This window comes from Ornithorhynchus anatinus, chromosome 6, assembly GCF_004115215.2.
Source record: "Ornithorhynchus anatinus isolate Pmale09 chromosome 6, mOrnAna1.pri.v4, whole genome shotgun sequence".
NCBI classification, from domain to species: Eukaryota; Metazoa; Chordata; class Mammalia; order Monotremata; family Ornithorhynchidae; genus Ornithorhynchus; species Ornithorhynchus anatinus.
In genome coordinates, this window is record NC_041733.1 from 22,650,109 (window position 1) to 22,870,116 (window position 220,008).

At 44.6% G+C, this 220,008-nt stretch overlaps 3 protein-coding genes across 6 annotated transcripts; 2 read left to right on the plus strand and 1 right to left on the minus strand.

Moving 5' to 3' along the window:
- Positions 1-6,313: 6,313 nt before the first annotated feature.
- LOC100086180 (olfactory receptor 3A3-like) lies at positions 6,314-7,567 on the minus strand. Its single transcript, XM_007659279.3, is given in 2 exon segments — positions 6,314-7,013; positions 7,016-7,567. Coding segments are annotated over 2 exon segments (945 nt in total). The 5' UTR covers positions 7,482-7,567; the 3' UTR covers positions 6,314-6,534.
- Positions 7,568-40,274: 32,707 nt separating this feature from the next.
- LOC114812796 (elongation factor 1-alpha, oocyte form-like) lies at positions 40,275-43,840 on the plus strand. The gene is made up of 8 exons (XM_029067026.2): positions 40,275-40,421; positions 40,522-40,671; positions 40,758-40,937; positions 41,627-41,923; positions 42,012-42,162; positions 42,753-43,009; positions 43,131-43,365; positions 43,533-43,840. The coding sequence occupies exons 1-8, from the start codon at positions 40,290-40,292 to the stop codon at positions 43,652-43,654; spliced, it is 1,524 nt and encodes a 507-aa protein (XP_028922859.1). The 5' UTR covers positions 40,275-40,289; the 3' UTR covers positions 43,655-43,840.
- Positions 43,841-63,909: 20,069 nt separating this feature from the next.
- On the plus strand, positions 63,910-219,142 carry DOCK11 (dedicator of cytokinesis 11). 4 transcript variants are annotated; one of them, XM_039912358.1, is made up of 55 exons: positions 65,303-65,478; positions 104,224-104,340; positions 104,435-104,524; positions 105,177-105,259; positions 106,751-106,820; positions 108,519-108,614; positions 118,124-118,258; positions 121,048-121,225; positions 121,589-121,668; positions 125,135-125,218; positions 127,909-128,049; positions 129,262-129,477; positions 131,426-131,548; positions 132,701-132,783; positions 134,322-134,444; positions 134,614-134,690; positions 135,566-135,750; positions 135,843-135,908; positions 138,422-138,514; positions 139,487-139,610; positions 144,331-144,452; positions 144,685-144,771; positions 146,599-146,688; positions 150,882-151,000; positions 152,591-152,660; positions 152,752-152,877; positions 155,173-155,244; positions 156,579-156,725; positions 159,890-159,973; positions 160,693-160,804; positions 163,030-163,068; positions 165,059-165,237; positions 172,807-172,923; positions 173,728-173,803; positions 177,409-177,521; positions 178,683-178,794; positions 180,670-180,736; positions 182,689-182,736; positions 183,142-183,284; positions 185,717-185,832; positions 189,298-189,435; positions 191,932-192,114; positions 193,701-193,814; positions 196,771-196,986; positions 197,076-197,133; positions 200,742-200,848; positions 201,287-201,409; positions 203,702-203,815; positions 205,550-205,696; positions 208,784-208,994; positions 209,673-209,863; positions 210,411-210,511; positions 213,930-214,068; positions 218,446-218,461; positions 218,607-218,829. In XM_039912358.1, exons 1-54 carry the CDS (start codon positions 65,377-65,379, stop codon positions 218,449-218,451), a joined length of 6,153 nt encoding a protein of 2,050 aa, XP_039768292.1. In that variant the 5' UTR covers positions 65,303-65,376; the 3' UTR covers positions 218,452-218,461; positions 218,607-218,829. The 4 variants fall into 4 exon arrangements, with proteins under 4 accessions (XP_039768293.1, XP_039768292.1, XP_028923394.1 ...); XM_039912359.1 differs by lacking the exons at positions 65,303-65,478; positions 218,446-218,461 and adding an exon at positions 63,910-63,957 and having other exon boundaries at positions 218,607-219,142; XM_029067561.2 differs by lacking the exon at positions 218,446-218,461 and having other exon boundaries at positions 65,304-65,478; positions 218,607-219,142.
- The last annotated feature ends 866 nt before the right edge of the window (positions 219,143-220,008 follow it).

The following is a 220,008-nucleotide window of genomic DNA, read 5'->3' on the forward strand; positions in this document are numbered from 1 at the left end:
GTCAGAGGTCGTGGGTTCGAATCCCACCTCTGCCCCTTGTCAGCTGTGGGACTTTGGGCAAGTCACTTCACTGGGCCTCAGTGCCCTCATCTGGAAAACGGGGAGGGAGACTGGAGCCCCAAGTGGGATAACCTCATTACCTTGTATCAACCCAGCACTTAGAAGAGTCCTTGGCACATAGTAAGCGCTTAACAAATACCAAAATTATTGTTGTTGTTATTCTGAAGCTCCTCCCCGCAGCGGTGGCGAAGACTCAGCAGGTTGGGGCCGGGGAAGCCGAGCCGTGAGGGCAGGACTTGGCCGGGCACGGGGAGTACGTGGGGCTGACGAAGGCCCAGCCTGGCCAGGGCGGGACACCGATACCTTACGGAACTGGCACCTTCATTTTTTTTGAAAAAACGGTATTTACTAAGTAGTTACCCTGTGCCAGTCGTGGCACTGAGCGTCAGGGAAGAGACAAGTTAATCAGGTTAGATACAGCCCATGTCCCACATGGACTTCATAGTCTTAATCCCCATTTTATGGCTGAGACAACTGAGGCACAGAGAAGTTAAGTGACTTACCCATGGTCAACAGCAGACAAGTGGCAGAGTCAGAATTGGAACCCAGGTCCTTCTGACTCCCAGACCCGTGCTCTATCCATTAGGCCATACTGCTTCCCTTTAACCCCTTTCTTGTGGTTGCCTAGCAAGGGTTTTTTTTTTTTAATTGTTTTAGTCCCGTGCCTTCCTCCACTGCATCTCCTGCTGCCAAATTCCCCAAATTCACCCAGTCCTGAGAAGAAAATGCAAAGACTCTGATGCAAATTGGGGCCGGGGGACAGGACTGAATCAGTTTCCCCAGTGGCTAGGGTTCGGAGCCGGACTAGATCATCTCTCTTGGCCCCCCTGTCCTCACTCACCGGAGAGACCTCCTCCTCCTCCCGCCCCCACCCCCCCGCATCTCCCTCCGCTCACCAGAGGTCCACGAGGGAGGCAGAAGCCTTGCTGGAGGGGAAAGGGAAAGGCCTGGGCTTCTTGCCAAGAGCTGAGGTCTGGACTCCAACCTTCCTGCTTGTGCGTGCTGCAGCAAGAAAGCGCCCTCAATCCCTGGCTACGGGGGTGGGACGGAAGAGTGCTTGCTCACCCGTTCAGGCAAGAAGGCAAGAATCCAAAGCCAGCTCTGGGGAAAAGCCAGGAGCATTATTTGCACGACATAGAAGCCCTGATCCCACTCAGGTCGTGCGTACGAGACACGAGTGAGCACGTGCTGGTGAGAGGGAGAGTAGATGATCCCCGCTGGCAATCACCGAGCCTGCTGCACCTGTCCCTGTGCCCCTCCCATCCACGGCCCCCACCCATCCTGGGCCTGGGATGGGGAAGGTGAGGCAGCGGGGGATCCTTCAGTCACACCTCGCCTGCTGGCTCTGGGACATGCAGGCTCTTCTCTCCAGCCCCGAGCTGGGGCTGAGCCACTTAAAGAGCGACTATGTCCTTTAATGGCCAGTCGTGCCGCCAGCCCGGGCTCAGGCAGGCAGCCCTGCTGGCAGAGGCTGCCTCATCTCTGGTAGGGTCAGGAAGGGTGCAGTTGCCGCCTGAAGCAGCAAAGACTTGACTCACTTGTCCCTGGCTGGGGCTCAAAGGTTGCAGCCCCCCAGCTCCCTCCCCGACCTGCCCTTAATTTGACCCCAACTGGGGATACCCCTGCAGAGATGCTCTAAGAGTGCCTGAGCCCAGCATACTTTGGCAAAATGGTGCTGTGACCTCATCGTGCTGGGGTTGCTCGTGGGACATCACATGCGTTTCCTTGTATTTGTGAGAGACATCAATGGCTGCCCTAGAAACAGGCCAGGCTAAATCAGTAGAAAAAAGTCAAGAGGGCAGCTGTTTTCCCTAGGAAAAAGGGAGGGTCTTCCAGTCCCACTGCTAGCAATCAATCAATTAGGGAAGCAGCGTGGCTCAGTGGAAAGAGCACGGGCTTTGGAGTCAGGGCTCATGAGTTCGAATCCCAGCTCTGCCACTTGTCGGCTGGGTGACTGTGGGCAAGTCACTTAACTTCTCTGTGCCTCAGTTCCCTCATCTGTAAAATGGGGATTCGGACTGTGAGCCCCACGTGGGACAACCTGATTCCCCTATGTCTACCCCAGCGCTTAGAACAGTGCTCGGCACATAGTAAGCGCTTAACAAATACCAACATTATTATTATTATTATTAATTAAGCAATTATTTATTGAGCACTAGGTATGTACAGAACATTGCACTAAACGCTTGGGAAAGTAAAATACAATAGAGCTGCTGGACACAATCCCTGCCCACAAGAAGTTTACAGTCTACAGGAGAAGACAGACAATATGATTTAGAGATAGGGGAAATATAGAGCATAAGAATATGTACATAAGTGCTGTGGGACTGGGTTGTGTACCAAAGTGCTTAAGGGTACGCACACAGCCCAGTGCATAGGCAAAGCAGAGGCTGGGGCGGGGAAATGAGGGCTTAGTCAGGGAAGGCCTCTTGGAAGAGAGTGGGGCGAGTAAGTTGGGTATGAAGGGGGAGTTTCAGGCCATCGGGAGGATGTGGGCCCGGGTTTGATGGTGAAATAAACTCCCTCTAGACTGTAAGCTTGAGGTGGGCAGGGAATGTGTCACCAACTCTGTTGTATTGTACTCTCCCTAGCGTTTAGAACAGAGTTCACGGCAAGCACTCAGTAAATACAGTTGATGATGAGATAAGATCGAAGTACAGAAAGTAGTTGGTATTAGAGGATTGAGATATGCAGACTGGATCCTAGTAGGCATCAGCAAGGTAAGGTGGCAGGGTTGAGCTTATTGAGTCCCTAAAGACTAATGGTAAGGATTTCTGTGCGTCGCTGAGGTGTATGGACAACTACTGGAGGTTCTTGGGGACATGTGGACCGAGTTGTTTTTCAGAAAAATGACATAGGTAGCAGAAGTACGGACTGGAGAGGGGAGAGACAGGAGGCAGGGAGGTCAGCAAGGAGGCTGATGCAGTAGTCAAGGCAGTATATGATAAATGCTTGGAACAGCATGGTAGCGATTTGGATGGAGAGGAAAGGGCGGGTTCTAGAGATGTGAATGTAGCTGGTTGGATTTGAGCTGAGTCTGGACAGCCTCCAAAACAAATACTGTAATTCAAAGTCACTCAGTTTGGATTGACAAATCTTCAAGATGGTGTTCCTGCAGGGGCTCCTGGAACATGAAGTTCTTGGTCCTCTCCCATCAGCCAATAAGGAAGGGTTGGTAGTTCTGAAGGCCCATTCTGTGGATGCCGCTCAGTGTCATTGAAGGGGCAGACTGGGACTAGTAGTTCTATGCCCAGGGAGCTGGGGCTAGGCGGACCTAAGTGCCACAGAGCCCAGCAACAGAGCAGAAACAGGCATAATGTCTACCGAACCAGAAGGGTCAGTCAAGTAGGTGGGAAAACACAACTTCATATTTGTTGTGGGCCCACCTGGACCATAACCTGGACTTAGAAAGAAGATCCATCAATCAGTCAGTCAATCAAGGGTATTTATTAAGCCCTTGCTGCGTGCAGAGCACTGTACTAAATGCATGGAAGTGAGCAGAGACATTCCCTGCCCATAATGAGCTTACAGTCTAGAGGGAGAGACAGACATTATTACAAATAAATAATTTATAATATATAATTTAAAGATATGTACACAAGTGCTGTGGAGTTAGGATTGGGGTGAATATCAACCATCCAAAGGTCATAGATCCAAATGTGTAGATGACCCAAAAGGGAGAGGGAGCTGAGGAAAAGAGGGCTTAAACAGGGCAGGCCTCTTGGAGGAGACGTGACCCTAATAATTCTCTGAAGGTGGGGTGAGTGATAATCTGGCATATATGGAGGTGGAGGGAGTTCCAGGCTAGGGGAAAGAGGGAAAGAGGTCAGAGATGAGATAGATCCGATCAGGGCACAGTGAGTAAGTTGGTGCTAGAGAAGTGGAGTGTGCGGGCTGGGCTTTAGTAGGAGATCAGTGAGGTGAAGTAATAATAATAATTGTATTTGTTAAGCGCTTACTATGTGTCAGTCACTGTTCTAAGCGCTGGGTGGTTACAAGCAAATGGGGTTGGACACAGCCCCTTGTCCCTCGTGGGGCTCACAGTCTCAATCCCCATTTTATGGATTAGGTAACTGAGGTACAGAGAAGTGAAGTGACTTGTCCAAGGTCACACAGCAGACAAGTAGGATGGGGTGAACTGATTGAGTGCTTGATGCAGAGGTTGATGGACAGCCATTGGAGGTTCTTGAGGAGTGGGGAGACATGAACTGAATGTTTTTGTTGAAAAAGGATGAATTGGGGTGAGACTGTGAGCTGCAGACGGCTACGATCCTAAAAGGGAAGAGCTTCCCTTTTCATAGGTTGGGCTGAGGAGGAGGTTGCCTTGAAGCTGAACTGCAGATGGAACAAGGCCCGTGAACTTCCAGAGGGGCTGGTGACTTTCCAGTCAGAATGGGCAAAACCTAGAGGTCCTGGCCATTGCCCAGCTTGTCCCAATATGCCTCTGCCTGGCCTTTGTAGTTGAAGAATTTAGCATAGTGAGAATTACTTAGACTGAGCCAGCTCCATGTAGGACAGGATCTGTGTTCAGTCTGATTAACTTGTATCAGTCAGTCAATGGTATTAATCGAGTGCTTATCAAGAGCAGATAAGCCCTAAGCTCTTGGGAGAGTAGAATACAACAGAGTTGATGGACCCGTTCCCTGACCACAACGAGCTTACTTTATTTACCCCTCAAGGCTGTAAGATCATTGTGGGGTGGGAACGGGTCTGTTATATTATATTCTCCCAAGCACTTATTCATTCATTCAGTCGTATTTATTGAGCATTTACTGTGTGCAGAGCACTGTACCAAGTGCTTGGAAAGTACAGTTTGGCAACAGATAGAGACAATCCCTACCCAACAACAGGCTCACAGTCTAGAAGGGGGAGACAGACAACAAAACGAAACAAGTAGACAGGCATCAATATCATCAAAATAGATCAATAGAATTATAGATTTACACACATCATCAATAAAATAGAGTAATAAATATGTACAAATATACACAAGTGCTGTGGGGAGGGGAAGGGATAGAGCAGAGGGAGGGGATGGGGCGGTGGGGAGCGGAGGAGGAGCAGAGGGAAAGGGAGGGCTCAATCTGGGAAGGCCTCCTGGAGGAGACGAGCCCTCAGTAAGGCTCTGAAGAGGGAAAGAGAGTTAGTTTGGCAGATGTGAGGAGAGAGGACATTCCGGGTCAGAGGTAGGACGTGGGCCAGGGGTTGATGGCAGGACAGGCGAGAACGAGGCAAAGCGAGGAGGTTAGCAGCAGACCAGAGTGTGTGGGCTAGGCTGTAGACGGAGATAAGGGAGATAAGGTTGGGGGGGGCAAGGTGATGGAGAGCTTTGAAGCCAAGAGTGAAGAGTTTTTGCTTCATGTGAGGGTTGATAGGCAACCACTGGAGATTTTTGAGGAGGGGAGTGACATGCCCAGAGCGTTTCTGTAGAAAGATAATCCAGGCAGCAGAGTGAAGTATAGACTGAAGTGGGGAGGAAGAGGAGGATGGGAGTTGAGGCAGGAGGCTCATGCAATAATCCAGTCAGGCTATTATGAGAGATTGTACCAGAAAGGTAGCAGTTTGGATGGAGAGGAGAGGGTGGATCTTGGCGATGTTGTGAAGGTGAGACCGACAGGTTTTGGTGATGGATCGGATGGGTGGGGTGAATGAGAGAGCAGAGTCGAGGATGACACCAAGGGTGTGGGCCTGTGAGACGAGAAGGATGGTAGTGCCGTCCACAATGATGGGGAAAGTCAGGGAGAGGACAGGGCTTGGGAGGGAAGATAAGGAGCTCAGTCTTGGACATGTTGAGTTTTAGGTGGCGGGCGGACGTCCAGGTGGAGATGTCCTGAAGGCAGGGGGAGATACGAGCCTGGAGGGAGGGAGGGAGATCAGGGAAGGAGATGTAGATTTGGGTGTCCTCTGCTTAGAGATGACAGTTGAAGCCGTGGAGCGAGTGAGTTCACCAAGGGAATGAGTATAGATAGAGAACAGAAGGGGACCAAGAACTGACCCTTGAGGAACCCCTACAGTTAAGGGGCAGAAGGGGGAGGAGGAGCCCGCGAAGGAGTCCAAGAATGAATTTATACAGTGCTCTGCGCACAGTAAGTGCCCAGTAAATATGATCCACTGCCTAGGGACTAAGACTGTGTGCTCCAAATGGCACAGGGATGTGTCCAACTTGATTACCTTGAATCTGCCTCAGTGGTTAGACCAGTGCTTGGCATATAGTAAGCGCTTAACAAATGCCATTATTATTATTACCCCAGTGCTGAACCCATAGTGAGTGCTTAATAAATACATGAATTAATCACCTCAGGGAGGTGCCTGGTGAAGGGATCTGTCCTGGATCAATCCCTAATGTTTATTGAGAGCTCACCATGTGCAGGGTAGATACTGAGCTCTTCAGAGAGGACTGTGGAGGAAGACTCAGGAGGAACAGGTGCCTGTGTCTCGAGGAAGGGAAATGGGTGTTTTCTGTTGTTTTTTTCCCAGTTACACAGGCTGCCTGCGTGTGAACACCTTCCGCAGGGCCCCTTTCACCTCCGCATTGCGGAGGCTGTAAATCAGAGGGTTGAGTGTGGGGCTGACTATGCTGTTAAGTATCCCGATCACTTTGTCCTTTTCTGATGCATCCCCTGAGCCCAACCGCATATAGCTAAAGATGCCGGTGCCGTAGAAGATGCAGACCATGATCAGGTGGGAGGCACAGGTGGAGAAGGTCTGCCGTAGGCCCTCGGCCGAGCGGAGCCTCAGGATGGCGACTACGATGTGGGTGTAGGAGAGCACGAGGAAGCCGATGGGGATGAGGGCCATGAAGATGACCGTCACAAAGAGCAGCAGCTGGTTGTGGTGGTTACTGGAGCAGGAGAGCTGGCAGAGAGGGGGAATGTCACAGAAGAAGTGGTTGATGACGTTAGGCCCACAGAAGTAGAGGGTAGACATGGCCACCGTGTGAGTCAGCGCGTTGGTGAGGCACAAGCCCAGGAGGCCCCCACCAGCGCCACCTGCACGGACCACTTCATCCTGGCCCTGTAGTCGAGAGGGTGACAGATGGCCAGTTAGCGGTCGTAGGCCATCGCCGTGAGCAGGAAGCAGTTCGCCCCTGTCAGGAGGTGGAAGAAAAAGAGCTGGGCGAGGCAGCCAGCCAAGGAGATGGTCTTCTTCTGGGAAAGTAGGTTCCCCAGCCTGTGGGGGACAGTGACGGTGATGCAGCTGATGTCCGTGAGCGACAGGTTCCCTAGGAAAAAATACATGGGGTTGTGGAGCTGGGGTTCCAGCAGGATGGCTAGGATGATGCTGAGATTCCCCCCCCCCCCCAAGTAGTGACCAGGAGGGTCAGTAGGAACAGCCACAAAGAGGATGGATTGGGGCATCTTCCCATCCGTCAGGCCCAGTAGGATGAACTCGCTAACTGCTGCGGTCCTATTTCTGGGATCCATGGGCCACCTTGGGCCCCAAATGGAACGGTCCTGCCGGGAGAGGAGGACACGGTGCCAGGGGTGGGACCCGAAGATATTACTCACCTGTAATCTGGAAGTTTGTCCCCCCGGTTGAGAAGAGAGTCCCAGGTGCCCTTTTTATCAGTCAGTCAATCGTATTAATTGAATACTTACTGTTTACTTTGTTTTATGGTATTTGTTAAGCATTTACTATATGCCAGGCATTTCTCTGAGCCCTGAGGTAGATACAAGGTGATCGGGTTGGACACAGTCCCTGTTCCACATGGGGCTCACAGTTTTAATCCTCATTCTATAGATGAGGGAACTGAGGCCCAGAGAAGTGAAGTGACTGGCCCAAGGTCCCACAACTGACAAGTGGCAGACTGGGGATTAGAACCTAGGTCCTTCTGCCCATGCTCTTTCCATTAGACCTATGCTAATGAAGAAATACCGTGTGCAGAGCTCCCAACTGTTTGGGAGAGTACAGTACAACAGAAAACAGACACATTCCCTGCCCACAACAAGCTCGAGAGGGGAAGACAGACTTGAATATAAATAAATAAATTATACATTTAATAATTGTGGTATTTGTTAATCGTTTACTAAGTGCCAGGCCCTGTAGTAAGTGCTGGGGTAGATACAAGCCAGTCAAGTTGGAACCACATGGAGTTCACAGTCTTAATCATTCATTCAATCGTATTTATTGAGCGCTTACCATGTGCAGAGCACTGTACTAAGTGTAATCCCCACTTTACTGAGAGCCAGAGAAGTTAAAGTGATTTGCCCAAGACCTATAGCCATGGCCTAAAGCTCTTATTGGCACTGGAGAAGGGAGATAGGAAAGAGAGGCATGTTAAGAGTCATGTGCTGATATCTGCTCTTGGGCCACATTGACCGGAACATAAGTGAGAGTCAGAGTTTGATTAGAGGACTGAGTCTGGTTTCCAATATTCACAGTGCCGGAAGTTTGCAAGACAGGAAGACTGGAGTTCGGACAGGAGGCAGGAGAGAAAGGAGACCAGGAGTCAGAATGCTGGTCTGGATGGAAGATGGGCAAGTATTTTTTTAAAGTACATGGAAAAAGGTAATTTTGAAAGTAAGATTAAATTTAGATGAGCAGAAATCAGTAATGATTTGGTTGATTCAACAAAAGAAGAACTCTTCTGGTTCTCTGCATACCTCTTTGACTATTCCTTCTCTGTTTCCTTTACCGTCGTCTCTTTCTCTTGTCCTCAATCTGTGGACTTTGCCTTGGACCCTCGCATATTCTTTCTGCTCACTTTCATGAACTCATGACTTCATCCACTCATGCAGTTTTAGCTACCACTTCTTTGTAAGTGATTTCTAAATTTCTGTTTCCCAACCTAACCATCTCCCTTTTTTTCCAGTTTTGTATTTCCTCCACTAAGATCACCCACCACCCCTCGAAGCTCACCACATCTTCTCTCAAACGGCCGACTCCTCTTAATATTCCCATCACAGTCAACAGTACCCGATTCTTTCTCACAACCTCGGAGTCATCGTTGACTCATTTTCACCCTCGCTCTCCCCACATCTAAATGCTTACCACATCCTGATAACTCTTTCTCGGTCCCTCTAGACTGTAACCTCATTATGGGCAGGAAATGTCTGTTATATTGTTCTGTTGTACTCTCTCAAGCAGTTAGTATAGTGCTCTGCACACAGTAAGTGCTCAATAAATATGATTGACTGACTGACTGACAGTCCTTTCTTACACATCCACTGTTGCCGCTCTTCTTGCTGCCACGGGCCTTGATTATGTCCTAGTCCTCTTTGGTCTGGGCCTCTCACTTCCTAAGTCAGAAGTCCACAATGACTACTTTGGCTTCGCGGTTCGCATTGAGCCACCTAAGCCTGGCTTCAAAGTTCTCTGCCAAGTGGCCCCATCCTTGACTCAACTTCTGTTGTCTCCTCCTACATGCTAGCGTCCGGCTTCTACTCTAACCTATGCAGTCCGCTCCCTGTGCTACCACCGATTCCTCACTCTCCTGGATCCTGACTCTTCTATTTTCTCATTGTCAAGCCATCTTCTCTTCTGCAGACTGCCAAAGCTCGCTTTAACTCCATGAGGCCTCCTTCAGGGCCATGCCACCAGATTCTGCTATTTCACTAACTCTGGCTCCTGCCTGCTACTTACCTTTGAAAACTGGGAGTACGAGTTGCTTCCTCACACCATCTACCTTTTTGGTCCTCTTCTCTGATGGCATAGTTTTGGTCCATTTATGCATCTAAATCTACATTAATTCTGTATTGGGCTTTAGAAGGAATGCTCCTTGAGGGCAGGAAACTTGTCTTCTCATTTATAATCACCTACCCTGTCCAGTTTAGCTCTTTTATATGTAGGGCGGCTTGGGGAGGAGATGCACAAGGGGACCGAGAAGGGAGGCTGGGCCCAGGTTCCATATGCTGACTGCTGCTCCATGTGGTGGCAGGTGTCTAAAATCTTGCTCACCAGCAAAAAGACTCCTCAAAGCATGGAGGAAGAGCCACTCTCCCCCACCATTAAAGTGCTTTGCACACAGTAGCACGGCTTAGTGGATACACTACGATCCTGGAAGTCAGGAGGACCTGGGTTTTAATCCCAGCTCCGCCACATGTCTGCTGTGTCAACTTGGGCAAGTCACTTCACTTCTCTGGTCCTCAGTTACCTCATCTATAAAATGAAGATTAAGAGTTTGAGCCCCATGAGGGAGAGGGACTGTGTCCAACCCGATTAACTCGTATCTACCCCAGTGCTTAGAACGGTGCTTGGCCCCTAGTAAACGCTTAACAAGTACCATAGGTATTATTATTATCGATAAATGTCTATAAACACTATTTATTAAGCACTTATTGTGCATTGACCACTGGACACTTGGGAAACATTCATTATTGTATCCCTGCCCCCTTGTAGCGTACAATCTAATGGGGGTACACATAAATTGACAAACCTGCTCTAGTTAGGGTAGAGAAAAAACACAATATTACTAGAGACAAGTGAATAAATAATGAATGACAACTACATTAACAGATGCCTGCATAGTGCCGCAAAGTTTGATGAGATGATGTGGCTGGGCTGGTTAGAGGATATTCATCCCAGTAACTAAGGGGCCAAATGGAAAATAAAGTCAGGATCACAAAGAGTAAAGTCCTGGAATAAAGTCAATCCCTGAGTATTCAAGTTATGTTCATCTCACATGGTGTAACCAGGAGGAACGTGAATGAAAATGGAAGACAGCAGGCTACTCGAACAGCTACCAAATGGTGGGTTGAAATGGGATGATCAAAAGCAAGGAAACAGAGGAAGAACTTAGACAGTGAACCCCATTTGGGACAGGGATTGTGATGGGCCTGATTATCTTGTATCTACACCCCAGTTCTTGGTACAGTGCTTGGCTCATAGTAAGAGCTTAACAAATGGTATTATTGGGATCATATCATAAAATGCAATCTAAAGCATTGTGGCATTGTATCTGAAAGCCTGAGAAGGATGACAGTGGGCAGATCAAAATTAGCGTGATACGATCAAGAGAGGAGTGGCTGTTTTTGAGCAAAAGCTTTGAGAGGGCCATGAGATTGAGGCTAAAGTGAAAATAACACCAGACGTTGCAAACAGCAAATGCCTCAGCATAACTCTGGGCATACATTCAATTCTCCTATGACATAGCATTCACCAATAAATACAAATGATTGATTGATAGGCTTCCTCCACCACTGAGCATTTTACAAGAACCTGGCAGCCGCATTTTATTCTGTTTGTAAACAGGGAGCCCTCGATTTAACATATTTTCGATTTACAACATGCGGCACTTAGAGTTTCTAAATTTGCACCCTTTTTAACTTTGCCACACATTGGCTTTCACTTTACAACACCAGGCTCCTTGTTGACACTAGCTCATTCTCAAGACAGAAACGCTGCATTGAGGAAAACACATTATGGTATGTTTTGGAAAGTAGGTAAGGATGAATCTTCTCGGCGAGCAAAGCAGAGTTCTAAGGATTAGGATTAAGAGCTGTGGAGAGAACATTAAGGAAATTTATCCCTATGGATTTTATTCCCACTTCCTGCCCTCCTTGTCGATTCAAGCTCCGAAAGCTATGAAACGCAGAAAATGGAGAAAGGGAGACGACATACAATTAAGCTGTCCCTGCATTTTGTCCTGGGGCTACTCCTGAGAAAAGGCAATATGAAGATAACCTGCCTAAAGGGAAAGGGGAACATATGTACCTGAGGAATTATGTCCCAGATGAAAAACTCTTCCTCATCTAACTCTACAAGAATTGAAAAGAATGCCCAAAAAGTAAGGAATGCCTGCAGTGTATATTTAAAATCAACTTAGGGAATTGAAATGCTTTTCTAAGTAAGACCCATGGATATGGTTTGATGGAATAATTCTTACCTGTGCTTTTCCTCCTGTAGGAGAATGATAATGATAGTAATAACTGTGGTATTCATTAAGCACTTACTATGTGACAAGTGGTAGGGTAGATTCAGGATAATCAGCTAAGACGCACTTTCTGTCCCATATGAAACTCACAGACTAAAAAGCAGATACAGGTAAAATGATACCCTTTTGACAGATGAGGAAACTGAGGCCAAGAGAGGTTGTGAGTTGCCCAAGGTCAGACACTAGGCCAGTAGCAGAGCTGGGACTAAAGACCAAAGCTCCTAACTCCCAGGCCTGAGCTTTTTCCACTTAGGCCATGCTTCCTCTCTTATAAATTATGAGTAGTGTATTTCAGAGAAGTTATAAGCCTGTGAAGTTACAGAGAGGCAATGTGGCCTAATGGAAAGAGCTCAGACCTGGGTTCTAATCCTAGCTCTGCCTCTAGCCTGCTCTACGATCTTGCGTAAGTCACTTAACTTCTCTGGGTCTCAGTTTCCTCATTTGTAAAAAGGGGATTAAATACGTGTTTTCCCTCTGTCTTTGTGAGTGCCATGTGGGACAGAGATTGTCTGAACTGATTGTCATGTATCTACATTAGTGCTCAATATAGTGCTTGGGACACAGTAAGAGCTTAGCAAATACTATTCTTCTTCTTATTAGTAGTAGAAGTAGCTGACAACCAATATAATTTGGGGAAAAGCAGGTTTGGCACATGAAGAGCAGAAAAGGTTAGTGGACTACAAGCTCTATAAGAGTCAGCAGTGCAGTTCTGCTACTAAAAAAATCACAGTGATACTGGGATGTATAAATAGAAGGATGACATGGAAGAGACATAAATAATACACTCTGGCCCACACTGCGCAGGCCTTTGTGTCCAGTTTTGGCCTCAGCCTATCAAAAAGGATGTGGAGAAAAAGGGGAGGATCCAAAGATGATTAACGAGATAGTAGATAGAGCCTGGGCAGAAAGGTTAAAGGAACTGAGTTGTTTACAGAAGGCTAAGGAGAACTTAGCTGTTAGCCTTCAAGCACATAAGGGATTTTTCTAGTGGACCCCGGTTATTTAGTTGTTCTCCTGCTTGTCAGAGGAAAGGAAGCAGACGAGTTGCAGCAAGAGAGATAAGGCTGTTTCATCCATTGAGCAAATGGGACATTTTCTTGTTCATCATTCTCAAAAGTTTCCCCAACTCCTCTAGCCAACATAACAGCACTCCCACGCTCCAGGTCATAGCTCCTATGACCTGCTGCTAATCCCCAGGAGAAGGGGGTGAGAAAGTGCCAAGATTTCCACCTGGGGGCCTCTTGGTTTTCACTGCCCAAGGGCACACCAGAGTTTACACTGGCCTTGAAGGGACAGTTCAACTATTCTGGCCTGTTCAGGGGTGTAATCGGTAAAACAAAGGAGGGGAATCTCCATCTTTGGGAATTTATAAAAAAAGACTAGGCATGCCTCCATCCTGGATGATTCATTCGTCTGGAGGCAGGGGGCTGGAGCAGATGGCTTTGTGCGGCTCTAAGTTCTTCAGTCTTAAAGAGGTAACAATTTTTGAGGCCCTTGGAGTGGAGAGCTGCGGGGGAGAGAGGAAGCAGTATTGTGAAGAAATACAACAAAAGGAATTATTAGATGGAAGACAGAAGTTAAAGGAAGGGATTTTGAGGTTTGCTTTCTCCTGAACCAGCATCGAGAATCAGCAAGGCCCCTTCATTCTTCAGCACTGCCCCAAAAGGGAAAGGTGTCCAGTCATTAGTTCTTTTCCAGGATGCCAATTTCTGCTGTTCCCTCGCCAGATAGTTAAAATCAACCCACTATGGTTGATCTTTTTTTCTCCACACAATGTGTCCAAATAAGTCAGTTGGTTTGGGTGCTCCAAAATAGGAAGAAGTGAAATGAAGGATCTGCTACCATCCCCTTGGCTGAACAGGACTCTGGTGGACTTTCCCAAGGCTTTTGGGACCCCAGGCAGGAAGACTTGGCAGAGAGCTCGACAAAGAAGCCCCACCCAAACATCTTCTGAAGCTACCTGGTGGTGGTATCCCATATGGAGGATAGCTACAAATGATTGATTGATTGATTGATAAGCAGGAGGGAAGGTGATGTTGTGAGGGGCTTGAAAGGAGGGGACCCTTGTAGACATATCTAGAGAGAGAGAGGAACTGGGGTGATAGCAGTGGCATTCAGGGGTGAAACAAATATAAAGTCCCCCAAAACTCAATCAGGATATCAGGAGGCACTGTATAACTTGGGATATTGGATTCTTTAGAGGAGGAGAAAAATACTCAGGGCAGATATATATTTATATTGGTTTAAGGATCTGGCTGGGTGATAAGGTTAATGTTTGAGAATTGATCCTGAAAGAAGACCGGCTGCAAAATGAGAGATTGGGTTCAGAGAGCTAATCTCTAAAGGCCCAGATGCAGAGTAAGATTGAACCCTCCCAGGTAATCAGTTGATCACTGTGTGCAGGGCACTGTAGTAATAATAATTCTTGGTATTTGTTAAGCATTTATTATGTGCCAGGCACCGTACTAAGCGCTGGGGCGGATACAAACAAATCATGTTGGATACAGTCCCTGTCACAGTCTCAATCCCCATAAACAGATGAGGTAAATGAGGCCCAGAGAAGTGAAGTGATTTGCCCAAGGTCACACAACAGACAAGTGGTGGAGCTGGAATTAGAACCCATGACCTTCTGACTCTCAGGCCCATGCTCTATCGACTATGCCACGCTGCTTCTCGGTACTAAGGGCTTGGAAGAATATAGTACGATGGAATTGGCAGATATGATCCCTGCCTTCAAAGGAACTTACGGTCTAATCAGGGAGACTGACATTAAAGTAAATTACAGCTAGGGGAAGCCACAGAATAATGTATTTAAGTGCTGCGGGGCTGGGGGTGGGGTGAAAATCAGAGTGTTTATGGGGCACAGACTGAAGTGCCCAGTTTGCACGCTGGAGGAGGCAGCAGAGGCACCCTGAAGCGCAGGGAGACAGGAAGTTGGGAAGGTGCTCAGGGCAGGGTTGGCAGGAGCTGGAAAAAACAGCATTTCCACTGCTTCTCCTGGAGCCCCCTTTCCTGCTGCTCATTAGGACTACTACTCTAGGAGACTTGGCGGAAATGAACTCAACACCTTGTGGGTTGGGTGCCGACCTAGGCAGGGTGTAGAGCAAATCAGTGCCTTCTATCCCAGGAAACCAAATTCCCAGTGAGGAATAAGGGGATTATAAAGATGGGAGAGCAGGGTAAGAGGGAAAAGGCAGAGCATCATGGAGACTGCCTTCTCCCTCGGGGGCGCTCTCTGCCATAGTTCAGGGCCCAAGGGTGAGAGCCACCAAAGAAGGTCCCTTGAGGCCCGGGAATACAGGACGGGGAGGAATTGGCCCTGGGGGACGGAGGAGAGCCTGTAAACAACGCAGCGGCACCAGGGTGATGGCGATTGTAGACCTCTTGGGATTGCTGTGGAGACAGCCTGGAGTTCAAATCCCTTGCTGATTTCCGAGTTAGACATGTAATAGTAATTGTGGTATTCATTAGAACTTACTACATTCCAAGTGCTGTACTAAACTCTGGGTCAGATACATGGGAATCAAAGTCTAAATAGGAGGGAGAACAAGTATTGAAACCCCACTGTACAGATAAAGTAACTGAGACCCAGACAAGTTAAGTGATTTGCTCCAGGTCACGCAGCAGGCCAGTGGCAGAGCCGGGATTAGGACCGAGTTCTTCTGGGAGTCAGAAGACTTTCAGGCCTGGTCCTTCCTGAACTCTGACTCCCACTTTGCTGCCTAGGCGTCTACTGTTCACACTCCAGTGGGTTCTGGTGTCCTGGGTTGGGGGCCCAAACTTTTCTGGGCCATGACTTGGATCCTGTTCCAGTGGTCCTCATGGATTTTTGTGCTGCTGCTGTGCAACAGGAGGGTAGCGGGAGGATGAGGTCTAAAAGGAAGAGCAATCCTGGTCCTTGACCTACTCAACTCACACACATGCCCTTGTCCTCTGTCCTTCCCCATACTCCTTCCACCTCTGGGTGAGTGATGGTAAGGACTGGGGCGGCAGTGGAAGTTGAGCTGATCATCACAGCATCTGTAGCTTCTGCTTCTTCCCTGTAGGTCCCTTCACCTTTTCCTTCTCAACCAGTAATAATAATAACTATAGTACTTGTTAAGCACTTACTATATGCCAAGCGGTGTTCTAATCACTGTGGTAGATACATGTTAATCAGGTTGGACACAGTCCCTGTCCCACATGGGGCTCACACTCTTAACCCCCATTTTACGGATGAGGTAACTGAGGCCCAGAGGAGTTAAGTGACTTGTCCAAGGTGACAGCAGACGTGTGGCAAAACCGGGATTAGAACCAATGACCTTCTGACTTCCAGGCCTCTGCTCTATCCACAACACCATGCTGTGGCTCTCTACCACTTCTTAGTATTTCTGAAGCTACTGTAAGTAGAAGTAGAAGATGGGATCTCTGCCCTTGAGGATCTTATAGTCCAAGTCTTCTGTCCCACCTTCAGTACTGTTCTTCCCTTCCCAGCCTCAGAAGGCAGACTGTCTTGGCATATGCCTTTGGCATCTGGTGTATGCTTCTGGCCAGCACTCTCCTGGGCAAGCCACATTTGGGTGAAGAAATGTTTTAGTTGAAAAGTCCATCTGGGGGCCTGAATCTGCAAAGCCCATGTAGGGGGATGGAAATGGCACTGAAGTATTGGGACCTACATTTATTAATTATTCAGTGGTACATATTGAGCCCTCACAAGATGTAGCATGGTATAGTGAAAAGAGCATGGGATTGGGAGTCAGGAGACCTGGATTCTAATCCCTATTCCGCCACTTGCCTGCTGTTTGACTTGGGCAAGTCACTTAACTTCTCTGTGCTTCAATTTCCTCATCTGTAAAATGGGGATCAAGTACCTATTCTCCCTTTCTCTTAGACTGTGGGCCCCTTGTGTGACTGATCTGATTGTATTATATCTACTCCAGAGTATAGTACAGTGCTTGGCACATAGTAAGTGCTTAACAAATACCCTACTGTGTTCAGAGCACTTTACTGAACACTAGACAAAAATACAAGGCTGAGAATAAAGACATGGTCCCTGGTTCCAAAATGGCTCACGATATAAGGATAAGGGGGGGGACGGGCTTGGCAGCAGACATGTATGGAAAAATTGGAGCAATAAAAATAGCAAAACAACATAAGAAGAGAAGGACAATAATAGAAACAATAAGAGTAGGGGAACGTTGCAAATGAAGAATCAGAGTTTCAGGCAGGCCATTTGCAAAGTCTGGTGGATAAAGCCATGACCTCTCAGCATACTAAAAGTAGAGAAGGTGCAAGGCCAGATGGGAGCTCCAGGTGGGATTCAGGGTGGGCGGTTTCCATTTCAGGCGGTGAGTCTTGGCTCTCCAAAGTCAGAGGAGCAGCCGGAGCCTCAGGCTGCCGCTTTAGACTTCTCTCCAGACCAAAGCCAGCCCAGATGGGAGCCCTGGTGGTGTGAGAAGCGGGCAGCCTCTTTCCGGGCGGCGGGCCTCGGAAGGATCTACATCCTGCCGCCATCCGGTGTGCCCCAGGGATCCTGGCTTCAGCCCATCTTCCGGATTGATAGGGAGCATTTTGGGCTTTCCTGCCTCGCAACCCTCTCTTCTAGTCTCACTGTTAATAATAACAATAATAATAGTAATCCAAATCATCACCATCATGATATAATAATAATTCTGGTTATTTGGCAAATTCATTCATTCATTCATTCAGTAGTATTTATTGAGCGCTTACTATGTGCAGAGCACTGTACTAAGCATTTGGAATATACAATTCGGCAACAGATAGAGACAATCCCTGCCCAGTGATGGGCTCACAGTCTAATCGGGGGAGACAGACGGACAAAAACAAGACAACATAATCACGATAAATATGATCAAGGGGATGTACACCGCATTAACAAAATAAATAGGGTAATAAAAATATATACAAATGAGCACATTGCTGAGGGGAGGAGAAGGGAGAGGGGGAGTAGCAGAGGGAAAGGGGGCTTAGCTGAGGGGAGGTGAAGGGGGAAGGGGGAGGAGCAGAGGGCAGATGGGGGAGCAGAGAAGGAGCAGAAGGAGCAGAGGGAAAAGAGGTAGCTCAGTCTGGGAAGGCCTCCTGGAGGAGGTGAGCTCTCAGTAGGGCTTTGAAGAGGGGAAGAGAGTTCAGCGGAGGTGAGGAGGGAGGACATTCCAGGACAGTGGTAGGACATGGGCCAGAGGTCGACGGCAGGATCGGTGTGAACAGAGAACCGTGAGGAGGTGAGTGGCAGAGGACCGGAGCATGCAGGGTGGGAAGTAGAAAGAGAGAAGGGAGGTAAAGTAGGAGGGGGCAAGGGGATGGAGACCCTTGAAGCCAAGAGTGAGGGGTTTTTGTTTCGTGCAGAGGTTGATAGGCAACCACTGCAGGTTTTTAAAGAGGGGAGTGACATGCCCAGAGCGTTTCTGCAGGAAGATGATCCAGGCAGCGGAATGAAGCATAGACTGGAGCGGGGAGAGACAGGAGGAAGGGAGTTCAGAGAGAAGGCTGACACAATTATCCAGCCGGGATATTATGAGAGCTTGTACCAGCACGATAGCCGTTTGGACGGAGAGGAGAGGGCGGATCTTGGCGATATTGTAAAGGTGAGACCGGCAGGCGTTGGTGACGGATTGGATGTGTGGGGTGAATGAGAGAACTGAGTCAGGGATGACACCAAGGTTGCGGGCTTGAGAGATGGGAAGGAGGGTCGTGCCGTCCACGGTGACAGAGAAGTCAGGCAGAGGACAGGGTTTGGGAGGGAAGATAAGGAGCTCAGTTTTGGACATGTTTGTTGAGTTTTAGGTGGCAGGCAGACATCCAGGTGGAGTCGTCCTGGAGGCAGGAGGAGATATGAACCTGAAGGGAGGGGGAGAGAACAGGGGAGGAGATATAGATTTGGGTGTCATCTGCATAGAGATAATAGTTGAAGCTGTGGAAGCGAAAGAGTTCACCAAGAGAATGAGTATAGATGGAGAACAGAAGGGGACCAAGAACTGACCCAACCACTACTATGTGCCAACCGCTGTACTAAACACTGGGGTAGATAGAAGCCAATCGGACATAGTCCCCATACCACATTGGGCTCACAGCCTTTGAGGAGCCTTGGGGAACCCAGGGGCAACCCCACAATCCGTGCAGACTGGGAGTGGGTGCAGATCCATCTGTTCCCACCATGGGCAGCAGTAGCCAATTGGTTAGATTCCCAGGATGATGAGGAAACCCGTAAAAGGATACAGTGTCATGGAAAAGAACACACCCTGTCTGAATGACCCCAAGAATGCTGAATTGAGACAGAAAGTATGGAGATCAAATTGCCCCAACGTTAGCTAGTCTATGAGTCAGATGTCATCAGTACAGTTGAAATCTGTGAAATTTTTGCAGCATGATTTTTGATTTGTCCTGGGCACACGTGGTCAGGAGCATATTTTGCCTGACAATCTCTAAGGATTTTTGATCCTATTTCTGGCTGTTTTTGGTGTCCTTGGTTTGAGGGGCACTGCCCTCTCCCATATGAGCCCAAGCTGAGTCTGCTGTTTGGACTCTGTTGCCAACAAAAGGTACAGCAGAGAATGAGATCAGAGACAACTTCCTCTCCTACCCCTCTACTTATTCCTGGAATCCTCGGGGAAGAAATGTTGAGTCAGTCAGTCAATTTTTTGAGCGTATTTTTTACAGTGTGCAAAGGACTGTACCAAGCACTTGGGAGGTTACGGTGTAACAATATAATAGGCACATTCCCTACCCATCATTTAATAAAGAAAAAAAAGAGTGCCAGCTTGGCTGTGGGGAAAACCGAGGGGCTGGAAGTTGAGGTGGGGGGAAACTAGAGGATCTCCAGGCACTCAAGTGACTGGAAGGGGAGAAGGGGAGTGGGGACACCAGGGGACTCAGGAGTTGGGAGTCAGTGGGGGGAGAATGTAGAAGTGTGCCTTAGCTGGGCCTTTTCAGCCTGAACTGGGCAAATCTCATGAACCTCTTTGAGGAACCAGCCAAATACCACAGAGTAACAATTCTCCTGGAGAAGAATGGAGATAGGTACCAGCTTTCCCTACAGAGTCCTTATACACAACCAGAGGTTTTCAGTGGGGAGTCAGAGGTGAAAACTACATGAATTCTGCTATATAGGCAACAAACTATCCCGATAAAGTCAGATAGTCTAAGAAGTAGAAAACTGAATGAAGAAGGCCAGCTTGCCCACTGGGAGACAGACTGGGGGTCAATAAGTTTCATACCAAATGGCAGTGGGCTATTTCTTATACAGCTGTGAGGCCTGATCCTAGCATAGATGTTTAATTTGTCTTCTTGAACAGATTCATCAGTCAACCTCTTGTCATACTTAGCATCCTGTGACAAGTTAGGATCAAAAGCAACAGAGTCCTGATATCCAGCCAAACTATTATGATTGAGCAAGGAATATGTCTATTAATCCTGTTATAATGTTATATGTACTCTCCCAAGAACTTAGTACAGTGTTCTGAACACTGTAAGTACTCAGTAAATGTCATTGATTGAGGAAATGCTCAGTGCATCTCAGTTTCCCTGAGTGGAACATGTGAGGAGAGTGAATAACCAGAGGAAGGAACCAGAGAGGCAAGAGAGGACTGGAGGGGTTCTTTTAATTAGCTCTTGGTTTCTTGGCAGACTCTATTCCAACTTGTCTTGCCTCCTGGATCTTCTTTCTTTACCCCCTTTCTTCTACCACTGCTATTTCATCTCTCTTTTTCCTTCATCCAATGACAGTTCTCCCTCTTCTCTCTTCCTTTCCTGCTCTTTCCTTCTCTAGCCTCTTTTCTCCATCCCTTTTACCTTCTTCCTTCTCTTTTCCCTCTTTCCTCCCTTTCTCTTTCCAGATGACTCCCCATCCTTTCTCTCCCTCCCCTGTCTTTACTCTTTCCCCTTCTTTCTTGCCTCCATCCTTCTAACTTCCTCTCTCTTTCTGCCACACTTCCTTCATGTTTCTCCCTCTCTTCCTTCCAACTTCCCTCCCTTCTCTCTCTTCAGTTTTTCTCCTTCCACCTTCTCCCTTTGGCTTTGGTGCTCTGGGAACCCTTGCGGAATAAATGTCCCTGGGACTAACATGCTAGCTATCACACTCTTGCGAGACCTCTCAGATGCACCATGAGAATGGAGTCCAGTGACCTGGTCCTTGGAGATGGTCACAGTTTGGGTCTTCTTGATTGGGGACAGGGCACCTGCTCCCATCAGTCCTCCTGCGGGTAGAAGCTGCTTGGTATGGAAATGGGGAGAGTGGGTTTGCCTTGAAGGCATTACTTCCACCTAGAATTGGTGAAGGGGGAGAGTGGATGGGGAGAAGACACCCAAGGCGCCATTCAGAGACAACCTTTGGGGCCAAGGTTCCTCAGGTTGGGAGATGTGCAGCTGGCCAATTTGGGGATGATGCTTTTCACTGAGCCCACACTCCTGGAGCCTTTGATCACAGACCTTTTGAGACCCTGTGGTCCTCCCCTGCCAACCTCACTCAGGCCTGGAGCTCTGGGGCCCTCTTGCAGGAGGTGAAGCCCCCTAGAACCGAGAGAGAGAGAAATGAACTTTAGAGACACTCCTGATGGGCTGAGAGGAGCCCAGTCAGTGGTGAGACCTGAAGGTGCTAATCTTAGACGCACTGTCGCCTATTCTGACTCCTGAGACTCGGACCCCCTTATCCTCCTATCATGGAGCTCCCATCTCCCAAGCGTCCTCCAGCCCTGAGCTCCCCACTTTCCCCAGGGGCATTGAGGCTGTGGGCGGTGCCCTCTCCTTCCTTTGTTGGAGGCTCTAACTTTTTAATGAGCCCTCATTAAAAAAGCTTCTCCCTGCGCCCCATTATTTGAGCCAGGAAAGACACAGTTTAGGGATCTAGTTGTGGCTGCCCAGGGGGTGCTGCCTGAAATGACTCAGGAGGTTAGACAGGGAGTAAAACCCTGTCCAGAGGGGATGCTGATTCATAGTGGTTCAGAGTGACATCAGCTATCACCCCCGCACTCCTCTCCCCCTCCCCACTGGGGTAACCCAAAATCTCCATCTTCTCTAACCGCAGATCAGTCCATTTTGCCCTCGCAGTCTTCCTGGTCATGTCATTCCATCAGCTACCTCAGCACTCTTGTGTATATATCTGTTTATTTATTTATTCACTGGTCTGGATTTTTTTATAGCCACTTTCTCTCTCTTTTAACTGTTTGTGTATTTGTCGATCTAAGTCTACTGTCTCCTCCACTAGATTGTGAGTTCCTTGAGGAGCCGCCCAAAGATCCTTTCCTTCTTTGGTGTGTGTGCTCAAGCTTCCCGTTCAGCTCTGTGCCCAGGAAGTCCTCAGTAAAGCTGGTAACCCAGACCCCGATACTGTTTTTGAAGGTGGATTGCCACAAGAGCTTGTCCATGAGGGTAAACTCCATCAGAAACTGCAGCCTGGTAACCTGGGGCATCCAGCCCATTTTAGGGGATCCTCGTTCCCCTCCATGACCTCCCCTTGTTTGCTGAAGCTGTTCTGGGCTTCACCGACCCAAGGGACCTTGGGGAAGAAGCACATGCCCATCCTGTCTCCATGGGAAGACTCATTCCCAAGAGCACAATCCCAGTCCCTTTGATCCTGGTGCTCTGTAGTGCCTGAAGATGACATCGATGTATTCCCAGAGTCCCTTCCCCCTTTTAGACCGTGAGTACATGGTGGGCAGAGATTGTTTCTATTTGTTGCTGAATTATACTTCCCAAGCGTTTAGTACAGTGCTCTGCACACAGAAAGCACTCAATAAATACAATTGAATGAATGAATGGAGTCATTGACTCGGGCCTCCTCTGAGTCTGGGTACGATTAGATTTGAACCACCTCAGCCCAATAGCTGACTCCCTTTACCTTGAAACTCTCTAGAGCAGGAGATTCTGTAACTTTCACTGGCCAATACTGCAGGCCATCAGGGAAGTCTCCTCAGCATCTGACCTCAGTTCCTCTTACTGCAGTGTAAGTCCATTCCCTCTTGCCTAGTTCTAGTGACTGTTCAGAACATTTGCTCACAGTCACTCATGCAGTATCCCCCTCACACTCCAAGACTTTCCATCAGCCATCTCTTCACCAGAGTCCAGTTGCCTCTAGCCTTCCCTTCTAGGTCTAGTGGCATGAGTTGTGTTGGGGAGGGGGAGAGGAGGGAGAACTACCCTTCCACCTTAAGAGGGAGGCTGAAGGTGATCCGCTGAGGGAGGGAGGATAAAGCCCAAGAAAAGGAACCAGAGTGGGCACTGTGAGAAGGTGTGTGTTGAGGGAGGCAGGTCTGGTGATTAAGCCAGGAAAGATGAGACTCCTTGTGTCAGGGGAAAGGCCAAGGGGAGGCCGAACACAGAGGCCAACGTGAGGAAAGTCCGGTGGGCCCTGGGGCTCCTTTGTGGACCGCCACCTCTGTGCCCTCTTGGGCCTCCTCATTCCCATTTCCTGCCCCAAGCAACTAGAGCCTTGTACAAGTTGCCTTTGTTTCTCCTCCCACGCGGCGAAGACTAGCTGCACCTGTCTCTTCTGCCTCACTCACCCCTCTCCAGGTTCAAGGGCATTCTCAGCAGCCTGAGCCCTTTAGAGCCTGCTCTTGCTGTTGCCATGGGGATTCTCCAGCACCATGACAGACCCTGCGTGGGCGGTGACAGTGGGAAGTAAGTCTCCTTGATCGGGAGGCAGAAGCCCCTAAACCCTTCCCTCTCCCCTTCCTGGTGATTCAGCTTTGCCCCTCCCTCTCCATCTTCGTCTTCCCTTGGCCGAGTGCACGGAGACAGGCGGGTTTTGATGAGTAGTCTTTTGGCTGTCGCAGTCAGTCCCGGAGCTGTCAGTGACACAGTGTACCCTTTGGAGGGAGGGCCAGTACCCAAGGATAGATAGTTACAGACAAAGGAAGCGAGGTGGGTGGTGGAAAGAAGGAGATGGGCTGTGTTTCTTGCCGTCACCAATACAAGGAAGGAAAACCAAACTCCCAGGAATTTAGCGGGGGGGGGGGGCGGGGGGGAGGCAGAAAGAAACCGGATTGATCCATAGGGGAAGCTTTGAACATGCACCTAATGCAGGCATGCTAACCCCTTTGGGCTTTCAATGACTGTTTCAGTGATAGTGACAGGCTTCTCCTCTGACCTTTTGTTTTGGTAGAAAAGACCCCTGGAGTTTGGAGTGACCTTCTGAGGGCCCATCTTGAGCTCCTGGCCAAGAGATTGTACAGAGGAGGTAGGAAGTGAATGCTGAACTCAGGAGTCTAGCTGGGACCTGGAAGCAGATTTCCAAAGCAGACCTTGCCCTTCTTGCTCTCCTGCCTTCAGCTCCCAACTCCCCTTCCGTCTCCAACCCAAGTTAAATAGGGAGAGGCAGGATTGGACCTGTCACCCTTGCACTTGGATTTCCACCCTTTATTCACCCTTCCCTGAGTCCCACAGCACTTATGGACCTATCCGTAATGAATTTACTTAAATTAATGTTAGTGTCCCCTTCTAGACTCTAAGCTCTAGATCTATCCATATCTACCAACTCTGCTCTACTGTATTCTCCCAAACACTTAGTACAGAATTCTGCACAAGTAAGTGCTCGTTAAAAAAAAATTGATTAGTGATCCCAGAACTTCCTAAAGGGAACCCAACAGGGACAAAGAAGAGGATCTCTCGTCCCAAAAGTTGGATTAGCTTCATTGTTCCCTTCCTAAAGTCAGATTAATAATAATTATGGTATTTGTTAAGCACTTACTATGTGCCAGGCACTGAACTAAAATTAGCTTCATGGCACCCTTCCTAAAGCCAGAAGCAACTCAAGGCCCAACATCCCAGTTACTTCAGTCTCAGAACAGAGATGTCAGACTCATAATAATAATAATTATTATGTTACTTGTTAAGCACTACGTGCCATGAACTGTTCTAAGCGCTGGGGATGATACATGTTAATGAAGGTGGACACAGTCGCTATCCCACATGGGGCTTACACTTTTATTCACATTTTCCAGATGACGTAACCGAGGCCCAGAGAAGTTAAATGATTTGCCCAAGGTCACCCAGCAGACATGTGGCAGAGCTGGGATTAGAAGCCAGGTCCTTCTGGCTTCCAGGCCCATGCTCTATCCACTAAGCCACGCTGCTTCCATAGGCCGGTTCCATTTACCGAAGGCTTCCAATGTATCCCACTTACAATTTCTCAAAATGCACAAATCCTGAGAATCTGCTCAGTCTCCTTGAAAGAGAACAGAAGGCACACACAGGTGTAACAACTTCCTCACTCCCCCACCCCACCGCCTCTCAGACCAGCCCTCCCACCCTTCCCCCGCCCAGTGCTTTCATGGGAAGTTTGATTCACCAGTAAACTGAATTTGACACTCCTGCTTAGAAGAACCGAGGGTCAGAGGAGATCCTGAAAGTTAATCTCAGTCTTCATTTTAAGGACAATGGAAGTAATGAACGTGAGAGGTGAGAGTTGACTTTGTGACTTTGAGGGCTGCTTTGGGGATAGCCCTGGTGGAAATATGAGCCGGATGCAGGCCGGAAGATCCCTTGTCACTTCTCACCTCTTCTGATTCCGAGACCGGGGATCCATCTGAGATGTGAGAAAAAGGTTCTGTAGCCCCAGCTGGAAAGGGGAGGAGACCAGCTGTCCACCCAGAACTGGCCCCCTCTCCCAGTCGGTCATTCTGAGGTCCAGGCAGCCCCTGGTCTCCACGGCTTGGCTGCTGGTCTTTTTAACTCTTCTCCTGCCCAGTGGGAGCTTTTGAGATGCAGCTTTTGGGCCCCTTGGTGCCTTTAAACAGAGAATGAGCTCCTAGGTGCTCAACACCCTGGGGCCTAATCACCGGGATCAATGCCAGAAAGCCCTTGAGGGAGAGAGAAATATCTAGAGTACTCTATATCCCTTTATTATGGTCCCCTCTCATGGATGGTGCCAGAGAGAATGATAGTCCCAGACCAACACTCTGATTTCTACCTTTGTCTCATCTGCAGCAGTGGGGCCTTTCCAGAGCTGGAGTCTTTGCTGGGGAGTGGGTAAAAGGTTCTGGCCCCAGAGAAGCGGGATGAAGGAAGGAGCAAAGATATGAATCCTCTCTTCCGGTCCTTTTGTGCTGAAGATGTGAGCAACTGCACCTCTACTTGCATCTTCCCTGGTCCAGAGAACTTGTGGGAATGCCAAGCAGCTCCTTTTGGGGAAGGTGGAAGTGGTGTAGGAATGTGGAGGAGTGGAGTGGTTGGGGGAGGTAGGAGAATGCTTGGTGATTATTTGGAGGGGGACTGGGCCCCATTGGAGTGATCTGAAGAGTGGGGTGACGAGGTTGGGCACTTGATGAAAATGGGAATCAAGAAAGGAGAAGAAGAAGGTGAAAGGGACTGGATGGGGAGAAATGAGGGAAGGGTTGGGGAGTTATACTTATCCCCCTCCTAACCGGGACTCCCTCCATGGCTTTCTGACTGGCCAACAGTGGTAATGGTCTTGCGGCACTAGAGTTTAGAGCAGAGTGAGGGGAAAGGATAGTGTTGCTGCAGAGGCATTGTGCCACAGATACAGGAAGGGTATTGGCACAGTCCTTCCCCTACACACACACACACACACACACACACACATACACAGATGTACATGTGGGTTAGCTAGAAGCAAGGCCAGAGGGGTCCAGGCTGGAGCGTGGAACGTGGTAGCGGTGGGGAGTAGGACTTGGTTAGGAAAGAGAAGGAGGTGGAAGAGGGGGCACAAAGGGGGCTGAAATAGGAGGTCATGGTTGTGAGAGGGTCCCAAGTTGGGCGAGCTGGATCCCTCCACCTTCCCCACTCCTCCCCAACCCTCCAGTCAAACAGCTAGATCCAATCATCTGCAGCTGGTTAGGTCCAGTCCAGCCCATTATTCTAGCTTCCTGGGACTGAGAGATTGACATTTCTGTTGGACTTCTTGTCAGGTTTTTGCAGCATCATGTGGAAGGAGAACATAAAGCAAAGGGAAACCAATAGAGAAAGGGGTAATCAGTGGTGTTTATTCTGTGCCTCTGGGGCACATGGTACAGGATTGCAATTAGTAGGGTACCAGGGGTATCCATCTTTGTGGAGTGTACTCAAGTCGGGATTCAGGTCAGGGACGTGGAGGGCAGAGAGCGGAGACAGCGAGCCGAAAGCCACAAGCACAGATCCTGGCCTACCTGTGGCTATTAGATATGCAGTGTAAAACTATAGCTTTCATTCATTCATTCATTCATTCATTCATTCATTCATAACAAGAGCTTTGTCATAACATTTCCTCAGATTAGTGCAAGTAGAGTTTAGGGAAAGAGGGGGATAATCTGGTCAGACATGGACCCTGTCTCTCATGGGGGTCACAGTCCAATTAGGAGGGAGAATAAATATTTAATCCCCATTTTAAACTGAGGCACGGAGAAGTTAAGCGGTTTCCCCAAGGACACAGAGCAGGTAAGTGGCAGAACTGGGATTAGAACCAAAGTTCTCTGACTCCCAAGCCCATGCACTTTCCACCAGGCCATGTTTCTTAGTTGGTAGACATGATCCCTGCTGCCCTCAAAGACTTTACAATCTGGCAGGAGTTGGATGAATGATTATCTTTTATTCTCCTCATAAACTGTACAGTCCCTGTGCATTTCTTTTTCTTCTTATTACTAACACTTTACTAAGCCCTTAGAATGTGCAAGGCATGGTTCTGAGAAAGTAGGGTGTTGGAAAATACCAGAAGATCAAATTAAGACCTGGGTCGTGGCCCACAAGGAGCTCACAATATAAATGGAGGAAGAATGGCAAATATAACAGAAAAAAAGATGCATATCAACGATAATAAATTAACATAAATCAATAAATGTAGTGATAAAAATAAATGCTAGTTGAAAAGAGCTCGGACCTGGGCGTCGGAGGATCTGTGGTTTAATCCCATTCCGCCACCTGCCTTTTGTGTGATTTTAGGCAAGTCACTTAACTTCCCTGTGCCTCAGTTTCATTATCTGTTAAATGGGGATTCAATATTTCTTCTCTCTCCTACTTAGACTGAGTCCTATGTGGGACAGGGTCTCTGTCTGACCTGATTGTTTTGTGTCTTCTCCAGCACTTAGTGCCGTGCTTGGCGTAGAATAAGTGCTTAACGAATATCACAGCAGTTATTATTATTATATATGAACTAAAACCTGGAGGGGACAGTCCATGGTCACCTCACCATCCTAGGCAACCATTCCTTGGTTACAAACTGTCCCAGCCAACCTTTCCCACATTCTAGAAGTTTTTATAGTCTCCTCTATTGTGGTGGTTGGGAAGAGGTGTTAGGGATCATTATTTTCAGCTCCTCTCTCCTCTTTCTGCCCCCAACTATAAACAAAATTCCAAACTCCCAAACTGCCAATTCTAAACAAAGCCTAAAGACTCACCAAACTGGGTTATTGCTATCCTCCTCACCCAGATTCCCATCATTCCACCATCACCTGCATCTTCTCTGAGTTTATCATCATTAGTGGTATCTATTGAGTGCTTAGTATGTGCAGAGCACTGTTCACATCTCTCCACCCAAGCCCTTTTTGTTCTTTTATGCAGAGGGTGACCAACCCTCTCCTCCTCTGGGCTGGGGACTCTCCCTTGAGGACCTCCTAGGAGTCTTTCAAGGCTCAGAAAGTTATAGCTGCCTGACGACTCAAACCCCAACCTCGAAGTAGCTCAGTCAGACCTCAGCAGTGCTACTCACACCTTGACTGTAAGCTCTTTGTGGGCAGGAAACAAGCTTCGGTTGTTCTTTATCAGCGTTTAGTACAGTTTGTTGTACCCTCTGGGTGTTCAGTAAACCTCACTCCTACTTGGCTGGTAGTCTCAGAATCTTGTTATGGCTATAAACAGATTCCGTTTCTTCTGTTCTTTTTCAACCAGTTACATCATGGTCTCATTTGTGCAAAGATTGAATAGGTATCCAAGTTCAAATTCCAAAGTTAGGGGATCTTTGAACAATTGAGTCCAAAATTTTTCCTAATGGCCTGATGTAACCTCTGAGGTAGAGTAAGTACTCTGCTCTCCCCCTTGGGAACATGGTAGCTACTCAGAATCTTCCTTCTCCCTCCCGCATGTCACCTTTTTCATTCATTCATTCAAAACGTATTTATTGAGCGCTTATTGTGTGCAGAACACTGTACTATATGCTTGGGAGAGTACAATACAACAATAAACAGATACATTCCTCCCCATTAGAGATGCTGAGCCAATTACCTGTCCTTCTGCCACTCCCTTCGCCTCCTGATATTGATATCTGCAAGTTTGGGTCCCCAGGCCTCATAGATAATGAGCTACTCCTTAGTGCCAGTCACTGTGGGGTCTCCTCATCAGGACCAAAGCCAAAAAAGAGGGGTCCCCAGGAGGGTGAAAGAAACCCTGATGGGCTCCCCACCCTCTTTCAGGGTCTCATTGGCAGTCACAGATCAATTCCTTGAGGCTCGGTCTCTCTGGCTTGCTGTGGGATCAGAGGCCATCCCATGGAGGTGGAGTCTCTGCCTAGGAAAATGTTTTCAACCCAGAGAAACAGGCCTTGGGAAAAAGCATCTTCTAGGTGCCTTATGGGTGGGTGGCTGCTCGTGCAGAGGGTGAGGTGGGCCCCCAGGCATCTAGGACCTACCCATTTGCTGCAGCATTCATTCATTCAATCATATTTATTGAGTGCTTACTGTGTGCAGGGGCTGGGGGTGGAGGGTGGGGAGGGAGTCTCTTTCTCCAAAACTCAGCCCTCATTTATTTTTAGCTGCTGTCCCCAGTGAACAGACTAGACCATCTATGACCTGGACCCTACTGTATCACTAATTCTGGGAATGTGGATAACCGGGACTGCTCATTTCCTTTCCCTGTTTTTGTAATTAATCAAGGAATCAAGGCCACTGGGGGCCAATGAGTACAGCAGACAGCCCACTTTAGAAAAGTTTTGCAAATGCAAATGACTGTGGATTCTGCTGCACAGAAGAAAAGGCTTGAGCAATGGACCACAAGATGAGAAGCGAGGGCAGAGTGAGTCCTGGGGAGCGGGAGATGGGAGAAGTCAGAGATGGTTGAGGTGGGAGAAATGAAGGAGGAAGGTGGTCTGGGAGGAGAGAAGAGCAGGGATATAATTCTAGCAGAAGCTGGAACCATAGAGAAAAGGCCTGGTTTATTGCTGCCTGGCTGTGTCTTCTCTGTAAAGTGTAGTGGGTTCTGGATTTGCTGAAAGTCAGACCTGAACATAGGTACCTGTTCACAAGGGTCTAAGAGGGGGTCCTTCTAAACTAGGATATACCTCACTGGGAGCCCAGGAAGGAACTGGGTGGCAGACTAGTTGATGGAGAGATGGGCATTGACAGAGTTACGTGCAGCTCAGAATTTGGGTTTATGTTTTGTTATAGTCTGAGCTGGCAGAAGTGGCTGAGGTGAGGTCCCTGGCATTGCTCCTCTGCCAGAGTCACAGTGGGTAAGCAATGGGAATCGGAGACCAGCTATGGGTGAACTCTTTCAACTCCCTCCCATGTCTTCACCCCCATCTCTGGGCTTGGAAACTAAAGAAGAGTTTAGAGGAACTAGTTTAGCTTCTACTGGTTCTGTGGTGATTGCATCCTTTTATGTTGGTACTTGGGTTCTGGGTGTCCTCTTTCACAAGCACCCCATCCCTCCTGGTCACCAGCAAAATTTGGAATTGGGGAGGAGAGGAGGCCAGGAGAAGGGAAGAGTTGATGGTAGTAGAGACTTGGTACCTGTTGCCCCAGGCTTATTGTTTACCTTTAGCAAATGGGACTGCTTAGCTTCTCCACTCCTGAGGATGTGGCTTAGGACAGTGCTCTGCACACAGTAAGTGCTCAATAAATATCAATTGATTGATGTAGCAAGTGGCTGGCATTTGCCCTATGTGCTCCATAGGCTTCCCCTGGCTGGGTCAATGGTACCCGTCCTCAGCGAACCTAGTTCTCTCCAGGTTCATTGGCAGGATACTAGAATGAAGCAGCTTGACCTATTGGATAGAGCACGGGCCTGAGAGTCAGAAGGACCTGACTCCAGGTTTTAATCCCAGTTTCACCACTTGTTTTCTGTTGTTTTCACCTTGGGCAAGCCACTTCACTTCTCTGTGCCTCAGTTACCTCATCTGTAAAATAGAGAAATGGAGACTAAGATGATGAGCCCTATGTGGGACATGGACTTGTCCAACCTGATTAACTTCTATGTACCCCAGCACTTATACAGTGCCCGGTACACAGTAAGCACTCAATAAATATGACTGAATGAGTGAATTAAATAAAGTCTCCATCCAGTGCCCTGACTTCCCTTCCCTCCCTGGACACCTCTTACCTGCTTTTAGCTGGTGGAGGTCGGGGGACATGGTCTCTCATTTGCCTCATTTCTTCCCTTCTCCCTTGTATTCAGCCAGGGATTGAAAAGAGTTTGTCAGTGAACAAGGAATCAATGTCTCAAGCAGGATCCCATGTAATGTTTCTAGAGAATGAGACAGTAAGTGAAACGTTTCTATGGCAACCTTCTAGAACCTTAAATTGGAAGCCAAGGAAAATAATTCATGGTTATTGTATCTGTTGTTAAAATAGGGGAAACAGCCAGGAAAAACGCAGCTGTGCCTTCCAGCTTCATTGGGGTGTTAAATACATTCATGGCAGAGGGGAAAGTCTCTCTTCTTTTTTAGCATCTTTGGAACTAGCTAATTTGGGCCTCAGTGTCTGGTGACTGGCTTTGAGCCCCTTCCCAGATATCATTTCTTGGTAGAGACCTGAATCCCAGCAGTTTGCCTGATCCAACACCCGGGTACCAATGGTAAGACTGTGGAAAATGTCCGAGTAATTCTTATATCTTTGGGAGTATGGGTCAGATGCGGGTAAAGAGTGGGCAGCGAGCACTCATCAAATAGCAGTCAAGATCAAACATCCATCCTTTGCCACTGAACCAAACCAGATGAAGTGAGGTGGAGTGCTGATTTATATCTCCCCAGGTGAAACTTTACAAATCAAGAGGCTCAACCTCAGAACCCCTACCTGGAATCTAATTGCCAATGGAAATGTAGGTCGGGTCGGGGAGGTTGATTTTTTTGTCAGACATGGATTGGGTAAGGATGGCTGGTCTTCAGGGTCTGCAGACCAGGTATGGGGCAAAATATGGTACCTGTGCAGGGGTCTAGTTGGGGGCGGTGCAGGACTCCCTCCCCTCCCCGCCCCCCAGTGCTAAGCCTTTGGGATGACTAAGCCACAGTGTTTAAATAGCAGCCACGGTCAGTTGTCCCCAGAAGTGCCCCAGTGTCACATTTCCAGGACCGGTCTAGGCAGCTGGAGTCCAAACTTAGTGCTAAGAAGGAGATGAGTGTTTCACTGAGCGTCCAAAGTGCCCCAGAACTGACCCCTTCTCGCGACCCTGGGACCCAATGAGCTGAGTCCACAGAACCAGTGTAGTTCAATACCCGTTCCTAAGACATTTGTTCTGGGTCCTGGAGGTTTTCATTAAGGAAGGGCAAGGAACCCCCAAAGCCCCCGATGTAGCTTGGTTGGGGTTCGGTCTGTCAGAAAGTCAGTCAGTCAGCAGGGTTATTGGGTCGATGTACCTACTGGGAATGGAGCCCAGGAGGTACCATGACAAACTATAAAGGGAGAAAAAGACAGACTCTCCTTGTCAGGAGTTTACAGTCTGGAGGGTGATCAGCTAAGCAATGATTCTGTTAGAATTGCCCTAATTTAAAAATATATATATATTTAATACAATGGTTTCCAACCCTCTTCAAAGTCCAATAACTGGAACAGAAATCAATTTATGGCAGCTACCTAACATGGCATAAATTGGTTTCTGTCACAGAGAGAACACTGAAATATGACTCCAACTGTGAGATTATTGGCCAGGGACATGTGACCTCAATAACCCAGAGATATTGACTTCATGCTTCCTCAGAAGGTCAAATCACTTATTCCTGGGACTCTGGCCTGAGCTCCTCTAGCTCGCTGTGGGAAGGGAATGTGTCTGTTTATTGTTGTTGTACCCTCTCAAGCATTTAGTACAGTGCTCTGCAGACAATAAGTGCTCAATAAACACGATTGACTGACTCTCAAAGATCCAGTCCCGTCAGCTACACTGGGGGAGGGAGAGTTGGGGGCTGCTGGTTGAAAGCATCTCACTCTACTCCCTTGCTGGTCTGGGAGAGTGGCTGAGAGACCAGGGCAGGGTGGGGCACGGAAGAGGGTGGAAGGGTAGATCTGGAGAGCATCTTTTTTTGGAATTCTCTGGATTCCTGCAGGGCTGTCTCAGTAATTATAATAATAATAATTGTGGTATTTGTTAAGAGCTTACAATGCGCCAGGCACTGTATGAAGCGCTAGGGTGGATATAAGCAAATGGGGTTGGACATAGACCCTGTTCCATCTGGGGCTCACAGTCTCAATCCACATTTTACAGATGAGGTAACAGGCACTGAGAAGTGAAGTGTCTTGCCCAAGGTCACACATCAGATAAGTGGAAGAACCGGGATTAGAACCCATATTTGGGGGGCTCTGGTGCCAGCTGCCACCCCACAGCTGGCAGGACATCTCCTGGGCAGGCAAGGCCAATGGGTGGAGGAGGAAGGAAAGAGGATTTTTCCCCTCTTTGGCCAGGAACCTGAAGCCTGTTGTAAATCAGGCATATTTGACAGGTCAGGTAAAACTCACCCATCTGATTCTATCAACCAGTTGGGTAATGCCTATCCAGAGGTCGTTTTTGGGAAAGTGGCTTGGACTCAAGTGGGATCATCCTCACCCTCTACCCAAGGTAATGCTCTCTTTTTTGTGTGACACTGTGGGCAGGGAAAGTGTCCCTTTATTGTTATACTGTACTCTCCCAAGCGATTAGTGTAATGCTTTGCCCTGAACTAATGAAATCAATCAGAAGGAGTAAAGAATGAACAAGAGTCACTTTGACAGAACCCAGGGGAGGTTTGGGGGAGGAGAGGGGCAGGGCGGGGGAGCCTTTGGAGCTTGTTGGAGGGTTGTTAAGGTCCGATTGCCACGCTTGTTCTCGGGCATTTATCACAACGATAGGGGCCGTGCACTACTGGCTGTTTGGACGCCCACCCGGGCATCACCCAGCGTGGCTCAGTGGAAGGAGCCCGGGCTTGGGAGTCAGAGGTCATGGGTTCGAATCCCGACTCGTCCACTTGTCAGCTGGGGTGACTGTGGGCAAGTCACTTCACTTCTCTGGGCCTCAGTTCCCTCAGCTGTAAAATGGGGATTAACTGTGAGCCTCCCGGGGGACAACCTGATGACCCTGTACCTACCCCAGCGCTTAGAAGAGTGCTCTGCACATAGTAAGCGCTTAACAAATACCAGCATTATTATTATTATTGTTATCATCACCCTTCAGCTCACTTAGGGGAGCGAGCGGGCTCTGGTGCCCTCTACTGGAGTCTAGGAACAGAGAAAGAATAAAATCCATATGGATAACCGAATTCCTTCTCCATGTCTTAGTAAAATGGAGGTATAAACCACCCAGACCAGGAACAAAGCCAAACCCCAAGCTTTCTCTGAGGACTGAGCTAAGATCCCAAAGTAAAGAGGAAGACTGCGAAACTGGTTAATTCAAGCCCCTAAATGCACTCAAGGCCAGACTTCCCTAATGATTACTGTCCTCCGCTTGACGCTGGTTTAGGACAGTGCTTGGCACATAGTAAGCGCTTAGCAAATACCATTAAGAAAGTGGGAGGGGCGACCGAACTCAGCCGATTCCTTCCATCTCATTTATGGTCGGGTCGATATTCCCTCTAGTTCCGTTCTGTATGATGAATCCTTCTCACTACCTCTCCTCAGAACTCTTTGGCCGGCTCTACTTCTGACTCCCTCCCGCTTAACTGTGGTTGTCCCTCAGCCTCTGATCTGGATCCCTACCCATCTCTCTCCCTTTCTCTCCCCTTACTCTTTAAACACTTTCTCGGGGAACTCATCTGTGCTCACATGGCTTCTCTTGATGTGAGTGACTCCCAAATTGATCTCACGAGCTCTCTAACCTCTACTACCGTTTACTACCTTTTATCTGCAAGACGCCTATACAAAGATGTTCCGCTCAGTTGAAAACTCTCTCATTTAACCCACATATTCAATTTATCACTAAATCCTGTTGGTTTGACTTTCACAACATCGCTGAAGTCCTTCCTTCCCTCTACATCCAAACTACTACCATATTAATCTAAGCATTTCTCCTATCTCGCCTTCATCACTGTATCAGCCTCCTTGCTGATCTCCCTGTTTTCTGTCTCTCCCCTCTCCAGTCCCTACTTCACTCTGCTGCCTGGATCATTTTTCTAAAAAAATGTTCAGTTCATGGTTCCCAAGTCCTCAGGAATCTTCAGCGGCTGCCCATCCACCTCCACATCAAACAGAAACTCCTTACTATCAGCTTTAAAGCACTGAATCGCTTTGCCCCCTCCTATTTCACCTCTTTACTTTCTTACTACACACCCAGCCCGCACACTTCACTCCTCTAATACCAACCTACTCATTCTACTTCAGTCTCATCTATCTCACCACTGACCTCTTGCCTATGTCCTGCCTCTGGCTTGGGATACCCTCCCTTCTTATATACGACAGAAAATAACTCTTCTCACCTCCAAGGCTTTATCAAAGGCACATCTCTTCCAAGAGGTCTTCCCTGACTAAACCTCGTTTCCTCTTTTCCATTCTGCATCACTCTGACTTGCTCCCTTTATTCACCACCTCTGCCCTCAGCCCCACAGAATTTATGTACATATCTGTAATTTTTTGATTATACTAATGTTTGTATCCCCCTCTGGACTGTAAACTCACTGTGGGCAGGGAACGTTTCTGTTATATTGTTGTTGGTACTCTCCCAGGTGCTTAGTATAGTGGCCTGTACACAGTAAGTGCTCAATAAATAAGATTAATTGATCAATTGAACTCCTCATCCTCCCTTCTATATTGTCTTCTCCACCCAACTTTTCCATTACAGTTAACTACACCACCATCTTTCCTGTTTCCAAAGCCCACAGCCTCGATTCGGTACTCTCTTTCAACCTTCACAGCTAGTCTGTTGTTAAATTTTATTGGCTTTCCTCCATAACATATCTCAGATCTATTCTTTCTTCTCTATCCAAATGGCCACCACCCTGGTCTGCTTCCTCATCATAATCCCTGACCAAAGTAAATGCTCAGTAAGTATCATTGATTGATATCCCAACCTAACTACTGTATCAACTGCCTTACTGGTATTCCTGCCTCAGGTCTCTCCCCTCTCCAGTCAATATTTCAATCTGCTGCTTGGACCATTTTTCTAACATGCTGCTCTCACCTGCCTCTCCACTCCTCAAACTTAGCAATGGTAATCTATTCCCCTCTGCCTCAACAGCACTCCATCAGCTCTCTATCCCCTACTTTACTACATTCCCAACTCATACTATTTATTCCTCCCAAGCCCACCTCCTCAAGGAGCCTTTTTCTCAGCTCTGACCCCTGACTCATGCATCTTCCATCTATCTGGAACTCCCTTCCTTTTTGGATCCACCAGACCATAGCATGGGAAGCAGTGTGGCCTAGTGCGAAGCACATGGGCCTGGGAGCCAGAGGACCTGGATTCTAATACTGTCTCTGCTACACATCTGCTGCGTGACCTTGGGCAAGTCACTTCTCAGTTACCTCATCTGTAAAATGGGGATTAAAACTGTGAGCCCCTCATGAGTTATGGACTTTGCCCAACCTGATTAGCTTTTGTCTAACCCAGTGCTTAGTACTGGCACATAGTAAGCATTTTAAAAATATCATTAAATGCCCCCTACCCCCCTCCCACAGCTCTTCTCCTCTTCAAAACCTTTCTGAAATCCCATCGACTCCAGGAAGCTTTCCCTAATTAAACATTCCTTTTCCCAAGGCTACAATCTCGCTACTATCACCTCAGATCTTTTTCCCCGTCCTTAGCACTTTACCTCCTCCTTAGCACTTTGGCTTTCATTACTTCCTGTTGTCGTTTTCTGCACATCAATTTACAAGCTCTCTATGATTGGACCACTTCTTCCTCCTATTGGGGATGATTTTGTGTCAGTCTCCCTGGCTAGATTATGAATTCCTTGTGGACAGAGAGCACATCAGTAATTGCCCAAGCACTTACTGTACAATGTCCTGCACATGCAGTAAGAATTCCATAACTACTGTTTGGCTGCTTTTTCTCAGTCTCTTTCACTGACTGATTCATGGAGTAAACACTTAAGGGCAAGTGCTCACTTTTCTGTAGGGTGGGGAAAGGGCAGTGGTGGCCAGGTTTCAATCTGTCTGCCAACTCTGTTGGATTATACTCTTCCCAGCGCTTAGTACAATGTTCTGCACATAGGAAGCACTCAATAAATACCATTGTCTGTTAATGATGATGAAGTTGCATCTTTCCCCTCATGCTGTTACCATGGTTATCTAAGCTCATGCCCCAATACCCATGGCTCAGTGGAAAGAGTACAGGCTTGGGATTCAGAGATCATGGGTTCAAATCCCTGCTCAGCCGCTTATCAGCGGACTTTGGGTAAGTCACTTCACTTCTCTGTGCCTCAGTTACCTCATCTGTAAAACGGGTATTAAGACTGTGAGCCCACGTGGGACACCCTGATCATCTTGTATCCTCCCCAGCGCTTAGAACAGTGCTTTGCACATAGTAAGCGCTTAACAAATGTCACCATTATTATTATTATTATTAGTCCAGAAGCTTCTCCCAGTGATGTGACTGACATCACAAGATGCTGGCCTCTTGACTCTCCCGTGTAGGTTAGTGGAGTCACCTGAGCAGCTAAAATCTCATTTAGTTTTCCGTCCCTGCTGACTGACATCTCCTGTAACCTGTGATTTAGAAACTCCCTGATTCATCCCCAGTGGAAAAAAGGGCACAAACCCTAGTCTCCCTCAGCTCCTTTGGGGACATTTTCCACATCACCCTCCTCTCTCCTCCCCACTGCTTGAGATCTTCAGCCTCACAGAGAATCCATCTAGAGAATCCATCTAGAGGATGCTCAATATCCCCACTTTGGGGGTCCCCCTGCCTGAGGCTGCGGTCACTGAGCTACAGCACTCTTGGGTGTTTTGCGGTTCTGTGACTGAGAGCTTTACCAAGAGAATCCTGGGTAAGAGTGGAGAGACAAGGCCTCCCTGTGTCTCTTTCCTCTCTAAAACTTTCCTCATCCCTGAACTTTGGGAAGGCTGTTTCTGCTCTGAATGCCTCCTTTGTAGTTCTGAAGTGAAAAGCTGAGAGGGTAGCTTGAGGAAAATGAACCCAGGCTCTGCGAAGCCACTAGAGCAGGCATCTTTCCTTCTCTCATGATGATCACTCACGTCGACACTGGAGTTAAACACCCACCTGCTCTTACTTTCTGCTGAGAAGAGATGAAGGGAGAGGCTTCGACTCTTCACTCTCTGGAAAGTCTGAGACAGAGCCCCAAATGAACAGCAAGTTCCGGGTTAGGGGAAGGAACCAGAGTGCCCCACATCTGTGGAAGAACACAGTCTCCATGGGATGATGTTTTCCTTTTATTTTTTTAAGACTGCTCCCCCAAGCCAGGGTCAGCCAATGTCTTTGGGAAGTGACTCAGCTATTGAGTCTCTGGAAGTCTCCCACCAAGCAATGAGAAGTGTGTTCCACTAATGGTCTTCAAAACTGCAGCTATAATGAGACTCCCATGGTTTGGGTCCAAACCCCCAAAGGAGAAGGGGAAATTAAATAGGCCAAGCCTTCCAGACTCTGCTCAAAGAACCAACAGAGATATCACCGACAGAACTGATTAGATTGAAACCATCGATCCAGTCCCCGTAGTCCTCAGCGTCAGAATTCCTGACAAGGGTGTTTTCCGAAGGGGGAGGTGTATTTCTCCTGCTTCCCAGCATTGCAGCACACAGCTTTGGACTCTGTTATCACCGGCAGCTGCAACTGCTGTATTGCTACCACCTCTTCAGGGTAACTGAAGCAGAGCTGGAAGGTCCACTAAAGGGGTGACAGCAGCAGTCCAGTATGGATATCTCCTCTCTTAATGGGAGCCCAGTGACCCTGGAGCCTTGAGGAAGCTACTCTGATGGCCCCCTTGAATTAGCCCTCTTGGGACCAGACAGACATTCACCTCCTGTCTCCTGCCAAGAGGTGGGGGGGCATCCCAGGCAGGAAATCGGGCAGCCTGATCGCATAATAATAATAATAATAATAATTATATTTGTTAAGCACTTACTATGTGCCATCCACTGTACTAAGTGCTGGGGGATTACAAGGTAATCAGGTTATCTCACATGGGGCTCACAGTCTTAATCCCCATTTTACAGATGAGGGAACTGAGACCCAGAGAAGTGAAGTGACTTGCCCAAAGTCATACAGCTGACAAGGGGCGGAGCTGGGATTAGAAGCTGTGACCTCTGACTCCCAAGCCCATGCTGTTTCCACTGAGCCATGCTGCTTTTCTAGCAGCTGCTTTCATCTTCCCAGCAACTCCACTGCCAAGGGTGCTCAGCTGGTTTTGAAGGGTTGGGAAGCAGAGCTCTCAGTTCAGCCTCCACATAATTAAGATAATGGTATTAAGTGCTTACTGTGGCCCAAGCACTGATGTAGATGCAAAATAATCAGACTGAACACAGCCCCTGTCCCCGCATGAGCTCACATTCTAAATTGAGGAAGCAGAGGCACAGAGAAGTAAAGTGATTAGGTTCCAGTCACATAGCAGATCAGTGAAGGAGCTGGGAATAGAACCCAGGTCTCCTGCCTCCTAGAACCATCTTCTTTTCACTAGGGCACACTGCTTCATCATCAGGTGAGTATGTACGGTAGAGGAAACCCAGTATAGACTTCGAAAGAATTGCCAGATGAGGAAATGACAAGGTCCCTGCAGTGAAGGAGCTGACGTGCTGACAGCTGAGATGAGCAAACATCAGGAGTAAACGCTCAGTAAATATGATTAAATGAATCGGGAGGAGAGGGCCTGAGCAGGAATAAGACAACAAAATCACACCCATAAGATATGTGTGAATGCCAAGGGAGTGGAAAGGCTGGCATCATCCAAGCAGTGGGAGTGAGGATGGTAAATCAGGGATGGCTTCCTGGCAGAGGTGGGTGTTTCTGAAGGGGGAGATTTAAGGAGAGGGGATTCTAGTTCGGGGTGTATTAGGAAGGCAGCTGGGCAGGAAGGCCCCATGTCAGGGTGGGAGAGGGGAGAGAGAAACTGTAAGCTCCTTGTGGGCAGGGAACTTATCTGCCACTTGTCTGAGAAAATGTGCTCTCCCTAGACCTTAGTACAGTGGTCTGCACATGGTAAGCACTCAAAAAATACTATCGATCGATCAAATGGAAGGAGCTGCTAGGGAGGAGTGAGGAAAGACAAATTTAACAGCCCTTTACCCCGTCTTCCCAGACACCCGCTGGGTCCTGAAAGCAGGATTGACAAGGTGTTTACAGGCCCCCTTAGCACCGTGTTTGATCCACGGCCCCCTCAATGGGCGGGGCCGGGCCGGGCGGGGCTATAAAGGCCCGGGACCTGTGTCAGGGCAACCCTCCCCAGTCAGCGAGCAGCAGGACCCTCTTGAAGCCGAGCATCTGGATCGATTCTCCCCGCTTCACTTCCGAGGTGAGGATTGGCTGGACCGGGCCTTCGGGGAAGGGTCTGGGGGCCCTGGGAGTCCCGTGTGGGGGTCTCTGAGCGCTTCGGTCCTTCCCCCCCTCCGCAGGACACCATGGGCAAGGAGAAGACCCATATCAACATCGTGGTCATCGGCCACGTGGACTCGGGCAAGTCGACCACCACCGGCCACCTCATCTACAAGTGCGGGGGCATCGACAAGCGGACGATCGAGAAGTTCGAGAAAGAGGCGGCCGAGGTGGGGTCGGGGCTGAGGCTGGGGGCGGCCCGTTGCCCGGGTCCCGGGTGCTGAGGGCTTCCTCCGGCCTCTCTCTCCGGGCGCAGATGGGCAAGGGCTCCTTTAAGTACGCCTGGGTGCTGGACAAGCTGAAGGCGGAGCGGGAGCGGGGCATCACCATCGACATCTCCCTGTGGAAGTTCGAGACGAGCCGTTACTACATCACCATCATCGACGCGCCCGGACACCGCGACTTCATCAAGAACATGATCACAGGAACCTCCCAGGTCAGGCGCGGGCCGCCCCCACGGCGCCGGCGGGGAGGGGAGATGAGGGAGAGGGACGAGGCAGGTGAGGGACGAGGGAGATGAGGGAGGAGGAGGAGGGCAGGAGGGAGATGGGAGGAGGAAGATGAAGAAGTGGAGGAGAGAGAGGAGGATAGGAGAGAGATGAGGAAGATGGGAGAGAGAGGAGGATAGGAGAGAGATGAGGAAGATGGGAGAGGGAGGAAGGCAGGAGGGAGATGAGGAAGAGGGGAGAGGGAGGAAGGCAGGAGGGAGATGAGGAAGAGGGGAGAGGGAGGAAGGCAGGAGGGAGATGAGGAAGAGGGGAGAGGGAGGAAGGCAGGAGGGAGATGAGGAAGATGGAGGAGGACAGGAGGGAGAAGGTCAAGAGGGATATGAAGATGGGAGAGGGAGGAGGACAGGAGGGAGAAGGGCAAGAGGGAGATGAAGATGGGAGAGGGAGGAGGGAGATGAGGAAGATGGAGGAGGACAGGAGAGAGATGAGGGAGGAAGGCAAGACAGGGAGATGAGGGAGAGGGAGGAGGACAGGAGGGAGATAAGGATGGGAGAGAGAGGAGGGAGATGAGGAAGATGGGAGAAGGAGGAGGGAGATGAGGACAGGAGGGAGAGGAGGGAGGGAAGCGGCGGCGGGCTGTGTGCGGCCGGTCACCCCGGTCTCCCCCGCCCGGCAGGCGGACTGCGCGGTGCTGATCGTGGCTGGCGGCGTGGGCGAGTTTGAAGCCGGCATCTCCAGCAACGGGCAGACCCGGGAGCACGCCCTGCTGGCCTACACCCTGGGCGTGAAGCAGCTCATCGTGGGGGTCAACAAGATGGACTCCACCGAGCCCCCCTACAGCGCCCGGCGCTTCCAGGAGATCTCCAAGGAAGTCGGCGCCTACATCAAGAAGATCGGCTACAACCCCGCCGCCGTGGCCTTCGTGCCCATCTCGGGCTGGCACGGGGACAACATGCTGGAGGCCAGCGCCCACGTGAGTGCCCATCTCGGGCTGGCACCCCGGGAGGGGGGGAAGAGGGGCCTCGCCGCCCACGGCTGACCGAGACGCTCGGCTCCCGCAGATGCCTTGGTTCAAGGGCTGGAAGGTGGAGAGGAAGGAGGGCAATGCCAGCGGTGTCACCCTGCTCGAGGCGCTCGACGCCATCATCCCCCCGTCCCGTCCCGTCAACAAGCCCCTCCGCCTGCCGCTTCAGGACGTCTACAAGATCGGCGGTGAGCGAGCTTATCTATCGTTTTTATTGAGCGCTTACTGAGTGCAGAGCACTATACTAAGCACTTAGGGGAGTACAATGTAATAAAGTTGGTAATCATTCCTTGCTGTGGAGATGGAGGGGTGAATGGAGGGGGCAGATTCAAGTGAAGGGAATGGGAGAAGAGGAAGTGGAGGAGGGGTCGGCGGTGAGATGAAGGTATAGTGAATAAGAGGAGTGAGAGGTTGGGCTATAGGAGGAAATCAGGGAGGTGTAAAATAAGAGGGGGGCAAGGTGACTGAATGCGTTGCGTGCAAGGAGGCTGAATGAGTAGTCATGGGAAGAAAGGATAAGGATCAGGGCAGTTAAGGTGGAGACGAGAGGAAGGATTTTGGCGATGGTGGAACGGACGGGATTTGGTGACAGATGGAGTATGTGGGTTGAATGAGACAGATGAGTCGAGGAGGATGCCAGGTTTGTCGCCTTGTGAGACAGGGGGATGGTGGTGGTGGTGGTGCTGCTGCCTACAACGCTGGGAAAACTGGAGGACAGGGCAGGGGGCACCACGACCGGGGGCTCGGGCTGACCGGGGTCCGTGCCCATGTCTGCCAGGCATCGGCACCGTGCCCGTGGGCCGGGTGGAGACGGGCTGCCTGAAGGCGGGCATGGTGGTCACCTTCGCGCCCAGCAACGTCACCACGGAGGTGAAGTCGGTGGAGATGCACCACGAGGCCCTGGCCGAGGCGCTGCCCGGGGACAACGTGGGCTTCAACGTGAAGAACGTGTCGGTGAAGGACATTCGCCGCGGGAACGTGGCCGGCGACAGCAAGAACGACCCCCCCATGGAGGCGGGCAGCTTCCTGGCCCAGGTGGGGGCGGCGGGCGGACATGCGCATGCGCACGCGGAGACGGGCGGGGGAGAGGCCGCCAGGCGCATGCGCCAACCCCGACGGGGCGGCCCGGGCTCACTCCCTTTCTTCGCGTGCCCAGGTGATCATCCTCAACCACCCGGGCCAGATCCAGGCCGGCTACGCCCCGGTGCTGGACTGCCACACCGCCCACATCGCCTGCAAGTTCGCCGAGCTCAAGGAGAAGATCGACCGCCGCTCGGGCAAGAAGCTGGAGGACAACCCCAAGGCGCTCAAGTCCGGGGACGCCGCCCTGGTGCACATGGTCCCCGGCAAGGCCATGTGCGTGGAGACCTTCTCCGAGTTCCCTCCTCTAGGTGAGGCGCGGGAAGGGGCACGACGGTCGGGAGCGCGGCCCCGACGGTCGGGAGCGCGGCCCCGACGGTCGGGAGCGCGGCCCCGACGGGGCGGGGTGGTGTGGTGTGTCCTTCGCCCCCTGGCGGCCATCCCGGCCACTTCACCTCGGCCTCGCCTCCCCTTGCAGGCCGCTTCGCCGTGCGGGACATGCGGCAGACCGTGGCCGTGGGGGTCATTAAGTCGGTGGAGAAGAAGGCGGCCACCGCGGGCAAAGTGACCAAGTCTGCGGTGAAGGCCAGCAAGAAATGAAGGGCCGCGAACCTCTCCCGCAAGGCTGGTGGCGGTCGGTGTGGGGCCGTCTGGGAATAAAATGGAACCAACCCTTCTTGCTGTCGTTTGGTCTAGTCAGATTATTCAGTGCTTCCTAGGGGCAGAGCATTGTACTGAGCCCCACGGTCGGTCCGTTCCACATAAGAGTAAGGTTTCTTTTTTTAAATAGAATTGTGGCCCAAAAAGGGTAAGTGACTTGGCCGTGTGTCTTTCAATTAGCAGCAGACACACTGAGGAATGTACTTGCGCGTTTTGAGTTAGGCGTTGAAAGAGCAGCACCTAGGAGCTGGAAGCCAAATGGTCTGAAGAAAAGCAGTTTCTAGGGAGGGGCAGGAGAGAGAAGGAAAGGCCTGCGGATAGTGATGGAATTGTATAGTGAAATGCAGAAGCCTGAGCTAAGGGACTGAAAGTGAATGCATGGACACTATTCATTTGTATTTAATGAGCACTTATAGCACTATGCACATATAGGGGAATAAGCAGACACATTCTCTGCCCTCAACAAGTTTACAACCTTGTGTTCCCATTTTACATTCAACATGGGTTAGTGGGAGACTGAGAATACTAATTCTGGACTTAATTTCACAGCTATGACTTAGATACAACAGGTCAGGGATGATTTTTCAGCCTTTTCCTCCACCATACACATGATTGGTGTTAGAAGTTGCTTCACTTTCCTAGGCGAAGTTCCCCAACCAAGTAAATCCCAGTGTTCTCTGGCCTGTCTGACGGTTTGTGTAGCTCTTAATCAGAAAACCAGCTGGGATGGTTCTAACCACACCAAGAAAGAAGGCCTGGAATGCTGCTTTTTGCCCCCTCTTCCTGTCTCCCAGTATTCTGCATTTTAGCAATCAAGCCAATGGTATTGGTATGGAATGGGGCATAGTTTTCACTGATGTAGTCAGGGTGGCAGGAATTTCCATTTCAATAATAAAATATATTCAATAGGGTTCTTTCCAGCCGCTCATACACAATCATGTGTATGGTGGAGGAAAAGGCTGAAAAATCATCCCTGACTACATCAAACACCAAAGTGGGAGTCGTGATACAGTAAGAGACTAAACTCCCAAGTTTCTTGACACAGATTAGATCTTGTAGGTGGAACTTGGGATCGACAGGGAGGAACAAATAAATAATGGAGGGATTCTGGTTTCTGGGAGCCAGAGACAAGCAAGATTAAGATCTAGAGGAAACCAAAGTAATCGCTTTGACAGTCACCCCAGCACTAAATCAGGATATCAGTATGTTGGGATTTGGGGGAAAGTTTGAAACCCTGTCTGGTCACAATCTGGTTGTGAAAATATTTAGTCATCTAGTGGGGGTAGAACTGGCATAAGAACTGAAGTGGAAATAGCACCTGGAGCCTAGGAAGTATATTTCCCAGAATCTTTTGTGGATGAGCTCCAATCAGCAAGCTCAGAGTAGCCTTTAAATTATTTCAAATTAAATTTAAATTCTTTCAATCCTGCTTGCTGGATCACTCTGGCATCCATGCAGCTATTTTATCCATATGCTGACTAGCGGTACAAGTGCACCCTGGTTTACAGCCACCCCACAATATGGACAACCCAGAGATAGCTCCTCAATTGTTGGTTAACTTTCCCCAGCAGCTGGCAGCTCTGCTCCTTGTTCTATGATTGCAGGTCAGTCAACTTCCACCATTTTTCCTTCTCCCTCCAGTCCAGATTTAATTCACTGCTTAGATCTAAATGTTCTGTACATACTCCTCAAAACCCTCTAATGGCTACCCATTCCTCTCAAGACAAAATCCCTGACCATTGCCTTCAATGGCACCTCAGTCTACTTCCTTTCTGCTCTCTTCCCTGCAGTTTTCCTGCTCTGTTCTGCACTCCTAACTCAACCCCAAACCCTTGTCTCCCCACCCCACATTCCATTATTTTTTTTTTTATAATTGCTGCAAGGCTGTGGGTGGCACCTCCCTCACTTCCCCTTCCTGGCTCGTTATCAGCAGTTGAGGGTGAGGGTGGGGTTTCCAAATTCTGAAGGGAGCCAAGCTAACTATGTGGAAAAATGTCTCCCATGATACAATCATTCACAATGGAACCACATTTTCAAGGAATATAACCTAGCTGTACACACATTCAGAATTCTGTACTTAAGGGGATGTTTGCTTGTGTATTTGTGATAGTTTGGGTGTTTAACAAGACTTGTAATCTAATGGTGGGTAAACATTCTGATCCAGTTAAATTAAACTTCTTTATCTGAGATCTAAGTTTAAGATACCATGAACACAGACAGCTGTAGCTTTGTGAGGAGTACGACCTAGCAGAAGGAGTTTAGGATTAAGAATCGGGAGACTTGTAGTCTAATCCCAGCTATGCCATTTGCCGGCTACTTGATCTTGGACAAGTTATTGTTATTTCTTTTTGCCTCAATTTCCTCATTTGTAAAATGGGTATTAAATATCTGTTCTCCCTCCCCCTTAACCTGGGAGTCCCATGTGGGACAGGGGTAGATCTGATTGTATTGCATCGACCTCAGCATTCATGACAATGTTGGGCACAAAAGTAAGCCAGTAACAAATATCATCAGTATTATTGCTGTGAGTGCATTGGTGCTGCTGGGACTGTGAGACCAGGGAAAGGTTAATAGGAAAGTCAGGAATAGGTCTGGTACAGGCTGTGGCCTAGCGGAACGACCAGGACCCTGGGAATCCGAGGACCTGGGTTTCAGTCCTGGCTCTGCCACTTACCTGCTGTGTGACCTTGGGCAAGTCACTCGACTTCTCTGTGCCTCAGTTGTCTCATCTGAAAAAATGGGGTTTCAAAACCTGTGCTCCCTCCTACTTAGAATGTAAGCCCCATGTGGGACCTGATTATCTTATATCTACTCCAGGACTTCGTACAGTGTTTGGCACATAGTATAAGTGCTTAATAATAATGATGGCATTTGTTAAGCACTTACTATGTGCAAAGCAAAGCACTCCCCATTCATGGGGGAGGACAGTTACATTTAATAATAGTAATAATTGCGGTATTTGTTTTAGACTTGTTAAGTGCCAGGCACTATTCTGAGAATTGGGGTGGGTACAAGCAAATTGGATTGGACACAGTCTCTGTCTTGCATGGGGCTCACAGTCTCAATCGCCATTTTATAGATGAGGTACAGGCACAGAGAAGTGAAGCGACTGGCCCAAAGCCACATAGCAGACAAGTGGCGGAGCCAGGATTAGAACCCATGACCTCCTGACTCCCAGTCCCATGCTCTATACTACGCCATGCTGCTTCTCCTGATTTGTAGATAGAAGGAATACTGAGCTGGGGTATAGTGAGAGGAGAGAGTTGATCGGGTGCCATTGAAGGCAATGGTCAGGGGTTTTGTCTTGAGGAGAGGAATGGGTAGCCTCAAATAGCCATATTTGAGGAGTAAGATATGTAAGAACATTTAGATCCAGGCAGTGAATTAAATCTGGACTGGAGGCAGGAAGATCTTTGAGGAGACTGACTTCCCTGACTATCCTTTTTTTAGCAACCTTATTCGCCCTCCCTTCCATGCTGCCTGTGCACTTGGTTTCAGCACTTTGATACTCACCCCACCCCCAGCCACACAGCACATATATTCTTATATTCTGTGCTTTCCCTATCTGTAATTTAGATCGTAAAATCCTGGAAGGCAGCGATAGTATATATCCACTCTATCGTACTGTTCTCTCTCAACTAATTAGTGCAGTGTTCTGCACCCAGTAAATGCTCAAAAAATACAACTGATGGATTGAGGCTGATGCAATAGTCAAACTGGGATATGAGAGTGCCTGGATTACCAAGGGGGCAGTTTGGAGGAAAGCGAGGAGTCAAGGTTATGGAGGTAAAACCGATAGGCTGACAGAGGGTGACAAAACTGAATTAATGTTGGTATTTGTTAAGCGCTTACTATGTGCAGAGCACTGTTCTAAGCGCTGGGGTGGACACAGGGGAGTCAGGTTGTCCCATGTGGGGCTCACAGTCTTAATCCCCATTTTACAGATGAGGGAACTGAGGCACAGAGAAGTTAAGTGACTTGCCCACAGTCACACAGCTGGCAAGTGGCAGAGCTGGGATTTGAACTCATGAGCCCTGACTCCAAAGCCTGTGCTCTTTCCACTGAGCCACGCTGCTTCCCAATTAGGTGTGTTGAAGTAGAGGATTGTACCGTTTATGACCTTGAGCAATGAGGTGGGTGGTGCTACGGCCAACTGTGATGAGAAGCATCTGTGTCAGGAAAACCAAGGCTAGGTAATGTTGCCAGGAGGAGAAGCAGTCCCCAACATTTGACAACAGCAGAGGGAGATGAAGATTAGAATCAGATTTGCCAAGAAGATCACTGGTGACCTTGAAAAGAGAAGTCTTAGTGAAACCAAGTGGGTAGAAACAAATAATAGAGGTTTCCCAAGAAGGAGGAAACAGAGTGTAGATGACCTGCCAGCAAAGAGTTTGAGCAAGAATAGGAGGAGGGAATTGGTTACCTCTAGACTGTAAAGTCATTTTCCACAGGGATTGTGTCTGTTTATTGTATTCTCCTAAGCACTTAGTTCAATGCTCTGCATATAGTATATAGTATATATAGTAAGTGCTCAATAAATAGTTGACTAACGGAAGGGGCAGAGAGGGAGATCAAAAGAACGAGTGGGTGCAAGGGTGTTTAGAAGGTGAAAGAATAGACCTCTTGAGAGGGCCAAGAAGGATGAGAGTGGATATGGAGGTGGTTGGGTCAAGATTGCTTGGCTCTAAACTGGCCTGCTGCTTGTCGCAGTGTGGGTGCCCAGGTCTTGAGCCTGTAGGGCCCTGTCAGCTAGGAGTCTTGGAGCCGCAACCCCAGGGTCTGCGGGGTCGGAACTGGTGCTAAAAGGGGGGGTTCTGTAAACACCTTGTCATTTCTGCTTTTTCATCTCCAGGTGGGATGGGATTCCTGGAGGACTGAGGAAGAGGCTGCTAAATTGCCTCCCTCATGCCTCCTTGACAGCTCCTTTCCTTCCACTTAGCTCCCTTACCCCAGGCTGCAATCTCCTCTCCATGGTGCCTGGCAGCTCCCCAGATTTATCCCTCAAAGATGTCTACCTCTGCCGGGAAGCCTTCTGTGACTCACCCTCATCACACCCAAGTTGATGTCAACATTTCAGGCCCTTGGCATTTTTGTATACCATATGGGAAAGATTGTGTTGTTGAAGAAGCGTGGCCTGGTTGAAAGAGCTTGGGCCTGGGAGTCACAGGGCCTGGATTTTAATCCTGGCTGCCACTTGCCTGCTGTGTGAGCAAGTCACTTAATTTTTCCATGCCTCAGTTTTCTCAACTGTAAAATGGAAATCCAGTACTTCTTCTCCTTCCTACTTAAACGGTGAACCTCATGCGGGACAGAGACATATGTAACTCATAGCTACCCCAAGTGCTTAGAACAGTGATTGGCTCATAGTAAGGGGTTAACAAATGCCCCTTTTGTTACAATGTTGTTTACAATGTTGTTAAAATGAACAAATTATTCACCTTATTATTTATTCATTATCTTGCACTTAATATCTCTTTGTCTCAGTAATAGTAGTAATACTATTAAGTGCTTACCGTGTGCAGACCACTATGCTAAGCACTTGGAGAATTTAAGTGGGAATTAGACAAGGTAAAGTGTGGATAAAGTATGTGTCATCCCTTCCTTCCTCTCTCTCTCCCTCCCTTCTTTCCTCCCGTAAACCCTGGGCCGGTTAGGGACTCTGTCTGATACGATTACCTTATATCTGTCCCAGTGCTTTGCAATCAGTAGTGATCATTAGTATTTTCTGAGAGTTTACTATGTGCAGAGCACGGTACTAAGAGGTAGCAGCCGGCCTAGTGTATAGAGCATGGGCCTGAGAGTCAGAAGAACGAGGGTGTAATCCCGACTCTGCCACTTGTCTGCTGTGTGACCTTGGGCAAATCACTTCACTTTTCTGAGCCTCAGTTACCCCATCTGTAAATGGAGATTGAGACTGTGAGCCTCAGGTGGGACATGGATTGTGTCTAACTTGATTAACTTATATCTACCCCAGCACTTAGGATAATGCCTGGCAAATAGTGAGTGCTTAATGAATAGCATTTTTTGTAAAAAAGTAGACATGGTCTCTGCCCTCAAGGAGTTTTCCAATCTCATATGGGGAGAGTGTGCTTTCTTTTCAGATTGTGCTTTGAAGGGGAAATCAGGCAGCCACCAGGGAGCCTGCACTTTAGCAGCATTGACCCTAGATCAGAGCTCCTCAATGTTTAAAAACAACACAAACAACAACGACATTAGAAAGGCCAAAAGCTTTCCCAATTTATTAGACCTTTTTTTTCTCCAACGAGACTTGGGCAAACTGCAGACATCTGATTTGATTTGAGTCCCTGAGATTAAGGGACCATTCTCCTGTAAGTGTAACCGAATTTTATTAATGACTTTGCCAAAGAAACAAATCTAGTTTCCTCTAGAGGGTGCTCAATACTCAGAATTTATAAGTAATGTATTCTATTCATCATATTGGTTAGCAAGTCTAATGATTGATTCAGGATTGCAGGCAAAGAAGGAATAAATGCCTTCGATTCCTTGCTATAACCAAAATATTTTGTTGCGTAGCTGGCCCAGAATTTCTCTTATGTCATAGGCGTGAGAAAATTGAATTGAATGCTCAGAAAACTAGTTTTCTCCCCCCTTTTTGTATTTAACCTTTAATCCTCAAGTATCAGTGTTCTCTCTATTATTACCCCGGCAAGTATACTGCAGTATGATTTGTACTCTGAAAGGTAAATGGTAGCATGTATAGATAATGTTTGCGGGCAGTTAGTTCCTGTAGTCAGAAACTGCTTTTTTTTCAGTACTGGATTGCTGTAATTAGTTGGTACAGTTACTTTTGATATAATGTAGCAATTGTGTTCTCGAAAAACCTTCTTCAATTTTCATGGGAAAATTGCGATACGGTAACCATTTATTCATTGGGAATTAATAGGTCGGGGGTAGATGGTTGGAAGATAACCACCGTACAGGTTATGTTGTTCAGCTCTAGTGAGTGATTGTCACTCTCGCCTCTCTGTATTAAATACTGTAAGAGTGACAGGGTCTCCTATCGAGAACTAGGGAAGAAGCCGTGATCCTAAGACTTCAGAAAGAAAGTCAGTGTGAAGCACTTGATTACTGCCAAATCCTTGACACTTGGGTCCTTACCCTTTAAGCCTTCTGATTCTCAACCCCCTCCCTTTTAGCTCCCAGGCCTGGGAGCCAGAGGACTTAGTTCTAATCCTGGCTCTGCCCCTAGCCTGCTGTGTGACCTTGTACAAGTCGTTTTCCTCCTCTGGGCCTCAATTTCCTCATCTGTAAAATGGAGATTAAATTCCTATTCTCCCTCTCCCTTAGACTCTGAGCCCCATGTGGGACAGGGTAATCCGACCTGATTTTCTTGTATCGGTTCCAGTGCTTGGTGCATAGTAAGTGCTTAACAAATACTACGATTATTACGTACAGTAAGGCTGAGAGAGGCTGGGAAGGGTAGCAGCATCGGTAGCAGTTACCTGATACCAACTAATGATGATAACAATAATAACAGTGATAATTGTGGTATTTATTAAGTGCTTACTATGTGCCAAGGTTACAGTATAGCAGAACCAACTACAGCATGTGAGGGCTCACAAAGTGCTATGCAGAAGGCCTGATTTCTAGGATTTTTTTAAAAACAGAAATAAGCTATCACCCATGATTTTTTTTGGTCATTGTTTAAAGTTTTACTGAGTTCCAGAAAAAAGGTAGGAACTGCTGTAACCTAGGGCCTGGCCTCTCAGTGTTCAGTGCTCTCGGTGCTTACATAGTGGGCAGACTTTGGTTTAGGGAAATTCAAAACCCTGATCAGATCTCCTAGATCTGCTTAGAATGAACAGCTCATCTTAAGGAGCAGTGAGGCCTGGTGGAAAGAACATGGACCTGGGAGTCTGAGAATCTGGGGCCTAATCCTGGCTCTGTCATGTGCCTGCTGTGTAACCTTGGGCAAGTGGCTTAGGTTTTCTGTGCCTCATTACCTCATTTGTTGAATGGTGATTCAATACCTGTTTTCCTTCTTATTTAGTTTGTGAGCCCCAGGTTGGAAAGGGACTGTGTCTGACCTTTCGTTCATTCAGCTATATTTACTGAGCGCTTACTGTGTACAGAGCATTGTATTAAGCGCTTGGAAGAGTACAGTGTAACAATATAATGATATAATAAGAGACACACAGTCTCTTTGAAGGGCTTACAGGCCTGCCCACAGTGAGCTTACAGTCTAGAGGGGTGCTCTTAGCATGGTGCTCTGTACACAGTAAGCACTTAATAAATACTCTTCCTACTAGTACTGTGTTTCAGGCCATCTAGGAAAATGGTATATGGATGACAACCGCAGAATTCGTGATTGTTGGAAGACTCTGGTCCCATCTGGCTTTCTCTTTCCTGCCCTTTCTTTACCTCCCTGAAGTTCAGATCTTATCAGACAGTGCATCTGGCTTGGGTCAGGGATAAAACTAGTTTTTTTTCAATTTCCCTGATTGAAATCTGGCAACCCAATTTGGCTTTTAGTACAACTGCATCAAAGGGGAAATGGATCACTGAAGTAATGGACCATCACTCTCCATTCTCTGCTTTTGCTTCTTTAGGCGCCTCTGTGAGTGGAGCTCGTGAGAAGCCAGGTTTTAGAGGAATCTGAGTGGTGTCATTAGCAGCTGGGAGTCTTCTGGGAGAAGAGATCCAGAGCTGTGGGCCTGGGGCAATTCCATGTTCACTTCCAGGGAGGCAGCATGACCTAATGGATAGAGCATGGGCCTGGGAGTCAGAAGGACCTGGGTTCTAATCCCGGCTCCGCCACCTGTCTGCTGTGTGACCTTGGGCAAGTCATTTCACTTCTTTGTGGCTCAGTTCCCTAATCTGTAAAATGGGGATTAAGACTGTAAGCCCCCTGTGGGAACGAGACCATGTCCAACCTGATTAGCTTGTATCTACCCCAGCTCTTAGAATAGTGCTCAACACATAGTAAGCACTTAACAAATACCATCATCATCATCAGTATTATTATCTCCAGTCCAGGCCCTGATCCTGCCTGACTGTTTCAGGGGTGGGTCCCCTCTGAGACAACCTCTCAGCACCCCTGGGTCCTTTCTAGAGGCTCAGAGAGTTTCCACGCAAAGACCCCTTTCCCCCTCCTGCCCAGCCCCCACTCTTCTGGTCCTGTTTCTGTCAGAACTCTTTCCCTTCCTGCCTGTCTCCACCTGTGCCCTTGAGTACTACCCCATGTTCTGGCCTTGCGCCTGCTTTGCAGCTGAGCAGCTAAAATGAACCAAAAATAAGCCTCGCAATGACAGGTATTTCCAAGCCTAACACAATGAGCAATTGGAAGAGGGCGTAGCAAGGAGATTTCCATATTATGAACAATAGGGATGACAACAGGGTCCTTTTGTGGGTAATTTTTCCTGGTAAAAGAAGCACCCAAATACTAAGATAACATTTTTGGTTCCTTTTCTCTTTGCCCAGCCTCAAAAAGTACCAGGTCTAAATGGGGAAGAAGACGTCATAGCCAGGATCTCATCCTAGTTAGTTTCTCAGAAAGGATAAACTGGAGATTCCCTGGTTCACAAGTGTCAGTTATCATTAGAGGTGAAGTACGCAGTGATTGTTTAAAAAACGATTAACCAACAGCTAGGGGAGGGGTGCTGGAGGGCAAACGCTTAGGCAAGGAAGGGAGACTTTAAAAAATCTCCCAAGCACTTAATATAGTGCTTTGCACACAGTAAATGCTAAATAAATACGACTGAATGAATCTGGCACCCAGTCACACATGACTTTACACAAGTTCTGCCGGGTATGCAACCTTATGTAATGACAGCATATGGAGTATTTTGAGGATGTTCAGCCAAACTTGAATTCAGTTGATTAGTTAGAGAAGCAGCGTGGCTTAGTGGAAAGAGCCCGGGCTTGGGTCAGAGGTCGTGGGTTCTAATCCTGCCTCCGCCACTTACCAGCTGTGTGACTTTGGACAAGTCACTTAACTTCTGTGTCTCAGTTACCCCATCTGTAAAATGGGGATTAAGGCTATGATTCCCACGTGGGACAACCTGATTACCTTGTATCTCCAGCGCTTAGAACAGTGCTTGGCTCATAGTAAGCACTTAACAAATACCATCATCATTATTATTATTATGCTATTACGGCATGGGCCTGGGAGTCAGAAGGACCTGGGTTCTAATCTCGGCTTCTCCACGCATCTGCTCCGTGACCTTGGGCAAGTCACTTAACTTCTCTGGGCCTCAAATACCTCATCTGTAAAATGGGGATTAAGAGAGTGAGCCCCATGTGGGGTGGGGACTGTGTCCAACCTGACTCCAGCGCTTAGAACAGTGCTTGGCACATAGTAAACACTTAAGAAAAATCACCTCCTCCAAGAGGCGTTCCCAGACTGAGCTCCTCTTCCCCCTCTACTCCCTCTGCCATCCCCCCTTTACCTCTCCGCAGCTAAAGCCTCATTTTCCCCTTTTCCCTCTGCTCCTCCACCTCTCCCTTCCCATCCCCACAGCACTGTACTCGTCCGCTCAACTGTATATATTTTCGTTACCCTATTTATTTTGTTAATGAATTGTACATCGCCTCGATTCTATTTAGTTGCCATTGTTTTTACGAGATGTTCTTCCCCTTGACGCTGTTTATTGCCATCGTTCTCGTCTGTCCGTCTCCCCCGATTAGACCGTAAGCCCGTCAAACGGCAGGGACTGTCTCTATCTGTTGCCGACTTGTTCATCCCAAGCGCTTAGTACAGTGCTCTGCACATAGTAAGCGCTCAATAAATACTATTGAATGAAAGTAACATTATTATATTATTATTATGCCCTTCACATACCCAATGAATGGGCATTTCTCTGATGTAAACTCTCTGCAGACAGGGAATGTGTCTACCAACTCTATGGGATTGTACTCTCCCCCCTGCTCTGCACCCAGGAAGCCCTCAGAAATACCACTGATTGATTGATACTGTATTCCAGGCAGTGGGAATAAGCAAGTCACCAAGATTGGTTTGATGCAAATGATCAGGCAAGAAAAGTCCTACTTGCTGCAACACATCTTCTGCACCAGCACTATCCAGGAACTTAGACTGGAGTGAGGGTTCCAGAGACCCGCAGATTTTGCACACGGTAAGCGCTCAATAAATACGATTGAATGAATGAGTGAACAAAGTGCAAATCCATTTAAGGAATGCGAATGACAGTGGTGGGGTGCCAAAGCCCACGAGCTCCAGGACGAAGCAGACTGCCACGAAACCAAAAACGTCTACACGTTGTTAAAGACACCGCCTACCATTGAAGATGAGGCCCAGCAAAACACGGGAGGCCTTCCAACATATAAAAAACGTGGCACTTATCCCAATTACTGCAGAAGTCATTACAGCAGTCGGAGCCGTGGAAAATGGAAAAGCACCTGGATTTTCTGGCATACCTGCTGAGATCTACACGCACAGAGGGGACACCTGCTCAAGTACTTACACAAGCTCTTCCTCAAAATTTGGACTACTGCCACAGGCTCTCAAAGAGGCCATCATCGTCACCGTCTTTGAGAAGAAGGTGAAAGATTAGATTGTTGCAATTTTTGAAAGATCTCATTGCTCTCTATCACCACTGGAATCCTAGCAAGAGTGGTTCTGGTTCAGCTACAGAAGAATATTGTCGACCAAACAGTTTCGGAATTGTAATGTAGCTTCAAGTCACTGCAGATGTTTTTTGTTTTTGTGTTTTTGTTAATGGTATTTGTTAAACGCTTACTATGTGCTAGGCACTGTACTAAGTGCTGGGATAGATACAAGTTAATCAAGTTGGACACAGTCCCTGTCCCACATAGGGTTTGCAGTCTTAATCCCCATTTTACAGATGAGGGAACTGAGGCACGGATAAGTGAAATGACTTGCCCAAGGTCACACAGCAGACAAGTGGTGGAGCCAGGATTAGAACTCAGATCTTTCGACTCTGAGGCCCATGCTCTATCCATTAGGCCACGCTGCTTCGCATTAGGCCACGCCGCTTCTCAACCGCTTGGTTCGCTGAACAAGATCTCTGCTGCTTGTCAGATACAGGAAAGGGATAAGAACTGGAACCAAGATCTCGACATGGTTTTCAGAACCCTGTCTGATCCATTAGCCATCATCAACGGAGTAAAGCAGGACTCTGTAGGGGGCTCGGGCTTGTGCAACTAATTTTACACAGCTATCCTGGAAGATACAAGAAGAGAGCGGGATACAGGTGAAAGGATATGGTTCCACATCACTGGAACAGACGTTGAGGATCATCCAAAGTCCTGGAGATGGTCATTCATGAATAGCAGTAGCAGGTAACTGTGTCCTAGAGGCCCACGCCCCAGGAGACTGTAGCCTGCAGGGGTAGATAAAAACAGAACAGATCAGGCCCAGTTCTTGTCCCAGGTAGAACTCCCAGTCTAGGTAGGGATAGACAGCAGATAAGGACAAGGGTAACAGCGCAACCCTCTGCCAGGTTCTGGGCAACACGGGCACTGCTTCTGACCGTGGGCCTTGCCACATCGCCCCAGTATGCCATACTTTAAGAGTGGCCCCGAACACAACAATAAGCCCGTCCCTACACTCCTTTGTCGGCACTGGTTTTTCCCCTGAAGACTCTCCTGACAACTCCTCAATCTTCAATGGCTCCTTCCCCTCTGCCTTCAAACATGCCCACGTCTCCCCCATCCTAAAAAAACCCGCTCTCGACCCCACTTTCACTTCCAGTTATCGCCCTGTCTCCCTACTCCCTTCCTTTCCAAAATCCTAGAACGAGTCGTCTACACTCGCTGCTTAGAATTTCTTAACTCCCATTCTCTCCTGGACCCCCTCCAATCTGGCTTCCGTCCCCTCCGCTCTACCGAGACTGCTCTCTCTAAGGTCACCCGTGACCTCCTTCTTGCCAAATCCAATGGCTCCTACTCCATTCTAATCCTCCTTGACCTCTCTGCTGCCTTTGACACTGTCGACCATCCCCTCCTCCTCCACACCTTATCTCACCTTGGCTTCACGGACTCCGTCCTCTCCCGGTTCTCCTCTTATCTCTCTGGCTGGTCATTCTCGGTCTCCTTCGCAGGAGCCTCCTCCCCCTCCCATCCTTTAACTGTTGGAGTTCCTCAAGGGTCAATTCTTGGCCCTCTTCTGTTCTCCATTTACACTCACTCCCTCGGTGAACTCATTCGCTCTCACGGCTTTGACTACCATCTCTACACAGATGACATGCAGATCTACATCTCTGCCCCGGTCCTCTCCCCATCCCTTCAGGCTCGCATCTCCTCCTGCCTCCAGGATGTCTCTAATCTAATTCTAATCTAATTCTCTTCCCCTCTTCAAATCCCTACTTAAAGCTCACCTCCTCCAAGAGGCCTTACCAGACTGAGCTCCCCCGTTTTTCCCTCTGCTCCCTCTACCCCCTCCCCCTTCACCTCTCCGCAGCTAAACCCTCTTCTCCCCCCTTTCCCTCTCCTGTCCCACCCCCTCGTCAGCACTGTACTTGTCCGCTTATTTTGTTTATTTTGTTTAATGAGATGTACATCACCCTGATTCTATTTAGTTGCCATTGTTTTTATGAGATGTTCTTCCCCTTGACTCTATTTATTGCCATTGTTCTTGTCTGCCTGTCTCCCCCGATTAGACTGTAAGCCCGTCAAAGGGCAGGGACTGTCTCTATCTCTTGCCGACTTGTACAGTCCAAGTGCTTAGTACAGTGCTCTGCACATAGTAAGTGCTCAATAAATACTATTGAATGAATGAACTCCTGATAGAGAAGCGGCGTGGCCAAGTGGATAGAGTACGGATCTGGGAGTCAGAGGACCTGGGTTCTAATCCCAGCTCCACTGCATGTCTGCTGTGTGACCTTGGGCAAATCCCTTCACTTCTCTGTGCCTCAATTCCCTCATCTGTAAAATGGGGATTAAGACTGTGAGCCCCACCTGGGACCGGGACTTTCTCCAACCTGATTAGCTTGTATCCACCCCCAGTGCTTAGTACAGTGCTTGGCACATAATAGGCACTTCACAAATACCAGAAAAAACTAAAAACAAACAAGCAGACATAAAAACTTATAGTCAGAGGAACATCTTCTAATCCTCCACGAAGACCTAGGAAAATATACATGTACAATGACAGGAACCTTTCAACAGAAAAGTTGTAAAAAAGAAAAGCAAATGAAAAGGTAATTTAGAGCGACTACCCTGGAGGGTGAATGGTCAACACCATTTTGCATTGTACAGTGGTTACAGTTCCTTTTTTACAGTAAGATTTCGAAGAACTCACAAAACATTACGATCAGCTCTTGATGAATTAGGGTCGAGTAACCGTAACCAGTTTTTGGATTATCCTGTCTTCTGGTTTGCCTCATTTTTCTTCCAGCAGCCTGCCGTTTCTGACATTGAACCTTTGTTCGTAGGGAGAGGAGATGGAAGTCAGCCATTTTTTCTGTTTCATTTCTTGATTGGTGAGAAGTTTGGTAGGGGAGGAAGATGAAATTAATGACTAAAATGAAGTTTTTGTTCATATTTCCCCCTCCCCTTCCCCATCGGCTGGGTGCATTCTGATGTAATAAAACACAAGGAAGGCAATGTTTTCTATGGCCTGAACTAAGCCAAATAACATACATAACCTGTACTTTCTAGGAAATTGTAGAAATATTTGAAAAACTGAAAGAAAGAGGCACTATAAATTTTAAGACATTTCAAAGAACAATGCAAATGCAACATGATCTAGTGGATAGAGCACGGGGATTAAGACTATGAGTTCTATGAGGTACAGGGACTATGTCCAACCTGATTAGATTGTACCTACCCCAGTGTTTAGTAGAGTGTCTGGCACACAATAAGGGCTTAATGAATATCATAAAAAAAAAAATTCAGGTGGTTGATGTTACTGCAGCTGAAATAAGAAGTCTCGTTGGTAGGGGAAACTGCCTGGACATGTAAGATTGCCAGAAATTTTAAGTACTCTTCAAAAAAATAAGGTGAAATATCATACTGTGAGGAAGAAAGGCCACTCCTCGTCTGAAGGAAAGTACTGTGAAAGGTCAGAATGTGTTTCGAAAAGCTTTGGAAGAGGAACCCGACAAGGCATATTTTTTTGGCTCGGCAATCGCAGTGTAGCTTTGGGAACGTGTCAGAAAGAGCATGTCTTCTAATGACACTTCATTCCTGGCATTGGTCAAATTCAGGTGGCACATGTTATGGTTCTTTTTCTGGCACAGAAAAAACAATATTTTGAAATAGCCAACTCTAAGTGTGTAATGCTAATTTCAATCTTTTTGCAAGGATTGTTAATGGGAACATAAAATTCAAATGCAAAAAGAAACTGATCAGGAAAGAAAATGATCCAAAGAAAATGATCAAGAAAAGATAAACTAATCAGATCTGTCCTCTCTACTTTTCTTTAAGTTGATGAGCAACTTAAAAACTGTAGAGCTCTCGTGCCTACACAGACCTTGCCAAACACACCTAGTGATATTAAGTGTACAAACAGGTTGCTACAAAGATGTCATTTAAAATGTGAAACAGTTTTCAGAAAAACAAAAAATTTCACTGGACCAATGGCCACTTCCAGGATTTTTGGAACGGTATCTGAATCCAATGCCATTGACGACTAAAGGTTAAAAGAGGGAGCGAAGGACAAGCATTTGAGAGTTATGAGAATGTAAACTTTGCTATTTAAGAAGCTCTTGTTCCTAATCCTGATGATGCTGAATGCCCTAAAGCATCCTAAAATCAGAGCTATGAAGATGCAATGATCTGGATAATTTAAGTAAACAATATTGCTTTTGCAAGAATTATCTAAGTAATTGTAGGAGTGGAGGGTTTTTGTTTGTGTGCATGATTTTGTTTCCATTGCAAGAATTCACTGGATATTGGAAACTTTTATCCAATTTTATGCTGTCTAGACCTGAACTGGCATGTAGCTTTCATATGAAATTGAAATCTTTTAAAAATAAGTCAAAAGTCGAGATGCTGTACACACTGAACATTTGTCAATGATTACAGTAATTAATTTATTAATAATTATTTATAATAAAAGCTGTCTGGCTTTGGGACTTTTCTTAAAAACAGTTTGGATCTAAATGGAAAGCCTCCGCATTTTTCCCCTATGGGACCATTTAAAAATCTCAGTGCTTGAATTATTTCCAGAAATGCATTACTTCAAACATTACCCCTCTACCCTAAAGTCTGACCTCACTGCAGTCGGGATGCGACAAAGCGGCCGGAAGTAGAAAAACGCTTGCTTGGGCTGGGCCCCCAGCAGGGAAGTCTTCTTAACGAAGAACCACTTGGGTCACCTGGCAGGGTGGACAGGTTCTGCAAGAATCCTGAAAATAGCTGGCTGACGTGGGTGGGGAAGACTGCCAGAGCTAATGAGGTGCCTACTCGACCCTATCAATTGTATTTATTGAGTACTTACACTAAATTAAGCGCTTGGGAGAGTCCAACACAACAGAGTTGGTAGACCCATTCCCTACTCACGATGAGCTTACAGCCTAGAGTTATAGCCTAGACCTGTCTGTTGGTCTACGGGGCTACAGAACAGATTATGCTGTGGTCATTTTGGTTCTAAATGGGTCTCATTCACAATTCTGGCATGATGTGCGGCACCCTTGCCCACTTACTTGCTTAGTGCACCCGCTGTCCCGGGGGAACAGCAATGGCAGAGCTGAGAGAGAGCAGGGGTCCTACAGAAACCATTAGCACAGTAATCAATAAAGTCCTTCTTGCAGGTTTTGGACTGTACGTTTTTGTGACTGACCTAAGGTTTGATCGTTGCTTACCTGGGACTTCATCATCTCTGCAGTTTTTGAGGCTCAACTAAACTGGAATGTTAAAATTTCTATATCATTCGCAACCATCAGAGCTGTAGAGGATTTCGAGAAGAGCAACAGAAACTATTACCAAAAACTCTTCACTATTGGCTTCAAAGCTCTTCATCACCTTGACCCTTCCTACCTCACCTCCCTTCTCTTCTTCTCCATCCCAGCCCGCACACTCTGCTCCTATTGTGCTAACGTTCTCACTGGGCCTCATTCTCACCCATCCCGCCATCGACCCCTGGCCCACATCCTGCCTCTGTCCTGGAACGCCCTCCCTCCTCAAATCTGCAAGTCACACTTCCCCCCCCTTCAAAGCGCTACTGAAGGCTCACTTCCTCCAGGAGGCCTTCCCAGACTAAGTCCCCCTATTTTTTCAGCTCCTCCTCCATTGCCCCGACTCGCTGTCTTTGCTCTATCCCCCCTCCCTGCCCCATAGCACTGGTGTGTATATGTACATATCTATAATTCTCTGTATAATTAATGCCTGTTTGTTTTGATGTTTATATATTTATAATTCTATTTATATTGATGCTATTGATGCCTGTTTACTTGTTTTGACATCTGTCTCTCCCCTGTGAGCCCTTTATGGGCAGGGATTGTCTCTCTTTGTTGCTGAATTGTACTTTCCAAGTGCTTAGTACAGTGCTCTACACACAGTAAGCATTCAATAAATAAGATTGAATAATTATAGGTATTAGAGATGTTGAGGAGAATGAGGGTCAGCATAGTAACAGAGCTGGGCGCAACTCCAGAGAGCAGATTGTTGGTGCCCAGTGTGGTTTTGCTAAGCTTCTGTGCAGTGCAGGTCCGAATTTTTTTTTTTTTTTTGGAAAGGACTTCTTTGGGGAAAACTCTCATCTACAAGGAGGAAACCTAACTTTGAGTTTAGTGCTTTAAGCACTAATCTAACATTAGCAAGGATTACCCCAGGCAGAGAAGGCTAAAGTTTATGAAGCCACTAAACCACCCTGAAAGGCTAGGTTCTGATATCAAAATGCTTTTCAGGCTTTACCTGTCAATCAATCAATCATTTATTGAGCATATTTTCCAAGCACAGAATTCACAGCGCTTGGAAAGAGTACAACACAGCAATATATGAAAGACACTTTCCTTGCCCACAACAAGGTTACAGTCTAGAGGGGGAAGCAGACATTAATATAAGTAAATTATGGATATGTATATAAGTGCTGGGGTGGGGGGAAAGGTGTTGGTGAATAAAAGGAGTAAGTCAAGGAAAAGAGGAAATGAGGGCTTAGTCAGGGTAGGCCTTTTGGAGGAGATGTGCCTTCACTAAGGCTTTGAATGTGGGGAGAGTAATTGTCGGATTTGAGACGGGAGGGCGTTCCAGACCAGAGGCAGGATGTGGGCGAGAATTTGGCGGCGAGATAGATGAGATCGAGGTACAGTGAGTACATTAGCATTAGAGGAGCAAAGTGTTTGCGCTGTGTTATAGTAGAGTAGTGGGGTCAGGTAGGAGGGGGCGAGGTGATTGAGTGCTTTTAAGTATCTATCCCAAACTCGGTCTCCTCCTTCCCTTTGCAACCCTTTCTCTGGTCAGTCCCCAGCACTCAGGTCAACTGATGGTGGAAAAAGTGAGCTAGCTGTGTCCAGCCCTCGGCAGTCCTGGGCAGGAGCTGTTAACAGGGGCCTCCAAGCTTAATCAAGATGCAGGCACAGGCTCAAGTCCAGAAATACTTGTCTGCACAAGCTCAAAAAGAGGGGCTTACAGCTGATCCCAAAATATTATACTAGCATGAACTGTTTGCCAACCCTCTTGTGGTTTGTTTGAAAGTGAAACTGGAAAAATTGGTGCTTTTCAGAAACGTGTGGGTCCAAGAATTTCATTTGAAATTCAGAATGATGGAATGGCTCAGTTATCTGACCTTCCTCCTGAGCATGGAAAAAGAAGACATTGGAACTGATAGGGTATGATTTGAGCTTGGTAAACAAGATTATTTGTAAATATTTTGGTGAGAACTTGATTTACCCCTGAACTAGTTAAGGTAGTTACTGCACCCTACCTTTGGGCTCTTGATTTCCTAGTTTACTGATCTCCAGGAGTGAATGGAACACTTAATTTTGATTCTTACTAAATTTATATATCTGAAAGTCAGGTGAATAAAAAGGATGCTTTTAAGGTCCTGTGCTACTTTTAAGGGTCAGTGACGAATAGGCTGCTTGGGTTAGCAGATTTTCCTTTGATTATTGGAAACTCAGGGGAGGATTTCTTCTACCTCCACCTGGGGGAGTGGGGATTTGGTCAATCAATCAGTGGTATTTATTGAGCACTTACTGTGTGCAGAGCACTGTACTAAGCATTTGGGAGAGTACAATAGTTGGTAGACATATTCCCTGCCCACGGTGAGCTTACAGTCCAGAGGGGGAGACAGTTTTAAAATAAATTACAACTTTTTTATTTACAGCTAATAACAGCATTAAAATAAATTACATAAGTGCTGGAGGCTGAGGTTGGGGTGAATAAAGGGTACCAATCCAAGTGCAAGGGCGAAACAGAAGGGAGAGTGAGTAGGTGAAATGAGGGTCTAATTGGGGATGGCCCTTGGAGGAGGTGCAGTTTTAATAAGGCTTCGAAGATAGGGTGAATGGTGGGCCGTCATATATAAAGTGGGAGGGAATTCTAGGCCAGAGGCAGGATGTGGGTGAAGGGTCGGCAGTGAGATAGATGAGATCGAGGTATAGCGAGTAGGTTGGCATTGGAGGAGCCCAAAGAAGGTGTTGGGTTATAGTAGGAAATCAGTGAGGTAAGGAAGGAGGGGCAAAGGTGATTGATTGCTTTAAAGCTGCTGGTAAAGAGTTTTTGTTTGATGTGGAGGTGGATGGGCAACCACCGAAGGTTCTTGAGGAGAGGGAAACACAGACTGAAGCAATTTTTTAGGAAAATGATCCAGGCAGCAGAGTGAAGTATGGACCAGAGTGGGGAGAGACAGGAGGCAGGGAGGGCAGCAAGGAGGCTGATGTAATAATCAAGGGGGGATAGGATGAGAGCTTTGAACAGCATAGGAGCAGTTTGGATATAGAAGAAAGGATGGATTTTAGTGATATTCGGAAAGTAGGAGCCAGAGGATTTGGTGACTGAGTACGTGAGTTGAACAAGAGGTGAGTCGGGGGTAACGCCAAGGGTACAGGTCTGTGAGAGAGGGAGGATGGTGGTGCTGTTTCCGGTGATGGGAAAGTCAGGGGGAGAGCAGGGTAGGCTTTGTGTGGAAAGATGCATTCTGTTTTGGACATGTTAGTTCTGAGGTGTTGGCAGGACATCTGAGTAGAGATGTCCCTAAGGTCAAGGAATCCTTCTCAGAAGGAAGGTGGTGGACTGACCTGTAGGTCTGTACGCCTATGTGAAGCGCCTGATCTAAATTGACGGTAGCTATTTTTTTCCTCTAACAGTACTGTCATGGCATCTTGCTGAAACTCAGAAACCTGCCAGGATTCCGGGACCCGGTAAGTTGCCAAGCACGGCCAGTGTCAGCCATCATCCTAGGCCTGACTCCTTCCCAGTGTGGCAGCAGAGGTAGAAGAGATGGCAGATCGGTGGTGATGGTGAGGTATGGGGGCGGATGGCGAGTATCAGCCAAAAAGAGCAGCTCCAGTTCCTCTGGCCAGTCGCCATTTGGTCACTGGACAAGACTAGCCAAGTGACGGATCACCCTGGGCCTCCCCATGGAGCTAGTTTCCTTGCAACCTTTGACCTCTGTGGAGAATTTACACAGTAATAATGATGACATTTATTAAGCGCTTACTATGTGCCAAGCACTGTTCTAAGCGCCGGGGTGGATACAAGGTCATCAGGTTGTCCCACGTGGGGGTCCCAGTCTTAATCCCCATTTTACAGATGAGGGAACCGAGGCACCGAGAAGTGAGGTGACTTGCCAAAGTCACCCAGCTGATAAGTGGAGGAGGCGGCTCCCAAGGTCGGGTTCTTGCATATCGTTGTTCCTTGGAGGTGGCTAATGTCTCCCGCCCCAGCCAGCGGGCAGGACCAGCCCCGGACGGCCCCGGCTGAGTTGGGGAGGCAGAGAGAAGCCCGGCCCCCCGCCCAGGGCGGTCCCTGAGAGGGCCGGGAAACAAAGGAAGCGGGGAGAGGAAGGGCAGGGGGATCCGAGGCCCTCGACCCCGGGGACCCCAGTGTCCCCGCCCTCCCTCCCTCCCGGGCAGCCCCTCCGCGGTAGCCCCGTCTGGGTCCGGGGCGGGGTCGCTCGGGGCATCCTCCAAGGGCCCTGAGATGCAGGGGGTCGAGCCGGCCGGCAGACCCTTCCCCACCCTTCTGGATGGGGGGAGGGTCCTCCCTGCCCGGGGGTGCCCGGCTCCTCCTCGCCCGGGCCACGCTAGCCGCCGTGGGCAGCCCAATGGGGAGACCAGCAAGCCGAGTGCAGGAGATCAGCAAGCCGAGGGCAGGGCTGCGGAGGGGAGACCAGCAAGCCGAGGGCAGGGCTTAGCAGGGGAGACCAGCAAGCCGAGCGCAGGGCTTAGCAGGGGAGACCAGCAAACCGAGTGCAGGCTGCGCAGGGGAGACCAGCAAGCCGAAGGCAGGGCTCCGCAGGGGAGACCAGCCAGCCGAGCCCACGGTTCCCCCTCCTCGGCCCCGAAACAAGGGTCTGAGACCACAGGCTCGTCCCTCTCCGCCCTCTTGACCCTCCCTGCCCCTCGGCTTGGAGTTCAGGCCCGGGAGGAGGAGGGGGAGGAGGAAGGCGGCGGCGGGAGCGGCACCGCCCCGGGGCGGAGCCCTCGGTGCAGGGCGGCAGCCGCTGAACGGCGACGGGGGGCAGCCCGCGTGCAAGGCGCCGGGGCCGTGCCCGCCTTCCCCGCCGGGCCCGGAGGAACGGGAGCAGGGGGGCAGCGGGGGCAGCGGCGTCCGCAGTCATGTCCGAAGTGCGGAAATTCACCAAGCGGCTCAGCAAGCCGGGCACGGCGGCCGAGCTCCGCCAGAGCGTGTCCGAGGCCGTGCGGGGCTCCGTCATCCTGGTGAGTCCGGGGGGTCGGGGGGTCGGGGGGGTGCCCAGCCGGTGCCCAGCCGCTGACCAGCTGGGAAAAAGCCCGACCCTTGGAGCAGCCGCCGCCGCCGCCTCCTCCTCGCCGGCACCTGAGGCTTTAGAAAGATGCAGGCAACCTTTTGTTTTTCTCGAGAAAGAGGAGAACCGCACCCAGGCCGCCCCGGGGACCCAACCCACTTCCTCCTGCCCCGGGCGAGGGGCCGGGGCCGACCACCCCCCGAGCCCCGGACAAGGACACGGCAGTCCTATTTACTGAACACTTACTATGTGCAGAGCGCCACTTGGGATGTACAATTCGGCAACAGGGACAGTCCCTGCCCAACAGCGGGCCGACAGTCTAAACGAGTAATGATGGCATTTGTTAAGCGCTTACTATGGGCAAAGCACTATTCCAAGCGCCGGAGAGGATGCTCGTGGGGCTCACAGTCTTCATCCCCATTTTACAGAGGAGGTAACTGAGGCTCAGAGAAGTGAAGGGACTTGCCCAAAGCGGCGGAGTCGGGATTTGAACCCATGATCTCTGACTTCCCAGCCCGTGCTCTTTCCACTGAGCCACGCTGGGGCTGGGCAGGGAACGATCGCGGTCGCAGGCCCCCTGTTAGACAGCCCTTCCTCCACCCTTTCACCTTGAAACCCGGATTTACACCCCGTTCCGACGGCTGCCTGCCAAGCTCTTTCCTCCTAATCAGTCAACCGATCGTATTTATTGAGCGCTTCCTCCTCCTAATTATGGTATTTGTCGAACGCTTATGATATGCCAAGGCCCATTCCAAGCACTGGGGTAGATAAAAAGGTAATCAGATTTTCCCATGTGGGGCTCACAGTCTTAATCCCCACTTTACAGATGAGCTAACTGAGGCCCAGAGAATTTAAACGGTCAGCCCAAGGTCACACAGCTGACAAGTGGCGGAGAGGGATTAGAACCCATGTCCTCTGACTTCCAAGCCCTTGCTCTTGCCATTAGGCCACACTGCTTACCGTGAGCAGAGCACTGGGAGAGGACAGTGGAACAGTTGCTAGACGAGTTCCCTGCCCACAACAAGCTCTCCCCATAATTTTCCTCGCATGCTTTTTGACGTTCTTCTTCAGGCCAGATATCCGAATTAAGCAGGAGTAACAGTCATGGTATGTATTAAGAGCGTACTCTGAACAGAGTAAGCATCTGTTTGAATACTGTTATTTTTTTCCCCAAGCTGTATAGCTTTTGGGGGTGTGGGTGTGTGTGGTTGCTGGCTATTCAGGGGTAGATTGTACCCAGCTGGTGCTACTTGTTAAAAGCAGCATGTGTCAAATGGAAAGACAACTTCACTGCATAGTGATAGTGTCATAAGGATGGTTTATATATTGATCTTTTAGATTCAACAAAAATCCAACATTAAAGTTAAATGCCTGGTATAAGCTCACACAGAGAAAGTTGACATGTGGGAGTCCTTGGTGAAGATCAAAGCCAGAATCTTTAGCTTTGAGATAGAAATCTGATCTGTAACAGCTAGAGCTGTGCAAAGCAGGGGTACTTTAAAGAGAATTGTCTTATCTAGTTTGGACATTCGGGGTGTCAAGACAGGCCTTTTATGTTCTTGTAATGGAGTTGCCTCAGAGAGAATCTCCTCCCTCGTTTTTGAAATTGGTTCTAACTTGTTTACTTTCAGTGAATAGTTTGGGCACACACAAGATACCTTAGCATACTGTATTGGAAACTTTGACAAGGCCCTCCTTGACCTCAAGGTTTCCCAGTCTGCTCAGACAAGACACTTCTCTCATTTGAGCAGAGGTAATGTGTGTCAGTTTTATGAGAAGGGCCTTCTCCGTATACAAATGGCAAAAGATTAAAAAGTGAGGACCAGTTTTTTCTCTGTTGTGATTTATCAGGATTTGAATTCATATCCCATGTATCCTCCTCCGGACTGTAAACTTGCTGTGGGCAGAAACTGGTCTACCAGCTCTGTATGGTACTTTCCTCAGTGTTTAGGGGCAGGGATTGTCTCTCTCTATTGCTGAATTGTACTCTCCAAACACCTAGTACAGTGCTGTGCACTCAGTAAGCGCTCAATAAGTATGATTCATTGAATGAATGCTTAGGACAGTGCTCTGCAAACAGTAAGTACTCAATGTATACCATTGATTAAAATTAGTGTACTGATGTTCTTGGTCAGAGTTGGGATTGTGAAAATAACTTAAAATGTTTTTCTGCTGTTTCTCCAGACCAGAAATGTTTTTATTTAGAGGTAGTATATATTACGAGGGAGACAGCAAGGCCCTAAAGGAAAGAGCATGGGGACAGGAATCAGGAGATCTGGGGTCTAGTCCCAGCTCGGCCTTGGCCTGCTGGGTGGTCTTGGGCAAGTCTTTAACTTCTCTGTGCTTCAGTTTTGCATTTTAGATTGTGAACCCCATGTGGGACAGGGAGAGTGACTAATCTGATTAGCTGTTTAGCATAATGCTTGACACACAAGTGCTTAAGAAACACCACAATTGTATTATTATTATGACTGTGCCTAGGAATGAATTGTAATCATAAGCACATTTGTGAATCTTGGAGTTTTTAGTGTTTGCAAGGTCTGTGGAGATGTTCTAATAGTTGTTGTCGTTTTAAAATTTGCTGTTAGGAAATGTTCTTCTGACGGTGGATCTCTGGATGTAATGGAATTGTAAGGTTGGAAGAAATGATCCTGTACGTGGTGTGGGGTTGATCAAAGGTGCACGTGATATTGTGCGTTTTTCCTTAGCGTGGGATTAACCAGAAATGTAAAACCCACCTATATAACAGGAGAACTAAACCTATTAGTGTGCAAGATAAACCCAGTAATAGTTATATGGAAGGACTACTGTCAGGTCATTCAGTGGAAAGAACAAGGGCCTGGGAATCAGGGGACCTGGGTTCTAATTCCGGCTCTGCCATTTGTCTGCTGTGTGATCTTGGGCACATCACTTAACTTCTCTGTGCCGCAGTTTCTTCATCTGTAAAATGGGGGTAAAATACCCGTCTTCCCTCCCTCTTAGACTTTGAGTCCAATGTAGGATAGGGATTGTGTTTGATCTGATTATCTTCTATCTACCCCAGTGCCTAGTACAGTGCTTGGCACATAGTATTATTAACATTATTACTTAAAGCACAAAAAACAAAAAATGTGAGGGCATTTCATGGTTTTCCAGGTTAATTTAATATGCTAACATATACACTTACATTTTATAAAACACACTTGGCCCTAGATGTCAGTTGTGTTTGCTTTAAGCTAACACATAACATGCCCTGTAATCCTCAGAGTTCTCAGAGGACTAAATTTTTTGTTGTACCTACTGATTTAGAGGCTAAAACCTCCAGTGTTTGTTGCCAGACCCATTAGAGATGAGAATTGAGAAAGGCCTAAGGGTAAGGCAGGAAAGGGTGTTTGCCCAACACAAAGTAAGTGTTCTTGAATCATTTTTCAATGTGTAATTTCCACAGTGTAGTTTATTAGGTTTAGTATTCTATCGGTCAGGATGTTCATAAAATTTCAAAAGTAATCTGGGTCCTAATCCCGGCTCTGCCACTTGTCTGCTGTGTGACCTTGGGCAAGTCACTTAACTTCTCTGTGCCTCAGTTCCCTCATCTGTAAAATGGGGATTAAGATGGTGAGCCCTGAGCCCCAGGGTGGAACAGGAATTGTGTCCAACCTGATATGCTTGACTCGGCCCCAGTGCTTAGTATAGTGCAGGCACATAATAAGCACTTCGCAGATACCACAATTCTTTCTTCTTCTTTCTTCTTCTTCCTACTACTATTAATAATCTAATAGGTTCATCAACTAGCTCAATGTGGGTAGGGAATGTGTCTGTTATATTGTTGTATTGTACTCTCCCAAGCGCTTAGTACAGTGCTCTGCACACAGTAAGCACTCAATAATTACGTTTGGCTGAGAGAGAAGAAATCATTTAGATTATACATGCTAAATGAATTTTTCTTTTTATCCTAATGTAAATAAAGAACAGTGTTAAAGTCTCCTTTGAGGACTTCTGGAAGTATGTCAGAAGGGAGGCTTCTCAGGGCTCTGGAGAATTTTGGAAAGGTAATAGGCCAAAAACACTTTTGAAATAGAGGAAATTATTTTAAGACGTAGGTGTTGAGAAATGCAAAGTCTTTGTTTAATTAGACCTGAACATCTTAGAGTGGCACAGAAAACTCCTGGGTGTAACTTGAAGGTGTCCTGGTTCAAGACATAGGTATTTGCCTCCCGACACATGCCGCCTGATTTAAATTGGTGAAAAAGGAGAGGCGGAGGTACTCAATCATTGGTATATACTGAGCGCTTACTGTATACAGAATTCTGTACTAAGCATTTGGGAGAGTACAGTGGGTATGTTCCCTACCCACAAAGCAGCAGGTAGGGTGGCCACTGACAAGCCTCACAGGTACCGGTCACCCAGATGGACACGACACACGTGCTGGACACACAGGGTAACGGAAGAGCTCCTTTTGGGCTGGGAATGTGTCTTTTGGGTCTGTTATATTGTACTTTCCCAAGCGCATAATACAGTGCTCTGCACACAGTAAATACCATCGATTGATGTCACATGGTCTGTTTGGCAGAAGTCTGCTCAAACCTTAAGCATTTCTCCTCTGGGAAGCCTGATGCCACCACCTGCTCTGGGTCCCCGTGAATATGGGGGCCACTACTGAGCTCTGGGTCTTGGCGGCAGGACGCCGAGCACTGCAAATAAAGATACAGGATATGAAGACACCTTGTTCCTGATCTGTAGCGATCAAAGACCAGCTGAAAACCAGACCATTAGGTGTAAAACTGGAAGACTGGCAACCCTACTGAGGAGTGCATGTTCTTCAATGGGGTGAATCTGGCCCCGAGCTCTGGCTTTTGGGACTCCTGGATGGCTGCCATGGACTGGGGTCAGGTGCCAGGAAACCAGCCTGGTCTGTGGGGGCAGCAGTGGCGTGGAAGCTTTGGCTTCGGAGCAGCTCTTCCTGGGGTCCGGGCCCTGGTTTGGGGTTCGGGTACCTGCCGGGGTTGGGAGAGGACCCTTTCGGTTATGGTTTCCTGGCCAAAGAGTCTTTTTTCTCTTCATCCAAGCTATCCCCTACTGCAATGTAACTGTGCCTCTTTAGTATTAAGGTTTTTTTCCCTCTCAGATGAGGCACTCAGTGTGGTTGCCTTGCCTCACCCTGCCTATAGGGCAGGACAGGGCCTTTGACAGAAGGCCAGGTCTTCATCCTGCCACAGTGGCTCAGAAGGGGAAAGCCGTCTGCTAAAAGGAGATTATGAACCACAAGGACACACAGGGATTATTGCTCCAGTCTCCTTGTCAGAAAAATAAATGAAATCTGAAAACTCTGGAGCGATATCTGTCTCTGGGGGTGTGTTTCTTGCTTTTCATTTTCATAAACTTTAGTTGATTTGTGGAGATAAAATCTTTTGGTGAATGAGTGTCTCCCCAGAGGCCTAGGGGATTTCAGGTAGGGCTCTTGGCACTTCTTCCCTTGAGGCAGAGCCTGAGGGAGAATATAGGAGTCTGAGGCATGGAGACAGGGAGGAGAGATGGCTGGCTTCTCTGGAGAGTGTCTATCACATGGTAGAGGAGAGGGGGGAAGCTGCCCGACAGTGAAACACACTGGCTTTTATCTTCCCATCCCCCCCGTTCTTCTCCCCTGCTTGATGAGGAACAGTATTTGCTGAGCAATTCAGAGGGGTTTTACCATTGTCCTTGGCATTTGTGTGAGCTGGGCTGGAAGAATCAGTCCTAATTACCATTCCATTGTTCTGCCCTTCAGAACGCTTCCTAGCATTCATTTATTAATCCTTCAAACACCTTTAGAAGTTCGAAAATGGCTCTATCTTGGGCTAAGAGGTTATGCTTTTTCTTGCATTTGCTTTTCAGAAATCCCTCAAAGTAGAAAACAGTGAAGTTGAAATGTGGGTTAAAGATATGTTTGTGCTATTCAGTGGTGGATCACTGATGGCAGAATAAATTTAGTTGGGAATGGTACCTTTACAAATTTCCAGCACCTCCCATTTGTACAATTCTTTAAGTTCAGCTTAATTCTTTTTCAGAATGACACAGTCTTCAAAATATGGTCAAAATGCTAACTACTTTTCCATATTTATGTGCTCTCTGTTGTATAGGCACAACCTAGCAAAGATGATATGTGTGCCGAAACTAATGTCTGAATTTATCTTTAATGATTTCCTCCAGCCCCTAATCTCTTTATCTTTATTGTGTTTCAGGGTTATCCTCTCGGGAAGTAATGTATCTTTTACCTTTAAGGCAGTTAGAATTGGACCATGTCTTAGATTGTTCTGGAAGTACAGTTTTCATAACACCTGTTTTTCTCATTGTTCTATTGTTAACCTCAGTCATCCGTAGGGAGTGAGAAATAATGTGAACAACAGTCTTCACGTTCTCTCAAAGAGACTGCCTTTATGTATTGGCCAAGTATTTTGTAAGACAGGGAATTTAATCAACAATACTTTAAAAATGATATATTGCATTCATATCAGGTCTTTTGTCTCAAGCGTATAAAGTGCTTTCATATCCAAACTCTCATTTGATCTCTCAATACCTATATAATCTACAGACTAGTAGTATCCCTTTTGTACAGGTGGGGAAACTGAGGCACAGAGATTTTTTAAAATGGTATTTAAGTGCTTACTATGCTCCAGGTACTATACTAAGCACTGGGGAAGAGATGAATAATCAGGTTGGTCTTCACAATCATAATCCCCATTTTACAGATGAGGTAACTGAGGCCCAGAGAAGTTAAGTGACTTATCCGAGGTCACAGAGGAGAAAAGTGCCAGAGCCAAGATTAGAATCCAGGTCTTCTGACTCCCAGGCCCGTGCTTTTTTCACTAAGCCATGCTGCTTCTCGTGATTAAGTGGTTTGCCCAAAGTCCCTTAGACAGTGACAGAGCCAAGCATGGAACTTATAATTCCTGGCTCCCAAAACATTGCTTTTTTCCTATTAGACCAGTCATGAAAATGAGGACTGGCCACTGAAGCTAATCTTAAGGAAATCAGACAGGAAATCTGGGTGAAATCCAGTATTAACTACTTCTCTGTTTGGTTTTCATGGGATTCTTTGTGTGAAGCGACTCTTAGAGGATTTGCTACAGGTATGATGTTTTGGGGAGGAGGACGCTGGGAGGGAGAAGAGGAAAGGGATGGTGATGAGAACCATGGATGAGTTTTGGATCTGAAGAGGGGGGAAATGGTGCAGATAGTTCAGGCTAATGTGAATTTAACTGGCCAAAATAAAATCATGACAGCGTGACAAAATAATTATATGTAAAAATCTGGGAATGTGGTCTAGTGAGTCAGCTGGATTTGTTTTTCTATCTCTGTATTTCCATTTTCTAAAGCATACTAAGATGTCCAGAAGGAATGACCTGTACATCTTTTCACTTTATACTTCAAGAATTCAGTTGTCACACTTTGAGTTTCTTGCTCCTTTTAAAAAGCAGTGGCAGAAAGAAATAGAGGTGTCAGTCAAAGGAGCAGATGGAAATGAGTATTTCCAATCCTGTACAACCCCACATAGGACTGGGAGAAGCAGAGTGTCCCCAGGGCCACCTATCTGATGGACCTGTCCCTCCCTGAGAACAGCGCAGAAAACTTTCAGGCTGGAGAGTAGGGTGGCCATTCCTTTGTGTTTTATACAATCTGGTTTTCGGCTGGTCAGTCCCTTGTCTGGTATTTTTATCTCTCAAGGTCAGTCAATCAAATTTAAGTGCTTACTGTGTGCACAGCACTGTACTAAGCACTTGGGAGCACCTTACCATTGACTTTGAAGGACTCAATCACCTTGTCCCCCTGCTACCTTATCTTGCAGAATTCCTACTATTCAGCCCACACACTTCACTTCTCTAATGGCAACCTACTCAGTGTACCTCGATCCTCTTGTCCCACACCCTTTTGTGTCATGCTTGCACTTGGATTTTCTTCCTTTATTCACTCCTCCCTCAGTCCCACAGTGCTTACGTATGAATCCGTAATTCATTTATATTAATATCTGTCTCCCCTTCTAGTCTGTAAGCTCGCTGTGGGTAGGGAACATGCCTACCAACTCTGCCATATTGAAACACCCCCCCCCCCCAGCGCTTAGTACAGTGCTCTGCACACAGTAAGTATTCAATAAATATAATTGATCAATTGATGGATAGAGTATAGCACGGTTGGTGGACAGAGAACCCCAAGGAGCTTACAGTTTAGAGACTGTAAGTCCAGTCTTCCTCCCCCCAGAGCTCCCTATGGCTCAGAAGTGACATCCTTGCTTACGGGGACCTGGGAGAGGAACGTAGCAACTCGAGAGGGAGGGGGACCAGGGCTCTGTCCACTGACGTGCTATGGATTTCTACAAAGACCCTTTTCATGTGTGTCCTTCAGGCTCCATGACAATATTCATTCATTCATTCAGTCATATTTATTGAGCGCTTACTGTGTGCAGAGCACTACACCAAGTGTTTGGAAAGGTCAGTTCAGCAACAAATAGAGATAATCCCTCCCACAATGGGCTAGAAGGGGGAAGACAGACATCAAAATAAGTAAACAGGAATCAATAGCACCAATATAAATAAATAGAATTGTAGGTATATACACATCATTAATATAAATAAATAGAATTATAAATAGAATTATAAACATGTACATATATACACAAGTGTTATGTCATCTATGTGGTATAAGGAGTTGGCAAAGGTGGATCTGGGATCCCTTAGTGCGGCCAGTGGCCACCCTAGTGGAGGGCTTGGGGACTCAATCAATCTATGGTATATTTTGAGTGCATACTTTGTGCAGGGTGCTCTACTAAGCGCTTGGGAGAATACAGTACAACTGGGATCTCCCTTCTGTCCTCCCTCTCCCCCTCTCAACAGTTGCCCTCCTGAGCAAGCTGTCATTTTGTGGCCTTGAATTTGTGGGGTGCGGGGAGCAGGTGCCTGTAGTAGATTCCATTCCTTAAAACATCCCGTTCTCCTGGGCCATGGTATTCTGGTCAGCCTGGAACTGCCAAAGTGACAACACTGACCTTGGATACAGTCACTCCAACACCCCTTTGCTTTCCTTTTGACGGTTATTCTTTCCCTTTGTTCCCATCTTTCCTGCCCTCCTTTCCTTGAACCCCAGTTTCCTGCTCACTCACCCTCTGTAGCCCAGAATAAAACCCGGAACTAATTTAGACTCCAGGAGAATCAGAGTCTAACTGATGCGTAAAACACAGCATGAAAACTACTTAAAATTTCATGGGGAAATAGTTTTGCATTTCTTTTGCTGAAAGCCTTCTTTTCAAATACAAAATAAACTGAAGATGAACTTACTATCTGGCTGGCCTGAGGGAAGAATTATTTTGCCCACCAAATGATCATCTTTCAGACACTGTCCATTCATTCAGTCGTATTTATTGAGTGCCTACTGTGTGCACAGCACTGTACTGAGTGTTTGGGAGAGACAGTGTACCAAATGAACAGGCACATTCCCTGCCCACAGTGGAACTTACAATCTCGAGGGAAATAACATGACGTCAGATCAGTGGGGGAAAACCGGACAGTGGCCCAGCGACCAAACCCTTGGAGGGTGAGTTGCAAGTGAAGTGTGGATTTTCCCTTGAAAAGCTGGACTAACCTCTCTGCCCTCTGCTATTTCTCCTGTTCCCTGCTCCCTCCCCAACCCATCCAGATGTTGTGTGGAGTGTGGTCTGTGCCTTGTTTTTCATGTGCTGCCTGTGAAGTATATTGGGAGGCTTATCATTCTGTCTTGTCTTGTGCTGTCGAGTCATCTCCCTCCTTAGACACATCTCTCCCAGAATGTCCCACCTCCACCTGCAGTCGTTCCGGTTATGAATCCGTAGAGTTTTCTTGGTCAAAATGTGGAAGTAGTTTACTATTGCCTTCTTCTGTGCAGTCAACTTGAGTGTCCACCCTCAATTCTCTCCCATGCCTCTGCTGCCCAGCACAGGTGAGTTTTGACTTGTAGCAGACTGCCTTCTATTCGCTAGCCACTGGCCAAGCTAGTTATGCAATGTGTAGTCTTCTGCTTGACTCTCCCTCCCATAGCCGAGATCGGTAGAGTAGTGGAAAGTCTCCAAGTGGCATCCTGAGCGGGGTTTATCATTCTGTAGTCACCATCTATTTGTCCCCTCGTTCTAAGCATGTTACTGTAGAGATTTATGAAATATATAGGCCACTGGTGTATATATACCTTAAAAAAAGCCTCCCTCCTGCCATTTTTGGATATTTCAGTTAGGCTTGTTTCGTGCGTTGAAATATGGCTTGGCATCCATGATATATGGTAATTCCTATGCATGTGGCTGCTTTCAAAGACTCCTTAGGTTTTTCAGGCACTTAAAATGGTTTCTGCTGATTAGATGTTCCAAAGATCAATCTTATATCATGACAGGACCTATTAAAAACCAGCCTGAAAGCCAGAGGTGCCAATTTTCACTGGCATTGTAATTGTTCCAAAGACAGAAAAAAGGATAAAGGCAATAGTGCTTTAAGGATTTCTTAGGCTTTGTTCAAACTCTTTCCTGTGTCTGTACTTACTTCTGGGTATATTGTTTGTAATTAGGCTTGTACTTAAATTCAAAGGACATAAGCTTGTGTCCAAATATTTATGTTCTCAGAATGGTTGATTTATTTTTAGTAAGCAAAGCTGCTCTTGAACCAGATAAATCTAAAACATGGCAGCAAAAATGTAATGTCACCACAAAGGATATTAAAGAAAAGTAAATAAAAACATTGCTTTAACCACTAGGGGAAAAAAAAGCCTGTCATCTAAGGGATTGTTTTCCTAGTGCTGAATTTTCTTGGACATCCCTGCCATTAATGCGTGTGTCTTTAGGCAAATGGTCTAATCTTTCTGTGCCCCAGGATCCCCAATTCTAGATGAATGACTCAAAATCTGAAAATACAAGAAGTACAATTTAATTTGCTCTCCAAATACAAGCCATTCTGTATGTAACTATGGGCGCTTTCAAGCAAGTGAATTCACATTACTGTATCCTTGATCCTGGCTGTTGGTTTTTTTTGTTGTTGTTGCTGTTATAGGGAGTCAGATTAAATATGCATATTTCAGTGGAGTCTGCCTTGGTGTTTTTTCAGGTGACCACTGTTGCTAACAAGATTGAGTCCCATCTGGTGTCGCATCATAAAACAAGTCATTGAGGAGAGAGACAAGGGTCGGAGGGGTAGAGAGTAGGAGAGAGAAAAAGGAGGAATTCACCTCTGTTTAAAAAGGAATGGAATCCAGCAAGTAATTTCACCTCTGGCAGCACTAAGGAATCCCAGATCTGCCTCTACTGACTCTATTGGTAGCTTAAGTGATGGAATGGAATCGCATGAATAGGGTCTTTGTAGAATTCTGTAGCACATAATAATAATAATAATAATGGTGTTTGTTAAAAGCTAACTGTGTATCAGGCACTGTACTAAACCCTGGGGTAGGTACAAGGTAATCGGGTTGCACACAATCCCTGTCCCATATAGGACTCACAGTCTTAATCCCTGTTTTACAGATGAGGTAACTGAGGCACAAAGAAGTGCAGTGACTTGGCCAAGGTCACATAACAGACAAGTGGCACAGCTGGTTAGAACCCAAGTCTCCCGGCTCCCTGGCCTGTGCTCTATCCACTAGACCATGCTGTTTTTCACAGTAGATGGAACCCTGGTCGGTCAATCAATCATCAGTTGTATTTGAGTGCTTACTTGGTTCAGGGCACTGTACTAAGCAGTTGGGAGAGTACAAGCAACAGTGTAACTAACACTTTCCCTGCCCACAATGAGTTTACAGTTTACAGCTTACAGTCCACAGTCTGGTGCCTCTCCCGTCCCCCAGAGCTGCTGCATTCTTCTCTCTCGGGTCCCCGTAAATGTGTATGTCACTTCTGAGCCATGGGGCTTGACAGCAGGAGCCAAGTTGGAGGAAGACTGGTCATTGAAAATCAAAATTACCACAGAGAGGATAGACCAGCTGAAAATTGGACTGTCTCTGTGAAAAACCAGGTGAGTGGCCACCCTACTCTCCACTCTGAGAAATTTTCTGCTGTTCTCAGATAGGTGGCTCTGGGTGACCCTCTACTTCTTCCAGTCCTAAAACCAGCCCTGGGTGTTGGTGCGCTGTTCTGGAGGGAGGGCTGGGATTCTGGCAGGAATCAGGCCCACAGGGTAGCCACCACTAATATTCCCATCTCAGTCACTGATGGATCATTCATTCATTCATACAATAGTGTTTATTTAGTGCTTAGTGCTTGAGCGCTTGGGAGAGTACAATATAACAATAGACAGACATGTTCCCTGCCCACAACAAGCTTACAATCCAGAGGGGGAGACAGATAAATAGATAAATTTATTAACAGATAAATTATAAACAGATAAATTGCAGATATGTATAATAATAATTATGGTATTTGCTAAGCTCTTACTTTGTGCCAAGCACTGCTCTAAGCGCTGGGGTAGATATAGGGTAATCAGGTTGTCCCATGAGGGGCTTACAGTTTTAATCCCCATTTTACAGATAAGGTAACTGAAGCACAGAGAAGCTAAATGGCTTGTCCAAAGTCACACAGTGGACAGATGACAGAGCCGGGATTAGAACCCACATCCTCTGACTCCCAAGCCCGTGCTCTTTCCACTAAGCCATGCTGCTTCTCTCAAGCATAAGTATGATACGTGTAATATAATAAGTGCTGTGGGGCCAGGAGTGGGGATGAATCAAGGGAGCAAGTCAGGGTGATGCAGAAGGGAGTGGGAGAAGAGGAAAGGATGACAGGAAAGGGATAGTGCTCTGCACACAATGAGAGTTCAATAAATACGACTGAATGAATGAAATACTATTGAATGAATCCCCCAGTCAGTGCTCTGGTTCCAAGCCCTTCACGTGGTACCCTGACTGCTCAGTCGGGAGGAGGGGGCAATGGGGAGTCTGCTGGAGCAAGGGCCTTGGACTTGAAAGTGGCGGGTAAGCCGGGACCAGAGGCTGGACTGCCAGCCAGAATGGCGTGGTGGGTCACCCAGTGGCATTTGTGGTGTGTGTGCTGCTCTTCTCTGGACATAGCTTGGGGTTTGGCACACGCCTGATGTATTTTCCACTGTTCTTGGCTTGTGGTTGACCTTGAGTAAGAAACTCAACCTTTTGTTTTCCTGGCACGTTGAGGGGATTAATGAGTCAATGTGGATAAAGCACTTTGAACTGCCTGGATGAAAAGCGCTACCTAAGTACAGAGTATTTTTATTATTGGAGTGGGAGATTGTGACTCAGAAATCTCGAGGTCCATTAAGAAGTTTACCAATGGTTCCTTGTGAGAACTTGGGATTTACGCACCTGTAAAATGGGTGCATGAATCTGTGTCGTAGAGATGAAGTAACTAAAGGTCTTAACTCTCCTTAGCCTTGAGCAAGACTCTCTCTCTCAAATCCTCCCCGAGAGTAAGAGGAGCAATTTTGAAAGCCATATTAACTCTTTCAGGCCTCCGGGGCCAATTATTGCTTCAAGGTAGAGGCCCTGACTCAGTTCCGCCCCCGACTGAGACCCAACCCAGTAGAAATGGAACCCAGCTTCAGTATGAGCTGGTTTTGTCCAGGCTCACTGCCAAAAAGTGCTGTCCTGCATGCTCACTGCTCCTTGGAACTGTAGGCTTGGTAGCTTGGGGAATGATAACCGGACCCTGGCAGCCTGAGGGTTGGCTCTGCGCCTCAGCAGAACTACCATATATGTGTGGCAGGGTTCTCGGGAAATGAAACTGTACCATTTTTGGTACAGCCGGTGTCCGTTCTAGTCCAGCAACTCTCCAGTCACCATGGAATTTCCTTCCAGGCCCACAATGCCAGAAATACCGCACTCCGGCACGTGTGTGTATAATAATAATAATTATGGTATTTGTTAAGCCCTTTCTATGTGCCAGCAGATGAGGTAACTGAGGCTCAGAGAAGTGAAGTGACTTCCCCAAGGTCACACAGCAGACAAGTGGGGTGTGAGTGTGTGTGAGAGGAGGGAGGAGAATGATGCAGTGTGGCTGACCTTAGCCCCATTGACTGGCTTAGTTTTGTGCTGACCTGCTACGGCCCAATTGTCTTGGGGACCTATAGGACACGCAGGCAGGGTCAAGCTCATGAAGAGTGTATGTCAGCCCATTAAGTTGTAGCTTAGAGGCCTGAAAAAATTAATGCTGCTTCCAAACGTGCTCTTCACACTCTGAGAGGAAAGCCAATCCCCACTTATCACATGAGGAAGTCACTTTGCGGTGAGAGGCCATTGCCGGTATTTATTCAGCACCCACTGTGTACACAAGCCTTGCTGTCCTTCCAGAGGAAGGAGCAGGGCTCTGGGATTAGGAGTCAGGACACCGGGGTCCTAACCCTGTTCTGCTAGTAGGAGAATTCCTGATAAAGCTATTACAACAGTGGCCAAAGATTCTAACCAAAGAACCATTCATTCAGTCGTATTTATCGTATTTATAATTTCGTATTGTAACCACATACGGAGGTCCATGTCTCAAGCACTTAGTTCTGGGCTCTGTGCACAGTAAATGCTCAAATAAGTATGCCCACTGATTGCTCACTTATTATTATTATTATTGCATTTATTTAAGCGCTTACTGTATATCCAGCACTAGTCTAAACACTGGGGTAAATACAAGTTAGCCAGGTCGGACACAGCCTCTGTCCCACATGGGGCTCATGGGTTCAGCAGGAATTCTGAAAACTATCTGGCTTCTGTGGGCAGACAAGACTGCAGCAGATCCTGAAGCAGTTGCCTGCTGGCCCATGACCCGACGGCCCAGGATTGGCACTCTGCTCTGGCCTTTTTTTGGAAATCCCTCCTTGTCTGGTGAGACTGGAGCCATCTTTCCTCTTCATAGGTTCTCTGAAGGCATGCACAAGGCCATATGTCTTTAGCAAAGCAAAAATGAGGAAAAGAAGGCAGGAAAAGGAGAGAGAGAGAGACATACACACACACTCTCTCACTGTTCTCTGGCCCGCTCCATAATAATAATTATAATGATGGTATTTGTTAAGCGCTTACTGTGTGCCAGGCACTGTCCTAAACACTGGGGTGGATACAAATATGTCAAGTTGGACAGGGTCCCTGTCCCGTGTGGGGCTCACAGTCTCAATCCCTACTTTACAGATGAGATAACTGAGGCCCAGAGAAGTAAAGTGACTTGCCCAGGGTCAGACAGCAGACAAGTGGCAGAATTGGGATTAGGACTTCTGATTCCCGGGCCTGTGCTCTGTCCACTAGACCATGTTCCATACTTGTCACAGACTCCCACAGCTCTTGGACGCTGGCAGCGGCAGCAAGAGGGAGATCCAGGCCAGTGGTGTCCGCCCCTCCCTCACTGCCACCTAACGGTTCTTCTCCTTGCCCTGGACACCAGCTACGGCCACTGTTGTAGTGTATAGAGCATGAGCCTGGGAGTCAGAAGGTCATGGGTTCTGATCCTGGCTCTGCCACTTGTCTGCTCTGTGACCTTGGGCAAGTCACTTCACTTCTCTGGCCTCACCTCGTCTGTAAAATGGGGATTGAGACTGAGCTCCACATGGGATAGGGACTCTGTCCAACCTGATTTGCTTGTATCCACCCCAGTGGCACAAAGTAAGTGCTTAACAAATACCATGATTATTGTTATTACTGCAGCACTTTGGAGTTTCCGGTGCAGGGAGACTGCTTGTTGGTGTCCCATTGCATCCTGGAAACCCTGGCAGCATTGGTTAGAGCAGAGGCAGCACCCCCTTCCCTCCTCCAGCTCATCATCATCAATGGTAGTTATTCAGTGTTTACTGTGTGCAGAGCACTGTACTAAGAGCTTGGGAGAGTGCAGTACAACAGAGTTGGCAGGCATGTTCCTTGCCCACAAAGAGCAGAACAGGATACAGGAAACAAACTGCTAGAAGTAGGGATGGTTACCTAAGCTAAGTTCCTACTCCATTCTAATCCTCCTTGACCTCTCTGCTGCCTTTGACACTGTCGACCATCCCCTCCTCCTCCATACCTTATCTCACCTTGGCTTCACGGACTCCGTCCTCTCCTGGTTCTCCTCTTACCTCTCTGGCCGGTCATTCTCGGTCTCCTTCGCTGGCGCCTCCTCCCCCTCCCATCCTTTAACTGTTGGAGTTCCTCAAGGGTCAGTTCTTGGCCCTCTTCTGTTCTCTATTTACACTCACTACCTCGGTGAACTCATTCCCTCTCACGGCTTTGACTACCATCTCTACGCAGATGACACGCAGATCTACATCTCCGCCCCTGTCCTCTCCCCCTCCCTTCGGGCTCGCATCTCCTCCTGCCTCCGGGACGTCTCCACCTGGATGTCGGCCCGCCACCTAAAACTCAACATGAGCGAGACTGAGCTCCTCATCTTCCCTCCCAAGCCCGGTCCTCTCCCAGACTTCTCTATCACTGTGGATGGCACGACCATCCTTCCCGTCTCTCAGGCCCGCGATCTCGGTGTCATCCTTGACTCGTCTCTCTCGTTCACCCCACACATCCTATCCGTTACCGAGACCTGCCGGTTTCACCTCTACAATATCGCCAAGATCCGCCCTTTCCTCTCCACCCAAACGGCTACCTTACTGCTACAGGCTCTCGTTATATCCCGGCTAGACTACTGTGTCGGCCTTCTCTCTGACCTCCCTTCCTCCTCTCTCGCCCCGCTCCGGTCTATTCTTCACTCCGCTGCCCGGCTCATCTTCCCACAGAAACGATCTGGGCATGTCACTCCCCTTCTTAAACAACTCCAGTGGTTGCCTATCAACCTCCGCTCCAAACAAAAACCCCTCACTCTAGGCTTCAAGGCTCTACATCACCTTGCCCCTTCCTACCTCTCCTCCCTTCACTCTTTCTACTGCCCACCCCGCACGCTCCGCTCCTCTGCCGCCCACCTCCTCACCGTCCCTCGGTCTCGCCTATCCCGCCGTCGACCCCTGGGCCACGTCCTCCCGCGGTCCTGGAACACCCTCCCTCCTCACCTCCTCCAAACTGATTCTCTTCCCCTCTTCAAAACCCTACTTAAAACTCACCTCCTCCAAGAGGCCTTCCCAGACTGAGCTCCTCTTCTCCCTCTACTCCCTCTGCCACCCCCCCTTTACCTCTCCGCAGCTAAACCCTCTTTTTCCCCTTTTTCCTCTGCTCCTCCACCTCTCCCTTCCCATCCCCACAGCACTGTACTCGTCCACTCAACTGTATATATTTCCATTACCCTATTTATTTTGTTAATGAATTATACATCGCCTTGATTCTATTTAGTTGCCATTGTTTTTACGAGATGTTCTTCCTCTTGACTCTATTTATTGCCATTGTTCTTGTCTGTCCGTCTCCCCCGATTAGATTGTAAGCCCGTCAAACGGCAGGGACTGTCTCTATCTGTTGCCGACTTGTTCATCCCAAGCGCTTAGTACAGTGCTCTGCACATAGTAAGCTCTCAATAAATACTATTGAATGAATGAATGAAAAGCTTTCTTTGTGTGTTTTTTTTCTTTAATGGTAGTTAAGTGCTTATTATGTTCTAGGCACTGTAATAAGCGCTGGGGGAGTTAGATACAAGATAATCAAGTTGGACACAGTCCATGTCTCACAAGGGGCTCACAGTTTTAATCCCCACTTTACAGATAAGGTAACTGAGGCACAGAGATTTGAAGTGACTTGCCCAAGGTTACACTACAGACAAGTGGTGGAGCTGGGATTAGAATCCAGGTCCTTCTGACTCCCAGGCCTAAACTTTTTCCACTAGGCCACGTGGCTTCCCTCATTGCTTCTTTGTCAGCTGTCATGCCACTGCCCAAAACTCAGCATGGACCCCGTTCACCAGTGGAATCTGAGTTTGAAATATCTATTGTAAAGTTTTTGGTACTTTGATATTTTGCAGAATGCCCAGTTGATGCAAGCTCAGTGAAAGCTAGGCCGCCCATCCTGTGGAATCCTTGATAGGTTTAAGTATTATAATAATGATGGTATTTAAGTGCTTACTGTGTGCCAAGCACTGTTCTAGGTGCTGAATATTATTAAAGTGTGCCCAAGATGGGAAGGCCATTATTCGGTTCAGAGACACCCTTGTGTGGCATGGAGCTGAGGATTCCTTGAAAATCCCTTGGAGCATTTAAAGCCATTAATAATTCTTTTATAGTCATTCAGACACTTAAATGCTTTGGAGTTACAGCATCAGTTTATCTTTTGCAGGAAGAGTGAGCAAAGGAGTAGTACTTAGAGAGAAAGGGAACTTGATTTTGGCTGTGCCGTGGGTCGCTGAGAAGGCGGAGACCCAAGGGACTCCCTCAGACTAGCCCTGCCCTCCAACCCTCCTGCCCTAGCAGTAATGTTTGTCTGCCACTAATGCTGTGGAGAAAGGCTAGCAGTCCTGGAGGAGCAACTTTTTGAACCATTTCTAAGCTCCAACAAGCAAAGGAAACTTCTTTCCTGGAATAAAATAATAATAATAATAATATTGGTATTTGTTAAGCGCTTACTATGTGCAGAGCACTGTTCTAAGTGCTGGGATAGATACAGGGGAATGAGGTTGTCCCACATGAGGCTCACAGTCTTCACCCCCATTTTACAGATGAGGGAACTGAGGTACAGAGAAATGAAGTGACTTACCCACAGTCACAGAGCTGACAAGAGGCAAAGTCTGGATTCAAACCCATGACCATAACCATTTGGTTATAAAAGCGATAACCAAATGGTGATTGTCTTTGGTAGTGTAAATGCAGCCATTTTTTGAGGCAAGGGGTAGACATGGGGACTTTTTGAATTCCCTTCTGGCTCTGTGACTGCAAAAAGTGATAGAAATTTGAACATCAGGTGGTGTGTGCAGCAGTGGCGGGTGGATTTGAGGGTATTTCTTCCTGGTGGCTAAGGATGTTTGACAATCCAGGTTTTTCCTCGGAATTGCAATTTTTTTCCGGGGGGGAAGTGGCACGGAAGCATTATCTGGACTCTGCAAATACCATTCTTCCTTAGTGGTGTATAATCCAATAGATTGAAAGGTAATTCTGTTTGGGAGAAATAATGCGTGCTAACTCTCGATTTACTTATTGAGCTTTTGACTCGTATTGGCAGTTTCTTCATCTGTGCCTGCTGGTTTTGAGGATGAGCAACTTCCTCTGTAACAGGAAATGTGGGTTGGCAGGAACTGCAGTGAGTGTCTTATGCTCACCATAGGACTACTGAACTGTTAGGCCTCAGTGCAGCTACCAATTTTCAACTTTTATCTAATTTTCTGATTACGACAGGGGGCTGAATCAATCAGTGGTTTTTGAGTGCTTACTATGTGCAGAGCACTTTACTAAGCGCTTGGGAGAATACAGTCCAGCATAGTTGATAGGCATTTTCCCTGCCTTCAGCAAGCTTATAGTCTGAAGGAGGAGGCAGACTTTGACATAAATAAATACTTTGTAGATAAGCACATAAGTGCTGTGAAGCTGAACCATCTCAGTAACTTTTTAAACATTAGAAATCCTGTGACAAGATGGGAATATTTTGGAACTAAATTAAGCCGGAAGAGCATCTTGATAATGAAGCCCACACCAGTAACCCCCGTTTCCCAGGGGGTGGGGTTGAAGGGGATTTTGAGAAAGAGATTTGTAGCTAAACTTTCTGTTTCGAGGGGTGAGGGGAAGAGTGATGGATTCAGAGGAGTGTGAGCCCAGGGATGGGAATAAGGGGACAGTTCCTTCAAACGCACCCCTTGGATCCGTTTGCCGCCATTTCACAATGTCTTCTAGTGTGGGGAAAGGATTCCCTGCCTTGTAGACTGTAAACTCCCTGTGGGCAGGGATCATGACTACCAACTCTGTAGTATTCTCCTGTCCCAAATGCTTAGTACAGGGTTCTGCACACAGTAAGCGCTCAATGAATGCCACTGATTAAGATAGGCTCTGGGCCTGTGGGAGGAGGCTCTCGCCCTCTTGCCTCTGGGCTAAGTTCCTACGGCTGCCTTCTCCTTCTCCCTTCAGAGGGCTGGTCAACCACTGAATGAATCACTTCCTGTCAAAATTCACTTTTCATGTTAAACGAGGTTCTAGAATGGTTAACTTTCAGGTCCATGCAGCAGGAATAATTGACATGGTTCTTCATTTTCAACATGACGAGTTTGGTGTTTTGCACGGAGTTTAAAAACAACTCAGGAAAGGAGCCTTTTTCTGGATGTTTGGGAGGAGGGGTTGCAGAGGTCAGATGGCAAGACTGTGGAATTTGATAAGTGCTTACTATGTGCCAAACACTGTGGGGTAGAGAGAAGATAATCAGTTTGGACACAGTCTCTGTCCCACATGAGGCTCAAAGGTAAGAGGGAGAACAGGTATTACATCTCCATTGTACAGATGCGGAAACTGAGGCCCAGAGAAGTTAAATGATCTGCTCAAGATGACACAGTAGACAAGTAATAATAATAATAATTTTGGTATTTGTTAAGCGCTTACTATGTGCCGAGCACTGTTCTAAGCGCTGGGGTAGACAGAGGGGAATCAGGATGTCCCACGTGGGGCTCACAGTCAATCCCCATTTTCCAGATGAGGTAACTGAGGCACAGAGAAGTGAAGTGACTTGCCCACAGTCACACAGCTGACAAGTGGCAGAGCTGGGATTCGAACTCATGACCTCTGACTCCAAAGCCTGTGCTTTTTCCACTGAGCCACGCTGCTTCTCTAAGTGAACAGTGATGGGCAGGGACCTCTTGGGGGTGATAGGAGCATGGCCCAGTGGATGGGACCCAGGCCTGGGAGTCAGAAGAAGTTGGGTTCTAATTCCTGCTCTGCCATTTGTCTGCCACTTGTCTGCCAGGCACAGAGTAAACACTTAACCAATACCATAGGAAAAGAAAGTGGCAAGCCAGGATGAGAACCCCCGTCTCCTGACATTTAGCCCTCTGCTCATTCCACTAGGCCAAGCTGCTTTTCTTGGATCTTGTCGGCATGCAGGGCCTGCTTAAGGAGGGATTGATTTGCTCTGGGGTCTTGTTTCCTTGCCAGGCAGCCACTCCATTCCTCTGTAGTGTTGCCCTGCCTGATGCCCAAGCCCTTCTGCCTGGGAAAGGAGCAGGAGAGCTAGGAAGGTGGGACATTTCCTGTTGCTCCCCTCCTTTCCTTTTGAGCAGGAAGGGGTGCCCTAGGGCCAAGGACTGTAACACTGCTAGCCTGAGGGAGCGGAAGCTGAGGGAGGGCACCACTGCTAGGAGGAGCTAAGAGGCCTCACTCAGTGCCCCCATCTTTGCGTGAAGGTGAGACAAAACGTTTGCCAGAATTCCCTGTATCTTTTATTTTTCAGACTAGCAGCTGTCTCTTTCTCCGCCTTCCCCGCCAAATTACACATTTCCTTTTAATTTGCCTTAAAAAGGATTGCGAGCGTGCTGCTCATCCTGTTATTTCCTGAAAGGGTAATAATCACAATTCAACCTCCAGTCTCATTGGGGTGTTGGCAGGGTTTCTGATGAATGACTGTGAAATCTTGGAATTAAAGGACTTATTATTATTATTATTATTACTAAGGTATAAAGGAGCCTTAGGCAGCATTCATGTTTAGCCAGAGCTTCCCCTCAGCTTCACGGATCTTTTTTGGAGACCGATACTGCCCTCAGAGCCCTTACCTTGGTCCCATAAGGCCATTCTGTGCCTTTGTTGGTGGGAGGGAGCTCTTTGGAAGAGAGTTTTAGCACCTGTTATTAGGGAAGCTTAGTGACACCCCCTTAGCTGCGGAAGTGGGGGAGAGAGAAGACTCCTGTAACTTCCTGAGCTCAGTGAATGGTTGCTGCTGTTTTTTGCTCTCTCTCTCTCTCCTTCTCTCTCTGCTGAGCTCCTCCTGTTCGGTCTAGAGGCAGCCCTCGCCTGCTTCTGGTGGCCTCTTGATAGAGGTTGCAACTTCCTCAGCAGCTGTTATTGCTTCCCCTTGCAGGTGACAGTTGGTGCTGCTATTTCTTGGCTCACTCTCAAAGGGAAGCCTGTGAATTCTCATGTAACAAAGGAGCAGAGTGCTCACTTTCTTTGAGGAGGGATGGAATTACTGATCTAAAGAGAAAGCTATTAAGCGAGAAGATTCGTTCTGGCTGGAACCCTGGAAGGAGCCATTGCCTCTGCAGTTTGATTGTGCTTTGCATTCCTAGAATGAATATTACAGTGAATATTGCAAAGTATCAAGAAGCAGCCTGGAAAGAGCACAAATCTGGGCGTCAGAAGGATGTGGTTTCTAATCCCTGCTCTGCCACTTGTCTGCTGTGTGGCCTTGGGCAAGGCACTTTGCTTCTCTGTGCTTCAGTTACCTCATCTGTAAAATGGGGATTAAGACAGTGAGGCCTATGTGGGGCGGGGACCATGTCCAACCTGATTATATTATATCTACCCCTGAGCTTCGTACAGTGCCTGGCACATAATAAGTGCTTAAATACCATAAGGCCAAAAAAAATACAGAAACTTGGTCTTGCAGCCACAGGTAGTCCAGTGAATTTAGAAGTACCCTGTGGAGATCCAAGGCTGTGCCTTTCCTGACCCTGATGGTGTAGTGCCTGAGGGAACTTTCTGGATCCCAATGCCATGAGAAACGGGCTCAAGAATCCCTTCTTTGGTTGCCTAAGCCTGCAGGTCCTGTTAATAGCCTACCCCATCCTAGACTTTGGGGGTAGCAGGAGGAGGGGATGCCTGGCTCCCGTTGTCTAGCTTTAGTGGTAAGGGCCCGTGGAGTTTTTCCCAGAGCTCAGAAACAGTATCCAGACCCTCCTTTCATTTTTTCATGGTGCTTGTTAAGCGCATATTATGTGTCAAGCACTGTTTTAAGTACTGGGGTGGAGTGTGACTTAGTGGATAGAGCATGGGCCTGAGAGTCAGAAAGACCTGGGTTCTAATCCTGCCTCCACCACATGTCTGCCACATGTCTGCTGTGTGACCTCGAGCAATTGGCTTACCTTCCCTGGGCCTCATTTACCTCATCTGTAAAATGGGGATTAAGGGTGTGAGCCCCACGTGGGAGAGAGGCTGTGACCAACCTGCTCAACTTGTACCCATCCCAGTGCTTAGGACAGTGCTTGGCATGTCGCAAGTGCTTAATAAGTACCATAGTTATTATTATTATTATTATTATTGTTACAAGTTAATCAGGCCAGATACAGTCCCTGTCCCAGATGGGGCTCACAGTCAAGTAGGTGGGAGAACAGGTATTGAATCGCCATTTTTTGCAGTTGGGGAAACTGAGGCATAGAGAAGTTAACTTGATCAAGGTCACACAGTAAGCTGGGATAGAACCCAAATCCTCTGGTTTCCAGGCCAGGGCTTTATCCGCTAGGCCGCATTGCTTCCTTTCATCCCGGGCAGCTCCAGAGTCCAGTTGGGTGGTAGGGCAAAAATAGCCCAGGATCTCCTGCACCCTACCCAGGGGCAGAAAACGGAAAGCAGGCATTTCCTGTTATCCTGTGACTAGGTTCTTTCATGCTTGTGCATAGGGTGAGGAGGTGGGTGACTTTGCCTCCCTAAACCCCACCTGGCAACTCAAGTGTAGTACTGAGCATTTAATCTGGGTAGATTTTAGTGGGTGTTCCGTCGCAGGCCCCTGTGGTCAGGAATGTGTCTTCAACCTCAAGTGTACTCTCCCAGTTGCCTAGTACAGTGCTCTGCCTACAATAAGTGCTTTCTAAATACTTTCGATTGATGTATTATTATAATTTTAAACAGCATAGCCCTATTTAAGAACTCTCCTGATCCTGGGGGAAAAAAGGGCCCGTCCTGCAGAGGTGAGATTTTCTTTTGTCCTTCATTATTGGTTACGTCATGAAGGAAAGTCGTTTCAACACACTGAAGCACCTTTCTCCTCTTCTACAGGTACATCAGTGGTGCCATCTGCTGATGTCTCCGTTTTTACTCCTCTCTGTCGCAAAAATTCCAATCTTGGAACTAACAGCTTCTCTAATGTTGTGGCTTAACTGGACATATTGAGGGATCTAAGACTTTGAAATCTTGTTTGAGGTTAATGGCTTTATCTCTTCCACTGCTGGGTTAGAAGGTGGGGCAAACCTGAGAGCAGAAAGAGGCTTCCGAAACCTTTTTCGCCACCTTTATCCTGTCGTCTAATGGCTTGTGTCATGAAGAGCTGAAAGTGAACCAGTAAAAGAACAAACCTGCACTGAGATGTGCTGTTTGCTGTTTTATAGACGCATGAAAATGAAGTAATGTTTGCCTCCGGCGCATGTTAGTGAGTGTTAATTTTGGTAATGCAGGTAAAATCATGCCACGGTAGGCATCCAGAGTGAGACATGTTTATTGTTGGAGCCCTTGAAGCCTCTATTCCGTATTCCTCAGGAACTACTTTGTGACTGGGCTGGGTTCATTTAGCGTCGAGTAGCCAGCAGAGAGAAGAAGAAGGAATTTGGCCAAGTTGGGTGAAAATACTAATGTAGAAACTTTGGCAATCTACTTTGAATTCCAGTACTATCAGAAATACCTGGAAAACAGTCAAAGTCCAAAGTAATTGAATGTTTTCAGAGACTTTAAAACCCAATACTGCTTTGGTTAATAAGCTTACCTAAAGCTGTCCTGGGGGAGTTGGTATATATTGGGAAGCGGCGTGGTCTAGTGGAAAGAACTTTGAGCTGGGAGTCAGGAGTCTGGGATTCTAGTTCCACATGGGTTATTGGCCTACTTGTAACCTTGGGCAAGTCACTCAAAGTCTCATCATCTGTACAGTGGGGAGAAAGATCTCTGCTCTCCCTACTAAGGTACCAAGGGAGGAAATAGAATTGGTGATAGAGCTCAAATACACCATACTGGTCAAGCAGGATGGACCAATGCAGTGAACCGCTATGGACTTCTTTGGAACCAAACACTTTTCTGTTTTTTTGTTTTGTTTTTTGGCAGTTATTCAATCAGTCAACAGTGGTATTTATTGAGCTCCTACTGTGGACAGAGCACTGTTCTAAGTGCTTGGGAGAATACAATTCAATAGAACCAGCAGATGGGTTCCCTGCCCATAATCAGTCATCTTTATCGAGGGCTTACTGTGAGCGCTCAATAGATATGGTTGACTGCAGAGCACTGTACTAAGCGGTTGGGAGAATACATCATAGCAGAGGTGGTAGACGTGTTCCCTGCCCACAAGGAGCTTCCTGCAGGTTGCTTGCCGCCAGTGGGGGAGCAGATATTGCTGGAGCGGTTGGCCTGACTCTGGAAGCGACTAATCCCGGCTCTGTCATTTGTCTGCTGCGTGACCTTGGGCAAGTCACTTCATTTCTCTTTGCTTCATTTACCACATATGTAAAATGGGGATTAAGACAGTGAGCCCCACGTGGGACAAGGGATTACGTCCAACCTGATGAGCTTGTATCTACCCCAGCACTTAGAACTGTGCCTGGCACATAGTAAGCACTTAACAAATACCGTCGTCATTATTCTTCTTATTATTAATAATACTAATGCAGCCTCAGGTGTGCAAGAGGCATCGCTCTATCCACATCGAATGTTGACACTGGCCCAGCCCCTCGTCCTGATTGACTGTGGTGGCCGCAGCAGCCGTGAGGCTGGCACTGCATCTTGCTCTCTGCATCTCCACCACTTGGTCACCAGCTGGTCCAAACTGGCCTGGCCCCTCCGCCACTGCCTCACCCTCTTCCTGGCCACTTGGGTCTCCTTGAGCCCATTGCTGCTCGCTGGTACTCGCCCCCACCCTGAGCCCAGCAACCTTTATCTTCTGCCACTCCCTTCTGTGTCGCCCTGACTTGTTCTCTTAATTCATCCTCCCTCCCATCCCCACAGCACATATGTAGATGCCTGTAATTTATTTATTTATTCATTTTTGTATATTATTGTCTTTCTCCCCCTCTAGACTGTGAACTCACTGTGGGCAGGGAATCTCCCAAATGCTTAGTATGGTGCTTTGCATATAGCAAGTGTTCAATAAATACGATTGAATGAATGAATGAACCTTACTCTTCTGGGCCAAGGAGATGACAGACAGTGGTCCCTTCTCTAGTCAGTCAGTCAACTGTATTTCTTGAGCGCTTACTGTGCGCAGAGCACTGTACTAAGCTCTTGGGAGAGCACAATATAACAATAAACAGACCAGTGTCAGCCGGACTGCTAGGTTGAGCCGTTGGAGTTGTCTTGAAGCATGTGTAATTGTTAATTTCGTCCTATAACAAGCTTGACTACTGAATTAGATTTTCAGCCTGTGGCTTTAATTCTATGGGTGAATGAATACCCATTGAGTCTGGAGATTGTGGCCATCTGTTAATTCTTTGTGTATAGAAATGAGTGGAATGGGCCAGGGTGCACAGTTGGAATTTTGGGTACTTTTATTTTGCATCATTTTAGCTATTTATTTTTGATAAGAAAATAGGTTCACACTCCTGTGTTCAAATTAAATGGAACTATAGCAGACCCTTAGGGTTCGTTTGTTTTCGTAAATGACTTAGCTAGTTAAATCGACCTTACTGCTATTTAACACATCAGAGCACCTCAATTTACATTTTGCAGTGCTTATTAAAATGCAAGGCTTGCCTTAGTCTGTTTCAGAACTTACACTGTCAGCGGGATATTGTGTTAAAAGAAAGGTTTATACAGGCTACCTTGATCCCAAGATTTCAAGCAGACTAAACTAAGGTCAAAGGTTGATGTAATTATGCAAAAGACAATGAATCACTCTCAAATTAATATGTACATGTGATTCCTAAATATGAATAATATTCTGGGCAGTAAGTCTATTTTTTTAAGGGCTGTCAAATTTTGATTATTCGGGGGCTGACAGTTTGTGGACTCTCCCACATTGCTTTGTCTTTTCTTCTTTGCTGCCTGCCTAGGGCAATTTCACTGTACCAGAAAGCATGCAGAGGAGAGGTGAAAATCAATCAGTCAGTTTTGCTGTTCCCTAGCATTTTTGGCAATGAGTTTTGCTAGGGAAGAAAATGGAAAGTATTGGCTAAAATGGATTGTATTGATTATTTGTGACGATATTCCTTTGCCTCTTTAGCTCAAGTAACTTAAATATTACTGTTTTAGGCAAACAATTCAGCCAGAATTTGAAATTATTTTAATAATAACCTAGATATTTATAGCAGGAGATTTGTTTATTTCTTGTAACTGAACAATGACTATGCTACCAGGAATTCATTTCTTAGCTTCTGATTCACACGATTGGGCAGAATTGAGCCTGAAAACCCTTTTCATTAGGAAGTGAATAGAATCACCCATTATTTGTCCACTTAGTTGCCAGTGAACTGAATTTCATTCTCCTTGTCCTAATGCTCCTACTCTTTCCCTGTCTTTCTCCTTGTGTTTTTCGAGCTGCAGTCCTGTCCCTCTAAGGCCTCTACTTTTCTGTCCCAATCAATCTCTACCTTGGTCTTTGCCTCCCAGCCCTTTCTCTGTCCTTTTTTTTGTGTCCCTCTGCTGTCTTGTCTTATGCCGTTGAGTTGTTTCCGACCCATAGTGACTCCATGAACAAATCTCTCCCAGAACGACCCATGTCCATCTGCAGTTGTTCTGGTGGTGTATCCATCAAGTTTTCTTGGTCAAGTGGTTTACCATTGTGGCCTTCGGCTCAGTCAACTTGAGTCTTCACCCTCGACTCTCTCTCGTGCTGCTACTGCCCAGCACAGGTGAGTTTTGCCTTGTAGCAGACTGCCTTCCACTTGCTAACCACTGCCCAAGCTAGGAATGCAATGGGTACGTCTCTGCTTGACTCTCTGTTCCGTAGCTGAGACTGGTAGAGTACTGGAAACTCTCCAGGTACCATCCTGAGAGGGAATCCCTCTCTTGTACCTCTTCTCATTTCACTTTCTCACTTTTATTTTGACTCTTCCACTTCATAGTCCTCTCCCTTTCCCTGTTCGACTGGTTTTCTCACCTTTTTCTTCTCTCTAAACTGTAAGCTTGTGAGGGCAGGGAATGTGTTGACCAACTTTGTTATATTGTTGTATCAAACTCTTCCAAGCACTTTCTAAAGTACTCTGCATACAATATGTGCTCAATAAATATGATTGGTTGATTTTTCTCGTCTCTTATGCAATATTCTTCAGGCTCTCCCTTTCCCTCTTTGGCTCCTGATTTCTCCTTTGAGTTTTCCTTTTCCCTCTGCTCAGTTTCCTTCTCTCCCTTTGCCAAGCTCTCTACTTCTGTCCTTGTCTCTGCTTGTCTGTTCTCTGCCTTGTCCCCCACTGAGGCTTCAGGGATGGGCCAGGGCCCCGAGGAGACCCAGGTAGAGTCCCGAGGGGGGTCCCTGACTCTGTTCATTTCCTCAGTGCGACCTGCTGCTTCATGGAAGCAGACAGCGGGTGTTTTCCATTTTCTTGGGACACTGGGGAAAATACATGGTGTTGGGTTGGGGGAGGAGATGGGGAGAGGCATAGGGGAGATGGGAAATGATGCTTGTCCGAATAACATAGCACTGCCAATCAGTGATGTTTTTTCTTTCTAGTTATTTCTTTCTATGGTATTTAAGCGCTTACTCTGGATCAGGCACTGCACTTAAACACCTGGGAAGATACAAGCTAGTCAGTTGGGACATACACCATGTCCCACCTGGGACTCACAGCCTTAATCCTCATTTTTCAGATGAGGTAATTGAGGCAGAGAGAAGTGAAGTGACTCACCCAAGGACAAGAGCAGACAAGTGGCAGTGTTGGGATTAGGGTCCAGGTCTTCTGACTCCCAGGCCCGGGCTCTATCCACTAGACCATACCACTGTTCCCACTCCATCTCACCTACTGGACTCTCTCTGAGCCAGGAGAGATGAACTCTTGTGTTTTCCTATTGTGTGCACCTAATTCCCCCCAACAACCCTCTTCCCTGCCAACTCCTCTCTACTCCCCCACCTCTCCCTTACTGCATGCAACCCCACCTGAAGGACAAAATTCAAAATCGCAGAGATGGTACAGGGGCATCATTTTTAAAGGTTGCTCTGTTATTTGCTGGGCAGCTGTTCAAAGTTTGAGCAGGTTCCGGCCCTCCTCTGCTCTTCTTGCTCCAAAAACAAAATATGGGATAGGTGTTATCAGCGGTAACTGGCCTTGCACTATTAAGAGAAATTGGGTTGCCTTTATTTGCCATTCATTCACTACTTCCACCCCACCCTTCCTTCCCCCCCACCCGCCCTCCCCATTCTCTACCCTACCAGGGAAGATGGGTGAGGGGTGGAGGGGCAAGGGGCAGCACTCACCTGCTTCCTCTGCCCTCTCTGCCTAGAGATTTTGGCAGAGAGACACACCCCAGGATGGGCCAATTCAGGTGGGGCCGGCGCCGTTTCCTTTGTTGGGGTTGCAGTAGTGGCTGGTGCTGGCGAGGGGCTCTGCTGGTGGCCAGAGCCCCATACCCTCGTGCCTGGAGCTGGCAGTGCTCAGGGCTTTCAGGGTACAACAACAACCACCCTCCTCTTTCTCCCCTGCTTCCACTTGAAGAGGCGGGGAGGGGCCTGGTGATAAACACTTTGACCTCCCAAATCACTCATTCCATTGGCTGAGATGAGTGCCTCTCACAACTACCACTTTCTTTTCTTAAGGATTTTTAGAACCTGAGCACTTTCGATAGAACCTGAAGCAGGAAACCAGACGTACGTCAGAATTTAAGAGACAGGATTAGAACCCAGATCCTCTGAATCCTGTGCCCGTGCCTTTTCCATTAGGCCACCCTCCAATGGTTGCCCATCCATCTCAGCATCAAGAAGAAAGTCCTCACCATCGGCTTTAATGCACCTCTTAAGTGCTGTGGATGGGCGAATATCAAGTTTTTAAAGGGTACAGATCTAAGTGCATAGGTGACACAAAAGGGAGAGGGAGTAGGGCTTAGGTTCCTTTGGGTCCCTGTGATATAGAAACCCTGGCGAAATCAGCATCCATGTATTTTCCCCAGCTCATAATTCAATGCTTCACCCACTGTAAGAGCTTAATAAATGTTAGTGTTGATTTTGGGTTGATTTGCCTAGTTGGACAGAAACTGATCTCAAAGTGTTTTTCATAGAACTCTGTCCTTAATCTTTTTTTCCGCTTTTCTCGGGTAAAGTTAAGATTCTTGAGGCACCTCGGGAGGAAGAGAAATGTTTCACGCTGATTTCCCTACAGGGAGCCTTATCCTGTGTGCACAGTCTTGACCTGGGGCGAGCACCGCCCGTCTTCATCAATTCCCTCTCTGCAGGAGGAGCACTTCTGACAGTTGGCAGTCTGTTCAATCTCTGTCGATTGAAAGCTGAATTTGCCAATCATTCCCCATGTATAAAGGCCATGAGTGCTAATCCACCATGAGCCAGAGCCGGGAACCAGCTTGGAGCAGTGGGGCGATGATGGAGTATATAATTACTCATTGCCTGAGCCACAGGAGACGTGGTAGCGGAGGGGATAATTGGCATTCTCTTGTTTTCACAAGTCTGAACAATCAGATGGCACACAAAAATAAACAGCTTTTTGGGGTTAATGGAAACAGAGCAACAGCTGGCCAGGAAGAACCTCTGGAAGCTCAATTTATAATGGAAGGCCTTTCACAAAGTTTTCTCTGAGTCTTTTGGAAAGTAATATATCGTGCTTGATGCGTTGCTGCTCTTGGTTCTTATTTTTGTGACGGGAGCTTGTGGGGGGAACCCATTCGTCACTGACGGAGACCTCACTGAGGCTTCCTAAATAAAATATGTTTTTGGAAAGTACTGATCTTATGTAGAACATAAATTTAAGATTTCTTCCCTCAGATATTTTCTTTAAATTACCCCTGAAAATGTTGCTTGAGTATTGATGGTCCAGTTTGTCCTGAAAATATCTTTTTGAGATTTGGATACTGGCAGTGGTTTTTCCTACCTGGGGTCCTTTTTTGTGAGCAGCAAAATTTCTTTCCTTTTTCTGGGGAAAAACAATTCAGGAAGTCATTAAGTCAGGTCCCTGGGTGGGGCTATGAAATGGAAAATTAATAAAATTATTTTAAATTTAAAACCCCCCCTCCAGCCCTTGGAACAAGTCTCTCATGAATCCCTGCATACTCTAATATCTTTCCTTCAAACCACACTTTTTCTAATACTTTGCTATGCTTTATCCCAGATTTTCTCCTGGCTCTTCATTTCTTGGTTAGAACTCTCTCTCTCTTTCTCTCTCACTCGCGCTCTCTCTTTCTATGTTGTCCCCTTTCTTCCCCACTTTTGTTCTCTTGGGGCATTTGCCTGCTTCTGGAATGTCCCTCTGTTTTTGTTTTTTTTTATTAAGTGCTTACTATGTATCAGGCACTATACTAAGCACTAGGGTAGATACAAGCTAGTCAAGTTGGACACAGTCCATGTCCCACCTGGGTCTCATAGTCTTAATTCCCATTTTACAGATGAGGTAACTGAGGCACCGAGAAGTGAAATGACTTGCCCAAGTTTACACAGCAGACAAGTGGTGGAACTGGAATTAGAACCCAGGTCCTTCTGACTCCCAGACTCTGTTTTCTTCCAGATCTTCTTTGACAACTCCCACTTTATTTTCTATATTATCTCTTTCCCTCTTCCCTTCTCTTTTTCTTTCTTTAATTTTTCTTTTTTTCTCTGTCCACTCATCACGCTCTTCTCTGTCTACTTACGGTGGTACAATAATAGGCTTCCCTGAAAGATCCTTTGGGAGTTTTTTTTCTTCTGATAATGAAGCCTTAATTTCTGGTGAAACATAGGGAAGCAGCAGGTTTACTGCCAAAAAGATGTAGCAAACATCCTAGCTGGTTGCCAGCCAGCCAAAAGTAGGGAGCAGCCTCGAGAAGAGGGGAGGAGAGGGAGGAAATGGGAGTGGTTCCTTCAGGAAGTCTTCATTATCCCTTGGGTGCATAGCATCATCTAGGCACAGTCACATCCAAAGTAAGGGGAAGATGTGGTCCTTGCCCTCAGAGAACTTCTGTTCTAAATAGAGTAGGCAAGACAGATCAGCAGTGAGTAATATAAATTTATATACACAACTGGAAAGAGAAATGTTTGATTGATGGTCCTTGTCAAGTGCTTAATAGATGTCGAACACTGTTCTAAGCACTGGGGTAGGTACAAGTCATTTAGGTCAGACACAGTCCCTGACCCACATAGGGCTCACAATCTCAAGTGGGAGGGAGAACAGGTGTTGAATCCCCATTTTACTGTTGAAGAAACTGAGGAACAGAGATGTTAAATTCATTCAATCATATTTATTGAGCACTTACTATGTGCAGAGCACTGTATAACTTACCCAGGGTCACAGAGCTAGCATTTGGCAGAGCCAGGATTAGATCCCAGGTCCTCTGACTCCCAGGCCGATGTAATTTCCACTAGGCCACACTGCTAGGGGCTAGTAGTCATGGTGGCCTGGATTTCAAGATCAGGACTGAGAGAAAAGAACCTTGGAGACGGGCACCTGTCATGGGCCTCTGCAGTTTCCCAGTCCTACTAGGGGCTTTCTTTTTCTCCTGCACCTTTATTTCCCCTCCTGCCAAAATGGGGTACTTGAAATTGAATGTTCAAGTTCAAATGGAATCTTTGAGGTAGAGCCAGGTTCTTCCAACATTCCTTGAGTGTTCCTCCTTCCTCTCATCTAATAGTGTTTAGTGCATACCTATTAAATGCAGAGCACTGGGGAAGAGCACAGTGGGGCCCTGGGTTAAATGGCATTTCGAAGCTGCCATTCATGAGCCAATCAATCGAATGTATTCTGTGCAGAACAGTGTACTAAGCGCTTGGGAGGGTATAGTATAACAGAGTTGCCAGATCTGTTCCTTGCCCACAAGGAGCTTGCAGGCTATTATATCCGTTATAAAAAATTATGGATATGTAGACATAATAATAATGATGGTATTTGTTAAGCACTTACTATGTGCAAAGCACTGTTCTAAGCGCTGGGGGGATGCAAGGTAATCAGGTTTTCCCACGTGGGGCTCACAGTCTTAATCCCCATTTTTCAGATGAGGTAACTAAGGCACAAAGAAGTAAGTGACTTGCCCAAAGTCACACAGCTGACAAGTGGCGGAGCCAGGATTAGAACTCATGACCTATGACTCCCAAGCCCGTGCTCTTTCTACTGAGCCATGTTGCTTCTCACATAAGTGTTGTGGGACTCAGAGTGGAGTGAATAAAGGGTACAAATTCAAGTTCAAGGGCAATGCAGCAGGGAGATGGAGTAGGGGAAATGAGGGCTGGCCTGGGAAAGGCCTCATGGAGGAGATTCATTCATTCAGTAGTATTTATTGAGCGCTTACTATGTGCAGAGCACTGTACTAAGCGCTTGGAATGTACAATTTGGCAACAGTCTCTGCCCAGTGACGAGCTCACAGTCTAAAAGGGGGAGACAGCAAAGCAAAACAGAACAAATCAAAAACAAGACAACACCATCAAGATAAATAGAATCAAGTAGATATACACCTTATTAACAAAATAAATAGGGTAATAAATAATATATACAAATGAGAGTGCTGGGCGGGGGGGGGAGAAGGGGGAAGAACAGAGGGTGGGGGGAGGGGGCAAGGGGAGGAGAGGGGAAGCTGAGGGAAAGGGAGGACTCATTCTGGGAAGGCCTCCTGAAAGAGGTAAGCTCTCAATAGGGCTTTGAAGAGGGGAAGAGAATTAGTTTGGCAGCTGTGAGGAGGGAGGGCATTCCAGGACAGCGGTAGGAAGTGGGCCAGGGGTCGACGGCAGGATGGGCGTGAACGGGGGACAGTGAAGAGGTGAGCGGCAGAGGATCGGAGTGAACGGGGTGGACAGTAGAAAGAGAGAAGGGAGTTAAGGTAGGAGGGGGCAAGGTGATGGAGAGCACTGAAGCCAAGAGTGAGGAGCTTTTGTTTCATACAAAGGTTGATGGGCAACCACTGGAGGTTTTTGAGGAGGGGAGTGACATGCCCAGAGCGTTTCTGTAGGAAAATGATCTGAGCAGCGGAATGGAAAATAGACTGGAGTGGGGCGAGACAGGAGGAAGGGAGATCATAGAGGAGGCTGACACCATAATCCAGTAGGGATATTATGAGAGCTTGTACCAGCACGATAGCAGTTTGGATGGAGAGGAGGGGCCGGATCTTGGTGATATTGTGAAGTTGAGACCGCCAGGTGTTGGTGACGGATCGGATGTGTGGGGTGAATGAGAGAGCAGAGTCAAGGATGACACCGAGGTTGCGGTCCTGTGAGACGAGAAGGATGGTATTGCCGTCCACAGTGACAGGGAAGTCGGAGAGGACAGGGTTTGGGAGGGAAGATAAGGAGCTCAGTTTTAGACATGTTGAGTTTTAGGTGGCGGGCAGGCAGCCAGGTGGAGATGTCTTGGAGGCAGGAGGAGATACGAGCCTGGAGGGAGAAGGAGAGAACAGAGGAGGAGGAGATATGATTCTACTAAGGCTTTGGAGTTGGGGAGATTGGTGGTCTGTCAGCTATGAAGGGAGAGGGAATTCCGGGTCAGAGGCAGGATGTGGGCGAAATATTGGCTGTGAGATAGACGAGATTGAGTATTTTGGTGTTAGAGGAGCGAAGTAAGCATACTGAGTTGTAGTAGGAAATCAGCAATAAAAGATAGAAGAACTAGAAGAAGCAGTTTGGCTGGGTGGATAGAGCACAGTCCTGGGAGTCAGAAGGACCTGGATTCTAGTTCTGGCTCTGTCACTTGTCTGCTCTGTGATCTCGGACAAGTCACTTCACTTCTCTGTGCCTTAGGTCATCTGTAAAGTGGGTATTAAAACTGGGAGCCCAATGTGGGATATGGCCTGTATCCAACCTGCTTTGTATCCACCCCAGCACTTAGTATAGTGCCTGGCACATAGTAAGCGCTTAACAAATCCATGGGGAAAAAAAGATAGTTGGATACAAGGTGATTGAGTACATTAAAGCCAGCGGTAAGGGGTTTCTGTTTGACGCAGGGTGGATGGGCAACCACTGGAGGTTCTTGAGGAGTGGGGAAATGTGGATTGACCTTTTTTTTTTTCAGAAAAATGATCCCAGCAGCAGAGTGAAGTATGGACTGGAGTGGGGAGAGACTGGAGGCAAGGAGGTCAGCAAGGAGGCTGATGCAGTAATCAAAACAGGGACTTAGACCAATGAGATAGCAGTTCGGATGGAGAAGGAAGGGCAGATTTTAGTGAAGTTGTGACCTTTTCCTGAAACTCATTGTTCTGTTGGTTATGTCTACTTATTGGGACTTCGCTCCTGGAGTGCAGTGGCTGTGTAGCTGATCTTCCTGCTCCCTCCTGGCCCCACTCTGATAGCCAAAGAATAATGATAATGATAGTAATAGTAGTAATAATGGTATTTGATAATAATTGTGGTGTTTTTTAAGCACTCACAATGTTCTAAGCATTCTACTAAGCGCTGGAGTAGATACACAATAATCAGATTGGACACAGTCGTGATTCCACATGGGGCTCACAGTATAAGAGAGGATGAAGAATAGATATTCAATTCCCATTTTACATGAGAGGAAATTGAGGTACAGAGAAGTTAAGTGACTTGCCCCAGATCAAGTGGTGAGGAGGGATTAAAACCCAGGTCCCCTGATTCCCAGGTCTGTGCTCTCTCCACTAGACCATACTGCTCCGGAATGTCCACTCCCGTCCCCCTCCCCGTGCCCGGCTGTGATACTCTGCTTTGAATAGTGCCCATGTAAAGGGCTACAATTTCCCCCCACCCCAAGTTGCAAAAATCAAGCTCAGTAAACCCCATTCTCCCAGCAGGAAAGATAAGGAGAAATTCAGCTAGGAAGAGGAAACAGTTGTAGATACAATTGAATTCCATAGCTGTAGAACTTACTGAGAACTTGCTTAAGCAAAATTTTTTTCATGTATTATAGCTTTCATTACATTGATGTTTTACTTATAAGTGGGCACTTCAGAAATGCATCAATTCTTTCAGGTCATTGGTAGTGATGGATTAAATAGGTGTGCACTACACCAAAGAGTTAATCCATCTTCCAGAGTGCCCAACTCAAGGAATAATTGGGCTCAACAAATCAGGACCTCCAAAGGCAGGTGTTGATTTGGAATCTGTGACATTTAATCAATCAGTGGTATTTATTGAGTGCTTACTTTGTGTGGAGCACTGTACTAAGTGCTTGGGAAATACAATACAGTTGAGTTGCCCTCAAGGAGCTTACAGTCTAAAAGAGAATAACTTTGTGCAAGACATATTCTCCAGTTGCAGTAGTAGAAAAAAATGCAGAAATAAAATGGCATTGAATTTCTGCATTCAGGATTTCCTGATTCACCTCTCAAAGTAAGATCCTAGGGTGCCTGGGAACATGCTGCCAAAAATGGCATTTTGACTTTTACCCTACTCTCCTAGTCATATTAATTTCTTTTTTTCAGTGACTGGGCTAAGCATACCCCATGTGTTGAGCAGGCAATCGTACTATAGTTTCAGTTTTGACTTTAATTAGTCATGGTCAAAATTATGTGATAGCAGGATTTTTAAAATGCAGGATTCATATGCTGGAGAAGTTGTTTCTGGTCTTTTTCCTCCTTTCATAAAATGGAATTTTTCTAGGGATATTTTCAATCTTGTGACTGACTAGGCTTTTAAATACGGATTAAGGAAGCCTTTGAAAGATTACTGTAGAGCAAAATCACATACCAGTGCTCTATTTTGTAGACTGACATAGATTACCTCATGGTGATAAACGCTTAAATGGATAGCTGTTCCTAAAGTCCCAAAGTCTTTAAGTTTGTTTTCAGAAATAGAAATCTTTGCCTTTTCATGTGTTAGGGTTTATGGTGTAACACTGCACATTACTAATCGGTACAGAATCTCTGAAACTCAACCAGAGTAAATGTGCCTGGGGTGACTGAAACCTAGTTTTATTTATGATCATTAAGGGGGCAGGTTTTCATTATAAATGCATTAAGGAAAAAGTGAGGAATGTGGCCAGGAAAAGTGGCAGAGAAGAGTTTCTGTTTAGGGATAGTTGCCCAGGAATGAGAGAATTATTAATTATAAATGATGAGAGGGTTTAAGAAGGAAGCCACAAGGATGATCTCAGGTCACTTTTGCTAGAAGTTAAGCCTTAGAAATGAGCTGGCCCACAAACCTAACTGATGTCAGTACTGCAAAAGGAAGAGACGCGAGGCTTGAGGTTGAGTTGGGCAGGGCCTGTTTTTTCAGTTATGGGTCCCTGGGTCAAGGATGGACATGGAGAAGCAGCATGGTATAGTGGATAGAGCACGGGACTGGGAGTCAGAAGATCATGGGTTCTAATCTACTATGTGACCTTGGGCAAGTCACTTCACTTCTCTGGGCCTCAGTTACCTCATCTGTAAAATGGGGATTGAGACTGTGAGCCCCATGTGGGACAGGGACTGTGTCCAACTCGATTGGCTTGTATCCACCCCAGTGCTTAGTACAGTGCCTGGCACACAATAAGCACTTAACAAATACCATAATTACTATATGATCTCTCTTACTTCATCAGCCCACACTCTGGGACTCCCTTGGCTTCATCCTTACAGAGTCAGAGGAACAGAGAACACTTGCATAAAACTTTACATCGCGCCACATAAACTATGCCCCAACCTGTACTCTTCTTTTACTTGTTGTGTTAACACAATCTTTTTCCATTTGTTAGTGGTGGTGGATGGGGGGGAATGCATAGGGGGTGTCTTTTGCAAAACTTCCTTTTGTGTTCCTTTAGCCTTCTCACCAATCCAGGGGAAAAGCATTGAGAAGCTCAGAGAATGAGATGGAGGCTAGAAAAACGCAAGAGTTGGGCAGGAGAATCCAGAGGCACAGGGAAAGAAGACCGAGGGGGCCAGAAACCAAGATTGAAGAGTGGAGACTGAGATTGGTGCAGTCATAGGTGGAATAGGATCTGGTCCTCACTGAACTCGGTGGGTTCTCTCCCATCAGCCAGGAGGAGCAGGAGTGGGCTGTGTACAGGCCGAGCAAGATAGCTGGGTGGTAGGACAAAGGTTATGGGGAGAGAGTCTTAGCTGAGTAAGCAGAGAAATGTATTTCAGAGGGGGTTGGTGAGTGATGAGGAAGATGGGGAAGGAAGAGAGGGATGGAGGGAATTGGAAGGGGGGGCGGGACGAGCAGGTGAAAAGAACCATTCCTGCTGCTGACTCAGGATTAGCAAAAATACAAGAAGCAGCATGGCTTAGTGGATGAACCACAGACCTGGGAATCAAAAGGTCATAGGTTCTAATGCTGGCTCTGCCACTTGTCTGCTGTGTGACCTTGGGCAAGTCACTTCATTTCTCTGCGCCTCAGTTACCTCATCTGTAAAGCGGAGATTGAGTGTGTGAGCCCCATGTGGGACAGGAACTGTGTCCAACCCATTTTGTTTGTATCCACCCTGGTGCTTAGAATGGTGCCTGGCACATAATAAGTGCTTAACAAATACCATTATTATTATTATCTCAGGGAATGGCTCATCCTTAATTGCTATGGTGTGAAATATGTCCTGCCCTGCCTCCAGCATTCATTCAGTTATACTTATCAAGCACTATGTGCAAAACACTGTACCAAGAGCATGTGAAATATGCATTGGACCGCAGGAAGAGAGATGGAAAAGTGATTCCTGGACCCGTGTTTTTCTTCCTTCCTGGGCATTCCCAGAGCTGCAAAAACTACCCAAGAAGAATTAGGGGTGGGAGCAGGGGAAGGGAAGGTTTTTTCTCAAGTCCTATAGGATATTTATGGGTTCTCTTACAACCACAGCACCAAACTTGTGTCCCGCAGAAAATCTGGCATTCACTTAGCAGAGATTTTTTAGGATATTTTTGGTGGAATGAAGGAGCGAGGCCTACCTAGGAGGGGTGAAAAGGAAGGTTTACTGGTGGTTAGATTGTCCTTGTGATATCTTCATGTGTTTTGACAACGAGGTTTTTTTATTCTTTCAAAGGAAAAGACAAAAGTTGTTGAACCCCTGGACTACGAAAATGTCATCACACAAAGGAAAGCCCAGATTTACAGCGATCCTCTCAGAGACTTGCTTATGTTTCCAATGGAGGATGTATCTGTGAGTTCTGAGATACTTTCCACAAATACTTTTTTTTCCCACTAAGAACCTGACATTTTTGGAGACCTTTTCAACAGGGAATGTTTCTTTTCAGGTATCAGTGATTTGTCGCCAACGCCGAACAGTTCAGTCCACTGTTCCAGAAGATGCTGAAAAGAAGGCTCAGAGTCTGTTTGTCAAAGAGGTAGGAGCAAAATACTGGGCTGTTCACATAGTGTATGTAGAGTCTTTTATAGAGTAAATGCTTGAAAGTGGCTTTCTAACATTAAATTGCAACATAGTTGTCATAGCTGATATATAATACAGTGCTGTGGTTTTAGCCAAAATTTTTTCCAACTGCAGGAAGTAACCGTTTCCATTTTTTCAGTTACTCTCTGCATGTAGAACTGATTTAATATGAAGCAGAGATGTATGATTTCATGAAAACGTTCGGATGCATTCAAAAGTGTCTAAATTCCATTTATAAGCCCAAAGAGGGCATTCCTAGACTGCTTTGACCGCTGTGTTTAAAAGATAGCTATTTGGGCTCTGTTTTCTCTGCTTTCAGTTAATGCCCTTGAACTCCTCCTCTAGATTTTGGGCTCCTTGTTGATAGGGAGCATGTCTGCCAACATACATTCATTCATTCATTCAGTCATATTTATTGAACGTCTACTGTGTTTAGAGCACTGTACTAAGCTCTTGAGAGAGTACAATACAGCAATAAACAGACACATTCCACATTCCCTTCCCACAACGAGGTTACAGTCTACCGACTCTATTGTATTGTAGAACGCTCTGCCTAGAGTACGTGCTCATTAAATATCAATTACTGCTTGATTTAAATTTGCTTTCAGTGTATTAAAACCTACAGCTCAGATTGGCAAGTGGTGAACTACAAGTATGAGGACTTCTCCAGTGATTTTCGAATGTTGCCGTGGTAAGTTGATTATTTTGAGCAATCTTTCAGGAGAGGTAATTTTCCTGCTAAACGAGGTAATTTCCCTGCTAAACCTCTCCAAGGCCAATTTAGGCTCCTTTCTTATCAGTATAAATCTCTGTATCGTTCTAGTCCGCTGTTGTCTTTTGTGCCGTCACCATGAAGCTGTTGAAGGTGTTTTAACTCTCCCTGTCTGTGTCTAAAAAGACCAATGTGTGGTCTTGAGTTATTTCTATTCTGCGAGCATTATAGTCTATTTTCTGGCAAATGAAAATAGCCATTGTTCACTGGGTTTGTAGCTGGTCGTGGCTCTGTCTTTCTATCCTAAGGGCAGCCTCCTCCATTTGCTCAAGAACAGCCAGTCCATTTCTGATCCATTTATAGAGATTGAGTGAGAGCCAGACATTCAGGCAGTTCCTGAATGGTAAATGGAAGGTGGGAAACCAGATACTTTGAGGCAAACTTGAAGCATGGCAGGAGAGATAAAGATTACTTGGAGCAGTAGCAGAAGACAGGCCAACAGGGCCTGCAGCAGTTGAAATAGCAGTGGGTGGCTCTGAGGGAGAGACAGACCTGCAAGCAGTGACACCCTCTGCACAGTGGTAGATGGCACACGTGTATTAAAAGAATCATAGATTTTACAACAAGTTATGCAAGCTGCACTCGTTGCTTTAAATGTTTTGGACCCACCATTGACTGTATATGTATGGTTTTTGTAGTTAAATGTTTTTCTTCAGAATATATAACTGCATATTACATTTTACATCAAATTAGAAAATTTTATTTTAGTATTTTAACTGTTTTTTACTGCTTTTTATTCAATGAAGCTTGCATTTCTGATCTTTCATTGGTCCATCACATTTTTGCTCCTTTTGTGTGTGTGTGTGTGTGTGTGCAGTAAGCTGCAGGTGTATTATTCTCTGTTTCTCTGATACAGTAGATAATTTTATAGATGTCTTTCTGAAACTGATCGTTCCATTGACTGTTGTTCTTGCTGAACACAGAGGATCAAAATCTCAAAGGGTGACTTTTTTATTTGAGTGAATAAATAAACGAGGGAGAATTGTTTGAGGTCTTGAGACCTGTTGAAAATTTGGAAACAGGTGAAAATACGAGGGGCTCCCTTTGAAAAGAGGAAACAAGAGATCTGAGAAGGTTTGGTGATTGTTAGTTGGCATATTGCTGGTTCCAATTAAGGTACCTCAAAGATTTTTACTCTTCTCTAGCATTATTGTTTGTAAAAGAAAAAAATAAAGGAAAACAGAATTGGGTGAGGATTTTTTTTTTAAAACATTAGAATTTCTCCAAAGGATTAATGCAACCTATCATTCCGGTAAAATATCGTCCTCTCTCCTAAGAAATTTTAATAGCCAAAAGCCTTTTTACTGGAATTATAACATGTAGATATGTAGTGACTAATCAAAGCTTCCATTTGGAATTTTTTCCAATGTGGCTTTCATTTTCTTAAAGCGAATGATTTTGCATTTTCAGCAAATCCTTGAGGCCGGAAAAGATCCCTAGTCATGTGTTTGAAGTTGATGAAGACTTTGAAAAGGATGAGGTAAGGAAGGGGAGGAGAGTGAATGTAATGAACTTTTTAACTGAGGTATCCAGAGGGAAAGATTTCAAATCATATTCTCAGAAATGACAGAACAGAAGAAAACGTTTTTAAAAATTAAAATAGAAGGCTCCACATGCAAGTAATTTTGTCTAGTTTTTGATGCAGGTTTTAATAATGTTATTTAATAATATGTAATTATTCTCCTCTTGGCATCCAAGAGGCCTTTGGAGGTGGCCAGACTTAGGCCTCTCCTCTGGAAATGAGTGGAAAACTTTCCTCTGGGCTGTTTTACTGGGAGAATTAGAAATGCCACCCCCTAGGGGATAGAGTGGAAACAGGGCAGGTACCACATCAGCAGAGCAGATTTTTGTTTAAGCCACCAGTGACAAAGATTATCTATTTCACCTGAGTTGCAAAACAGCTATGGAAACCCACAGGAGGCTCTTCGCCCTTGGAGGAATTTCCAGAGGAGTGCACTCTTTGGCTTGGCCCATTTCTTTTTGGGGTTTTACAGCTCCATCAATCAATCAATAATTTTTAAACTCCATGTAAGAGTTGTCAAGAGCAATTCTTGCTCTTGCCTTTAGCGCCTGGGAGGGAGGTTAAATCCATCTCGATAATACTTAGAGAGACCAATAAGCAGTTGCCTCTGTGATTTCTTTATCCCATCCACTTATGTGGTAATACCCAGATATTGTGAGTCCCATTCCTAACATTCAGACCATTCCGACATTTTTTTGTTCTCCCGTAATTGTGAGGATTGATGTTAAGAAGGCAACTTTCACATAGTTCCTCCAAGCATTGTTTGGTGCCGCTGTCAGAAAAAGACTTGTGGGTTGACTGGACCCTGGTATGCTCATGTTCTTATGGCCTGAAATAGTTTCCATTCTTTAAATAGGAAATACTCTTTGTTTTTTAAACTTATATTGAGAAGAGTACATATTATTAGAACAAAGGATCTGAAATGATTTTAGATGATAAAGTAAATTTAGTTGAATTTAAGAAGCAAAATTATCATCAAACAGCATCTACTAAAGCATTGAAGTGAATGGGGAAAAATCTACTACGAAATTCCTCTGCAATCATTGGGATTAAGTTTTTCATTGGTAATTTAGCTTGCTCCTTGCTTTGCTGGTGATCACTTGCTTGACTCTTGTACTGAATCGTCTTTACTGTTACTCTAAGGTAATAGAAACATTGGGTTTGCCATGCCATGCCCAGAATGCTATGGTTAATTCCAGGATGCTTTTAGATACTACAAGGTGAACTTTTTAGACCCATTGGGCCCCTGTTGGTTTGATTTGCAGCATTAACCAAAGGATTAAAAAGAAAACTTGAGGAAGCAATTTCATCTAAGATGTTCCATAAATGAGTATTTAAGGAAAAATGTAATAAAAGCATGTACTGACCAAGTCATATTTAATTATTTGTCGCTAAATGAGGTGGAATTGTGACTATTCAGTCTTTGAATAAAGGAAAAGCATAATAAAGAAATGATCTAAATCTGGATCCTCTTATGTTGGAAAGTAGTGAATTTCTTCTAAAAGGTGCAACTGTTTTTACTTTTAGTCATAGTTATTCAGTAAGACTTCACTCTTTTGTCCTGCTATTGATATGGAACCCCAGTGGCATCAGGCATTCTAGAAGAAAAGATCTTGCATATGAGTAAATTTTTCTCCATCTTTTGCATTCTTTCAGGATTCATCATCATTATGTTCTCAGAAGGGGGGGGTTATCAAACAAGGCTGGCTGCATAAAGCAAATGTCAATAGCACCATCACCGTGACCATGAAGGTAAGGAGGAGTTCAATATTCTTTTGTCCAAAAAGCTCAGAGCCACAAACACCCATTTTTGTAACAGAAGAGACTATTTGAGTTAGGGAGCTGGTTTAGGTCTGGTTTTATTAACACCATCATACGTAATCTGGAGGGGAGAATTGGCAGTGAGACCTCAATTTGCATATGACATTGAACTCCCGGAAAAGCCCTAAAGATGGGGAAACACTTCAGGAAAATCTCTCAAAAAGCTGAGTAAGGGGGCTGAAAAAGGGCAGAAAAGTCTGAGCAAATGCTAAGTACCACTTCTAGGGAGAAGTAACCAAATTACAATTTTGTGGTGATGGGCTCAGAGCTATCAGCCATGACTCAGGAAAGGCATTGTGATGTCATTACAGACTGTTCTTTTAAATTAACCATTCACTCTGCAGCCTTCTCCCAAAAGGCCAACTGAAAGCTGGGCATCATTAGGAAGGGGAGAGATGGCAGAACAAAAGGCAGAATACGCCTGTGTCCGCAAAGCTATTTGTAGTTCTTGTTCCTGTATTTTAGGAAGGATATAACGGCACCGGTGGAGGTTCAGAGGAGGGAAACAAAGTCGATCAGGGGAACACCAAGCTTCCTTAAGAGGATAGATTAAAAGAACTAGGAAAATACAGACTAAGGGATATGATTGAAGCCTACAAAATCATGAAGGGTGTGCTTAAGGAGTATATGGAATTGTTGTTCCCCAAATCCCATAATGTTAGGACGAGGGCTCACCCATTTAAGCGCAAGAGTGCAGAGTTCAAAGCAGACAAAAGGAAACACCTCTTTTCCCATGGATAGTAAACATAGAATTTGTTACCTCAGAGAGTGGTGACCGAAGGGAAATAACAATGGGTTCAGAAGGTTACAGTGAGTTTATAGTTCAAATGTTGCCTCAGTTCAAGTAGCTCTGGGTACCAAGCCAAATTCAGAAGTGGAACGAGATTAAGAAAATCAGTTACTGTTTTCTGATCAATGTCTCTGGGTTAAAAAGAGGAAGACGAATGGACAAAGAGCTCTTAAATAAAGATCTTTAAGGAATCCTGGAGGAGGACCAAACTGGATGTACAGAAAGAAGATCCATTTACAAAATTAAAATCTAAATGTCCAAGTCTTTTTCTTTAAACAGAATATTTCTTATGTAACTATCTGTTTAGTAGCTCGGTATTTGTGTAAACAACTTGCTACCCTTCTCCAGAAGCTTTTATTCCATACTTTCATTAAGCCAAATCAGAGGTCAGTCTGCCTTTCACCCATCATGTGAGTAGAATCCGGGAGTGTCGATGAGAGGAAAACTTAATTCAATTTTTGTTTAATTTTCCTTCTGCAGTCTTCCCCATGTGATCATTAACCTTTTCATTTTCATTGCTCAAGCTAGAAAGCGGGTGAATTCCAGCTGTAGAGGATGCAGATCGAGATTATAATTCATTTCTTACTCAGATGCAGAAAATTCTTAATCTAATGGAGATGCTTAAGGCCTTCAGGTAGTATAAAAAGGTGACTACTTGTCATAAAGGGATGCACTTTGACGTACGTAGGAAATATTGACCACAAAGATGTCCAAGTGCAGCGAGGGGTGGAGTTGCCCAGCAACAGAAGAAGGCGAGATTTAAGTAGCTGCTATGTTCCTGGCCAGTGCTGCTGGCTGAGCTGAAATCCTGGCATGAGTCCCATAGTGGGGATGCGGTAATGGCAGAGGAAAACCTACCACGAAGCACAACAGCAGCAGGAAAATATACCTGAAGCTACTGCTGGGTGCCCTGTACACTACACAGCTCAGTAAATGGCCTAGAGAAGCAGCATGGCCTAGTGGAATGAGCTCGGGCCTGGGAGTCAGAGGTCGTGGGTTCTAATCCCGGCTGCTACACGACTGCTGTGTGCCCTTGGGCAAGTTATTTAACTTCTCTGTGCCTCAGTTACCTCATCTGTGAAATGGAGATCAAGATTGTGAGCCCCATGAGGGACAAGGACCGTGTCCAACCTGATTACCTTGTATCTACCCCAGTGCTTAGAATAGTACTTGGCACAGAGTAAGCACTTAACAAATACCACAATCATTATTATTATTAATAATAATTACTGTCGATTGATTTTTTTTAATGGTATTTGTTAGGTACTATATGCCAGACACTGGACTAAGCACTGGGGTAGATACAAGGTCATCAGATTGAACATAGTCCCTATCCTACGTGGGGCTTACAGTCTAAATTGGAGGGAGAAGGATTTAATCCCCATTTTACAGGTGAAGTAACTGAGGTATAGAGAAGTTAAGTGACTTGCCGAGGTCACATAGCAAGCAAGAAACAGAGCCAGGCTTTGAACCCAGGTCCTCTGACTCCCAGGCCTGTTCTCCTTCCACTAGGCCAGGTTGCCCCTGCAGCAGGGATTGGTTGACTGATCATGGGAAGATCTTCTAGGAGTCGGCAACCATTCATATTTGCCCGCCACCTCCTGTGACTTGGGATGCTCTGCTGTCTCGGTGGATAAGAACTTTAGTTTGGCTCTGGCACTGTGTGTATGGTTGAGGGATTTGAGTGGATCAGAAGAGCCAGCAAGAGGGGGCATGGGGTGGGTTGATGAGGAGGCAGAGAGTAAAGGGTGAGTTTGGGAAGAGTGGAGAAAGAAAAGAGAAACAAGAATAAGAAATGGGGGAGAGGGAGGAGAGTTATGATGTAGAGGCTTAAGGAAGAGGGGAGTGGAAGGAAGGAAAGGAAGAATCATTTCAGGGGAGAGTAAGAAGAGAATTATACCCAGGTGTAGTCAGGGCATTTCTGCTAGAGAGGTTCCACGGGGGATTGGTGCATTTTGCATTGGTAAATGTTATTAAGTAGTCCTTCAAAGTGATAGGATAAATGAGTTTTAATGCCTACTTGTCAATCAGATCATCTCACAGTTTCAATTACTACGTGGTCTGATCTTCCAGTCAGGGGGCAGTGCCGGGAAAGAGGGAGGCAGAACTTTTCATGGAATTCCATAGGAGGAAGGGACTTGCATGTGGGGAGCAGACTGCTGGGGCCATGCATGTGTGTGCAGTTTCTACCAAAACCAAAGTGTGTGGTATTCAAAGAGGGGTGTGCCTGTTTTTCATGATTGGACCTGGGGACAGAGAGGAGACGGATGCTGTGTGTGTGAAGGGGGATGCACCGACTGTTTCCACCACTGAACCAAGGGACAGAGGGGAAGTGGAGGGTTGTGTGGGTGAAGAGAGATATGCATGTGGTTCCCACCGCTGGTTCAGGGGAGAGAGGAGACGGAGGTTGTGTGGGTGAAGAGAGGGTGTGCACACGGATTTCACCACTGGACCGGGGGGAGGGAGATGGCAGAGTCTGTGTGGGTGAAGCGGGGCTCAGTTTCCACAGCTGGATCAGTGGACAGAGGAGGCAGAAGAGCTATGGGGGCCAAGGGGAGCATGTGTGCAGGAGCGGCTGGAGTGGGGAAAGCAGGGAATCACCTGTGGTAACTCACCAGACCCAAGAAGCCTCATTTTATTTAAAAAGCTGACAAAAAAAATTATCAGGAGCTCTGCACCAGACCCTGAGAAGTTCTGGACACATCATGGCTGGACAGTGTCATATTGCATTATATGAATGGCTGGGTTGGGGTTGTGGGGACTCTAGTGCCATGTTGGGTTGCAATTCAACTGCTTCGCCTCGGGATTGGTTGAACCGCCAGGACGCCCAGACAAATTTATAAGCCAACTAAACACCACTTACGCAAATCACACCCCCGTTGTGGACCCAGGGAAATTAGCTCAATGTGAGATCCTGTCAGTCCCATGAGGAGTTGTTTCCTGAGTTCAAGTTCCACCAATCAATCAGTGGTATTTATTAAGTATTTACTATGTGCACAGCAATGTAGTATGTGCTTGGAAAATTCAGTAGAGTTGGTTAGATACTAGTCCTGACCTCAAGGAGCTTACAGTCTTGGAGGAGCAGGAAGGGGAAGCAAGTCTCTTGTAAATTCCGTCACTGGTTAGTTTCCGGTTCTGGGGAAGGGGAAGAGATATAAGGGTTGGCTCCCCACTAGATTGTGACTCAGAGTGTAAGATCATGTACTTTCCCAAGTGCTTACTTCAGTGTTCTGGACTCAGTAAGTGCTCAGTAAATAATAATTATGGTATTTGTTAAGCTCTTACTATGTGCAAAGCACTGTTCTAAGTGCTGATTGACTGTATTTTTTAATGGCCTGAGTTCCCCCGAACCAGAAAAAAAGGTTTGAATCAGTTTATGGATTAGTGGGAGAGAATTACCATACTTAGTAAGAGATGCTTAAACTAGCTTTGCAAGCAGTCCCAATCCAAGTCCAGGCATCAGCACAGCTGGTTTCACATGGATAATTATAACAACAGTAATCAGTGACATGAGACAGATCCTTGGCAGCTTGTCGCCTGAGAAGTTCAGAGCTTGGGAGTTTGTGCCCTGGAGCTCTGGGGTTTGTTGGTTGAGTCAAACTTGTTTCCTGGGGTTTCCCCCAGGGTAGCAGTTCTGCAGGGAAAATCCCCACAAAACAACTCTAGATTTACAAAGTTATCTCCTCCAAACCTCCCTTTGCTCCCCTCCTAAATTAATCCATCCCATTCCCCAAAATATTTGGAAGTAGAGGCTCGAATTTGTGATCGTTGAAGAGAGAAGGGGCACTCCAAGGCTCCCAGCTATTCAGGTTGCTATTAATGTATTAGGCTGACTGAGAAGCAAGCAAGGAGCGAGTAAAGGTCTACTTCATGTTTGTCTGTACTTTCAGATGAATTCCATTTTCACCTGCTCTATTATTAATGGAAACAAAACTGGAAATACATTTAGCTTATTTCATCTGTCTATAATGCAATATGGATAGTAGAGCCAAAATAATTGGTAAGTGGATAGCTTCTGAAATCTACAGATCTCCCATTCAGCTACTAAAAGGCTTGAATGGGGCATTGAATCTCGCATTGCCTTGTGCGAGATTCTTTTTGTGTCACTTTTTAGAATTAAAGGCTCTGATTCTCTTCCTGGGCAGATAGGTACTTCTGTTTTTTCACTTTCTTTCTACATCAGAGGAGAAAATAGTAAGGTCTTGATTGGCTGGTATACAGTATGCATTTTTCTAAGGAGGCGGTTGGTGTAGGTAAGCACGGTGGCCCATGCACTCCCTCCAGCGGCTTCTTACAATTCTGGTTCCCAGCATACAGAGTGATTTAGATAGGGTATGGGGGTGGGGTGGGGTGCGTGTGTATTTGTGTGTGTGTGTGTGTATGTGCGTGCGTGTGTGCGTGTGCTTGCGTGCATATCTCTATCTTGGACAAGACATAGAGGAAACAAGATGGGGGGCATACATGTTCTTGGCACCATAATTGAGTTGGTGTTTTCAGGGGGACTTGGGAGTGGGGAGTGTTGTAACCTTGAAGAGCAGAATTGCCCCCTTCACTGACGAACCCATTGCTCTGGAGGTAAAAATGGGGAAGGGGAGGGGGCTGTGTCATGTGGAAAATTTTGGCCTCTCAAGAATCTCTAATCCCGTCCCCAAGGAAGCAAAATGGGAAGCTGGGGAATTCCAAATGTAAAGGATGACATTCTCCAGAGAGCTCTCCCCTCCCTCTTTCCTTGACCAGAGGTGAACCGAGAGTAGGGGTAGGGTCCCAGCACTGCCACTGGGCAAACCTTATTCTCCTCAGTGCCACCTCTATTGCTGGTATTGGTGGTAAAGGAGACTCTCTTAGGACCATGGTGTGCCCATCCTGAGAAACCCAGGTATTTTTCTGGTGGTATTTATCACTTTTCCCACTTTGCTCTAAAGAAATCAAGAAGAAGGTGTCGGTGACTCTCATCACGAGTTAACTATTAAAGTGTTGAGATACATTAACCATGTGGAGTAGTAGATGAGGGATCTTTGGAATGGGGAACAAGTCTGTGCACATGCCATGTGATTTCCCTTCTGGTGCATTTTATTAGCTTCTGAGAAAAAGAAAGCTGTTTGTTTTCAGAGTCTGTGTTCTTCATTTGCTTCCTGTATGGAAGCTGAATATGCAGTGTGGCTCAGGGATTTTGAGGGTGGTTATGATTCCAGCTCGACCACCAACTTTCTTGTGAGGCCTGGAGAGCTCTTTTGTGCCTCAGATTTCTTCCAAGTGAAATTTGGGTAATGTTACCTGGTGCTGAGAGTCATAGTTAATGATCTTTAAGTGATTTGAGGTTCTCAGATGAGAGTCATGATAGAAATAATTGCTGCTACTATCCTATACAGTCATTCGAACAACTGCCTTTTTATTGAAATGACAGTAGGCAGATAACTAAGTGAACCATGATAAATGTCAGGGAAGTTATGTTCCTGACTTCCTCTCTTGCTCCTTAAGAATTTCTGAGAGGATTTTGATCCCTTAGCCTCTGAAGGGGACTTTGAAAGCCTCCCATTAGCTCTAGGTCCAAATTTAGAAGGTTCATTAGTTTGCTGAAGGCGCTGGCACATTCTGATGCCTTTACAGTGTTGCAGGAAGTGATTTACCATAATTTCAGATCCCTTTTTAGCCTTTTCATTATAGTGACGTGCCTTGCTACTATTGGAAATAACTTCTGCAAAGCAGGCTTTTCATGGTGAAACAGCTGCATAAAGAAAATATTTAGAAGACTATAATATGAATGCTAAAATCTGCATTTTCTCTTCCTTCACCCTATTTTCTCAACAGCAAAGCTGTCAATAGAGAAATAGCGTGGCCTAGTGGAAAGAGCAAGGGTCTGGGAATCCGTGGACCTGAGTTCCAGTCCTGGCTCTATCATTTACTTGCAGTGTGACCTTGGACAGTCACTTAACTTTTCTGTGCCTCATTTTCTTCATCTCATAAATGGGCCCCGCAGCATTTATGTACATATCCTGGCACTCTACCATTTCCCCTTTCTATAACATATTTTAATAACTGTCTCCCCTTCTAGACCGTAAGATCTTTGTGGGCAAGGACCATGTGTTCCAACTCTATTGTAGTGTACTCTCTCAAAAGCTAAGTACGGTGCTGTGTGCTCAATAAGTGCTCAATAAATGCCACCGATCTATTGGGGATTCACTACTTGTTCTCCCTCCTACTTAAACTGTGAGCCCCATGTGGGATAGGTACTCTATCTGACCTGATTATTTTGTGTCAACCCCAGGGCTTAGTACAGTACTTAACATACTATTATTATGATTATTGTCATTATATTGAAAACATTTGGTAGATTTTCCTATAGTCTCTTACAGGCTTTCTTATTTTTTGCTTAGATTTTATTATAATTAAGCTTTGAGTCACAACCACTAAACTTTTCTGACAGTTGTACCCTAACAAGCTTGGGGAGGACGGGGGGAGAATGTGCATCCCATTCTCTTATACTGTGGGAGTTCAATTCTTGCAAAATCCTGGTTTAAGGAAAACACATATTATAATTCTCAGCTTGGGCGTGTGCACACCTGGTTCTTTTGCTATTGTGTCACACTTCATCCAGGTAGACCTGCACTGCTGGAAAAACTATCCCTAATTCTGCCATGGTGTTCAATCTAAAAAGTGCAGGGTAAACACCTTTTGTGATAGAACTGAGAATGTTCCTGTCAACAGATACATGTGATATCGGTCACTTTCAGTCATGACTAAGAAACTTTGCAGTCTCACCTTCAAAGCTGTCCTGTATTGCTAAAACTAAGGCTGGAGAGAGTTTCTAGGAGAAGGGTATGTTCAGCATCGTTGGAAGGAGCTAAGAGGTTAAGGAGAATTAATTAGGACAGAGAAGTCTATTGTTTTTTTCCAGTTGGGGGAAGGATCAGTGGAAGCTTTGGTGAGGACAGCCTCAGAAGAACAAAGAGAGCAAAAAATATATTGTGGGCTCAATAATATAGTTGTTAGAAAGAAATGGAGGAATTAAGGAGTTAGGCAGAGAAGGGAGATGGGGCAGTAACTGGAGGGAGTGGTGGGATTGAGTGATTATTCTGTTAGTATTTGAGAGATATAGGCAGAAGGGAAGGAGATTGTAAACTTGTCTGTAGATTGTAAGCTCACTGTGGGCAGGGAAGGTGTCTACCATAACTCTGTTATGTTGTACTCTTCCAAGTGGTCAGGATGATGCTCTGCATGCAGTACTCAGTTTATATGATTGATTGATTGATTGAAGCCAGAGGAGAATTAGAGTTTGAATACAGGGTTTAAAGAGAGAGAAAGGTGGGAGCAAGAATTTTAAGAGATAAGAGGGAGTAAGGTTCGAGGCACACAGATAAAGGGGTTAGATTTAAAAAGTACATGGGAGATCTTTTGAGAGATGAGAGCGTGTTTCTGTATTCTGCTTGCTTGAACCATAGGAAAACATTTGATACTATTCAGTGAGGGAAGGATTTGTTCCAAATATTACTCTCTTCAACTTGAATTTCATCAGTTTTACATGTTTAGCAACAACCTAAACATGATTCAAAGTGACCTTCTTTAATTAGTTTCTGCTGATAAGAAAAAATAAAAGCTTAGGATGTTGAATTTCCCCCTTCAAGCCAAGAGTGCTTTTCTGAAGTTCTTTTTCCACTTCAAGCTTTCTAGATCTATAGTCCCAGGACTTCTACCAGAATTAAGCTTCAATCAATTAGTCAACCAGTGGTGTTTATCAAGTCCTTACCGAGTGCAGAGAACTGTATTAAGTGCTTGGAGGGTACAGTAAAATGGAGTTGGTAGACCTGATCCTTGTCCACAAGGAGCTTGCAGTCTACAGAGGGAGGCAGACATTAAAATAAATTACAAGTAGGGGAAACAGAGTATAAGGATATGCACATAAGTGTTGTGGGAATGGGGTGAGCATCAAAATGCTTATGGGAAATAGGAGAAGTTTTCTAGGCCCAGTGTTAGGAAAGGCCCTATTCCATTCATTATGCACATTTTGTCCAAACTTTGGCATCTCCAGTTTCAAAATCCAAACTCTTTGTGAAGGTTGCATTATAGTATTTTATTCCCAAGTACTTGTCCTCATCGCACTACAGAGTGTGACTTGGAGAGTAGAAATTTGGGCACCTATCTTTGAGGCATCTGTGCCAGGGCTGAAACCCTTCCATATCTCTTTGGATCCATAAGCCTTTTATTAATTCAGAAGATGACATGCCTTTGGTTTTAGTGTTGATGGTTTTATTTTTGTATCTTGAAAAGGGAAATATTTTCCTCCCTGAACCTCTAATTTTGAGAATTTTTTTCCCACGTTGATTTATGTTGTAAGAGGAACCAAATGCTAAACGAGGCTGTTAGTTCATTGTGAATATAACAGGGAAAAGGCAAAAATGAGGATAGCTTATACAATACAGAGATCCAAGTTCATATCAGGCTTCAGGTGTGCTCTTTACTGTGTGTGACCTTGAAGTCATTTTACCTCAATTTCTCCATCTTTCAAATAGGGGTAATTGTAATTTTCATTTATGTCTCGGGCCTGCCTGAGAATTATTTAGATACCGTCTACAAAGTCCTTTGAGGTCCTCAGATCAAAGGAACCATACATAAATGTGACTAGTATAATACTGATGTCCTTTTGTTTTCACAGGTATTCAAAAGAAGATATTTTTACTTAACCCAGCTTCCTGATGGTTCTTATATTCTTAATTCCTACAAAGATGAAAAGAATTCAAAGGAATCTAAAGGCTGCATCTACTTAGATGCCTGCATTGAAGTTGTCCAGGTAGGCCTATCAACCAGTGGTATTGTTGAGAACTGTACTAAGCGCTTTGGAGGGAACAACCCAATAGAGTTGGTAATCATGATCCCTGCCCTCAAGAAACTAAGATGGACTTAGCTTATTTTCCACTCTCCTAAGACTGGGCCAGAGAGAAACACTTCAGAATCATCTTCTTTTAACCCGACATTTGGTTTTGGGAAGAAGACTTGAGTAATCCCGGCTCCTCCGCTGTCTGCTGTGTGACCTTGGCAAGTCACTTCTCTGTGCCTCAGTTACCTCATCTGGAAAATGGGGATTGAGACTGTGAGCCCCATGTGGGACAGTGCTTGGCACACAGTAAGTGCTTAACAAACACCATAATTAGTATAATTATTGTTATAGTGGAAAGGCTCACCCAAACATCAATCCCCTAGTTTCTGTAGTGACATCCCTTTGTAGGTTGTGCAGTGCTTTGCTACATCAGAAGCCTCTGGGTCAGGGCTACAGGAATTTGGCCTCCTTTCTCTGTTGTCTCTCTCCTCCAACCCCTCAGCTGCAAATAATTAGCAGTGGGAGGATGGAAGAGGAGGAGGTGGAGGGGAAGTGGGGGAACAGGTACTAGGTGGGATTTGGAAAAGGTTGCCTCCAGCTCTTAAATCAAACAGTAGTCTTCACTGAGCACTTACTATATGCAGAGCACTGTACTCAGACCGTGGGAGAGCACAACAAAAGCAAATGAGAAGATTCCTGGTAGGGGGAGTAAATAAATAAGTGAAAATAAGTAACTTGTATAAATTATTATATACAAAAAGCTGATAGGTACACAAGTGCTGAGAATGAATCTAAAAGTGCTAAACATGACTGTTGGGTTGATGCAACTTGGAAAGGCTTCTTGGAGGAGGTGGGATTTGGGGAGGGTTTTGAAGTTGGAGACAGCTTTGGCCTTGTCTGAATTTGAAGTGGGAAGGGTGTTCCACAAATAATAATAATAATAATGGTATCTGTTAAGCGCTTACTATAATAATAATGTTGGTATTTGTTAAGCGCCTACGATGTGCCAAGCACTGTTCTAAGCGCTGGGGTAGATATAAGGTAGTCAGTTTGTCCCGTGTAGGGCTCACAGTCTTCATCCCCATTTTACAGATGAGGTCACTGAGGCACAGAGAAGTTAAGTGACTTGCCCAAGGTCACACAGCTGACAAGTGGCGGAGCCAGGATTAGAACCCATCACCTCTGACTCCCAAGCCCGGGCTCTTTCCACTGAGCCATGCTGCTTCTCATGTGCCAAGCACTGTTCTAAGCCCTGGGGGAGATACAGAGTTATCAAGTTGTCCCAGGTGGGGCTCAGAGTCTTAATCCCCATTTTTCAGAGAAGGTAACTGAGTCACAGAGAAGTTAAGTGACTTGTCCAAAGTCACATAGCTGACAAGTGGCGGAGCCAGTATTAGAACCCACAAGCTCTGACTCCCAAGCCTGTGCTCTTTCCACTAAGCCACGCTGCTTCTCCACCAATGCTTTTCCACTAAGCCACCAAAGAAAACTTGGCACGAGCAAGAGGTTGGAGGTGGAGGTGGACAAGCCAGGTCTGAAACAGTTGGAAGGTGGGCTTGGGGGTAGGAATGCATGTGTGGTGGGGTGTAGTGGTTGAATAGAGCAAATATGTAGGATCAAAGTGAAAGTAAGCCATAAAACATTAAGTGCCAGTATGATATTCCACTCTGAATTAATTGGAGGTGGATGCTTTCCTTTTTTATTTTCATTGCTGAGCATCCCTTCACCTTGACTCCTGCCGACAAGCAGGTGGCGTCAGGAGGGGGGCTGGCACGACTGATTCGGGGATTGTTGGATCAGGCCCTTTGAACCAGGGAATACATGGCGGGGAATTTCACTGGTTTGGGAATTCATAGTTATGGGAGAGAAGTGGCCTTGTCCTGATTGTCCTACTGGCCTGAGACCAAGGCAGGAATCCTAGACTGGATTGCCTCAGGTCCTCTGCTCCTACAGTGAGTTTGGCACGGCTCTGGCTTCTGGAGGGGTGCAGGAAGTCTGGGGGGCACTCTCGGGTGAAGACAGGAATAAAGCCAGCTCTCTGTCCCTGCTGCTCCAGGCCTTCAGCTGGATGAGCTTGACTGATGCCGTCCATCTCCTCCCCACCCGGAGCAATGCTCATCTACCCCTGTAGCTGATGGAGGCAGGGGGTAGGTGGGAAGGCTTGATGGAGCCTTGTAGCTGAAGAAAGGGCTGGATCGCCTCCAGAGGCCTGTGGCCAGGGGCAGCCGCAGCCCCTATGCTGGGTGCTGTGTGTGTTGGTGGCTGCCCATTGGGCAGGGGAGTACCAGGGTGTGGGTTATAACAGGGCCAGATGTCATGTGCCCATGTGATCTTTCATTTATGCTATCATGTTGGATATCATTTTGCAGACAGTAGAAGAATCCTTTTGTTTTTGTGGGTTTTTTTTGGGGTGGGGAGCAAATTTGAGTAAAGCATTCTTGGCATTTATGCCCTTTATATATTGTGTAGAGTAATTCTGGCCACATTCATGACTGCTTTTCAAAGAAGATTCATTTAGAAAACTATAAATAGTCAAGAAAACTTTAAGCAGGATGGAAATAGGAAAATATCTCAGCGTGGTGATTTTTGTGGCAGAGGATGCTAATGGAGAAAGCAGAAGGCTTTAAATATTATGGTGGGTGTGTTTGTTTCACAGACATATTGTAATTGTAGAACAGTAAACAGAACTAAAATACGTTAGTGGAAAAAACGGTAACATTGAAACACTCTACTAAGCTTGTTTTTTTTTTTTCGTCTGTCAGTGCCCCAAAATGAGGCGTCATGCTTTTGAACTCAAGATGTTAGATAAGTACAGCCATTATCTGGCTGCTGAAACAGAACAGGAAATGGAGGAATGGCTCACAACTTTGAAAAAGATCATTCAGATCAATACAGACAGTTTGGTTCAAGAGAAAAAAGACCCAGCGGAATCTGTACAAGGTCAGAGTTTTTGAATGATTTCTTACGAAGGTAATGCACTCATCTCTAGGGCATGAAACATCCTTCATTCAGTGTAAATTTGTAATCCTGATTGACCTTTTCCTTCATATAAGTTAAATATGAAGGCATATAAAAATGTAAGTACCCAGTATTATATATGCTCTAGTGTATTAGAAGGCCTGAAATTGGACACTCCCACATGGATGAGAAGTCCATGGCAGATTTTCAAGGGTTCCATTAAAGCTTTCCACTCATCACGAAGCCTCTTAGTAATCAATCTTGGATAGAGGATGGTTTGGATCTTCTTATGAGATTACTTACAGACTGCAAGGTCTGGAACATCTGCTTTTCATGAATTTTCAGATGATGAAACAAGCAGCCAAGGAAAACCGGAGAATATCATGGAAAGTTTGGAGAGAAGTATGCACCCCGAGCTTATGAAGGTATGTCATTCTCCCGAGCGGCTGGTTTCAGCAAAGATAATTAGGGATGAATCAATAAATTTTAGTGCCAAGCTTCACTTGTTAATGCATTTAAAAGTTACAAATAGAGAAGTTTGTTGAGAGGGCTAAAATAGGCTGTAGCCAAATGAATTAAATGCACCTGCTAATGCTGACTATTGTGTTGCTGGCTGGTGGGAGGGGCTTACATGCTGTCAGTGTACCAGGCAGAAGGGAGTACTTCTAAATTCTTGACATTTCATATGTTTTGCCTTTAGCTTCTTTTTCACTTTCACTTTCCCATAGTAAATTTATCAACCGAATCTTTTGAAAGCTATTAGAAAAACCTTTCATAAGTGAAACTTTTTTTTTATTTCTGAAGGAGGCCTTGAGATGACTTTCTTGGAAATTATATTTAATTGAGAATTTTGTATTACATGGACTTTGTGAGTACCAAAAACTTGCAAAAATAAATGTTGGAGTATGAAAACAGGATTTGGTAAGCCGGATATGTGAGGTGTGAAGATAAACTTGGCTAAACTCTTCCCTCAGGCCAAGGCCTGGGGAAGTGTTCTCAGCCACACACCCACTCACACTCATACTCACCCACTCATACTCCTCATCTATAACTGGGGAGGCCACAGCTATAGCTGAGAAGTTGGTTAGCCCATCCAGTGTATCAGGCTAAAAAAGATCAAGAGGGTATAGTGACCCCTTGGGAGAGGTGATGATAGATGCCTTTGAAAAGACAGGGGATTTTAATATTTGTTTCACTTCCACCTTACAAAAATGATTAAATGTGAACAATTGATCCAGGGAAACCATTGGCAAAGGAAGGAAGAAAGCCGAGTTGAAATAGGAGTGGAAACAGTTAAATGATACTATAGTTGACATAGGGGTGGAAACAGTTAAATGATACTATTTATTAAGTGTTTACTATGAGCCAATCACTGGGGGAGATATGAGATAAATCACATTGCACAGCATCCCCATTCTACATGGCGATCACAGCCTAAGAGGATGGAAAAAAAATATTTAATCTCCATTTTTCAGACGAAGGAACTGAGGTATGAAGGTGCTAAGTGACTTTCCCAAAGACACATAGCAAGCAAGTGGCAGAGCCAGGATTAGAACCCAGATCTCCTGATTCCCAGTCTTCTTTCCACTAGACCAAACAGTTAAAAGAGTGTTAGATAAACACTCTCATTTCTCCTATCTGCTCTCCCCTCTGCATTACAATTGGTATTCAGATCTGTACCCCTTAAGCACGTGATATTTACCCCACCCTCAGCCCCACAGCACTTAAGTGCATGTCCTTACACTCTGCCATTTCCCCTTTCTGTAAGGTTTTTTTTTTAAAAAATGTCTCCCCTCTAGATTGTAAACTCCTTGTGGACAGGAATCGTGTTTACCAACTATATTGTATTGTACTTTCCCAGGTGCTTAATTCAGTGCTCTGCACTCAGTAAATACTATTGATTAATCTTTAAGATGCATCCTAGAATACCAAAAGAAATGACCAATATTATTGTAGAAATATTGCTCTTTTGAGAAATTGTGGAGGATAGAGCTCCAGTTCTTTGGATAAGATAAAATGGATCCATATTTAGAAAAGAGAAGGGGGAGAAAACACAGCTTCTTGTAGGCCAGGAGCATGTCACCAAGTCTGTACTCTTCCAAGCACTTAATACCCTGTTCTGCACCAAGTAAGCGCTCAATAAATGCCATTGATTGATTGATTTTAATACTATTATCTGAAAAAAACTGGATCAAGTTGACAAATATTCAATTTACAACTACCTAAATGAGGATAACCGTAGTTGAGTGCCTACTGTGTTCAGAGTTCTAAACTAGACTTTTGGGTGAACACAATGTAGGTCAAATTCACAGTTCTCACCCTCAAAAAGAATGCAGACTAATCAGGAAGACAGGCAGATACAAATTGCATGCACACCATGAGAGCAGGAGAAAAAATATAGATATAACTAGCCACAGCAGAAATATGGAAAATGAATAAATGGAGTATGTAAACGTATATAAATGAGTGGTCATAATGGCTGTGTGGATGCACGCCCAAGGATGGTGGAAATTAGCTATGGAATGTCTTCTGGAAGAGGTAGACTTTCAGGACTTTGAAGATGGGGAGGAATGTGGTCTGGCAGATTTGGAAAGGGGAGAGAGTGCCAGGCATGGGGAAAGGAATGATCAATATGTCAGAGATAGGGGGGTCAAGAGCAAGGTACAGTAAAAAGACTAATATGTGGAAGGAATGAAGAGTAAGAGCTAGGGAAGAGAGCAGATATCTAATGAGCAGAGACCCTGGAAACCAGTGAGCAGGAGCTTCTGTGTGAAAGGCTGTGGTTGAAAAAATCCAATATGATAGATGACATCAACAAAAAGAGGATTTTTGAAAGTTGAGCAGCAGTTCTTTCACTATAATTTGCATGATTCAAATACATTTTAGGGTATTGTTTTCTGTTTTGACCACTGCACTTTCTGAAGGATATAGAGAAACTGGAGCGGCTCCAGGGAAAAACATGACATAATGCAAGGACTGTAATAAGAGGAAAGGATAAAGGAATTGAGAGTGTTTTGCCCAGAAAAGAGAAGGCGTAGGGTTGACCAAATAATTTCCTTAAAGTATATGAAGTCCTTTTATAAAGAGGAAGTGGATCAGTGGCTCTCCATGTCCACTGGGGTTGAAAAAAGAAGAAATGGGCTTTCATTAAAGCAAGAGAGATTTAGTTTGGACACGATGGTGAGCCTGCTGTTGGGCTATCTGTTGCCGAATTGTACATTCCAAGCGCTTAATACAGTGCTCTGCACACAGTAAGCGCTCAATAAATATGATTGAAAGAATGAATAAGAAAGAATGTCTTTGCTATCTGGATGATAAATATCAGCATGAGCTACCTAAAGAAGTCATGGACCCGTTGTTCCCGTGGATCTGTAAGAAGGGAAGAGACGATCACCTAGCCTATTGGTTTAGTTACTCTTATGCTGGGACATGGGCCAGGACCAGGCCTTCTCTTCGGTCTGTGATTTTAATTTTCACTGTCATCCTTCCTGCACTGCCTGGCAGACATTAGAGAGACTTGTGGGTATAAGGCAAAGGGTTTATGTTATGTGCTTCTTTGTGAGTATCGGTCAGTCAGCCATATTTATTGAGCCCTTACTATGTGCCGAGCACTGTACTTAGCACTTGGGAGAGTACAATATAACAGACACATTCTCTGCCCACAATAAGCTTACAGTCTAGAGGAGGAGACAGACATTAATATAAATAAATTACAGATATGTACATAAGTGCTGTTAGGTGTCATCTCAAATCAGAGTTACGGAGAAAAGTGAGCAGGGTTACCCTGGTTTGACAGCGGGTGTCCGGGGTGCCATTTCACTACAAGCTGGTATTTCAAGAGGAACAAGATAAAGCCCTATTTCATCACCATTGTCTTTTTAAATCTTCTAGTATGGAAGAGAGACTGAACAGCTCAACAAACTAAGCAGAGGAGATGGAAGACAAAATCTCTTCTCTTTTGATTCTGATGTCCAGGTAATAGTAATAATATCACAGCTACTTGAAAGCTCGTTATGGGCAGGGAATGTGTCTGTTTATTGTTATAGTGTCCTCTTCCTAGTGCTTAGTACAGTGCTGCACACACAGTAAAAGCTCAATAAATGTGATTGAATGAATCTCTTTTCTAGGTCAAGAACATTTTTCTTATTCTATGAATTTGTTTGGAGAGGATAAACAATGTTATCTGCACTGTAAAATCATATGGCTTTAGCTGTAGAATAATTCTTCAGGTCCAAAAAATGAAACATGAATCACAGTGTTCGGGGGCAGAAGTTAAATCCATCTGTCGGAGATACATCTAGATCATCCTGCCTGGCATTCTAGATCCTATCCACACTACCCTGCCAGGACTCCTGACCCACTCTCCTCCTATTGCCTGTTGCAATCTTCCCTGCCTCTACTCAGTTAATGGGGTACCACTGAGGGGCACTTGAGGCACTGAGTCCTGGTAGCTTCTGTGGGCTGGTGTGAATGATGATGTCCATCTTCACCCACCCGCCCCTGCCTGGAACAGAATATACTGATTATAATAATAATAATTGCTATTATTATTATTGTATTTAATTGCTTATTATGTGTCAAACACTGTTGTAAGCTCTGGGATAGCTATAAGTGAAATCAGTTAGGACACAGTCCCCGTCCCACTTGGAGCTCACGGCCTAAATAAGAAGTTACCAGTGCTGGTTCTAGGCATCACTGTTCCAAGCTTCTAAGATATCTTTATTTTCTCTCAGTTGGTTCATCTGGTCTGTAATTGGACTAGTCATGCTCTTTCATTGAATACAAAAGAGTCAACTGATTGAGGAGGAAATTGAATCCAGGATTTTTTCCCTTGTGGTTCAATTGTTATTTTTTTTCTTTTTGTGGTCAATCAACTGAGTTAACTTTGTTAGTTATTTGTCATTACTTACTGAAAAGACAATTCTCAATTGTCTCTCTGAACCCATTAGGGCACAGTATTATTACAATAGGAGATCTTTCAGGAAGACAATAAATGAAATCTACTTCGGATGTCCTTTTGAGAGTATTGCCTTCTCAGAGTTTCAGTCCAGTCTGCCTTAACTTAGTGTTTGGGAGTCAAGCTTTCCTCTCAGGCAGCACTGGCCTCAGAAAATGGGAAAGTGTTGGTTGATTGAAAAGGTTACTCCAACCTTTGATCTACTGGAGATGCCCAGATGTCCCCTGCATTTTGATGGCTGGTGCCTGAAAGGAGAGATTGTTTTGGTGGCTTGATCTGACTGTTCTTTGCATTTCAGTGTCTGAGACGCTGATGGAGGAATAGATAAATAAGGGCAGCAATTGGAACTGACCTCCATAGCAATGTCTTGCATCCTAAAATTTCATAGATAAGTGTCTAAGGAGGAGCAGCTCAGTCACTTTTGTAAAAGTTAATTTTTTAGATTGAGAACCAGATGCAAAATCAGACTTTTCTGGACATGCTGTGTTTTTTAATTATTTCCAGGAAGATTTGGTGAGTGATACGGTTCTCTAGACTGTAAGCTTCTCCTTTAGTCTTGTAAGCTCCTTGTTGGCAGGGGGCATGTCTACCAACTCTGGTGAATTGAACTCTCTTTGTGCTCTGCACACAGGAAGCGCTCAAATGCCACTGATTGATTGATCAATAAAGTCTTCCAGTATATCCCATGGCTAAATGGATGTTTTAGGCATAATATATTAGATTTTTACTTTAATTAGTAATTCATTCTTTAATAAAGGAAAGTAAAATTTTTGGTTCAAGTGACCCAAATACACTGCCTTCCCTGCCCAAACTGACTAAATAACTCTGGCCTGGGAGTCAGAGGACCTGGGTTCTAATCCTAGCTCTGCTACTTGCCTGCTCTGTGACTTCACTTAACTTCTCTGTGCCCGAGTTTCCACATCTGTAAAATGGGGATTAAATATCTCTTCTCCTTTCCTTTTAAACTCTGAGCCCTTCATACGAAGAACAGGGACTATGTCCCACCTGATTATCTTGAATAATAATAATAATAATAATGGTATTTAAGCACTTACTATGTGTAAGCGCTGGGCTGAATACAAGCAAATTGGGTGGGATACAGCCCCTCTTCCACATGGGGCTCACAGTCTTAATCCCCATTTTATAGATGAGGTAACTGAGGTACATGGAAGTTAAGTAATTTACCTAAGGTCACACAGCAGATGCGTGGCAGAGCCAGAATTAGAACCCAGATCCTTCTGAGTCCCAGGCCCATGCTCTATCCACTAGGCCACTGTGCTTCTCAGTGTAGTACAGTGCTTAGTACAGTGCTCAACAAATACCACTCTTCTTAGTCTTATTAGTAAGAGATTAGAATAATACTTGCCATTTGTGAATTTTCTTTTGGTCTGTGCAAACCAGACCTCTATGAATAAATTATATGCCCCAATTATTTCATTCTTCTGCCTATCATGAATTGATTGAAAATAACCAGTCAGGAAGTCTAGGAAGGCATGAGAGACTTCTGGGCAGGGCTGAAAGCTTCCTTTTTGTATTAGAAGCAACTCAGCATTTATTTGAAGAAATTGTAATTATCTGCCTGGAGTTTGACACTTTTCTAACTCACATAGAGTGTGGAAATATATCCAAGCAAATACTTTTGTGGTTTTTATTTTCAAGCCAGTATTGACTTTGTTTTCGTTAAAATTTCATATTCTTTCATTTCTAGCGGTTGTTCTTCTCAGGAATTGAATCAGAAATAAAACCATTTGAAGAAAAGTGCAGCAGACGTTTCATGGTGAAATGCCATGATTTATCTTTCAATATTCTGGGCCACGTTGGAGACCAGACAGGAGGCCCACTGACCAACGTATGCATTTTCACTTAAAATGTACATCCTTTGGAGCAAGAGTTTCATATTCAGACTGTCTTGTGTATGGGTATTGAAAAGTTGAGACTAAGAGCCCTGGGGAGGATAATGTAGATTTTATTCACCCTGGTTAAACAAATTTCACAGGAAGGAATTTAGGTTTAAAGAATTAAAACATTAAAGGGCCCTATTTGTTTATAGCTTGAATGAAAAGTAGGTCTGAACATTTCTTTCTGAAAATTAATAAATTCATTCAATAGTATTTATTGAGTGCTTACTATGTGCAGAGCACTGTACTAAGCGCTTCGAATGTACAAATCGGTAACAGAGACAGTCCCTGCCCTATGACGGGCTTACAGTCTAATCAGGGGAGACAGACAGACAAGAACAGTAGCAATAAATAGACTCAAGGGAATGAACATCTCATTAAGACAATAACAAATAAAGTTTCATTTAAAATCAATCTTCAAAAGTCTTTGCTGACCCAATAAAGTTAATCAGTTTTTTACCTGTTTTGCCTTGCTGTGTTTGGATTTGTTCGATTTACTCTGCTGAAGAGAATTCTTCTCTTTAGAAAGCAAATCAGACACAAAATAACCCGGCTGTGAGCCGAGGGTTGGTCTTTTATTGGCATGAATTTTCTTTTTGTGAGCAGCTTTAAAGAGCCATCTGTAGCGAGGAATCATTCCCTCCCAAACTGCTGATCGAGCAAAGCTTTTGTCAAGTGCTGGAAAATAATTGATAGTGGTTTTAATGGGATTATGTGTCATTTTTTTCACTACATTAAAATCATATGTTCATTTTACATGTATAATTTATATTATTTTTCTTGGAAAGTCCTTATCACATGTAAAGACTTTCTAAAGAATGTTATTTAAAAATGATGGAATACTGCATCTGTTGAGTTTTAAGCCTGTTTTCAAGTTTTATTGGTGATCCCCTAGGATTTCGTTTCGAAACTCGTAAATGTGGTTGAATGTGAAGACGTTCATACTGAACAAAATCTTGCCAAAGGTGTCAGATTAAAATGTTCTTTTTGTCAATGAGCTTGCAGGTTGGTCTTAGGGACATTTGTAACTGTGTGAAAAAGAACAGTTCATTTGACTCTGAACACAACTGGAGTCCAAATAATTAAGTGATAAAAATAATTGTGTAACAGTCTGCTTTCATCGGGGCTGCTGGTTTAATGTAATCATTTGTTCAATTTTCCAGGTTGAACCCTTTTTTGTCAGCCTTGCTTTGTTTGATGTGAAAAATAATTGCAAAATTTCTGCTGATTTCCATGTGGATTTAAATCCTTCATCGGTCCGTGAAATGCTGCTGGGGACTTCAGTTCAATTGCCTAACGATGGGAATCTGAAGGGGTCCTCTCCTAATGAGTGTTCCTTCCACGGAATCGCTGAATCTCATTTGCGCTGCATAAAACAGGTGCGGAATTGTATTTAGCTCTCTCAATATATGCAGAGGCAGAAATGCCCTAGAAGCTATTTAAGGGGTTTATTTTAGGTTCTTCTAAAAATGGGCCACCTATTACCTAAATCTCTTTAAAAGAATCTAATAATGGTGAATAAGGGTGGATGGATAGGTGTGAAAGGTATTTGGCAGTGCTCGGCAGTGCATTATTTTATTTAACCAGTCCAGTATGAGCTAGAACGTCATCTTGAATTCTCTTACTAGTTGAGAGGCTCTTGGGGCCAGGTAACCAAGAACTCTGCATAACCAAGTTTGATTTCCTGAACAAGTTAGTCCAATTTTGCTCCTGGGTGTAGGAAAAGGAGATGATGGAAATAGCATGCTAAATTATCAGGGCATCCTGGGTCGCTCCAGTCTGGGGAGGAGAAAGATTGCCCCTTGCCCTCTTCTCATTCATGGAAATCATTCAGGTCACCCTGCCCAGAAAAGAGGTCTTTGATTCAGAGTGTGCTGCGAGCACTTTGAGGAGGAACCAGACTCAGACTGACTGCCCCATTATTATCCCCTCCCTCTAGGCCTGAGGTGGAAGAAAGGAGGGTGAAGCCTGGCTGGAGCCCAAAAGGTTGAGGTGGGAAGTGGGGTCTAATGCCTTGGAGGAGTTTTAGGGAGTATCTGCCTGGGGCTTGAAGTGCTCTCCAACTTGCACCAGGGCCGAGGTTTTTAATTGCCCATCGTGGGGAAAAGGGACTTATTTCATTAATTTTCATTTACACCTGGGGACTGTCTCTATCTCTTTAACTTCCCACCTGTCTTCCCTTAGCCTCTCTCCCCTTTCTCGTTTGTTCTCTGGCTGAATCACTTCAGTGTCCTCTGATGCGTACTTCACTCGGAAGGGAGGTTTGGCTGGAAACCTGGGGTTTGAAGGCGGGTGCGGAACCGTGTGTCTGGATCGGGGAGGGAGGGTCTCCCTATCGACTCTCTTGTGTCAGCCTGAGAAAGATGTGGAGCGCAAATCTTCCCCCAGGGCCAGGCATGTAGCCTGTAGATAACATACAAGTCTGTATAAACTGGTACTCTCCCCCTCCTCCTCTGAGAGCATAATAATAAAATAATAATAATAATTGTAGTATTTCTTAAGCACTTACTTTGTGCTAGGCACTGTTGAAGTGCTGGGGTAGATAACAAGCAAATTGGGTTAGACACAGTCCCTGTCCCATGTGGGGCTCACAGTCTCAATCCCCATTTTATAGATGAAGTAACTGAAGCCCAGTGAAGTGAGGTGATTTACCCAGAGTCATATAGCGCATAGTGGTGGAGCTGGGATTAGAACCCATGACCTTCTGACCACCAGGCCAGTGCTCTATCCACTGTGCCATGCTGCTGCCTACCTGCAAAAATCAACCTATTTTATAGTGTTGAAACGTAAGTTTAGATAGGATGTTAATTTTCTTCATCGTACTCCACTAAGGGGCAGATTTCTTGTGTTTACAAACAGTTGGTTTTGAGCCACAAGAAGAATCTGGCTGAGCAATCAGCTATGGTGTTGAATGAATTCATGTGGTTGCCCTTTAAGTAATAGATGCAGCCAGCTAGTAGCTTATTTTGGGAAAATTGCACATGGAAAGAACCTAACTGGATATCACCAAGATTCACTCGTATTTAAATCTATCAATTGTATCTCTTGAGAGCCTCCTGTGTGCAGAGCACTATACTAACCACTTGAGAGGGTACAATACGATAGAGTTGGTAGGCACAATCCCTGCCCACAAGAAGCTTAAAGTCTAGAGAGGGAGATACAGACGTTAAAATAAATTCTAGATAGCGGAAATGGGAGAGAATAAGGTATATACATAAGTGCTTATGGTCGGGTAATATAAGTGCATGCAGAAGGGAGGACGGGTAGAGGAAATGAGGGTGAAATGAAAGCTAATAATAATGATTTTGGTCTTTTTTTTATGTTAAGGGCATTTTCTCAGTGACAAATCCTCATGTGGAAATTTTTCTTGTGGCACGGGTGGAAAAAGTTTTACAGGGAAGCATCACCCATTGTGCGGAGCCATACATCAAAAATTCAGATCCGGTTAAGGTATTTGTCCGGTGTTTGTGATTATGCTGCTGAGGACATGGAAATATGTGGTACCATTTGTGTTTTCAATCACTCAAAATTTTTTTAAAAATAGTTCCCATTTTTTGTTCTGTGGAATATAATCATTTCGCATTTTAGCTTGTTCTTCAGTGTTTGTAAAGTGAAGAATTTCTACTCCTTGGGAGCTAAAATTAAAATGAGAAATCTTGGGTAATACTGTGCAACAGTCGACCCTCTTGCTGTGTGCACTTTCCCCTCCCCTCCAGCCTCAGATTTAGATTTACACTGGATATGTATGGGTTTTTTGGGGGGCGAGGGTGTGTGTATGTGTGTGTGTCAAGCGCTTAGGACAGTGCCCTGCACATAGTAAGCACTCAATAAATACGATTGAATTAATGAATGTTTGTGAGTGGTGGTGTTGAGTGCTTTATTCAGTGTTTTATACAGTGGCGCCATCTTCAGATGTTAAGGATAGCAAATGTTCTAACATTATTGATGGTGGCAGTTTAGCTTTTGAAATGGTATTTATTCATTGTAGGATACTGCTGCTCCCTGACTCTGATTTGTGAATAAATCGTACTTTTTGAAAGCAGAGATCAGAGCTACCACTGTATTAAAATTGAGAAGCTTCTCATACTCTATCCCTGAGGATGAGAATCAAATCAAATGAAACAAAAGACTTTAAAAGATTAATTTTCCCCTTTCCCTTCAGCCTGGGGATGAAACACACAGTTTCACAGAAAATTGAAGTGAAATGAAACTGTAATGAAAGAAATAAATATTGCTTTATTTTAAGGTAATGATCGGTTGTATCCAGAATGAGTCACTTATGAACATGAATAGTTGAGCCATACGGAATAAAGGTCAAAGAAGAATTGGGTTGAACAAAACTCAATAGCTGTTCTTTTCCATTTCCTTTGATACAGAATTTTAATAAAGGAAATTAGCGATATCACCAATGAAAAAAACAACTATTGGAACACTTAAGAGAATAAACACAGTGGCCTGAGCTGCTTTTTGTACTCCTGATTACTGTCACTGTTGTTTGATTTGGGTGGCTTTAATAGCTAAAGTGGGAGGAAATTTGATTTGGGTTCTTTGGCCGCCTACCACCTTTATGACTGTTAGTCACTGCCCATCCTTTTTCTTTAGGTGGCCCAGAAAGTACATAAAACTGCTCGGCTGGTGTGCAGCAGGCTTGGACAGTATAGAATGCCTTTTGCTTGGGCTGCCAGGTTAGTTCTAATTCATTTGAACTCTTTTTTCCATTAATACTAAATTGCTTGTATGAACTTTTTCTAAGTCGATGTGGCGTACCACTGGCAAGTAAGCTAGTGAGCCAGGCAGAACCTGCCCACCCACTGGACAAACTGGGGAGATGGGCAAAGGTAGGAGACTGTGCCAGACACCTGGAGAGCAGTAACAGCTATGCAGAGTCAGTCAGTCATATTTCTTGAGCACTTACTGTGTGCAGAGCATTTTACTAAGCGCTTGGGAAAGTACAATGTAACAGATACATTCCTTGCCCATAGCGAGTAGTTTAGAGAGGGAGACAGACATTGATATAAATAAATTACAGATATGTACATAAGTGCTGTGGGGCTGAGACGAGGGATAAAGGGAACAAGTCAGGGCAACACAGAAGGGAGTTGAAGGAAAGGGAAAGAGGGCTTAGTCAGGGAAAGCCTTTTGGAGGAGATGTGCTTTCAGTAAGGCTTTGAATGGGGGGAGAGTAATTGTCAGATATGAAGAGGGAGGGAGGTGCGTTCCAGGCCAGAAGCAGGTTGTGGGTCAGAGGTCAGCGGAGGTGGGGCGGGAGCTGTAAATATATGAAATATAAAGTGAAGAGATGAGAAATTGACCAGGAAAGGTGTCCTAGAGGAAGCTGCAGGAAAGGAAATAGAAAGGGAGAACAAAGAAAAAAAATACAAAAATAAATATAGAAGGAGGAGAAAGAGGAAAAAGAAAGAAAAGATGGGGAGAGGAGGCATCAATGGAGCAAGATGGAGGAGAAAAAAGAGTGTTGGGGGAGTGAAAGGACTGAGAAGTGAAAATGAGTAGGAAAGAGTGGAAGATTGGATTTTGGGGTGAGGGAAAAAGTGAGTGGGTGAGAGAGAAGGTGTAGATTAGTGTAGTATTTGAAGTGGTCATCAAACAACCCAAAAGATGTTTTGTAGTTTTAGTGAACAAGAACTTAATTCTCTGCACTCATGCTTTGACCCCTTTAAAATGATTATCCCATTATTTTTCCACATTTTACCATAACATATCTCAGAAGTATAGAAAACTTTTGGCCATTTTATACTATAAAAGCATTACCCCTAGGAGCCATCTTCCTTCTCTTTAATCCCAAATGTCCCCCATCCCCACCTGCTGAGCTCAAAAGGATCACCCTCTGCATAGACCTCAGTTTACAGGTGGAACAGGAAAAGCACAGGAAGGAGAATGGGAAGCAGTCATACTAAAAGCATCTACTGTACAGGGCAAGGTATATTCTTGAAAATGAAACCATTTTCCATAAGTATGTTTCTCAGGGGAGCTTGGGAGGTAGCAAACCTGGAGAGAGCTTCATTTTGATCAAAAGTTATAGTAGATTTTTAAAAACACCTTATTATAGTTAAATTATAACTTTGTCCACCAAGGTAGATTTATAAATTTGGGAAATTCCAATATGTATTTTGTAAGAGCTAGTAAAAGTTCTTTAACTTTGATTCACTTATTAATGTGTAACAATCTTGAAAGCTGCCCTTTTTTTGTCTGTGTACTGTTTTAGGCCAGTTTTCAAAGACACTCAAGGGTCCCTGGATCTGGATGGAAGATTTTCTCCTCTGTATAAGCAAGACAGTAGCAAACTCTCCAGTGATGATATTCTCAAATTCCTAGCAGAGTATAGGAAGTAAGTTTGAAGTGAACATGAATTTAATGGCTCTGTATAACTAAATTCTTAGTTTGGTATTTGTGTTAATTGCAAAATAAATTATTGGGGGTGGGGGGCTGAGTGTAGTGTGGCTAATATGTTTGGTATCCACATCTTCAAGACTAATGTATCATTCTTTTACTCCTAGGCCCGAGAAGACCAAATTGCAGATTATTCCTGGCCAGTTAAATATTACACTTGACAGTGTGGCAGTAGATTTTTCAAGTAAGAACTCTCCAACTGAAAATAGAACTATTTGTGCTATCCTTGAGTTCCTATGTCATTTTTTAGATTTTCATTAATGGAACATTTGTTATGTTCAAAATGGGTATGTGGATACAGTTGATCTAACTATTTTAATATTCAAATAATATTTATTGAGCACTGTGTGCAGAGCACTGTACTAAGTACTTGGGAGGGTTCAGTACAGTAGAGTTGGTGGACATGATCCCTGCCCAACAGGGAGCTCATAGGTCACTCATTTTCAGTTACCATTTATATTATTCTGTTTTGGGACTATTTGTTCTGCCCTTGGTTCCAGCTTTTAAGGATCGATCATAGTTTCAAAAGGCTTCCAGAGCTTTCCTGGGTGAAACATAGTAAATTTACTGATATAAGGTAATTCACCATTAGTTAATTGATATCATAGTTGGCAGTTTATTTCCAAAAGGCAAGTAAAAAGTTGTTGGGTTGTAAATATTAGTACAAAGGCCATATACCAAATTTGATCAATCACTGCAGTTGGCTTTAAGAATACCAAGTGTTTTGATTAAATTGGGATCAGATTCATTCAACTGTTCTCTTTCAATCAGTCAATTAATGGTATTTATTGAGCGCTTGCTTTGTGCAGAGCACTGTACTAAACACTTGGGAAAGTCCAAAACTCCAGAGTTAGCAGACACATTCCCTGCCCATAACGAGCTGACATGTTCATACTGTGGTTGCCAGCTGTTGTTTTTAGTCACATCATCCCTGTCTAAATGAATCGTTTTTCGAAAACTGCCCATTTGAGAGTATTTTACATTTAGAAAGATAATGATGGTGCTGGGGATTATCACATTTTGTATTAGTCTTACCTTTGTGTGTAAATTCATTTTTAGATTGTGTCACTGCTTCATATGTGCCCGTGAAGCCTTTTGAAAAGAACTGTCAAGATATTACTGTGGAGGTTGAAGAGTTTGTGCCAGATGTGGCAAAATACTGTTATCCCTTTACTATTTACAAAAACCACCTGTATGTATACCCCTTGCAATTAAAATATGATAGCCAGAAGACATTTGCCAAGGTAAGTGGTCCAAAATCTGTGGGTTTATACGTAAGAGTCATATTAATTATTAGCAAATGAACCATAGGACTGAAAACTTCTTCTTATTCTAGGCAAGGAACATTGCCGTCTGTATGGAATTCAGGGATTCAGATGACAGCGATGCAAGTGCTCTAAAGGTTCGTTAACTTTTATGCCTCATATTAATAATGAGTTCTGAGGAATCCAGTGTGTTGCCATCGAATCAAAGATGGGGTTCATCAATGAGAAACGTGGTTGCAAATGAAACCAGATTCTGAACCCTCCCCATTCCCTGCCTCGCTTCAGTAGGGAAATAGGATGGTATCAATCAGTAAATCAGTTGTATTTATTGAGTGCTACAGTTTGCAGAGCACTGTACTGCAGGCCCACAGACCCTAACCGAAATAGAAGTTGAATGTGCCCTTAACCAAAATGGGATGAATAGCGTTAAAGTCAGATGACTCTACAGGAGATCAACAACAATTATTGGTTGGTGTTCAACATCAGAGGTTAGTACATTAAAAAGTTAAAAGCTTACACTTGTCCTAGACCCTGTTCATTTTATTAGTCATATGGGTGAATTTAGTGGTACAAAATGAAGAATTAAAGGCACTAGCTTTTTTGGGGGGTATTTGTTCATTCATTCATTCAGTTGTATTTATTGAGTGCTTACTGTGTGCAGAGCACTGTACTAAGCACTTGGAAAGTACAATTCAGCAATAGAGACAATCCCTGCCCACCCTGGGCTTACACTCCAGAGGGGGTTTAGTGCTTAATATGTGCCAGGCACTCTATAAAGCACTGAGATAGATACAAAATAATTAAGTTGGACACAGCCCCTGCCCCACTTGGAGGTCACAGTCTTAATCCCCATTTTACTGATGAGGTAACAGACACAGAGAAGATAAGAGAGTTGCCAAAGGTCACACAGCAGACAAGTGGCAGAGCTGCGATTAGAACCCAGGTTCTTCTGACTCCCAGGCCCACACTCCATCCACTAAACCACGCTGCTTAGCCTGACCTACAGCTTTCTCAGTCATCTCACACTGTTATTGCTTTACTGATATTTCACTGCAGTATAAGCCCAGTCACAAAGTAATTCTGCCTTTTGACCGGATAGGATGTATAGTAGTTTCAGTATGGGATCCTTAGACCCTTCTTAGCTTCTAACTTGAACAGGCTTTTGAAGGCCAAACTTTAGTATTTCTGCACTTGGCCCACCACATTATATACATTCTGGGGCCTTGTCCTAAATTAGTTTATAACTGACATTGCGTCTTTAAAATTTGGACGAGAGCTCCGTGGAAAGCGAAAACAGGACTGCATTCTCTTCTAGATCTCTCTGCTTTCCTGCTTCTCCTGCTTTTTGGTCAGTCCTTACTTAGGGGTAGCAGAGGACCACTGGTCTCTAAGTAGTATTTGTACAGCCCTCTACTTCCCAGCCCTGTCATGTTCCCCGAAGGCTGGATATTCCTATTCCATCCTGTTCTTTCCTGAAATGTTTTGAGGAAAGGAGATTCTACGACCACCCTGGTAACTCATTGCAGTGGTTCACAACTCTACTTTCAGTAGCTCTTTCTTATATTTTTTCTGCTTTTAAGTGCTTCCTATGTGTCAAACACTGTCAAGTGCTGGGGAAGATGCAGGTTAATTAGGTTGGACCCAGTCCCTCTCCCGCATAGGTCTCACAGTCTAAGTAGAAGGAAGAACAGGTATTTAATCCCCATTTTACAGTTGAGGGAATTTAGGCACAGAGAAGTAATGTGACTTGCCCCAGGTCACACAGCAAGCCATTGGTAGAGCCAGGATTAGAACACAGATTCTCTGGCTCTCAGGTTGTGCTCTTTCAACTAGGACTTGCTGCTTCTCCGTATCTAACGTAAATCCCTCTTGCTTCAGATTTAGCCCTGTTATTCTTGTTCTGCAGTTAGGAGAGATGGAGTGCAGTGTCCCTTCATGTGTCTGAAGGCTCCTCTTAAATTATTCTTTAACCTTTTAGTCTCCATACTGTGTTCCCAATTTTGAGAGGCCTGCCTGTTCCTTAGTCCTATCTGCACTGCAGAGTTTTCTCAGAATTATCCTTTAACTCGCTAAGGCCATCACCAGAGAGTATTGGTGGCCGTCAGAAGCTCAAGAGTCAAACTCCACATTAGTCCTGAATCACATTAGAATGAGATATTAGCTTACCAAAAAGATTGTTTTTGTCCTATGAATCACACTCAGGTGGATTTCTGCTGGCAAATAAAAGAGAGAAAATAAAACTTGAGTTTCCTTGATCAGAGGGGACATCCTTGCTTTAGGAATGAATACCTTTTTGCTTTTGACATGTGAAAAAAAATTAGGCCTCACATGCTTTAAACTTTAGAAAGCATGGAAAAAGAAAGAGGTAGTTACTATAGACCTGCTATTTCTACTGCTTTTTCTTCTAATTTTTAGGGCCATGGAGAACCATATTGTTGTTGTTGAAAAGTTGTCTATGTGGGCTGTGTGAACAGTTTCAGAGTTACCAGCTATTTATTCCATCCCTTGTTTTGGCCGGTTACATACAACCTGTTCTGATCACTTCTAATGTCTTATGTGTAATTGCATTTCACACTATTTTTAAAAAATGCACTCTTATCCCATTCTGACATCTGGTTTGGTGCAGTGAATATGTTTTTTTCTTTTGCAGTGTATTTATGGCAAACCTGCAGGGTCCATTTTTACAACACATGTTTATGCCATTGTCTCTCATCACAACCAAAATCCAGAATTCTATGATGAGGTAAAAAAAAATACATTATTGAAGCAATTATGATATCCACTGGAATAGTAAATAGTCTTCCTAGGAATGATCAATGTCTGGATATCATCACACAAAAAGCTTTGGATATTCTGCTTTGTATGCGAACATGTTAAGTACTTACTTGCAAGGAAAGGGCCATGTTTTAGTTATCACTTAGGGTTTAGGTTAGAAGGTGTATCCTGAAATTTAGGAGTGTCTAAATGCAGGCATTTAAAATATGCTAAGAACCACATTTGTTTTCCATGCCTGTGTCATTCCTTGGAATAAACGGAGCACATGTAGTAGTAATAATAATATTTATTAAGTACCTACTGTGTGCAGAGCACTGCACTCAGCACTAAAAGAGAATGGGTGGGAATTAGACATGGTCCCTATCCCCTGGGGAGGAGGCAGGGAGGGAGGCAGGGAGAATGGATGGGAGGGGCTCAGTCTAACTTGAATGATTTTTGAGCACCGAGGACGGTGTGAAAAGTGTTTTGTGATCCTAGGGAACAAGTGTTATTTTCATTGTTATTTTCATCGTGTCCCATATGACGTCGTTGTTTATCCACTAATTGAAAAATAATTCTTTTGCATAAAAATAACTAGCCCATTAAGACCTTTGACTTTCAACAATTATTTGTTGGTGTGAGAAGAGTTTAAATTAGTGGGAATTGTTCTCTTTAGCTTTTGGGTTAAATCTCCTATTTTCAGTCAAGATGGATATAACAGTACTCTAAAATGTCAGGCCGAAAAATACTGGATAAAGGACTTAAATATTGAGAGCAGCGTTATCAAATTAGTGCAAGCTGAGAAAACGTCCAGAATGTGTACAGAATTAATTGCTTGATTTGGCCAGTCGCCTCTCAAATAGGAAACATTTTTGGGAAACTTTTGGGGTAAATAACACCCAAGAAGCTTGCTTAACTTAAAAAAAAAATACATCATGTGTAATTTATGGTATCATTTCAGATTAAAATTGAGCTTCCCATTCACCTTCATCAAAAGCATCATTTGCTTTTCACTTTCTATCATGTTAGTTGTGAAATTAATACAAAGGGAACAACAAAAAAACAGGACATGGTTGAAACTCCAGGTAAGTGTCTTCTTTAAACTCATTTACAGTTCTTTGAGGCTGAACAATCTAACTGCTCGTTACTTCACTACCTCTTCTTGAATAGAAGTCCACTTCTCAGGAAACTTCTACCAAATTTTCTACAAAACATTGGGTACCATGGTTGGACACACCAGAACTTTATATAGCACTGTAGTTGTCTTCTTGGAAAAATTCTACGTGGCATTAATAATAAAAACAGTACTCATAGTGGTGTTAGAAGCTTTCTTGGTGCCAAGCACTTTACTAATTGCCAGGGTAGATACAGGATAGATAAGCTAGACGCAGTTCCTGGACTCTCCAGAGCTCATAATAACAATGATAATAATTGTGGTATTTGTTAAGCGCTTACTATGTGCCAGGCACTGTACTAAGGAGTGGATTCAAGCAAATAGTGGTAGACACAGTTCACCTCCCACAAGGGGCTCACAGCTTGAATCCCCATTTTACAGATGCACTCTGAGGCACAGAGTAGCGAGGCGACTTGCCCAGAGTCACACGGCAGACGTGAGTCTGTTGTGGGCAGGGATTGTCTCTCTTTATTGCTATATTGTACTTTCCAAGCATTTAGTTCAGGGCTCTGCACCCAGTAAATGCTCAATAAATACGGTTGAATGAATGAATGAATGAATGAATGAATGAATGAATGACATGGAGGCACTAGGATTAGGACCCAGGTCCTCTGACTTCCAGACCTATGCTCGTTTCACTAGGCCATGCTGCTTCTCACTTTATATCAAAACCTGCCTGCCTGTGGCAGCAGGAGGGGAGCACGACCATTTAGATCCCCTCTGGATTGTAAGCTCGTTGTGGGCAGGGAATGTCTCAGTGATACTCTTATTTTGTACTCTCCCAAGCACTTAGTACAGTGCTGTGCATACAGGAAGTGCTCAATAAATACGATTGACTGACTGAAGGATCACAAATTTGGATCAATGGCTTCCAGACTAAAGGTTATTGACTTGACTTGACCTTCCAAGTTAAATGAATTAAGTGCGAATCTCCAATACAATGTTTTTTTCTCATTTTTTCTCCTGCTCTCTAGTAGAGAAGCAGCGTGGCTCAGTGGAAAGAGCACGGGTTTAGGAGTCAGGGGTCGTGGGTTCAAATCCCAGCTCTGCCACCTGTCAGCTGTGTGACTATAGGCAAGTCACTTAACTTCTCAGTGCCTCAGTTACTTCATCTATAAAATGGGGATTAAGACTATGAGCCTCATGTGGGACAACCTGATTACCCTGTGTCTACCCCAGCACTTAGAACAGTGCTTGGCACATAGTAAGCGCTTAAATACCAACAGTATAATTATTATTAAAATCTGGTATTGCTTAGTGAATCTTAAATTCATATCTTGCCAAAGAGGAGGTAGAGTTTCTTAGATCTATCTAAATAGTCTTTTGGATTTTTGAAGAGAAATAAGGAGCCCAAATGTAGCCAGAAGGGCGGGAGTGCCTTTTGGAATTGCTCCCATTTCTTCCTCTAATAGCAAGTGGCTCCCATCTGCACCTAGGGAGCCTCGGGAACAAAGTGGAAGCTTCCCGTCGTCCTCTGACCACCCTTGCGTGATCTCCAGTCCCTTAGGCAGGCAGGGAGGCAGGCAATCTATCTTGGTGTTGGCTTCTTTGAGAAATTGGACCTAGGCAGGGTAGTTGGTGCCAGCAAGCACTAGACACCAGACAGCCAGCAGGCTGAGGTTGGAGAACGACTGTGCCGCTGTCAATGCCAAATGGACAGCTCTAATCAGAAACCAACAGGGAGGAAATTGGCAGGATCATCCCTGGCTCTCTCGTCCTCCTGTGCTAGGAAGGTTTTTGGTTTTTTTTATGTTATTTGTTAAGCGCTTCCTATGTGCCAGGCACTGTAATAAGCACTGCGGGAGATGCAAGCTAGTTAAATCGGACACAGTCCCTGCCCCGCATGGGGCTAACAGCCTTAATCCCCATTTTACAGATGAGGTGAGGCCCAGAGAAGTTAAGCGACTTGCCGAAGGTCACACAGCAGACATGCAGCAGAGCCGGGATTAGAGCCCAGGGCCTTCTGATTCCCTGATCCATGCTCTATCCACTAGGGAAGCAGCGTGGCTCAGAGGAAAGAGCCCGGGCTTGAGAGTCAGAGGTCATGGGTTCGAATTCCGGCTCTGCCACTTGCCAGCTGTGTGACTGTGGACAAGTCACTTAACTTCTCTGTGCCTCAGTTGCCTCATCTGTAAAATGGGGATGAAGACTGTGAACCTCACCTGGGACAACCTGATGACCCTGTATCTGTCCCAGCGCTTAGAACTGCTCTGCACATAGTAAGCGCTTAACAAATACCAATTAGGCCACATGTTCTCCTTGTGTCTGTGGGCTGTTGGGGCTTTTGCCCATTTGGGACATTTGTGGGTAAGTGGGGAAACCACGGTTATGTCAAAATACCTATTCTTTGTCAAGACAGATTGTGGGCTTATAATAATGAAAACTGTGGTATTTGTTAAGCACTTACTACGTGCCAAGCACTGTACAGAGAACTGGGTTAAATTCAAGATAATTATGTCAGCTCTAGTCCGTGAGGCTCACAGTTTGCACCCTGGTTTTTGTCAACAACTTCTTATGACTTTTTAGTTATGCATTCTTCCAGTGGTAGGACTTGGTCCCAGGTGCATAATAAAGCTCTAATTCTCCCTCATCAGCTGTCTGACTCACAGTATAAAATTTTTGGCCTAGTAAATGGAAGAATCTTTCCCTTCAATTTCATAATATCTGAGTTGGAGACCTCATTCCGCTCTCAGTTCTTTGGCCTAACTACTTTGACAGAATCATTTTAGTGGATCATATTCCTTCCTCTGACAGCTTTAAAAAAAATTGATATTTGCCAGTGCCAAAGCCTCACTGTCACTTTTATAAAAAGTGAAAAAACAGCCATGTAGTAAGCAACATTTTAAATCTCTGCCTTCAAGAATCAGAGCAGTCTTTAAGTTAAGCAAATTAAAAGAGAGAATTCAAAACAATTAATTCGGGTTGGCTTTTCTGTTTACTGAGCACAGACACCCCCAAACTGATCTAAAGGTATCCAAAAGAAGTTAGCTTTAAGAAACTGCTTTCTGGCAGACAACCTCTCCAGTATGCTAAATTGCCATCCAAAGAGCAATTGTTTTTAAATAGCAGACATTGCATAGCTTTAAAAACACAGCTGACACTTGCTTTCTTAAACAGAACTGATGGAATTATGTCACAGAAAGATTAGTAGGGTAGCACTCTGAAATAAGGCGGGGCTGACAGAAGGCAGAGGGTAGATTTTTTTTCAGAACATAAGCTCAGGGATCCGGCTGCATTCTTTTTACATTCCTCTTCCTTCTGCAGGGAGCAAAACCCCACCCCAGTTGGCAGCTGCTTCAGAGCTAATGTTGGTGAAAATCCAGGTTTAATACCAGTTTGGAGGTTTGGACTTTGTTTCCCATTCTCTGAGCACCAACATTAAGAGACAGAGAAGCAGCGTGGCTTAGTAGATAGAGCACAGACTTGTGAGGCAGAAGGACCTGAGTTCTAGTCCTGGTTCTTCCACTTGTCTGTTGCGTGACTGTGGGCAAGTCACTTCACTTCTCTGTGCCTCAGTTACCTCATCTGTAAAATTGGGATTAAGATTATGAGCCTCTTGTGGTTCAGGGACTGTCCAACAAGATTATCTTGTATCTACCCCAGCACTTAGTACGGTGCCTGACAAATAGTAAGCGCTTAACAAATACCATTTAAAAAAAAATAGAGAAAGAGATAAAAATGTTCTTGGGATGGAGGCCAATTTAGAATTTCATAGAGCTTCCAGTCTGGGGTTCAAAAGACCCTGGTTAATGATAGAATTTCCCATTTAATGACATAAGACAATCTATAGGGGTTCTTATTTGTACAGTAAATCTTTTTGTGCCAGGCATCACTGGCTACAGTTGCTGTCTGTATATTTACCCTTATCCCCAGTCCTTCTTTCCCTACAGCAGCGCCAGTCTGTTGTCACTCATTCTTTGTGAAATGCACACTCTTCGCCGGAGTTTCCGGTCACCGGATCGATAAAACTTGCTTGAAGAGAGGACATCAGGGCATTCTTATGCTCCTTGAGAGTTTGTCCCTGCAAGACATACCAGTCATTGGTTGTGTCTAGAAAACATCGATTTGGGCAAGCTGCTGTTTTGCTTGCTTACTAGCAACCTGACCTCTCAAAAATGGAGAATGGAGAGTGTACAATTTGTTGTTTGGAGGAGAGCTATGGTTTAGTGGATAGAGTATGGGCCTGGAAGTCAGAAGGTTGTGGGTTCTAATTCCAACTCTGCCACTTGTTTGCTCTGTGACCTTGGGCAAGTCACTTAACCTCTTTGGGCCTCACTTACCTCATCTATAAAATGGGGATTGAGGCTGGAAGCCCCAAGTGGAACAGGAACTGTGTTCAACCTGATTTGCTTTTATCCACTGCAGCACTTAGTAAAGTGCCTGGCACACAGTAAGCGCTTAAAAAATACCCCAATTATTATTATTATTATTATTATTGTTATTATTATTCTGGAGACTTGGGCTAATTTTTTCTCCCCCTGGGGTTTTTCCTGGATCTCTCTGGATCCATATCTGGAAGGGGAAGAGGAAAGAGAGAGATCCATCTCCAGTCTTGAGCAAACTGCTCCTCGAAATGAGTGTTATGTCCGTGGCAGCAGGTAACATGGATTGTTTGTGTTGATTTTTGGCAGTTGGGTTTGCCTGGGTACCGTTGCTGAAGGATGGAAGGATAATCACATTTGAACAGCAGTTGCCTGTTTCGGCCAACCTGCCCCATGGTTACCTGGGCTTTAATGAACTGGAGTCAAGAAGGGTAGGAAAACGTTTGTGTTATTAAAAGTAGATTGTGCATAAAGATATAAGAAGTGGGCTCTGAATGGAATGTGTTTTGGTCTCCTTTTCCTTCAGAAATACTTTGTTTGAGAAGCATAACTTGCATACACATCTGAAAATGATGTTTAAATGCATGAAGGATTTTTTTTTATTATTGCTTTCCACCTGCTTGCTACCGAATTGTAAAAGCTCTTGTCAATTTCAATTCACAGCAACCCTCTGTGGATATTAAATGGGTGGATGGTGCAAAGCCTTTGTTAAAGATCAGAAGTCATTTAGAGTCAACTATTTACACTCAAGTAAGTTGGAAAAATCTTAACTTGAGCTCTGCACATAGTAAGCACTCAGTACCATTGATTGATGGAGGAGGTGATTGGATTCTGGGGTGAGCAGGGAATGTGTCTATCAACTCTGTTATATTGTACTCTCCCAAGTGCTTAGTACATTGCTCTGCATGCAGCAAGTGCTCAATAAATATGATTGATTGAGCAGAGCTCTTCTTTCTACCTATTATCTTTTTTTTGCCTCTTTGCTGACATTCCTCTAGCACTATGGAGCAGGTGCTGTGGAAAGGCTGTGGAAAAAGGCTTATTTGCTATCTAACGTGCACTTGATCTGCCCTTCCTCTCCAGCCCCAACTTTCCCCATCCTGGGCAGAGAATGTCAAGCCTTTTAAAGAGATTTCCACAATAAATATGAAGTACCACATTGTACCCTGGCACATTATTATTGCAGTTAAGCAGCCTTCCCAGACTAAACCCCACTTTTCCTCAGCTCCCACTCCCTTCCACGTCATTCATTCATTTAATAGTATTTATTGAGTGCTTATTATGTGCAGAGCACTGTACTAAGTGCTTGGAATGTACAATTTGGCAATAGAGACAATCCCTGCCCAGTGACGGGCTCACTGTTTAAACAGGGGAGACAGACAGCAAAGCAAAACAGAACAAAACAAGACAACGTCATCAAGATAAATAGTATCAAGGAGATACTATTCATCATCATCTTGAAATTCATCATCATCCTCAGCATCATCCTGACTCTCGCTCTTCCCCCCCAGCCCTCGCCCCATAGCACTTATGTATATATGTAGATATATACAATTCTATTTATTTATTTTGATGCCTGAGTTCTTATATTGATATCTGTCTCCTCCCCTCTAGACTGTAAGCCCAGTGTGGGCAGGGATTGTCTCTATTGCTGTATTGCACTTTCCAAGCGCTTAGTACAGTGCTCTGCACACAGTAAGCGCTCAATAAATATGAATGAATGAAGGTGAATAAAAATTAGCATCAGTGGTAAAAAGAGACAGGGCTCAGAAGATATCAGGAGAATGGTCCACAGGGGGTGATTGAGGAAAAATCATCAATTTTAGCTGGATCCTACTAAGTAGTGTTAATAACATACCAGCTCTCCCTGTTTAACCAGCCTATAAAACATTCTCAGTTTATAACGCTGGTTCCTGCAGTATCACTTGCCATTTCATCGGGGTTGCTAGGAAGGTTGTTAGGGAAGCATTGTGGTCTAGTGGATGGAGCATGGGCCTGGGAATCTTCTGTGTGACCTTGGGCAAGTTACTTTACTTCTCTAAGCCTCATCTGTAAAATGGGGATTAAGACTGGGAGCAGGGACTGTGTCCAACCCAATTACCTTGTATCTGTCCCAGTGCTTAGTACAGTTCCTGCCACATAGTAAGCGTTTAACAAATACTATTATTATTATTATTTTCAAGGCTAGGTGGCTTTGTGTGAAAGAACACAGATTGTGACTTCTTAAACTTGTTGGAACTCCTAGAACTGGGTTGTAGGAAGGCCAGAGAGAGGGCACTGCTCTTGTCAGGGGGACAACAAGGGTACAGATGAAAATTTTGGAAGTAGATTATATAAAAATAAAGACTATCTAGACAAAGGATAAAGGGATGGGTGGTTTTGGAGGCCCAAGAGAAATAGGAAGGAGGAAAGCTTACAGTTAATAAATTGAATCCTCTAGACTGTAAACTCACTGTGGGCTGGGAATATGTCTACCAATTCTGTTGTATTCTCTCAAGTGCTTAATACAGTGCTCTGCACAAAGTAAGCACTCAATAAATCCCATTGATTAAATGGGTATTTCCATTTGTTTTGCAGGATTTGCATTTGCACAAATTCTTTCATCACTGCCAGATGATTCAGGCAGGCTCTAAAGAAGTTCCAGGGGAACTTATTAAATATTTAAAGGTAAGTGAATCACGACTTTCCAGGAACTGCATGGTACAGCAAAAGCAAGCATAATTTTCACATACCTCATTTGCATACCTTAATACAAGGAAAAGATGAGTTAGTATTTGTTTGGTCCTGAGAGAGATGCTGGAGTCCTGAAAACTGTCATCTTTCCCATTATCAATCATTTCTCTGCTCGAACTGCTTGAAAATGGCAGGGTTGAGACGTAAGGTCATTTGATATTCACCCCACCCTCAACCCCACAGCGATTATGTTCATATTTTTAAATTATATGTTATAGATTATTCATATTAATGTCTATCCCTGCCTAGACTGAAAGCTTGTTGCATGTACCAAACGTGTCTGCTAACTCTGCTGTAGGCTCCTAAGTGCGTAGTACAGTGCTCTGCACCTAGTAAGTGCTCAATAAATACCATTGATTGATGGATTAATTCTCTATTCGCCCCCCCCAGTTCGTGCAGCTCCTCACTCTAGGCTTTTGCTGTTGCACACTCCACCCCATTCATGCATTTGTTCAGTTGTATTTATTGAGTGCTTACTGTATGCAGAGCTCTCATCCTCAGTCCCCTAGCTGTGGTCACAGTCAGTGCCCACCACCCAAAGTGGTGCAGGGCTTCAGAGGTGCCAGTCTGCCAGTGCCAGCCCAGGCTAATCCTGCCCAGCCCAGTGCTGGCAAGGAGACACTTCGTCTCCTTCCCTTCTTCCTCCCCTCTTTAGAAAAGGAAATGCTGCAAAACTGCAAGCATATTAACATTTTCCCTCTCCCTAAAATGTAAACATTTTGTGGTTCCAAGACCATATTCAGCAGTCTCTTAGCTAGGACTAAGAAGAGTGCTGTTTCAGTTCAGTCATGTGGGCAGCAGAGTCTTTTGGAATTGGGAAAGGGAGTTAATCCCTAAATTGACGTTTCTCAAACCGAAGGATCCACAAGGTTGCTTCAGAGAGACTCCACACAGCACCTGGGCTAAAATTAACTGGCCTGAAGCTTGGTAGTTAGAATTGCTGCCGAGCCAAGGCTGTCTGGGCCACGGAGTCTGCCCTGGGGACTTAGACCTGAGCTGCAGATTGGCCCGAGTTGGCTGCAGTCCTGAGATCCGGTGTCCAATTGGAACAGCCTTAGATCACTTGGAGACAGGAGCAGAAAATGAACGATGTTGTCTGTCCTAAGAGTCTAGTCAGGAGTCTGCAGAGGGTGCTTTTTTTTTTTTTTTGCCTGTGGCGGGAATGAATTTATTCACCTTCTCTCCTTTAGTCCTCCCCCTCATCACCACAAAACAGTTCTTCAAAACAAACACATACACTCTCATTATTCTCTCCCTCCTCTTTTTCTTTCTCACTCTCACTTCCTCTCTCTCCCCCTCTCCTGCTCGTTCTTTCCCTCTCGCTTTCTCTCTTTGTTTTCCTCCCACTCCCCAGGCTCACTCCCCTGCCCTTCAGTAAACTTGTCAGGTTCCTGAGGGAAAGTAATGAGGTAATTTCAGGAAAGGGAAATGTGTCAGAAAATAGTACGCAAATAAATCACAGTTCATGTATTCCTACCTGCACAAATTCTTTGAAGCCATGCACTAAGGGAACCTGCAAACCCTCTTTAACCAAATAGCTACCAGTAAGGCCCGTGTTTGTGTTCAGGGACTTAGTAATAGAATTCCACCCTTACCCTTCCCATTATAGTGATTGTGCGAATGCCCTGTGAAGAGTTTGCTGAGAATTTCTTCCAAGTATTACTGCACAGCTCACACATTATTAATCATTCAGTCAATCGTATATACTGAGGGCTTACCCTGTGCAGAGCACTGTACTGAGCACTTGGGAGAGTACAACAAAAGCATAAACGGACACGTTGCTGTCCACGATGAACTTAAAGTGTAGAGGGGGAGACAGACATTAATATAAATTAATAAATTACAGATAAAATTCCTGTCTTTAAATAGAGCCATAGTGGATAGAGCACGGGCCTGGGAGTCAGAAGGTCATGGATTCTAATCCCAGCCCCGCCACTTGTCTAGTGTGTCACCTTGGGCAAGTCACTTTACTTCTTTGTTCCTCAGTTCCCTCATTTGTAAAATTGGGATTGAGACTGTGAGCCCCGCCCGGGACAGGGACTGTATCCAACCTGATTTGCTTATATCTACCCCAGTGCTTAGTATAGTGCCTGACTCATAGTAAATGCTTAACAAATACCACAATTATCATTATTATTAGACAGTGCTGCACTGTTTAAGGTGTGGCAGCTACCACACTGAAAGTGGCCACTGGCGGGGTGCCCAGGAATGATCCTGGGACCAGCTGCTGGCTCTACGATCATGCCCTCTCTCTGCCCAGTGGCCTCTTCTTAAACATTCATTTTATGCCAAACGTTCAAGTGCGTAAGTCATAAATAGATATTTCAAGCCAGAAGTCATCTCAGAAGATGAGCCTGCCCAACTTAGGCAGGTCAGTCACCGTCCATATTTGGAACTCTTTTGAAAATGGTGATGATCCCAGCAGTGTATACAGTTGTTTATCGTCTACCCTTCTGTTCAGTTATTCTTCCAGTAGAAGAGCAGTAGCAGATGTTAACAACGTCTGTTTTCCCCTCTAGACTGTAAGCATCTTGTGGGCAGGGAACATGTCTGCTGACTCTGTATTATATTCTCCCAAGTGCTTAGTACAATATTCTGCCCAAAGTAAAAATTTGATAAATAACTTTATTAATCTATATTGATTGATCTGTAGGCCATCTTTTTTGTTCCCTTGCCCCAAATCTCCTCCATCTTCCCTAGACTTACTGCTCATGTTGTCCAAGTTCTTTGGGCAACTTAGTCCTTCCCCTAAGTATAGTAAAAATAATAATTGTATTTAGTAACCTCCTACTGTGTGCAAAAGTACTGAATTCAGTCAATGACTGAACTGTGTGCAGAGTACTATACTATGCACTTGGAAAAAATGCAGAGATGAGAATTGGACGCAGCATCAGAAAAGTCCCAGGACTTTGCCCATGAGACAGGGTAGTCCTTAGGAATGACTAAACAGAACTGTAATGGAAAGGTTTGTGTTCAGTATTCTCCCTTTCCTGATGTTTTCGTGAGGCCGAGAGGGTTTGGCTGTTGTTTTTATGGCACGATATTGCCATCCAGTGGCAAAATGATAAAATAGCCCATGAAGAATTTATATCTTCAATTGCAAGATGGAATAACATGGCAATTAATTGTATTTATTGAACACTTACTGTGTGCAGAACTCTGTACTAAGCACTTGGGAGAGTACAGCACAATAGAGTTGGTAGACACTCTCCCTGCCCATGGTGAGCTTACAGTCTAGGAGAGGAGACAGACATGAATATAAATCAATAAATTATGGATACGCACCTAAGTGCTATGAAGCATGAGTCAATAGGTACCTAGAAAGACCACCTCTTGTTATATCCAAATACTGATATGGATGGATGTACAAATGTAAGCAGACAAAATCACAATATTTTATTTAGAAAGTTGTTTGATAAGTAGAAAGAGCCTGGTTTGGGAAGTCAGAGGACCCGAGTTCTAGTCCCAGCTCTGACAGTGGCTGGTTGTGTGACCTTGAGCAAGTGACTTAACTTCTCGGTGCCTCAGTTTCCTCATCCATAAAATAGGGATAGTAATGCCCCATTTTACCCTACCTCACAGGGATATTGCGAGGATTAAAAATGAGATAAATAATGTTAAGATGCCTGGGGAAATAAAAGCGCTGTAGAGAAATCCAAGGTGCTGTGCAGCATGGTTTGTTTGGGTATAGTTGGATATGATGTATATTTTCTTGTAATAATCTGCCTTCTACCTCACAAACCTGTAATAAAAATCACATTTAGAGATTTTCTGTCTTAAAGAAAACTGACAGGTGCTAGCAAATAATGCTTAACCTCATCACGGGCAGGGAACATGTCTATTAGTTCTGTTGTACTCTCCTGAGCACTCAGCACAGTGTTCTACACCTAATAAGTGCTCAATAAATACCACTGATTGATTATCAGCGAATGTCAATTCTGGAATTGATTTTATAAAAACTAGGTTCAAAGGAGTTATGTTTATTTGAAAAACTAGTTAGAGATTGCATTTACATCAGCAGTGTGTTCCCTTGGTCTTTGTTGTTTATATTGAACTTTATTTGATTTGAAAATTAGTAGTGTTGTGTAGTAAACATGTATATTTGTGTTTCAAATATTTCATTTCAGTGTTTACATGCAATGGAGATCCAAGTAATGATACAGTTTCTACCTGTGATTCTTATGCAACTCTTTCGGGTTCTCACAAACATGACCCAAGACGATGAAGTTGCTGTCAACTGTACCATGTGAGTTTCAGGGAAAAATATGTGAGCTTCCTGAGAACAGTGACTTGTTCTTTTACAACTCTCAATAATTCCCCCCATCACCTCATACAACACTTTGCCTTTGCTGATGTATTGTAAATCAGATTTTGTCTTTTTAGAATACTCAATTCCTGAACATTTAAAAAAGTTCCAAATGGCGCATGCTAGATGGATACTGTATCAGTCGATCAGTGGTTTTTATTGAGTGTTTACTATGTGCAGAGCACTGTACTAAGTGCTTGGGAGAGTGCAACAGAATTAGCAGACACGTTTCCTGCTCATAACGAGCTTACTGTCTAGAGAGGGAGATGGACATTAATATAAATCAATAATTTATAATATATAGTTTAAAGATATGTGCATAAGTGTTCCAATGCATAGATGGCAGGAGAGCGAACTGGGGAAAAGAGGGTTTAATTGGAAGGCCTCTTGGAGGAGATGTGACTTAGTAATGCTTTGAAGGGGGAGAGAGTGGTGGTCTGGCGTTTATGGAGTGGGAGGGCGTTCCAGGGTAAGGGGAGGACGTGGGAAAGGGGTTGGCGGTGAGATAGACGAGTTCGGGGCACAGTGAGTAAGCTGGTGTTAGGGGAGTGGAGTGTGCCGGCTGGACTGTAGTAGGAGATCAGTGAGGTGAGGTAGGATGGGGCAAGCCGATTAAGTGCTTCAAAGCCAATGGTAAGGAGTTTCTATTTGGTGCAGAGGTGGACGGGCATCCATTGGAGGTTCTTGAGGAGTGAGGAGACATGGACTGAACGTTTTTGTTGCAGCAGAGTGAAGTATGGACTGGAGTGGGGAGAGACAGGAGACCAGCGAGGAGGCAGATGCAGTAGTCAAGTTGGGGTAGGATAAGTACTTTTATCAGAATGATAGCAGTTTGGATGGAGAGGAAAGGGCAGATTTTAGCAATGTTGTCAAGACGGGACTGACAGGATTTGGTGGCAGATTGAGTATGGGGGTAGCCACTTAATTTATCTGTGCCTCAGTTATCTCAACTGTAAAATTGGGATTAAGACTCTAAGTCCCACGTGAGAAAACCTGATTATCTCATATCTACCCTAACACTTAGAACAGTGCTTGGCACAGAGTAAGTGCTTAACAAATACCATAATTATTATTATATGATATTTGCTCCATCCTCAACTCGACAGCACCTATGTGCATATCTGTAAATTATATATTATAAATTATATTAGTGTGTATCTCCTCCTCTAGATTGTAAACACACTGTGAGCAAGGAACATATCTGCCAAGTCTGTTGTACTGTACTCTCCCAAAGCACTGATTAGAGTGCTTTGTACAGAGAAAGGTCTCAATAAATATCATTGATGGTGATGATTGTGATATTATTTTGTTTGGATCAATCCAGTTTCTTTTTACCCTTTCTTTATTGTCCTCCAGCTTTTTAATTGTCTCAGAACCAAGGACAGGGTTAGATCTTGTTGGAGGTTAGAGATGAGGTTGGAATTTTTAGAGCTAGTATATGAAGAGGGAATGGTTTAAATTACATTAGAAGAAAATCACTTTTTGTATTTATTTTTCTGAGTCTTCTGAATTTTAAACATGTTGTTTCAGGGTTCTCCTTCATATTGTGTCAAAGTGCCATGAGGAAGGACTGGATCATTATTTACGATCCTTTATAAAGGTGAGTGGGGAAGTTTACCTTTCAGGCAGTTTTACAAAACAAAGTAAATATACTTCCTTTGGATTAAGAGTTTCCTTCTCATGTTTCATAGTATGGATTCCGAGCAGAGAAACCAAACGCTGCCCAGGCTAAGATGACCCATGAAATCCTGGCCATTGCAATGACCTCGATATTGAAGCTGTCTGCAGATTTTTTATCCATAAACAAACTGCTTAAGGTAAGGAACCAGACTTGATGGTTCATTATGTAGAAAAAGTGTGATTGGAAGGGGCAGCTGAAAGGAAGGCAGGGCTGGGCTGGGAGAAGGTTTGGCTGTAGGTCAGTTCACTCTGGTATGCTGAGGCCAGAAACTCTACATGCATGGAATTATCATTAATTAGTCAATCAGTGAGTGAGGCTTAATGAGCCCTTACTCTGTGCCAAGTAATATATTAGACATTTGGGAGAGAACAATGCAGTAGAGTTGCTAGACATGTTCGTTAGGTAATCTTTATTGAGGAAATAACTGCTTGCTTCCCCTAACTGTAACTTATTTTAATGTCTTCCTCACCCTCTGGATTGTAAGGTCTTTGAGGGTAGAGATTGTGTCTACCTATTCTACTGGACTCTCCCAAGTGCTTAGTACAATGCTCTGCACACGATAAAATACCAATGATTTAATCATGTGCATGGTACTGAACTAGAGATATTCATGTAGATACGTACACCATGCATGTGAGTGTAGGAGGTCCATCTCAATTCCCACCACAGCAGTTTGGGAAAACACTCAGCATCAGGGAATGGGATAAGCTATCGCTAGACACCCTGAGGAAGGAGTTCTGGAAAGACTGAAACCGACTATGGAAGCTCCAGAGTCTTTCATTGGACAACCTGCCTCTGGGGCAGTAGATGGGCCTCTGGTAGGCCAGCAACTCCAATCTGCCCCCTAGGCCTTGAAGTTTCATCAGTCAATCATATTTATTGAGCATTTACTGTGTGCCATGAACTGGTACGTAAGCGTTGGGAGAATAAAATATAACACAGTTGAGAAGCCGAAAAGTGGTATGGCCTAGTGGATAGAGCACGGGCCTGAGAGTTAGAAGGACCTGGCTTCTAATCCCAGCTCCACCACTCGTCTGCTGTGTGATCTAGGGCAAGTCACATTTCACTATTCTGGGCTTCAGCTACCTCATCTGTAAAATGGATTAAGGCTGTAAACTCCCTGTGGGGCAGGGATTATATCCAACCCAATTTGCTTGTATCCACCCCTGTGCTTAGTATGATGCCTTGGGACTTAGTAAGCACTTAACAAATACTATATTATTATTATTATTATTATTATTAATTGATAGACATTTCCCCACTCACAACAAGCTTACAGTCTAGAGGATTCCATTTATTATCTATAAATTTCCCTTCTCCTTCCTGTTTCTCTTTGGTCTCCAACATCACCCGTCACAACCAATTAACCAAATAGCATCACCTAATTGGTAAACCAGTCTGGATTGAGAGCCTTTTTTCTCACTTAAACCTCCTTTTAGTTATTTGGAATAATCAGTGGTCTCTTTCTCTCATTTGTCTCTAATGGTGTCAGGGGATCTGGAATTTCTTTTGTTTGTCATCTTTGATCCGAGTTCAGTTCAAGATTTATTGAAATCTTATAATCAGAGTACTGTAAAAGTTCTCTGGAATTCACAGTGCCAAATACTGTCCAAAGGCTAGAATATTCTTGGTAATTTATGCCTTAACCTGACAGTCTCATAGGCTTATTCAGGATAAATTTAATGCTCCAATCAGTAAGACTCTCATATTGGGCACCTCAGGTTCACTCAGAGCAGTGATCTAAATCTGAAGGGACTTCAGATTCATGCAGACCTCTTACTGGAGGCCCAGTTGGACCAATACCAAATGTGCTGTAATGACCAAACTCCATGAGGCAATTGCATTTTTTCAATTATAGGAGTTTTCGCGGTTTAGAGCATTTCTGGATTTGCTGGTAAAAGTTATTTTCCAAGTTTTTTTGCATTATTGTTTCCAAATCTAAAAAACATCTGTTTTCCTTTCCCTATTCTCTCTTGTTTTTGTGAGACTGACTAATCCTGGATCACTAACAAATACTTTTTGATGATGGTCATGGAATGATAGGGCTGGAATGTCTATAGGATCTTTCCCAATCCTAAATTTTACATCCCCTTGTATAATTTGAGGTAAAATCAAGTTTATTCCCCACTGTTGGAATATGCCAAGAAGCTGTTAGGTTTTGTCTAGTGTGATGTAAGAAAGGAATTTTGGAGCATTCATAATTGTGGATGGCAGTGTTGTTGCAGGCATTTTAATGTTATGCTCTTGTTTTTAAGAAGTCCTGTATTTTGGATTTTTTATAGATTAAAAAATCTTTTTAAAATATCAATAATTGCTTGAATTCATAATAAAACTTCATTACAACTCAACAAAAAGATATATAATATTTAGTTTACAGTGAGGTCTAGTATTTTTTATGTAAAAATCTTAACAATAACTTTGTTTGTTCCAGTACTCGTGGTTTTTCTTTGAAGCTCTGGCAAAGTCTATGGCCACATACTTACTAGAAGAAAACAAAATTAAGGTAAATCACCTCAAACATGAAATTTAGATATAGGGAGCCAAAGTGCACCTCTTTTGGATATGTTTCTCTAAAAAAATATAAATCTTTTTTGTTTTTATAGGCCTTGTTTCACTTTTTCTAGTTTTTGAAATGTCACCCCTTGTAAACTAAAGTTCCACATAATTCTAAGAGGAGATCAACCAATCAATCTCGGTATTTATTTACAATACCGGCAAAGTTATTTGCTACGTCAGCTCTGTGATAATAGGTTCAGCACCCTGAGAGAGAAAGCCAGGACATTCACAACCAAAGTTGAAAGGGCAGAGATGATTCCGACTTGTCTTGTACACAAATACCTTATTTTGAAGTCTTGGTTTTGTATTGAGTTTTGTGGGCTTTTCTTGTTGAGGTCACTTCTGGTAGAAGAAATGTGTGGACTTCGAAAGGTCCCCTTTTCATTCAGAAGGTTAGTTCTTGAGTGAAGAGAAAGAATTTTCGTTGAGAGCTGAGCAGAACTGGCCCTTTAGAAATCAAGAGGTGTTTAAAAGGGAAATGAGGTGAGGGCTTGTATGGGAGGAGGAAGAATATACTTCTAGAGATGTGGAGTCAGTTATGTCTGAGGAGGGCAATGAGTGCTTACGTGACCTGGATAAACTTCCTCTTCAAATCAGTTGGCCTCACTTTGGAGTGTGAACAGATCATTTTAGTAACGGGTTTGTTGTTTCCCAAAGAATTTTATTTCCTTGTTTAACATGGTGACTGGTGAATAGGGAAGGCAATGTGGTTCATTTATTCATTCATTCAACTATTTATTGAGCACTTACTGTGTGCATATCACTGTACTAAGTGCTTGGAAAGTGCAATTCGGCAACAGATAGAGACAATCCCTACCCAACAACGGTCTTACAGTCTAGAAGGGGGAGACAGACAACAAAAAACAAGTAGACAGGCATATGGTCTAATGGAAAGGGCCTGGGGCCTGGGAGTCGGGAGAGCTGGACTCCAGTTCTAGCTCCGCCATTTGCCTGCTACACAGAACTTTAAGCAAGAAATTTACCTTCTTTATGACTCAGTAAAATGGGGATCAAACACTTGTTCCCCCTCCTCTTAGATTATGAGGCCCTTCTCAAACACTTTTTCTCCCTCCTCTTAGATTGTGAGGCCCTTCTGGGACAGGGACTTGGTCTGGTCTGGTTAGTTTGGCTCTATGCCAGTGTTGAGAGTAATATACTCAGCACATAGTGAATGCCTAAATAATACCATTTTCATATTACTGTTACCAAATTACCATATGACCATGATAATAATATTGTGACACTCCACATTGTCCATAAATGTGCAATTTTTAATTTCAGCTTCCCAGAGCTCAGCGGTTTCCTGAGTCATACCATCACGTTTTGCATTCGCTGCTTCTGGCAATAATTCCTCATGTAACTATTCGCTATGGTGAGATCCCAGATGAGTCGAGAAATGTCAATTTCAGTCTGGCCAACTTCCTGAAGGTGAGTAAAAACCAGAGGGTGAACCAAACAAGTGAGTTTTGGACAGGGTTCCAACCAATTGTTAGCACTGATGTGGCAACCTTGTAACTTGGGAAAAAACCCAACATTTCTCAACTTCATTGTCAGCCAACCTGCCATTGATGTGCCCTGCTTCTTTCGTAGAGGAGTGGGAAGATCGGGAGCAGGGGACAGGTGGAAGAGCATAAAATTGCTAATATTTTGTTGATTTTTAAGAGGCTGGACCCATAGCTGACTTCTGCATTTGGCTACCCTGCGGTGGCAAAAGTTTGCCTCTCCTTCCCTAGGGGGCCCACCCTGGTCCACGTGGCAGTGGGTGAGTTTCACTCACTGTGTGACTTTCACACATACTGAAACCTAATGTAGTCATATGGAAAAGTTTGCGAAGTCCTCATGAACCCATGTCACATTGCAATAATAATAGTAAAAATACAAATGCTATTGCTAACAATTTTATTCTTACCTTTGGTGGATCTCAGAATTTCTGGGTTTCCAAAGTTCTGAATAGAAAATCCTGTCAGAGTTGGGAGGTTCCCCCGCATCTGGCTGCCACATCACCCACTGGCCCCTCCAATGGTGTGCCCTGAGGTGATGTTGGTGCCATAACCCTTATTCCCCTGGCTAAGAGTCCTTGCATCCCATCACTTGCCAATGGCTACCTACAAATGTATCTAGCTGCAAAGGTAGTTTAAGCACTTTCCTCTCCAAGTGAACTTCTGGTTAGCTCTTACTGGCTAAGGCACAGAAATCTCCCTGTTGCTGGAAACTCTTGTTTAGGAAATAATAATTATGGTATTTGTTGAGCGCTTACTATGTGTCTGGCACTGTTCTAAGCACTGGGGTAGATACAAGTTAATCAGGTTGAACAATGTCCCTGTCCCACGTGGGGCTCACAGTCTAAGTAGGAGGGAGAACAGGTATTTCATCCCCATTTTACAGTTGAGGAAACTGAGGCCCTGAGAAGTTTAAGTGACTTGCCCAAGGTCACACAGTAGGCAAGTGGTAGAGCTGGGATTAGCACCTAGGACCTCTGATTCCCAGGCCGGTGCTCTTTCCCCTAGGCCATGTTAAAAAACAAAACAGTATTTTCCCTTCATGTGACCCTCCATCTCCTAATCCCATCCTCTGCCCCCTGACCTTATCCACCTTTAAACTTTATCCTCTCACCCCGGCTTTAGGGACACCCACCCACTGCTGTCACCTCCCATCTCCCACTTCCATGTTGGATCCTAGCTTCAATTCCAAACCTGCCTTGCCTTTCTGCTAGAGACCAAATCTCTCTCTAGCTCTGACCTCTCATGTGATCTGCAATCCTGCATCTCCTCTTGCCTCCAGGCCATCCCCACTTAAATGACCTGTCGACAGAACTCCTCATCTTTCCCCCAGACCCATTCCTCCCCTAACTTTCCCAACTCAGTTGATAACACCCGCCCTCGGTATCAACCTCAGTGTCAGCCTTGCTGTCTTTCAACTTTCACATTCAGTCACTGCCAAATCCTCCCTTCCGGTTCTTTCTGGATCTCCTTCATCTCCACTCAGACTGCTACCATCTTGGTACAAATTCTCATCGTAGTGTGGGTAGATATCACCTCAGCCTCCTAGCTGGGCTCCCAGCCTCCAGCCTTTCCCCTCTTCGGTCTACACTGCCCGAAGTCATGCAGATCGTGGAGTATTGCTTCATCCATATCTCTTCTGTCCTCTCCTCTCTCCTCAGAACCCTATCTTGGTTTCCTATGTCTCTCTACATCAAACTAAAAACTCCTCACAATCAGCTTCAAGGCTGTCCACCCCCTCAACCCAGCTTATCTACCTGCTTTCTTCACCCATTTTTAGATTGTGAGCCCCACAAGGGTCAGAAACTGTGTGTGTTTTTCTCCCAGTGCTTACTACACTGCTCTGCACACAAGTGCTTAATAAATGCTGTTATTATTACTTGCTATGCTCCAACTGTCTTCTTTCCTCCTTAGTCATCCTCCATCCTCTCTCTCATTCTGTTCTCCCAATATGGAACTCACTTCCTCCCCAAATCTGACAGTCACAGCTCTCCCCGCATTTAAAGCTTTCCTAAAATCCCACCTTACTAAGCTCTGGGGTAGATACGAAATCATGGACATGGTCCATGTCCCACATAGGGCTCACAGGCTCAATCCCCATTTTACAGATGAGGTAACTGGTTCCCAGTAAAACAACAGGCACGTGGTGAAGCTGGGATTAGAACCCAGCTCCTCCAACTCCCAGCCACATGCTTTTTCCACTAAGCCACGCTGAGACTTCCCTAAGTAACTCATCGAAATCTTAAGTCATAGAAACCCATCAGTCGGCTCTGGTACATGTGAACTTATGTATTTCCATCCTCAGAACTCATATACATATATATGTATCTTTATTGAGTTATCTATTTTGACCTCTCTAATCGTCAATATTTTTATCTCTTCTTCTAAAGTGTAAACTTATTGTGGGCAAGGAATGAGTGTATGGTAGGGTGCCCTGCACCAAGTGGCTGCAATAAGTATTACTGATATTATTGTTACTACCACTAGAGGATGGGGGTGGAGGGCATGGGATTGAGGAAGGAGGTGCTCAACCATGTCCATGCTGGGTATGACAGGGGCGGGACATGAGCCAACAGGGATAGGAGCATCAGCAGAGTGGGCAGGACAGAGGAGTGGAACAATATCTTAGGCTAGGACTGCCTGGAACAAAATGGCTGCTCTTAGCCTAACTGGCCTAGACAAATTCACTGCATTCATTTATTCAATCATATGTATTGAGCGCTTACTGTGTGGAAAGCACTGTACTAAGCACTTGGGAGAGTACAGTATAACAACAAACAGACACATTCCCTGCTAAATCTAGAGAGGGGACTACTAGCCCTCATTTTCACTTTATAATGTGTAGATTTGGCTAGTGAGACTGCCAGGTGGAAAGGTCAAGATGAAGTCCTGAAAATTATAGTGCGGTGGAGGGGGTAGGGTGTTCCAACTCTCATCCCTTTTGCTGCTTTGAGACTCGCTTATTCTTTCATGGGTTTTGAATTTCTCATCTGGAAAATGAGGATTGAAAGGCTCAGTGAGGTATAATTAATGATGTCTTATTAAAAACACTGAGAAATATGTCATGGACATCCTTTGATTTGATTTCTCCAGCGGTGCTTGACGTTTATGGACAGAGGATTTATCTTCAATTTAATCAATGACTATGTATCTGGATTCAGCCCAAAAGATCCCAAGGTGGGTTAAAAGTGTCATAAAGTATCCAGTGAAAACTCATAGAAAATGTACCTTGACTGACTTAGTTGACAATTACATTTTTATGGTCTGTATTTTCTTGCATTAATAGCTAAAAAATGATATTTATGCATAATGGTGTAATCAATTTATGTTAATTGTAGTGTAGAGCTTCAGACCCTTCAAAACCCCATATTATAGCACCAACTGCAAGGCCACTTTTAAGATAACCTATAATCTATATTGATCAAGGAAAAAGAACTTGGTGCGCCTGATGGGAAAAAAGAAGACAAATAGTGGATTTCTATTCCAGTTCAGCCAGTGACTTCCTAATTGAATTTAGGCAAAGTGGATAAGCATTTCCTTTCTCCAGCTTTCCTCTATTTGCATCCTTAGAATGTTTGATATGTGGTTTGAGCTCTTTATGAGAGTTCCATGTAATTTCAGCAAACTGAACTTTTTTTAACAAAGTAGTTTTCTGTGTCAAATGATTGTGAGACAGAGAGAAGAGGGTATGTTTGTCTCTGGAGATTTTTGAGGTAGGTTAGACAGATATCTTGGTGAATATAAGGGTAGTTTTGCCTTGCCTACATGATCTTGAAAGCTCTGTGATTTTATGTGTATATAATTTTTTTAAATGGTGTGGTGTAAAAGCTCTATCTGAACTACAATTGTAAATTCATCTGAAAATGCAGTAATAAACATACTTTTTTCTAACCCAGGTTCTCTCTGAATACAAATTTGAATTTTTGCAAACAGTTTGCAATCATGAACATTACATTCCTTTAAATTTACCCATGCCATTTGCAAAACCCAAGCTTCAGAGAGTTCAAGGTAAGCATTTACATTTTTGTTAGCCTGAGTGTTTTAGTATGTAGAATTTGTTTAATTTGAACTAGTTTTGTCAAGTTTTCTCTGTGATGATTGTTGTGTTAACTTCAAAAATACCATTGTTAGTGTGCCCTGAAATTTTATACCTCTTGATCAGAGACCTAGTGGGTAATCCAGAACCCAAAACACTTAGTAGTTAAGCCTCTTCTGTCCTCCACCTCCTCACAACCCATAGCTCCAGTACAGACCCCAGACTCTCCCACACAATTTAAAAGCCCCAACCCATAGTAGTTCCCTGGACATTCGGACTTCCCTGGACATTGAGGTTTTAGAGATCACAGACTCACCACTCTCTACGCCTGGACCTCTGTGGGTGAGGCCAGGTTTATGAAGAGAAGTTTGCATTTCTGATACTGAATTGCAGTATAGGAAGGCAACAAAATAGAGCAGAAACCCACTGAACCAGAATCAGGAGAACTGGATTCTTGTTCTGCTCAGTATTGTGTCTTTATTCAGTACAAATGACATCGTTTCCATTCCATCAGAGTTAATCTCCCCTCTCCAACTTTGTCCTGTAGCTGGTTCCAAATTAGCCCAGCAGACCCCGTTTCCTCTTATAGTGATGGCTGATTAAGTCGTAGCTTTTGCAAGTTCCCTTTTTTGACTAGAGTTTTATCACATTTTTCTGCTACTTCTGCTGCTCTGGCCCCTTCTGGGACTGCAGAATCAGGGAGGGGCTGGGGCCATCTTGGGATGGGATAAGTGTAGAGCAGATGGAGGTGTTGATAAGATGGAGGAGGAGATGGAGAGGTTCAAGGGGTCTGAAAGAGCCAAGCTCTTCCCTGTCACCAGCACTATCTGCTGTTTCCTCCGATGCCACCCCAGTTTGATGCCATTCCCGCCCCCAAAACACATATCCTCCACCCCAGTTTTGAAACCTGAGAAGGCAGAGATCGTAGACACAGAGAGCGCCAGGGTGGTAGAAGCAGCAGCAATGAGGTCCATCATCTTGGAGCTGAAGGTAAAAAAAAAAAAAAAGGGGGGGGGAGCACTGAAGATGTGGTGAGAAAAGTCACAGGGACGCAGGGGGCGGGATCAGGAGGGAGGGGACACAGAGCTAGCTTTGCATAGCTCGACAGGAAAAAAGTACTTAATTTCTGAGGTTTCCAGAGCAGGAAAATTTGCTCCTCTTGATGGGTAGGCCTAAACCTTCCATCACTTAATCCTTTCTCGTGAGCCTCCATTTAAATGCCCAAGAGGTTTTTAACAACTCGATCAGGTTATCAGCATAATGATCTTAACATGGATTGAAGCAGCATAATGAGAGGTGCCCACATTTGGGTGCTTCTGTTAGACCAAACTTGTTCTTTTCTACAATCTCATGGGTTTCTTTTGAGGAAATTAAACTGGGTGATGACCAGAATACTCAAGGGAAAGGCAGCTATCAAGATGTGCCCAGGATATATCAACTAGTAAAATTTAGGTAATTAATGCTCTTGTCACATTCATGGTTTTTCACTCATCCTGCCTAAAACAATCTGCCATCCTATAGAACAGTACAACAGATGTCCAGAAGGAGCCCAGAATTTCATTTTCAGTAGAGATTAAAGCCCTTCAAATTAAAAAAAAAACACAACCCAAGAGGCTTTTAAAAAAGTTACCACATGAAATAGGGAATTTGGGTCCCAATAGAAGGATGAATAAGTAATAAGTAATATGTAGCTAAGTAATAGCAAGAATAAGCAAGAATGGTAGAATCAGTTGAATTCTCGCTTGCAATGTGGTTTCATTGTTCTGCATGTGTGCACATGCTTGCATGTGTATACACACACACATACGCATGCACACACAATCTCTTTGCATGTCGTCAAGATGTGCTACTTTTAATTCTGCTAGATGTGAAGCTGGGCATTGGTAAATTTGCTCTAGTCTGTCATTTTGGATTTAAACGATGATACTAATCCTCCTCAACAAAGATTAGAAATTGTCAAAAATTTTAACATGAAATTGTGCTGCCAAAAGGAAACATACATAAAAATGTTTTGTTGCTGCTTGGATATAAGAGAAAGGTAGCAAAAGGAACAATAATGTAATAGAATCTATATAACAGATCTTTAAAAAAAAAAAGTCCCCAGCATATTTCCACATCTAAAGTTTATTGCATGTTTTAATGCATCTTTTGGTTACTGTGTTTTTATTTGTCCCTTTTCTTTTCACATATTAATTAGATTTTTTTTCATTTGCTGTGGACCGTTTGACTTCTGTAGGTAGGTTTAACTGAATCCCTATAATTTAAATCAACTAGTTTTTGCTTGCTAACTAAAGTACCTAAAGTACCCTGATTTTTGCTATAAGATTTTTTCCATCCATTAACAATGCTCCTTCCCTCCTTCCCTCCCTTCCTCTTCAACTTTGCCCTTGGGCAATGGCCTAAATAAGTAGCCTCACTTGGGAACCCTTCTTCTGGGGCATCACTTAAATAAATCTTCCTCATAGACAAGTGGAGAGCAAGAGTTAAGTGGAATGGAAACCTGAAAGGGAATATGGGATGAGAGAGAAGCAGTGTGGCCTAGTGTATAGAGCATGGACCAGGGACTCAGAGGATTTGGGTTCTACTCCCAGCTCCACCAGTTGCCTGCAAGTCACTTAGCTTCTCTGGGCCTCACTTTCCTCATCTGTGAAATGGAGATGAAATACCTGTTTTCACTCCCTCTTAGGCTGTGAACCCCATAACAGGCATTGGATCTGATCTGATTTTCTTGAATCTACCCAAGCACTTAGTACTGTGCTTGACACATCAGTCAAACAATCAGTTGTGTTTATCCCAGTCTTACTGTGGGCAGATCACTCTACTAAGCGCTTGGGAGGGAAGAAAAGATGGAGGATCAGAAACCCAGAGTTCTATTTTGAGGCTTTCCAATGAATGTCAAGTGATCTTAAAAAATTCCCTAAATTTCACTATACCTAGGATGTATATTAATTGACCTGTGGATACTGCTTGGTGAACTAGACAGAAAAATACAATAATAACTCGGCACAAGCATTGCGATTCAATGGGAAAAAAATTTAGGGTTTCAAGAACATTTTGGGTTCAACAGTGGGAGGGTGCACTATAACAGAGTTGGTGGATATGTTCCTTGCCTGCAACGGCGGGGAGGATACAGATGTTAATATAAATAAATTAGAGATACATACAGAAGTGTTGTAGCCCTGAGGGAGGGGTGAATAAAGCATGCAAATCCAGGTGCAAGAGCGATACATAGTAAGCACTTAACAAATGCCACTGTTATTGTTATTACTGAAGGATGGAGGAGTGGAGATTAAGGAGGTGGTGGTTTTGTGGGAGAAAGAGAAGTTTTTGTTTATCCATTTTGTGACAAAGTGTGGGAAGAAGCAGTTTTCTTAGTTCAGTAATACCTATTGAGAACGGAGAACAGTTCCAGCTACTATACTCAGGGCAGTAAAATAGTTTTATCAAAACACCGAGCAGTCAGTAAGTACTGAATGGCCCTGATGCTGGCTTCCTTTTTACTTTCTATTTTCTAGGTAGGAAAAGGTAAATGAGTACTCAGTCGTATTCTCCTCAGCAAGAAAGCAGTGTGCCCTAGTGGATAGAGCAGAGGCCTGGGAGTCAGAAGGACCTGTGTTCTAATCCCAGCTCTGCCACTTGTCTGCTGTGTGACAACCTCAGTAACTTCTCAGGGCCTCAGTTACCTCATCTGTAAAATGGGGATTAGGACTGTTAGCCCCATGTGGGACATGAACTGTGTTCTACCTGATTACTTTGTATTTATCCCAGCACTTAGAACAGTGCCTGGCACATTGTAAGGGCTTACAAATACCATAAAAATGATTGAATTTACTTAAAATTATTAGAATCTGAAAAAATGCCATAGTCCTATGTTGCTCATAATCATGTTAAACGGGATTCCTTTTGCTCCCATAAAAATATGTTTCTCCTAGCTTATGATTAAGTTAAAATGGTATGTTCCTAGCCATTGACCAAGTTCCCCAATAACAGCTATTCAATTAATTTTGCCCTCATTGAATGGATTCTCCTGTCTTTCATAGAAATTGGGAGTATAAAGAATGATCCAGATAAACTAATTCATAATAGGCTGAGAGCATAGCTTTGTTGCTAGTAAATTAGCATGACTTATCTGTATTAACCATCTATAATAAAAACAAGCATTTGTTTTATGCTTATGTGGAAAGAACTGTATTAATTTGGGGTTTGTCATTTTTTGCTCACTGCAGATTCAAACCTTGAGTACAGTTTATCAGATGAGTACTGCAAAAATCACTTTTTGGTGGGTTTACTTCTGAGGGAAGCATCTGTTGCTCTTCAAGACAACTATGATATCAGATCTACGGCCATCAGTGTTTTAAAGAATCTTTTCATCAAACACGCATTCGACACACGATACCAGCATAAGGTAAGGGGTTGGTAATCTATTTTCTGCAATATAAGACATGAAATTTGAGTTTTTTGTAGATGTTTAAATCATTGTAGACATTTCTAAACAGGCTGCGGACAACATAAACTTTAAAAATAGGTGAATTTTTTGTTGTTTTTTAACTTCTGACTCCTTGTGGCCATTTTGGAATTTTAGGGGTTAAAGAAAATGACTCTAGCCTGGTGAGTTCTAGCCCAGTTCTAGGTGTGCATGTACTCTACTCTCCACTCGGGAGAGTGAAACAGCGGGGTCTAGTAGAAAAAGTCAGACAACCTGGGTTCTCTTCCCAGCTCCACGACTTGCCTACTCTGTGACCTTGGGCAAGTCACTTCACTGCTCTCTGCCTCAGTTTCTTCATGCTTTCCTACTACAACACAGCTTGCACACTTCGCTCCTCTAATGCCCCTACTCACTGTACCTTGATCTCTATCTTGCTGCCGTCCCCTCACCCATGTCCTGCTTCTGGCTTGGAATGCCCTTCGTCTTCTTACCTGATGGAAGATCACTCTCCCCTCCTTCAAAGCCTTATTGAAGGCACATCTCCTCCAAGAGATCTTCCCTGACTAGGCCCTCATTTTCTCTTTTCCAACTCCCTTCAGTGTCAGCCTTGAACTTGGACTTGCACCCTTTATTCACTCCTTCCTCTGCCCTGCAGTACTTATGTATGTATCCATAATTTATTTATATTAATGTCCATCTCCCCCTCTTGTCAGTAAGCTCACTGTGGGAAGGGAACGTGTCTACCAACTCTGTTATATTGTAGTCTTCCAAGTGCTTATTACAATGCTCTCCACACAGTAAGCGCTCAATAAATACCACTGATTAAGTGTAAAATGAAGATTCAGTACCTGTTCTCCCCCATACTTAGACTGTGAGCTCATAACAATAATAATAATACTAATAATTATGATATTTGTTAAGCGCTTACTATGTGCCAGGCACTGTACTAAGCTCTTGGGTGAGGCACAGAGAAATGAAGTGACTTACCCAAGATAACACAGCAGACAAGTGGCGCAGCAGGGATTAAAACCTACGACCATATTCTATCCACTATGCCATGATATGGGACAGGGCCTGTGACTGACCTGATTATCTTGTATCTACCTCAGTGCTTAGCACATAGTAAGTACTTAACAAATACCACAATTATTATTACTATTATCTTACTCTGATGCTTTTTGGCTCTAGTTCTGGGTGAGGATTTAGCAGAGTGGGAAACAGGGTCTATGCCACAGGCCCATTTGAAAGAAAAATAATCAAATACCAAGGTCACCTTCTTTGCCAATATTTTATGCAAAACTGTGTACATTGAGTTGGTTTCAGACTCTTGATTTGCGTACGCTCCTGAAATCTCTAAATGTAAAATTGAAAGTGTCGCCATCTTAGTCCTGAGCCAGAATCGATCTTGGCTCAGAATTAATCCTCAGCTGTGTGACTGAGTGAGCGCTTAGCGTTCAGACATGAACCTAGCATCCTGCCACCCTCACAGTCCCCTGCTGTACAGGTGTGAGAGAGGGGCCCACATAGCCTGAGGGAGCAGGTTTGGGGTGGGGAGGCAGGACAATCACATCTCTTCCCTCTCTCTCTTGTCTACCTGACTGGCCCCCTTACTGCCATATTGCCAGTGCCCAGCTCCACGCCCTACAGGAGCATTTTTGGGGGTCACAGGGAGGTGGGAGTTTGGGCACCAAACCTATCCCTCTTCTCTGCCTGGTAGGCCAACACTGCTGACTGCACAGAGTTCCTGGCCTAGGGTATGCAGAAGCCAGCAGAGAGAAGAACTCTGGCAGCCAGCAGTGATGGCAGCCCCATGTACAAGCCCCACAAGAGCCTAGCTATACTAGCCACAGACAGAGAGAGAAACGGCGTAACCAACCGCCACCTGCTCATCTTTCCTGTTTCAGCGATTGCCCCAGTTACTCCAGGCAGCCATTAGTAATGGTCTCTCTCTTTCGCCATCCCTGCCACTGCTGCTCCTTTGGTTGAGAACGGATCTCTTGATGAATATGTTTCTCTCTTGATTGAGTGCTATGTGCTTATGTGACCGGGAGAATTGTTCTGGGCCACACAGACCATGTGATGATGATGATGATAATGGAATCTGTTAAGCACTTGCTATGTGTCAGGCACTCTTCTAAGTGCTGAGGTAGTTAAAACGTAATCAGGTTGGACACAGTCCCTGTTCCACATGGGGCTCACAGTTGTAATCCCCATTTTACAGATGAGGTAACTGAGGCACAGAGAAGTGAGTGACTTGCCCAAGGCCACACAGTAGACAAGTGGCAGAGCCAGGATTAGAACCCAGGTCCTTTTGATTCCTAGACATGTACTCTATCCACCAGGCCATGCTGCCGCCTATGTGTTTATACATGCCTCACTCACTCTCTCCTTGGCAGTTTGGGAGTAGAAGATTGGACCATATAAAACCCATGCATACTTATATATTAATTGATACCTACCTCCCTTCAACTCACAAACACTCAAACAACCCTCAGCATACTCACCTCACACCCACATTACCCACAAATGTGTAACTAACACACTGCCAAAAGTTTATGCAAGTCCATACACATTCAGGAAACATGCCCAAGCAGGTCCTTGCAGAATCATGCTTTCACATGGACCGAGAATCAGAGTTCTCAAGCTGGGATACAGGTAGGCCCTATGCATTGGGTCACAGAAACACACAGAGACACAGTCACCCTCACAAAACACGCATGCACATATATTGTACTCTCCCAAACTCTTAGTATAGTGCTCTGCATACATTAAGCGCTCAGTAAATATGATTATTGATTAACAAAGAGACCATACTTCGTTACTAGTACAGTGATTCCATACTAGGCTAGAAGGGAACTGTGACAGAGAATCAAGGAGGAAGGAAAAACAGAAACTGAAATGAAATGAGAAATATCTTGTTTATCCAACCTGGGCAAAGACCAAATATTTCTATTAGTCATACTTAAATCTAGTATCCGGGACATATAAAACTCACTGTAGCTTTTTTATTTTTACAGCCTCGTCTCTTAGAGCTATTTTCTAATCTAATATACTGGGGAAGCAGCATGGCCTAGTGAATAGAGCACGGGCCTGGGAGTCAAAAGGCCATGGGTTCTTGTCCCAGCTCCACTACTTGTCTGCTGTGTGATCTTGGGCAAGTCACTTCACTTCTCTGTGCCTCAATTCCCTCATCTGTAAAATGGGGATTAAGACTGTGAGTCTCATGTGGGTCATGAACTGTGTCCAACCTGATTACCTTGTATCTACCCCAGCGCTTAGAACAGTGCCTGGCACATAGTAAGTGCTTAACAAATACCCTTTTATTTATATATAAAATACAAAGCTTTGGAGTTGTCCATTCTGGCTTTTGTGGGCCCAGATTTCAAGATTGAATTATATACTTATGGTTAAATAAACCTTTTTAATGGAAAATCCTACTTACCAATTAGAAAATAGCAGTTGCTTAAATGTATAGGCTGTTGGAAGCAATACTGAATTCTTGCCCTGCGTTCCTTTGGATGAAGTAATGTTCAGGGAAGCCATTGAATGTAAACTACTTGAAGTTTAATAACGTTGCTCTGCAGCTCTCTGATCTGAGATAAGGAAAGAATATTTGAGTTTGAGTCTGTTTTTTCTTTCATTGTTAAATTGCTGAAATGAACATTTTATTTTCCTTTCCTAATATAGGACTTATCCTTCTGTTTGCCATAATATAGCTTAAAATTTACATGATGTCATTTTCCTACTCTTCTGATATAACTTGGAAGTGGATTAAGAGCTAGATTTTTTAGCTTGGCAAATGCATTTCCAGTTGCCTATTATGACCAAAAAATATATCTTGGTCGCCACAGTCAGTAGTAGTATCATTTTACTTTCATGTTTAGGTTTGAAAACAACTCCTAATTTACAGTCAGTTAAATTTGTTGCCCTCAACCCTAACCACTTTGTTCTTTACTCTTCTCCTTGTCAGGGAAATTCCATGCTGTACTTCTGAGGTTCTGTACTTTCCAGAATGACCAATGAAGTTATTGCTATTGTTAGGGATGTTATTGTGCAACCAAAGTCCTGACAGTAGACACTGTTGGAACACACTTTGCTGACACTGTGCCCGAAAGAACACAGAGAGTTTGTGTAATTTCCTTCCCTGGATATTAGGGAAGCACCATGGCCCAGTGGATAGAGCACGGGCCTGGGAGTAAGAAGGCCCTGGGTTCTAATTCCAGCTCTGCCACTTGTCTGCTCTGTGACATTGGGCAAGTCACTTTACTTCTCTGCGCCTCAGTTCCCTCATCTGTAAAATAGGGATTAAGACTGTGAGCTCTAGCTGGGACAAGGACTGTCCAACCTGGTATTAACCCCAGTGCTTAGTACAGTGCCTGGCTCATAGTAAGCGCTTAACAGATACCACAGTTATTATTATTATTAGACACTGCTGTACTGTTTTAGGTGTAACAGCTACCGCACTGAAACGGCCAATGGCGGGAGGCCCAGGGATGACTCTGGGGCCAGCCACCGGCTCCACGGTCATACCCTCTCTCTGCCCGGTGGTCTCTCCCTAAACATTCATTTTAAGCCAAGCATTCAAGTGTGTAAGTCCTAAATAGATGTTTCAAGCCAGAAGTCATCTCAAAAGATGAGCCTGCCCAACCCAGGCAGGTCAGCCATCGTCCATGTTTGGAACTCTTATGAAAATGGTCATGATCCCAGCAATGTATCCAGTTGTTGAATCTACCCCAGCACTTAGAACAGTGCTTGACACGTAGTAAGCACTTAACAATGCTATTATTATTACTGTAATTATTATGCAGATTTATCTGCCTGGCTAGGCCCAAAATCAAAAGATCACTCCCCAAATCCAGGCAGACCTGAGAGAACAGAACTGGAGTGATCCCAGCCACTTATACAGTTATTGCTGCTAAGCTTTTCAGGCCCAACCTAGCCAATTCCCGGGTGGCAGGCCCCACCTCCTATCACTAGTAGTAATATTAATTAGTGAGAAGCATCATGGCCTAGCGGATACAGCATGGGCTTGGGAGTCAGAAGGGCATAGCATGGCTTAGTGGAAAGAGCACGGTCTTGGGAGTCAGAGGCTGTGGGTTTGAATCCCGACTCCTCCACCTGTCAGCTCTGTGACAGCTTTGGGAAAGTCACTTAACTTCTCTGTACCTCAGTTACCTCATCTGTAAAATGGGGATTAAGACTGGGAGCCCCACATGGGACAACCTGATAACCTTGTATCTACCCCAGTGCTTAGAACAGTGCCTGGCACATAGTAAGCACTTAAGAAATGCCATTATTGTTATTTTTATCCCTACTCTGCCACTTGTCCGCTGTGTGTCCTTTGGCAAGTGACTTTGCTTCTCCATGCCTCAGTTACCTCATTTGTAAAATGGGGTTTGAGACTGTGATTCCCACATGGGACAGGGACTGTGTCCAACTCGATTTGCTTAGTACAGTGCCTGGCGCATAGTAAGCATTTAACAAATACCATCATTATTAGCCAGCATTTAGAACAGTGCTTGGCACATAATAAGCGCTTAACAAATACCATCATTATTAATAATAGTAATTAAGCACCTACTCTGTGCTGAGTACTATGTTAAGTGCTGGGGAAAAAAAATTCAGAGATGGGAGGTAGTCACCAGTCTCCGGCCTTCCGGGGACTCACAACCTAAGAATAAGGTAGGGAAGGATTTGGCGACAGGCACAATAGGAAAAATGAGCAAGTTTGGGGGACCTGTCAGGTCTCAGCCTGCTGCCATTTCCCACTGCAGCTTGAACTGGAAGTTGGAGTGAGAAGGGATGGGGGGACAGGCTCGGAGCTGAGCGCTGGTGAAGCTGACTCATGGAGCTCTCCCTCCCCAGCTCCCTCCAGTCGGTCATAATTATGGAGCGTGTCACTACCAGAATGATTACAGTTGGAGAGTGGGGCGTTCTGGGAGAGATGTGTCGTTATGGGTCGGAAACGACCCGGCCCTTCCTGCCGCAGCTCCCCTTTCCCTGGCCACTCCCATTATGCCAGTGCTTCCCCCAACCCCACCTCCTGTTAAGACTGTGAGCCCGTTGTTGGATAGGGATTGTCTCTGTTGCCGAATTGTACTTTCCAAGCACCTAGTACAGTGCTCTGCACACATTAAGTGCTCAATAAATACTATTGAATGAATGAATGAAACGACTCAACGGCGTAAGACAAGACAGTATGCAGAGCACTGTACTAGGAGCTTTGGAGACTACAATATAACATATACATTCTCTGCCCAGAATGAGCGTACAGTCTAGAGGGGGAGACAGACATTAATATAAATAAATAAATTACAGATGTGTAATGTATAAGTACTATGGGGCTGGGATGAGGGATGAATAAAGGGAGCAAGTCAGGGTGATGCAGAAGGGAGTGGGAGAAGAGGAAAAGGAGGGCTTAGTCAGGAAAAGCCTCTTAGAGGAGATGTGCCTTCAATAAGGTTTGAAGCAGGGGTGAGTAATCGTCTGCCGGATGTGAGGAGGAAGGGCGTTCCAGGCCACATTTCTCCTTCCTGGGCGCTTTCAACCAATTTGGCAACTCCTCCCAACTGCCTTTGAAGGGCAGTTCAGCCTGAAGGTGCCTGTTACGGGGCTATGGACCCTATAGGAACTTAGAGCTTGATGAAGATCTTGCTGATAATTAACTAAGTATCCTATCAAGGCCTTGTGACTGGGGATGCATTTTCAGAAAGGGATTTGTAAGAACAGTGATAATAATTGTGGTATTTGTTAAGTGCTTACTATGTGTCAAACACTGTGCTACGTGCTGGGGTAGATAATGTTGGTATTTGTTAAGCGTTTACTATGTGCCAAGCACTGTTCTAAGCACTGGGGTAGACACAGGGGAATCAGGATGTCCCACGTGGGGCTCACAGTCTTAATCCCCATTTTACAGATGAGGTAACTGAGGCACAGAGAAGTGAAGTGACTTGCCCACAGTCACACAGCTGACAAGTGGCAGAGCTGGGATTCGAACTCATGACCTCTGACTCCAAAGCCCGTGCTCTTTCCATTGAGCCACGCTGCTTAGCAGAAGCTCATTGTGGGCAGGGACTCTGTTTAGCAACTCTCTTGTATATGTACAGTGCTCTGCACACAGTAAGCGCTCAATAAATACCATTGATTGGGTGATTGATTAGATATAGTCTCTGGCCTGCATGGCGCTCACAGTCTGAGGGAAGGAGGGAGAAGAGGGTATCTTACCCCCATTTTACAGGTGAGGAAACTGAGGCCCAGAGAATATAACTGACTTTTCCAAGGTCACCCAGCAGGCACATGGCAGAATCAGGACCAGAGCCAAGGTACCCTGACTCCTGATTCCCTGAAAGTCCCGGGACCTTCCACAAGGCCCTGCTGCTGCCAGCTCTAGTGGAAACTGTAAGCTTTTTCTAGTGTTTATAAAGGGCGGTGATTCCTGGGCACGTTAAGCTAATTCCCTGTTTCAGCCACAGTATTCTAGATAATTTCATGGTTGGTCAGTGACTATAAATCATACACTGATAACTTTTGATGGTAATTGTCTTTCAGAATCAACAGGCCAAAATAGCTCAGTTGTACCTTCCGTTGGTCGGAGTGCTCTTAGAAAACACCCAGCGACTTGCCGGCCGTGAGACCACGTATTCTTGCACCGCCGTCTCTAATTCTGTGAGTCTGGATTCTTTGATTTGTGTCTCTGTATATTTCACATACTTTCTTTCTCCTCTGTCCTTCGTCCTGTTTTCTTTATTATGTCTTGAAGCTTTTGACATGCTGTCCATTATTCAGTTTTCAAAAATTATGGCATGTTTTCCTTTAATAGCTTAATTTAGGGCATTTTCCATTCGACGAGCTTGTGAACATCTCTGCCGTACTACGTGAAGATCTTTTCCCTCCTAGTTTTGCCATTTTGTTTACTCTTTAATGAGTCCACGTGTATCTTGCCTGGAAAATTGCTCAGAAAAGGAACAGAGTTCTTTTACCAGAAGTCAGGCCCCAGGGATTAGCTTTCCTTTTCCTCCCTCTTGGCAGCCTCCTTCTGGACACTTCTTGACCCCATTGGCCTCCTTCCTTGTAGACTCTTGGAGCCAAGTTATTCGTAGTTCATCCCTTTTCTGCCCCTCCCAATCCCAGTCTGTAGCCTTGCCTGCAGGGATTTGGAACCAAGCTGAGCACAGATGCAGAAGCACGTCCAAGCTCCAACACGTGAAGCAGCTGGTAGCAGAGAGCACGTTCTCCAGTTCTTTTGACTGCAGCGGCTTGTGGCTGGGCTGGAATTCACAGTTGTGACATGGAACCTGCATTTTCCAAGGCTTACTAATTCATTCGTGAACACTGATTGGTTTCTGATTCTAACCGGAGTGATGGGAAGAGTAGGATTGGTTGCAAGAAGCTGGTGTCCTAATTTCCAGTCTGGAATTCTTCTGCTGATATAGAAACGCATTTAAATGACCTTAGACCTCTGCTTTTCAGGCCTCCAGAGATGAGTTTGTGTGTGGCTTCACCTCACCCTCAAATAGAGCGAGTCTTATTGGCGACAAAGACACAGGTAATTAAGCCCCTTAAATTGTTCTTTAAGTAAGAAGATCAGTCTCGAATGTGAATGTAAGCCTAGCTGGTTCCTTTACCACGGCAGTATGGTTTGTTCATTTCCGCCGCATGGGAGGTCCATGAGAAGTATGCCCTGGATTCTTGGTTTGGAACAGAGGTGGTCAAGGTTTGGCTCTCAAGCCAATCCTGGCTCTTCTTATCACCAGATGTGCCTCTCAAGCTCACTCTGAGGGGCCCGTTGCCTCAAAGGACTGGGCATTGTGAGGAAAACGCCACTGGTTTTGTCGCCACAGCTTTTGTGCAGGAAAGGGGTTGAGGTGGGCCAAGATGGCAGCTCCACTTCTTGCTCTTAGCCGTTGGGTTCTGGCTCCACCCAAGGGGCTGGTGGGGTTCCTGTGGCCCCCATCAGTGACAGGGCGAGCCGGAGCTTCTCTCACCCCCTTTCCACAGATTCTACCCCCCGGCCTCACACCAGTGCAAATGGGAGGGGGATTGTTCACCCCCAAGTGTGCTATGTGTACTGTAAGCAGTGGCGGATGGGCTACACATTCTAGGGCAGGAGGTGCAAGCAGCCCTGTGCCATGTGTGTTTATCACGGCCCCTGTGTGCACTGAAGAAAAAGATTCACCCCCAAACTCACCCCAGCACGCCAAAGGTTTGAAGCACTCAGTGGCAGCAGCACAGTGATAGGAGGAAGTGATGAATGAGGCTGCAGGCACAGTGCTTTGTACCCCTTGCTCCCATCCTCCTCCCTGCCTAAACAAAAAGAATTAGGAGTAAGTTTTCTCTCTCTCTCTCGCTCTCTTTCTCTCTCTCTCTCCATTATTCTCTCCTTTGCTTTCTCTCACCCCTCCTCACTATTTCTGTCCTCCTCTTTCTCCTCTCCTTGAGCCAAGATCCCGTTAGAAAATGGCAATATAAGTACATTATTAAGTTACATTTTTTCTTATCTCATATTTACCACTCCACAATGAAGTAAACCACATTCACGTGGGTTTAAATTGTATGATTGACTCTCTGTGAAGCAAATGTTCAGAGACTTCATTTTGTTCAGCTCCTCTGCACAACAGAGTTGTTGAGCCCTGGTTGGGAAGATGAAACCTTCATTCATTCAATAGTATTTATTGAGCGCTTACCATGTGCAGAGTACTGTACTAAGCACTTGGAATGTGCAATTCGGCAACAGATAGAGACAATCCCTGCCCAATGACGGGCTCCCAGTCTAAACGGGGGAGGCAGACAACAAAGCAAAGCAAAGCAGAACAAAACAAAAACAAGACAACATCATCAAGATAAAATCAAGGGGATGTACACCTCATTAACAATATAAATAGGGCAATAAATAATATATACAAATGAGCACGGTGCTGAGGGGAGGGGAAGGAGGAAGGGAGAGGAGTTGGGGGGAGGAGAGGGGGAGCAGAGGGAAAGGGGGGCTCAGTCTGGGAAGGCCTCTTGGAGGACGTGAGCCTTCAGTAGGGCTTTGAAGAGGGGTAGAGAACTAGTTTGGCAGATGTGAGGAGGGAGGGCATACCAAGACAGCGGTAGGATGTGGGCCAGGGGTCGATGGCGGGATAAGCATGTACGGGGGACAGTGAGGAGGTGAGCGGCAGAGGAGCGGAGTGTACGGGGTGGGCAGTAGAAGGAGAGAAGGGAGGAGAGGTAGGAGGGGGCAAGGTGATGGAGAGCTCTGAAACTAAGAGTGAGGAGTTTTTGTTTCGTGTGAAGGTTGATAGGCAACCACTGGAGGGTTTTGAGGAAGGGAGTGACATGCCCAGAGCGTTTCTGTAGGAAGATAATCCGGGCAGCGGAATGAAGAATAGATTGTGGTGGGGAGAGACAGGAGGAAGGGAGATCATAGAGGAGGCTGACGCAATAATCCAGTCAGGATATTATGAGAGCTCGTACCAGCCCGATAGCCATTTGGATGGAGATAGCCGTTTGGACGGAACGGCTTTATGTTATTTTGGGGGAGTTCCTTGCAATCTCCCTTTAGATGGGGAAATGAGAATTCCATGGGCTCTGTTTGCCATTAATCACTGGGAATGGAGGCCCTTCCCACCTTCTCCCCTTCTCCCAGCCTGTTGCCTCGTGACCTCTTCTAGGAGCCAGTGGGTGAGCCAGACAACCATGACCAGGCTTTGGCCTGTGCCTCAGCTTTCCCATTGAGAGTTCTGAGAAAACCAATCGATAGGCCACAGCAGGCAGAGAATGTATTCAGGCAATCAATCAGTGATATTAATTGATTGCTTACTGTATGCACAGCACTATACTGAAGCGCTTACCCCAGGCCTCTCTGGCCTCACACCGCCTCTTCCCTAGTCACATCCTTGCCGATCCAGGCTCTTCAGAGTTTATGCAGGTCTTCTGTGGGCATGAAGAGTCTCAGCGTAGGCGGGGGTTGTGGCAGGGGTGGGAGCAGGATTCTTCTTTGTATGAACCCATCGGGGGGCTACTGTCGAACTCAACAGCAAAACCTCCTCTGTCATTTAAGCTGCAGGGGAAGTTTTTATCGCAGTCAAAGGAAGACGTAAGACCCCCAGGTTCTAATCCTGGCTCTGTCACTTGCCTGCTTTGCAACCTCGGGCATATTGTAACCATTTCTACCCCTGGTGGAGGGGAAGAGTTAACCATCATCTATCTGTGGTGGGAATCTGCAAGAAGAAAAGAGATTGCATCTTCTCCCGTGCTTTGCACACTTATATTAACATGGCATCCTAGCATAGAGTTCACACCTAAGGCCCCAGAGCCTAACTTGAGGACGAGCCAAAGGGAAGGGTAACTTTGCTCCTCTGCATCTCCCTAGCAACTTAATCCTGGTGAGCTCATTGTTAGGAAGCAGAGCATGTGATGATGCAGCCTACAATTGCTTAGCCAGGATTATCGGCTTGGAGCTGGCAGAACACAGGGAAGCAGCATGGCCTAGGGCAAAGAGCACGGGCCTGGAAATCAGAGGATCTGGGCTCAAATCCTGGCTCCGCCACTTGCCTGCTGTATGACCTTGGGAAAAAAGTCACAACTTTTCTGTGGCTCAGTTCCCTCACTGTGGATTCAATACCTGTTCTCCCTCCTACTTAGATAGTGACCACCGTGTTGAATCTGATTATCTCGTATCTACCCTGGCGGTTAGTATATTGCTTGGCACATAGTAAGCTCTTAACAAATAGCACAATTATTATTAACGGTACTTCCAGCCAAGTCATGGAGGGTGTGGAAGGAACGTGTTCTTTCCTCTGTGGTTTCAGGGAGTAGGCTAGGGCCTAAGGAGCGGGAAGCCAGGACAATTGCCCCCTTCCCTGACTAAGAGGCAAAGCCAGTGTATGTAAGATGGGTCTTTAGAACCAGTATGTCTGTGGGTTCAGTCTGGGAACACTGGGAGAGCAAACGTATGGAGCAGAAAAGCTGTTACCCGGAAGTATTAAACCCCTTAAACTCCTTAATCCCCTCCTACCCTCCAGGTGCCAGTGTCATATTGGCAGCAGATTTACCATGGGCCCAAAACCACCCTGAGAAGGCTGTCTAAATATTAATCTCATCGAATTTCTGTAGTAATACTTGTGTAGTTCTCTTTCCATTACTGACACTTAGGTTTTTTTCTTTCAGTTTATGGATCCTCGTTTCCAAATGGACACGGACTGAAGAGAGAAGACTCAAGAGGTTCAATGAGCACAGAAGGGGCAGCCAGTTCTCCTGATCAATGCAGCACGGGTGAAAATGTAATCCCCATTAGATTGCCTAGAAAGCATCAGAATCGGGGAAAGAGGTTAAACATATTTCCTTCCATCTCCCACAGTCTCAGGCATGGAAAGAAGGCTAATCCCCCAGCCTGGGTGCCATTTTGGTATTCCCTCTATTCTTGTATTTATCACTGGAATATTCAAAACAAAGAGGGAAGGCTAACTTTTTTCGATTCTTACAGAGCTGTAATTTCTGAGGCAAGCTGGTCTGGAGAAAGAAGTTTGAGGCTTGAAATGCTTTTGGGCATTTGATAGAAGGGCTCAACCCCGGGGGAATGATCCAACCTTTACTTTGCCATAGTTGATAAATGGGGGGCCCAGGACTTTTAAAAATGCTGACTTGTGTCCAACATGGTGTATGCCCCAGTTTCCCCACCAAATCCTTCCCAGTTCACGGAAGCCGTTTGGCTTGGTGGAAAGAGCACAGTCCTGGAGTCAGAGGACCTGCTTTCTAATCCTGGATATAACACTTGCCTGCTTTATGTTCTTGGGCAGGTCACTTCACTTCTCTGTGCCTCAGTTTCTCATCTGTAAAATGGGAACTAACTACCCATTTACCATGTGCCTCTTACCTTAGACTGTGACTTCTACAATGGACAAGGACTGTGTCTGACTGGATTATTGTCCATCTATCCTGCTTAGTACAGTTAAGAAGCACTTAACACATACTACAATTATTATTATCTGGGAAATAGGCATCTCGAGACAGCATTAAAAGAGGGCAGTAACTCCTCAGAGAGGGAGCCCACTGGTGGGTGCTTTGTCCCTTATGGAGAGTAGCCAGAGAGGTCATTTAGAGGTGGATGAAGCTCAGAAAATTAGTGTGACAGCATACGTTCCTGATGTTTAAAAATGCCCTCCGTGGTTTCTTTTCCATGCTATTGCGTGCTAATCCTCAGGACCACAGGGACAATTTGCATCGACTTCTCCAACTGGCTCATGAGCAGATACAGCGTTTGTTTGTCTTCAGAGTGTGGGGTGAAAATCTTCCCCATATGCTGAGGCTTTTATCTCTGAGGAAGCCTTAGGATCTTGCTAGAATGGAATGCATGCTAAAAGTATTTCTTGTGCTTGTTGTTTTCCTTAAATGAAAGGCTATGGAAATTCGTTTCCAAATGGTATGTTATTGTTTATCTTTAGACCCGAAGAAGTTCTACGAGGAGTAGTGTATCCCAGTACAACAGACTGGACCAGTATGAGATTAGAAGCCTCCTGATGTGCTACCTGTATATAGTAAAAATGATTTCAGAAGGTAAGTTGCTAGCATATTACAGAGCAAGGGTACTTAATCACCAGTATTCTCAGAGATTGTGGGATGACCAAGTGGACTATAATTTTGTGGGCATAGCTGGCGTCACTTGACAAACTCTTGAGGTATCCCCACAATCTTGGGCACTGCAGAATTTAATTAAATTTCTTTTCCCAAGGTTCTCCCTCCCTAATTTCTTGACTCTACCCCCATCCCACAGTATGATTTTTTTTTCTCCAGTACACTGAGGACCCTTGAATTTATTTTGTTCCCCGGCAAACTGGAGACAAAGGGGAGCAGCCTGGGACCCCTATTCTGCCTCACTCTCTGGGGTGAGCAGGAGGGGGAGTTGTGGCAACGTGGCTCAAAGATTGCTCCTCACATCTTTGGAGTAGCCCAAACCAAATTTGCTTGATTAAGAGTCAAAAGTACAATGTTGCCGGTTTATATTTGTTTGAGACGTTCCAACCCCAGGTTTCTGAAAAAGATCACTCCCAATTTAATACGGTAACTTTCCGTGACTGAATCAGTCAAACAGTGGTATTTATTAAGTGCCTACTATGTGCAGAGCACTGTACTAAGTTCTTGGGAAAGAACAATTCAGTCCCTTCCCATAAGGAGTTTACAGTCCGAATGAGCCAGATACGTGGGTCCCCAGGGCATGCCATTTCTGATCCTGGCAAGCTCCGGAAATTAATGTTTTCTTAATGTTCCCGTTTGTGCTGGCCTCACTGATTTCAACCAGATTCAGTAAATATGAAGAGTAATTGTATTTGGTTTGGTAGCTGTTCTCTAAGAGGATGTCTTTGTATCTTGGCAGGAAGGCCTCAGCCAGAAAGTCTGTAAAATGATATTTTTTTTTTTTGTAAAGAGCAGCAATAACAGTCCTTCGCTTCTCTGACACAATCAGTTGTGTCTGCTAGCCTTGAAGAAACTGTATGGCAAACTATGAAGTGGATTGCCATTACAGATATGTAAACCAACGGGAGGATCATTTTAGAGAATCTTTAGGCTACATCAGTTTTAGTTGGTCTGCCAAATTTGTGTAGGGCAACATGGAAGTCTAACTGAAACACACCAAAAGTTGCTGCTACTCTGCTACTCCTCTCTCTTTTTTTCTCTTCATGCTTCTCATTTATTTCCTTTATCTTCCTCTACCTCCATCCCTGAGACCCCCATTCTGTGTTTGCCTAGCTCTCTGGAAGGCCTCCATCCCATGCCCTTTCACAGCTGTTCTGCTCTTCTCTTCGCTGTTTAGTGTCCCGGGACCTGGAGCTTTATTCATTTTCCCCGTCTCTGCGACAGGCCAGATCCCATCCCTTTTCCTTCTCTCTTTGTTCTTGCCTATCTTCTGCTTCTTCATGAGCACAGAGTACTAAGAGAAGAACTGTATAAGTGCACAGAGTGTGTCATGGCAGAACTGTATGGTCTGTGTGGTGGATCAGTAGTTGGTCGCTGCATGAGCTGAGGAGCATGGCTCGTGCTCATATCTCCAATGTCAACTGCTGTGCAGTGCTTAGCTTGTCCTTTCATTAGCTTGTTTTCATCATTTTACTCTCAAACTATTTCTTGAATGCCCATTTATTTGCAAGACACTGTACAAGTTTCTGAATGGGTTTACCAAGACATGATCCTTACTCTTGAGGAGCTCAAGAAGCTTTCATTTGAAAAGGGGAGACAAAACTGACAATTCTAAGTCTGAAAAATGTTTGTATTTCCCCATCAGGTTCACAAAATTTATAATATATTATAAATATGGTATATTTATTAATAGAACAAGACGTGAGGCAGTTCTCTGACAAAATGAGTTTTAGGATTAAAAGCTCTAGCTAATAAAGTTTCAAAATGTGATAGTTTATTTGTTCATTTCATTTTCAGATACTCTTTTAACTTACTGGAACAAAGTATCTCCACAGGAGCTCATAAATATTCTGACACTTTTAGAGTAAGTATTTTACAGATATATGCAAATATAATTCTATTTTATTTTCATATTTTGGCTGAGTTCTTATAGGTTTGCTGAATCTGTGAGCTCGTTGTGGGCAGAGAAAGTCACTGTTTATTGTTGTATTACACTTTCCCTGGCACTTAGTACAGTGCTCTGCACACAGTAAGCGCTTAATAAATACAGTTGAATGAATGAATGAGTGAAGTTACTCTTATTGATCTTGTAGTTGTATTTCTAGACACTCAGTATATTAAAATTGGTAGTACAATCTCTCATAAGGGCCTTTTCACAGACAAAATTAGATAAATATGTACAGTAAAATACCGGAGGGAACAAATCCAATCTAAACAAAGTGAAAAGCCTGAACTGTAGAGTCATTTTTAAAATTTGAATGCTTACCATCTTTTGACTGTGAGCTTACTGTGGGTAGGGAATAGGTCTGTTTTTATATTGTACTCTCCCCAGCACTTAGGACAGTGCTTTGCACAAAATAAGCACTCAAGTATGATTGAATGAATGAATGTGCTGTGCACTGTACTAAGCACCAGGGTAGATGCAAGTTAGCCAAGTTCGACATGGACCCTATCCCACATGGACTCAGCATTTTAATTCCTGCTTTACAGATGAAGTAACTGAGGCACAGAGAAGGCGTGACTTGCCCAAGGTCACACAGCAGACAAGTAGTGTGGCTGGGATTAGAACGCAGGTCTTTCTGATTCCCAGGCCAGTGCTCTATCCACTAGATAACACTGCTTTGCATCTATACTTATCTGTCTTTCTGTAATAATAATAATAATAATATTGGTATTTGTTAAGCACTTACTATGTGCAGAGCACTGGTCTAAGCACTGGGGTAGACACAGGGTAATCAGGTTGTCCCACATGAGGCTCACAGTCTTCATCCCCATTTTACAGTTGAGGTAACTGAGGCACAGAGAAGTTAAGTGACTTGCCCACAGTCACCCAGCTAAGTGGCAGAGGCGGGATTCGAACCCATGACCTCTGACTCCCAAGCCCGAGCTCTTTCCACTGAGCCACGCTGCTTCTCTTGTACTGGTCTATGTTGCCCCCCTGCCATCGGTCTAGTTTAAAGAGCATTGCACTGAGAATCGGGAGACCTAGGCTCGTGCTGCTGTGGAACTGTAATGGGAAAAAAATGTCTGCTGTGAGGTATTCAAGCCAGAATGGGTGAATCAACACTTCTTGTTCTTACCAGTGCCCTGTTCCAGATTGTTCTGCTTTCCTTTCCTGCTGCGCACTACTTTGAGCTTCTTTGTGGTTTTGCAAGTTTTGAGTATTTAAAAAAGTAAAACGAGTGACCGGTTTCATAAAGTTTTCGGCTAATGGTGTATATAACAGTAATATAGAAATTTATATATGAAATGCAGTCATGGTGTTATCTCTGAACCGTTAATTCCCTAATCCATTAATTCCCACTTAGTCAGTGGTTCCTCTACCCTGATTTTCCCCAAAATCAAGGTCCTTCAGGAACAATCCCCACATTATAGAATTGAATGTGTTATAGGGAACTGAGGATAATTGGCCTTCAGTGTTCCAAGTTAGAGTTTTAATAAAACAGTAGTCTTGAAAGTGTTCAGCTGAAAATAGAAACCCTAAGGAGAGCAGAAAATCTTGCATCAGATCCTTTCCCTTCACTGATTTAATACAGGAAGGAAGTCCTAGTCTTGGTTTATATGTTTAGGAAAATGACTGATCCTACAAGCAGAATTATGATATGTGTTGGTGTGCATATTTGAATTCCCATCATATTGCAGTTTGGTATAAAACGGGTCACCCCTTTGTTTATGTATCCCCCCGCCCCTACTTCCTCTCTCCCCCCCTTAGACAGTTGTATGCAAAAGCCTGAATATTATGGTTTCAATTATTTACTTAACAAAGATTTTTTTCTAGTTCCTCAATATTATTAATGCACTGTTGTCTTTTCCTAGAGTGTGTTTGTTTCACTTCAGATATGTGGGGAAGAGAAACATAGCAAGGTATAGTACCTTTTCTTTAAGAATATCTTTCCCTTCCTGTTTTTAAAAGTCATTTGTTAAAGAGCTGTGGGACAGCTTTTTCATTAGCCCAGGAGAGGGCAGGTAACATTTTCACTTAGGAAATTCAGATGAACTCTGCCTTTGAAGAGCCAAGTTATTCCTATTCTTTACACTGGTTATCAAACTTAATCCCCACATGTTTATCCCACCTAATATCTATATGGATTTGATCCCATACAGGGGATATTCCTGGGTGCCAGAACCAATTTTTGTGTGACTATTTTGTGATATGCCTCTGATGATCTTGGGCTAATATGGGGGCTATTTACTGTTTATGGTAACCGATGATTATTAAGCTAACTTTAATAGACAGTAGTTGATACGTAATTGTGAAATTTATTTCAGAATTCATGACGCCTGGTTGACCAAACACTTTGGAGTTGACCGGAAATCACAAACTATGCCGGCCCTCCGTAGCAGATCAGGCATGATGCAGGCTCGGCTTCAGCATCTCAGTAGCCTGGAAAGTTCATTTACCCTTAATCACAGTAAGTGTAGAAATACATTTTAAAATGAGCCCATTGTGATGCATTTTTGACTCTAGAAGGACTTGAAGTACCCTCTGGTATGGAAAATGCTTCTCATAATCAAATGTGAAGCTTACTGACAATGAGATTCCAGCGATGTGGGTGATGGTTATGGCAAGCTGGTATCTCCCGATCTGTACCAGCGAACATGTAGGAGGGCACCTTTTCTCGGCCCTTTGCTAATTAGGAGGAGACCTCCATCCCTTCACAGAACTGCTCAGACAGCTAAAAGGCAATGTTGTCTCTTCAAGCAGCAATCAGTCAGTCAGTCGTATTTATTGAGCACTTACTGCGGGCAGAGCACTGTACTAAGCACTTGGGAGAGCACAGTATAACAGAGTTGGGAGACATGTCTCCTGCCTCAAGGTTGCAGAGCTCTATATTGGGCTGCCCACTTATATAGGACTTTAATTTAGAGGTCGGAGGGATGAGAGTGGGTAAAGGCATATCTTATCACTAGTGGGATTTGATTTGTGTGTTTTTGAAATGGTGAGTGTTGTGCTGAGCCATCTATCCTCTTCCGGTCCCCTTGAGTTGAGCAGCAGACATTGTGAAGCTGCTGGCCCAGGGAGCAGATGCTTGCTGAGGTCAGAACAGATTCTCTCTTTAAGATTTCCTCAGCAGCAGACACTGCTGTGCCCTCATCTGCTTCCTAAGTAATGATTGAGTGTGGCACCCCATATTGGCTTCCTAAATAAAGTGTGAATGTGGTGGGGAGGGGTCTTTTCAGTCCTTGCTGAAACCAGTGAAAATGAGCCTTTAGGAAAATGCCATGCTATGGAGCTACATATGTACTTTTGATGGGACTAAAACAAACGAGAGGTGGCCAGACTGAGAGGGGGACAAGGGAAAGGGAAAAAAAAGCAAACCAAAATCCTAAAATTAAAAAAAATGGAGTTCCATGTCTTTTAAGACAAATATCTAATAAGATAATGGCTTTGGTTCAGCCTCCAACCTTCCATCTGCTGCCTCCCAAGCAGTCTTCTCCCTCCTTCCCTCAAGTGACACAACTAACCTTTCCTAAGGTGCAAGGCCTTTTTTCCTGAGGTATTTGTTGAGCACTTACTATGCTCCAGGCACTACTAAGCATTGGGGTAGATACAAGATAATTGTGTAAGGCACAGTCTCTGTCCTACGTAGGGCTCCCAGTGTTAATCCCATTTTATAGATGAGGTAACTGAGGCACAACCCTCCCCTTTATTTTTCCAATTCAGTAAATACGAACCTATTGTTACTGGTGTTTGATATTACAGTAGATTGAGTTCCTTATGATTTTATTTAATTACGTATTCATTTGTAGCTGTTCTTCATATTGTATATTTTTAAAATTATGTTTCATTTGTGCTCTTAAAATGTTCAAAAAGGTTCTAGACCATGAGCCCATTGTTGGGTAGGGATTGTCTCTATTTGTTGCCAAATTGTACTTTCCGAGTGCTTAGTACAGTGCCCTGCACACAGTAACCACTCAGTAAATACAATTGAATGAATGAATAATAGTACCATTTATGGTTCAATATCCTGTCTTTTTCCAAAATTCTTAAGTCACAAATGCTAAGGAGGCTTTAAATAATGGAACATCCTAAAAATTGTCATTCTGACAGAGCGAACTGTTGTCAAGGCCAAAGTTGCCCCTCCAGGCTCTTAGAACAGTGAGTGCTCTGCCCTCAGGTGCTCAGTGAATACCACTGATCAATTAATTGGCCCAACTTCCTGTACATTTCATTCAAAAACTACCCTTGTTTCAGGTGTATGTGACTGACTTTTGGCCTACTTCATCTAAGCCTCTATATCAAGGAAAAGCAGGGAGCTAATTGTGCACTTTCAGTTGTGGATTCAAACAGCTTTTTCTGAGGGGAGTACTTTTGTTAAGAAGTGGGATGAAATCTAGGCCAATATGGAATAATTTTCCGTTGCTGAAATGGCAGGGCATTTCACAGAAATTGGTAGCCAAAGCCATCTTCAGGTCTTAGAGAGTAAATGTAGCTTCTCCACTCCTTCCTTGTCCCCCAGTGTCTGCTGCTGAGAAAATCTCAAAGACAGAATCTGTTATTCCTATTTATTTATTTATTTATTTATTTATTTATTTATTTATTTATTTTAATGTCTGTCTCCCCATCTAGGCTGTAAGCTATTGTGGGTAGGTAATGTGTCTGTTTATTGTTGCATTGTACTAAGCACTCTCCCAATGCTAAGTACAGTGCTCTGCATGCAGTACATACTAAATAAATATGATTCACTGATATTCTTCCGAGGTCAGTTCCAGAAGTGGGGATTGAAAATTTTGAGCTTTGACTTTTCTGCTCTTGCTTGATTTAGTGTTTACTTGGGTGAGTTTTAGAGTGGTCACTGAACTTTGGCCCCATACAAAACATTCCTTTATTTCACGATTCTAGACTCTGGAACATCAGAAGCAGATATTGTACATCAGGCACTTCTTGAAGGCAATACTGCTACCGAAGTTTCCCTGACAGTTCTGGACACCATCTCCTTCTTTACTCAGTGCTTCAAGGTGAGCTTTGAGGGCTGAGAGGCTACTGGCATCTTCTTCATTAGAAAGTACTTATATATATATAAGTATGAATGTGATTTTTCTTGTCAGATTTTATCTTTGTTAAAAATGGAAACAGTAGTGGTTTTCCCCCTCTAGAATTTATGGTTAGTTGGATTGCTGGAGTAACATTTCATGAAGCACCAGACCTGGGGGATAGGAAATATGTCTCCCAACTCTGTGGTATTGAACGCTTCCAAGCACTTAGTAGAATGCTCCACACATAGTAAGCACTCAATAAATACTACCGACTCTCAGACACCTTGTTTTAATTTGCAGTCAAAAACTCACTTTCTCAATGAAGATTTCCTGGTTAATTCAATCCATTCTTCAAGTTGCTCCAGTTGTTCTTTGAATTATTGCCTCTCTTTGTCCAAACCTGTGGTTGTGTTTTTGTCATTGCCCTTTCTTAGTTGGGATTGTGACATGGATCCCAAGCATCTAAGGCAATCTCTGCATTCATGACTGACAGATTGTTGGCTCACCTTGATTCTCAAGTTCTGACCAGTTGCAAAGTAGTAGAAAGTGAAGACAATTGTCCAGACTATCTAAGGGGGTGAGGAGAAAATCCAGTCAAAAGCACAATATTTTTCATGATTATTTCCAACCTCTGCCTTATTTTATCTTTGGAGTCCTGGTCTATATACCCCATGTACAAATCTAGACTGTGTCAAACAAGAACTGCAATGGTTTTATTTCAATTGAATATGCCACAAATTCATATTTGAATGCATCAACCCCAGGACAGTGCTTCTAAAAAACATTGAGGATCAGTGTTTTTGGTCTTATCATCTTCATTTTGTGTTAACTTCCTCCTCCAAAATTTTTAGGGAGGATAAAATTGAACATTGCTTTATGATTAGCATTGGTCCTGTTACAACCTTGTACATTGAATACACTCTTTGCCAGACTGCAAGGTGTTTGAATATTCTTGGGGTCTGAATGGAGTAATGTTGCCTACACAGTAACCCCAAATCTCCCTTTTGGCTCTTGAGGACATAACAATAGGGGACAACATCCCAGAGCCACAACTAGAAGGACACCCAAACACCGTGTTCGCCCCTAGCATAAGGCTCAGCTATCTTCGATGGCAACCATTTGACGTTTTTGGCATGTTTTAAAGCGACATCCTTGATTCCCTTGTCTTCTCCTTGCTTCCCTTTCATTTTTGGCCTACATTGTTCTTTTCATGTGTTTTTTGTTTGTTTTTTCCTGTTTCTGCCTTTTTTTTTTTTTTTTAGTAAGTTGACAGCCAGCCCAACTCTCACTTCACTGGAAGTGAATTTGTTGTGCTGTCCCATCCTGGATTCTAATCCTGGCTCTGACATTTGTGTGCTGTGTGACCTTGGGCAAGTCACTTTACTTCTCTGTGCCTTAGTTCCCTCGTCTGTAAAATGGGGATAAAGACTGCAAGCCCCATGTAGGACAGAGACTGTGTCCAACCCGACTAGCCTGTTTCTACCCCAACACTTAGAACAGTGCTCAAAACACAATAAGTGCTTAACAAATACCGTCATCAATATTATTATTATCCTGACATCCACGGCTGGTGATCAGATAAACCCACCCATCCTGCTCCTTCCTGGCAGATCGTCTGCACTTTAAATTCTTCCCCGCTTCACCCCCTCCTACACCCTCTTTCATTTTGTGTGTTTTAACTAGTTTCACCACCATGGCTGAAATTGGTTCTTCCCCAGCTGTGGCTTGGAGTGGAGGCCTGGGAAGGGGAACCACCTCTTCCCACCCACTCCCCGGCCAGTCCCCCCAGCTGTGGTGGTCTTGAGGCCTGTAAATTGAAGGTGGGGCCAGCTATGGATAGATCATGGGCCTCGGAGTCAGAACGTCGTGGATTCTAATCCCAACTCTGCCACTTGTCTGCTGGGTGACTTTGGGCAAGTCACTTCACTTCCCTGTGCCTCAGTCATCTCATCTGTAAAGTGGGGATTGAGACTGGGAACCCAAATGGTTTGTACCCACCCCAGCGCTTAGTACAGGGCCTGGCACACAGTAAATGCTTAATAAATACCACAACTATTATTATCTTTATCCTCTTTAACGTATTCTGTACATCTCTGTCCTCTCGCACTCCACTGAAATCAGCTCTCTGCCCACTAGGTGGAAGGGATCTGGCCTGGGCCCAAGGTCTCCTAGATTCCTGGTAGATCCTGGAAGCTGAAGGGAGTTGCCCTACCCTATAGGGATAGCACAGATGACTCCCAGGAAGGAATTTCCTGGCAATAACCAGGCAAGGCAGCACAAGAACAGAAGTTTGGCTTGGTGTACTAACTCTGACCCAGCATCATCACAGCTCAGTCAATCAATCATATTTATTGAGCGCTTACTGTGTGCAGAGCACTGTGCTAAGCTCTTGGAAGAGTACAGTATTACAGAATTGGAAGAAACATTACCTGCCCACAATGGGTTTGCAGTCTAGAGGACTCTCATTTGAGAGTGAAAAATCCAAGTGTAGGCCTTCACCTGCTCCTTTCTCCTCTCTCTCCCTTTGCCACCTCTTCATACCAACCTGGTGGTACAATGATGTTTACTCTTTCCTCCGAAACAGAGGCTTGTCTCTTTCTAATCCCACTGAAACATTAATGGTCTTGCAAAGAATCTCAGTTTATTCTCCCACTGCTCAAGTCTCTGTTTTGTTACTGAGGCTTTAGTTTGGTTAGGAGAATTTAGCTCAAGATCATCCTCTCTTCAGATTTGCTAATTGAATGAATCTTGCAATAAGTAGAACAGATAACTCTTTTTAATTCTGCCAGGCAGTAGGGATAAAATCTTTCTGATAATGTTTCTAAAGAATTTTGAGAGATCTGAGAGGAAAGCTGTTTGAAAAATATGCAGTGTTTTCATTCGTTGTGTGTTCCATATCTACTGGAAGCAGCATGAGAAGCAGCGTGGCTCAGTGGATAGAGCATGGGCCTGGGAATCAGAAGGACCTGGGTTTTAATCCCAGCTCTGCCACATATCTGCTGTGAAACCTTGGGCAAGTCACTTCACTTCTCTGGGCCTCAGTTCCCTCATCTGGAATATAGGGATTAAGAGTGTGAGCCCTATGTGGAACAGGGACTGCGTCCAACCTGATTAATGGAAATTTGCCAGGTTAATTCTCTTTCCACTATGTATAGGACAGAGGAGGGCAGTAATTGGCCTGAGAGCCACTCACCACATAGTAGGCCTTTGTGGGTGGACAGTGAAAGCTGGGGGAAGGTTTAAACCATGGAGGGCAAGCCAGTAGCGTGTGCGTTACTGACTGTATGTGCTTCTGGCGCGGTGCCTGGAGAAGCCACCATTGCAGAAGTGGGTGCCCTTTGTGAAAGCATCAGTGACCCAGATCAGACCTGTGGGCTGTATTTTGCTCATCCCCGTTATAGAAGGAACAGAAACTAAGCAAAGTACATTTGTTTTCTTGTTTTGCAGAACCAGCTCTTGAACAATGATGGCCACAACCCTTTAATGAAAAAGGTTTTTGACATTCATCTCGCTTTTCTTAAAAATGGCCAATCAGAGGCCTCCCTAAAGCACGTGTTTGCTTCGCTGAGAGCTTTCATTAGTAAGGTACGTAAGGAATCGCTACAGTTTTCCGGGACTGTACCCGGGCATTAGGGATCGCTACAGTGAGCCCGTCGATTAGACTGTAAGCCCGTCAAACGGCAGGGACTGTCTCTATCTGTTGCCGACTTGTTCATTCCAAGCGCTTAGTACAGTGCTCTGCACATAGTAAGTGCTCAATAAATACTATTGAATGAATACAGTGATTAGCCAAAAGATACATGCTTGCCTGTTATTAAAATATGCAGGAATAAATTATCCCCAGCTTACAAGTTTCTGTCCATTCAGATGGCTGTGCTCAAAAGGGCAAGTGAAGAGGATTGTAGCTTACATTGCCAAGGGTGGATTTTTCCCACATTATAATGCATATATTTAATTCCCAAAAAGGCAAAGGCCAACCAATCCAAGATGTTTTCTATTTTAAATCAGGTGTCAAGTGAAGTGAAGAAAGGATCTTTTATTGGCAGGAATTTGAACATGGGGAAGTTCTGATTCGTCGTTTTTTAGAGATGTAGAGATGTTGTTTGACATCAGGTTGCCCCAACTGACATCTGGTTGCCCCTGCCACACCTGAGATTGCCTGGGAGCTGCTCCTGTCCCCTAACCTCTAACCATGGCAAAAGGCTTCTCTTCAGTACAGTGCCCTACATCCACGATGTCTTTCATGGTGGTCACCCTCTAGACTGTAAGATCAACCCTCTAGACTGTAAGCTCATTGTGGGCAGGGAATGTGTCTGTTATATTGTGGTGCTGTCCCCAGTGTGCAGTACAGTGCTCAGCACACAGTAAATGCTCAATAAAAATGGTTGACTCGTCATCTCGGGTATCTGCCCAACCTATTACCTTTCTCCAGCAAAGTCCTAAATGACCCAGGCCTAGGGGTTCTAGCATTACATTTGCAGTGAGGGGGTGAAGTTGGTGCGGGACTTTGGAGGTGGAACCAGGGAAAAATTAAGACATGGGCAACTATTGACACATAAAAGGTTGAGGAGAGGGACATATAGGCACAGGATGGGGGGCAGGGGGAAATGCAGTTGACCCCATGCAACCTAAGTGCAAAAATGGCAACCTTGATGAAAAATCTCCAAAAAAAGGCGTAACACCTGCCAGCAGTAAATTTTAGGGAAAATCCTCTTTGAAAAGTAGCTTCCAAAAGCAACCGATAGGGAGGACAAAGAAAAAACCCTTATCACAGAACAAAGACTTCTGAGAAAAAAAATTTAGAAGGAATAATGGACTTTCTAACTTGTGCGTGTTCCTCAGTTATTACTCTGTCATTTTACTCAATTTGCACTCATAAGGAGGCTTTTGAAAGCAGCTGCTAATGATAAAGAAAACCTTAGGGACTGTCATTACAGAACATAAAATTGAGCCAGGGTGTATTTCTCTGACACCTGTGGGATGGGTAGGTATTTCTCCTAATGCTGGGTTAAATTATTCCATTCATTTCATGTACCCTGAAATATAGTTGCCATAAAATGAGCCAAAGGCAACGTTTCCCAGCACTGTATCCATTTCCTAATTCCACTTGAACAAGTTTAGGCATCAGAAAACTGTAGCTATTCAACACCTCATCCTTATGTCAAAGAGAAGTGTCTACCCCCAAAACATGGCCCCAACATGTCTCACAAAAACTGGAAAGCCTTATATGCAAGGATCATTTGAGGCTGTGTGAGTAATAAAATTAGCCATTTACTCCTCTTTCACCTCTGAGTTTAGTTAAGATTTATCTAAAGTTAAAGAGCCAGAGGAGAAAGGGACACCGGTAGGGTGATTGGCAGCAGGTCAGAGTTCCAGCTCCAACTTTAGTAATGACTTGCTGTTAGACCCTGGGGAAGCTTTCTGGCCTTCCTGCACCCCTGCTGAAAGGTTGAATTGCCTCTGAGAAGCAGTGTGACCTAGTGGAAAGAGCACAGGCCTGGAAGTCAGAGGGCCTGGGTTCTAATCCCAACTCTGCTTCTTGTCTGCTGTATGACTTTCACTTCTCTGTGCCTCAGATTGTGAGCCTCATGTGGGACCGATTATATTGTATCTTCCCCAGTGCTTAGTACAAAAAGCACAATTACGATTATTATTACCTAAAATTGTGACCCTGGGAACATCAGGCAGTTCTAGATCATCATATTAACATGGATGGTTCCCAAAAAGCACCAAAGACCATGGGGAGGAAGAAAGGGAGTTGTTGTGTTAAACCAGACACTCTCTCACCAAGGGTTGACGGGTCCAGGAGTTTGCCAACACCATGTTCTCTCAGTGCCAGGAATGGCTTTATCCACAAGCAGTTTTATGCGGAGGCCTGGTTCTGTTATTGTTGGAATTTGGTTCCTTCCTATTTATTGTCACAAAGATCTGAAGATGTAATAGTACAGCAAAACAGAAACTGTTTTTGTTTTTTAAGGATTTGACTAGAAAGCTCAGTTCAAATAGGCTGAGAATCTAGCGGGGAGATGGACACATGGATTTCGGTATATTTCAAAGATTTAATCTCTCACCCTTCTTCAGTTTCCCGCAGCATTTTTCAAAGGAAGGGTGAACATGTGTGCCGCATTTTGCTATGAGGTTTTGAAATGCTGCACCTCGAAGCTAAGCTCAACTAGGAATGAAGCGTCTGCACTTCTGTATCTTTTGATGAGGAATAACTTTGAGTTCACCAAAAGGAAAACATTTTTGAGAACACACCTGCAGGTCAGTGAAAATGGAAATATTCTAGGTTAATTTTCACCTCCTATGTTGTACCTCTAGTACAAGTTGTAAAGTCGGGGAAGCAGTGTGGCCTAGTGGAAGAAGCACGGGCCTGGGAGTCAGAGGACCTGGGTGCCAATTCAAGTTCAGTTGCCTGCTGTGTGACCTTGGGCAAGCCATTCAACTGATCTGCGGCTGTTTCCTCATCTGTAAAATGGCATGTCAATACCTGTTCTCCTGCTTGCTTACACTGTGAGCCCCATGTGATGAGACTGTAAGCCAGTCATTGGGCAGGGATTGTCTCTATCTGTTGCCCGAATTGTATATTCCAAGTGCTTAGTACAGTGCTCTGCCCATAGTAAGCACTCAATAAATACTATTGAATGAATGAACAGGGATTGTGTCCGATCCGATTAACTTGTATCTACCCCAGCACTTAGAACAGTGCTTGAAACATAGTAAGATCTTAACAAATACAATAATAATAATTAATGTGAATAGAGTGGAATGAGGACATTTTTCAAATCTTAGCATGGATCCAATATTGTTCATTTTAAAGTGTTACCTATGAGGAAAGTATTGAGTAACCCAACTGTTGACCCCTCTGCCCACTGCCCAGGGAAGGAATTCCTTTGGTTATCTGTCTTTACTAAAGAGCAGGGTTTGGCCCCCATCTTGGTTTATTGAGCATCTGCTCTGTTGCTGTGGGAAATTACAAAGGAAGAACAAGGTTCAATCCTTGTCCTCAAGGAATGTTTAATAATGGGATTTTCTGGGTATTTATGGGCTTCCACATTCCCCAGATTGGTGGTGGAACATCTGTTAAGAGCACATCTCCAGCAGACCGCAGCAGCACACTCAGCCCGTAAAATCTGCGGCCATTGTTACCATGACAGATTCAACAGGAAGTTGGGAGAAAACAGTCTATGACTAATCTAAGAATTATAAATAAAAATGTTCACACAAAGGAAGACCCTTACCAGGAATGTAACATCTGGCATCAGTATTTGGATTTGTGCAATAGCACTTTAATCCTCTGAGTCTCCTATACCAGGCCAAGATTTCAAAGGTTTCATATTTTTCAGCAGGATTTAAGCTAAGCAAACTCTTGAAAAGAAACTTGATAATCTAGTCACAATGTGAGAAGCAGCATGGCCTAGTGGAAAGAGCACAGCCTTGGGGGTCAGGGGATGTGGGTTCTAATCCCGGCTCCGTCACTTGGCTGCTGTGTGACCTGGGACAAGCCATTTAACTTCTCTGTGCCTCAGTTACCTCATCTATAAAATGGGGATTAAGACCGTGAGCCCTACGTGGAACAACCTGATTACCTTGTATATACCCCAGTGCTTAGAAGAGTGCTTGATACATAGCGCTTAACAAATACCATCATCATTATTATTATTATAAGAATGCTCTCAGTGATTAAAATAGAAACCATTAAAAAGTAAAGATTACTTTCTTAAAGCTCCTGTGGGCAGGGAACATGTGTACCAACACTATTAAATTGTACTCTCTCAAGTGCTTAGTAAGGTGTTTTGCACACCGGAAGCACTCAAAAATGTGATTTATTCATTGATTCTTCCCTACAGATAATAATTGCTGTGAGCCAGCTAATAGCAGATGTGGCTTTGAGTGGAGGATCAAGATTTCAGGAGTCATTGTCAATCATTAATAATTTTGCAAATAGTGACAGACCCATGAAGGTAAGTTTTCCTAACCTACCTCAAATGAGCAAATACCATCTCTCTGGTGTTTAGTCTTAAAGCCGTCAATAGCTTCCTAATCTGCTTGCATGATCATGTGCTATACAAACACAGGTGTGAAGCCCAGTAGTAATCTGAAAATTATTCCTTGGCTTGATTTCTGAACCTACTCTGAAATTGGATTGAAATGTGGGTAATTCTTTTCTCACTCTTATTAACATTTACTAATGCCTGAGGCCTTCCCCGACTAAACCTTCATTTCCTCTTCTCCCATTCCCTTCTGGTCTTTGACTTGCTCCCTTTGTTCATTCCCTCCTCTAAGCCCCATAGCACTTATGTACATCTCTGTAATTTATTTGCATGAATGTCAGTATCCCCCTTCTCCTCCCCCATCCCCCAAGCTCTTTGTGAACAGGGAATGTGTCTGTTTATTGTTGTATTATACTTCCCCAAGCACTCAATAGAGTGTTCTGCACACAGTTGAATACATGAATACAGTGGAATGAATGAATGAATTGATCCATATTTTATTTATATTAATGTCTGTCTCCCCTCTAGACTGTAAGCTCTTGTGGACAGAGAATGTGTCTACCAACTCTTGTTATATTGTACTCTCCCAAGCGTTTAGTACAGGCTCTGTACACAGTAAGCGTTCACTATATATGATTAATTGAGTGCAGCTTTGACATGGGCAGGTCTCTTTGACCAGGTCAAGCTCCCAAAATCAGGCTCCCCAAAGGTCAGCCCCGTCGTGGTGGCCCATTCCTTTCCTCCTGGAGGAGCTATTCCCATTGCAGAGTCCTCGTGACCTTCTGGCACAGATTGCTCAAGGGCTGAATTTTCTGAGATTTTTCTGGCTTCTGCACCCAAAATACAAAGGAGTGGAAAAGGTGTAGAAGTCACTCCTCAAGGAGACTGAGGAAGGATATAGAAAAACTCTTCAAAAGCACCTGATGGCAGTTGGGTGCTCGTGTTCTTGAGCTCCTGGGGGTGACTGCTGGTCTGCGGATTCATTAGCACCACGGCATACCCGGGCACATCAGCACAGCCCGCTGATGTTGGCGGATGGAGGCGCCAGCAAGCTGCATTTCTTCTCACTGCATTGTCTCTCTTCTATTTTAGAAGGATTATTTATTTAGTGGACTGCCCTCCTCAGACTCAGGCCTTTTACATGTTTTAGGTTGTTTAGGAATTCTCTCGATTTTTTTTTTTCCCTCGAGCTCTTATGGAGAGGTGGTTCCCGTGGGAAACAGAGAGGAGGGAGCTGGGCCTTCCCACCAGCCCCAACAAGTTGCTGATGACATAGGAAAAAGAAGAAGATTTGCTATTGATCCAGTCTTCTATCTGCTCTGGGCCACAAACAACCTCTCTTCAAACACTTGGCAGCTGTGTGACTGTGGGCAAGTCACTTAACTTCTCTGTGCCTCAGTTCCTTCATCTGTAAAATGGGGATTAAGACTGTGAGCCTCTTGTGGGACAACCTGATTATCCTATATCTACCCCAGCGCTTAGAACAGTGCTCTGCACATAGTAAGCACTTAACTAATACCAACATTATTAAATATGTCAAGTTAGATTTCCTGCCTCTACCTTTAAAGTCCTCTTCAGGAGACATACCCCAACTAATCTTCACTCTCTCTCCCCCTGCCTTGGTCATTATTATTCAGACATGTTGTGATGGTCTGTATCCCTGGCCCCCACCTGTCAATCAGGCAGACTCCTGGGCCAGTCATGAGATGCATATTGGAGTGTACTGTCTTAACAAAACTATACTGTGAGCACGAGTTTATTGCAACACAATCGTGATTAAAAAAAAATCCTCCTAAAATTAGCTGGCTGAGAACCTAAGAAATGCCATACTAGCTCAAACTAATGGTCTGTCTCACCCATTAATCAGTAGTATTTACTGATCACCTATTGTGCACAGAGCACCATGCTAAGGTTTGGAAGAGTGCAGTAGAATTTGACGTGATTCCTGCTTTCACAGAGTATACAATCTAGAATTCGCCACTGTCACCACTTTTTACTCCTGCTCTGACTCTTCTGCCTAGTGTGTATTTGAAAATGTGCATCTGCCTGTCTCCCCAATTACCTGAGGACAAGGATTATGTCTTACACCTACTTTAGGTTCCCAAGTGTTCTGCATAGAGTTAGGTGCTTATTAATTGCTGTGGAGGATGTTTTAATGATGCAAACCAAACAGACAAGTCCTTTTTAGTGTTTCTTTCCCTTGCCCCAACTGCTTAGTCTTCAGTGGGAGACAGGCATCAGGAAGAAGGGGGGGTTCTGGCTGCTGGAACGTGGCCTAACCTGGCTGGGATTAATATTAATAATTATAATTAATAATAATGGCATTTTTAAGCACTTATTTTGTGCCAGGCACCATTCTAAGCGCTGGAGTAGATAGACGATTGGATACAGTCCCTGTCCCACACAGGCTCACAGTCTTAATCTCCACTGTACAGAAGAGGGAACTGAAGCACAGAGAAGTTAAGTGGTTTGCCCAAGCTCACACAGCAGACAAGTGGTGAGGCCCTGAATAGAGCCCAGAGCCTGTGATCTATCCACTAGACCATGCTGTCAACTCTACCTGAGTGTCTGTTTTCCTTCCCCCGTCTCTCCCTGGATCTCTCCCTCTCTCCCTTTCTGGTGTCTGTCTCATTCTGAGTGAATCTGCTCTCTTGCCTGGTCTCTTTGGGTGGGTCTGGTTCCCTGGGTGTACCTCCGTGAGAAACTTGAGCTCCGGCCGGCACTCGTTCAGCCCCTGCGGGCTCCACCCCCTGAAAGCCATGCCACCTTCAGAATGAAAACTTGGGTCCTCTGACTGACTCTAGACCCTAATCAGACTTGCTTGGATTAGTATATTCTAATTTATCAAGTGCTTAGTATGGTGCTTTGCACACCACAAGTGCTCAATAAATACCAGCGATTGATCGACTGAATATTTTTTCACCAGGCTACTGCTTTTCCCTCAGAAGTCAAAGACTTGACTAAGAGAATCCGCACCGTTCTCATGGCCACAGCTCAAATGAAAGAACATGAGAGGGATCCAGAAATGCTGATAGACCTCCAGTACAGTCTAGCCAAGTCCTATGCGAGCACCCCAGAGCTCAGGAAAACTTGGCTCGACAGCATGGCCAAGATCCACATCAAAAATGGAGATTTTTCAGAGGTGACATTTTAAGATTCCACTCTGAATATACACTGTGAAGTCCCCGGGTCCTGGTTTGGTCTGACAGATTCCCTTCTTGTTTTTCACAGGCTGCAATGTGTTATGTCCATGTAGCAGCTCTGGTTGCAGAGTTTCTTCACAGAAAAAGTAAGATGTCTCTCTTTGAGGGCACAGGGGTTAGAGTGTATAGGATTGAGGTGCTGTTATACTTCCATAGCTTCCATCGCCATAAAGACCAATAAAATACTTGAGTGTAAAAACATACATTCATCTTCTGCTTGACTCTGGATTTATTGGACCTCTCAATCTGTTGCCTTTTGTGTCTATTAAAGAGATTTTTTTTAATGGTATTTGGTAAGCGCTCACTATGAGTCAGGCACTGTTCTAAGTGCTAGGGTAGATACAAAATAATAATGATGATGGTATTTGTTAAGCACTTACTATGTGCCAAGCACTCTTCTAAACACTGGAGTAGATACAAGGTAATTAGGTTGTCCCAAATGGGGCTCACAGTCTTAACCCCATTTTACAGAGGAGGTAACTGAGGCATAGAGAAGTTAAGTGACTTGCCCAAAGTCACACCGCTGACAAGTGGCGGAGCCGGGATTAGAACCCAATACCTCTGACTCCCAAGCCCATGCTCTTTCCACTAATCAGGTTGGACACAGTCCACGTTCCACATGGGGCTCACAGTCTTAATTCCCATTTTTCAGATGAGGTACTGAGGCATAGAGAAGTGCCTTGCCCAAAGTGACACAGCAGACAAGTGGTGGAGCCGGTATTAGAACCCAGGGCCTTTTGACTCCCGGGCCTGTGCTCTATCCACTAGATCACGCTGCTTCTCAACTAGGTATAGAAATAGATCGGAAATGGAATCTAAAGGTAACAGCAATAATTTTAGTACTAAACATTTATCCTTTGCAGATTCCCAAAGATTGAAAACTCCATATGGTCAAGGAACAAGTCTGCTAAATCTATTGTAGTGTACTCTCTCAAGAGCTTAGTACACTGCTCTGCCCATAATAAGTGCTCCATAAGTGTCATTGATGGATTGATTGGTCAATGTCCATTTGTGTTTTAGATTTGTACAACTGACCTTTTTCTCTTTCCCACATCAGCCCCCACCACTCCCAGCACCCAAACAAGCCTTATCATAAAACTACCCCTCTACAGTCGTACTGGGTCGGGCCTAACTGGAGACTGAGGAATGCTTTGTATTAAGAAGCTGTCTCCGAAACCCAACCAGGAGGAGATTTGCAGTAGCCGGTGTTAATTTCAGCCAGCTGCTGCAATTAGACAGAATATGCATCTCTGAGAAGATAGTTGCCCTAGTTAATTCCCAAGGTCTCTTTGAGGGATTGGCCACTAAAGCCATAATAACCTTGGGACCGTATTCAGTTTGGAGAACAGCTGGTCATTCCAACTGAAAAATGACAGTTCAGAACAACGCCAGACTCTATTTAGCCAAACTCACAAAGACACACAGCTGGAGCCTTTCAGAACCTATGTGCTGCAGAATCTTATGCACATTCACAAGGCAAGGCAGGTGGTAGGGGGAGAGAAGTCCTTCATGGAGCTGGCTCCACTGAGAGTTTCTGACACTGCTTCTGTCAGCCTTGCAGCGAGGCTGTGGAGAAAGGTCAACAGGGGCAGACTGAGCCAGATTTTAGAGACTCTGTCAACTTTTGTTTTTTCAAGGGCATGTGAAGGAAGAGTGTCCTTCAAGATTCAGAGATTCCCTTAGGCAGAAATCAAATTTTAATGGGTACGGTGACTGGTCTGGTACCAAATGGAGATATATGAATAGCACACATTTTATGATCAGAAACCCATAAGGAATATCCTTTTCAAAAGCTACTTCGTGTGGGCAGTTTGACCTCTGTTCAATCTGGCTTTATTTCATTTTGATTTTTCATTGACAAAAGCTTGCTTTTCTTTACCAAAATTAGATTAGACTGGTCCAGATGTAAAAAAAAAATGACCATCACAGCCCTTTTATTCTCTTTTTGTCAGTAGGAGAAAAAAGTTTGACGATCACACCTCTTTTATTCTCCTTTTGTCAGAAAGACCTGGGTTCTAATCCTGACTTCTGCCTCTGGCCTGCTGAGTGACCTTTGGCAAGTCACTTAACTTCCCTGTGCTTCAGTTCCTTCACCTGTAAAATGGGGATTAAGACCATGAGCCCAATTTGGGACATGGACTGTGTCCAACCTGATTAACTTATACCTAGCCCAGTGCTTAGTACAGTGCTTCGCACAAAGTAAGTGCCTAACAAATACCTTAAAGAAAAGCATAAACTTTGAAAAGTCAAGACATTTTTATAGCTTAACTGATTATGATGTATTTTTGTGTATATAGCAAATATAGTTCCCCCTTTCAAATATTCTGAAGAAGAAACTCACAAAAAATATCAATAGTTGAAATTCCATAATTCCACATGAATGGAAAATATAGGACCAATCAATCAATCTTATTTATTGAGTGCTTACTATGTGCGGAGCCGTGTACTAAGTACTTGGGAGAGTACACTATAACAGAGTTGGTAGACATGTTCTTTGCCCACAAAGAGCTTACAGTCTAGAGAACTGTGAGGGTCTAGGGTCCTCAAAGTTTAAATCTAATTATGAAGCAAGAGAGAGAAAATAATTTCTGTACAATGTTTATGCCTGGCAGAAATCAAATTAGAAATAACCTCAGTACAATATATAGCTCTAATTCAACTTCTCTTTCATTAAAATCATGATCATAAATTTCTTTTGGGCAAAGTGCTTATTTGCAGTTCTTAAAACTTTATATCTCCTAGCACTGATAGAGAGAGCCCTTTCCAAAAGCAAGTTCAAAATTTATTCATCATTTTTACTCAATTTGTTGGATTAGAAATGTAAACATAGTAACATTTAGAGTAGCATTTGAAACACTCAATAAATCGTGTGGGGATTTTTGCACCTGCATGAAGGGAGTATCATAAATATCAATCCCTGACATGTTGTGGCAGGAATAAAGAGTCAGCTTGACTATTTTGGTAGTTTTTTTTAGATCAGCCTGGAGATTTTTATAAAATATGTATCTTTCTTGGAAATCATCTCTTAAAAATCATTTACACAAGACCCAAAAAATAAACTTTAAATTCATGCATCCAGTAGTCTTCTAAACATGAAAATGAAACTTGCTTCCATTTGCCCTAATCACGTGGAGAATTGTTCTCTCCAAATAATATAGAGAGAAACTTGAAGAGGGTTCCTTAAAGAACGGTGAGAGAGACCAAAAAAAGAACTGGAAAATAAATTCTATGAAGAAAGGCTTAAGGAACCAGGTTAGTTTATTTGGATGGAGAGGCAGCTTAATAAATAAGACCAAATCCCTGAAATGTTTTTTGAAATGTCCGCTACCTTTGTAGAACACTAGAAAAGGGGAAAGGAACATGTATAGAACTAGGAGTTCGTTATGGTCAGGGAACTCTGACGTATTGAACTCTCCCAAGTGCTTTGCCCACAGTAGGTACTCAATATGTATGAAGGACTGACTGATAGGAATTATTTTGCAAGTTATTTTAAGAAACAATTGGCAGAAAGAATACTGAAACCCTGGAAGGGGCCCCCGAGGGAGGTTTGTGGAAATCACTGAAGAAAGGATAAGCATCTGTACTGTGGATGGTGGATAGTGACTTCTTTGGCCCCTTTAGGGCCTTTAGTCCCATGTTTGTAGTCTTTTTCCTTAGTTCACCCCGATGTTTTCCACCTGTTTTCTACCTGTAGAATTGTTCTCGAGTGGATGCTCAGCCTTCAAGAAAGTCACTCCCAATATTGATGAAGAAGGGGCAATGAAGGAAGATGCTGGGATGATGGATGTCCACTACAGTGAGGTTGTATTCTAGGGCTCTCTTTACCAGTTTCACATATTTAACTTGAAAAATATGCTGCCCTTCTTTGTGCTCAAAAAAAATGTGTCCATTTGTCAGCTCATTGGTCAAAGGGTATTCACAGTCAATGCCTTACCAGAAACAAACTTGTTGGTGACTCTGTGTACTTAAAATACTTGGGTGAATTTTTCTTTAAATAAAAATTGGCATTGGTGATTAGAACCCTGCTAAAGCGATGCTAAAAAACCAAAAACAAGCTCTTAGTGAGCATTTTCCACCTAAGCATAATCGTTAACAAGAATTCTTAAACCTCCATTAGTATTGATCTGTATGCTCCTCTCTCTGCTACATACTGCGTAAATGTGAATTATTTACAGGCTCTTAATCAAAATGTTTTGTCACCTATTTCCATCTGCCAACTGTATTTTGCTTCTGCCACAGGAAGTTTTATTGGAGCTTTTGGAACAATGTGTAGATGGATTGTGGAAGGCAGAACGTTACGAAGTAATTTCTGAGATTTCCAAATTGATCATCCCCATTTATGAAAAACGGCGTGAGTTTGAGGTAGGTATACTGGGTAGTATTTTGTTCTCTTTCTTTGAGTAGTGAACACTTTCTAAAACAGAAAAAAGGTATTTAGTGTAGAAAAAATTGACACTACACCTTATTTTCCAAGTTTTTTCTTGTAAGGAACCTTATTTGTGATCAAGAAAATAACATTGGCTAGAGGCAAAAGGAGAGAATAGAAATTTGTTTATGTTTCTATCACTAAATCCAGAACAGCTTTGGAACTGATGGACAATTGAGATTCCCTAAATCAAGTTTTAAAACCTTAGATATTGTAATTTTGTCTCCTTTTTTGTAGAACGTGGAATGGATCAAAGATGAAAAGCGCTAGGCTTAGGTCCCTGGGCTGGCATTGGGCCAAAGCTTCACAGCCAGCTTTACCCCAGCTCCACACTGAGTCACCTGGCCCTGCCATTCATAACAGATCCCTGCAGTGCTGCCTGGCTCCAGCAGTGCCCGCGCAGCTCAGTACAGGGCTGAAAAATTCCCTCCTATGCTATCTCTGAGTCTTGGGGCAAATGTGAAACCAGAAGCTATCCCCTTCCACCTCTTTTATGTTCTCTGTGGGAAGAAAGGGAGAAAAGTAGACTCAAATGAGAGTCCTGGGATGGAGGATGGGGGCGAAGGGGTGTGAGTCCTATGATAGGGCAGACCTGGTTCCCATCATCCTTTTAGATCGATGCCCATGCTTTGGATGACCTCTGGGGCCACTGGTTTCAGGGCTGGCTCAGACAACACCTGGAATTCTCCCCTGCTTCTCCTCTCCCTGTCATTTAGGGCTAGGGTTTGGAGGCCACTGAACCAAAAGTGAGTCTGGCCAAACCAGAAGTGACCCACAATTCACTCCTCTAGACTGTAAGCTCTCTGTGGGCTACCAACTGTTGTATTGAACTCTCCCAAGTGCTTATCGTCTGCATACAGTAAACAGTAAATACCATTGATTGATTGATTCTGTCTCTGAGGCTCTTGGGCCCACGAAGTAGCAATGTACCTGGAGGTGGGCCACCTGAAATGAGAACTGGGCTCATTCCTGTTAGGACCTGATCCGATCAGTTCAGCGATATCCACGCCCCAGCCACGGGACCAGGCCTGAGCTGGGTCTGACATCCTGCCAGCCCTCAGTGTTCGACTGCACCATTCCAGATCCCAGACTTCTGTCTGTCCAAGGCTCCATCACCACTCTGTCACCAAAGTCCAACTTCTTATCCCCAAAAGAAGTTGGAGAGAGGTCTGGGGTGCCCCCAGGGGCAAGGGGGAATAGTGAAACATCAGAGTCTTTCCAGCAGTTGCATTAATCACATATATCTCCACAAGCATAGCAGGAGAATCAAGTGCATCTGCTGCATTAAAAACAAGTGCAGGGTTTAAAAATATTTTGAAGATGCAAAATTGACTTTGAAGTCAGTAACCAAATGCTCCATTTTAGGGGCTTCATTTGACCAGACTAGATGGGAGCTTAGCGATAAGTGCTTATTGTGTGCCAAGCACTGTTCTAAGTGTTGGAATAGATACAAGGTAATCACATTGTCCCACATGGGGCTCACAGTCATAATCCCCATTTTACAGATGAGGTAACTGAGGCACAGAGAAGTGAAGTGACTTGCTCAGGGTCACATAGCAGAGAAGTGGTGGAGTTGGGATTAGAACCCACGACCTCTGACTCCCAAGCCCGTGCTCCTTCCATTGAGCCACACTGCTTGATACCTCATTCTCAACTCTTCTGCCTCTGTTCCTGCACTTTATTCCCTCAGCTTGGAACTCCCTCCCTATAAGCAAAGGCCTCCTGAAAGCCCACCTCCTCCAACATGCCTACCTGTGACTTCATTCCCAGTATTCCTTGTAATTTTAAATCTATCATTCATCTCTAGCTCTTCTGTATTTACACCCATCCTTGGCGAATGTGTCTGTGTTTATTCAGGTGTACATTCCATTGTGGATTTCAGTTATTCTCTTTGTAACGCTTTCGTGTCTTTCTCCCCACTTAGAATGTAAGGTTCTTGTGGGCAGGGATTGTGCCCTTGGTTGTTTTTTTCTTCCCAAGTGCTTAGTACAGTAGATTCTTTCCATCCCAGTGAATGCTCCATAACTTGTACTTACTACTACCATCAAACTCCTCCTTTTGCCTAATAGTGGCATCTTGGGGAAAGATAAGTACAACCTAAATCACTTTTTAATGGCAGCATTCACTTGTCTGTCATTTTTTGTATAATCATCATAAAGTTGCTGACTTTGTCTTTTTTTTTTTTTTTAGAAATTGAAAAAAAAGAGTATTTCTTGTTTGTTTTGCAGAAACTTACCCAAGTTTACAGAACACTTCATGGAGCTTATACTAAAGTCCTAGAAGTCATGCATACTAGAAAAAGACTTTTGGGCACCTTTTTCAGGGTTGCCTTTTATGGACAAGTAAGTGTGCTGCTGTTGGTGAAATTAAAAACCTTGTCTTGGTTACTTGAGTGAAAAAGCACCAGTTTTATACCAAGTCCTTGTCTGTTTAGTGCCATTCCCAGAAGTATGTACAGTAGATTATTTCCTAAAATGACAATCTTGACATCAATGGAAAATTGATTTTTATTTGGAATTGATTTGGAAAAACTAAATAAATGGTCAAACTCTAAAATAGGCTGGGGCTCGACTTTCACAGGCTTTTAGTTAAGGTATGAAATTAATTCAACAGTCTTCTCGAAAGCAGGAAGGGGGTTATGGCTGGAAATTTATTCTGGCCAATCACTCAAGCCACACTTCCATCCACCATTGCTTCATCTTTGGCTTTCTTAAAAAGACCTCACTCACTGCCCTGGACTCCTTCCTCTTTCACCAGGCTGGGGTGATCTTACTTACATGTTGGATTTTTCCCAGTGATCTCCCTAGGATTCAAAGGCTCAGCTTCTACGAAACATGTGTGGGGAATTAGGGGGCGGGGTAGAGCTACAGCCTTTTTTTGAATTGGGTACTGTCAGGGCCAGATGGTCTCTTGGAGCAAGCCAGGAATTTTGCACAGTGGAAGGGAAGAAGGAAGGGTGGGATAATCCCCAAAGAAGGCTGCTTAATTGTTGAGCCAACTGGATGGAATTTTAGGTGCCAAACCTTCATTTGGTGCACTGGGACAAAAAGAGAACTGAGATTTGGGGGCAGAGGGGTGGTGAGGTCCAGAGAGGGGAAGAGTTCAAAGAGCTAATAGGCCAGGAAGCCACCATTTTGGGCCTTTTCAACTATGATTGGAAACTCCTGAGTCTTGTCGGAGACTAGAGATAAGTAAGTGTAGGAATTAAACTGCAAAGACTCGAGGCGGGGAGTGGGATGGGTGACTCCTCATAGTAGTCACCTATGGGTGTATGCTCAGATCCATCTCTCTCATGGCTCATAGCCTACACCCCACCTCTTCCCCTTCCATACCACTGCCCATATTAAAAATAGTGTCCACACTGTGGATGGGAAGGGCACAAACAGAGCCCGGAAGGCATATTTGCTTCAGGGAGGATAGAAGTTTCAGTCAGGAGGCCTCTGTCTTCTACTGCCTAGGGTCCCTAGAGCTGAAATTGGGCATAAAACATGGAAATGGTCTATCCCCCCACAATTAATATAAGTTTACTTGGAGACAAAGTGTTCTTTTCCAACCCAGGGCATGCAAAGCCATTTCCTTGGTGAAAGGAGTTTTGAGGTTGCTAAATATGCAATAAAAAGCCTGCTTTTGATGGGAATAACTAACCACAAGACCTCATGTTCTTTTTTTTGGAAGCACTATAACCTTACTAATCAGAGCCAAATTCTTCATTTCTAAAAGTTGAATTGTAGGTTAGTTACATTAGGCTGTTAGGTCAGTTTTCAAAAGTGATTTTGTTTCACTAACCTAACAGCCTAATGTAACTAACCTACATTGAACTCTGTTATTACTAATTTTCTCGTGGTTTCTTAGCTTCCCAAACACTCTGGATCTTGAGATATTTCTAATTTAGTATCTCTGACTAAATTGGAGATGAAATAAGTCAGTTTTAATTCACATTTTAAGGCCATTGAAAATAGTTATAGTCAACATTGAAAATTAGTTGTCGGACTGTATTTCCAGGGTCTCTCTGAAATATTTAAAACGTTCATGTTCCTAAAAATTGAAAATTGTTCTCTCTTTGGACTTTGCAATAGTCTTTCTTTGAAGAAGAAGATGGGAAGGAATATATCTACAAGGAGCCGAAACTTACAGGCCTGTCAGAAATTTCCTTAAGACTTCTTAAACTTTATGGTGAAAAATTTGGTGCGGATAGTGTCAAAATAATTCAGGATTCAGACAAGGTAAGTTATGGACTTTGTTTTAGAAAAATCTGTAGTGGTGCAGTAATAAGCCTTGAAATGTGGGTTGCATATGGCAGAGTGCTTTGTGTGCGTTCGAGACATCAGTAAGACTTGAGCAAGTTGTTCAGAACTTTATTGACTGTTTTTAATGTCTACCCTTAAATAGAGGATGGGGAACAGGAGCAAAAGAAAACATGAAATTGGAAAGGGGTATGCTTGGAGACTGGAGAAGAGGGACTTGTAGACAGAGACTTAATGGATCTTTCTCTGATCATATACTGTATACTGGCAATGTAGACAATGATTCTTTGGTGATAGCTCATGGTACTCTGTGAGTAAAAATGATTTTAATGTATTAACTCTGGTCCCGGAAGTGGAATGAGTAGCCTGGTCTGCTCTATGCATATTTCATTCAACATTAAAGAATTCAGTATTATGCCAGTTCATTTTTGTATGGCTTACTACCATAAAGTTACTAGGCAGCCATTTGAAATAAGAAAATAATTTTACTATGGAACTTAAGTTCTCTGCTATAAGTGCCAAGATAAAAGTACTTATTCATCACGATAAACTTTATGCTACAGAAAAGAATTGAGATCAGCCTGTTAAAAAGGTATCCCGGGTTGGGGGTAAGGGTTGTGTGTCCTTTGTATAGAAGTTGAATTCAGTCTATGGAAAAGCTGAGCTTAAGTGGAAACTATTTTTGTGACAGTGTGCTAGATGATGTTGTGAGCATTTGGAACCTGTGTCCTCAAACCCTCTGCCTTTTTTCCAGAGTTACTGTCCCGTTGAGAGGACATTAAATGGATAGAAATTTAATTCCTGGCACAATGATTGAAAAATATATTGTAAATTTAAAGTACTAGATAAATTAATAATCATAATCTACAAATCTGAGCTTGGATGACACATTTTCAAAGTGCCTCCAAAGGTTCTCTGAAGTTTTGGGTGGCACACTTATTTGCACAGACCCTTTGGGGGATCATCATATATATATCACGGATAATCGTGTCTCTGTGGTGCTGCCTCAGAATACTATTGAAAACTTCCCCAAATCAGATTAGTTTATAAAGAAATCATATGTGTCAATCTTATAGGAATTGTTCTGCTTTGAGACCCATTTAAATTGCTCGACTTATACAAATAATGTTTTATAAATGCAAGTATAGGCTTAAAGACTTTTTAAATGTTTGAGTAAGCAAAAATTCTGCACATGTGTGCATGTTTTCTCTAACTCCCTCTCCCCTTCTTAATACATCCATCCATCCATCTGTAGTTCATCCCATTGCTACTTGTAGCAGTGGGTTAAGCAGACCAGCATATCTGCAACCAGAAACTTACCCAACACCCCAGATTCCACACAACCCTGCAGTGGGTTAATAGAAAGTAAAGAGGAGAGCCTATTAAATTTATCTTCTGTTTTGCCTGTTATGCAGATAGTCCAGGCCAAAACAGTCATTTCCCCGTTCACTATCTAGAATGGTTTGAATTTTTGGCTTTACTTTACTTAGAGAGACTTGACCAAAGAATACTGGTGATAATGTCCACCACGAGAACTTTGGATCACTAATTCTTCTACTGTGTTAACTTATTTACCCTCCAAAAGTAATAGAAAGCCCGAGTAGGTGTGTTTTGTTTTACAGAATATGTAAATTTTATGCTATGGGAAAATAAATTGATCTTGAGATGTTGGCTCATAAGTAGATTGTATTCTGAGGGGCTAAATTTTCTAAAGTCTTAAAGGGCATCAACAGTGTTGGTGCATATTACCACTTTCATCCATTTTCATAATTAGGAAAATTAGTGCATGACTATGGAGCCTGGAAGAAAGCAGACAGCAGGCCTGAGAAATTAAATATAATCTCCTCCTTTACCTAGTCTAACTGAATTTCCTCAATTATTTAAATAATTTCTTCCGTTATCTATCTTGTTTGTCTGAGGAGACCTAATCTCTTGTTGGGGCCAACATATGGGAACTTGGGGGCAGTGAATGCTGGACCTCCAGGTTGGGGCTGGAGGAAAATGTGAGAGTATGAAAATGTGTTTAAAAAACAATTCTAATTCCCTCCCAGAAAAATCACCGAGGCTCAGCTCAAATTTCTACCCCCATAAGCACCTGTTTATCATAGTTTCCAAGTAAAGTAAAGCACAGGGAAGAAAAATCTGCCTTAAAGAGAAGTTACCAGGTTTTCTGTCGCTCAGTGTGGGATAGAGAGGACAATGGTCCGAACACATATGGGATGGGTGAAAAGGAGAGAGAGAAAAAGACAAGAAAAGGGGGCAGGGATGGTCAGAGATGGTCACCACCAGTTCCTTAGAATTTCCACCATCGCTGTTCTGCAGACAACACTTCTTTGGATGTCTCAGCCAGAAATTCTAGTGAACAAACAGTGGCTATACTCAGTTGCTGCTGTTACTTATCTCCTTCCAACACTTATGCTTGTTTCCCTGTGCTCTGAATTCAGAGTTCTCACACTTGCCGTGGCTCAGAGAAGGACTTTTGTTAGAAAGACCACTGGTGAAATGTACTACTGTCCTCTTGAAGGTGGGATGGTTGGTTACAGTATGCTGATTGGAACTCTTGTTGGCCTCAGGCCCAATACTCAGCCTCTGATTCAAAAGAGAGGACTGAAGAAGGGACAGGAGATCAGGGAGAAACCTTGGACCTTTCCTCAAGAATAGGGAAGCCTACAAGGACCCAATTGGCTTCCCACAATCCCAGACTGCACCAGCAACTCTTATCCTGCACTCTGGTTCTGTTGTTATACAGAGATAGAGTGAAAGCACCTTCAAAAAGGGAGTCAAGGGGCTACAGGAATTTCCCTAGAGGTTCCCACAACTCCATGATGACCCTGGGCTGAGGCCGTGGGATCCCTCCTCTTTGATCCTCCCCAGAATTGGGGGCTTTGAAGTCCTATAGCCAAGCTACCTCTCAACTACTCGGGAACCCCAGTAGGTATCAGTTTGGAAACACAGTCATATTGGACACCTCCTCTGAATATCAACTCCTCCTACACTGGTCATTAATCTTTTGATCCTCTTTCCCTTTCTCCCTTACAGTGAGTAAAAAATGCCTTTTTATTACAGGTAAATGTCAAAGATCTTGATCCCAAATATGCTCACATCCAAATCACTTTTGTAAAGCCCTACTTTGAAGACAAAGAACTGTCTGAGAGAAAGACTGATTTTGAAAAAAATCATAATATCAACAGATTTGTCTTTGAGGCCCCTTACACATTATCAGGCAAAAAGCACGGATGTATAGAAGAACAGTGCAAACGGCGAACCATCCTAACTAGTAAGTTAGACACTCTCTGAATATTAAATGTAAGCATGCAGTTTTGTCATCCTTCTTTGAGCTTTACAAAGAGCAGCTGGTAAGCTCAAAAGATATTTTAAGAGAAGCGCTATCTATTTTGCTGATAAGCAGTCCTTTATTTGCATAAACTACTACATACTGCACTTTCTTTCATATATGTTATTGGGGTAGGAAAGAACATGGGACTGGAATTTGGGGACCTGGATTTTAGTCTCAGCTCCATCACTGACCCACTGGGTGAGCTTGAGCAAGTCATTGAACATCTCTAGACCTCAAGTTCCTCATCTGTAAAATGGGGATAAAATATATTTTAAGTCCTCTGTGGGATAGAGACTGTGCCCAATCTTAAAACCTGTTATCCACTGCAGCACTTAGCAACGTGGTAATAAATGCCACATGCCTCTGGAAGAGGTACAGGCCATCTCCTGCCTTAGGGTAGACTAGGCCACTTTCTCATCAGTAGCCAAGTCATTCCTTGTTGATCTTGTGCTACGATGCTATAAATGGTCCCCTGGTACACTGCAAGGGTTAATGCCCTTAAGTTCCCCACTCACTGCCAGATGGCCCAGCAGAGAAGAGTTCCCAAAATGTGTGTTTCATTGAGTTCCACCAGATTTTTTAAAAATGATTTTTTTTGTTGTAAATTTCCTTTAATAGCTGCAAACACCTTTCCATATGTTAAGAAGAGGATACCAGTAAATCAGGAACAACAGATTCATTTAAAACCAATTGATGTTGCAACTGATGAAATCAAAGATAAAACTGCTGAGCTTCAAATGCTTTGTTCCTCTCCTGAAGTGGATATGATTCAGCTCCAACTCAAGTTGCAGGGCTGTGTTTCAGTCCAGGTATGTAGGGAGTCAGAATGTTGTTAATTCAGTTCCCAGAAAGGGCACATCTCCATACTAGGAAACGGAGCCAAAATTCCTTAATACCCCTGGTCTCAAGGAATTTAGACGACCTGGCCATTATTTCTGGAATGTTGCTATTCCTTTTTAATTTTGCACTATTTTCATGTTAAAGGGATTTGTCAGAGCATGATACTCTTCCTAAGTGCCATATCTTATATATATTCTAGAAATCATTAACCTGCTCATTGAAATATTATCTTTACACTTTATTTGCTATAGTTAATGATTTTTCAGTCAACTGCAGTGGAAGTAACAAAGGTGTATCACCACAAATGTCTTATTTTTCTTTTCTGACTTGAAAGAAAATAGTTGACTCTGGAAATCTGAAATTCTTCAGATTTGATCATTCACATGGAATTTAAGCAGTATGATATGAGTTTTTAAGTAACTTCAGATGTATCTGCTCTAGAATGATTCTCCTTAAACAAGAGCCGTGTGTGTGTGTGTGTGTGTATTTGTATATTTATCCCATTTTGTAATTTAGGTCAATGCTGGCCCATTGGCATATGCCCGAGCTTTCTTAAATGACAACCAGTTGAGCAAGTATCCCTCAAAGAAAGTAAATGAATTGAAAGAAATGTTTCGGTAAGTTACCTCGGAACTTCCTGGTTAGGAGCTGGTTTAAGATATTCTCACTTCAAATCACATTTAAAATTTGGAGGGGATTCAATTATTTTATTTTGTTTTTGAAATGAACTGTGTTAGCACTAGTAACTTCACTCACCATTCACAACTTTAAAAGAATGTTACTTTTAGTCTTTTGAAGTTTTACAAGTGTGTAGACTTATGAAGAGAGATGCAGATGAGGATTCAGGAAAAGAACCAATTCTATGCTCTTTGTTGGTTAGCAAAGCATTTATATTTGGCCATTTTAATGCACAGTAAATTGAAGGGGAATTACATCTTGTGGAAGAATTTTGTACCAAAAAATTAAGGCCATATTTCAATTTGTTAAAAAAATCAATTGGTGTCAAAACATAGTTTTCGGATCATAACCCATTTTTCTTTAAGTGCTACATTTGGGATTTCAAAGTCACTACCCAACATGAAAATGACTTCATCCCAAAGCAGCAAGGCTGACGTGTTGAAAGTTATTTCCGCAGTTACAGGGAAGATGCTAAATAATTTAGGGATTTGGCTGAAGTGCTTTCCTTGTTTTCTGATTGGGGAGAGGCATGCACCAATTAACTGCTCAGTCAGAAACCAAAGCAGCATTTATCACTAATCACATAATCTCTCGCGCTCTGTTTGGCACTCTGGTTTTAGTAGAGTTCATGATTCTTCCCTCCCCAAGGAGTCTTCACTGGGTAGAATAAATATTTGCAAATAATGAATAATGGTGGGGAGTGTGGAGAGAAGGTCAATTCTTAATGGAATCAATTTATCCCAGGGCCCAAGTCATTCTTTGAGGAAAAGATAGGCACTTAGGGAGGGAATGAACTTTCAGAGAGTATAGTGCACTGGACCTCCCTTAGCACAAAACTTAATTTTGGCCAATCAGTGATTGCATTTCCATGAACTATAGAGACCTCCACTAGATACTGAGATTCAGTATAAAACAAGAACGAGACAAAAAATGCTTTAGGTTTAATGGGAGGAGATGATGATCAGAAATTCAGTTAGTTCTTCCATAACCGTGTTTTCACTGCACATTTTAGATGGAAAACATTTGGGGAATTAGAGAATGCTTTTCTGACACCATACATCTCCATGATCGTCATCTTAAGGTATTGAGTGCTAAATGTGTGCAGAGCACTGTACTAAGCGCTATGGGTAGAATGTGACGTTGAAAATAAAAACACCGATGTGTGCATCCTGCATGAGCCCAAGACATGAGTATTATAACTCAAGTTTTCCTTTATTGGGGTTTGTCAAGAATGTCATCCCTACATTATAGGAGACTTGACTCCACCCAAGTAGATAGTACAGAAATATAAACTGCAGAAGTGGGTCATCAGGGCAAGTAAGTCACGCAGCATATGACCAACCAGACGGCTAAACATGTGGAAATAATGTCATGGAGTTATTAGTCTGCACTGTGGGTTTTTCCTTGGACTGAAATTGGGGACACTTTGTAAATCAGGATCCATAAACAGGCACCCTGCATTAAGGAATACTAAAGGAAGATATAGAATCAGGAACTCCCTCCAGGATCTAGCTGGAAGCGCTCTGAATTGAACTACCAAACGAGTCTAGATGATCAAACCGGTCAAGATCAAAATTGGGATTGAATTGAATTGTATCTACCATAGGTTTTAGTGCAGTGTTTGGCACAAAGTAAGTGCTTAATGAATACCATGATGATTAGTATTAGTAACACAAATGGAAAAAATGATAATGGAGAATGCTAAATGCAAGGTAATAGTTACAGCCCCTGGTGCTCAAGACTGACAGGGCTAAGCTGTGGATTTGATTAATAAGTTTTGTGGTAAGGACATCTACTGCCTGAGAGTTTTTCTTGGGGAAAAGCTGGCAGATAGGGTTTAATTAAGATAACAGCTAATTTAACCTGCTAGAGCTTTAACCACAGGTTAAAGCTTGGGGTGAAGAGAAACATGTTACCACATGAATGAAGAGCCTTTCTGGCTGGATCTCAGAGCCAGGGGCCAGAAGCAAAGTTCCTAGCCAGCTTCCGCCTCCCTCACTTCCCTTCGCTCTGCCCTCAGGAAAGCTTGGGGACAACCACAAGAGTGTGTGCCTTTCACCCTGTTGGCCAACAGGCCAGTCCCATCCTTGAATATCCCCAAGTGATCCCGGGGGAGAGTATCTGGCCATCTTTCCTGCTAGCAATAATACAATATCCTTATTTTATTCTAATGGGTTCTTTACATTTATTTTCTTTGGACTGAACCCGTCCAACTATGCCACCTAATTTCGTGTCCTGCTATGCAGTCTCAACAGGTCCCTCCATTGCATCCAGGACTATTTTGTATGCTTTCACAGTGTCAAAGCCACAGCATAGAAAAGCAGCTCGATGCCTGCTGTTTTAGTACTTTAGTGCAATTGCACTAGGTGCCTGGGCCAAAGACACAGGATGAGAGGGTGGGCAGGGGGCGGGTGAGGTGGATGCTCCAAAATGGGGCAGTTTGTGTCTGCCGTGGAATCCCCAGGGGAAGTCGGAGAAGGGGGCAGAGGGAAGAGGCAGCATACAGGGACGGCAGCAGACTCCAATCCTGAGTCTGCTCTGGTCTGCAGCTCACTCCTCTGCCTCTCTGGTAGAGGCCTGTGGTTTTTCCAGAGGGAGAGATATTCAGTGGCAGCAGCAGCAGCAGCAGGTAAGAACATGGCCTCCTGCAGCCCAACCTTGTAGCTGCCGCAGGGTACGGGGAAGCAGACAGAGGCAACGGGGAAGATTAACGGAGAGTGAAGATAGGATAAAGGCAGTCAGAGCAATCAACTGGAGGTTGACAGCCAAGCTCATGGCTCCAGTTGCTACTGTCCTAGTTTCGCTCCCTCTTAATGGGTAACGGGAAGCCGGGAAAACCCCTCGTGTAGTAGACGAGTCCTTCAATCTGAAGATGCGGCAGCTGACTGTGAGATTGTATCCATGAGAGCAAGTTTCACAGAGAGAGAGAGTCACAGGCACACTGTGCCTATGAAATCTCTCATGTAGGTTATAGTGGTGCGGGTGAGGAGGGAGCTAGGGGTACATAACATGGCATTGTTCTGATTCTATGCCATCTAGTGCTTGAACTGGCTTGCCCTGAGGAAATTCTGACCTACTTTACTCAATAAAGTAAGTCATAGAATGGGTGGTGACCATGGGTCATCATAACTAATCGGCAGAGGAGATGGGACTGTCGAACCCACTGTCTTCTGGAGTTCACTTAATGGTCTTTGCTTCTTCAATTGTCAGCCTTTTAACTCAAGTTGCCTGGGCACAAACAAACAGCTCTAAGCCCTCGGTCTCTCTCCCAGACGAGACATAGTTAAAGGTGAATATCAGGTTGGTCACAGAGACAGTACAGTCATAAATGATTAAGTCCGTACCCTTCACTTACAGAAAATTCATCCAAGTCTGTAGCATCGCACTGGAACTTAATGAACGGCTAATTAAAGAGGATCAGATAGAATATCATGAAGGGCTGAAGTCAAATTTCAGAGACATGGTGAAAGAGCTGTCTGACATTATCCACGAACAGGTAAGTATTACGGGGACAGAACGCTAGAATCAAGGGGCTCTAGTTCCTTCTTAGATTCCGTCTGTTTGTTTGCAACTTATCTTCACCATAATGTATTGTCCACCTAATGCTAATAGATAAATCAGTTAAAAGTTCTGAACTTTGTTTTTAGCCTATGAGACTGCTTTGTCGCTCAAGACTTCAAGCTGAGGAATCTGTTCTAGTCTACTCTTGACTTCAGTGAGAAACTTCCCCTCCAAAAACACAGACTACCCAGAAGGAGTTTGGGGGACTCAGTAGAAGATCCTGAGACCACAGTCCACTTGAATGGCCAAGGACTAAGAACTGTTAAAACTGAGCTAGGTGAGGGCCTGTCTTTCAGAAGAGGCCAGGAAAAGAAACTAAAACACCCAATCTCTGGGCTCATCTAAACTGGAGTTATGCTTCCATTTGCCAATGGAATACATATTTTCAAGCTAGCTTTCAGTTTACTTGAATGAACTGTAAACTTACCATTCTACTTTAAAGATAGATCGAGCCAAACTGAGTCAGAGAAGAACAAATAAGAAACTAGAGAAATGTAGGCAATATGGGAGATGAACACCTTTTTTCAAAATAGCACTGCCAAATTTCTTCTCAGTTAACTAGCAGCAATTTTTCTAGTGCCTTCTGGGATCAACACCTGATGACCCAGGCCCTGTGGTCTGATGCCAGATTGTCACCCATGTGGTCTCCTTGTGGCCAGAATAAGAATCCCCAAGTCCCTGTTTAGAGGAAGGAACAGCAGGGCCAGAGTTGCGGGCCTTCCCTGCACAAGTGAAGCAGGTGGGGCAGGACTGCAGCTGACTCCCAGGAAATAAGGGGGTGTGTGTCATCAATCAATCAGTGGCATTTATTGAGTGCTAATTATGTGCAGAGCACTGTACTGAGTGCTTGGGAGAGTACCATACAACAGAATTAGCGAATACGTTCCTTGTCCAGCAGAAAATTCCCTCCAGATTTGGAGAGCCCATCTACCCAAATCTCTAAGCTTGATGGGAGCTGGAAAATTAGGGGTCGGCCTACCGAAACTAATAATGCTTTTTTTAATAAGCCTAAAGCAAACTGGATGGTTTTAAGGAGGCATGGGAATGGCCCTTTTAATTGCCTTTTGGGTAGAGGAGGAGTCTGGGTGACTTCCTAGAATGTACCCCCAATCACTCACCCCTTTGGGTTGGAACTGTGGTCCCTTTAAAGAACTTGGGGTAGTTGATGGGCAGAACTTGAACTGCAGGGCATTTGGGGCACAGGTGAATTGAGGCTAATGCATTAGACTAGTGATCCCAGAATGTATTGCTGCTCATTCCACCTCAAGGCTTCCTTGCAAATGACCCCTGATTTTCCTGAAGGAGATTCATAGATTGACTTGAGAAAAGTCTGCTTATTGTGTTGGAGGAGGAAAGGGAAGGGGAGCACTAGGGATGAGGATGCAGCTTGGATTTTTTTTTTCCTGTTTCTTTTGGCATGGTTCAGATTGGCTGGGAAGGCTCAAGATCCATGAGCTGACCTGAATCCACGCAGGTCTCAACCATGTGATTTCCCACTCTGTCTACGAGTGCCCTGAGCCTGCAGTCTATGGGAGAGAAGATGCCAAACAGTTGAGGCCTGTCTTCAGTCCCCTCCTCTGAATCGGGGACTTTTACCCATATGACTGGCATTTCCCTGCCACTGGGGCAGATAATGACCGGAAGTTAAAGCCTGAGCGTCCCCATACCTAAAATCCGTCTGCTACCGCGGCTAGCTGTTGTGCTCTTTCTCCTTCCCTTGGACGGTCCACATTGTGTGGTTCTCTGCAGCAAAAGCCCCATCTTGCCCAAGAGTCTGTTTCAGTGAACTCATGAAATGACTCCTGTTTGTGTAGAACTTCTGAAAGCCGGGACCAGAGGAAGAGAGATGGCGACAGTGGAAACTGCTCTGAGACCTTTGCTAAACAGGGAACCCATGATGGGTCAGGAGATCACTGATGCAGATTGCCCTTTCCCACTGAACCCAGGGCCCTGCTGCTGCCACCTCTGCAGACCCCTCTGACCTCAGGCAAAGGTGACCACGGAGAGGCAGGGTTACTTTGGTGCCAGGGAAGGCGGGATTGTTGCTGGAAATGCCTCCCTTTCCAGAGGAGTCTATGTGGCTGGCAGCAGCACCAGGTCTTTCCTGCCTTCCCAGGAAACCTTGACCCAGGCTGGCTCACTAGCCCTAGTCCCCTGGTCCTAAGACAGCACTAGCCCCCAGTAGCTTGGGGTCCCAGGGCTTTCCCATCACGCCTCAGGAGATCCGAGGCTGTCCAGAGTGTTGCCAGCCACTCAAGTCAGAGAACATACTCTTTCGTCTCTTCCTTCTTCCCTTCTCCCCCTGTCCCCTCCACCCCTTCTCCTTTCCCCCCTTTCTTCTTGTTCTCTTCGGGCTTGGGAGTCAGAGGTCATGGGTTCGAATCCTGGCTCTGCCACTTGGCAGTGGTGTGACTGTGGACAAGTCACTTAACTTCTCTGTGCCTCAGTTACCTCACCTGTAAAATGGGGATTAACTATGAACCTCACATGGGACAACCTGATTATCCTGTATCTACTCCAGCGCTTAGAAGAATGCTCTGCACATAGTAAGCGCTTAACAGATACCAAAATTATTATTATTATTATCCTTTCTTTCCCTCTCCTTTCCTACCTACCATCCTCCTCCACGTCCTTATCTTTCTCCTCCTTTTCTTCCCCTTCTTCCTCCACGTCCTTCTCTTCCTCCGCCTCCTTGTCATTCTTCTCTTCCTTCTCATCCTCTTCCTCCTCTCTTCTTCCCCTTCCCCCCTCACCTTCTTTTCTTCTCCCCTCTTCCCTTCCTCTTCTGTCTGTCTTCCTCCCTCCACCCTTTTTCTGTTCTGTAAATCCATTTAGGCGTAGAGCCCTAGTTGAGATTAGAATGTTTTCTCTTAAGTTCTTGAAGAGTTCTACTCTTCTGTTTATTATGCATTTATTTAAAATGATAATGTAGATGCTCTTTTTAGTAGTGAAAAATCCCCTGCAGCCAAATCTATTTATTTTCCTTAACAAAAAAGAAAATGCTGCACAAATTCCAGGAAGTTCATGTGAGTTCATTTCATTTGCTGGTATGCAAAGATGCTAGGGGCCTGTCTTTTCCTCCTTTCCCTCTTAACTGGGCCCATGATCTTTCGTTGTCTTCATAAACTGTTTTGCATAGTTCATGTGGACACTGCCATAACAACTCATTGTATAAGGAAACCCAGCTTAATTTGCCTGCAGCTGCATGAACTGTTTCTGAACTTTAAGTTATTCAAATTGAAAGCAAATTACTCTGTCCTAGGTTATACAAGCATCAGGCTAATATTTAGAAGAGTCTTTAGAAAAAAGGAATCAACTTTGATAAACAACTTTATTGCTAATTCATTTCTTTGTTTTTCTTTCCTGGCCCCACCTCCCCTCCTGCCTCCTACCAGTCATGGCCTCCCTGTTTGGTTGGTGCAGTATTTATTTTAGGAGTTTAATGTGGTAGGTTGGATTCCAGCCAGGGACATCTAAATGGACAGTATCTGAAACCTGTTTTTGAATTGCACTGAGGCTGTCGAGTTGAGTGTGGGATGGGGCAGCCCTCTGCAGCGGGAGGGGGTCAGGAAGGGAAGAGTTTCTCTAACTCATTGTTTTAGCTCTGTCGCGCAGTGTGCCAACTCAACTAGGCCAGTCACCCAGCCTTTTTAAAGGCAGTAGAAAGAGCTTGTCTGTGCCACGTGTTCCTGGGTCCACCCCAACCCAATAAAGTCAGATCACCCATAAAAAAGTTTGAACAGTATTCAGCAATAGTGAAACAAGGGCAAACAGTATGTAACAAAGTTTTAGTGGACAAACTCCTTTGGCTCACCTCTGTGCAGTCACATTACTTGAAGTCAAAACAGAATCAATTTTTTAAAGTATACTTTTTTTTGGATGATTTTGCAGCTTAACTTTGTCAAGTTTAACAACTTCATTTGAAGAATGGTCATCTCTTTTTTTAAAAAAAATTCTTACTCTTGGTCCAACTTATGAATGTTGAGTGCTGCTTAAATTATTGCTTAATTCCACCCGGTCATTTCACCCAGAATTTATTTCAATTAATTAGGTCATCTGTCATAAGATCTTGTTGTGTTTAGGAAGTAAATTCCTAGCATCTGTCATAGAGGCCTTTGCCCAGATCTCATGCCAAGAATGTCTATCTGCCTGCAAAGATTTTTTTAGGTTGCTTTGTATGTTTGTATTCTGGAGAACTCACCTTTAAAACAGGCACCTTTCTAACTGCCTTTCTATGATAAAGCCTGTTGTGCTTTCAAGAATGAATAACCAGTCTTTTTTGCTTTTTTAATATGCTGCCTTTGCAACACAGCTTTGAAGACGAGTAGGTAATGCTATGCTTTACTTCTGAATTATGTCATTTTCAATTATGCCAGTGCTATATGGAAATTTACCCTTTTTTCCATATTCACACACCAATTCCAAAGTAGCGATTTTGCTTTCTGATTAACCTACACATTCCCTTTGTTCTAGATGTTTCAAGAAGATACAATGCAGTCTCCCTGGATGCACGACACATTGCATGTCTTTTGTGCCATCAGTGGGATTTCCGGTGACGGAGGCTATGGTTCCCCCAGACATGCTGCCGAAGTATGAAAAGATGCAGATGTAAAGTTACAGCCAGATCGACCATTCTCAGGAATTTGTGGAGCTGTGCAAAAGATGTTAAAATTCCAGTGAAGATTCCATATGAATTCAGTATTTCCCTACACACACACACACACACACAAAAACACACACACACCCCTCCATACCCCCCCTCAAAATTATAACGCTTTCAGACAGGGTGCTTGCTTACTTTGTAAATATTTGAGCCGTCAGAAAGTGCCTGGATAATTGGACCACTGTGCTCGTTTTGTACTTTTTTAGTTAATGTGTGTATGTCGAAAAGCGTAGAGCAAAGAAAGAATTCATTTGCCTCATTATGACTCAAATTGCAATGGTACTATGTAAAGTTGTACAATGGGTTATAATAAATTGGAAAACTGATTTATAAGCAGCAGTTAAAGGAATAATAATTTGTACTTGCATGGCATCTTTCCAACAAGGAGCCCAAGTCATTACCTCTTTCGTCCTGCAGCATCCGTTGAGAAAGGTTTGTGCCAATTTTCTTAAAACATATATGCAATAGAAATCATTTCAAAACTGAGAGCTGGTTGGAGTCTTACCTATCGGAATTGGCTAGGGCAGTTCAACAAAAAGCTTTAATAAATCGAGGTGCCGTTGGCTGTGAATTTCAGAGTGAGGAACCAACAGAGAAAACAGTGGACTTTCACTTTCCTCAAATCCCGATCAGAGGGCTGCAATAATAAGAACTGTGGTATTGGTTAAACAATTACTCTGGCCCAACCACTGTGCCAGGCACTGGGGTGGATGCAAGAAAATCAGATTGGACACAGCCCCTATAAGGATGAACTCGAGAAACAGCATGGCCTAATGGAAAGATCATGGGCCTGAGAGTCAGGGTACCTGGGTTCTACTCTTGGCTTCATCACTTGTCTGATGTGTGACCTTGTGCAAGTCACTTAACTTCTCTGTGCCTCAGTTACCTCATTTGTAAAATGGGAATTAAGACTACGAGCTCCATGTGGGACAACCTGATTAGCTTGTAACTCCCCCAGTGCTCAGTAAAGTGCCTGGCACATAATAAGAATTTAACAAATTCCATTAAAAACAAAACAAAGTCAAACTCCCTTCTTAGAATCAGTGAGTTACCCCAGGCACTGACTTTTCATTTTCACCAGGAGGTGGGTTGAGAGGGAGGTGCTGAGTTGCATAGTCAGTTTTGGGAGGGAGCCAGGGTGGAGAGAGTTCTGAATAGCATTCAGAAGAGCTCATCCTCCTTGCCCCACTGCCCAGCTAATGGTGGAACTTA

Bases quoted from the DNA above. Each gene is read 5' to 3' on its own strand.
- LOC114812796 (XM_029067026.2), top strand. From the start codon at position 40,290: ATGGGCGGGGCCGGGCCGGGCGGGGCTATAAAGGCCCGGGACCTGTGT. The intron at 42,163-42,752 runs GTGAGCGAGCTT...CATGTCTGCCAG, and splicing joins GGACGTCTACAAGATCGGCG to GCATCGGCACCGTGCCCGTG. The intron at 43,010-43,130 runs GTGGGGGCGGCG...TCGCGTGCCCAG, and splicing joins CGGGCAGCTTCCTGGCCCAG to GTGATCATCCTCAACCACCC.
- DOCK11 (XM_029067561.2), top strand. From the start codon at position 65,377: ATGTCCGAAGTGCGGAAATTCACCAAGCGGCTCAGCAAGCCGGGCACG. The intron at 159,974-160,692 runs GTGGGTTAAAAG...TTTCTAACCCAG, and splicing joins TCAGCCCAAAAGATCCCAAG to GTTCTCTCTGAATACAAATT. The intron at 189,436-191,931 runs GTACGTAAGGAA...ACCCTTCTTCAG, and splicing joins TGAGAGCTTTCATTAGTAAG to TTTCCCGCAGCATTTTTCAA.